This window comes from Lithobates pipiens, unplaced genomic scaffold (genome assembly GCF_037356315.1).
Source record: "Lithobates pipiens isolate NorthernLeopardFrog02 unplaced genomic scaffold, aLitPip1_a1.2 Scaffold_19, whole genome shotgun sequence".
Classification (NCBI taxonomy): domain Eukaryota; kingdom Metazoa; phylum Chordata; class Amphibia; order Anura; family Ranidae; genus Lithobates; species Lithobates pipiens.
In genome coordinates this window covers 8,109,662-8,376,422 of record NW_027507764.1, presented here as the reverse complement: position 1 = coordinate 8,376,422, position 266,761 = coordinate 8,109,662, and the positions used below count along the sequence as shown (strand labels likewise).

The 266,761-nt window shown below is 48.6% G+C and overlaps 2 protein-coding genes across 2 annotated transcripts in view; one reads left to right on the top strand and one right to left on the bottom strand.

The window, feature by feature from the left end:
- Positions 1 to 28,859, bottom strand: part of LOC143997899 (zona pellucida sperm-binding protein 2-like) — a 51,607-nt gene extending 22,748 nt beyond the window's left edge. The window contains exons 1-15 of the mRNA XM_077493721.1: positions 28,724 to 28,859; positions 28,572 to 28,633; positions 25,219 to 25,305; positions 20,282 to 20,367; positions 19,869 to 20,021; positions 18,540 to 18,578; positions 16,924 to 17,094; positions 16,058 to 16,154; positions 10,376 to 10,563; positions 10,148 to 10,262; positions 9,854 to 10,032; positions 9,656 to 9,747; positions 2,679 to 2,809; positions 1,921 to 2,110; positions 1,358 to 1,490 (exon numbers count right to left, since the gene is read on the bottom strand). Coding sequence (XP_077349847.1) covers positions 1,358 to 1,490; positions 1,921 to 2,110; positions 2,679 to 2,809; positions 9,656 to 9,747; positions 9,854 to 10,032; positions 10,148 to 10,262; positions 10,376 to 10,563; positions 16,058 to 16,154; positions 16,924 to 17,094; positions 18,540 to 18,578; positions 19,869 to 20,021; positions 20,282 to 20,367; positions 25,219 to 25,305; positions 28,572 to 28,633; positions 28,724 to 28,806 — 1,806 coding nt within the window. The 5' untranslated portion in view covers positions 28,807 to 28,859. The remainder of the gene's footprint in view (positions 1 to 1,357; positions 1,491 to 1,920; positions 2,111 to 2,678; positions 2,810 to 9,655; positions 9,748 to 9,853; positions 10,033 to 10,147; positions 10,263 to 10,375; positions 10,564 to 16,057; positions 16,155 to 16,923; positions 17,095 to 18,539; positions 18,579 to 19,868; positions 20,022 to 20,281; positions 20,368 to 25,218; positions 25,306 to 28,571; positions 28,634 to 28,723) is intronic.
- A 69,646-nt stretch (positions 28,860 to 98,505) lies between these two features.
- On the top strand, positions 98,506 to 245,314 carry CALCRL (calcitonin receptor like receptor). The gene is made up of 13 exons (XM_077490499.1): positions 98,506 to 98,654; positions 130,234 to 130,318; positions 141,504 to 141,660; positions 174,481 to 174,591; positions 189,498 to 189,610; positions 192,302 to 192,393; positions 195,178 to 195,304; positions 208,329 to 208,482; positions 222,601 to 222,661; positions 222,747 to 222,813; positions 233,309 to 233,527; positions 236,425 to 236,466; positions 240,871 to 245,314. The coding sequence occupies exons 2-13, from the start codon at positions 130,256 to 130,258 to the stop codon at positions 241,090 to 241,092; spliced, it is 1,428 nt and encodes a 475-aa protein (XP_077346625.1). The 5' UTR covers positions 98,506 to 98,654; positions 130,234 to 130,255; the 3' UTR covers positions 241,093 to 245,314.
- Positions 245,315 to 266,761: the final 21,447 nt, after the last annotated feature.

The window sequence follows — 266,761 nt, the reverse complement described above, 5'->3', positions numbered from 1 at the left end:
AGCTTAATTTGCATGTTTGTTGTCAAAAAGTCCGACCGTGTGTACGGGCCTTTACAGGCATCATCCCGGTATCTCTCAGGCCGAAGTGAATGGAGTGGCTAGTTATCAACTCAATCATTTCTGCAGGAGGAGGAAGGGGTCCCACCTCACCGCCAGCTCTGTTGGATTGCATTGGCCAGGAGTGATGCAACCGTCAGCAACTGCTGCCTTGTACAGGAGGAACCAAAGAGTTTCCTCCATCTATTACCCTGGAAGCCAGGAGCGATGAGTAGTCTGTCACTTCTGGTTCCTCACCTTTGTTTTACCTGGCCACCGGGAAAGCAGTCAGTCTGATCAGCTGCAATTGGGGGGGGGGGGGGGGGGGTTGGAAGGGAGAGATTTGTGCTCTAATAGAGCCCACATTTTTTTTTTGGGAGAAAAACCACTGCAACAGCCCATGCATTTGAAAAACCACTGCACAAATACTGTGACATAATTGCAACACCCACCACCATTTTATGCTATAGGGCAGTGATGGCGAAGCTTGGCACTCCAGATGTTTTGAAACTACATTTCCCCATGATGCTCCACTATGCTTCAGCATGCAAGAGCATCATGGGGAATGTAGTTCCAAAACATCTGGGGTGCCAAGGTTCACCATCAGTGCTATAGGGTCTCCGTTTTCAATAAAAATATTGAATTTATAACTTGGGGTTCCAAGTAAATTATTTTCCCCACCCTAGAAAAATTAGATTTTTACATGGAGTGACGTTTCAGAAATGGCCCAGGTGGTTTAATGGCAGCTCATGTCAAGGCAATTTTCATTGGTTGAGAACTGCCATTATGTTCACATCCCAGGATACTAGATTAGTGCAGTGTTTCTCAAATCCAGTCCTCAGGCCCCCCCCCCCCCCCCCCCCAACAGGTCATGTTTTCAGGACTTCCCTCAGATGAAACGGCTGTGGTAATTGCTAAGGCAGGCAAACTGATCAAATCACCTGTGAAAAATAATGGAAAGCCTGAAAACATGACCTGTTGGGGGGGGCCTGAGGACTGGATTTGAGAAACACTGGATTAGTGACACTTTAGTGTTAAATTTACTTGCCTGCCAAGTACAAAACCCCATTAATCCTGTTAGAATCTTATGCCTGTGCACTGAACCAAGATCCCCAAACCCTCCATTGAAGTGGAGAGAGTTTGAGGTCTAGAACAGGAGGAGATCAGCCCATAGCTACAGTACAATGTCCCCCATGAACACGACCTTGCAGGATCAGCCAGGCAATAAACCTGTAACCAATCCAGACATCACAAAGACAAAGCTGGGGGGGGGGGGGGGGAATAAATAAAGGTTTAGATGTACTTTAAGACCAATACTTACAAGGTTTGTTGATACATCACCACCCACAGTAAATGCAAAAGCCTTCACTTCAAACCGCTTCCGGTGTTCTGGCAGTGCCACATTGGAGACTGGATGAAAAACTGTAAGGTAGGTGTCTTGGTCTTCGGCACAACTAAATATAAAGTGTAAAAAGGGTTACCCAATATAGCTAGAAACCCCCCCCCCCCCCCCCCCAAAAAAAGCTCAGATAAAAAACTAGACCAAACCACGAGCGCTCACCCTCATGTTCTGGCCTCAAGTATAATTTTTGGCAATCCCTAATTTTTATAAAATTGATTTATAGTGTGGGAGACAAGCCATGGTATTGTGTATACAAGTCTTTGCAAATGGAAGACAAAAAAAAAAAAAAAAAAGAAAAAAAAAAAATTTATAGACGTGAAGTCGGTTGAGCCTACAATATAAAAATATGGGAGGTACAATAGTTTGGATTTGGCTAACAATATGCTGCTAGATTAAGGTTTTTTGCTTCTTCAGGTTGTATAAAAAAAAGGAGTCTGCCATCTAATCTTGAACTGCAAATGTGTATTTGACAAGCGGATTACCCATCTACAACAATCTTCCATTGAGGGGAAGCTTCGGGGTCGGGAGACATGGTTGCCCAGCAGTCATTCAGTATCAGCTCGATGTTCGGGTCGCTGCGGTTCAGAACCTGCATCTCAAGGTAGATGGGATCACGAAGAGTCTTCACAACTGGATACTGGTTATCCTGATACAGTACTGCATAGGAGTCATCTTATAGGGAAAGCAAACATGGATTACATGAGGTTGAAGAGGCAAATTCAAAAAATAAATAAATAGGCGTACCCCCTTGTCATCTGATAACCTTAAAGTAAACACCAAGTTTACTATATGGACCATTTCTGTATTTCTACATGGTGATCATAGCCTGGGGGCATCTCCAGAGACCAAATACAGTTCCTCTAATCTTTCCTCAGTTGAGACATGGGAGGAAAAGGAGAGGGCAACCACCATAGTGGAGCTCCTCCAAGGCAATTAACCCCTGCTCCTCCCCTACAGAGGAGCCAAATAGTTTGGCCTAGACACTAGCAACCCAGGAGGGCACTACCTTCATTTTTAAGATATGCTTTTGTGAGCTGGTTCTCAAAACTTGAACATTCCAGATGAGACCTTACAAACACTTTATACAGGGTAGATTAAGTATCTGGCATCTATACCTCATAGAACAATCTGGAAAAAGCCAGCAATGCCAAGCTGCAGAGTCTATGAGCTACCAGAACACCCAGGTCCCCCGCCCCCCCCCCCCCCCCACCCAGAATTAAGGCAACAAGCATCGACATACCATGATAGAGATTCAGTACAAAGGAAATTGGACCATCGTATCTTTCAGAGACTGGAAGAGGAGATGGCGTCAGCACATTCATAGTAAACGAAACCAAATCCGAGACATTGTACCGACAACGAACAGTCTCCCTGCAAAAGAAACTTCTATTGTAGACTTTAAAAATCCCCAACTAGCAACTGGAGTCCTTTACAAAGGTCTTATATGGTCTAGGAATGGTTCCCCCCCCCCTTTTAAAAACACAAGATTAATAGAGAGATCTCCCCAACTTGTTCAAATTCTACACTGGACCACTGGGACAGGCAGTTCAAGAGGGTCTCTGTAGACACTTTAAGGACAGACTATCTTACACCAACACCATTACATTTGACTTAGTTTAGGTGGCAAGATGTTATGCCATTCTATTATACCCTGGAATGAGGTGTCTGCACCATTAGTGCAGGGGGGGGGGTCTCCAAAGTTAAACAAAAAGGGCCTTTAGCCCTTCAGACTTTGGGGTGAGGGGGGGGGGGGGGGGGTTGGCTGCACTGTGGCCAGGAGGGAGCACAAGTAAACATCACATTTGGTATAAGGTGGAAAATGGTGCCCCATTGGCACAATAGTGTCCTGCAACAGTGGAAGGAATAGGGATCTAATGGCCACACAGAGGCAAGCAGAGAGCCACATCTTGCCCAGAGTTTGGCAACCACCATTTGTGCAACAATGCTATACTCTAAGGTAGGGGGTAGGAGGCAACCTGGGACCCTCCAGCTGTTGTGGAACTACATTTCCCTGTGAGGCATTGCAAGGCTGGTAGTTAGTTACTCCCAGGTGCATGATGGGAGTTGCAGTTCTGTAACAGCTGGAGGGCCCAGGTTTCCTACCCCTGCACTGAGTATTGGTTGCAAAACACCCTCAAAAGTACAAGTCTTAGTTCAAGTCATTTTATATACATAGTCGGGCAATAAAACTCAAGTCATAGGATTTAAAAGAGGATCCATTTAGCAAGTCCTGATCAGACCTTTGTTTTTTTTTCAGTACATTCTCCATGCATATAGTTTAGAGAAGCCTTTTATGATTGCCTTCTAACCACCAAAGACCCTTCCTTGCCATTAGCGATGGAGTCACAGTAGCCATGTGATTGAGGGGGGGGGGGGTACTGGAGGGAGAAGAAAAACAATGGCATACTAGTCAGTACCAGTGTGCAAGAGTATTGGCTTTGGAGAAATAAATCCCCTCAAACATTGGGTGACCTACATGTGTGGATGTTGATGCATTTTGTAAAAAATTATAGTTTATGTAGCACCATGACGTTTAGGCAGGGCTGCCATCAAATTTACCAAGTGATAGTTGCCTTGGCTAATTGATAGGTCAATTTCACCTCCAATTCTAGATTTTCTGCACTTCTCTCTTCTGCCACTAGATGGCATTAGATAAGACAAAGGCATTGAAGGGACAGATTAGGAATGAATTGAGTGTCTCAGTCAATGGGCAGGATTCTTTGGTCCCTCAGCCTGCAGGGAGAGCCTATTTGGGTTGAGTCAGGCGATTGGGGTTCTGTGCCACCTGGACAGCTGTCTGGGTGGACGCGTGTTGCAATGCCCCAGGCTGCTAGGCCATAAGCCTTGGGCCCATCCTGGGAACATCTGGCTGCTAGGCCATCCGAGAGGCCTATCCAGAAGCACAGCGCAGGGTTGGGATTGCATTCCATCTAGACTTAAATGGTTCCACTGGCTGGGGAACCAGTTGTGGTTGGAGGTAGAAGGAAAGTTGTTGCCACTAAGGCACCATCCACCTTGCCAGAGACAGAGTAAGCTGAGGCCAGTACCAGAGCAGATGTCACCGGCTGGGGATGGCGAAGTGGGAAAATGTCAGCAGATGCCAAGTCAGGGACCCAGCAAAGGCGACGCTTGTGGAGTGCCAAGCCAGGGACCCAACGTGTCAGCAGGGTTGAAGCATGAGGTGCATCAAGCCAGGGACCCAGCAGTGAAATGGGCATGATGCTTTAGGAAGATACTGAGTGCTAGAGTGAAAGCTCAGGGGATCCAGTGGATCGTCAAGTCTAGTGAAAGACCAAGGGCTCGGAGGAAATGAAGTTCTACAATAGGAGAGATTGTAGAAGTGAAAGCTCATTTGCATCCTTTGTTAGAAACTGTTACAAGACTGTTGCTATAGGAAACAGCATTACTACTCCTGAAGAGGTGCTGTCTGGCTAGATACCTTGGCTGGCCATACCATACCTCCGGCATGGCTGTCTGCCTATAGAAGTTGAAATCTGCCAATTAAAATTGTATCTACTTAAGGGTGTCCTTGCCACAACCCTCTCCCACAGTTCTGTTTGAGACAATAAATCTTAGTGTAGCATCTGGCGACCATCATTCTACCTTGCATTACACCCCACCATGCCTTGTAATCCACTCTACACAGAAGGAGGTCAGCTGTCCCCAACCTTGGAGGTCATCATTAGGCCTCAGGACTTTGCTACATTTAAATATTAGAAATGGGGCGCCTTGAGACTGTCCATAGTTTTAAAGGGTACCTTGACTGGGGAAGGAAAAAAAAAAAAAAAAAAAAAAAAGGTTGAGAAACACAGGCCTTAGAAAAACAGTGACCTTGGAGCTTTACTTTCAGGAAAAAAAAAAAATATAAAAAAAAAGTTTTAGTTTCAACTTCTTGAGTAAAAACCAAAAGCTTAGCGATTACCACAATGTTGCAATAAAAGTTTTTATTTTCTAGTGGTACAATTAGAACTACCAGATATTAAGGGAAGCCTCCAGGAGGACAGAAAGGGCAAATCTGGTCAAGATTTTGTAGCCTACGATTTAGAATTAATTTTTTATTATTTTTTTTAAACTTGGGTACAAATAGAGCAACTCCATAGGATTGATTTACTAAAACTGCAGTGAGCAAAGTCTGGCACAGCTGAGCATGGAAACCAATCAGCTTCCAGGTTTTATCGTCAAATCCCAATTGAAAAAAAGAAAAAAAAAAAAAAAAAAAAAAAAACCTGAAGTTGGGAGCAGATTGGCTACTAGGGATGAGCCGAACACCCCCCGGTTCGGTTCGCACCAGAACTTGCGAACGACCCCCGCGTTCGGTACGAACATTAGAACCCCATTGAAGTCTATGGGACTCGAACGTTCGAATTGGAAAGTGCCAATTTTAATGGCTAATATGCAAGATACTGTCCTAAAAAGGGTTTGGGGACCTGCCTCCTGCCTCAGGGGACATGGGTCACTGCAAAAAAAAAAAAGTTTTAAAAACTGCCGTTTTGGCGGGAGCACTGATTTTAATGACGATTAAAGTGAAAAAAAAAAAAAAAGTGAAATATTCCTTTAAATATGGTGCCTGCGGGGTGTCTGTAGTATGCCTGTGAAGTGCCACGTGTTTCCCGTGTTTAGAACAGTCCCTGCACAAAATGACATTAAACGGAAATAACGTCATTTAAAACTGCTTGCGGTTTTAATGTTATATCTGGTTCCTGCAATATGGTTGAAAATCATTGAGAAACATGGCATGGGTAGCCCTCCCTGCCCATTACCAGCCTATTTGGGTCTTTTACGCATATTAAGGGGAACCCCGTACCCATATTAAAAAAAGGAAATGCGTGTGGCCCCCAGGCCCTATATACTCAGAACAGCAGTATACAGGCGGTGCAAACAAGACAGGGACTGTGTAGGTTTGTTGTGTTAAGTTGAATCTGTTTGTCATTTTCAACCGGTACATTTTTTAAAGTGTAGCTCCAGTCAAAAAACTATTTAAGCTTTTTGGAAAACATAGGGAAGGGTTATCACCCCTGTATAATTTGTTTTGTCGTCCATCTTTTTTCATCTCACTTGCTGCTGTCTCCTTGCGTTTGCAAGTAGGAGATGTTTGTAAGTTGGATGTTTGAAAGTAGGGGCCTTCCCTATATTATAGCGGTATGTACTGGGTACAGAGCACGCAGACGCACGCACTATCTCCTAACACTACTGACTGCAAGCTCTATTATTAACCACTTGTTAGCATAAAGTGAAAGATGAAGTTATGCTGAGTAAATAGATATCAAACATGTCCCTCTTCAAAATTGCACATGCCCGTGGAATGGCGCCAAACGTCGCTACTTAAAAAATCCCCATAGGCGACGCTTTAATTTTTTTTTAGTGGTTACATGTTTTGAGTTGCAGAGGAGGTCTAGGACTAGAATTATTGCTCTCGCTCTAACATTCTCGGCGATACCTCACATGTGTGGCACATGGGGACATGGCGCTTTAATTTTTATTTTATTTTTTTATTGTTTATTTTACAATGTTAGTTTGACATTTTTTTCCCCAAAAATATATTTGATCACTTTTATTCCTATTACAAGAAATGTAACCATCCCCTGTAATAGGAATATGGGGTGACAGGTCCTCTTTACAGTGAAATCTGGGGGGTCAATATGACCCTACATCTCACCTCTAGGCTGGGAAGCCTGAAATAAAAAATAAAAAAAAGATTCTGGCTTTGATCGTACTGGCGAGTTGGTAGAAGCACCGGAGGGCGGTGAGGGGTGGGGGGGCGTCTATGGCTGGGTATTTCGGGGTACTGCAGAGTAATGGCAGGGTACTGCAGAGTATGCACTGGTATTGCAGAGTATTGGCAGGGAATTGAGGGGTTAAATTCGGTGAGCAGCGATGTGGGCACTGCAGATGCAGCCCACATCGCTGCTGACACCGATCTCTTTCCCCTCCGCTGTACCGATCGGTACAGAGAGGGGAGGGAGGAACCGGCGTCATAACATGACGCCGGTTTGTTTCCAAGTGATCACTCCGTCATTTGACGGAGCAATCACGTGGTAAACGGCCGCTATGAGCGGCCGTTTACCGTGATCCGCCGGGTCCTGTGGACCCGGTGGTCACGGATGCTCTTGAGTGCGCACACCTCGGGGCACGCGAGAGCAGAATTCTGGGAGGCCGTTAATTAACGGCCTCTCAGAGTTAAACAACCGCCCTGAAGCCGTTAATCGGCAATGGGCAGTTGTTAAGTGGTTAAAGCTAGATCACTAGCTATATAGGTGAGGTGAATATAGTGGTGTATACTGCAGTCAGGGCACAGACAACAACCACTACACAGCAGCAAGATAGGAAATCAGCCAAAAACGATTGGTGTGCAACTGTTGAAGGTACACAGAACACCCACTGCTTCAGATGCTAAGTAACACTACACGAGGCCGCCTCAAAAGGCGGCCTTATATAGTGTGGGGCGTGCACTACACAGCCTGAGCTATGATTGGCCACAGGCAGGATGCCTGTGGCCAATCATGGCTCTCCTCGCTGCCGGCGCTGCGATTGGCCAAGCATGCGGGGTCACAGTGCATGCTTGGCCAATCACCGGGCAGCAATGCACTGCGCCAACGCAGTGCATTATGGTCCGCGCGCCACTTGAATTTTGCCGCGAACGGCCAAAACGTTCGGAATTCGCCGAACGCACGAACAGTCAATGTTCGAGTCGAACGTATGTTTGACTCGAACATGAAGCTCATCCCTATTGGCTACCATGCACCAGATTCTGAGTGCTCCGGTTGTAGTAAAGCTCCCATTGTAATCTTGCATTTGTCAGCCGGTAGAAACTCAATGTCTACCAGAAAACCTTCCTGGTTTGTAATAGAGAGTTTCATTTTTATGAATTTTTTTAAAGCTGGAAATATGATTAAGATTCAGTTGTATATCAATCTCCAGATGGACATAGTAACAAATATCAAATTAATCTGAAAATATATAAATAATCTGTTTAATCAGATGATGCAGTTGTATTCTCTTGGTGCATTGGCCTAGAGAAGAGAAAAAAAAAAAAACCCCACAAACCCCACCAACCAGCCAACCCACCCAACAGCCAAACCATGCCCACCCCCACCCAACCATGCCCACCCCCACCCAACCAACCATGCCCACCCCCAACTTATAAGTCACCCAGACCTATGAAACAAATGCTGAAGATAGGCAACAAAAAAACAAATAGTTTCAACAAAATAAAATTTTTGTAAAGTTGCCATCATGCACATCTATTCCATGGCAAAGTTCCCCTTTAAAATTCCACAAAGTGTTCTAGCTATGAGACATGTAGGCACTTTGGGTGAGAAGCTGAAGCAGCCCCCACACTGTAAAAACCACTGTAGAACAGACTGTACTCCAAAGAAGCCACAAAAATCCAGCAAATTGATTGGGTGGACAAATTGATTGGGTGGACTCACACAGTGTAGGCTTTCAAGTCCATCAAATAAAAGAGGTTTCACCCATCTATGACAGTCAAGACTGTCAAACGTTTGCTAGGGGGAAATGCACAACCCCACATGTGCATATATAGAAGGAGTGCTAGACCAAAGAGGTAAAAATTCCAAGTGCTGGGATTGCAATACGAGTCAAAAACCCATTTGAAAAAAAAAATCCACTGGCTTAGGTTGGCTGTAGATCTGTACAGTTTTGAATTGAAGCGCCCAAATGTTTCGTTATTCAATTTACAATAGTAACAAATCTGAAAGGATGATGCAAAAACCGACAAAATTTGAGTCAAGTTTTTCAATAGAAGGAACAGAATACAAAAATATAAAATATATCCCTTCTGGAATTTAGATAGATAAAAATCTAACCATTTCTCAAACTTTGAAAAATAAAAAACCTCAGACTAGAAAGGAATCTGAAATTAGAAATAGAATGCATAAGTTTCAAATTGAAAATTTCAAGTGGATTAGAAAGAAACTAATTCCAGAAACAAAAGACAACCAACCACACTTATGCAAATAAGGAATCCATTTTTCATTCTGCACGTTGAGTTGGCTGCCAACAGGCAAGACTAGATTTTTGCATCTTCATTGGAAGGCAGCCAGTTCTATGGTAGTTTAAGTTCTGGGTCAGAACCTCTTTGGGAGGCAATCCGCCACTTTCAGGTGAAGTGGTTTCCCCCCAAATCCAATGGGCAAGTTCAGGTATCATTTTAAGCATTAGCACCCCCCCCCCCCCCAAACTGTATTACTTCTATACCTGAATTCACTGTCTCGTGAGATTATTCTTCTAGGCTTGTCTTTCCAGAGGGCATGGACCTCATTCTCATAGAGGAGAACCCCACCTACAAACTACAAAGAGGTTTTTGTTAGACAGGTCCTTCAAAAGTGGTTGTAGGCAAGTTGAGCCGTGTCAAAGAAAAATAAATAAAAAAATAAATGAAAACCCTCCACTTACGCTAATTTTTGTGCCACAATCTGTCAGAGAGAACCTGAACAAAACCAATTGGTCCATCTTAGTTATTGGCTGGCACTGACCGTTCCCCAGAATCACCGTGTCCAAGTTCAGACTCGGTCTTGTTTGCTGGGACAAAACCTGAATGGTCATAAAGCCGTCTGATGAGCAGTATGTAGACGCTGAAAAAGAAATTTGTGATTTTTTTTTTAGATCTAGAATAAAAAAAATTTATATATATATAAAAGTCAAATTTGAAACCAAGTTCCCATGTATGCGATTGTTCACCCAACTCACTAGGATTCTGTTTAATGCATCGGTCAGAGCACACTCCCGCAAGCCTCATCGGCACGCTAATGTCATCCACCGCGAAGACCAGGGTGAAAGGTGGCAAGCAGAGAGTTTGAGAAGCCTAAGAAATAAAAAGGGGATTTAGGTGACCACTTTAGTGTTGGGGGGGTGGGGACAAGACACCAAAAAACCACCCACTTAGCGTTGCACTCCGGCTGAAAATGTAAAGTTTACCTTTAGCTTCTCCTTCACGATTGTTATTTGGGTTCCACTGCTGGTGTCAACAGTCAAGCCTTGCTTGTGGAGCTCAGCCTCACCGCTTGGTATTGGAATTTGTACATCATTAATGTGAATATACTGTAGATAACCATAAAATGGAGGAACAGAGATCTCCATATGGGTGTCATTGCATTGGAAAGGCCCTGCAAGTACAAGTTACACATACATTAGACAAAGACTGGAAATTAAAATGTCAACATGGTACCACCAACTTCATAGGGCAGTTTAAATTTTTTTTTACCCATAACCTGAACAATGTTCTTTAGGAGGAACATACATCCCACATCGGGTGAAATGGCAGCCTCCAGCAAGAAACTGAAACTGTGCTGTAAATTGCCTACAGCTTATGTAAGCAATGTTTGTAGCCTAGAGCCCCTGAACAGCAGTAAATCATAAAGGGGAACTAAATCCATCAATTTAATGGTTTCAAAGAAGTTGCATTCCTGGAATGCTGGGATTGCTAACACTTGCTTGAGGACACAAGCAAATGTGACTGTCAAATCAAATGGCTGTGTCATAATTGATCACATGTGCAGCACCATGCCAGTTGCAGAACAGAAGCAGCTTCCTCAGCTGTAAAGGTTAATGGGGGGGGGGGGGTTTAATTATGCTTTAAAGTGGAGGTAAATCCAAACTTTAAGGCTCGTACAGTAAAGGATTTCATGTCACATGTACCCAGTCTTGCCACAAAGTTATCCACCTCTGAGCAATCTTTAGGGAGATAAAAAACAGACAGAAATAGGAGTCAGTTTCTCCCCCCCTTGCTGCGAGTGCAAGCGATTTACACATCTCATACACAAGTGAGACATTCTGTGCACTTCAGATCCCCCTCCAGCTCTCCCAGGATCGGCTGCTCCACAGCTCAGCATGATTGGGCATGCTGAAGTCATGTGGTGACTTTTCTGGGATTTGGCTGGATGTAAGTGATCATAGCAGAAGTTCAGTGTAAGAAATAGAGAGGAGAAAATGTATGTTGACAAGGGGAGTGTAGAGGTGGGCGGGGAGTCTGACATCACAACTCCACCCGCCTTGCTCAGACCTGCCCACACAAGAGCACAGTGCCTAAAATAGAGAGCAACTGAGCATGTGCAGAGCGAGACGGCATTACTTGATTGTAAACAGTATAGGTCCTTATTTTATGCAAGATTGGCAACAGGGCCCAGCATGAATTCATCTAGCAGGAATTACTGTAAATTTTCTGACTAAAGTTCCACTTTTAACATCAAAATTTTACAGTTTTAGATTGAAAGTTCAAGCTTTACTGGAAAGCAGTAGAATTGTTAAACCCTAAAAACCATTAGAATTTTGAACATTTCCAAAATGTTTAATACAGTAGATGGTAGTGATTTTATACCAAGCCTAGATGGGAAAAAAATAAAAAAATACAAACGCAGTGTCCTGTATGTAGCATTTTTTTCTAGTGTAGGCTGCCAGGGAAGTTTAGCTCCTCCAATCAGTGGAGCAGGGGTCGATTGAGCAGGCCTGCTCAGTTTCCCCCTGTATTCTAGAATTATAGTGGGATGAAGAACAGTGTGCAGCCTGAACATAGGAATGCTGGGTGTGCATGGGCGATTATGGTGTGCCCAGGCACATTAGCATCACTGCATGGCAGCAGGAAGATGGGAAAGATCTCCATGCCAACTATGCCATAAGTAGTTTATGCCCTTTCACTGATGGTAGAGAGATCAATGTGTCAGGGTCATATACATGTAGACACAAGCGTGTTTGAGCTTGTGTGTGCTCACACACACACACACACACACACACACACACACCTTTGAGTCTGAATATTTAATGGGAATCTAGCCAATCCCTAGGGAGGTGTGCGGAGGAGGAAGAGTCAGGAGGAGGAAGAGTCAGGAGGAGGAAGAGTCAGGAGGAGGAAGAGTCAGGAGGAGGAAGAGTCAGGAGGAGGAAGAGTCAGGAGGAGGAAGAGTCAGGAGGAGGAAGAGTCAGGAGGAGGAAGAGTCAGGAGGAGGAAGAGTCAGGAGGAGGAAGAGTCAGGAGGAGGAAGAGTCAGGAGGAGGAAGAGTCAGGAGGAGGAAGAGTCAGGAGGAGGAAGAGTCAGGAGGAGGAAGAGTCAGGACTCCAGTGGATAGCAGAGACAAAAAGGGATCTTGTGGTTTTGTGCGAGTAGAAGACCCAATCGCTGGAGAGTTAGTGATGGTGCAGCTTTTGGTCCTTTGAAAGGAGTCACTCAGCATTAGATTCTGTGGGACATAATGTGCAGCTCAGCTGTTAAAGAGTTGAGTCCTCAAAGTTCAGTTCATAAGTTTTGGGGTATCCCATGATCCCTTCACCCCCATCCAAGTTCACTGCTACAATAAACCCTATAAATACACCCCTAGAGCGATCATTCAAACTTTTGAGTGAAGAGAATGCAGGCGCGCTACAACTTGGGGAAAGGAATCAAGCCCACCAGCAGTTCTTTAGGGGCCTACAGAAGAAAAGTTTAGTCCCTGCAGTCCTGTGCTTTGACCAGAATAAACTAAAGTCACCAACCAGCCTCCCAATTCCAACCAAATCAGTCCTTGTCACTTAACCACTTTCAGACCGGACCATTTTGCTGGTAAATGACCAGAGGTCTTTCTACACTTTGGCACTGCGCTGCTTTAACTGGTAATTGCGCGGTCATGCAATGTTGTACCCAAACAAAATTTGCGTCCTTTTCTTCCCACAAATAGAGCTTTCTTTTGATGGTATTTGATTGCCTCTGCGATTTTTATTTTTTGCGATATAAACGTAAAAAGACCGCAAATTTTGAAAAAAAAAATGATATTTTCTACTTTTTGTTATTAGAAAAATCCAATAAACTCAATTTTAGTCATACATTTAGGCCAAAATGTATTCAGCCACATGTCTTTGGTAAAAAAAAAAGTCAATAATTGTATATTTATTGGTTTGCGCAAAAGTTGTCACATCTACAAACTAAGGTACGTTTTCTGGAATTTACGCAGCTTTTAGTTTACGACTGCCTATCTCATTTCTTGAGGTGCTAAAATGGCAGTACAAAACCCCCCCAAATGACCCCATTTTGGAAAGTAGACCCCCTAAGGAAATTGATAAGAGGCATGTTGAGCCCATTGAATATTTTATTTTTTTGCCTCAAGCGATTGAATGACAAATTTTTTTTTTTTTTTTTTTTTTTTTTTTTTTTTTTTACACAAAGTTGTCACTAAATGATATATTGCTCACACATGCTATGGGCATATGTGAAATGACACCTCAAAATAAATTCTGCTGCTTCTCCTGAGTATGGGGATACCACATATGTGGGACTTTTTGGGAGCCTAGCCGCGTACGGGGCCCCGAAATCCAAGCACCGCCTTCAGGGTTTCTAAGGGCGTAAATTTTTGAGTTCACTTCTCACTACCTATTACAGTTTTGAAGGCCATAAAATGCCAAGATGGCACAAAACCCCCACAAATGACCCAATTTTAGAAAGTAGACACCCCAAGCTATTTGCTGAGAGGCATGTTGAGTTCATGGAATATTTTATATTTTGCCACAAGTTGCGGGAAAATTACAAACTTTTTTTTTTTTCACAAAGTTGTCACTAAATGATATATTGCTCATGCATGCCATGGGCATATGTGAAATGACACCCCAAAATAAATTCTGCTGCTTCTCCTGAGTACGGGGATACCACATATGTGGGACTTTTTGGGAGCCTAGCCGCGTACAGGGCCCCGAAAACCAAGCACCGCCTTCAGGCTTTCTAAGGGCGTTACAGTTTTGAAGGCCATAAAATGCCAAGATGGCACAAACCCCCCCCAAATGACCCCATTTTGGAAAGTAGACACCCCTAAATTTAGGGGTACACTAGTGAGACTAGGTAATAAATGGCGGGTGCCCTGAAACTATAAAAAAATAACGAACCAACCAGCGTCACCTGTAACCGTTATATGGTGATCACTGGTGAAAGGGTTAACTAGGGGGCTTTATGCGGTAGTATATGGGGGTCCCTGGCGCTATAAAAAGCTGCGGCCAACCTAAATACCTACCTGCCTAACTAGCATCACCTGTGACACTAATACAGCGATCAGAAAAACGATCACTCATTAGGCTGGGTTCACACTGGAGCGATGCGGGAACGCCACAAATCCGCGGCGGGTTCCCGCATCACATGCCTCCCGGCGGCAGTTCACACCGCCCTATGCGAACTGCTGGGAGTGTCAGTGAAATGTTAATGACACCCCCAGATCAGTTCGCATATCGCAGTGCGATCTGCAAACTTGGATTGCATGGTGTGAACACCCATGCGATCCGATTCTGCTGCGGACCAAAAAAAGGGTCCCGTGCGAGTTTGCGGCGGGTGCGACACGAATTCAGCCATACCATCTGTATACTATCTGTATACTATCTGTATACTATCTGTATACTATCTGTATACTATCTGTATACTATCTGTATACTATCTGTATACTATCTGTATACTATCTGTATACTATCTGTATGGCTGAACTCGAATCGCACAGAGATCGGATGTGATTTGCACTGCAGTGCGAATCACATTCGTTCTCATAAACCGCTGCAATGTGAACCCAGCCTTAGTCACACTGGCGACGGGGGGGTGATCATGGGGTTAAACCTTTATTGGGGGGTTAGGGGGGTACATTAGAACTAAAGGGGGCTAACCCTAACTGCCCTAACAGTTATTACAGTCACAAATGACACCAATGCAAAAAAAAAAAAAAAAAAAATTACATTGGCGTCACTGTGACTGGGGGGGTGATCAGGGGGTAATTGGGGGGGTGTGAGTGTGCCTGGCATGTTCTACTGTGTAGTGACGTGTTGGTGCAACTCACCGATCCTCTCTCCTCGGTGTCAGAATGAAAAATACCGACACGGAGGAGAGAATACATCACTTCCTCTCCTGTGTTTACATTACAGGAGGGGAAGTGATGTCACGAACGATTCCTATTCATCGGGAGCGATCGCGAGGGGGTGGCCATGAACGAATGGCCGCCCCCTCGTCCGGGATTGCTCCTGCACGAACACCGACCGCCGCAGGCACCGGCCCGATCGGGCCCCCGACCCGCGGGAAGGCAGGGACGTACAGGTACGCCCATATGCCTGCCCGTGCCATGCTGTCGACGTACATCGTCGTGCGGCGGTCGGGAAGTGGTTAAAGTCAAAATGAAGGGGCCATGGCCAAACATGCTGAAACCTCAGAATAGGATTAATCTCCCATGAAAATGGCCATGCTTGTTTTTAAAATGCATAGAAAACACCATTGTTTTCTTCTCTTGCCATCACAGGCTCCGACTTGAAAGCAGTGCTCAGCCCCACTTACCATAATGTCCCTCCATTCTACAGAGGGTAGGTGAAGCCCAACACTGTCCTCTACTCCAAATCTTGGGCCGCATGTGACCGGCAGGCGATAAGCCTTAGGACTCCATGTGGCTCAGGTCACCCCGAACACAACAGTAGGCTCTTAAACCAAAAATATAAACACCCCTTTCTGCTCTCAGACGATAGGAAACCCAATCTAAAATTCTGAACTCGAGGGTTGAGGGTGAGAGGGGGGTTTCACCATTTTTTTTGCAGGTGTGGTGGGGAAGTGGACAATAAGTTTCTCAGATCCTAAAGAGTTTAGAAAGCCACACAGAAGAAAAAAATAAAAAAAAAATTTACCTGGAACACACACAATTTTCACTGCAATGGTGATTTTTGGGTAAAGCTTTTCCAGAACGATTTCAATGTCTCCAATATAAAGGCTTTGATTTCTGGCCTAGAAAGACAGAGTTGGAGTCAATGATAAAGGTAAAAAAAAAAAAAAAAAAAAAAAAAAGTCCAAATAGACCAGTGTTTCTCAACAGGGGTACTGAGGCGAGTATGCAGGGTGCCGCCTCAGCTTGAGCCCCTGTGCTATAGGGCAGAGACCACCATTAATTCCTGTATACATAGAGGCAGAGAGTGGTGCCCACACCTCCCCCACTCACTCAGTCTTGCCAGCAAAAAGTTGTGCCAGTGTTCTGCCATCATATAGTGACCGCCCCGTACTGCGCATGCGCAGTACGGAGCAGACGAAGCTTCGGAAAATCTCCGAAGATGAACCGCACCTGCGCCGTGAATGGAGGTGGTAGCCCCACCATCCAAGCGGACATAGGGTTGGGACATCAATGCTCGACGGCCCCTCACTCCATGCATCTAGCAACTGCACCTGCTAAAAATGCATGGCACCATAGTGTGTTTTTGCAAGTATAAAAATCCTGCTGGCACCCCTTTTGGGCGTTTTGCACGCAGAGAGGAGCTCAAGAAAAAGCACAACGCGTGAGAACATGCAAAAGAGTGCACCTACTGGTGGGAACGAGCCTTCATACTGGTGTGCTGCTGGACTTGTGAGAGATTCTAAAAGCTGCCATGATTTAAAAAAAAAAAATATATATATATATATATATATATATATATATATATATATATATATATATATATATATATATATATATATATATATATATATATATATATATATGTGTTGAACGCTGATCTAGACTTACAGATATTTTGTAAATCCCAAAGGCGTCATAGCGGACCTGGAGCATAAAGTTCTCATCGTCACTTGTTAATTTGTATCCATATGTTCTGGCTGTTGAAACATTCACTTTTGTTTTCTGGGTTCCATTGTAGATTACTACCATCCATGTGGCTATCGGTGGCACAGAAACAACCTGAAAGATTAGTAAAGTTGGCAATTGTTTGATAGGAGGAAAGCATGAAGTACACACATTGGAAGTTGAACCCCCTCTAGTTGTGAGCAACGGAAGAGTGTTGAGTCGCAGATTCATTCGTTAAGTGAATGTTTTCTAAATTTGTTTATTACAGATGACACACAGAAATTCAAATAGAATACAATTGAACAGAGAAAATAAAAAATAAAGTTTCTATTCAAATGTATTCTATTTGAATTTCAGAAGATGTTATGCGTTTTAATAACCATTTCCCAAAATTCTAATTGAAGCAACTTTAGAATCAATAATGGGAAGATGGTTACATTGTCTTTCTATAGAAATTCAGATTTATATTTTATTGGTTTTGAATTATATTCTTTTCTATGCAGATTGATATGTGCAAGAAGAAAAAGAAAAGGAAAAAGAAAAAGAGAAAAATGTATGTGCACGAAACAATTTGTTCTGCACATGTCTATAGGGCAGCAATGTCTGTTTATTTTTTTGCCATTTTATTACAATTTTTTGGAGCCCCATTAGGGGGCTTTGGACAAACATTGGGGTTTAAAAGGAGAGTCTGTGCCACATGGGGCAATTAGGATGTTGCCCATGCACACACACCTATGGAAAGGACACAGCTCTGTCTGGCCTTCCTCCTCAATGTCCAGCAGGTGTTGGTGGTCACAGCACAAGCCCACCAGCGGATGACCAACTCACAGCCGGCATGTGTGCCCCCTACCTGGATTGTGTACTAGGTATGTGACCCGGCACAGAAAAGCTGCACTTATGGAGGTAGGCAGACAAGTGGTAATGGTTAAACAGGAAAGCTCATATGGAGGAGGACCGTTTTGAAACCACACCCCCCCCCTCCCCCAATACAGCCTACCCGAAATAATAGTTTAGTTATGAACACAAAAATGATCAGTACTGATTAATTCAGGAAACAAAGGGGCTGGTAAATATGACATTTACCAGGCCCTCCCCCCCCCCCCCCATGCTCCCATCCTGAAGGATCCTATTGAGTGCTTGCAGCTGCCAGTGGGAAGCCAACAGAGCTGCAGGGGTAGGAGAGGCATACAACAAGGGCAGATGTATGATACACATGGAGGGTGATCAGTGTGACCTGTGGGGGGGGTACAAATTCCAGCAATTGCCCTCCTGCCATGCCAATCATCCTCCCTGCCCACATCAGATTCACCCAGATGCCTGGTGGTACCTCACCTACAGCCCTGCAGATGGAGAATGACTATGTCAAGTGTGGTCAGGCACCAACATCTGAAGGAAAATTACTTTGTAGCCTTAGTGTCAGTGTCATTTTTATTGCAAGAAATTCTATAAAAAGCTCACAATCTGTTAATGCATCATTTGTACTTCTGTTTTGGGGGGGGGTTAGAAGAACTGCAAAAAAAAAATTATTAAAAAAAGCCAGCAGAAGCTATAGACTGTACCTCATCACTGAAGTCAGGGATAGTCCGAGATATGTTTGCCTGTGGAACAAAGGAGGAGAATAGAAAGTCACATCAGTACACCAGATTTCTATACTAGGATTTAATTTGTAAAAACTGCTTTCAAGAAAAGATCCTCAGATAAGTTCACCCATGCCTAAGTTTCACTGTTTAGCAAAATGAGGGCCAAATGCTTCAGAAACTGGCAACACCAACCCCCCCCCCCCCCCCCCTCACCACCATCTTAGTGCTTCCTCTCCCTTGGTTAGGGAAGAATCATCTCAGGGTGCCAGTTAAGGAAGTGGTACTTGTGAACTAGCATTTGACAGTTCTCCATAAGCTTTTATACTGTACAAACTAAGGTCCTTTGGCATGGACATAGGGTGAGCACATGGCTTGAAAACTGGCTACAAGGGCGAGTTCAGAGGGTTCTGTGCTGGGACCAATCCTATTTAATTTGTAGAGGACCTGGAGGATGGGGATGGGGGAAACAGTTCAATCTCTGAATTTGCAGACGATACTAAGCCAAGCAGGGCAATAACTTCTCCGCAGGATGTGGAAACTTTGCAATCAGATCCGAACAAATTAATGGGGTGGGCAACTACATGGCAATGAGGTTTAATGCAGAAAACTTGAAAGCATTTGGGTGGCAAAAATGTGTGCAATCAGGGATGAGCTGGAAATGGCGTCCAGAGAAGGGCAACAAAGCCAATACAGGGTCCGGAGGATATCAATTATGAGGAAAGGTTGCAAGAACTGATACGCAGCCCTTCAAAAATTAAGAGGTTTAACCTTAAACTGCTTAGAGGGTTCTTTACTGTAAGAATGTGGAATTCCCTTCCACAGGCGGTGGTTTCAGCAGGGAGTACAGATCATTTCAAAAACCATTAGATAAGCACCTGAACCACGACACACAGGTATATACACAATGCAACAAAAAGGAAAAAAAAAAAAAAAAAGCCACAGGTTGGACTTGTCTTTTCTCAACCGCAAGTAACTGAACATCCAGAAGCTCAACATAAACCAAGTGAAATGAGGCAGCTATTTCCAACCTTCTAGAATTGCTAGTTGACTAGTAACCCAACTGTTACCCATCAAGACATTTGAGTTGCTGAAATATGCAGATAAGGCCCCAAGTATGAAAACCTTATGTGCACTCGTTTTGGGTTTTCCCCGGAGAGATCAGTGGTTTCTGACCAAAAAGGACAGACTGCTGTATTGCTTAACACCACATCACAAAGGATTCCTGGTCTGCTTTGGACGGCCCCATCTGCAAACCCAACCTGAACAAGTCCCATTTTACTAAAACCACCAGCATGTCTGTCAACTTACCCTCATGAAGTCCGTTCCACACTCAATGACTGGCACATCACTAAATGGGTCCTCAGAAGCGTAGTCTGCTTGGTTATCATGGCAAGTAATCTTGTAAACTAGATTCTTCATCAATGGTTTGGTAAAGGAAATGTAAGCGATCTTTCTTCCAGCCTACAAGAGAAAGAATTTCCATTAAGGCAGCCTTTGGATACAGTTAAGCAAGCTCACAAAAATGTGACTATGCCCGTGTCCCCATTACCCAGTTAAAATTGAATGCATTTATGGATGTTCTGAAATTTATGCAAATGCAACACCAGCCATATGTGCGAAAATAGGTTAGAGCGGAGGTCCCATTGTATAGGACTTCATATTGTAGTCACCACTCATTGAATATTCAACAGAGTTTGGTCTCTTCAGACCTTCAATCTTACCTCATAGCGTATGCATGCATCTGGGATAGTTACAGTTCTTTCATCTGGATGAACATCACAAGCTTCTACTCTACCGCCACTAGGATCTGCAGAGGAAAAAAAAAAAATAAAGTTACTTACCGGTGATGGCATTTCTACAAGCCTCTTAGAGAGTGTAGCCCCACCAGGAAACACTGCGTGACAACATCCCTTTAAATATTCAGCCACTTCCACCATGCCAGTTAATGAGAATTCCTGCGACATGCTGGAAGATAGACAATTACCAAGCCCAGCACTTATAAAGTATACACAACCTAGGGAGGGAAGTAGGCTGATGTCCTGAAAGACTCATAGAAACCCCATCATCGTCAAGTCCAACTAAGGTTTTTCTCCCTTTGCCTTTCAGGACAGCACCTTGGAGAGAACTTACTTCAAGGTGGGACCCCTGCTGGTAAAACCTTCCTGCCAAAAGACTGGACCGAGGCCACCAGTAGAGCCAACTTATAGTGCCATTTAAAAAGTTTTTTTTGGGGGGGGGGGGGGCGCACAAAAACAAAAAAAAAGTGGCAAGCCTTACATATCTGCTCTGGTGATGCCCCGGCCCTTTGCCCATGAAGTTGCCACTGCTTGTGGAGAGACATTCCCTCAGGAGTTTCTAAACCCAAGGACAGGTATGCTTCTTTAATGGCTTGTTTTAGCCACCTTGCTAGGGTACTTTTGGAAGCTTTATCCTCTTTGTGACTTCCATTAGGATAAAGAGAAGAGGATTTTCTAAGATTTGTTACTTCCAAGTACTTTAGGAGGCACCTTCTAACATCTGGAGTATGTAAGGCTTCTCCTGGCCCCAAAGGCATGGGGCAGAAAGTAGGGAGTATGATCTCCTCTGTGTGGGGGGGGGGAACCCCACACACCGTAGGAAGGCTGGCTCTGTCCTCAGCACTATCTGGTCCGGCAGACAACTCAAAGGGTTCCTTGATAAGGCATGCAACTCAGATACTACGTGCAGATGTCATTGCCTCCAGGAGCATTGTCTTTAGGGTCATGAACCTTAAAAGGTCTCTAGTAGCTCAAACTGACTTTGCAAGTCCCTGAAGAACCAAAGATAAATCCCAATTGGGAAAATAAGCCTGATTTGCCATAAATTAAAATAAACCCTGACCATCAAAAGGGTTCTCCCTTCACAGGGTCCTTTCTCTCTCCTCCCCCCAAAATGCAGCTACCCATGCCTTGGGTGTACTTGCTGCTAAACCCCTCCATTCCTTCCTGGAGAAATTCTAAAACTGAAAAAGTGCTAACGAATTTTAAGTTCTTGCTGGAACACCAGGAATTGTAGTACTTCCAGACTTTGAAGTAAATAGCCCTGGTGACCTTGCTACTTGCTAGAAGGGAGTTAATAAGTCTGTTGTGCCGCCCCCCCCCCCCCCCCCCCCCCGTCTTAGGATTTCTTCCTCAGAAACCAGGCGGTTGGATTGAGGCAAGCTGGATCTAGATGAAGAATCTGACCTTGACCCAGAAGATCCTCCCTGATTGGTAACCTCCAGGGAGGTTTTGGTGAGATATTCATTAGGGTTGAGAACCAGGGTCTCTTTGGCCAATAGGGAGCAATTAGGATCAGAACAATTGACTACTCTGAACTTGACCAACACTCTTGGTATTAAACTAAATTGGGGTGGTAAGCACCATTTGTGGGCTAATGCATCCATTCTGAGTGCTTGATCCTGTCTCTGGAGAGAGAAGGCCAATGTTTTTGCATTTGGTTTGCAAAGGTCCACCGCCGTCAGGTTGTCTGATAGCACATGATGTGCTGTTCCCTTAGAACCTGCTGGAAGAATAGGCAGCTTAGATGGATAGCCTTTAACTCCTGCCAATTTGAGGACCCCCCCCCCCCCCCCCACACACACACACACGCTTGCATCTGTTAATCTCTGAGTCACAGGAAAAGTTCTTCAAACTTACTTTTCCAGAGACTCATGGCGTGTCCAATTCAATAGAATGCCATGTCTGTAGTCATCCACATGAAGCCTGACCCACTGCACTGAAGGGATGCTGCTGTCAACAGGCCTAGAACTGACATCTGTTGGCTTGAAGTGTTCAGAGCCATCTGCATCCCCCCCCCCCCAAATCTCTTGAGGAAGATTCTTTGTTCTATTGAAGCCATTTTGTATCCTAGAAACCTTATCACATTGGGAGATGGTACCAGATTTGATTTCTGAAGGTTCGGAAGCCAACCCAAGCTGTTTAGATGTCTCTGGGTTACTTGCAGACAGGGCCATCTTTAAGGTAGGGCAAAAGGGGCAGTTGCCCTGGGCCCTGTTGTAGTGCCCAAAGCAGCTGCCTCATACTTGCCAACTATCCCAGTGTAAATTCCCTTGTCACTTGAAGTTTTAGTGCTATGTCCCACTATCTGGGAGAAGTGATGGCACTAATGCTTCCCAGCTCTGCCCCATTGTTGTGTACAGATAACTCACCCGCAGACCCTGTGCTTACATGTAAAGCACTGGCATTCATATGTGTATCCCCTGCAGCGAGGAGATGTGCTGTAACCTCCAACCAGTCAGTGAGCAGTATTACTTTTCTGCTTGTTAAAAGGTTACTGTAATCATTTGCTGTAACCTCTAGCAACTAATCAGTGAGCCATAGTGTGTGCTGTAACCTCTAGCAACCAGTCATTAAGTAGTAATGATATGCTGTAATCACTGCCTGATAAAATCAGTTTACTGTATCAGAAGTCTAGCTGCTATTTTTTGTATGTCTCAAAGCAGGTGGAGAGCAAAATTGCATAACCCCCCCCCCCCCCCCCCCCCGAAAAAAAAAAAAAATTTGCCTAGGGTCCAATCATTAAAGACAGCCCTGCTTGCAGACTGACCCACTACCTGGTCTTTTGGGTCTGAAAAAAATAGTAGGTTGTCCAGGTAAGGTACTATAGAGAGCTCCTTCAGTCTCAGGAGACTCCAAAGCCTCTGCCACCACTTTAGTGACTACTCTGGGAGAGGAGGAAAGGCCAAAAGGGCAGCGCCATGGAACTGAAGGTGCCAAATCTCCCCCTTCCCCAAATTGACTGCTGGTCGCAGGAATGTGTGATGAAGCTGCAATTGGTATGTGGAGACGAGCATCCTTCAAGTCAATCGATGCCATGCAACAGCCTGGCGTGAGTGCATTTCAGAGAAATGGTGTCCATCTGGAACTTTGTACTAGATGATCCTCAACCTGAAGATTCTGAACCAGATGAAAAGGTCACAATTTTTTTTTTTTTTTTTTTTTTTTAACCAAAACAGAGTGGGATTAACCACTTGCCGACCGCCGCATGACGATGTACGTCCTATTTTTGAAGAGGGATATCTCGGTAACGGCAGCAGCTGCTGCCACAACCGAGATATCCATCTCTTCAGGCGGCGGTCGGCTGTATGATAATGGTGGTCCCTGCGGCGGATTCGCTGCGAGATCACCGCTATCGGCGGCGGGAGAGGTGCCACCCCCCCTCCCGCCGCTTACCGGAGCCGTCGGTAGCGGCGGAGGCGATCAGGTCCTCTTCCTAGCTGGGCATAGAGACAAGTGAGGCTAAGATGACCCCCACTCGTCTCTATACCATAGGAGGGCGGAAGCGACGTCAAAACCTCACTTCCGCCCATACCTCTTAAAGGTATATTTTTTTTAAATGTCAGATTCTTTTTTTTTGCTGCATTTTAGCCCAAATATGAGATCTGAGGACTTTGACCCCCAGATCTCATATTTAAGAGGACCTGTCATGCTTTTTTCTATTACAAGGGATGTTTACATTCCTTGTAATAGGAATAAAAGTGATCCATTTTTTTTTAAACAGTGTAAAAATAAATAAAATCAATTAAAATAAGAAAAATTTTTTTTTTTTTTTAAAACACCCCGTCACGACGAGCTTGTGCACAGAAGCGGGCGCATACGAAAATGGTGGTCAAACCACACATGTGAGGTATCGCCACGATCGGTAGAGCGAGAGCAATAATTCTAGCCCTAGACCTCCTCTGTAACGCAAAAAATGCAACCTGTAGAATTTTTTAAATGTTGCTTATGGAGATTTGAGGCTAAAAGTTTGACGCCATTCCACGAGCGGGCGCAATTTTGAAGTGTGACATGTTGGGTATCAATTTACTCTGCGTACCATTATCTTTCACAATTTAAAAAAAATTTGGGCTAATTTTACTGGTGTCTTATTTTTTATTCAAAAAAGTGAATTTTTTCCAAAAAAAGTGCGCTTGTAAGACCGCTGCGCAAATACGGTGTGAAAAAAAAAGTATTTCAATGACGGCCATTTTATTCTCTAGGGTGTTAGAAAAAAAAAAAAACAATATAAAATGTTTGGGGGTTCCAAGTAATTTTCTAGCAAAAAAAAAAAAAAAAAAAAAAACTGTTTTAAACATGAACACCAAGTCTGAAAAAGAGGCCTGGTCCTTAAGTGGTTAAAAACCCTCCCGTCCTGATCCTTCAGGACGTGGAAATAACACCCTGTTGCATCAGTTCTCTCAGGAGAGAGATCTCCAGGGCTTTCTACTGATCCTGCAGAAGGTTTGTCATGTAGAAACGGCTTGGGAGGTGTCTGAACATTGGGAGCTGGGCAAAAAAAAAAAAAAAAAAAAACCCCCGCCAAAGTGAGTTCTCAGGTGTCCCAATGGCCATGGGACAACCGTCTGGAGTCCATCAGCACTACTGTGTTTAAGCAGTGTTTTTGACCCGATACATCAGAACCATGAACGCTGTCTGAATTTGGATATGCAATCAAATGAATGGCACATATTTAATACCAATGCACAATTGGCCACATTAAGCCCGACACAGGATACAAGACAAAAAAAAAAAAAAAAAAAGAAGGCCACCACCCACATCCATACTGAGCCTTTGGTGGCATATTTATAAGGTGGGGGGGGTTGGAGAACACCACTAGACCTGGTTAGTAAGTTGCGCCATGAGCAGCATTAGATTCCTACCTACAATATGAAGACTCTTCCAGGATCTCAGGGCAATGCCATCTGGCTTTGATAACTGGATCCCATCATCCAAACAAGTAAAACGACCTGCAAAAAAAAATTAAATTTAAATTGTCACACAGTGGAGTATACAACACCTCAATGTTATATTAATTTATAGCAGAACATTCAGAAGGTACAAGGGGTTTACTTTGGGTCAGAGTGCAAAGAAGCCTCAAGGACAATGGCCAACACCAGACCTTCCTCCGGTTCTAGACTGGCATGTAGCCATTAGGTTTGTTACATTCCATTCCTACCCCGGGGACTTGATCCACTGTTGGGGTGCCGATGATGCCGCCATCTTGGACTCTCAGAAGGTCATCCCAAGGCCAGTTTGGGAGTCAATTGGCCTCCCAGCCTGCGTTTGGGTTTCTCCTCCCCAAGTATCCTGGTTTCTTCCCACACTCGCACAGGGAAGATGTGAACTCCATGCAGGTGGTGTCCTAGTTGGGACTTGAAGAACTCCAGCACTGCAAGGCAGAAATTCTAATCACCAAGCCACTGAGCTGCCATTTTTAATTGCCAAGCGTAAAACCATTAGACAGTCATCCAAAGTGCAGCGGTTATGGCCACACATTACAATACACTCACTGGACACCATTAGGTCCCCCTTGCTAGTCCCAGGTTGGAACCCCCTTTGGCCTTCATTCTTGGCGGCATAGATACAGAGTGTTGGAAATGTTCCTCAGATTTTGCTCCATAGTGACATATCACACAGTTGCTGCAGATTTGTCGGCTGCACACCCAAGACTCCAGTCTCCTGTTCCACCACATCCCAAAAGGTGCTCTATTGGATGGAGATGTGGAGGCCATTGGAGGACAGGGACCTCATTGTCCAGTGGTGAGATGATTGGAGATTTGTGATATGGGGGGATTATCCTGCTGGAAGGAGCCATCAGAAGATGACACTAGTCATAAAGGGATGGACATGGTCACCAACAATCCTCAGGTAGGACGTGGTGTGTAAACCATGATCAATGGGTACTAAGGGGGCCCAAAGTGTGCCAAGAAAATCCCCCCCCCCCCCCCCCCCCACCAGCCTGAACTGGTGATACAAGGCAGGATAGATCTGTGCTCCAAATTGACCCCCACCATCTGAATGTCGCAGCTGAAATCCAGACTAAGACCAGGCAATGTTTTTCCACTCCAATGTCCAATTTTGGTGATCCTGTGCCAAGTGTAGCCTCAGTTTCCTGTTCTTGGCTGACAGGAGGGGCACCCAGAGTGGTTTTCTGCTGCAAGGTTGGATGTGTTGTGTGTTCAGAGATTGTATTCTGCATGCAACAAGAATATATTTGAATAAAGCCCCATACACACCATCAGTTTTTCCTTCAGGTTTACCAAAACCATGTAGTAGAAGGGCCTGCCTCATTGCATACAAATTGAAACTCCTAAGATTTGACCTCATATTATATGGTTTTGGTAAATCTGAAAAAAAAAAAAAAAAAAAAAAAAAAAAAACTCTGCAGAAAACCCGATCGTGTGTATGGGGGGGCTTTACTGTTGCCGGTCTATCATCTGGACCCAGGCTACCCATTCTCTGACACCAACAAGGCATTTTCCTCCACACAACTTCCGCTCACTGGATATTTTCTCACCTCCCCCCCCCCCCGACCAGCCCGTCTGCAACCAACAACCATGCCACGCTCAGTCACCGAAATCCCCTTCTCCATTCTGATGCTTCGTTTGGAGTTCAGAAAGTTGTCTTCACCACATCTAGATGCCTAAATGCAGCGAGTTGCTGCATTGTGATTGGTCTAATAGCAAGTTCTGTTACCAAACAATTGAATAGGTGTACCCAATAAAGTGGCCGTTGTGTGTAAATCATCAAGTGTATGTACTACAAGGGCCCATGTGTTCTCAAAAAAAGAAAAAAAAAAAAAGAAAATTTGAGTGATCAGATTGCAAGGTGTATGACCAGTTGACCACTAAACACTGAGGCCAAGCAGCTGCTGGATTACTTTTACAGGTGGCAGAAGGAGCCCCCCCCCAAACAGTTAATCACCACCAATGTTGGGGCAATAAGTCTAGTACTCAACCCCCTAACTCTAAATTGGTAGCCAGTCTATGCCAAATTTAAAGCACCGTAGTTTGGCGCCATTCCAGCTGCCCTATAGAGAGCAGCACCCTGACGTTCAGGCAGGGCTGCCCTCAAAAATTTACCTGCCAGGTATGGCTGCTTGGCCAATTGATTTCACCCCAATTCTGGCATTGCTGCACTTTCTTCTGTCACCAGGTGGCTGGGTATCTGGTGGCATTAGATACAAGGACAGATTAGGAATAGATGGGGTATTTTAGCTAATGGGCAGGGATTTTCTTGGGTCCCTTGGCCTGCTGGGAGAGACTATATATTAAAGGTGATCCACGGTCGGTGCCACCTGGATGGGTGTTGTGCTGCCCCAGGCTGCTAGGCCAGAGCCTGAGGCCTATCCCGGGGACATCTGGCTGCCAGGCTGTCTGAGGGCCTATCCAGAAGCAGGAGAGCAGCGCAGGGTTGGGATTGTGGCTTGCAGTCCAACCAGAAGTGATGGTTCTGGCGGCCAGAGAACCTGTCGTGGTCGGAGGTAGAGGAGAAGCTGTCGTGGTCGGAGGTAGAGGAGAAGCTGTCGCCACTAAGGGACCCTCCACCTTATTACCGGGGGACCGCCGTGAGTAAATGAAGTACCGGAGCCGCGTTCTCATCAACCGGGGACGGTGAAGAACCAGGAAACTTCAGTGGGTATTAAATCATGGAACCAACAAGTGGAGGCAGCAACTGCTGAGCTGCCTTGTGTGCCAACTAGGGGCCCAGCAGAGGCGTGGGGGTGACGATTGGAGGAGCTCAAGGGGGGGGGTTCAGTAAATCTAGTCTAGGGAGAGACACCAGGAGCTCAGTGGGTTGAAGACCTACAAGAAGTGGTGGACTGTTAGGTTTTGTGTTAGGAACCGGTAAAGACTGTTGCCATAGGAGACGGCATTCCTACACCTGCAAATGTGGCATCTTGCTGGAGGCCTTTCCCTGCATGGCTGTCCTATAGAAAGAAGTGTCCGAGTCCACCAATTAATATTGTAAATACCTAAAGGGTGTCCTGGCCCTAACCCTCTCACCCAATGTTCTGTTAAGAAAAAAAAATAAAATCTCTCTTTATGCACTCAAGAAGTGTCTGGCACCCAACAGATCTACACCCAGCACATACAGAAGGATCTCAGCCACCTCTGGGAGGATCTCATAAGACTGAAGGAGGCCGGGGGACCTCACTACACACAAGTAAAGAACCAAATCGCTGTGTAAATCCCAGCATAGCTCCCAGTCACCCACATTAAACAAAACTCACCCGGGAAGTCCGGCAGCAGCGCAGCATCAGAAATCGCAAACAATTGGCAGATCAATAAAATTCTGTAAACAAGCAAAAAAAAAAAATTATTAAATATAAAATAGATGAAGACTTCCAATGGAAAGGCTCCCAGAGAGACCAGAAATAATTACCTAAAAACAGAGGCAATGAGGCTTCTCCTCCAAGGTGTCGGCCCCCCCAGGCCTCTGAGGGGGTAAATCTCCTTATTAATCATTATGATCAATCAGAACCTCAGCCCACCAACACACAACTTCCCCAACTAAAGATTAGAGGGGGAGGGGATAGGAGAAGCCAATGGTGAGGAGCCTCTATATAGGAACCATTAATGAGGAGACCACCTGAGCTGAGGGCGGCTTCCTTCACTGGGACCTTCCCACCCCCATTACCTGAATCACACCTGAGCAGGTGAGGACTATTGGGGGGGGGGAGGGGCATTGATCGGTTAGGCCTGATTCTCCTCTATGGCATTTTTAGTGCTTTTTGCGTTTTGCAGATTTGAGCTGCAGAACGTCGTCTTCCATAGGAAACCATAATAAATGGACGGCAGTACAAATCTGCAAAACGCAAAAAAGCACAAAAAAACGCCGTAAGACCTCTTTCACACTGGTTTTTCAGGCGCTTTAGCGTTACAAAAAAAGCGCCTGTAAAGTGCTTGAAAGAAGCCGCAACTGCAATGCCAATGTAAAAGCCCCGAGTGCTTTCACACTGAGGCGCTGCGCTGGCAGAGCATCAAAAAAAAGTCCTGCAAGCAGCTTCTTTGCAGCGCTTTTGGAGCGGTGAATACACGGCACCTAAAGCGCCCCTAACCATTGAAATCAATGGGAAGGGCCTGAAAAATGCCTGAAAAGCGTTTTTGGCAGCAGCGCTTTGTGGGCGCTTTTAACCCTTTATTTGGCCACTAGGCGGGGGTTAAAAGCTCCCCAATAACGCTCAAAAAACGCTGGTAAAGCGCTGCTAGTTTAAGCGGCACTTTACGAGCATTTTTCGGGCGCTGACATTGTGAAAGAGCTCTTAAAGCACTCGGGGCTTTCACATTGGGACTGCAGATGAGGCTTCTTTCAAGCGCTTTACAGGAGCTTTTTTTTTAACGCTAAAGCGCCTGAAAAACGCCCCAGTGTGAGAGGGGTCTTAGTGTGAATGCGGCCTCACAGAGCAAAGCGGCGCCGAGCCGAGTGAGACGGATCTACTAGAAGAGCCACTTCTCATCGCATGCGGTCCAGTGCGGGGGTTTTTTTTTTTTTCCTGCATCAAAAACGCATGGAAAGTAGGTTGTATGGTTCAAAAAAAAGAAAAAAAAAGAAGAACGTGTTGAATTTTTTTTTCCTGCGCTGGACTGTGCTGCAGTGATGTAAAACGCACCAAAAAATGCACAATGTCCTTAAGGGCCGGTTCACCCCACAGAAATGCAGTCCGGGGGGCATTCCAGATGCTTTCCTGCATGCACATTTTTTATGCGTTTTTGGTACAGTCCAGTGCATTTTTTCCCCTTCTTTTTTTTTTTTAACCTTCAGGGTCAGTTCACACCAAATGCAGTTCTGTGCGCTTTTTTTTTTTTTGCTCTAAAAATGCATGTCCAACGTTTTCCATGTATTCCAATGGCTCCAGTTTACGCCAGTGCATCCAGTGTGAAGTAGCACTAAGGGCCAAGTTCACACCTATAGCATTTTTGTTGCAGAAAAAAAAACAGCACTGGACTGCATGTGATGGACCAGTTCACGCCATAAAAACGCAGTCCTGGTGTGTTCCAAATACTTTTCTGCATGCGTGTTTTTGATGCGTTTTTGGTGCGTTTTTGATGCAGTCCAGTGCATTCCCCCCCCTCTTTATTCTTAGCCTTAATTAACCACTTCAGCCCCAGAAGATTTTACCCCCCTTCCAGACCAGAGCACACTTTTTTGCGATTCGGCACTGCGTCGCTTTAACTGACAATTGCGCGGTCGTACGACGTGGCTCCCAAACAAAATTGACGTCCTTTTTTTCCCACAAATAGAGCTTTCTTTTGGTGGTATTTGATCACCCCTGCGGTTTTTATTTTCTGTGCTAGAAACAAAAAACAAGCGATAATTTTGAAAAAAACGCATTATTTTTTACTTTTTGCTATAATAAATATCCCCCAAAAATATATAAAAAAACATTTTTTTTTCCTCAGATACGTATTCTTCTACATATTTTTGGTAAAAAAAAAATCGCAATAAGCGATTATTGATTGGTTTGCACAAAAGTTATAGCGTTTACAAAGTAGGGATAGTTTTATGTCATTTTTATTAATAATTTTTTTTTTTATTAGTAATGGCGGCGATCAGCGATTTTTATCGTGACTGCGACATTATGGTCGAACACGTCGGACATTTTTGACACATTTTTGGGACCATTCACATTTATACAGCAATCAGTGCTATACAAATGCATTGATCCCTGTGTAAATGACACTGGCAGCGAAGGGGTTAACCACTAGGGGGCGGGGTAAAGGTTAAGTGTGTCCTAGGGAGTGATTCTAACTGTAGGCAGGAGGGGCTGTGTGTGACACGTCACTGATCACCTCTCCCGATTACACAGAGCAGAGATCAGTGTCAGTGTCGCTAGGCAGAACGGAGAGATGCTTGTTTACATCAGCATCTCCCCATTCTTCCTCCCGTGAGATGATCGGGGGTATCCCCACAGCGATCGAGTCCGTGGGACCCACTGAGCTTGCCATGGGCACGCGCCCGCAGGCCGCTTCTTAAAGGGCAAGGTACGGGTACATTCGTTTGCCTGTACAAGCCCTTCTACCAACGTATATCAGCGTGAGGCAGGCATGTACTGGCCATCGGGACTACCGGGAGTTTCCCGGTGGGCCGATGGCTCAGTGGGCCACTCTGATGTAAGGGGGCTGCTGATGGGACACTCTGATGTAAGAGGGGTGCTGATGGGACACTCTGATGTTAGGGGGCTGGTGATGGGACACTCTGATGTAAGGGGGTGCTGATGGGACACTCTGATGTAAGGGGTGCTGATGGGACACTCTGATGTAAGGGGCTGGTGATGGGACACTCTGATATAAGGGGGCTGGTGATGGGACACTCTGATGTAAGGGGGCTGGTGATGGGACACTCTGATATAAGGGGGCTGGTCATGGGACACTCTGATGTAAGGGGGCTGGTGATGGGACACTCTGGTGTAAGGGGGCTGGTGATGGGACACTCTGATGTAAGGGGGCTGGTGATGGGACACTCTGATGTAAGGGGGCTGGTGATGGGACACTCTGATGTAAGGGGCTGGTGATGGGACACTCTGATATAAGGGGGCTGGTCATGGGACACTCTGATGTAAGGGGTGCTGATGGGACACTCTGATGTAAGGGGGCTGGTGATGGGACACTCTGATGTAAGGGGGCTGGTGATGGGACACTCTGATGTAAGGGGGCTGGTGATGGGACACTCTGATGTAAGGGGGTGCTGATGGGACACTCTGATGTAAGGGGGTGCTGATGGGACACTCTGATATAAGGGGCTGGTGATGGGACACTCTGATGTAAGGGGGCTGGTGATGGGACACTCTGATGTAAGGGGCTGCTGATGGGACACTCTGATATAAGGGGCTGGTGATGGGACACTCTGATATAAGGGGCTGGTGATGGGACACTCTGATGTAAGGGGGCTGCTGATGGGACACTCTGATGTAAGGGGGCTGGTGATGGGACACTCTGATGTAAGGGGGCTGGTGATGGGACACTCTGATGTAAGGGGGTGCTGATGGGACACTCTGATGCAAGGGGGCTGGTGATGGGGCACTCTGATGTAAGGGGGTGCTGATGGGACACTCTGATGTAAGGGGGCTGGTGATGGGACACTCTGATGTAAGGGGGCTGGTGATGGGACACTCTGATGTAAGGGGGCTGCTGATGGGACACTCTGATGTAAGGGGCTGCTGATGGGACACTCTGATGTAAGGGGGCTGCTGATGGGACACTCTAATGTGAGGGAGCTGATGGGACACTCTGATGTAAGGGGGTGCTGATGGGACACTCTGATGTAAGGGGGTGCTGATGGGACACTCTGATGTAAGGGGGTGCTGATGGGACACCCTGATGTAAGGGGGCTGGTGATGGGACACTCTGATGTAAGGGGGCTGGTGATGGGACACTCTGATGTAAGGGGCTGCTGATGGGACACTCTGATGTAAGGGGGCTGGTGATGGGACACTCTGATGTAAGGGGGCTGCTGATGGGACACTCTGATGTAAGGGGGCTGCTGATGGGACACTCTGATGTAAGGGGGCTGGTGATGGGACACTCTGATGTAAGGGGGCTGGTGATGGGACACTCTGATGTAAGGGGGTGCTGATGGGACACTCTGATGCAAGGGGGCTGGTGATGGGGCACTCTGATGTAAGGGGGTGCTGATGGGACACTCTGATGTAAGGGGGCTGGTGATGGGACACTCTGATGTAAGGGGGCTGGTGATGGGACACTCTGATGTAAGGGGGCTGCTGATGGGACACTCTGATGTAAGGGGCTGCTGATGGGACACTCTGATGTAAGGGGGCTGCTGATGGGACACTCTAATGTGAGGGAGCTGATGGGACACTCTGATGTAAGGGGGTGCTGATGGGACACTCTGATGTAAGGGGGTGCTGATGGGACACTCTGATGTAAGGGGGTGCTGATGGGACACCCTGATGTAAGGGGGCTGGTGATGGGACACTCTGATGTAAGGGGGCTGGTGATGGGACACTCTGATGTAAGGGGCTGCTGATGGGACACTCTGATGTAAGGGGGCTGGTGATGGGACACTCTGATGTAAGGGGGCTGCTGATGGGACACTCTGATGTAAGGGAGCTGCTGATGGGACACTCTGATGTAAGGGGGCTGGTGATGGGACACTCTGATGTAAGGGGGTGCTGATGGGACACTCTGATGTAAGGGGCTGGTGATGGGACACTCTGATGTAAGGGGGCTGGTGATGGGACACTCTGATGTAAGGGGTGCTGATGGGACACTCTGATGTAAGGGGGCTGGTGATGGGACACTCTGATGTAAGGGGGCTGGTGATGGTACACTCTGATGTAAGGGGGTGCTGATGGGACACTCTGATGTAAGGGGGTGCTGATGGGACACTCTGATATAAGGGGGTGCTGATGGGACACTCTGATGTAAGGGGGTGCTGATGGGACACTCTGATATAAGGGGCTGGTGATGGGACACTCTGATGTAAGGGGGCTGGTGATGGGACACTCTGATGTAAGGGGCTGCTGATGGGACACTCTGATGTAAGGGGGCTGCTGATGGGACACTCTGATGTAAGGGGGCCGGTGATGGGACACTCTGATGTAAGGGGGCCGGTGATGGGACACTCTAATGTGAGGGAGCTGATGGGACACTCTGATGTAAGGGGGTGCTGATGGGACACTCTGATATAAGGGAGCTGGTGATGGGACACTCTGATGTAAGGGGCTGCTGATGGGACACTCTGATGTAAGGGGGCTGCTGATGGGACACTCTGATGTAAGGGGGCTGCTGATGGGACACTCTAATGTGAGGGAGCTGATGGGACACTCTGATGTAAGGGGGTGCTGATGGGACACTCTGATGTAAGGGGGTGCTGATGGGACACTCTGATGTAAGGGGGCTGGTGATGGGACACTCTGATGTAAGGGGGCTGGGGATGGGACACTCTGATGTAAGGGGGCTGGTGATGGGACACTCTGATATAAGGGGCTGCTGATGGGACACTCTGATGTAAGGGGGCTGCTGATGGGACACTCTGATGTAAGGGGGCTGGTGATGGGACACTCTGATGTAAGGGGGCTGCTGATTGGACACTCCGATGTAAGGGGGCTGCTGATGGGACACTCTGATGTAAGGGGGTGCTGATGGGACACTCTGATGTAAGGGGGCTGCTGATGGGACACTCTGATGTGAGGGGGCTGGTGATGGGACACTCTGATATAAGGGGGTGCTGATGGGACACTCTGATGTAAGGGGGTGCTGATGGGACACTCTGGTGTAAGGGGGCTGGTGATGGGACACTCTGATGTAAGGGGGCTGGTGATGGGACACTCTGATGTAAGGGGGTGCTGATGGGACACTCTGATGTAAGGGGGCTGCTGATGGGACACTCTGATGTAAGGGGACTGGTGATGGGACACTCTGATGTAAGGGGGCTGGTGATGGGACGCTCTGATGTAAGGGGGCTGGTGATGGGACACTCTGATGTAAGGGGACTGGTGATGGGACACTCTGATGTAAGGGGCTGGTGATTGGACACTCTGATGTAAGGGGGCTGGTGATGGGACACTCTGATGTAAGGGGCTGGTGATGGGACACTCTGATGTAAGGGGGCTGGTGATGGGACACTCTGATGTAAGGGGGCTGGTGATGGGACACTCTGATATAAGGGGGCTGGTCATGGGACACTCTGATGTAAGGGGGCTGGTGATGGGACACTCTGATGTAAGGGGGCTGGTGATGGGACACTCTGATGTAAGGGGGTGCTGATGGGACACTCTGATGCAAGGGGGCTGGTGATGGGGCACTCTGATGTAAGGGGGTGCTGATGGGACACTCTGATGTAAGGGGGCTGGTGATGGGACACTCTGATGTAAGGGGGCTGGTGATGGGACACTCTGATGTAAGGGGCTGCTGATGGGACACTCTGATGTAAGGGGGCTGGTGATGGGACACTCTGATGTAAGGGGGCTGCTGATGGGACACTCTGATGTAAGGGAGCTGCTGATGGGACACTCTGATGTAAGGGGGCTGGTGATGGGACACTCTGATGTAAGGGGGTGCTGATGGGACACTCTGATGTAAGGGGCTGGTGATGGGACACTCTGATGTAAGGGGGCTGGTGATGGGACACTCTGATGTAAGGGGTGCTGATGGGACACTCTGATGTAAGGGGGCTGGTGATGGGACACTCTGATGTAAGGGGGCTGGTGATGGTACACTCTGATGTAAGGGGGTGCTGATGGGACACTCTGATGTAAGGGGGTGCTGATGGGACACTCTGATATAAGGGGGTGCTGATGGGACACTCTGATGTAAGGGGGTGCTGATGGGACACTCTGATGTAAGGGGCTGCTGATGGGACACTCTGATGTAAGGGGGCTGCTGATGGGACACTCTGATGTAAGGGGTGCTGATGGGACACTCTGATGTAAGGGGGCTGGTGATGGGACACTCTGATGTAAGGGGGCTGGTGATGGTACACTCTGATGTAAGGGGGTGCTGATGGGACACTCTGATGTAAGGGGGTGCTGATGGGACACTCTGATATAAGGGGCTGGTGATGGGACACTCTGATGTAAGGGGGCTGGTGATGGGACACTCTGATGTAAGGGGCTGCTGATGGGACACTCTGATGTAAGGGGGCTGCTGATGGGACACTCTGATGTAAGGGGGCCGGTGATGGGACACTCTGATGTAAGGGGGCCGGTGATGGGACACTCTAATGTGAGGGAGCTGATGGGACACTCTGATGTAAGGGGGTGCTGATGGGACACTCTGATATAAGGGAGCTGGTGATGGGACACTCTGATGTAAGGGGCTGCTGATGGGACACTCTGATGTAAGGGGGCTGCTGATGGGACACTCTGATGTAAGGGGGCTGCTGATGGGACACTCTAATGTGAGGGAGCTGATGGGACACTCTGATGTAAGGGGGTGCTGATGGGACACTCTGATGTAAGGGGGTGCTGATGGGACACTCTGATGTAAGGGGGCTGGTGATGGGACACTCTGATGTAAGGGGGCTGGGGATGGGACACTCTGATGTAAGGGGGCTGGTGATGGGACACTCTGATATAAGGGGCTGCTGATGGGACACTCTGATGTAAGGGGGCTGCTGATGGGACACTCTGATGTAAGGGGGCTGGTGATGGGACACTCTAATGTGAGGGAGCTGATGGGACACTCTGATGTAAGGGGGTGCTGATGGGACACTCTGATGTAAGGGGGTGCTGATGGGACACCCTGAGTTAAGGGGGCTGGTGATGGGACACTCTGATGTAAGGGGGCTGGTGATGGGACACTCTGATGTAAGGGGCTGCTGATGGGACACTCTGATGTAAGGGGGCTGGTGATGGGACACTCTGATGTAAGGGGGCTGCTGATGGGACACTCTGATGTAAGGGGGCTGGTGATGGGACACTCTGATATAAGGGGGTGCTGATGGGACACTCTGATGTAAGGGGGTGCTGATGGGACACTCTGATGTAAGGGGGTGCTGATGGGACACTCTGATGTAAGGGGCTGGTGATGGGACACTCTGATGTAAGGGGGCTGGTGATGGGACACTCTGATGTAAGGGGGCTGGTGATGGGACACTCTGATGTAAGGGGTGCTGATGGGACACTCTGATGTAAGGGGGCTGGTGATGGGACACTCTGATGTAAGGGGGCTGGTGATGGTACACTCTGATGTAAGGGGGTGCTGATGGGACACTCTGATGTAAGGGGGTGCTGATGGGACACTCTGATATAAGGGGGTGCTGATGGGACACTCTGATGTAAGGGGGTGCTGATGGGACACTCTGATATAAGGGGCTGGTGATGGGACACTCTGATGTAAGGGGGCTGGTGATGGGACACTCTGATGTAAGGGGCTGCTGATGGGACACTCTGATGTAAGGGGGCTGCTGATGGGACACTCTGATGTAAGGGGGCCGGTGATGGGACACTATAATGTGAGGGAGCTGATGGGACACTCTGATGTAAGGGGGTGCTGATGGGACACTCTGATGTAAGGGAGCTGGTGATGGGACACTCTGATGTAAGGGGCTGCTGATGGGACACTCTGATGTAAGGGGGCTGCTGATGGGACACTCTGATGTAAGGGGGCTGCTGATGGGACACTCTAATGTGAGGGAGCTGATGGGACACTCTGATGTAAGGGGGTGCTGATGGGACACTCTGATGTAAGGGGGTGCTGATGGGACACTCTGATGTAAGGGGGTGCTGATGGGACACTGTGATGTAAGGGGGCTCGTGATGGGACACTCTGATGTAAGGGGGCTGGTGATGGGACACTCTGATGTAAGGGGGCTGGTGATGGGACACTCTGATATAAGGGGCTGCTGATGGGACACTCTGATGTAAGGGGGCTGCTGATGGGACACTCTGATGTAAGGGGGCTGGTGATGGGACACTCTGATGTAAGGGGGCTGCTGATGGGACACTCCGATGTAAGGGGGCTGCTGATGGGACACTCTGATGTAAGGGGGTGCTGATGGGACACTCTGATGTAAGGGGGCTGCTGATGGGACACTCTGATGTGAGGGGGCTGGTGATGGGACACTCTGATATAAGGGGGTGCTGATGGGACACTCTGATGTAAGGGGGTGCTGATGGGACACTCTGGTGTAAGGGGGCTGGTGATGGGACACTCTGATGTAAGGGGGCTGGTGATGGTACACTCTGATGTAAGGGGGTGCTGATGGGACACTCTGATGTAAGGGGGTGCTGATGGGACACTCTGATATAAGGGGGTGCTGATGGGACACTCTGATGTAAGGGGGTGCTGATGGGACACTCTGATATAAGGGGCTGGTGATGGGACACTCTGATGTAAGGGGGCTGGTGATGGGACACTCTGATGTAAGGGGCTGCTGATGGGACACTCTGATGTAAGGGGGCTGCTGATGGGACACTCTGATGTAAGGGGGCCGGTGATGGGACACTATAATGTGAGGGAGCTGATGGGACACTCTGATGTAAGGGGGTGCTGATGGGACACTCTGATGTAAGGGAGCTGGTGATGGGACACTCTGATGTAAGGGGCTGCTGATGGGACACTCTGATGTAAGGGGGCTGCTGATGGGACACTCTGATGTAAGGGGGCTGCTGATGGGACACTCTAATGTGAGGGAGCTGATGGGACACTCTGATGTAAGGGGGTGCTGATGGGACACTCTGATGTAAGGGGGTGCTGATGGGACACTCTGATGTAAGGGGGTGCTGATGGGACACTGTGATGTAAGGGGGCTCGTGATGGGACACTCTGATGTAAGGGGGCTGGTGATGGGACACTCTGATGTAAGGGGGCTGGTGATGGGACACTCTGATATAAGGGGCTGCTGATGGGACACTCTGATGTAAGGGGGCTGCTGATGGGACACTCTGATGTAAGGGGGCTGGTGATGGGACACTCTGATGTAAGGGGGCTGCTGATGGGACACTCCGATGTAAGGGGGCTGCTGATGGGACACTCTGATGTAAGGGGGTGCTGATGGGACACTCTGATGTAAGGGGGCTGCTGATGGGACACTCTGATGTGAGGGGGCTGGTGATGGGACACTCTGATATAAGGGGGTGCTGATGGGACACTCTGATGTAAGGGGGTGCTGATGGGACACTCTGGTGTAAGGGGGCTGGTGATGGGACACTCTGATGTAAGGGGGCTGGTGATGGGACACTCTGATGTAAGGGGGTGCTGATGGGACACTCTGATGTAAGGGGGCTGCTGATGGGACACTCTGATGTAAGGGGACTGGTGATGGGACACTCTGATGTAAGGGGGCTGGTGATGGGACGCTCTGATGTAAGGGGGCTGGTGATGGGACACTCTGATGTAAGGGGACTGGTGATGGGACACTCTGATGTAAGGGGCTGGTGATTGGACACTCTGATGTAAGGGGGATGGTGATGGGACACTCTGATGTAAGGGGCTGGTGATGGGACACTCTGATGTAAGGGGGCTTGTGATGGGACACTCTGATGTAAGGGGGCTGGTGATGGGACACTCTGATGTAAGGGGGCTGGTGATGGGACACTCTGATGTAAGGGGGTGGTGATGGGACACTCTGATGTAAGGGGGTGGTGATGAGACACTCTGATGTAAGGGGGCTGCTGATGGGACACTCTGATGTAAGGGGGCTGCTGATGGGACACTCTGATGTAAGGGGGCTGGTGATGGGACACTCTGATGTAAGGGGCTGGTGATGGGACACTCTGATGTAAGGGGGCTGGTGATGGGACACTCTGATGTAAGGGGGTGCTGATGGGACACTCTGATGTAAGGGAGCTGGTGATGGGACACTCTGATGTAAGGGGGTGGTGATGGGACACTCTGATGTAAGGGGCTGGTGATGGGACACTCTGATGTAAGGGGGCTGGTGATGGGACACTCTGATGTAAGGGGGTGGTGATGGGACACTCTGATGTAAGGGGCTGGTGATGGGACACTCTGATGTAAGGGGGCTTGTGATGGGACACTCTGATGTAAGGGGGCTGGTGATGGGACACTCTGATGTAAGGGGGCTGGTGATGGGACACTCTGATGTAAGGGGCTGGTGATGGGACACTCTGATGTAAGGGGGTGGTGATGAGACACTCTGATGTAAGGGGGCTGCTGATGGGACACTCTGATGTAAGGGGGCTGGTGATGGGACACTCTGATGTAAGGGGCTGGTGATGGGACACTCTGATGTAAGGGGGCTGGTGATGGGACACTCTGATGTAAGGGGGCTGGTGATGGGACACTCTGATGTAAGGGGACTGGTGATGGGACACTCTGATGTAAGGGGGTGCTGATGGGACACTCTGATATAAGGGAGCTGGTGATGGGACACTCTGATGTAAGGGGCTGCTGATGGGACACTCTGATGTAAGGGGGCTGCTGATGGGACACTCTGATGTAAGGGGGCTGCTGATGGGACACTCTAATGTGAGGGAGCTGATGGGACACTCTGATGTAAGGGGGTGCTGATGGGACACTCTGATGTAAGGGGGTGCTGATGGGACACTCTGATGTAAGGGGGTGCTGATGGGACACTCTGATGTAAGGGGGCTGGGGATGGGACACTCTGATGTAAGGGGGCTGGTGATGGGACACTCTGATATAAGGGGCTGCTGATGGGACACTCTGATGTAAGGGGGCTGCTGATGGGACACTCTGATGTAAGGGGGCTGGTGATGGGACACTCTAATGTGAGGGAGCTGATGGGACACTCTGATGTAAGGGGGTGCTGATGGGACACTCTGATGTAAGGGGGTGCTGATGGGACACCCTGAGTTAAGGGGGCTGGTGATGGGACACTCTGATGTAAGGGGGCTGGTGATGGGACACTCTGATGTAAGGGGCTGCTGATGGGACACTCTGATGTAAGGGGGCTGGTGATGGGACACTCTGATGTAAGGGGGCTGCTGATGGGACACTCTGATGTAAGGGGGCTGGTGATGGGACACTCTGATATAAGGGGGTGCTGATGGGACACTCTGATGTAAGGGGGCTGGTGATGGGACACTCTGATGTAAGGGGGCTGGTGATGGGACACTCTGATGTAAGGGGTGCTGATGGGACACTCTGATGTAAGGGGGCTGGTGATGGGACACTCTGATGTAAGGGGGCTGGTGATGGTACACTCTGATGTAAGGGGGTGCTGATGGGACACTCTGATGTAAGGGGGTGCTGATGGGACACTCTGATATAAGGGGGTGCTGATGGGACACTCTGATGTAAGGGGGTGCTGATGGGACACTCTGATATAAGGGGCTGGTGATGGGACACTCTGATGTAAGGGGGCTGGTGATGGGACACTCTGATGTAAGGGGCTGCTGATGGGACACTCTGATGTAAGGGGGCTGCTGATGGGACACTCTGATGTAAGGGGGCCGGTGATGGGACACTATAATGTGAGGGAGCTGATGGGACACTCTGATGTAAGGGGGTGCTGATGGGACACTCTGATGTAAGGGAGCTGGTGATGGGACACTCTGATGTAAGGGGCTGCTGATGGGACACTCTGATGTAAGGGGGCTGCTGATGGGACACTCTGATGTAAGGGGGCTGCTGATGGGACACTCTAATGTGAGGGAGCTGATGGGACACTCTGATGTAAGGGGGTGCTGATGGGACACTCTGATGTAAGGGGGTGCTGATGGGACACTCTGATGTAAGGGGGTGCTGATGGGACACTGTGATGTAAGGGGGCTCGTGATGGGACACTCTGATGTAAGGGGGCTGGTGATGGGACACTCTGATGTAAGGGGGCTGGTGATGGGACACTCTGATATAAGGGGCTGCTGATGGGACACTCTGATGTAAGGGGGCTGCTGATGGGACACTCTGATGTAAGGGGGCTGGTGATGGGACACTCTGATGTAAGGGGGCTGCTGATGGGACACTCCGATGTAAGGGGGCTGCTGATGGGACACTCTGATGTAAGGGGGTGCTGATGGGACACTCTGATGTAAGGGGGCTGCTGATGGGACACTCTGATGTGAGGGGGCTGGTGATGGGACACTCTGATATAAGGGGGTGCTGATGGGACACTCTGATGTAAGGGGGTGCTGATGGGACACTCTGGTGTAAGGGGGCTGGTGATGGGACACTCTGATGTAAGGGGGCTGGTGATGGTACACTCTGATGTAAGGGGGTGCTGATGGGACACTCTGATGTAAGGGGGTGCTGATGGGACACTCTGATATAAGGGGGTGCTGATGGGACACTCTGATGTAAGGGGGTGCTGATGGGACACTCTGATATAAGGGGCTGGTGATGGGACACTCTGATGTAAGGGGGCTGGTGATGGGACACTCTGATGTAAGGGGCTGCTGATGGGACACTCTGATGTAAGGGGGCTGCTGATGGGACACTCTGATGTAAGGGGGCCGGTGATGGGACACTATAATGTGAGGGAGCTGATGGGACACTCTGATGTAAGGGGGTGCTGATGGGACACTCTGATGTAAGGGAGCTGGTGATGGGACACTCTGATGTAAGGGGCTGCTGATGGGACACTCTGATGTAAGGGGGCTGCTGATGGGACACTCTGATGTAAGGGGGCTGCTGATGGGACACTCTAATGTGAGGGAGCTGATGGGACACTCTGATGTAAGGGGGTGCTGATGGGACACTCTGATGTAAGGGGGTGCTGATGGGACACTCTGATGTAAGGGGGTGCTGATGGGACACTGTGATGTAAGGGGGCTCGTGATGGGACACTCTGATGTAAGGGGGCTGGTGATGGGACACTCTGATGTAAGGGGGCTGGTGATGGGACACTCTGATATAAGGGGCTGCTGATGGGACACTCTGATGTAAGGGGGCTGCTGATGGGACACTCTGATGTAAGGGGGCTGGTGATGGGACACTCTGATGTAAGGGGGCTGCTGATGGGACACTCCGATGTAAGGGGGCTGCTGATGGGACACTCTGATGTAAGGGGGTGCTGATGGGACACTCTGATGTAAGGGGGCTGCTGATGGGACACTCTGATGTGAGGGGGCTGGTGATGGGACACTCTGATATAAGGGGGTGCTGATGGGACACTCTGATGTAAGGGGGTGCTGATGGGACACTCTGGTGTAAGGGGGCTGGTGATGGGACACTCTGATGTAAGGGGGCTGGTGATGGGACACTCTGATGTAAGGGGGTGCTGATGGGACACTCTGATGTAAGGGGGCTGCTGATGGGACACTCTGATGTAAGGGGACTGGTGATGGGACACTCTGATGTAAGGGGGCTGGTGATGGGACGCTCTGATGTAAGGGGGCTGGTGATGGGACACTCTGATGTAAGGGGACTGGTGATGGGACACTCTGATGTAAGGGGCTGGTGATTGGACACTCTGATGTAAGGGGGATGGTGATGGGACACTCTGATGTAAGGGGCTGGTGATGGGACACTCTGATGTAAGGGGGCTTGTGATGGGACACTCTGATGTAAGGGGGCTGGTGATGGGACACTCTGATGTAAGGGGGCTGGTGATGGGACACTCTGATGTAAGGGGGTGGTGATGGGACACTCTGATGTAAGGGGGTGGTGATGAGACACTCTGATGTAAGGGGGCTGCTGATGGGACACTCTGATGTAAGGGGGCTGGTGATGGGACACTCTGATGTAAGGGGGCTGGTGATGGGACACTCTGATGTAAGGGGCTGGTGATGGGACACTCTGATGTAAGGGGGCTGGTGATGGGACACTCTGATGTAAGGGGGCTGGTGATGGGACACTCTGATGTAAGGGGGCTGGTGATGGGACACTCTGATGTAAGGGGGTGGTGATGGGACACTCTGATGTAAGGGGCTGGTGATGGGACACTCTGATGTAAGGGGGCTGGTGATGGGACACTCTGATGTAAGGGGGTGGTGATGGGACACTCTGATGTAAGGGGCTGGTGATGGGACACTCTGATGTAAGGGGGCTTGTGATGGGACACTCTGATGTAAGGGGGCTGGTGATGGGACACTCTGATGTAAGGGGGCTGGTGATGGGACACTCTGATGTAAGGGGCTGGTGATGGGACACTCTGATGTAAGGGGGTGGTGATGAGACACTCTGATGTAAGGGGGCTGCTGATGGGACACTCTGATGTAAGGGGGCTGGTGATGGGACACTCTGATGTAAGGGGCTGGTGATGGGACACTCTGATGTAAGGGGGCTGGTGATGGGACACTCTGATGTAAGGGGGCTGGTGATGGGACACTCTGATGTAAGGGGACTGGTGATGGGACACTCTGATGTAAGGGGGTGCTGATGGGACACTCTGATATAAGGGAGCTGGTGATGGGACACTCTGATGTAAGGGGCTGCTGATGGGACACTCTGATGTAAGGGGGCTGCTGATGGGACACTCTGATGTAAGGGGGCTGCTGATGGGACACTCTAATGTGAGGGAGCTGATGGGACACTCTGATGTAAGGGGGTGCTGATGGGACACTCTGATGTAAGGGGGTGCTGATGGGACACTCTGATGTAAGGGGGTGCTGATGGGACACTCTGATGTAAGGGGGCTGGGGATGGGACACTCTGATGTAAGGGGGCTGGTGATGGGACACTCTGATATAAGGGGCTGCTGATGGGACACTCTGATGTAAGGGGGCTGCTGATGGGACACTCTGATGTAAGGGGGCTGGTGATGGGACACTCTAATGTGAGGGAGCTGATGGGACACTCTGATGTAAGGGGGTGCTGATGGGACACTCTGATGTAAGGGGGTGCTGATGGGACACCCTGAGTTAAGGGGGCTGGTGATGGGACACTCTGATGTAAGGGGGCTGGTGATGGGACACTCTGATGTAAGGGGCTGCTGATGGGACACTCTGATGTAAGGGGGCTGGTGATGGGACACTCTGATGTAAGGGGGCTGCTGATGGGACACTCTGATGTAAGGGGGCTGGTGATGGGACACTCTGATATAAGGGGGTGCTGATGGGACACTCTGATGTAAGGGGGTGCTGATGGGACACTCTGATGTAAGGGGGTGCTGATGGGACACTCTGATGTAAGGGGCTGGTGATGGGACACTCTGATGTAAGGGGGCTGGTGATGGGACACTCTGATGTAAGGGGGCTGGTGATGGGACACTCTGATGTAAGGGGTGCTGATGGGACACTCTGATGTAAGGGGGCTGGTGATGGGACACTCTGATGTAAGGGGACTGGTGATGGTACACTCTGATGTAAGGGGGTGCTGATGGGACACTCTGATGTAAGGGGGTGCTGATGGGACACTCTGATATAAGGGGGTGCTGATGGGACACTCTGATGTAAGGGGGTGCTGATGGGACACTCTGATATAAGGGGCTGGTGATGGGACACTCTGATGTAAGGGGGCTGGTGATGGGACACTCTGATGTAAGGGGCTGCTGATGGGACACTCTGATGTAAGGGGGCTGCTGATGGGACACTCTGATGTAAGGGGGCCGGTGATGGGACACTATAATGTGAGGGAGCTGATGGGACACTCTGATGTAAGGGGGTGCTGATGGGACACTCTGATGTAAGGGAGCTGGTGATGGGACACTCTGATGTAAGGGGCTGCTGATGGGACACTCTGATGTAAGGGGGCTGCTGATGGGACACTCTGATGTAAGGGGGCTGCTGATGGGACACTCTAATGTGAGGGAGCTGATGGGACACTCTGATGTAAGGGGGTGCTGATGGGACACTCTGATGTAAGGGGGTGCTGATGGGACACTCTGATGTAAGGGGGTGCTGATGGGACACTGTGATGTAAGGGGGCTCGTGATGGGACACTCTGATGTAAGGGGGCTGGTGATGGGACACTCTGATGTAAGGGGGCTGGTGATGGGACACTCTGATATAAGGGGCTGCTGATGGGACACTCTGATGTAAGGGGGCTGCTGATGGGACACTCTGATGTAAGGGGGCTGGTGATGGGACACTCTGATGTAAGGGGGCTGCTGATGGGACACTCCGATGTAAGGGGGCTGCTGATGGGACACTCTGATGTAAGGGGGTGCTGATGGGACACTCTGATGTAAGGGGGCTGCTGATGGGACACTCTGATGTGAGGGGGCTGGTGATGGGACACTCTGATATAAGGGGGTGCTGATGGGACACTCTGATGTAAGGGGGTGCTGATGGGACACTCTGGTGTAAGGGGGCTGGTGATGGGACACTCTGATGTAAGGGGGCTGGTGATGGTACACTCTGATGTAAGGGGGTGCTGATGGGACACTCTGATGTAAGGGGGTGCTGATGGGACACTCTGATATAAGGGGGTGCTGATGGGACACTCTGATGTAAGGGGGTGCTGATGGGACACTCTGATATAAGGGGCTGGTGATGGGACACTCTGATGTAAGGGGGCTGGTGATGGGACACTCTGATGTAAGGGGCTGCTGATGGGACACTCTGATGTAAGGGGGCTGCTGATGGGACACTCTGATGTAAGGGGGCCGGTGATGGGACACTATAATGTGAGGGAGCTGATGGGACACTCTGATGTAAGGGGGTGCTGATGGGACACTCTGATGTAAGGGAGCTGGTGATGGGACACTCTGATGTAAGGGGCTGCTGATGGGACACTCTGATGTAAGGGGGCTGCTGATGGGACACTCTGATGTAAGGGGGCTGCTGATGGGACACTCTAATGTGAGGGAGCTGATGGGACACTCTGATGTAAGGGGGTGCTGATGGGACACTCTGATGTAAGGGGGTGCTGATGGGACACTCTGATGTAAGGGGGTGCTGATGGGACACTGTGATGTAAGGGGGCTCGTGATGGGACACTCTGATGTAAGGGGGCTGGTGATGGGACACTCTGATGTAAGGGGGCTGGTGATGGGACACTCTGATATAAGGGGCTGCTGATGGGACACTCTGATGTAAGGGGGCTGCTGATGGGACACTCTGATGTAAGGGGGCTGGTGATGGGACACTCTGATGTAAGGGGGCTGCTGATGGGACACTCCGATGTAAGGGGGCTGCTGATGGGACACTCTGATGTAAGGGGGTGCTGATGGGACACTCTGATGTAAGGGGGCTGCTGATGGGACACTCTGATGTGAGGGGGCTGGTGATGGGACACTCTGATATAAGGGGGTGCTGATGGGACACTCTGATGTAAGGGGGTGCTGATGGGACACTCTGGTGTAAGGGGGCTGGTGATGGGACACTCTGATGTAAGGGGGCTGGTGATGGGACACTCTGATGTAAGGGGGTGCTGATGGGACACTCTGATGTAAGGGGGCTGCTGATGGGACACTCTGATGTAAGGGGACTGGTGATGGGACACTCTGATGTAAGGGGGCTGGTGATGGGACGCTCTGATGTAAGGGGGCTGGTGATGGGACACTCTGATGTAAGGGGACTGGTGATGGGACACTCTGATGTAAGGGGCTGGTGATTGGACACTCTGATGTAAGGGGGATGGTGATGGGACACTCTGATGTAAGGGGCTGGTGATGGGACACTCTGATGTAAGGGGGCTTGTGATGGGACACTCTGATGTAAGGGGGCTGGTGATGGGACACTCTGATGTAAGGGGGCTGGTGATGGGACACTCTGATGTAAGGGGGTGGTGATGGGACACTCTGATGTAAGGGGGTGGTGATGAGACACTCTGATGTAAGGGGGCTGCTGATGGGACACTCTGATGTAAGGGGGCTGGTGATGGGACACTCTGATGTAAGGGGGCTGGTGATGGGACACTCTGATGTAAGGGGCTGGTGATGGGACACTCTGATGTAAGGGGGCTGGTGATGGGACACTCTGATGTAAGGGGGCTGGTGATGGGACACTCTGATGTAAGGGGGCTGGTGATGGGACACTCTGATGTAAGGGGGTGGTGATGGGACACTCTGATGTAAGGGGCTGGTGATGGGACACTCTGATGTAAGGGGGCTGGTGATGGGACACTCTGATGTAAGGGGGTGGTGATGGGACACTCTGATGTAAGGGGCTGGTGATGGGACACTCTGATGTAAGGGGGCTTGTGATGGGACACTCTGATGTAAGGGGGCTGGTGATGGGACACTCTGATGTAAGGGGGCTGGTGATGGGACACTCTGATGTAAGGGGCTGGTGATGGGACACTCTGATGTAAGGGGGTGGTGATGAGACACTCTGATGTAAGGGGGCTGCTGATGGGACACTCTGATGTAAGGGGGCTGGTGATGGGACACTCTGATGTAAGGGGCTGGTGATGGGACACTCTGATGTAAGGGGGCTGGTGATGGGACACTCTGATGTAAGGGGGCTGGTGATGGGACACTCTGATGTAAGGGGACTGGTGATGGGACACTCTGATGTAAGGGGGTGCTGATGGGACACTCTGATATAAGGGAGCTGGTGATGGGACACTCTGATGTAAGGGGCTGCTGATGGGACACTCTGATGTAAGGGGGCTGCTGATGGGACACTCTGATGTAAGGGGGCTGCTGATGGGACACTCTAATGTGAGGGAGCTGATGGGACACTCTGATGTAAGGGGGTGCTGATGGGACACTCTGATGTAAGGGGGTGCTGATGGGACACTCTGATGTAAGGGGGTGCTGATGGGACACTCTGATGTAAGGGGGCTGGGGATGGGACACTCTGATGTAAGGGGGCTGGTGATGGGACACTCTGATATAAGGGGCTGCTGATGGGACACTCTGATGTAAGGGGGCTGCTGATGGGACACTCTGATGTAAGGGGGCTGGTGATGGGACACTCTAATGTGAGGGAGCTGATGGGACACTCTGATGTAAGGGGGTGCTGATGGGACACTCTGATGTAAGGGGGTGCTGATGGGACACCCTGAGTTAAGGGGGCTGGTGATGGGACACTCTGATGTAAGGGGGCTGGTGATGGGACACTCTGATGTAAGGGGCTGCTGATGGGACACTCTGATGTAAGGGGGCTGGTGATGGGACACTCTGATGTAAGGGGGCTGCTGATGGGACACTCTGATGTAAGGGGGCTGGTGATGGGACACTCTGATATAAGGGGGTGCTGATGGGACACTCTGATGTAAGGGGGTGCTGATGGGACACTCTGATGTAAGGGGGTGCTGATGGGACACTCTGATGTAAGGGGCTGGTGATGGGACACTCTGATGTAAGGGGGCTGGTGATGGGACACTCTGATGTAAGGGGGCTGGTGATGGGACACTCTGATGTAAGGGGTGCTGATGGGACACTCTGATGTAAGGGGGCTGGTGATGGGACACTCTGATGTAAGGGGGCTGGTGATGGTACACTCTGATGTAAGGGGGTGCTGATGGGACACTCTGATGTAAGGGGGTGCTGATGGGACACTCTGATATAAGGGGGTGCTGATGGGACACTCTGATGTAAGGGGGTGCTGATGGGACACTCTGATATAAGGGGCTGGTGATGGGACACTCTGATGTAAGGGGGCTGGTGATGGGACACTCTGATGTAAGGGGCTGCTGATGGGACACTCTGATGTAAGGGGGCTGCTGATGGGACACTCTGATGTAAGGGGGCCGGTGATGGGACACTATAATGTGAGGGAGCTGATGGGACACTCTGATGTAAGGGGGTGCTGATGGGACACTCTGATGTAAGGGAGCTGGTGATGGGACACTCTGATGTAAGGGGCTGCTGATGGGACACTCTGATGTAAGGGGGCTGCTGATGGGACACTCTGATGTAAGGGGGCTGCTGATGGGACACTCTAATGTGAGGGAGCTGATGGGACACTCTGATGTAAGGGGGTGCTGATGGGACACTCTGATGTAAGGGGGTGCTGATGGGACACTCTGATGTAAGGGGGTGCTGATGGGACACTGTGATGTAAGGGGGCTCGTGATGGGACACTCTGATGTAAGGGGGCTGGTGATGGGACACTCTGATGTAAGGGGGCTGGTGATGGGACACTCTGATATAAGGGGCTGCTGATGGGACACTCTGATGTAAGGGGGCTGCTGATGGGACACTCTGATGTAAGGGGGCTGGTGATGGGACACTCTGATGTAAGGGGGCTGCTGATGGGACACTCCGATGTAAGGGGGCTGCTGATGGGACACTCTGATGTAAGGGGGTGCTGATGGGACACTCTGATGTAAGGGGGCTGCTGATGGGACACTCTGATGTGAGGGGGCTGGTGATGGGACACTCTGATATAAGGGGGTGCTGATGGGACACTCTGATGTAAGGGGGTGCTGATGGGACACTCTGGTGTAAGGGGGCTGGTGATGGGACACTCTGATGTAAGGGGGCTGGTGATGGTACACTCTGATGTAAGGGGGTGCTGATGGGACACTCTGATGTAAGGGGGTGCTGATGGGACACTCTGATATAAGGGGGTGCTGATGGGACACTCTGATGTAAGGGGGTGCTGATGGGACACTCTGATATAAGGGGCTGGTGATGGGACACTCTGATGTAAGGGGGCTGGTGATGGGACACTCTGATGTAAGGGGCTGCTGATGGGACACTCTGATGTAAGGGGGCTGCTGATGGGACACTCTGATGTAAGGGGGCCGGTGATGGGACACTATAATGTGAGGGAGCTGATGGGACACTCTGATGTAAGGGGGTGCTGATGGGACACTCTGATGTAAGGGAGCTGGTGATGGGACACTCTGATGTAAGGGGCTGCTGATGGGACACTCTGATGTAAGGGGGCTGCTGATGGGACACTCTGATGTAAGGGGGCTGCTGATGGGACACTCTAATGTGAGGGAGCTGATGGGACACTCTGATGTAAGGGGGTGCTGATGGGACACTCTGATGTAAGGGGGTGCTGATGGGACACTCTGATGTAAGGGGGTGCTGATGGGACACTGTGATGTAAGGGGGCTCGTGATGGGACACTCTGATGTAAGGGGGCTGGTGATGGGACACTCTGATGTAAGGGGGCTGGTGATGGGACACTCTGATATAAGGGGCTGCTGATGGGACACTCTGATGTAAGGGGGCTGCTGATGGGACACTCTGATGTAAGGGGGCTGGTGATGGGACACTCTGATGTAAGGGGGCTGCTGATGGGACACTCCGATGTAAGGGGGCTGCTGATGGGACACTCTGATGTAAGGGGGTGCTGATGGGACACTCTGATGTAAGGGGGCTGCTGATGGGACACTCTGATGTGAGGGGGCTGGTGATGGGACACTCTGATATAAGGGGGTGCTGATGGGACACTCTGATGTAAGGGGGTGCTGATGGGACACTCTGGTGTAAGGGGGCTGGTGATGGGACACTCTGATGTAAGGGGGCTGGTGATGGGACACTCTGATGTAAGGGGGTGCTGATGGGACACTCTGATGTAAGGGGGCTGCTGATGGGACACTCTGATGTAAGGGGACTGGTGATGGGACACTCTGATGTAAGGGGGCTGGTGATGGGACGCTCTGATGTAAGGGGGCTGGTGATGGGACACTCTGATGTAAGGGGACTGGTGATGGGACACTCTGATGTAAGGGGCTGGTGATTGGACACTCTGATGTAAGGGGGATGGTGATGGGACACTCTGATGTAAGGGGCTGGTGATGGGACACTCTGATGTAAGGGGGCTTGTGATGGGACACTCTGATGTAAGGGGGCTGGTGATGGGACACTCTGATGTAAGGGGGCTGGTGATGGGACACTCTGATGTAAGGGGGTGGTGATGGGACACTCTGATGTAAGGGGGTGGTGATGAGACACTCTGATGTAAGGGGGCTGCTGATGGGACACTCTGATGTAAGGGGGCTGGTGATGGGACACTCTGATGTAAGGGGGCTGGTGATGGGACACTCTGATGTAAGGGGCTGGTGATGGGACACTCTGATGTAAGGGGGCTGGTGATGGGACACTCTGATGTAAGGGGGCTGGTGATGGGACACTCTGATGTAAGGGGGCTGGTGATGGGACACTCTGATGTAAGGGGGTGGTGATGGGACACTCTGATGTAAGGGGCTGGTGATGGGACACTCTGATGTAAGGGGGCTGGTGATGGGACACTCTGATGTAAGGGGGTGGTGATGGGACACTCTGATGTAAGGGGCTGGTGATGGGACACTCTGATGTAAGGGGGCTTGTGATGGGACACTCTGATGTAAGGGGGCTGGTGATGGGACACTCTGATGTAAGGGGGCTGGTGATGGGACACTCTGATGTAAGGGGCTGGTGATGGGACACTCTGATGTAAGGGGGTGGTGATGAGACACTCTGATGTAAGGGGGCTGCTGATGGGACACTCTGATGTAAGGGGGCTGGTGATGGGACACTCTGATGTAAGGGGCTGGTGATGGGACACTCTGATGTAAGGGGGCTGGTGATGGGACACTCTGATGTAAGGGGGCTGGTGATGGGACACTCTGATGTAAGGGGCTGGTGATGGGACACTCTGATGTAAGGGGGCTGGTGATGGGACACTCTGATGTAAGGGGCTGGTGATGGGACACTCTGATGTAAGGGGGCTGGTGATGGGACACTCTGATGTAAGGGGGCTGGTGATGGGACACTCTGATGTAAGGGGGCTGGTGATGGGACACTCTGATGTAAGGGGGCTGGTGATGGGACACTCTGATGTAAGGGGGCTGGTGATGGGACACTCTGATGTAAGGGGGTGGTGATGGGACACTCTGATGTAAGGGGCTGGTGATGGGACACTCTGATGTAAGGGGGCTGGTGATGGGACACTCTGATGTAAGGGGGTGGTGATGGGACACTCTGATGTAAGGGGGTGGTGATGAGACACTCTGATGTAAGGGGGCTAGTGATGGGACACTCTGATGTAAGGGGGCTGCTGATGGGACACTCTGATGTAAGGGGCTGGTGATGGGACACTTTGATGTAAGGGGTCTGGTGATGGGACACTCTGATGTAAGGGGGCTGGTGATGGGACACTCTGATGTAAGGGGGCTGGTGATGGGACACTCTGATGTAAGGGGGCTGGTGATGGGACACTCTGATGTAAGGGGGCTGGTGATGGGACACTCTGATGTAAGGGGGCTGGTGATGGGACACTCTGATGTAAGGGGGCTGGTGATGGGACACTCTGATGTAAGGGGGCTGGTGATGGGACACTCTGATGTAAGGGGGCTGGTGATGGGACACTCTGATGTAAGGGGCTGGTGATGGGACACTCTGATGTAAGGGGGCTGGTGATGGGACACTCTGATGTAAGGGGGCTGGTGATGGGACACTCTGGTGTAAGGGGGTGCTGATGGGACACTCTGATGTAAGGGGGCTGATGATGGGACACTCTGATGTAAGGGGGCTGCTGATGGGACACTCTGATGTAAGGGGGTGCTGATGGGACACTCTGATATAAGGGGGTGCTGATGGGACACTCTGATGTAAGGGGGTGCTGATGGGACACTCTGATGTAAGGGGGTGCTGATGGGACACTCTGATGTAAGGGGGCTGATGATGGGACACTCTGATGTAAGGGGGCTGCTGATGGGACACTCTGATGTAAGGGGGTGCTGATGGGACACTCTGATGTAAGGGGGGTGGTGATGGGACACTCTGATGTAAGGGGGCTGCTGATGGGACACTCTGATGTAAGGGGGTGCTGATGGGACACTCTGATGTAAGGGGCTGGTGATGGGACACTCAAAATGTAAGTGGGCCGGTCTGGATGAAGTCCAGGGCCAAATTTCTGTCCCAGTCCAGCCCTGGCATGAGGCGGTTGGCAATCGGTTAAGAACATGTGTGTTCCAGTGTGTTTTTTGGTGCTTTTAAGTGCGGTCCAGTGCATTTTTGGTGCGTTTCGGTGAGTTCCAGTACAGTCCAGTGCAGGGAAAAAAATGCAGCATCTGCTACAGTTTTTTTTTCTGGAACTGCGAGCACTGGTGTGAACTCTGCCATTGATAACCATAGAACCTACTTTCCGTGCGTCTTTGATGCAGAAAAAAAAACGCACTGGACTGCATGTGGTGTGAACTGGCCCTGAGGGGAACGCTGTAAGGGCCAGTGCACACCAAAAAAACGCAGTCCGGGTGTGTTCCAGATGCTTTTCTGCATGCGTGTTTTGGTGCGTTCTTGTTGCGTTTTAGATGCAGTCCAGTGCATTTTTCCCCCCTCTTTTTTCTTAAACTTAATGAAGGAAGTGTGTGTTCCAGTGCGTTTTTGGTGCGTTTAAGTTTGTTCAAGTACGTTTTCAGTGCATTTAAGTGTGTTACAGATCATTCCAGTGCATTTTTGGTGCATTTAAGTGTGTTCCAGTGTGTTTACGTTTGTTCCAGTGCGTTTTGGTGCATTTAAGTGCATTTCAGTGCATTTTCGGTGCATTTTCGGTGCATTTAGGTGTGTTCCAATGCATTCCAGTGCGTTTTTGGTGCGTTTAAGTGTGTTCCAGTGTGTTTACGTTTGTTCCAGTGCGTTTTTGGTGCATCTAAGTGCATTTCAGTGCATTTTCGGGGCATTTAAGTGTATTCCAGTGCGTTTTTGGTGGGTTTAAGTGTGTTCCAGTGCATTTTTGGTGCATTTAAGTGTGTTCCGGTGCATTCCAGTGCGTTTAGGTGTGTTCCAGTGCGTTCCACTGCGTTTTTTGTGTGTTTGGGTGCGTTTCAGTACAGTCCAGTGCAGGGAAAAAAATGCAGCATGTTCTACTTTTTTTTTTCTGGAACTGGAACGCACTGATGTGAACTCTGCCATTGGAAACCATAGAACCTACTTTCCATGCATTTTTGATGCAGAAAAAAAAACGCACTGGACTGCATGTGGTGTGAACTGACCCTTAAGGTTAGGAAAAATACACTAGACTGCACCAAAAACGCACTGGAACGCATCAAAAATGCACATGCAGAAAAGCATCTGGAACGCATCGGGGGTGCGTTTTTATGGTGTGAACCGGCCCCAAGGCCAGATTCACACCGATGCGTTTTGAGCCCGGGTTCACACTGACAAAATGCGACGTGCCTTTTAACCGTTGCCACAGTCGCAAAGGAAAGCATCCACAGCCACAGCATTGGGTGCATCCCTGCCTAGCTTTGCTTAGGTGAGGCCATCAGGGGGCAGTAAAGCCACATCTCAGCCGCCTGCTTTTACTAGCCGCCAACCTGAACGAGTGCTGAGACATATTTGAGGGATGCATTGCAGTAAATGAAATGACATGCTGAGCACTCCTTTACACCGGCGGCAGTCCTTGTCATCCCTCTGAGAAGCAATCTGTGGTGAGTCACTTTTCAGAGTGCGTTTGACGGGCAGCTTGCAAGTTCTATGTCACCGTGATTCAACCTCCTTTTTTTTTCTTTTTTTTTTTTACTGCCCCCCGTCTGTGAGTGTAAACCAGGCCCAAGAGCCCGAATTGTGACTTACAACCATCACAGCAGATGAAATGGAAATGAAAACGTAAAAAAAAGTTTTTATTTACTGTTCATGTATTTTCTCATGTCTTGTATTGTGATGTCATCATATTTTGTAGTATGATGACATCTAGTGGCAGTCTTGGGCCACTGCAGCTTGTTTACTAATGTGGTTTTGGTATTTTCCTCTGTACTCCCCTCCTGTTTTGCCCTAGTTAGTTTAGTCTTAGCTAGACCATCCCCCATTCTTTTTTCCCATGTTCCCTCAGTCCCTGTTAATTATTCACAGGGTGTTGGAAAATGATTGTCTTCTTACACCTCAAACGACTGGAAAAATATCCTCTGCACTGCAATTGGCTGAAGTAAAACTGCATCGCCTTCTGTTTCTTGTTGAGGAGTTAAGCTGCCTGTGGGTGGTGCCGAGTCAGCAGTGCATCATCAGGGGCCAGCTTCAAGAACATGGAAAAGAGATTTAGATCCCAATGGCAAGATAAACAAAAAAGGTGGTGCTGGATGGGACAGAACGCCAAGGAAAGATGGTGGTGCTGGATGGAACAAAACACAGAGGCAATATGGTGGTGCTGGATTGGACAGAACGCCAAGGAAAGATGGTGGTGCTGGATGGGACAGAACACCAAGGAAAGATGGTGGTGCTGGATGAGACACAACATCAAGGAAAGATGGTGGTGCTGGATGGGACACAACACCAATTCAAGATGGTGTTGCTCAATGGAACAGAATGCCAAGGAAAGATGGTGGTGCTGGATGGGACACAACATCAAGGAAAGATGGTGGTGCTGGATGGGACACAACATCAAGGAAAGATGGTGGTGCTGGATGGGACACAACACCAAGGAAAGATGGTGGTGCTGGATGGGACACAACACCAAGGAAAGATGGTGGTGCTGGATGGGACACAACATCAAGGAAAGATGGTGGTGCTGGATGGGACACAACACCAATTCAAGATGGTGTTGCTCAATGGAACAGAATGCCAAGGAAAGATGGTGGTGCTGGATGGAAAAGAACACTAAGGAAAGATGGTGGTGCTGGATGGGACAGAACTCCAAGGAAAGATGGTGGTGCTGGATGAGACACAACATCAAGGAAAGATGGTGGTGCTGGATGGGACACAACATCAAGGAAAGATGGTGGTGCTGGATGAGACACAACATCAAGGAAAGATGGTGGTGCTGGATGGGACACAACACCAAGGAAAGATGGTGGTGCTGGATGGGACACAACACCAAGGAAAGATGGTGGTGCTGGATGGGACAGAACACCAAGGAAAGATGGTGGTGCTGGATGGGACACAACACCAAGGAAAGATGGTGGTGCTGGATGGGACAGAATGCCCAGGAAAGTTGGTGGTGTGGGAAGGGAAAGAACATCAAGGAAAGATGGTGGTGCTGGATGAGACACAACATCAAGGAAAGATGGTGGTGCTGGATGGGACACAACACCAAGGAAAGATGGTGGTGCTGGATGGGACACAACACCAAGGAAAGATGGTGGTGCTGGATGGGACACAACACCAAGGAAAGATGGTGGTGCTGGATGGGACAGAATGCCCAGGAAAGTTGGTGGTGTGGGAAGGGAAAGAACACCAAGGCAAGATGGTGGTTCTTGATAGGACAGAACACCAAGGAAAGATGGTGGTGCTGGATGGGAAAGAACACTAAGGAAAGATGGTGGTGCTGGATGGGACAGAATGCCAAGGAAAGATGGTGGTGCTGGATGGGACAGAATGCCAAGGAAAGATGGTGGTGCTGGATGGGAAAGAACACTAAGGAAAGATGGTGGTGCTGGATGGGACAGAACGCCAAGGAAAGATGGTGGTGCTGGATGGGACAGAATGTCAAGGAAAGATGGTGGTGCTGGATGGGACAGAACGCCAAGGAAAGATGGTGGTGCTGGATGGGACAGAATGTCAAGGAAAGATAGTGGTTCTAGATGTAACACAAAACTAAGGAAAGATGGTGGTACAGATTACAGGTAGACATCACTTTGTGTTCAAAATCCTCTATCTGTACCAGATGCCAAGAAGTCTGAACCAAATATTTATAGATCCTCAACAGCCAGAGGACCCTTCTGATTTCCTTCTAAACAAAGGTAGGTGGCACTGATTGGCAGCACTATTTGGCACTGATGGGACCTGATAGACCGAACTGATGGGCACTGATAGGCAGAATTGGAGGGCATTGATAGGCAGCACTGATGGGCACTGATGAGGATGCACTGATAGGTGTCACTTTGTGTCCAAAATCTTCTATCAGTGCATCCTCACCAGTGCCGCCTATCAGTGCCCATCAGAGTTGCCTATCAGTGCCCATCAGTTCTGCCTATTAGTGCCCATCAGTGCCGCCTATCGGGGGCCCATCAGTGCCATTTATCCCTGACAAACAGTGCTGCTAATCAATGCCAATCAGTGCCACCTACCTTTGTTTAGAAGAAAATGAGAAGGGTCCTCTGGCTGTTGAGGATCTATAAATGTTTGGTTCAGACTTCTTGGCATCTGGTACAGATAGAAGATTTTGGACGCAAAGTGACACCTATCAGTGCATCCTCATCAGTGCCCTATTGTACACTATAATCCAACATTGGGCAATAGTAGCTGTTTCCTCACAGTCGTATCTTCCACAGTAGGACAACTCCCAACTGAGAGCCCTAATGTCCACACAATTCAAATAAATATTTCAAAACATTCTTCTACCCCGACAAAAGGCCAAACGTTCTCCATCCTTCCTTCGCTAAGGAGCAGGGCCGGGACAAGGGGTGGGCAGGAGGGACGCCTGCCCTGGGCACTGTGGTATCATGGGCGGTGGGGGGGGGGCACCACAAGGAAATAGGGGGGAGGGGATTTGTGTTGAAAAGGGGGATTTGGGGGGCAGCAGGGAGTAAGTATTGTTCTAGGAGGGGAAATTTGGGGGTTATGCTAAAATTTTAGGGTCGAGAAGGAATGGGGAGAAGAAGATTTGTGCTAGGAAGGATGATTGGGGCGCTTTGTGCTGGAAGGAGGGATTTGCAGTGGGGTTATTTGGAGAGGTAATCTTAGGGGTAGATAATTTGTGCTAGGAGGAGTGATTTTTTTTTTTTGGGGGGGGAGCACTTGAATTGGGGGGAGGGGGATTTGGGGGGTGGGGGATAAGATTTGTGCTGGGAGGGGGGATTTCAGCAGGGGAACAGATTTGCACTGGGAGGAGGGGGGATTTATGCTTATGGGGGTGAAAAAGATTAGTGCTCAGTTTTTTTTTGGGGGGGGGGGGATTTTTGATGACGCATAATGCCCATACACCTTGGGGGTGGGGGGGTGCAGTTTGGCATGTTTGCCCTGGGCTCTGGATGACCTTGCCCCGGCACTGCCAAGGAGGCCCCAAGCATTCCCCTGAAGGGCAGATTACAGCCCTATTCCGAAACACTCACATAATGGACATCTAAGTGCACCCCGTGCAAGAGTTCCTCCTCAAATTCCTCCCCTTGCAAGCGGGTTGAATTAGCCAGATAGGTTTTGTCTCGGCCGAGAGGGTAGAAGTTAATGCCTTTCCCGGGTTATTTGGTCTTTTGCCGGGTTCTTATCTGGTTCCCGGCCCACTAATCCTGCGATGTACTGTATAAATATGGGAAAGTGGTCCAGGGTGAGGGTTCTGACTGGAGGACAAAGAGCTCAGAGATTCTCCCCTTTGGAGGGTTCACCCCAAGGACACCAGCACTAGAGCATGTCCCTGAAAGACTTACATGGGAGCCCTTTGGAAAGACTGTAAGTACTTGCACTTCACCTTTGCAGGTATGCCAGGGCAGCACAAGTCTGTAGTTAGGAGTAGGGATGTTGAAATAACCTTACATTTGTATGTTAGACTTTGGAATGTTAATTTTGCACTTTTGTTTTGCACAAGTATTGAAACATTGCCCTGGCCTGGTCTGAAATGACTAAAGAGGTGTATTGCAAGTAACCCGGCACACACATAGTTCACCGAGTGGGTCTTAACACATTGGGGGTATGAAGGCATCAGTGTAGAGTGGAGTAATGTGGAGACACATGTGGTTACCTAGAGTGACAAATTTTTAACAAGCAGCCTGTCGATTAGCGTGTACCTGCTATAGGTGGAACGGCCCTATAGTAGCGAAGGAGATGTTGTCGGCACTCCTTCCACCAGCGGTCTGCCTCCCAGAGCAACGGGAGCCGATTCGCGCTGCAGAGATTCCCATCCTGTACAGAGGTTTGGAGGCTCAATAGTTAAAGAGGAAGTAAACCCTGATGAGTTTACTTCCTCTTTCATTCCCTGCAAAGGTAAAGCATAATGGATTACTATGCATCGCATCGCATCGCATCGCATAGTAGTCCATTATGTGTCACTTACCTGACACAGGAGCCAGCGAAGTCGCCGCTGTCCCCTGTAGTCCGCCGCATCCATCTTCTTGGTGGGGTCTTGCAGCTCCGCCGCTGTCATTCGGCGAAGCCGCGATGACGTCACTCCCGCGCATGCACACGGGAGCCGACATGTGCGGCAGCTCCGTCGTTGAGAATGCCGCGCTCAGTGCGCCTGCGCACCTCTGTCTACGGCGCATGCGCCGTAGACAGCAGTGCCTGTCTTCGGGCAAATGTCTCCTAAACCATATAGGTTTAGGAGATATTTCTTGGACCTACAGGTAAGCCTTAATCTATGCTTTAAGTTTAGTGTATGTGTGGAGCCTGCGCAGAGTGCACGGCGGGGGCCCACTCCAATAGTGGTAGTGGCGGCCCGTCCACAGTGGGTGCATGGGCACCACCCCAATCCATGCATCCGCCGCCGTCTGTGTCCAATGGGGGTGGGTCAGGTTTGTTTGCGGCTCCCCCACCCAAAAAAAATATATATATTGAGCACCAGCCACCACTGAGAATTGGAGAGCGCTGGACAGGTGGATGTAGACATTGCTCAGCGTTTCCCTCCGAAATGCAGATAACAGAGAAGGTGCGCATTGTCATGGGGAGCCGAGAGTTAGCTGAAGGACAGTTAAAGTACAAGGTCCACGTTCATCTGTAACAGTAGAGGCCCGTCCTGAGGTTGAGTATTCCCCCACGGCAATCTCAGCCTTGTCCTAGAGCAGTGATGGCGAACCTTGGCACCCCAGATGTTTTGAAACTACATTTCCCATGATGCTCATGCACTCTGCAGTGTAGTGGAGCATCATGGGAAATGTAGTTCCAAAACATCTGAGGCAGGCATGTACTGGCCATTGGGACTACCGGGAGTTTCCCGGTGGGCCGATGGCTCAGTGGGCCATTCTGATGTAAGGGGGCTGGTGATGGGCCACTCTGATGTAAGGGGGTGCTGATGGGACACTCTGATGTAAGGGGGTGCTGATGGGACACTCTGATGTAAGGGGGTGCTGATGGGACACTGATGTAAGGGGGCTGGTAATGGGACACTCTGATGTAAGGGGTGCTGATGGGACACTCTGTTGTAAGGGGGCTGGTAATGGGACACTCTGATGTAAGGGGTGCTGATGGGACACTCTGTTGTAAGGGGGCTGGTGATGGGACATTCTGATGTAAGGGAGTGCTGATGGGACACTCAAAATGTAATTGGGATGGTCTGGATGAAGTCCAGGGCCAAATTTCTGTCCCAGTCCAGCCCTGATCTGAGGTGCCAAGGTTCGCCATCACTGTCCTAGAGCATTGATGAAGATGGCACAACAGGTACCCCGTGTGTAGTAAAGTGACCCTCTTTAGGCTGGGTTCACACCCCCGACGGAATGCGGCTAGCGGCAGGGGTCCGGTGCTTCCCTGTTCTCCATTTCAGGGAGGAGTTATGTTTGGCTGAATTTGGCCCTGAAACTGAGACAAAGACGCACAAGCCACTCCGCAGCGGCAACGGAGATAAGTGAAACGGCTCCATAGAGAGCCGGTCACAATCTCCTGTCATGAGAATTGGATGCGGGGAAACTCGCATTCCAATTCGCATAGGTGTGACCCCAGCCTCAAGGTGCCTAGCATAGTCCAGAAGAACCCCCTCAGGGGTAGGCCTCTCATGCTTGCTTGGCACCCAACGAGGAGGGAAACACGGAGGACCCCCCCAACCCTTAGCCCTTGTACACACGGTCAGACATTCCGACGGAAAATGTCCGATCGGACCGCGTTGTCTCAGATAATCCGACTGTGTGTGGGCTCCATCGGATCTTTTTCTTTTTTAATATCCGATGGACAAAGTTTTAGAGCTGGGGTATAAAACTTTCCGACAACATGATCCGATCGGACTTTGTCCGATTGTGTGTAGAGAATTCCGATCGGACAAAGTGCCACGCATGCTCAGATCAAATTCCTAGACCAAAGCTATTGGCTACTAGCCTGAACGTAGTCCCGTCATAACGAAATAACGTCATCAAGTTACGTACGATCAGATTTTCCGACAACTTTGTCCGACTGTGTGTATGCAACACCAGTTTCGGACAAGGGCTTACACCCAAATGAAAGAACCCAACTCCACCGGCTGGTCCTTAAATACCCTCAAGTAAACAAGCATCTTGGTGGGACCCCTAGTTAAAGGGCCCTACGCTCCTCTACACCTGGGTCCAGTCTTTGGCGATTAACCGCTTTCCAACCAGCGCACGGCGATATACGTTGGCACAATGGCACGGCTGTGCAAATGGGCGTACTTGTACGTCCCCTTTAAGACGCAGCATTGTGGGCATGCATGGGCCTGCCCGCTGCGGTACTCCGTGACCGTGGGTCCGAGGACTCGATGTCCGCTGGTGTCCCGCAATCGTGTCATGGACCGCCAGAACGGGGAGATGCCTACGTAAACAAGGCATTTCCCCCGTTCTGCCTAGCGACATGACAGAGATCTACTGCTCCCTGCCATCGGGAACAGTGATCGATGTCATGTCAGTGGTAGCCCATCCCCCCGCACAGTTAGAACACCTCCCTAGGTCACACACTTAACCCCTTGATCGCGCCCTAGTGTTTAACCCCTTCCCTGCCAGTGTCATTTACATAGTAATCAGTGCATTTTTATAGTAATCAGTGCATTTTTATAGCACTGATCGCTGTATAAATGACAACGGTCCCAAAATAGTGTCAAAAGTATCCGATGCGTCCTCCATAATGTCACAGTCATGATAAAAATCGTTGATCGCGGCCATTACTAGTAAAAAACGAAATTATCAATAAAAATGCCATGAAACTATCCCCTATTTTGTAGAAGCTATAACTTTTGCGCAAACCAATCAATATACGCTTATTGTGATTTTTTTTTTTACCAAAAATATGTAGAAGAATACGTATCGGCCTAAACTGAGGAAAAAAAAATAATTTTTTTATATATTTTTTGGGGATATTTATTATACCAACAAAGGAAAAAATATTGCTTTTTTTTTTCAAAATAGTTTTTTTGTTTATAGCGCAAAAAATAAAAACCGCAGAGGTGATCAAATACCACCAAAAGAAAGCTCTATTTGTGGGGGGAAAAAAAAAGGACGTACATTTTGTTTGGTTGCAACGTCGCACGACCGCGCAATTGTCAGTTAAAGCGACGCAGTGCCGAATCTCAAAAAGTGCTCTGGTCAGGAAGGGGGTAAAATCTTCCGGGTCTGATGTGGTTAAGTGGAATCAAGTGAAATATGTGCATCACCATCATGCAGGGTGAGGGGGGTGAGAGAGAGGTAAAAAAAAAAAAAAAAAAAAGGTGTCTCCCTGAATTTAGGGAGAGTTGGCATGACTACAGGCATGGGGCTATTACCTATTGGACTCATGAATTGTGATTTGCTGCAGCCATTGTAAATCATTTCAAGTTAATATGTTTTCATTATATCTGTCACCTGTCCCTGATTTCCATAGACAATCCTTGGTTTTGAAAACTCTATCAGTTTCACACATGGAAATTTTTGCAACCATTTGTATCTCAATATTTCATTTTCTGCATACTTAATCCTCTGTTGATTATTACTTCTCTTTGGATTCCAGTTAATAAATGAAATTCTTAAACTCACCACTCAGATGGTACAGGAATAATAATACCATCTGAGTGGTGGGTTTAAGACTTTCAGTTAATCAATATTTATATTACAAGTTACGGTCCTACAAACGAAGTCAAATGTAGCTGAAGTATATTCTGCATTGTATCCAAGCCCAATAGATACCTTTTGCTACATTGTCCATGCCCTGATGGAGGGGGGATGTTTGACCTTTGAAATGACAAGACCACCAACAGCTTGGAATTCAACAAGAATCAGTCAAAAATTCGAGCTTTGCTCAGCCAGCTTAATCCAATGCCAGTGTCACTGTCAGGGGTCAGGCTCAGTGACCAGTAACCAGAGCTGGGACAAGGGGTGGGCAGAAGGGAATGCTGCCTTGGGCGCAGCATGTATTGTAGGGATGGGGCACAGAAACTTCCTTCTACTATAAGGCTGACAGGAGTAGTGACAGCAGCATCACTACTTCTATCAGGAAGCGGCAAGAAGAGGATGAGAGAGCCAGGAGGAAATGCAGGCTGTGCTCTCTTTCCCTCTCCTCATAGGTTCGCACAATGAAGGCAACTTACCATCTTTGCCCTGGGTACTGGATGATCTTGCCCCAGCACTGCCAGTAGCTATAGCAGCGAGGCTCCCACCGACCAGCAAGATAGATATACAAGCAGGTCACCCTGGCGGATGACACAGTTTCACCTGAGGTGCGGGGTCTAAGCACTAACCGGTGTTCACCAGAGCTGCTGATGGTGGGGATGGGTTTTGCTTTGTGTTAGTACCAGGTCATGGTCCTTAGGATTGCCCCACCAGGAGGTGAGAAACCCGGGGTCCAGTAGCAGATATAGAAGGTAGGGATCAAGCAGAAGTGTAGTCAATAAACAAGCCAAAGGTTGGTAACCAATAGTTGCAGGTTGGGCTCAAGCAGAAGTGTAGTCGAGGAACAAGCCAAAGGTTGGTAACAAGTGGTAGTGGAGATAAGGACAGCTGCAGGTACACAAAGGAGCAAGATATCGGCTGAAAAGAGAACAATAATCTGGAAAACAGGAAGTGCAGAAATTCAAGGAAGGAAGGTTGACCCCTGGAAGTCGCGCAACTATGATGTCCTGCTGCAAGCAATGGAGTGGCAACCTCAGCCTGGACTCCGACCAGGCCACGTCCCCAACATGTTTCACTCCGCCCCCCTGGAGCTTAGTCATGGAAGTCGCACATCTATGGTGTCCTGCTGCTTAGTCATGGAAGTCGTGCATCTATGGTGTCCTGCAGCTTAGTCATGGAAGTCGCCAGGGCTGGACTGGGACAGAAATTTGGCCCTGGACTTCATCCAGATCGGCCCACTTACATTTTGAGTGTTCCATCAGCACCCCCTTACATCAGAGTGTCCCATCACCAGGCCCCTTACATCAGAGTGTCCCATCACCAGCCCCCTTACATCAGAGTGTCCCATCACCAGCCCCCTTACATCAGAGTGTCCCATCACCAGCCCCCTTACATCAGAGTGTCCCATCACCACCCCCTTACATCAGAGTGTCCCATCACCAGCCCCCTTACATCAGAGTGTCCCATCACCAGCCCCCTTACATCAGAGTGTCCCATCACCACCCCCTTACATCAGAGTGTCCCATCAGCACCTCCTTACATCAGAGTGTCCCATCACCACCCCCTTACATCAGAGTGTCCCATCACCACCCCCTTACATCAGAGTGTCCCACCACCACCCCCTTACATCAGAGTGTTCTATCACCAGCCCCTTACATCAGAGTGTCCCATCAGCAGCCCCTTACATCAGAGTGTCCCATCAGCAGCCCCCTTACATCGGCCCACTGGGAAACTCCCGGTAGTCCCGATGGCCAGTACATGCCTGGAAGTCGCACATCTATGGTGTCCTGCTGCTTAGTCATGGAAGTCGCACATCTATGGTGTCCTGCTGCTTAGTCATGGAAGTCGCGCATCTATGATGTCCTGCTGCTTAGTCATGGAAGTCGCGCATCTATGGTGTCCTGCTGCAAGGAATGGAGTGGCAACCTCAGCCTGTACTCCGACCAGGCCACGTCCCCAACATGTTTCACTCCGCCGCTTGGAGCTTAGTCATGGGGTTCCCCATGACTAAGCTCCAGGGAGGTGAAGGGAAACACGTTTGGGGCGTGGCCTGGTCGGACTCCAGGCTGAAGTTGCCACTCCATTCCTTGCAGCAGGACATCATAGGTGTGCGGCTTCCAGGGGTCACCCTTCCTTCCTTGAACCTTTGCAGGAGCCAGGGCGGGCTCCATCCCCTGTCAGCACTCCAGCAGCAGCTGCGGATGCACTGTCCACTTACCCCCTTCCCTATCGAGCCTGAGCAGCCCACACACTTTTCCCAGGTCACAGGAAGTGCAGAGACGTGGCTTAAATATGAAGTTGATGGAAGGGAGCAAATGATTCAAGGTTCAAGAAAAAGACGACACAAGGAAAGGTTGTCTAAGGAATGAGGCAGGGAGCTGTCCAGCGTCCCTTGTGGCACAGTGCAAAGAGCTACTGCCGGACGCAGCAGAGGTCGTGGGTTTAGATCCCGGTCCTGACAGCCAGAGATGTCTGCAGAATGCTCCTCTTCCCTTCTCCACTGGAACAAGCATGCACATGTACGTCTGTTGAACAACCTTTAGTTTGAGGGATCAATCGCTGGTCTTACCTAGACAGCAAAAAGTCAGTAAAGGTAAAGTAAACCCTTGGTAATGAGGTAGTGCCACATTAATATCGTGATGCAATATTATCTAAGAGGTGCTGCATGCCAAGAAACATGTCAAGACACCGTGCTAGCACCATATTGCAAGAAGGCAACTGCCAGGATTTATAAGTACCTTCTAAGGACAATGGCTTAGAGCTGGGGTCTTCAAACTTTCTAAACTCAAAGGGGTAGTTTACTGTCTTTCAGAGTTTGGGGGGGGGGGAGGGGCAGACTAGGGCCAGTGGGAATAGAGCATGTCCTGGCATCCAGTGGAAGTAAACAATGCCCTATCTTTGGTGTTAGTGGGAGGACTAGTGCCCCATCGTTGGTGTCATTGGCAGAAATAGTGCACCATTGTTGGTATCGGTTGGGGGCATGGTGCCCCATCATTGGTGTCAATGGAAGGAATTATTCTCTATCGTCTGTGTTAGTGGAAGTAATTGTACCCCCTCCGTTCATGTCAGTGGGAGGAATAGTTCCAAATCATTGGTACCAATGGAAGGAATTCTGCCCCATCATTGATGTCAGTGGGAGGAATAGTGCCCTATTGTTGGTGTCAGCGGGAGGCATAGTGACCCATTGTTGGTATCAATGGAAGGAATTATGCCCCATCGTTGGTGTCTGTGGAAGGAATAGTTCCAAATCATTGGTGTCAATGGAAGGAATTCTGCCCCATCATTGGTGTCAGTAGGAGGAACTCTGCCCTTTCATTGGTGTCAGTAGGAGGAACTCTGCCCTTTCATTGGTGTCAGTGGGAGGAATAGTGCCCTATTGTTGGTGTCAGTGGGAGGCATAGTGACCCATTGTTGGTATCAATGGAAGGAATTATGCCCCATCATTGGTGTCTGTAGAAAGGAATAGTGCCCCATCATTGGTGTCAGTGGGAGCAATAGTTCCAAATCATTGGTGTCAGTGCGAGGCATAGTGACCCATTGTTGGTGTCAATGGAAGGAATTATGCCCCATCATTGGTGTCAGTGGGAGGAATAGTGCCCCATCATTGGTGTCTGTGGAAGGAATAGTGCCCCATCATTGGTGTCAGTGGGAGCAATAGTCCCAAATCATTGGTGTCAATGGAAGGAATTATTCTCTATCGTCGGTGTTAGTGGAAGGAATTGTACCCCCTCCGTTCATGTCAGTGGGAGGAATAGTTCCAAATCATTGGTGCCAGTGGAAGGAATTCTGCCCCATCATTGATGTCCGTGGGAGGAACTCTGCCCTTTCATTGGTGTCAGTGGGAGGAATAGGGACCCATTGTTGGTATCAATGGAAGGAATTATGCCCCATCGTTGGTGTCTGTAGAAAGGAATAGTGCCCCATCATTGGTGTCAGTGGGAGGAATAGTTCCAAATCATTGGTGCCAATGGAAGGAATCCTGCCCCATCATTGATGTCAGTGGGAGGAACTCTGCCCTTTCATTGGTGTCAGTGGGAGGAATAGTGCCCTGTTGTTGGTGTCAGTGGGAGGAATAGTGACCCATTGTTGGTATCAATGGAAGGAATTATGCCCCATCGTTGGTGTCTGTAGAAAGGAATAGTGCCCCATCATTGGTGTCAGTGGGAGGAATAGTTCCAAATCATTGGTGTCAATGGAAGGAATTCTGCCCTTTTATTGGTGTCAGTAGGAGGAATAGTGCCCAATTGTTGGTGTCAGTGGGAGGCATAGTGACCCATTGTTGGTATCAATGGAAGGAATTATGCCCCATCGTTGGTGTCTGTAGAAAGGAATAGTGCCCCATCATTGGTGTCAGTGGGAGGAATAGTTCCAAATCATTGGTGTCAATGGAAGGAATTATGCCCCATCATTGATGTCAATGGAAGGAATTCTGCCCCATCATTGATGTCAGTGGGAGGAACTCTGCCCTTTCATTGGTGTCAGTGGGAGGCATCGTGACCCATTGTTGGTATCAATGGAAGGAATTATGCCCCATCGTTGGTGTCCATGGAAGGAATAGTGCCCCATCATTGGTGTCAGCGGGAGCAGTCGCGCCCTATTGAAAGGTGTCAGTTGGAAGAACAACGCCGCGTTGTTGGTGTTGGAGACCGCACAGCTTCCTTACAGCACTAGATTCCCTGATTAAAATCCCAACCGAGAGACTATCTGCATGGAGTTTGCATGTTCTTCTTGTGCTTATCTGGGTATCCCCCAGGTAATCTGGTTTCCTCTCACAAACCAAAGACACAGGAGCGGGGACTGAAGCGAACGTCCCCAGTATGTAAAGAGCTGCATACATAAAAACTGGACAGAACTCTCTGAAAACCCGAGAATTTGCCAACCGCGTCAAAGTAATCCCTCTCTGGCCGGTCTCTGCTCTGCAAACGCTCCAGTGGGTAGAGGGCCAATATGGGGCTGATGGACACACAAGCTGTAGGGGAATTACAGGTTCAGGTCTGGCCACTGATGTAGAAGCTATTGGGATTCGAAGTATGTCTTACCTGTTTGGCATTGCAGGTCAGTGGCCAGACCTAAGCGGGGTATAATGCCAAGATGGGGCAGATAGGAGATCTGCCCCACCATTTATATCCACACAGGCAGGGCTGACACCTTCATCCAATCACTATAGAAGGTGTCAAGGCGGATGGCGCACTACGCCAGGTGTGAAAAACCGCGGAACCACACCCTGCTCTCGTTACATAAGACCCACCCCTGGTGTTAAAGGGTCTGCGTAGGTGTTGATCCTTCTATTTACATGGCTGAAGGTGTGGATTGGCACATAGTCGGGGTAGAGATGTTTAAACGGTACCAGATGTGGAAGACAGATGGCGCTGAAGGAACCCACCGCTAGGACAATGAGGGTTGCTGTAGTTCGATGTAGATGGCCTCTTCCAGGCCTCATGTGAACCAGTTGTTCAATGTGTACGGGGGGGGGGGGGGGGTCTTGCAAATGGCTGGTAATGGTGCCAAGAGCCAGTGCCAGGGCAAGGTCATCCAGAGCCCAGGGCAAACATGCCAAACTGCACCCCCAAGGTGTATGAGCATTATGCGTCATCAAAAATCCCCCCCCCCAAAAAAAAAAAAAAACTGAGCACTAATCTTTTTCACCCCCCCTAAGCATAAATCCCCCCTCCTCCCAGTGCAAATCTGTTCCCCTGCTGAAATCCCCCCTCCCAGCACAAATCTTACCCCCCCACCCCCCAAATCCCCCTCACCCAATTCAAGTGCCCCCCCTCCAAAAAAAAACTACTAAATTATCTACCCCTAAGATTACCCCTCCCAATAACCCCACTGCAAATCCCCCCCTTCCAGCACAAAGCGCCCCAATCATCCTTCCTAGCACAAATCTTCTTCCCCCCATTACTTCTCCCCCTAAATTTTAGCATACCCCCCAAATTTCCCCTCCTAGAACAATACATACTCCCTGCTGCCCCCCAAATCCCCCTTTCCAACACAAATCCCTCCCCCCCTATGTCCTTGTGGTGCCCCCCCCCTCCCCACCGCCCATGATACCACAGTGCCCAGGGCAGCCGTCCCTCCTGCCCACCCCTTGTCCCGACCCTGCGAAGAGCACAAGTCCCACCCCCGCTTCTTCTTGCTACCAGAACAACAGACTTCTTGCTTGAGGGTTTAGCCCTCTGCCACCTTGTGCCCATCTCCTTGCCAGGGGCCTTCTCACAACATTCCTGGCTATTGACTCTTATATGTCAAGGAAGGAAAGTCCACACAAAAAGTTAGGATTGCCGCACTTTATTGATGTTACTCCAAGACGAGATTTACAGCCACGTCATAAAGACATATTATCTGTGGTCATGTGACTGCATTTTGTCAATCAACTATAGTGGGCGATCCGCAGCAGGCACATGTGAAAGCAGCATACAGTACATTTTAGTAAGCCGCCTTTCCCACTTGGTCTCTCTCCTCCTGGGGTCATTAGTACTCACTCAGAGGGTCCTGGTTTGCCTCAGGCTGGCTTTATCCAGCTCACTACTCCTTCCAAGTAGCTTTCCTGAGACTGGGGTTGCCACCTTTTTTTTTTACGTCAAACCCGAACACTTTAGCGGTGCGCTGCAATTTTTTTTTTTTTTATAGTATAAACTATACATATATTTTGCTATTAACCACTTTCAGACCGGACCATTTTGCTGGTCAAAGACCAGACCACTTTTTGCGATTCGGCACTGCGTCGCTTTAAATGACAATTGCGCGGTCGTGCGACGTGGCTCCCAAACAAAATTGACGTCCTTTTTTTCCCACAAATAGAGATTTCTTTTGGTGGTATTTGATCACCCCTGCGGTTTTTATTTTTTGCGCTATAAACAAAAATAGAGCAACAATTCTGAAAAAAACGCATTATTTTTTACTTTTTGTTATAATAAATATCCCCCAAAAATATATAAAAAAACATTTTTTCCCTCAGTTTAGGCCGATACGTATTCTTCTATATATTTATGGTAAAAAAATCGCAATAAGCGATTATTGATTGGTTTGCGCAAAAGTTATAGCGTTTACAAAATAGGGATAGTTTTATAGCATTTTTATTAATAATATTTTATTATTTTTTTTTTACTAGTAATGGCGGCGATCAGCGACTTTTATTGTGACTGCGACATTATGGCGGACACATCGGACATTTTTGACACATTTTTGGGACCATTGTCATTTATACAGCAATCAGTGCTATATAAATGCAGTGATTCCTGTGTAAATGACACTGGCAGTGAAGGGGTTAACCAGTGGGTGGCAGTGTAGGGGTTAAGTGTTCCTAGGGGCGTGTTACTAACTGTTGGGGGGGTTGGGCTTTCATTTAGTGAACACTGATCTCTGCTCCAATCACATGGAGCAGAGATCAGCGTCACTAGTTGCTAGGCAGAATGGAGAAATGCTGTTTACACAGCATTTCCTCCATTCAGACATCCGGTGAGACGATCGCGGGGATGCCCGCGGCGATCGAGTCCGCGGGTCCCGCAACCGGACTCACGGGTGTCCCGACCAGCACGGAGCGTGCCGCCGGCGGCGCGCTCCCGATGGCAGGGCGGCATTGAAGATTGGACGTACATGTACGCCAATATGCCTGCCCGTGCCATTCTGCCGACGTACATTGTCGTGCGCTGGTCGGGAAGTGGTTAAATAACATTTCTAATCATATGAATTAAGAACAAGAGTTCCCCTTTACATCAGAGTCCACAGAGTTCCCCTTTTACATCTGAACTCACAGAGTTCCCTTTCACTGTAAGGGAGAACTCTGGGGACTCTGATGTAAAGGGAGAACTCTGGGGACTCTGATGTAAAGGGAGAACTCTGGGGACTCTGATGTAAAGGGAGAACTCTGGGGACTCTGATGTAAGGGAGAACTCTGGGGACTCTGATGTAAAGGGAGAACTCTGGGGACTCTGATGTAAGGGAGAACTCTGGGGACTCTGATGTAAGGGAGAACTCTAAGGACTCTGACATAAGGGATGCTCTGGGAGCCCTGATTTAAGTGGGAACACTGAGAACTCTGATGTACGGAGAGGACTCGGATGTAAGGGGAAAAACTGTCGCCTCTGAACTGTGATGTAAGGGGTGCTCTGAGAACCCTAATTTACCTTAGTGTACTGGCAGTAGTGAGAAGGGGGGAGACTTCAGTTACAGACAGGGATGGATGGTGAGCTCACTCACCCCTTGGCAGTCAGCACCTCTCATCCAGATGTATCTGAGGCTACTGGACTTCAAATTCCCGGCCCCCACTTACTTTCCTGTTCTGAGGCACAGCGCCGGGGATTGGAGTGTGGGGCAGACACAGAGGGGTATTGGTGGGGGGAAGAGGTGCAGATCGAGTCCCCTCTCCTCTCCGTCTGTGTGTTTGGAGAGGGGTTGTTAGTGCTCTGCTTTTGGCAGTGTGAAAGAGTGTAACAGACACTCTTAGCTTAGACAACTGCAGCCGGCAACCCTGCTGGGAAGCCATAGTCCAGTCTAAATAATGTGTCCGGGGTTTCACGCAGTCTGAAACCCGGACACATGATTCCAAACCTGAACTGTCCGGGTGAATCCTGGATAGGTGGCAACCCTACCTGAGACTGGATCACTGCCGTTTCACCCCTGGCTTTTTTCACACTTCTCCCAGGTGCTCCTAGGGCACAGGTGCTCAATCTGTGGCCCTACAGCTGTTGAGGAACTACAAGTCCCATCATGCCTCAGCTTTGAAAGTCGTGCTTGGAACTGTCAGGCCATGCAATGCCTCATGGGACTTGTAGTTCTGTAACTGCCAGAGGGCCAGAGGTTGAACACCCATGTCCTAGGGGTTAGCCTCCCTCTAGGGAACACTTGGCCTTTTTCGACCCGCTCTAGCCTCCTCCACCATAACAATCAGGATGTCTACAACCAGCTCTTCTGGGTGCAGGTCTACTTCTCCATGTCTTTCAGCCCTGCCCACTAGCTGACTACATCTGCTGAATAATGGAGTCTCTGGCACCCCTGCCCCAACATGCGCCAGGGCTCCTTCCAGCCTGGTTTATATGTGGGTACTGACTTCACCCATTACATCACTACAGGAGGGCTCTAACTCAAAGGGACCTAGCACCTGATTACACCATTCTCGGTAACCAGACACTATTCTGGAACAGAGCCACCTAGTGGCAGACTAACTAACTGCACCTGCTTACATCTGGGTCAAGGCTCCACAATTTTCCTGCACCGTTAATGCCCCTTTCACGCGTGATTTTCCTGTGATTTTGCAGCCGCAATTTTGAGGCGGTTTCAGGGAATGCATGTGTAAACTTGAGGTCTATGGACCCTATGAGAGATAATGTTGGTGTGACAGGTCCTCTTTTCATTGAGACTTCAGGTGTCTATCAGACCCCTGATGTCTCACCTGCCCACCATTGAAGCGAATGGTGGGCAGATCAAACTCCATTATCTCCTTTCCCGGCCAAAAGTCCCCCTATATGACATAATGTTTGTGTGACAGGTTCTCTTTTATTGAGATATCAGGGGTCTAGTAGACCCAGGATGTCTCACCTGCCCCTCATTGAAACGAAACAGAGGGCAGATCGCACTACATTAGCTTCTTCCCCAGCCAAAAGTCCCCCTATGTGACTTGTTTGTGTGATAGGTTCTCTTTTATTGAGACATCGGGGTCTAGTAGACCCTTGATGTCTCACCTGCCCACTATTGAAGCAAATGGAGGGCAGATCACACTCCATTAGATTCTTTCCTTCCCCAGCCAAAAATACCCCTATGTGATATAATTTTGGTTTGACAGGCTCTCTTTTATTGAGACATCAGGGGTCTAGCAGACCCCTGATGTCTCATCTGCCCACCATTGATACAAACGGAGATCGCACTCCATTAGCTTCTTCCCGGACCAAAAGTCCCCCTATGTGACATAATGTTTGTGTGATAGGTTCTCTTTTATTGAGACATCAGGGGTCTAGCAGACCCATGATGTCTCATCTGCCCACCATTGAAACAAATGGAGGGCAGATCGCACTCCATTAGCTTCTTCCCTGGCCAAAAGCCCCCCTATGTGACATAATGATTGTGTGACAGGTTCTCTTTTATTGAGATATCAGGGGTCTAGCAGACCCCTGATGTCTCACCTGCCTGCCATTGAAGCGAATGGTGGGCAGATCGCACTCCATTAGCTTCTTCCCTGGCCAAAAGTCCCTCTATGTGACTTGTTTGTGTGATATAGGGTCTCTTTTATTGAGACATCAGGGGTCTAGTAGACTAGTAGTCACCTGCCCACCATTGAAGCGAATGGAGGTCAGATCGCAGTCCATTAGCTTCTTCCCAGCCAAAAGTCCCCTTATGTGACATAATGTTTGTGTGACAGGTTCTCTTTTACTGAGTAACATCAGGGGTCTAGCAGACCCCTGATGTCTCACTTTCCCACCATTGAAACGAAAAAGGTGCCACAATTTTCCTGCACCGTTAAGGCCCCTTTCACGCGTGATTTTACCACGATTTTGCGGCCGCAATTTTTTACGAGATTTCAGGGAATGCATGTGTAAACTTGAGGTCTATGGACCCTATGAGAGATAATGTTGGTGTGACAGGTCCTCTTTTATTGAGACATCGGGGGTCTAGTAGACCCCCGATGTCTCACCTGCCCACCATTGAAACGAATGGTGGGCAGATCGCAGTCCACTAGCTTCTTCCCTGGCCAAAAATCCCCCTATGTGACATAATGTTTGTGTGACAGGTTCTCTTTTATTGAGATATCAGGGGTCTAGAAGACCCCTGATGTCTCACCTGCCCACCATTGAAGTAAATGGAGGGCAGATCGCACTCCATTAGCTTCTTTCCTTGCCACAGTGGCCAGGGAAAGTGACTGCCCAACCTGGAAGTGATAAATGTGCCCAGGTCTCCTTCCCCTCTACTCAGCGCCACCCACCATGACAGATTTGATGGTGAATCTGTCATGGGAGGGGGGAGTTGAATAATAAAGAATTCACATTCACCCAGTGAAAGTGCAGTGCTGTGCTGGCCAAATGGCTTCCATTTATTTTAGATGGAAAATACCCCATTTGGTCACTAGATGGCATCATATGAATCAGTATCATATGAATTTCCCACACTAGTTAGGCTCCATCTAGTGGCCAAATGCAGAATTTCCTGTTTCAAATAAATGATTTACGTTCGAAACCGCACAGGATGTAGCCTATTTACATTCATTTTTGCACCCTATTTGCACAGAACAAATGTACACGGCTATGCTATGGGGTTGATTTATAAAGGATTTACAAAAAAAAGTGCATTTATATTCATTCTGTGCTAATGGGATAAAAAAAAATAAAAAATGTAAATAGGCTATAACCTATGCTGGTTAAATGTTTTCATTATATTTAAATAGAAAACGCTACATATGGTGTCTACATGGTGTTAAGTATCATAAGAAATTCCTATACCATTTAGAGCCATCTAGTGGCCAAATGCAGAATTTTCATTAAAAAAATAAATAAATAAAAAAAGATTTACATTCGAACAGCACAGGATATAGCCTATTTACATTCGTTTTTTTTTTTGTTTGTTTTTTAACACCCTATTCACACAGAAAGAATGTGCATGCACTGTCATCAGGCGAATGGATATGCACATTCTTTGCTTTTAAATGGAAAATGCCACGTCTGGCCACTAGATCGAGTGAAGTGTCAAAGGAATTTCTTATACAACTTAGCCCCATCTAGTGGTCAAGTGTGATATTTCCCATTTAAATGGATTGATTTACATTCGAACAGCAAAGGATATAGCCTATTTACATTTTTTATTTATTTTTTTACATTTATTTTCTTTACACCCTATTTGCACAGAAAGAATGTGCATGCACTTTCGTCAGATGAATGGATATGCAAATTCTTTGCTGTTAATGCCTTTAAATGGAAAATACCAAGTCTGGCCACTAGATGGAGTGAAGTATCATAGGAATTTCTGATACAACTTAGTGGTCTTCTTATTATTTCTGATTCCATCTAGTGGTCAAGTGTGATATTTTCCATTTAACCGAATTGATTTACATTCGAACAGCAAAGGACATAGCCTATTTACATTTGTTTTTTTTGGGGGGATTTTTTTTTTACCCCCTATTCTCACAGAAAGAATGCGCATGCAGGCGAATGGATATGTAAATTCTTTGCTTTTAAATGGAAAATACCAAATCTGGTCACTAGATGGAGCAAAGTGTTGTAGGAATTTCTGATACAACGTAGCTCCATCTAGTGGTCAAGTGTGATTGACCACTAGATTTAAATGTATTTAATTTATTTGCTTTTAAATGGAAAATACCAAGTCTGGCCACTAGATGGAGCGAAGTATCATAAGAATTTCTGATACAACTTAGTGGTCTTCTTATTATTTCTGATTCCATCTAGTGGTCAAGTGTGATATTTTCCATTTAACCGAATTGATTTAAATTCGAACAGCAAAGGACATAGCCTATTTACATTTGTTGTTTTGGGGGATTTTTTTTTTTTACCCCCTATTCTTACAGAAAGAATGCGCATGCAGGCAAATGGATATGTAAATTCTTTGCTTTTAAATGGAAAATACCAAGTCTGGTCACTAGATGGAGCGAAGTGTTGTAGTAATTTCTGATACAACTTAGTGGTCTTCTTATTATTTCTGATTCTATCTAGTGGTCAAGTGTGATATTTTCCATTTAACCGAATTGATTTCGTAGCTCCATCTAGTGGTCAAGTGTGATTGACCGCTGGATTTAAATTAATTTCATTTATTTGCTTTTAAATGGAAAATACCAAGTCTGGCCACTAGATGGAGCGAAGTATCATAGGAATTTCTTATACAACGTAGCTCCATCTAGTGGTCAAGTGTGATTGACCACTAGATTTAAATTAATTTCATGTATTTGCTTTTAAATGGAATATACCAAGTCTGGCCACTAGATGGAGCGAAGTATCATAGGAATTTCATGTACAACGTAGCTCCATCTAGTGGTCAAATGTGATATTTTCCATTTCGAATAAATTATTTACATTGGAACAGCACAGGATAAAGCCTTGTTACATTTGTTTGTTTGTTTTAGCACAGAACAAATGTACTTGCCCTTTCATAGGGCGAATAGCTATGAAAAGTCTTTACAAATGAACCCCACTGAGTTATCCCCACCACACTGTAGGATTCACCATCCGGCCTGGCATGGTGGGAGTCACCGGGTGTCGCCTCTCCTGCCCTTCATTGAACTTAATGGAGTGCAGATTGTGACAGCCGAAGTTATATGCATCGCTTCTTCTGGGGTAGGTAGGGGAGATCAGCGATTGGATGCTCCTTTGTCTCCCTCCACTCTACCCAACGACAACCACCATCCCAGATTTGATGATCATTCCTTCGTTGGAGTGCAGTTGATGAATAAAGAATTCACATTGCTATTTGTGCAGTGATTGTGCATATATAGTCAATCTGTGTGAGTGGGATGAAAAAACAGATGTCATTGGGCTATTTCCCATGCTGGTCAAAAAAAAAAATTTTTTATTACTTTTAAATGGAAAATCCCACATTTGGCCACTAGATGGTGCCAAGTATCATAGGGATTTCTTATACAACTTAGCTCCATCTAGTGGTTAATTGTGATATTTTCCATAATAAATTAATTGATTTACATTGGAGCAGCAGCGGATAAAGCCTCGTTACATTTCTTTTTTCACCTCATTAGCACCGAACGAATGTACTTGCCCTTTCAGTGGGCGAATGGTTATGCAATATTTTTTATAGATCAACCCTACTGAGTTATCCTCACCTGACTGAAAGATCTTATATTTTTCTGAGTTGCCATGATATAAGTGAAAATTGAATTATGGGATGTAATGGAGAGAGGGGAGAATGAGGTTATATATAGGAAGCCTTGTATCTGCAAAGCGCAGAGGGGGGGGGGGGGTTAGACCGTAGCGATAATTGGTTGGGAGCGGAATATAATGGTTGGAAAAGTAATAGAACAAAAGAATGAGATGTTGAGGGAGGGGGTGAGAGGAGAGAAGGTGTAGAGAGAAGACAGAGGATGGGGGGGGGGAAGGAAAGAGAAATGGACAGTGAGAGCTTACTGCAAACAGCGTCAAGGAGGCAGAGATGATGGAGAGAGATTGGAGGTTTAATATAGTAAATGAGGATCAGATGGGGGGTGATGAGAAGAGATCAGATGAGGTGGGGGTGGGAAGAGATCTGATGAGGATCAGATGAGGTGGGGGGGTGATGAAAAGAGATCTGATGAGGATAAGATGAGGTGGGGTGGGAGTGATCTGATGAGTATCAGATGAAGTGGGGGGGGGGGGTGGTAAGAAGAGATCCGATGAGGGTCAGCTGAGGTGGGGTGGGGGAGATCTGATGAGGATCAGATGAAGTGGGGTGGGGGGAGATCTGATGAGGGTCAGATGAGGTGGGGTGGGGGAGATCTGATGAGGATCAGATGAGGTGGGGGGGGAGTGATGAGAAGAGATCTGATGAGCATCATATGAGTTGGGGAGGGTGATAAGAAGAGATCTGATGAGGATCAGATGAGGTGGGGGATAGAAGATATCTGATGAGGATCAGATGAGGTGGGGGGGTGATGAGAAGAGACCCGATGAGGATCAGATGAGGTGGGGGGGTGATGAGAAGAGACCTGATGAGGATCAGATGAGGGGTGATGCGAGGAGTTCTGATGAGGATCAGATGAGGTGGGGGGGGGGGGTGATGAGAAGAGACCTGATGAGGATCAGATGAGGGGTGATGCGAGGAGTTCTGATGAGGATCAGATGAGGTGGGGGTGGGGGGAGATCTGATGAGGATGAGATGAGGTGGGGGGTGATGAGAAGAGACCTGTTGAGGATCAGATGAGGTGGAGGGGTGATGATTAGAGATCTGATGAGGATCAGATGAAGTGGGGGGGGGGGGGGTAATGAGAAGAGACCTAATGAGGATCAGATGAGGTGGGTGGGGGGTGATGAGAAGAGACCCGATGAGGATCAGATGAGGGGTGATGTGACGAGTTCTGATGAGGATCAGATGAGGTGGGGGGAGGGGGAGATCTGATGAGGATCAGATGAGGTGGGGGTGGGGGGAGATCTGATGAGGAGGAGATGAGGTGGGGGGGGGTGATGAGAAGAGACCTGTTGAGGATCAGATGAGGTGGAGGGGGGATGATTAGAGATCTGATGAGGATCAGATGAAGTGGGGGGGGGGGGGTAATGAGAAGAGACCTAATGAGGATCAGATGAGGTGGGTGGGGGGTGATGAGAAGAGACCCGATGAGGATCAGATGAGGGGTGATGTGACGAGTTCTGATGAGGATCAGATGAGGTGGGGGGAGGGGGAGATCTGATGAGGATCAGATGAGGTGGGGGGGGGGGGGGTGATGAGAAGAGACCTGATGAGGATCAGATGAGGTGGGGTGGAGGAGATCTGATGAGGGTCAGATGAGGTGGGGTAGGGGAGATCTGATGAGGATCAGATGAGGTGGGTTGGGGGAGATCTGATGAGGATCAGATGAGGTGGGGTGGGGAGGAGATCTGATGAGGATCAGATGAGGTGGGTTGGGGGAGATCTGATGAGGATCAGATGAGGTGGGGTGGGGGGTAGATCTGATGAGGATCAGATGAGGTGGGGTGGGGAGGAGATCTGATGAGGATCAGATGAGGTGGGTTGGGGGAGATCTGATGAGGATCAGATGAGGTGGGGTGGGGGGAGATCTGATGAGGATCAGATGAGGTGGGGTGGGGAGGAGATCTGATGAGGATCAGATGAGGTGGGATGGTAGATCTGATGAGGGTCAGACGAGGTGGGGTGGGGGAGATCTTATGAGGGTCAGATGAGGTGGGATGGGGGGAGATCTGATGAGGGTCAGCTGAGGTGGGGTGGGGGGAGATCTGATGAGGATCAGATGAAGTGGGGTGGGGGGAGATCTGATGAGGGTCAGATGAGGTGGGGTGGGGGAGATCTGATGAGGATCAGATGAGGTGGGGGGGGAGTGATGAGAAGAGATCTGATGAGCATCATATGAGTTGGGGAGGGTGATAAGAAGAGATCTGATGAGGATCAGATGAGGTGGGGGATAGAAGATATCTGATGAGGATCAGATGAGGTGGGGGGGTGATGAGAAGAGACCCGATGAGGATCAGATGAGGTGGGGGGGGGGTGATGAGAAGAGACCTGATGAGGATCAGATGAGGGGTGATGCGAGGAGTTCTGATGAGGATCAGATGAGGTGGGGGGGGGTGATGAGAAGAGACCTGATGAGGATCAGATGAGGGATGATGCGAGGAGTTCTGATGAGGATCAGATGAGGTGGGGGTGGGGGGAGATCTGATGAGGATGAGATGAGGTGGGGGGTGATGAGAAGAGACCTGTTGAGGATCAGATGAGGTGGAGGGGTGATGATTAGAGATCTGATGAGGATCAGATGAAGTGGGGGGGGGGGGTAATGAGAAGAGACCTAATGAGGATCAGATGAGGTGGGTGGGGGGTGATGAGAAGAGACCCGATGAGGATCAGATGAGGGGTGATGTGACGAGTTCTGATGAGGATCAGATGAGGTGGGGGGAGGGGGAGATCTGATGAGGATCAGATGAGGTGGGGGTGGGGGGAGATCTGATGAGGATGAGATGAGGTGGGGGGGGGGGGTGATGAGAAGAGACCTGTTGAGGATCAGATGAGGTGGAGGGGGGATGATTAGAGATCTGATGAGGATCAGATGAAGTGGGGGGGGGGGGTAATGAGAAGAGACCTAATGAGGATCAGATGAGGTGGGTGGGGGGTGATGAGAAGAGACCCGATGAGGATCAGATGAGGGGTGATGTGACGAGTTCTGATGAGGATCAGATGAGGTGGGGGGAGGGGGAGATCTGATGAGGATCAGATGAGGTGGGGGGGGGGGTGATGAGAAGAGACCTGATGAGGATCAGATGAGGTGGGGTGGAGGAGATCTGATGAGGGTCAGATGAGGTGGGGTAGGGGAGATCTGATGAGGATCAGATGAGGTGGGTTGGGGGAGATCTGATGAGGATCAGATGAGGTGGGGTGGGGAGGAGATCTGATGAGGATCAGATGAGGTGGGTTGGGGGAGATCTGATGAGGATCAGATGAGGTGGGGTGGGGGGGAGATCTGATGAGGATCAGATGAGGTGGGGTGGGGAGGAGATCTGATAAGGATCAGATGAGGTGGGTTGGGGGAGATCTGATGAGGATCAGATGAGGTGGGGTGGGGGGAGATCTGATGAGGATCAGATGAGGTGGGGTGGGGAGGAGATCTGATGAGGATCAGATGAGGTGGGATGGGAGATCTGATGAGGGTCAGACGAGGTGGGGTGGGGGAGATCTTATGAGGGTCAGATGAGGTGGGATGGGGGGAGATCTGATGAGGGTCAGCTGAGGTGGGGTGGGGGGAGATCTGATGAGGATCAGATGAAGTGGGGTGGGGGGAGATCTGATGAGGGTCAGATGAGGTGGGGTGGGGGAGATCTGATGAGGATCAGATGAGGTGGGGGGGGAGTGATGAGAAGAGATCTGATGAGCATCATATGAGTTGGGGAGGGTGATAAGAAGAGATCTGATGAGGATCAGATGAGGTGGGGGATAGAAGATATCTGATGAGGATCAGATGAGGTGGGGGGGTGATGAGAAGAGACCCGATGAGGATCAGATGAGGTGGGGGGGGGTGATGAGAAGAGACCTGATGAGGATCAGATGAGGGGTGATGCGAGCAGTTCTGATGAGTAGTGATGGCCGAACGGTTCGCCCGGCGGTCGTTTCGCGGCGAATTTCCGACATTCGCGGTCCGCACGTTCGAACGCCTTTTTCCGTCGTTCGCCGCGGCGGACTTACGTGTTTAATGTATACAAGAACTTTAACCTTTGGTGACACGTTTATCATGTGATACAGGACAGCCAATTGAGACATGACAGCACATGGACACTTGGACATTCCCCCTAACCTATAAATACACCCGATCCGGTGGCCATTTTACATTCTTTCTTCTGTTAAGATAGGGACAGGTTCCTGTGTGGAGTAGGGAGAGATAAACCACTAGCTATTTGGTACACAAAAGTTCTTTTCAGGACTGGTATAGGTGTTAGGTGTTGATAGGTTTGCTGTGCTGCTGATTCTTGCAGCAGCCTGAGTGTCTTTTGTTAGTTTAGAGAAAGGGAAAGGACGGTGTATGCTACAGGGACAGCCAGATTAGTCTTTCATCATCATCATCATCATCATCATCATTAGCTGTTACTATCAAGGTCCACAAAAGAGCTGTTCCAGTAACCACTAATCGTTCTCTTTTTTTGCCAATTTGTATAGGGACAGGAAGGAAGCAGTGTTGTCAGGCAGTGAGGGTAATTTTAAAGACTTGCTGTTATTATTAGTTCCACAAAGGTTCTTTTCAGGACTGGTATCAGTGGTACAGTAATAGGCTTGTACATGTATAATATTCTTTCTTCCAAATATAGAAAGGATATTATACTTGACTGCTGCCCTTCTGCTGCAGTCTGCTAAACATTCACAACTCACTTGTTCCACAAAAGTTCTTATAAGGACTGGTAACTTGGTATAGGGTGCTACGGTACATAGGCTTGAGTGCGGTACAGTCTGCTGTTCTGTAAGGACCGCTATCGGTCCACAATAGATAGGGTTGACGTGCACCACTGCTGACCGCTGCCCTATACTGCAGCAGTCCTTCAGCGGTATAGGGACTGACGTACAGTCTGCTAATCACTAACACACAACCTGCTTGTTCCACAAAAGTTCTTATAAGGACTGGTAACTTGGTATAGGGTGCTACGGTACATAGGCTTGAGTGCGGTACAGTCTGCTGTTCTGTAAGGACCGCTATCGGTCCACAATAGATAGGGTTGACGTGCACCACTGCTGACCGCTGCCCTATACTGCAGCAGTCCTTCAGCGGTATAGGGACTGACGTACAGTCTGCTAAACACTAATACACAACCTGCTTGGTCCACAAAAGTTCTTATAAGGACTGGTAACTTGGTATAGGGTGCTACGGTACATAGGCTTGAGTGCGGTACAGTCTGCTGTTCTGTAAGGACCGCTATCGGTCCACAATAGATAGGGTTGACGTGCACCACTGCTGACCGCTCACCTATACTGCAGCAGTCCTTCAGCGGTATAGGGACTGACGTACAGTCTGCTAAACACTAATACACAACCTGCTTGGTCCACAAAAGTTCTTATAAGGACTGGTAACTTGGTATAGGGTGCTACGGTACATAGGCTTGAGTGCGGTACAGTCTGCTGTTCTGTAAGGACCGCTATAGGTCCACAATAGATAGGGTTGACGTGCACCACTGCTGACCGCTCACCTATACTGCAGCAGTCCTTCAGCGGTATAGGGACTGACGTACAGTCTGCTAATCACTAACACACAACCTGCTTGTTCCACAAAAGTTCTTATAAGGACTGGTAACTTGGTATAGGGTGCTACGGTACATAGGCTTGAGTGCGGTACAGTCTGCTGTTCTGTAAGGACCGCTATCGGTCCACAATAGATAGGGTTGACGTGCACCACTGCTGACCGCTGCCCTATACTGCAGCAGTCCTTCAGCGGTATAGGGACTGACGTACAGTCTGCTAAACACTAATACACAACCTGCTTGGTCCACAAAAGTTCTTATAAGGACTGGTAACTTGGTATAGGGTGCTACGGTACATAGGCTTGAGTGCGGTACAGTCTGCTGTTCTGTAAGGACCGCTATCGGTCCACAATAGATAGGGTTGACGTGCACCACTGCTGACCGCTCACCTATACTGCAGCAGTCCTTCAGCGGTATAGGGACTGACGTACAGTCTGCTAAACACTAATACACAACCTGCTTGGTCCACAAAAGTTCTTATAAGGACTGGTAACTTGGTATAGGGTGCTACGGTACATAGGCTTGAGTGCGGTACAGTCTGCTGTTCTGTAAGGACCGCTATAGGTCCACAATAGATAGGGTTGACGTGCACCACTGCTGACCGCTCACCTATACTGCAGCAGTCCTTCAGCGGTATAGGGACTGACGTACAGTCTGCTAATCACTAACACACAACCTGCTTGTTCCACAAAAGTTCTTATAAGGACTGGTAACTTGGTATAGGGTGCTACGGTACATAGGCTTGAGTGCGGTACAGTCTGCTGTTCTGTAAGGACCGCTATAGGTCCACAATAGATAGGGTTGACGTGCACCACTGCTGACCGCTCACCTATACTGCAGCAGTCCTTCAGCGGTATAGGGACTGACGTACAGTCTGCTAATCACTAACACACAACCTGCTTGTTCCACAAAAGTTCTTATAAGGACTGGTAACTTGGTATAGGGTGCTACGGTACATAGGCTTGAGTGCGGTACAGTCTGCTGTTCTGTAAGGACCGCTATCGGTCCACAATAGATAGGGTTGACGTGCACCACTGCTGACCGCTGCCCTATACTGCAGCAGTCCTTCAGCGGTATAGGGACTGACGTACAGTCTGCTAAACACTAATACACAACCTGCTTGGTCCACAAAAGTTCTTATAAGGACTGGTAACTTGGTATAGGGTGCTACGGTACATAGGCTTGAGTGCGATACAGTCTGCTGTTCTGTAAGGACCGCTATCGGTCCACAATAGATAGGGTTGACGTGCACCACTGCTGACCGCTCACCTATACTGCAGCAGTCCTTCAGCGGTATAGGGACTGACGTACAGTCTGCTAATCACTAACACACAACCTGCTTGTTCCACAAAAGTTCTTATAAGGACTGGTAACTTGGTATAGGGTGCTACGGTACATAGGCTTGAGTGCGGTACAGTCTGCTGTTCTGTAAGGACCGCTATCGGTCCACAATAGATAGGGTTGACGTGCACCACTGCTGACCGCTGCCCTATACTGCAGCAGTCCTTCAGCGGTATAGGGACTGACGTACAGTCTGCTAAACACTAATACACAACCTGCTTGGTCCACAAAAGTTCTTATAAGGACTGGTAACTTGGTATAGGGTGCTACGGTACATAGGCTTGAGTGCGATACAGTCTGCTGTTCTGTAAGGACCGCTATCGGTCCACAATAGATAGGGTTGACGTGCACCACTGCTGACCGCTCACCTATACTGCAGCAGTCCTTCAGCGGTATAGGGACTGACGTACAGTCTGCTAATCACTAACACACAACCTGCTTGTTCCACAAAAGTTCTTATAAGGACTGGTAACTTGGTATAGGGTGCTACGGTACATAGGCTTGAGTGCGGTACAGTCTGCTGTTCTGTAAGGACCGCTATCGGTCCACAATAGATAGGGTTGACGTGCACCACTGCTGACCGCTGCCCTATACTGCAGCAGTCCTTCAGCGGTATAGGGACTGACGTACAGTCTGCTAAACACTAATACACAACCTGCTTGGTCCACAAAAGTTCTTATAAGGACTGGTAACTTGGTATAGGGTGCTACGGTACATAGGCTTGAGTGCGATACAGTCTGCTGTTCTGTAAGGACCGCTATCGGTCCACAATAGATAGGGTTGACGTGCACCACTGCTGACCGCTCACCTATACTGCAGCAGTCCTTCAGCGGTATAGGGACTGACGTACAGTCTGCTAAACACTAATACACAACCTGCTTGGTCCACAAAAGTTCTTATAAGGACTGGTAACTTGGTATAGGGTGCTACGGTACATAGGCTTGAGTGCGGTACAGTCTGCTGTTCTGTAAGGACCGCTATCGGTCCACAATAGATAGGGTTGACGTGCACCACTGCTGACCGCTCACCTATACTGCAGCAGTCCTTCAGCGGTATAGGGACTGACGTACAGTCTGCTAATCACTAACACACAACCTGCTTGTTCCACAAAAGTTCTTATAAGGACTGGTAACTTGGTATAGGGTGCTACGGTACATAGGCTTGAGTGCGGTACAGTCTGCTGTTCTGTAAGGACCGCTATCGGTCCACAATAGATAGGGTTGACGTGCACCACTGCTGACCGCTGCCCTATACTGCAGCAGTCCTTCAGCGGTATAGGGACTGACGTACAGTCTGCTAAACACTAATACACAACCTGCTTGGTCCACAAAAGTTCTTATAAGGACTGGTAACTTGGTATAGGGTGCTACGGTACATAGGCTTGAGTGCGATACAGTCTGCTGTTCTGTAAGGACCGCTATCGGTCCACAATAGATAGGGTTGACGTGCACCACTGCTGACCGCTCACCTATACTGCAGCAGTCCTTCAGCGGTATAGGGACTGACGTACAGTCTGCTAAACACTAATACACAACCTGCTTGGTCCACAAAAGTTCTTATAAGGACTGGTAACTTGGTATAGGGTGCTACGGTACATAGGCTTGAGTGCGGTACAGTCTGCTGTTCTGTAAGGACCGCTATAGGTCCACAATAGATAGGGTTGACGTGCACCACTGCTGACCGCTCACCTATACTGCAGCAGTCCTTCAGCGGTATAGGGACTAAGAGTTTTGTCACAGGGTCATTTAAAAAATGACATGCAGAGGAAGAGGCAGGCCCTTCCGCAGGGGTGGTAGGGGTAGGGCAGGAGCAACAGGCTTGAGCCAAAGTGGGAAGTTGCAGAAGGTGCGTTCAATTACTTTAAAGGATGCACCAGACTTGGTTGAGTGGCTCGCTCAGCCTTACTCTTCTGCACCCTCCTCATCCTCTCGATCTGCACCCTCTTCTTCACTCTCTGCTATGTGCACCCCCAAAGACACTACCACCAACAACACGACCACCACCACCACCACCACATACCTTCCGCTTGAGTCACTGGAATTATTTTCCGATCCATATCAAGAGGACATTTCTGATGCGCAGCCACTCTTGGTATTGGATCAGGAAGAGGAGGTAGCAACAAGCGCTACTCAGCAGTCTGACGCCAGTACCCAGATCAGCCCAAGGAGGAGGTTGGTCCCCGGTGTTGCTGCCTACTCCGAGATCTCTACTTATAGCGGTGGGGAAGGTGACGTTGATGATGACGTGTCTAGTGATGTCACGTGGGTGCCCACAAGAGAGGAAGAGGAGGGGAGTTCAGAGGGAGATATGGACCAGCAGATAGGGAGGAGAAGCAGCAATGACTTACATTGCACAGCAGGGACAAAGCAGACTGCAAATGTATCAGGAGCGAGTCATCGACCATGTACGGTCACATCTGGCGCTCCCAGGACACCGGCACATGGCTCCGCAGTGTGGGCTTTTTTTAACGTGTCCGCTGCTGACAATAGCGTTGCCATCTGCAATCTTTGCAGTCAACGCATTAGTCGCGGTAAGCCCAATACTCACCTAGGGACGACCGCCTTAAGAAGGCACATGAGCAGCCATCACCGAGCCCAGTGGGAGCAACGGAACACACAAAGCCACACTGCAGGCTCTCACCGTCCAGCCTCGTCTTCTACTTCTCCTTCTCCTCTCTCCTCACAATTGTCCTCCACTCCACCTTCCATCACGCCAAGCTCACATTTTTCTGCAAAAAGGCAGGCTTCCGTGGGCCTAATGTTTGAGCGTAAAAAAATGATGATGCCGGATAACCCTCTTGCCCAACGGTTGGCGGCTGGCTTGTCAGAACTCATAGCCCGCCAACTACTGCCATATAAACTGGTGGACTCGGAGGCCTTTCGCAAATTTGTGGCCATTGGAACACCACAATGGAAGGTCCCAGGAAGGAAGTATTTCTCAGAGAAGGGCATCCCAGAGCTATATGGCCATGTTCAGCGGCAAGTGAATGTATCTCTGGCACACAGTGTCGGTGCCAAGATACATCTGACCACAGACACGTGGTCTAGCAAACACGGGCAGGGAAGGTATATCAGTTTTACTGCCCACTGGGTGAACCTTCTGACGGCCGTCAAGCATGTAACCCGTGGCACCCGTGTAGATTTGGTTTTACCGCCACGGATTGCATGCAGGCCTGACTCTTCTTCTCCTCCTCCTACTCCATCCTCCTCCCTCTCCTCCTCAGCTGCCTCCTCCTTTTCCGCTGCTAGCGTCTCTTCCACTGCACCGCCCAAGCTCCCCAGAACCTATTCCACATGCCAGGTGAGACGTTGCCATGCCGTGCTGCGTCTGTTGTGCCTGGAAGCAAAGAGCCACACTGGCCCGGCACTCCTTTCAGCTTTGCGTTCACAGGCAGATGAGTGGCTAACACCGCTCAATTTGACAGTTGGTAAAGTGGTGTGTGACAACGGTGCCAATCTGCTTAGCGCATTGAAACAGGGCAAAATCACGCACGTGCCGTGCATGGCACACGTCTTAAACTTGGTCGTGCAGCGATTCCTTGTCAAATACCCTGGGGTCCAGGACATCTTGCGGCAGGCAAGGAAAATCTCGGCCCATTTCAGAAGATCTTACACGGCCATGGCTCGCCTTGCTGACATTCAGCGGCGACACCATCTGCCGGTCAGACGTCTTATTTGCGATTGCCCGACGCGATGGAACTCAACCTTCTATATGCTTGATAGGCTGCTCCAGCAGAAACGTGCAGTTAACGTCTACCTGTATGAACTCTGCGAAAGAAACGGTTCTGGGGAGCTGGGTTTTTTTTCACCGCGCCAGTGGCTGCTCATGCGCGACACATGCAGACTTCTGCGGCCATTTGAGGAGATCACCAAACTGGTCAGTCGCAGCCATGGCGCCATCAGTGACATGGTACCTTATGCCTTCTTTCTGGAGCGTGCATTGCGTCGTGTCATTGATCAGGCTGTGGAGGAGCAGGAGCGGGAAGATGAGGAAGTCGCAATGCTGGATGAATTCCCAGGGGGGGCTACTCTATCTGAGACAAGTCAACAACAGGAGTCTGATGAGGAGTCAGAGGAGGATGGTGCCGGGGCGGATGAGCAGGAGCAAGAAGAGCATGCTTTAAACCTTTCTGGGATCCCTGTTGTGCGAGGATGGGGAGAGGAGAATGAAGAGGACGACATTATCCTGGATGATGAGCAGGAGCCAGGCCACCACACCGCTTCCACTTTAGTGCAAATGGGGGCCTTCATGCTCCAGTGTTTTAATAGGGACCCCCGTATAAAAAGCATGAGGGTCAAGGACCAGTACTGGGTGGCAACGTACTTAGACCCCCGGTACAAACACAAAATGGCGGAAATGTTACCGCCGTCGCAGAGGGCTGTCAGAATGCAGCACTTCCAGGCCTTGCTTCGAGAAATGCTGCATTCTGCTTTTGCGTGCGCTGGCAGAGGAGCAATTCCCACTCCCAGAGAAGGATTTGCGGGTACCAATCCAACAGCGCCTGCAAGAAGAGGCCGGTTTGAAGATGTGTTGGTGACTTCGGATATGAGGTCATTCTTTCAGCCGACCCATCGACAGGTGTCATCCGGATCCAGCATCAGGGAACGCCTAGACCGTCAGGTGTCCGACTACATTGGGTTAACGGCCGATGTGGACGCTCTGAGGAGTGATGAACCCCTAGACTACTGGGTGGGCAGGCTTGACCTCTGGCCAGAGCTTGCCCAATTTGCAATCGAACTGTTGGCTTGCCCCTCATCCAGTGTCCTGTCCGAAAGGACGTTCAGCGCAGCAGGGGGGATTGTGACCGATAAGCGTACTCGCCTAGCTCACCACAGTGTTAACTACCTCACATTTCTAAAAATGAATGAGGCATGGATCTCGGAGGAATTCAACACATGTGACCAGTAGACCATGTATATGTCTATAAACTATTTTTTTAATCAAGCACACAGACCTTCTTAATTCATTTGGCTCACTTCCTTGACCCAAAAAAGCACACCGTACTATATGCCCCTACCCTCCTCTTTGAAGAGGTTGAGCGGTGTCATATTTCTACTGGGGCTGCTTATGATATCCCTGTGCTGTGCTGACTTCCTCCTGGGGGTTCTTATTATGAAGGGATCACACTATCCCTGTGCTGTGCTGACTTCCTCCTGGGGGTTCTTATTATGAGGGGATCACACCATCCCTGTGCTGTGCTGACTTCCTCCTGGGGCTGCTTACGGTGCTGCTGTCAGTGCTGTATGTCACGGTGCTGCTGTCAGCGCTGTATGTCACGGTGCTGCTGTCAGCGCTGTATGTCACGGTGCTGCTGTCAGCGCTGTATGTCACGGTGCTGCTGTCAGCGCTGTATGTCACGGTGCTGCTGTCAGCGCTGTATGTCACGGTGCTGCTGTCAGCGCTGTATGTCACGGTGCTGCTGTCAGCGCTGTATGTCACGGTGCTGCTGTCAGCGCTGTATGTCACGGTGCTGCTGTCAGCGCTGTATGTCACGGTGCTGCTGTCAGCGCTGTATGTCACGGTGCTGCTGTCAGTGCTCTGTATTACGGTGCTGCTGTCAGATGCCTCTATCACGGTGCATGTGTCATTCCGGTATGTCACGCTGCTGGTGATCATCTCCTGCACCCTCTTCTTTGCCTACCCTGGTCCCTGACCTTCCCTCTCCTCCATTGCCTTCATTAACTCCATAGTCCTGAATTGTTAGAACAATTTCCCAAATAAAATAAAAATGCTTGTAGTTATCGATCCCAAATTCACCTCATACATGTATTATGTCATTGTCCAGATGGTGGGACTACGTTTTACCCCCTAATAATTACCACGTGGCCGCAAATTCGACATGAAGGTTTGCAAAGTTCGCCTCCCATTGAAGTCAATGGGGCCCGCGGCGAACGGTCGGTTTCGCGAACGTTTGGGTCCGTTCGCATTTCGCGTTCGCGAAACGTCCCGTCGGAAGTTCGTCCATCACTACTGATGAGGATCAGATGAGGTGGGGGGGGGGGGGTGATGAGAAGAGACCTGATGAGGATCAGATGAGGGGTGATGCGAGGAGTTCTGATGAGGATCAGATGAGGTGGGGGTGGGGGGAGATCTGATGAGGATGAGATGAGGTGGGGGGTGATGAGAAGAGACCTGTTGAGGATCAGATGAGGTGGAGAGGTGATGATTAGAGATTTGATGAGGATCAGATGAAGTGGGGGGGGGGGGGGTAATGAGAAGAGACCTAATGAGGATCAGATGAGGTGGGTGGGGGGTGATGAGAAGAGACCCGATGAGGATCAGATGAGGGGTGATGTGACGAGTTCTGATGAGGATCAGATGAGGTGGAGGGAGGGGGAGATCTGATGAGGATCAGATGAGGTGGGGGTGGGGGGAGATCTGATGAGGATGAGATGAGGTGGGGGGTGATGAGAAGAGACCTGTTGAGGATCAGATGAGGTGGAGGGGTGATGATTAGAGATCTGATGAGGATCAGATGAAGTGGGGGGGGGGGGGTAATGAGAAGAGACCTAATGAGGATCAGATGAGGTGGGTGGGGGGTGATGAGAAGAGACCCGATGAGGATCAGATGAGGGGTGATGTGACGAGTTCTGATGAGGATCAGATGAGGTGGGGGGAGGGGGAGATCTGATGAGGATCAGATGAGGTGGGGGGGGGGGGTGATGAGAAGAGACCTGATGAGGATCAGATGAGGTGGGGTGGAGGAGATCTGATGAGGGTCAGATGAGGTGGGGTAGGGGAGATCTGATGAGGATCAGATGAGGTGGGTTGGGGGAGATCTGATGAGGATCAGATGAGGTGGGGTGGGGAGGAGATCTGATGAGGATCAGATGAGGTGGGTTGGGGGAGATCTGATGAGGATCAGATGAGGTGGGGTGGGGGGGAGATCTGATGAGGATCAGATGAGGTGGGGTGGGGAGGAGATCTGATGAGGATCAGATGAGGTGGGTTGGGGGAGATCTGATGAGGATCAGATGAGGTGGGGTGGGGGGAGATCTGATGAGGATCAGATGAGGTGGGGTGGGGAGGAGATCTGATGAGGATCAGATGAGGTGGGGTGGGGGGGAGATCTGATGAGGATCAGATGAGGTGGGGTGGGGGGGAGATCTGATGAGGATCAGATGAGGTGGGTTGGGGGAGATCTGATGAGGGTGAGATGAGGTTGGATGGGGGGAGATCTGATGAGGGTCAGACGAGGTGGGGTGGGGGGGAGATCTGATGAGGGTCAGATGAAGTGGGGTGGGGGGAGATCTGATGAGGGTCAGATGAGGTGGGGTGGGGGGAGATCTGATGAGGATCAGATGAGGTGGGGTGGGAGGAGATCTGATGAGGATCAGATGAGGTGGGGTGGGAGGAGATCTGATGAGGGTCAGACGAGGTGGGGTGGGGGAGATCTTATGAGGGTCAGATGAGGTGGGATGGGGGGGAGATCTGATGAGGGTCAGATGAGGTGGGGTGGGGGGAGATCTGATGAGGGTCAGATGAGGTGGGGTGGGGGGAGATCTGATGAGGGTCAGATGAGGTGGGGTGGGGGGAGATCTGATGAGGGTCAGATGAGGTGGGGTGGGGGAGATCTGATGAGGATCAGATGAGGTGGGATGGGAGATCTGATGAGGGTCAGACGAGGTGGGGTGGGGGAGATCTTATGAGGGTCAGATGAGGTGGGATGGGGGGAGATCTGATGAGGGTGAGATGAGGTGGGGTGGGGGAGATTTGATGAGGATCAGATGAGGTGGGGGGGTGATGAGAAGAGATCTGATGAGGATCAGATGAGGTGGGGGGGGGCGATGATAAGAGATCTGATGAGGATCAGATGAGGGGTGATGCGACGAGTTCTGATGAGGATCAGATGAAGTGGGTTGGGGGAGATCTGATGAGGATCAGATGAGGTGGGGTGGGGGGGAGATCTGATGAGGATCAGATGAGGTGGGGTGGGGAGGAGATCTGATGAGGATCAGATGAGGTGGGTTGGGGGAGATCTGATGAGGATCAGATGAGGTGGGGTGGGGGGAGATCTGATGAGGATCAGATGAGGTGGGGTGGGGAGGAGATCTGATGAGGATCAGATGAGGTGGGGTGGGGGAGATCTGATGAGGATCAGATGAGGTGGGGTGGGGGGGAGATCTGATGAGGATCAGATGAGGTGGGTTGGGGGAGATCTGATGAGGGTGAGATGAGGTGGGGTGGGGGGGAGATCTGATGAGGGTCAGATGAAGTGGGGTGGGGGGAGATCTGATGAGGGTGAGATGAGGTGGGGTGGGGGGAGATCTGATGAGGGTCAGATGAGGTGGGGTGGGGGGAGATCTGATGAGGATCAGATGAGGTGGGGTGGGAGGAGATCTGATGAGGATCAGATGAGGTGGGATGGGAGGAGATCTGATGAGGGTCAGACGAGGTGGGGTGGGGGAGATCTTATGAGGGTCAGATGAGGTGGGATGGGGGGGAGATCTGATGAGGGTCAGATGAGGTGGGATGGGGGGAGATCTGATGAGGATCAGATGAGGTGGGGGGGTGATGAGAAGAGATCTGATGAGGATCAGATGAGGTGGGGGGGGGCGATGATAAGAGATCTGATGAGGGTCAGATGAGGTGGGGTGGGGGGAGATCTGATGAGGGTCAGATGAGGTGGGGTGGGGGGAGATCTGATGAGGGTCAGATGAGGTGGGATGGGAGATCTGATGAGGGTCAGACGAGGTGGGGTGGGGGAGATCTTATGAGGGTCAGATGAGGTGGGATGGGGGGAGATCTGATGAGGGTGAGATGAGGTGGGGTGGGGGAGATTTGATGAGGATCAGATGAGGTGGGGGGGTGATGAGAAGAGATCTGATGAGGATCAGATGAGGTGGGGGGGGGGGCGATGATAAGAGATCTGATGAGGATCAGATGAGGGGTGATGCGACGAGTTCTGATGAGGATCAGATGAAGTGGGTTGGGGGAGATCTGATGAGGATCAGATGAGGTGGGGTGGGGGGGAGATCTGATGAGGATCAGATGAGGTGGGGTGGGGAGGAGATCTGATGAGGATCAGATGAGGTGGGTTGGGGGAGATCTGATGAGGATCAGATGAGGTGGGGTGGGGAGGAGATCTGATGAGGATCAGATGAGGTGGGGTGGGGGAGATCTGATGAGGGTGAGATGAGGTGGGGTGGGGGGGAGATCTGATGAGGGTCAGATTAAGTGGGGTGGGGGGAGATCTGATGAGGGTGAGATGAGGTGGGGTGGGGGGAGATCTGATGAGGGTCAGATGAGGTGGGGTGGGGGGAGATCTGATGAGGATCAGATGAGGTGGGGTGGGGGAGATCTGATGAGGATCAGATGAGGTGGGGTGGGGGGAGATCTGATGAGGGTCAGATGAGGTGGGGTGGGGGGGAGATCTGATGAGGATCAGATGAGGTGGGGTGGGGAGGAGATCTGATGAGGATCAGATGAGGTGGGGTGGGGGGGAGATCTGATGAGGATCAGATGAGGTGGGGGGGAGATCTGATGAGGATCAGATGAGGTGGGTTGGGGGAGATCTGATGAGGGTGAGATGAGGTTGGATGGGGGGAGATCTGATGAGGGTCAGACGAGGTGGGGTGGGGGGGAGATCTGATGAGGGTCAGATGAAGTGGGGTGGGGGGAGATCTGATGAGGGTCAGATGAGGTGGGGTTGGGGGAGATCTGATGAGGATCAGATGAGGTGGGGTGGGAGGAGATCTGATGAGGATCAGATGAGGTGGGGTGGGAGGAGATCTGATGAGGGTCAGACGAGGTGGGGTGGGGGAGATCTTATGAGGGTCAGATGAGGTGGGATGGGGGGGAGATCTGATGAGGGTCAGATGAGGTGGGGTGGGGGGAGATCTGATGAGGGTCAGATGAGGTGGGGTGGGGGGAGATCTGATGAGGGTCAGATGAGGTGGGGTGGGGGGAGATCTGATGAGGGTCAGATGAGGTGGGGTGGGGGAGATCTGATGAGGATCAGATGAGGTGGGATGGGAGATCTGATGAGGGTCAGACGAGGTGGGGTGGGGGAGATCTTATGAGGGTCAGATGAGGTGGGATGGGGGGAGATCTGATGAGGGTGAGATGAGGTGGGGTGGGGGAGATTTGATGAGGATCAGATGAGGTGGGGGGGTGATGAGAAGAGATCTGATGAGGATCAGATGAGGTGGGGGGGGGGCGATGATAAGAGATCTGATGAGGATCAGATGAGGGGTGATGCGACGAGTTCTGATGAGGATCAGATGAAGTGGGTTGGGGGAGATCTGATGAGGATCAGATGAGGTGGGGTGGGGGGGAGATCTGATGAGGATCAGATGAGGTGGGGTGGGGAGGAGATCTGATGAGGATCAGATGAGGTGGGTTGGGGGAGATCTGATGAGGATCAGATGAGGTGGGGTGGGGGGAGATCTGATGAGGATCAGATGAGGTGGGGTGGGGAGGAGATCTGATGAGGATCAGATGAGGTGGGGTGGGGGAGATCTGATGAGGATCAGATGAGGTGGGGTGGGGGGGAGATCTGATGAGGATCAGATGAGGTGGGTTGGGGGAGATCTGATGAGGGTGAGATGAGGTGGGGTGGGGGGGAGATCTGATGAGGGTCAGATGAAGTGGGGTGGGGGGAGATCTGATGAGGGTGAGATGAGGTGGGGTGGGGGGAGATCTGATGAGGGTCAGATGAGGTGGGGTGGGGGGAGATCTGATGAGGATCAGATGAGGTGGGGTGGGAGGAGATCTGATGAGGATCAGATGAGGTGGGATGGGAGGAGATCTGATGAGGGTCAGACGAGGTGGGGTGGGGGAGATCTTATGAGGGTCAGATGAGGTGGGATGGGGGGGAGATCTGATGAGGGTCAGATGAGGTGGGATGGGGGGAGATCTGATGAGGATCAGATGAGGTGGGGGGGTGATGAGAAGAGATCTGATGAGGATCAGATGAGGTGGGGGGGGCGATGATAAGAGATCTGATGAGGGTCAGATGAGGTGGGGTGGGGGGAGATCTGATGAGGGTCAGATGAGGTGGGGTGGGGGGAGATCTGATGAGGGTCAGATGAGGTGGGATGGGAGATCTGATGAGGGTCAGACGAGGTGGGGTGGGGGAGATCTTATGAGGGTCAGATGAGGTGGGATGGGGGGAGATCTGATGAGGGTGAGATGAGGTGGGGTGGGGGAGATTTGATGAGGATCAGATGAGGTGGGGGGGTGATGAGAAGAGATCTGATGAGGATCAGATGAGGTGGGGGGGGGGCGATGATAAGAGATCTGATGAGGATCAGATGAGGGGTGATGCGACGAGTTCTGATGAGGATCAGATGAAGTGGGTTGGGGGAGATCTGATGAGGATCAGATGAGGTGGGGTGGGGGGAGATCTGATGAGGATCAGATGAGGTGGGGTGGGAGGAGATCTGATGAGGATCAGATGAGGTGGGTTGGGGGAGATCTGATGAGGATCAGATGAGGTGGGGTGGGGAGGAGATCTGATGAGGATCAGATGAGGTGGGGTGGGGGAGATCTGATGAGGGTGAGATGAGGTGGGGTGGGGGGGAGATCTGATGAGGGTCAGATGAAGTGGGGTGGGGGGAGATCTGATGAGGGTGAGATGAGGTGGGGTGGGGGGGAGATCTGATGAGGGTCAGATGAGGTGGGGTGGGGGGAGATCTGATGAGGATCAGATGAGGTGGGGTGGGGGGAGATCTGATGAGGATCAGATGAGGTGGGGTGGGGGGAGATCTGATGAGGGTCAGATGAGGTGGGGTGGGGGGGAGATCTGATGAGGATCAGATGAGGTGGGGTGGGGGGAGATCTGATGAGGGTCAGATGAGGTGGGGTGGGGGGAGATCTGATGAGGGTCAGATGAGGTGGGGTGGGGGGAGATCTGATGAGGGTCAGATGAGGTGGGGGGGTGATGATAAGAGATCTGATGAGGATCAGATGAGGTGGGGGGGGGGGGTGATGATAAGAGATCTGATGAGGATCAGATGAGGGGTGATGTGACGAGTTTTTTTTTCTCAGAGAGTATTATATATTTTTTTATTTTAGAAGGCGTTCTATATTTATTTTATTCCAAAGGTTATGTTTTCTTTTTAAATTTCAGATAGTATTTCTTTTTTCAGAGTATCATATGAGGGTATTAATTTAATAACAATATTACACAATGTATTGCTAATAGGTAATTACCTTATTTTGTATTGTGTCTTATTTATTTACTTTTCTTATTTGTTGTAGTTTTATAGTTTTATCTCTTGTTTTTTGTTTTTGTTTTTTTTCCTTCTTGTTTTTCTGTAGCAGATGGGGTGTGAGTGTGTGTGTGTTTGGGTGTCACAACTTTATTGTTATTCTAAAAGTATGTACTTTAGGGTGATCATCAATATAAAATAAAAATAAATGCAGAAAGTATCAATTCATTATAAATTCTAAACAATATCAGTCCAGCATCAATATGGATTGTAGAGGAAAATACTAACTCTGAAAAAAGATTGAAATCGGTGGGGGGGGGGGGGGGGGGGCAAGTTGGTAGACTGTTGGTGCAATATGAATTTTGTATAACAATAATAATATAAGTCCTGAATAATAATAATAATAATAATAATAATAATAATAATAAATAATGTATAAACTCTGTATAATAATAATAATAATAATAATAATAATAATAATAATGTATAAACATTGTATAATTACAACAATAATAATAAAAATAAAATAAATAAAATAAAATAATACTAAAAATTATTAATAAATTAATAAAAATAAAATAATAAATTCCATATAATAATAACAAATGTATAAATAATTTATAATAATAATGTATAAACCCTGTATAATAATAACAATAATAATAATAATAATAATAATAATAATAATAATAATAATAAATTATGTGTAAATTCTGTAAAATAATAATAATATATTAACCCTGTATACTAATAATCATAATAAATGTATAAATCCAGTATAATAATAATCATAATAAATGTATAAATAATAATAATATAAATCCTACATAATAAAAATAAATATATAAATCTTGTATAATAATAACAATAACAAATGTATAAATCCTGTATAATAATAATAATAAATCCTGAATAATAATAATAATAATATAAACCCTGTATAATTGTAATAATAACAAATCCTGAATAGTAATGATATAAATCATGTATTATAATTATAAAAATAATATTAATCCTGTATAATAAAAATACATATATAAATCCTGTATAATAAAAATAAATTATACATCTTGTATAATAACAATAACAAATGTATAAATTCTGTATAATAATAATCATAATAATATAAACCCTGTATAATGATAACAAATCCTGAATAGTAATAATATAAATCATGTATTATAATAATAAAAATAATAATATAAATCCTGTATAATAAACATATAAATCTTGTATAATAATAACAATAACAAATGTATAAATCCTGTATAATAATAATAATAATAATAATAATAGTAATAATAATAATGATATAAATCCTATGTAATAATAATAATAATAATAAAAAATAATAAATCCTGAGTAATAATAATAACATAAATCCTGTATAATAATAATAATAATAATAATGATAATAATAATAATAATAATAATATAAACCCTGTATAATGATAACAAATCCTGAATAGTAATAATATAAATCATGTATTATAATAATAAAAATAATAATATAAATCCTGTATAATAAACATATAAATCTTGTATAATAATAACAATAACAAATGTATAAATCCTGTATGATAATAATAATAATAATAATAATGATATAAATCCTATGTAATAATAATAATAATAATAAAAAATAATAAATCCTGAATAATAATAATAACATAAATCCTGTATAATAATAATAATAATAATAATAATATAAACCCTGTATAATGATAACAAATCCTGAATAGTAATAATATAAATCATGTATTATAATAATAAAAATAATAATATAAATCCTGTATAATAAACATATAAATCTTGTATAATAATAACAATAACAAATGTATATATCCTGTTAAATAATAATAATAATAATAATAATGATATAAATCCTATGTAATAATAATAATAATAATAATAATAATAATAATAAAAAATAATAAATCCTGAATAATAATAATAACATAAATCATGTATAATAATAATAATAATAATAATAATAATAATAATAATATAAACCCTGTATAATGATAACAAATCCTGAATAGTAATAATATAAATCATGTATTATAATAATAAAAATAATAATATAAATCCTGTATAATAAACATATAAATCTTGTATAATAATAACAATAACAAATGTATAAATCCTGTATAATAATAATAATAATATAAATCCTATGTAGTAATAATAATAATAATAATACAAAATAATAAATCCTGAATAATAATAATAACATAAATCCTGTATTATAATAATAATAATAATAACAAAAAAGGAAACATGTAAGAAGGGTGAGTGTGGGTGTTTTTCTGCCATCGCTCTTCTATGTTTCCATGCAGTGTGACATCAGAAGAGAGGGGCACACAATCATCAGGGTGAAGAATGACTTCTTCCCGATCTCAGCGGGAGACGGACTTCCTGAAGAGGAACGCCGCATCCTGTCGCGGTGGTTTTGGGAAGACGGGTGGGCTCTCGGGGGTCCGCCCTGGACGCGGCACCAGTCCAAGTCCGAGGAGAAGAGGGAGAAGTTTTTCCAGCGAGGAAGCCGAGTGTGGGCGGAGCCGGTGATGTCACAGGAAGCTCGCATGTTTCCTGTTGATGTTCACATACATTCACTCACTTCAAGCAACAGCCTCAGTTTTTTTTTTTTTTTTTTTCTTCCTTCTTACCCTCGACAGCTAATCCTCGGCTCGCTCCGGGACCAGGAGACCGGCGCCAAGTCTTCGGGAACATCGGCAGGACTTTGTGCGCGCCGGTGAGTTCTTCTTCTTCTTCTTCTTCTTCTTCTTATGATTATTATTATTATTATTATTATTATTTGCTCTCCTGGGAATAAAGTGGATACAATGTGTAGAAATGTTTCCTAAACTTCATTCTGCACAAGTTCGTCTCGTACATTTCCCGATCGTAGATTCCCATCAGACGATCGTACATTTCCCATCACACGATCGTAGATTCCCATCGCACGATCGTACATTTCCCATCAGACGATCGTACATTTCCCATCACACGATCGTAGATTTCCATCACACGATCGTAGATTCTCATCAGACGATCGTACATTTCCCATCACCCAATCGTAGATTCCCATCAGACGATCGTACATTTCCCATCACACGATCGTAGATTCCCATCGCACGATCGTACATTTCCCATCACACGATCGTAGATTTCCATCACACGATCGTAGATTCTCATCAGACGATCGTACATTTCCCATCACCCAATCGTAGATTCCCATCAGACGATCGTACATTTCCCATCACACGATCGTAGATTCCCATCGCACGATCGTACATTTCCCATCACACGATCGTAGATTCCCATCAGACGATCGTAGATTCTCATCAGACGATCGTACATTTCCCATCACACGATCGTAGATTCCCATCACACGATCGTACATTTCCCATCACACGATCGTAGATTCCCATCAGACGATCGTAGATTCTCATCAGACGATCGTACATTTCCCATCACACGATCGTAGATTCCCATCACACGATCGTACATTTCCCATCACACGATCGTAGATTCCCATCAGACGATCGTAGATTCTCATCAGACGATCGTACATTTCCCATCACACGATCGTACATTTCCCATCACACGATCGTACATTTCCCATCACACGATCGTAGATTCCCATCAGACGATCGTCCGGCTTTCTGTGTTTTGTTTTTTGATTTATTTTTTGTTACTTTATGTTGTGATTTGCATCAGCGACTCTTATCGGGGACAGGATGGGAGCAGAGCATCGCCTCCAGCTCTGCAGACCATTCCTCCTCCTATAGATGGCATGTCAGGGAGAGGAGCTGACATTGTAGATAGAAAAGTGGACTTTGTTTATTTTATTACATATTTGAGTTGTTACCCTTTGAGGGGGGGGGGGGGGGGTAATTAGAGGATCTCCTATCTGGGAATGACACCTAATCCAAAGCGGAGGGATGGAGTGCGAGTGACAAAAGACAAGTGCTGCTAATTTGCATATATTAGAGTAAGTGCAAATCTATGGGGGGGAGGGGGGGGGGTCGTATGTACAGTCTGAGGGAAAGGATGGACAGGACTTGGTAAAGAAATTAAATGTATAAAAAACAAAAATAAAATGGTGCTTAAATTAAAAATATAAAATAGAATAAATAATAAAAAAATAAATAAAAAATAGATAAATATATATTTATTTTATTTAAAATGTTTCATTTGCGCACCATTTTATTTTTATTTTTAATACATTTAATTTGTTTACCAAAAGAGTAGTCAACAACCAATCAACAGTAAGTGAGTAAATATACTGTGAATGCTTCCATGCTTGGGGAAAACAATAAGTACTTCTATGTTTTATATATATATAAAAGAAACAATAAAATTGTCTTGAAGTGCACAAAAAACTCTATATATATATATATATATATATTTATTTTTTTACAGTTATTTTCGGAGCCACGTTGGGGGGGGGGGGGGGAGGGGAATGGGGGTTGGTAAAATATCAGGGGTCAGACCTCAGATGTCCCCCTTATGACTTGGGCAGCCTGGGGAATCTGCACAGGATGTGTAGGATGTGCCCAGGTACACCCCGCGTGCGCACACCTATGCTACTATATAAAACTTAAACAAGAATTTTTTATTTTTTGCGTAGGCACTTTATTTTATATTTAATATTTTTTCTTTTTATATCAATTGCATTATAATTATGAAAGAATGATAATAATACTATTAATACATTATTGTACTGTAATTGTTGTTGTAGATATAATAATAGTTGTGCCTTAAAAAGTATCTTTATTTCAGATAGAGAAGGGTAAACTGCCAGTCAGGTTTTCTTTTTTTCCTGTCTGGGTCCCACTGCCACTGACACCAATGATGGGACACTATTCCTCCTACTGACACCAATGATGGGACACTATTCCCCCCACTGACACCAATGATGGGGCACTATACCTCCCACTGACACCAATGATGGGGCACTATACCTCCCACTGACACCAATGATGGGGCACTATTCCTCCTACTGACACCAATGATGGGGCACTATACCTCCCACTGACATCAATGATGGGGCACTATTCCTCCTACTGACACCAATGATGGGGCACTATACCTCCCACTGACACCAATGATGGGGCACTATTCCTCCTACTGACACCAATGATGGGGCACTATTCCTCCTACTGACACCAATGATGGGGCACTATTCCTCCTACTGACACCAATGATGGGGCACTATTCCTCCTACTGACACCAATGATGGGGCACTATACCTCCCACTGACACCAATGATGGGGCACTATTCCTCCTACTGACACCAATGATGGGGCACTATTCCTCCCACTGACACCAATGATGGGGCACCATTCCTCCCACTGACACCAATGATGGGGCACTATTCCTCCCACAGACACCAATGATGGGGCACTATTCCTCCCATTGACGCCAATGATGGGGCACTATTCCTCCCACGGACACCAATGATGGGGCACTATTCCTCCCACTGACACCAATGATGGGGCACTATTCCTCCCACTGATACCAATGATGGGGCACTATTCCTCCCAATGACACCAATGATGGCGCACGATTCCTCTCACTGACACCAATGATGGGGCACTATTCCTCTCACTGATACCAATGATGGGGCACTATTCCTCCCACTGACACCAATGATGGGGCACTATTCCTCTCACTGATACCAATGATGGGGCACTATTCCTCCCACTGACACCAATGATGGGGCACTATTCCTCTCACTGATACCAATGATGGGGCACTATTCCTCCCACTGACACCAATGATGGGGCACTATTCCTCCCACTGACACCAATGATGGGGCACTATTCCTCCCACTGACACCAATGATGGGGCACTATTCCTCCCACTGACACCAATGATGGGGCACTATTCCTCCCACTGACACCAATGATGGGGCACTATTCCTCCCACTGATACCAATGATGGGGCACTATTCCTCCCACTGACACCAATGATGGGGCACTATTGAAAGTGAAAGGAGGAGCAGTACACTGATGAGCTCACCTCTCGTCATTCTGCTATCTCCTCCTATCAGCATGCTGTTTCTAAGCACATGAGTTCTGCAGCAAAACTGTTTGGCTCATTGTGCTGCTTCTCCCTCCCCGGATTGCAGGAATGCAATGCCCTAAAAATGTAGTTACTTATATGGCTTTTCCATTAAGGACCGGTTCACACCACATGCAGTCCAGTGCATTTATTTTTTTCTGCATCAAAACACATGTATAGAAGGTTAAGCATTGAACATGTTGCATTTTTCCTGCATCGGAGTGTGTTGGAATGCGGTATTAGTGGAACGCATAAGAAATGCACCAGACCCCAGTACAGTGAAAAAACAAGAAAAAGGAAGAAAAAAAAGCATCTGGAATGCATTAAAAAATGCAACAAAAACGCAAGAAAAGCGCAACAAAAACGCCCTGGACCACATCAAACACCCATGAAAGACGCTCATGCAGAAACATGTCTAGAAGGTATCTGAAGTGCGTTTAGCGATGTAGTAATGATTGCAAAGCTGCACTAATTGGTGTATTATATATGTGCCTGAGATTCATCTCTAGGGCTCCAGCACACTGCAGATCGCTGCGTTCACCTCTGGAATACGTGCATTTTTTTTTTTAACGAATCAGGACTCAGATCAGCCCTAAAATCCTGACCAATGACAGGTAACCTGAATCACATTCATGGCTCCTGGAAGTTGGTGGGATATATTGGGCAGCGAGTGAACATGTTTCCCTGAAGTTGATGTGTTGAAAGCCGAAAAAAAGGACATGTGTAAGGACTGGAGGGACAAGGACCAAGTTGTAATGGTGAGACGAATGGGCCAGAGCAACTCCACACTGCAGTTCTTGTGGGATGTTCCCGGTCTGCAGGGGTCAGGACCAACCAAAAGCGGTCCAAGGAAAGAAAACCAACCAACCATTGACAGGGTGATGGGCAGTCAAGGCTCATTGATAGAGGTGAGGGAAGGGGAAGCTCATTGATGGAGGTGGGGAGGGAAGGCTCATTGATGGAGGTGGGGAGGGAAGGCTCATTGATGGAGGTGGGGAGGGAAGGCTCATTGATGGAGGTGGGGGAGGGAAGGCTCATTGATGGAGGTGGGGGAGGGAAGGCTCATTGATGGAGGTGGGGAGGGAAGGCTCACTGATGGAGGTGGGGAGGGAAGGCTCGCTGATGGAGGTGTGGAGGGAAGGCTCATTGATGGAGGTGGGGAGGGAAGGCTCATTGATGGAGGTGGGGAGGGAAGGCTCATTGATGGAGGTGGGGAGGGAAGGCTCATTGATGGAGGTGGAGAGGGAAGGCTCATTGATGGAGGTGGGGAGGGAAGGCTCATTGATGGAGGTGGGGAGGGGAGGCTCATTGATGGAGGTGGGGAGGGTAGGCTCATTCATGGAGGTGGGGGAGGGGAAGGCTCATTCATGGAGGTGGGGAAGGAAGGTTAATTGATGGAGGTGGGGAGGGAAGGCTCGTTGATGGAGGTGGGGAGGGGAGGCTCATTGATGGAGGTGGGGAGGGTAGGCTCATTCATGGAGGTGGGGGAGGGGAAGGCTCATTCATGGAGGTGGGGAAGGAAGGTTAATTGATGGAGGTGGGGAGGGAAGGCTCATTGATGGAGGTGGGGGAGGGAAGGCTCATTGATGGAGGTGGGGGAGGGAAGGCTCATTGATGGAGGTGGGGAGGGAAGGCTCACTGATGGAGGTGGGGAGGGAAGGCTCGCTGATGGAGGTGTGGAGGGAAGGCTCATTGATGGAGGTGGGGAGGGAAGGCTCATTGATGGAGGTGGGGAGGGAAGGCTCATTGATGGAGGTGGGGAGGGAAGGCTCATTGATGGAGGTGGAGAGGGAAGGCTCATTGATGGAGGTGGGGAGGGAAGGCTCATTGATGGAGGTGGGGAGGGGAGGCTCATTGATGGAGGTGGGGAGGGTAGGCTCATTCATGGAGGTGGGGGAGGGGAAGGCTCATTCATGGAGGTGGGGAAGGAAGGTTAATTGATGGAGGTGGGGAGGGAAGGCTCGTTGATGGAGGTGGGGAGGGGAGGCTCATTGATGGAGGTGGGGAGGGTAGGCTCATTCATGGAGGTGGGGGAGGGGAAGGCTCATTCATGGAGGTGGGGAAGGAAGGTTAATTGATGGAGGTGGGGAGGGAAGGCTCATTGAGGGAGGTGGGGGAGGGAAGGCTCATTCATGGAGGTGGGGGAGGGGAAGGCTCATTCATGGAGGTGGGGAAGGAAGGTTAATTGATGGAGGTGGGGAAAGAAGGCTCATTGATGGAGGTGGGGAGGGAAGGCTCATTGTTGGAAGTGGGGGAGGGAAGGCGCACTGATGGATGTGGGGGAGGGGAAGGCTCATTGACGGGAGGTGGGGAGGGAAGGCTCATTGATGGAGGTGGGGAAGGAAAGCTCATTGATGGAGGTGGGGAGGGAAGGCTCATTGATGGAGATGGGGGAGGGAAGGCTCACTGATGGATGTGGGGGAGGGGAAGGCTCATTGACGGGAGGTGGGGAGGGAAGGCTCATTGATGGAGGTGGGGAGGGAAGGCTCATTGATGGAGGTGGGGAGGGGAAGGCTCATTGATGGAGGTGGGGAGGGGAAGGCTCATTGATAAACGCGGGGGGAGGGTCATTGATGGAGGTGGGGAGGGACGGCTCATTGGTGGAGGTGGGGAGGGAAGGTTAATTGATGGAGGTGGGGGAGGGAAGGTTAATTGATGGTGATGGGCGGTCAAGGCTTATTGATGGAGGTGGGGAGGGAAGGTTCATTGATAGAGGTTGGGAGGGGAGGCTCATTGATGGAGGTGGGGAGAGAAGGCTCATTGATGGAGGTGGGGAGGGAAGGCTCATTGATGGAGGTGGGGGAGGGAAGGCTCACTGTTGGAGGTGGGGGAGGGAAGGCTCATTGATGGTGATGGGCGGTCAAGGCTCATTGATGGAGGTGGGGAGGGAAGGCTCATTGATGGAGGTGGGGAGGGAAGGCTCATTGATGGAGGTGGGGAGGGAAGGCTCATTGATGGAGGTGGGGGAGGGAAGGCTCACTGATGGAGGTGGGGGAGGGGAGGGGTCATTGATGGAGGTTGGGAGGGAGGAAGGCTCATTTATGGAGATGGGGAGGGAAGGCTTATTGATGGAAGTGGGGAGGGAAGGCTCATTGATGGAGGTGGGGGAGGGAAGGCTCACTGATGGAGGTGGGGGAGGGGAGGGGTCATTGATGGAGGTGGGGAGGAGGGAAGGCTCATTGATGGAGATGGGGAGGGAAGGCGTATTGATGGAAGTGGGGAGGGAAGGCTCATTGGTGGAGAGGGAAGGCTCATTGATGGAGGTGGGGAGGGAAGGCTCATTGATGGAGGTGGGGAGGGAAGACTCGTTGATGGAGGTGGGGGAGGGAAGGCTCATTCATGGAGGTGGGGGAGGGGAAGGCTCATTCATGGAGGTGGGGAAGGAAGGTTAATTGATGGAGGTGGGGAAAGAAGGCTCATTGATGGAGGTGGGGAGGAAAGGCTCATTGTTGGAAGTGGGGGAGGGAAGGCTCACTGATGGATGTGGGGGAGGGGAAGGCTCATTGAAGGGAGGTGGGGAGGGAAGGCTCATTGATGGAGGTGGGGGGAGGGGAAGCTCATTGATGGAGGTGGGGAGGGAAGGCTCATTGATGGAGGTGGGGAGGGAAGGCTCATTGATGGAGGTGGGGAGGGAAGGCTCATTGATGGAGGTGGGGAGGGAAGGCTCATTGATGGAGGTGGGGGAGGGAAGGCTCATTGATGGAGGTGGGGAGGGAAGGCTCACTGATGGAGGTGGGGAGGGAAGGCTCGCTGATGGAGGTGTGGAGGGAAGGCTCATTGATGGAGGTGGGGAGGGAAGGCTCATTGATGGAGGTGGGGGAGGGAAGGCTCATTGATGGAGGTGGGGGAGGGAAGGCTCATTGATGGAGGTGGGGAGGGAAGGCTCACTGATGGAGGTGGGGAGGGAAGGCTCGCTGATGGAGGTGTGGAGGGAAGGCTCATTGATGGAGGTGGGGAGGGAAGGCTCATTGATGGAGGTGGGGAGGGAAGGCTCATTGATGGAGGTGGAGAGGGAAGGCTCATTGATGGAGGTGGGGAGGGAAGGCTCATTGATGGAGGTGGGGAGGGGAGGCTCATTGATGGAGGTGGGGAGGGTAGGCTCATTCATGGAGGTGGGGGAGGGGAAGGCTCATTCATGGAGGTGGGGAAGGAAGGTTAATTGATGGAGGTGGGGAGGGAAGGCTCGTTGATGGAGGTGGGGAGGTGAGGCTCATTGATGGAGGTGGGGAGGGTAGGCTCATTCATGGAGGTGGGGGAGGGGAAGGCTCATTCATGGAGGTGGGGAAGGAAGGTTAATTGATGGAGGTGGGGAGGGAAGGCTCGTTGATGGAGGTGGGGGAGGGAAGGCTCATTCATGGAGGTGGGGGAGGGGAAGGCTCATTCATGGAGGTGGGGAAGGAAGGTTAATTGATGGAGGTGGGGAAAGAAGGCTCATTGATGGAGGTGGGGAGGGAAGGCTCATTGTTGGAAGTGGGGGAGGGAAGGCGCACTGATGGATGTGGGGGAGGGGAAGGCTCATTGACGGGAGGTGGGGAGGGAAGGCTCATTGATGGAGGTGGGGAGGGAAGGCTCATTGATGGAGGTGGGGAAGGAAAGCTCATTGATGGAGGTGGGGAGGGAAGGCTCATTGATGGAGATGGGGGAGGGAATGCTCACTGATGGATGTGGGGGAGGGGAAGGCTCATTGACGGGAGGTGGGGAGGGAAGGCTCATTGATGGAGGTGGGGAGGGAAGGCTCATTGATGGAGGTGGGGAGGGGAAGGCTCATTGATGGAGGTGGGGAGGGGAAGGCTCATTGATAAACGCGGGGGGAGGGTCATTGATGGAGGTGGGGAGGGACGGCTCATTGGTGGAGGTGGGGAGGGAAGGTTAATTGATGGAGGTGGGGGAGGGAAGGTTAATTGATGGTGATGGGCGGTCAAGGCTTATTGATGGAGGTGGGGAGGGAAGGTTCATTGATGGAGGTTGGGAGGGGAGGCTCATTGATGGAGGTGGGGAGAGAAGGCTCATTGATGGAGGTGGGGAGGGAAGGCTCATTGATGGAGGTGGGGGAGGGAAGGCTCACTGTTGGAGGTGGGGGAGGGAAGGCTCATTGATGGTGATGGGCGGTCAAGGCTCATTGATGGAGGTGGGGAGGGAAGGCTCATTGATGGAGGTGGGGAGGGAAGGCTCATTGATGGAGGTGGGGAGGGAAGGCTCATTGATGGAGGTGGGGGAGGGAAGGCTCACTGATGGAGGTGGGGGAGGGGAGGGGTCATTGATGGAGGTGGGGAGGGAGGAAGGCTCATTTATGGAGGTGGGGAGGGAAGGCTCATTGATGGAGATGGGGAGGGAAGGCTTATTGATGGAAGTGGGGAGGGAAGGCTCATTTATGGAGGTGGGGAGGGAAGGCTCATTGATGGAGGTGGGGAGGGAAGGCTCATTGATGGAGGTGGGGAGGGAAGACTCGTTGATGGAGGTGGGGGAGGGAAGGCTCATTCATGGAGGTGGGGGAGGGGAAGGCTCATTCATGGAGGTGGGGAAGGAAGGTTAATTGATGGAGGTGGGGAAAGAAGGCTCATTGATGGAGATGGGGAGGGAAGGCTTATTGATGGAAGTGGGGAGGGAAGGCTCATTGGTGGAGAGGGAAGGCTCATTGATGGAGGTGGGGAGGGAAGGCTCATTGATGGAGGTGGGGAGGGAAGACTCGTTGATGGAGGTGGGGGAGGGAAGGCTCATTCATGGAGGTGGGGGAGGGGAAGGCTCATTCATGGAGGTGGGGAAGGAAGGTTAATTGATGGAGGTGGGGAAAGAAGGCTCATTGATGGAGGTGGGGAGGGAAGGCTCATTGTTGGAAGTGGGGGAGGGAAGGCTCACTGATGGATGTGGGGGAGGGGAAGGCTCATTGAAGGGAGGTGGGGAGGGAAGGCTCATTGATGGAGGTGGGGAAGGAAAGCTCATTGATGGAGGTGGGGAGGGAAGGCTCATTGATGGAGATGGGGGAGGGAAGGCTCACTGATGGATGTGGGGGAGGGGAAGGCTCATTGACGGGAGGTGGGGAGGGAAGGCTTATTGATGGAGGTGTGGAGAGAAGGCTCATTGATGGGGGTGGGGAGGGGAGGCTCATTGATGGAGGTGGGGAGGGAAGGCTCGTTGATGGAGGTGGGGGAGGGAAGGCTCATTGATGGAGGTGAGGAGAGAAGGCTCATTGATGGGGGTGGGGAGGGGAGGCTCATTGATGGAGGTGGGGAGGGAAGGCTCGTTGATGGAGGTGGGGGAGGGAAGGCTCATTGATGGAGGTGAGGAGAGAAGGCTCATTGATGGGGGTGGGGAGGGAAGGCTCATTGATGGAGGTGGGGAGGGAAGGCTCGTTGATGGAGGTGGGGGAGGGAAGGCTCATTCATGGAGGTGGGGGAGGGGAAGGCTCATTCATGGAGGTGGGGAAGGAAGGTTAATTGATGGAGGTGGGGAAAGAAGGCTCATTGATGGAGGTGGGGAGGGAAGGCTCATTGTTGGAAGTGGGGGAGGGAAGGCTCACTGATGTATGTGGGGGAGGGGAAGGCTCATTGAAGGGAGGTGGGGAGGGAAGGCTCATTGATGGAGGTGGGGAAGGAAAGCTCATTGATGGAGGTGGGGAGGGAGGGCTCATTGATGGAGATGGGGGAGGGAAGGCTCACTGATGGATGTGGGGGAGGGGAAGGCTCATTGACGGGAGGTGGGGAGGGAAGGCTTATTGATGGAGGTGGGGAGGGGAGGCTCATTGATGGAGGTGGGGAGGGAAGGCTCATTGATGGAGGTGGGGAGGGGAAGGCTCATTGATAAATGCGGGGGGAGGGTCATTGATGGAGGTGGGGAGGGACGGCTCATTGGTGGAGGTGGGGAGGGAAGGTTAATTGATGGAGGTGGGGGAGGGAAGGTTAATTGATGGTGATGGGCGGTCAAGGCTTATTGATGGAGGTGGGGAGGGGAGGCTCATTGATGGAGGTGGGGAGAGAAGGCTCATTGATGGAGGTGGGGAGGGAAGGCTCATTGATGGAGGTGGGGGAGGGAAGGCTCACTGTTGGAGGTGGGGAAGGGAAGGCTCATTGATGGTGATGGGCGGTCAAGGCTCATTGATGGAGGTGGGGAGGGAAGGCTCATTGATGGAGGTGGGGAGGGAAGGCTCATTGATGGAGGTGGGGAGGGAGGAAGGCTCATTGATGGAGGTGGGGAGGGAAGGCTCATTGATGGAGATGGGGAGGGAAGGCTCATTGATGGAGGTGGGGAGGGAAAGCTCATTGATGGAGGTGGGTGAGGGAAGGCTCTCTGATGGAGGTGGGGGAGGGGAAGGCTCATTGATGGAGGTTGGGAGGGAAAGCTCATTGATGAAGGTGGGGAGGGAAGGTTCATTGATGTAGGTGGGGAGGGAGGGCTCATAGATGGAGGTGGGGGAGGGAAGGCTCATTGATGGATGTAGGGAGCAAAATGATGGTGATATATTGGCGATATGTCAGTGATATGGTGGTAATATGTCAGTGATATAATGGTGATATGTCAGTCATATGTCAGTGATATGTCGGCCATATGTCAGTGATATGGTGGTGATATGTTGGTGATATGTTGGTCATATGGTGGTGATATGTCAGTGATATGTCATTGATATGGTGGTGATATGTTGGTGATATGTCAGTGATATGGTGGTGATATTTCAGTGATATGTCAGTGATATATTGGGTATATGTCAGTGATATGTCAGCGATATGTCAGTGATATGTCGGGGATATGTTAGTGATATGTTGGGGATATTTCAGTGATATAGTGGTGATATGTAATTATTATTATTATACAGAATTTATATAGCGACAGTTATATAGTGCAACAGTTTGTGCAGCGCTTTACAATATGTTGGGTTTATGCCAATGATATGGTGGTGATATGTCAGTGATATGGTGGTGATATGGTGGTCATATATCAGTGATATGGTGGTGATATGTCAGTAATATGTTGGTGATATGGTGGAGGTATGTTGGTGATATATCAGTGATATGTTGGTGATATGGTGGTGATATGTCAGTGATATGTCAGTGATATGTTGGGGATATGTCAGTGATATTGTGGTGATATGTTGGTGATATGGTGGTGATATGTCAGTGATATGTTGGTGATATGTTTTTGATTTATCAGTGATATGTTGGTGATATGTTGGTGATATGTCGGTGATATGTCAGTGATATGGTGGTGATATATTGGGGATATGTCAGTGATATGTTGGGAATATGTCAGTGATAGCGTGGTGATATGTTGGTTATATGGTGGTGATATGTCGGTGATATGGTGGTGATATGTTGGTGATATGTTGGGGATATGTTGGTGATATGGTAGTGATATGGGTGATACGTCAGTGATATATTGGTGATATGTTGGTGATATGGTAGTGATATGGTGGTGATACGTCAGTGATATGTTGGTGATATGGTGGTGATACGTCAGTGATATGTTGGTGATATGGTAGTGATATGTTGGTGATACGTTGGTGATATGGTGGTGTTACGTCAGTGATATGTTGGTGATACGGTGGTGATACGTCAGTGATATGTTGGTGATATGGTAATGATATGGTGGTGATATGGTGGTGATACGTCAGTGATATGTTGGTGATATGGTAGTGATATGTTGGTGATATGGTGGTGATATGGTGGTGTTACGCCAGTGATATGTTGGTGATACGGTGGTGATATGTCGGTGATATGGTGGTGATATGTTGGTGATATGGTGGTGATACGTCAGTGATATGTTGGTGATATGGTGGTGATATGTTGTTGATATGTTGGTGATATGTTGGTGATACGTCAGTGATATGTTGGTGATATGTTGGTGATACGTTGATGATACGTTGGTGATATGTCTGTGATATGTCGGTGATATGGTGGTGATATGTTGGTGATATGTTGGTGATATGTTGGTGATATGGTGGTGATATGTTGGTGATATGTTAGTCATATGGGTGATATGTCAGTGATATGTTGGTGATATGTTGGTGATATGGTAGTGATATGTTGGTGATATGGTGTTGATACGTCAGTGATATGTTGGTGATATGGTGGTGATATGTTGTTGATATGTTGGTGATATGGTGGTGTTACGTCAGTGATATGTTGGTGATATGCTGGTGATACGATACGATACGTGAGGCTCATTGATGGAGGTGGGGAGGGAAGGCTCATTGATGGAGGTGGGGGAGGGAAGGCTCACTGTTGGAGGTGGGGAAGGGAAGGCTCATTGATGGTGATGGGCGGTCAAGGCTCATTGATGGAGGTGGGGAGGGAAGGCTCATTGATGGAGGTGGGGAGGGAAGGCTCATTGATGGAGGTGGGGAGGGAGGAAGGCTCATTGATGGAGGTGGGGAGGGAAGGCTCATTGATGGAGATGGGGAGGGAAGGCTCATTGATGGAGGTGGGGAGGGAAAGCTCATTGATGGAGGTGGGGGAGGGAAGGCTCTCTGATGGAGGTGGGGGAGGGGAAGGCTCATTGATGGAGGTTGGGAGGGAAAGCTCATTGATGAAGGTGGGGAGGGAAGGTTCATTGATGTAGGTGGGGAGGGAGGGCTCATAGATGGAGGTGGGGGAGGGAAGGCTCATTGATGGATGTAGGGAGCAATATGATGGTGATATATTGGCGATATGTCAGTGATATGGTGGTAATATGTCAGTGATATAATGGTGATATGTCAGTCATATGTCAGTGATATGTCGGCCATATGTCAGTGATATGGTGGTGATATGTTGGTGATATGTTGGTCATATGGTGGTGATATGTCAGTGATATGTCATTGATATGGTGGTGATATGTTGGTGATATGTCAGTGATATGGTGGTGATATTTCAGTGATATGTCAGTGATATATTGGGTATATGTCAGTGATATGTCAGCGATATGTCAGTGATATGTCGGGGATATGTTAGTGATATGTTGGGGATATTTCAGTGATATAGTGGTGATATGTAATTATTATTATTATACAGAATTTATATAGCGACAGTTATATAGTGCAACAGTTTGTGCAGCGCTTTACAATATGTTGGGTTTATGCCAATGATATGGTGGTGATATGTCAGTGATATGGTGGTGATATGGTGGTCATATATCAGTGATATGGTGGTGATATGTCAGTAATATGTTGGTGATATGGTGGAGGTATGTTGGTGATATATCAGTGATATGTTGGTGATATGGTGGTGATATGTCAGTGATATGTCAGTGATATGTTGGGGATATGTCAGTGATATTGTGGTGATATGTTGGTGATATGGTGGTGATATGTCAGTGATATGTTGGTGATATGTTTTTGATTTATCAGTGATATGTTGGTGATATGTTGGTGATATGTCGGTGATATGTCAGTGATATGGTGGTGATATATTGGGGATATGTCAGTGATATGTTGGGAATATGTCAGTGATAGCGTGGTGATATGTTGGTTATATGGTGGTGATATGTCGGTGATATGGTGGTGATATGTTGGTGATATGTTGGGGATATGTTGGTGATATGGTAGTGATATGGGTGATACGTCAGTGATATATTGGTGATATGTTGGTGATATGGTAGTGATATGGTGGTGATACGTCAGTGATATGTTGGTGATATGGTGGTGATACGTCAGTGATATGTTGGTGATATGGTAGTGATATGTTGGTGATACGTTGGTGATATGGTGGTGTTACGTCAGTGATATGTTGGTGATACGGTGGTGATACGTCAGTGATATGTTGGTGATATGGTAATGATATGGTGGTGATATGGTGGTGATACGTCAGTGATATGTTGGTGATATGGTAGTGATATGTTGGTGATATGGTGGTGATATGGTGGTGTTACGCCAGTGATATGTTGGTGATACGGTGGTGATATGTCGGTGATATGGTGGTGATATGTTGGTGATATGGTGGTGATACGTCAGTGATATGTTGGTGATATGGTGGTGATATGTTGTTGATATGTTGGTGATATGTTGGTGATACGTCAGTGATATGTTGGTGATATGTTGGTGATACGTTGATGATACGTTGGTGATATGTCTGTGATATGTCGGTGATATGGTGGTGATATGTTGGTGATATGTTGGTGATATGTTGGTGATATGGTGGTGATATGTTGGTGATATGTTAGTCATATGGGTGATATGTCAGTGATATGTTGGTGATATGTTGGTGATATGGTAGTGATATGTTGGTGATATGGTGTTGATACGTCAGTGATATGTTGGTGATATGGTGGTGATATGTTGTTGATATGTTGGTGATATGGTGGTGTTACGTCAGTGATATGTTGGTGATATGCTGGTGATACGGTGGTGAAATGTCGGTGATATGTCAGTGATATGTTGGTGATATGGTGGTGATATGGTAGTGATTTGGTGGTGATATGTCAGTGATATGTCGGTGATATGTCGGTGATATGTTGGTGATACGTCAGTGATATGTTGGTGATATGTTGGTGATACGTTGGTGATATGGTGGTGATATGGTGGTGATATGTCAGTGATATGTCGGTGATATGTCAGTGATATGTCGGTGATACGGTTGTGATATGTTGGTGATACGGTGGTGAAATGTCGGTGATATGTCAGTGATATGTTGGTGATATGGTTGTGATTTGGTGGTGATATGTCGGTGATATGTCGGTGATATGTTGGTGATACGTTGGTGATACGGTGGTGATATGGTGGTGATATGGTGGTGATATGTCAGTGATATGTCGGTGATATGTCAGTGATATGATGGTGATACGGTGGTGATATGTTGGTGATACGGTGATGATATGTCAGTGATATGTCAGTGATACGGTGCACACATGTAGTGGATGAGCTGGTAGTGAACCCTTTAAGACAAGCAGTAAGGAAGTTGTGGTGGTAAAACCCTTGTAGAGGGTCACTTCCTCAGGGCTGATTTTAGGAGGGAAGTACAGAAATCTTCTTTCTCACAGAAAGTTTACTGAACAGAAACAAAATATTCTATTTTATATCTCATGTTTCCTCGTAGGGACGTCCTGTGTGGTTGGGGCCCTTGGTGATGCAGCCAACTTCAGTAGAATATCATATGAGGACCAACTTTAGACAAGAGACAATTAACCTCCCAGCATGCCTTTGGGGTGTGGGAGGAAGCCGGAGCCCCCACACAAGCACAACATGCAAACTCCATGCAGATGGTGTCTGGACTGTCCTCAAACCAAGGACCCCAGCGCTGCAAGGCAGAGGTGCTAACCCCCAAGCCATGGCTCATTATCACTTACAGCGGTTGTAAGGCTCCAGTCACACTTGTAGGACTCTGATGTCCTGTGGCTTTGGAGTGCAACTTTGATGCAACTTTAAGCACAACTCTGGATGGGTGCAACTTGGATGCCACTTTGGCTAATGATAATGGCCAACTGTTGCAGTCTATGGCACTCAAGCCGCATGAAAGTCGGAACAAAGTGATGCAGGGGCTTTTTAGGCTCTGTTGATACTGGTGCAATGCAGGAACCACTGCGATTCCTGTGCGGCTTCCCGCATCGCATCTGTTCTCGCAGGCAATTCACCCTGCTCTCTGCGAACCGCTGCGGGTGGCGATATGAAGTTCATCTGTTCGCAGAACGCAGTGCGAACCGTGGAATCTGATGGCATGGGTCTGAACACCCATGCGGTCTGATTCCAGTGATGACAAAAAAGAAGGGTCCTGCACCATTCGTGGTGCGAATGCGATGCGATTTCAGCCATAAATTTGCAGCGCATGCGATACGCACAGGCATGCGGCGCGAATCACATGCGATGTCTGACACCGTACCAGTGTGAACCCAGCCTTAAAGTCGCTGCAACGTTAAGTTGCACACCTTTGAACGGTTGTAATTGAAAAACATGGGGTGCGACTATAGTGTCCAAAGTCGCATGACAAGTCGCACATATGTGAATGGAGCCTAAATCTTTGAAATGAAAAATGAGCAAATTATATCACACTCTAGTATGTACTTGCCTCAATCCAAAGCACTTAATTGCCCCACCCCCTACCTGCCCCCTCCTTCCATGAGTCACAGTGCATGCCAAGACTACAGAATCCTGGGGGTGGTCCTTCCCCTTCCCCCCCCCCCCAGCACACAGAAGGTGATTAACAGTCTTAGCTGTGCATGTTTCCATATGAGATTTTTTTTGGGGGGGGTGTCAATTCCCTCCGCTCGGGTCTCTGATTACACTCAGCTCTCTGAGTGTAATCTGTGAGACCCGATCATCTCCACTCAGGTCTGAGATTACACTCAGCTCTATGCTGTGCAGCGTGGGACATCAGATCCCCGCCCGCTGCCTTCTGGAGCTGAGAAACGCTGTGCAAATTCTGGACTTTGAATGGCTGTAGAGGAGAAAAAGACGGCAGAAAAACAGGTACAACATATGTAGGAGGATTCTTTTTTCATCTCGGTGTTATCACCGGTCACTGCACTGGGTGTATGGAAGGCTGAATGGTGACCTTCATTGCCTGGACTCCTTTGTAAATAGCTTCCTTGTTCTGCCGATCTTTATCTGTTGGATCGACATCATTTTGTTTGATTAAAGCTGAGCTCCGGACACAAACAATATTTGGGCGTGGGCACAGTATAAATGGGCAAAGCCAACAGTGCCTGCAGGCTGCAGCTTTTCCGGAATATCCCGCCTTCCATTCACCCCGTACAGTACAATGAGCACTAAACGTCTGGCACTGAGACTCGCGGTTCCCACGTGATCGCAGCGAATCACTCGCTCTGCCCCGTCGCCGATCGAGAAAAGTTTTTCAGTTCTTTTCACTGAACACAAGAAGTTGTGTGAATGGAGGAGGTGCGGATGAACATCACAGTCTCCCCTCCTCCGAGCGTAAGACACCCCCTACCAGGGACACCTGTTTCAGGGACAATAGTCTAAAGCAGGGGTCTCCAAACTGTGGCCCGAGGGGCCAGATGTGGCCCTTTGCTAGCCGTCATCCGGCCCCTGGGGTACTGTTACTCTCACCTATACAAATGATGGGCTACTATTCCTCGTACTATTGGGTGCACTACAAGGGGCGGACTGACAACTCATGGGACCCCTGGGCAATAGGAGATTATGGGGCCCCCAGGCAATCAGAGATTGCGGGGACACACAGTATACACACACATAGTATACACAGACATGTTTCTATTGGCTGAGAAGGTACTGGAGAGGTGGGGCAGCTATAATCTCAGGATTTTTAGACCAAAACGATGTCGGTAAAGGACATTTCAGAGACAGAAGTAAATAAGACATAGATTTTTACATACTGTCCTTGGTTTTACTGAGGCTGGCAACCCTAAAGGGGCCTGGGGCCCTCGGGCAGTGCCCAAGTGGCCAAATGGTCAGTCCGCCCCTGTGCACTACTCCTCCTATTGGCCACCAACCCTGAGGCCATATTTATTCTCACTGATGCTGGGCCCAGGACATTTTCTGCCCCTGCTGGCCACAATCCGGCCCCCCTAAAGTCTGATGGACAATAAACTGGCCCTTTGTTTAAAAATTTTGGAGACCCCCCTGGTCTAATGCTTGGTACACACGATTGGATTTTCCAACGGGAAATGTTCGATGACAGGCTGTTGGTGGTAAATCTGATGGTGTGCGCGCTCCATCGGACAAATGTTGGATGGCGGGTTTTAGAATTTTCCACGGACAAATGTGTGTTGTCGGATTTTCCGATCGTGCGTACACAAGTCCATCGGACAAAAGTCTAAAGTAAAAACACGCATGCGCGGAAAGCAAGGACGCGCCGGAAGCGGTCGGTCTTGTAAACTAGAATTCGTAATGGAGAATTAACATTCGTGACGCGGCAAATTATAAAATCTGGAAACGCAGCGCACAATTCTCTTCTTCTATAATAATGAAGCTGCTTTGCTGGTGAGACGGATGGAGTTATTGCAAACACATTTTCAAAGGCTTTTTGTTTCTAGTGATATCAAAAATATTATTATTATTTTTATTTATTATTATTTTATTTTTTTTGGTGCAAGTTACCACAACACCATTATCCCGCAGTTTATAAGATCAAAGATGCAACTATGTTGGTGTCCCTTGTTAATTAATAATTGTATTTATTACATTGTATTACAATTACTTTGTATTTTTTTTTTATGTAACTGCCGACTCCCAAACTGTTATTTGAAGTAAAACACATAGCCAAGTATTATGCTCCATATTTTTTTTTTATTGTGCATTATGAAAAGAAAACAAATACAATTCGACATGCTATCTGCCAATAGAACTTAACCAAAAAGTGCATTCTATGCATCCAAAAATATAGAAAAATATACCACAATCAAATCATTATTATTCAACCAAAAACTAAAATAAAAGCCTCATGCATGTGTCCTGCATCTTAATATAGGGGGGTCACCAATGCCAAGAGTTGGTGAAAGCAGGGGGTCCGTCATCCGGAGATAATTCAGAAAATCATCCGGATTATTCTCCTGGAGCTCCCACAGCAAAGGCATCAGAGACATAATTGGTTACGAATAATAAAGCAACCAATTTTTGGTCCAAGAGCTCCTCCTCCTGTTCCTGCACTGGACTTGGCTCAAAGCAATAACTCCAAGGCCAATAATAAATAACACGTTATCTCCTCCGATTCCGCAACATGGCTGGTTGACGAACGGCCGTTCAGAAACTAACTGAAAAGCGCAAAATTAAAAGCGCGCATCAACACTCACCAAACTTCTACTAACACAAAATAAGCAGAAGGACCCCAAAGGGTGGCACTAAAGAGCTGAAAAACCTCATAGTACGTCACTACGTTCGTGTTTGTTGGCCAACAATTCCTTGCCATATGTATGCAAGACAAGTTCCTGGCTAATGCCCTTTGGACAAAGGTCAGAGGTTTTGTCTGAGGAAAATCCGATCGTGTGTACGAGGCTTAAGAAGGAATAATGGAGGATTTCCTGCAGTGGCGGTGGTATTTATTTTGGGGGGGGTAGCGACAAACAGTGCATACCCAGCCAACACCCCCCCCAGTCTGTCGGAAATCACCTGGGTCTCAACCCTAACCTGGACTTCCCTCCATGTGACCGGCTTCCCCTGCATCTCCTCTCCTAGCGTCTCCTTCCTCCCCCTCCTGGTGGCCAGCGTAGCTTCTCCTCTGGCTTACCTTAGGGCGACGGTCGGGTGGCTGGCTAGCTTCCCGTGCGTCTCCTCTCCTCAATTCTCCCTGCTCCTCCTCCCCGCGGCCAGCGTAGCTTCTCCTTTTGGCCAATCAGGAAACGGGCCTCAAACCCGCTTCCTGATTGGCCAGGAGGAGAATTAGTGTGACACTAGCAAAATATTCATTCGCTAGTGTCACACAACTGGGTGGGCTCAGAGCGCAGTGCTCTGCATCCCAAGCCCACCCTATTTTGAAGCTTATTAGAGCCAGAGGCTCGGTTACTTGGGGAGTCACATCCCGGACTGAATGATGTGTCCGGGTTTCAGGCGGACTGTCCGGGGGAATCCTGGACAGGTGGCAAACCTAGCTCCAAGACCACCCGGTTGTGTGACACTAGCAAATGAATATTCACGCGCTTAAAAAACAAAAAATCACGTTCTTAAACCCCCCCATTGGAATCCATGCATCCGGCACCCTGCATGTAGATCAGGGGACCAGATGCATGGATAGGGCCGCCACTGATTTCCTGTTACTTCCTGTTATATCTCTGAAACAGGAAGAGGAGGGAAAGCAACTGTCCCTGATTTCGAGGGACTGTCCCTGATTTGGAGCAATGTCCCTCTGTCCCTCATTTGTCCCTCATGTTGCCCTGATCCCTATAGTTGTATATCTTTCAAAAAGTGTTTCCCAGCGCTAAACCTTTCATCTGATTTTTTAATTGCTGTATAATTCTCCTTTAAGAGGGCGTGGCAGGAGGTGTGTCCTATGCCTACATACTTTTTACTAATAGGTGTCCCTCGTTCCATTCCCAAAAAATGTGGGCGGTATTGGGAAGGCCCCCCAAGGGTACACAGGCACTGGCAGGGGTTGTAACACTTCCCTGCACTCAGGACAAGGGGTGGGTAGGTGGGACGGCTGCCCTGAGCACTTTGGTATTATGTGAGGTGAGAGGGCCACAAGGAGATTGTGGTGGGGGGGGGGATTTTCGTTGGAAGAGGGAATATGGGGGGGGGGGGTGGTAGGCTGGGTAAGTATTGTTCTAGGAGGGGAAATTTGGGAGGGTGAGTGTTAAGAGTGACGATTTAGGGGGATTTGTGTTGGGAGGGGGGATGTGCTAGGAGAGGGGATTTGAGGGGAATTTGTACTAGGGGGATGATGGGATTGAAGTCGGGGGAGAAGAGGGGGGAAATTGTAAGGGTAGAGGATTTTTGCTTGGAGTATTGAACTTTTCTTTTTTTGGGGGTGGGGGGCATTTAGGAGATGGGGATTGGGGGGTGTAAAGATTTGTACTGAGAGGGGGGATTTCAGTGGGGGGGAGCAGATTTGTACTTGAAGGAGGGAGGATTTATGCTTAGGGGTAAGCATGCAGATTAGTGCTCAGTGTTTTTTATTTTTGGAGGGGGGGGGGGATATTTGCTGACACATAATGCTCATACATGTTGGGGCAGTTCGGCATGTTTGCCCCGGGCTCTAGATGACTTTCTCCCGGCACTGCCTGCACTATCTATTACTAAAAGGAATACATTTTGGCAACAAATCGTGTAACTTGTGTTCTCCGGTGTAATTCTGATTCTATACAGGAAGTACGTGATATGTATCAGTCATTTGCAGGATACGATGTGGAAGGTGAATGGAGCCGTATGAGCGCCGCACACAGCTGACTATAGTCTGTGATCACTTTTACATCAAAAGTTACATTTTAAAGGTCAAAGCTTTGAGGGGTGACTTCTTCTTCTTCTACTTCTTCTTCTTCTTCTTCTTCCCAGGCCGACGGAACTGATACACAAAGGACATTTGCTAAACTTTCCCCCCTCTCAGTGTCCCCCTGTGCCCTCTCCCCTTCCCAGGGTCTTCCTGTGTGCTCTCCCCCCCCCACAGTGTCCCCCTGTGTGCTCCCCCCCCACAGTGTCCCCCTGTGTGCTCCCCCCACAGTGTCCCCCTGTGTGCTCCCCCCACAGTGTCCCCCTGTGTGCTCCCCCCACAGTGTCCCCCTGTGTGCTCCCCCCCACAGTGTCCCCCTGTGTGCTCCGTTCCACAGTGTCCCCCTGTGTGCTCCCCCCCCCACAGTGTCCCTGTGTACTTCCCCCCCTCCCCAGTGTCCCCCTGTGCCCTCTCCCCTTCCCAGGGTCTCCCTGTGTGCTCTCTCCCCCCCCACAGTGTCCCCCTGTGTGCTCTCTCCCCCCCCACAGTGTCCCCCTGTGTGCTCCCCCCCATAGTGTCCCTGTGTACTTCCCCCCTCCCCAGTGTCCCCCTGTGCCCTCTCCCCTTCCCAGAGTCTCCCTGTGTGCTCTCCTTCCCCCACAGTGTGCTCTCTCCCCACCCCCACAGTGTCCCCCTGTGTGCTCCCCACCCCCACAGTGTCTTCCTGTGTGCTCCCCACCCCCCACAGTGCCCCCCTGTGTGCTCCCCACCCCCCCTCAGTGTCCCCCTGTGTGCTCTCTCCCCTCCACAGTGTCCCAATGTGTGCTTCCCCCCCGACAGTGTCCCCCTGTGTGCTCTCCTCCCCCCACAGTGTCCCCCAGTGTGCTCCCCCCACAGTGCCCCCCTGTGTGCTCTCTCCCGTCCACAGTGTCCCCCTGTGTGCTCCCCCCCCACAGTGTCTTCCTGTGTGCTCCCCACCCCCCACAGTGTCTTCCTGTGTGCTCCCCACCCCCCACAGTGTCTTCCTGTGTGCTCCCACCCCCCCCCCCCCCCAAATAACGCTGGATGCAGGACAAGCCAGTAGCTCAATTGCATACTGTGCAAGCTCTGGCCAGTCATCCATCCTTAAGACCCAGTAAGCCAGAGGATTTTCGGTGGGAAAGGTGTCCAAGTCTGACCTTGCCCCTAGGTATTCCTGCACGTAAATCAGAGGCTGGCGATGGTTGCTGGAACCGATCATACCTTGGGGCTGCAGACTAAAAAATTGTCTGAAAGCATCAGTCAGACGGCCACCTTCTCCACCGCTCCTTCTGACCGATGCCTCAGCAACACGTTGTCCAGGACCAGGAGTTTGTAACCTCCCAGTCTCTGGGAACGCGTTGCACAGACCTTTCTGCAAGGCCTCCCGGAGATGTCTCATCCTCTGCTCCCTCTGCGATGGCAAGATAAGGTCGGCAAACTTACCCTTGTACCGTGGATCAAGGAGAGTGGCCAGCCAGTAATGGTCCCTCTCCTTGATCCGAAGAATACGAGGATCCTTCCACAGGCTTTGCAGGATCAGGGAGGCCATGCAGCGTAGGTTAGCTGAGGCATTCGATCCGGAGTCCTCTGGGTTACTAAGGACAACATAATCCGCAGACACCTCCTCCCAGCCACGTACAAGTCCACGGGTTTCTTGGGACTGTAAATCATCCCTAAAAGACTGCTGATGCTGAGTGCCAGCCTACACCTCCATGCTGACACAATCATCCTCCTCCTCCTCTTCCTGTGTGATGGGTGGGACAGCAGGAACACTGTCTGGATAAAGGGGGCCTTGAGAGGCAAGGAAGTCCTCCTCTTCCTGCCTCTGTTCTGCCTCAAGTGCCCTGTCCATTATTCCACGCAGCGTATGCTCCAAGAGTTGGACAAGAGGTACAGTGTCACTGATGCATGCACTGTCACTGCTCACCATCCTTGTGGCCTCCTCAAACGGTGACAGGACAGTGCATGCACCCCCGATCATGCCCCACTGGTGTGGGGGAAAAAACCGAGCTCCCCTGACCCTGTCCTGGTGCCGTAGTCGCACAGGTACTCATTGATGGCCCTCTGCTGCGTGTGCAGCCGCTGCAGCATGGCCAATGTTGAGTTCCACCTGGTGGGCATGTCACATATAAGGCGGTTCTTGGGCAGGTTCAACTCCTTTTGGAGCTCAGCCAGCCGAGCACTGACATTAAATGATTGATGGAAATGTACACAGACTTTCCTGGCCTGCCTCAGGACATCCTGTAAGCCGGGGTACCTGCCCAAGGACTGCTGCACCACCAGGTTAAGGACGTGAGCCACACAGGGCACATGGGTCGATTGTCCCTGTCGGAGGGCGGAGAGGAGGTTGGTGCCATTGTCGCAAACCACCATTCCTGGCTTAAGCTGGCTGCAGGGAGATGGGAAAACCAGCAAATGGGTAGCTTTAGGTGCACACTGAGCAGATGACACAGTACACCGACTGTAGCTGCCTGCCTGTGTTACAGAAACAGAACAACACCAGCAATAAGGTGTAGCTTCAAGTGTATACTGTGCAGGAGGCGCACAACACCCACTTTAACTTCTGCAGATGCCTGCATTACAGAAAAAGAACACCAGCAATAAGGGGTAGCTTCAGGTGTATACTGTGCAGGAGGCACACAACACCCACTGAACAAGCACTAGGTTCCCAAGCAGTAAAGACACTGTCCCTGCCTATCATGCTCTTTCCCTGACCGCCACAACATACTACACAAGGCCGCCACGCTGGTGGCCTTATATAGCGTGGGGTGTGTACTAAACCCCCCTGAGCTATAATTGCTCTCCTCACTGCCGGCGATGTGATTGGCCAAGCATGCGGGGTCACAGTGCATGCTTGGCCAATCATGAGCCAGCAATGCGATGGCGTAGTGCATTGTGAGCCGTTCGTGCCACACTAATTTGGTACGAACGGTCCACAAAGTTCTTAATTCGCCAAATGGCTGGTCAATGGGAGGAAGAAAGTTTCAGCACCAGTCATCAGTGGTAGGAGAGATGCCCCTGTGCCATTGTCAGTGGTAATAAAACATAGACCAAATCTTTGTTGTCAATGGGAAGAAAACTTCTCAGACCGGTGTCCAGTTGGGGAGTGAATGGAGACTACCCCTTCTTCCCACCCCACTGGTCACATGATAAGACACATGATATGGGGGGGGGCAGTAAAAAGGGCAGTTTGCCTTCCCTCCCCCTTGGTTGCCTCTTCTGATAGAAGGTCTGTCTACAGCCACAGCCGCAGCATCAAACAGCAACCACCCACCTACTGCCACGCTGCACAGTGTCCTGGATTCTGCAGAACGGCCCACAAAATTTTTGTAACGTCCCATATAGGCAAACCTTGTTTTATATGGTATCTTGGCATATCTTACTTAGAATGTCACAAATATGTACCAGGCAGATATAGCAATGAAAATGGGGGATCGGGTTTATTTCTCTCCCACTCACAAACTGACAGTGTGATGGAATCCGCGTTCTGCACAATAAACACGCTATTTATAAATGACAAACTTCAACTTCGCTAAGCCTCAGAGATTTAAGTGGAAAGTTTTTTTAGGGACCACATTATTATTATTATTATTATTATTATTATACGCGATTTATATAACACCAACAGTTTACGCAGCGCTTTACAATGTAGAGGGGGGGGCAGCACAATTATAGTACAGTTCAATACAGAAGGGACAGGAGAGCTTACATTCTAAAGGCAGGGGGTGGTGGTACAAAAGGTGAGTTGTAAGCAAGATATACCTGAAATCAGAATTGTATTCTCTCAGTTAAAAAAATAAAATAAAGCATGAAGTTCACACTGCAATACTTACCTTGTCTCCAGGGCTGCCCCCTACAGAATCTCTGCTCCACTGACAGTCCTCTTGATGGTTATCATAATTTAAACCACTCCTGTGAGCCTAGGTTGTCATGAATCTACCGCCCACTAAAAAAATTGGACACAGCAGATGTACAGACCCGGGAACTCAGACCAGGGGTGGTGGGAACCCTTCATAATGGGCACAGCGGGTGTACAGACCCGGGAACTCAGCACAGGGATAATGGGAACCCCTCATAATGGGCACAGCAGGTGTACAGACCTGGGAACTCAGCCCAGGGGTGGTGGGAACCCCTCATAATGGGCACAGCGGGTGTACAGACCCGGGAACTCAGCACAGGGATGATGGGAACCCCTCATAATGGGCACAGCAGGTGTACAGACCTGGGAACTCAGCCCAGGGGTGGTGGGAACCCCTCATAATGGACACAGCGGGTGTACAGACCCGGGAACTCAGCACAGGGATGGTGGGAACCCCTTATAATGGGCACAGCAGGTGTACAGACCCGTGAACTCAGTACAGGGGTGGTGGGAACCCCTTATAATGGGCACAGCAGATGTACAGACCCGGGAACTCAGCACAGCGATGGTGGGAACCCCTTATAATGGGCACAGCAGGTGTACAGACCCGGGAACTCAGTACAGGGATGGTGGGAACCCCTCATAATGGACACAGCAGGTGTACAGACACGGGAACCCAGCACAGGGGTGGTGGGAACCCCTTATAATGGGCACAGCAGGTGTACAGACCCGGAAACTCAGTACAGGGGTGGTGGGAACCCCTCATAATGGGCACAGCAGGTGTACAGACACGGGAACCCAGCACAGGCATAGTTATGGTTAAAGGAAGGGTCACAGTGTGGTTATGGTTGAGTGTAGGGTCACAGGACATTTATGGCACATAATGGATACGGCTGAAGGAAGGGGCACAGGATGGGTATGGTCTGTATGCACGAAGCGCGTTACTGCCCCCTTTTTCGTGACGTACTTCCGGCGTGTGTATTCCACACACACAGCTTGTGGTCAATCGTGGTCCCGGAAAAGAGCGACGGTCACCTTGACTGGGATAGCCTATCCCCACAGCTGCCGGCCGCCACGGGGAGATGGACAGACAGTGACAGGAGCCCCGCCAGGAATGCCATAACACGATGACCCTTGTTTATGCCGATTTCCTGTAAGTGTTCTTAACTGTGTTTTCTAATAAATGACTGGAATACTGCACTTAGAGGCGCCTTCTCTCCTCTTCTATGACGGGATACATGTTAACCCTTTCCTTTGTAGTCATGGCTTTGAGATTTATGGGTCCCTTCTATGGAGTATTAAGTGGAGGGTGCAAGTTAGAAAAAATATGGCCCTTGGGCCTAGTTGAGTGGACATCAGCCTGACAATGTATAACACAGGAGACTCTCACTTGTTTGGTACAGTTAGAATTTTTTTTGTTGTTGGAGGAGTGACAGATGGCATCGGTGCCGCTATAGCCCGATATGTATTAATAGTAGCAAAGCGTTTGCCAAAATAGCTCATCACCGCTCTGAAAACATTTGTGCAACCTGCAAACTTGCTGGCTCCTTCTGCTGGCGCTCATACAGGCGATGAGATGTTCCATCTACCCGAGAGAAGAGATTCATCGAGAGAACCTTCACTCAGACGTTCATCGCTGGGTGACATTGTAATTACTTGTATCTACAATTCAAAGGAACGTCATGTAGCAACATTCATTGTGGGTCTGATCTGCATGAAAAGCTACAATGTATAATGAGAAGAGAAAATCATTCCTCCCGTTGTCAATTGTTATTTTTTTAGTTCTGTTGTGAACTCAACCAAAACAGAGGCAAAAGGGTTGTTTTTCACCAAAGGGTTTAGACCAGCTTTGCTCAGGCAAGAATCCATGGAACCCCCTATTTTTTACAGAGGTTGCTTGGGGTCCTTTGAGCAATTTATTGCCCTTCAGATAAGGGCAATAAACCTTACTTTGCAGCTGAGGTCCGCCAGACTTTCCGAACCTATCGGACCTGCCCACACACGACCGGACTTTTGAGGCGGGCTAGGTCCGGCGGACTATGGCGGGAGTCCGCCGGACTTTTTAAATGAACGGACTCGCCCACGCACGGAGAAAAGTCAGTTCATTTTGAACGTGGCTCCAGGTAGACGGGACTAGCGAAGGAAGTGAATGTTGGCGCCTCCATCTGCGAGATTGACACCTCGCTAGCCCCGTCACCTGGTATGGATTTAAAGGGGAAGCCCGTACGCCAAAGTCCATAGAAGACCCTTATCCGAGCACGCTACCCGGCTGGTCAGGAAAGGGGGTGGGGATGAGCGAGCGCACCCCCCCCCCCCCTCCTGAGCCATACCAGGCCACGTCCTCTCAACATGGGGGACGCTTTGGGGAAGGGGGGGCCCTGCGGCCCCTCCCCCACCCCAAAGCACCTTGTGCCCATGTTGATGAGGACAAGGGCCTCTTCCCGACAACCCTGGCAGTTGGTTGTCGGGGTCTGCGGGCGGGGGGGCTTATCGGAATCCAGGAGCCCCCTTTAATAAGGGGGCCCCCAGATACCGGCCCCCCAACCTATGTGAATGAGTATGGGGTACGATGTACCCCTACCAATTCACCTGGGGAAAAAAGTGTAAACACAAGTTTTTTAAATAATTTATTGCACAGCTCCGGTGGTCTTCTCTTCTTCCGTCTTGGGGGGTCTTCTCGCCGGACTCCTCCGCTATCTTCTGCTCTTTTACTAGCGGAGGAGCCCGGCTTTCTTCTTCGTCGTCGCCGCCGTCCGGGGGTCTTCTTCTGACTTCGGGGTCTTGTCCCCCTCTTCGGTTCCTCTGCCAGGCCTCCGCTATCTTCTTATAGCTCTTCAGGGCCCCCCCTTCCCCAAAGAGCCCCCCATGTTGAGGGCACGCGGCCTGGTATGGCTCAGGAGGGGGGGCACTCACTCGCCCCCACCCCCTTTCCTGACCGGCCGGGCTGCGTGCTCGGATAAGGGTCTGCTATGGACATTGGGGGGGGGAACCCCCATGCCGTTATTTCGGTGTAGGGCTTCCCCTTTAAATCCATACCAGGTGACGGGGGCCAGCGAGGTGTCAATCTCGCCGATGGTGACATTGACCTCCTGCGCTAGTCCCGGCTACCTGGAGCCACGTTCAAAATTACTTTTCTCTGTGTGTGGGCAAGTCCGGTCATTTCAAAAGTCCGGCGGACCAGCACACAGGCGGCCGGATTGTCCACCGGACTGCTATGGTGAGCAAAACCATAGAGACTGGAGCTCTGGCCAGAGCCGTGTACTTTGTCTATATATATATATACATATATATATATATATATATATATATATATATAATCAGACTGTTGGCTAAAGAAACTGAACTTTTCCTAGATCTGCACCTGTCATACAGGACAAGCCTGTCGTTTCTTCTGTTTGTTTTGCTGAATAAAGACATTTTTATTTTACTGAACTGTCTGAGCCGGCTTGTCGCCCCTCTGGTCCCCTACAGTCCCCTACAGTACATAAGGGGTCCATATAGTGAACTTGGTGTTGAGTTATTCACTGTAAGGTCATCACAGAGCACAAGGGGGCGCTCTTTACATCTAGAGGAAAAGAGATTTCATCTCCAAATACGGAAAGGTTTCTTCACAGTAAGAGCAGTGAAAATGTGGAATAGACTCCCTGCAGAGGTGGTTCTGGCCAGCTCAGTAGATTGCTTTAAGAAAGGTCTGGATACTTTCCTAAGTGTACAGAATATAACTGGGTACTGACATTTATAGGTAAAGTTGATCCGGGGAAAATCCGATGGAAGGAATTTTTTCTCCTGCTGTAGCAAATTGGATCATGCTCTGCTGGTTTTTTTTGCCTTCCTCTGGATCAACTGTGTGTATAGGATTGTGTATATGGATTTGTATGATATTATTATTTATTTATTTTTTTTGGATGGACTTGTGTCCTTTTTCAACCTGACTATGTAACTATTTTCTAGCAATCAATGCAGATTTTAACATGTGTGTAAAAAATGTAATAATTTGAGACAGACAGTAGGCTGGTAATGAGAAATAAAAATAATTCCTCCGGCTCTCAATCAACATGAACTATTTTGATTCCTTATGCTGTTAGCGTTAGTAAATAGGAAGGCAGATAAAAATTTACTTGTGTTTAAACTTTGTTTTGTTTTTTTGTTTGTTTTTTGTTTTTTTACATTTCTTCAGTTACTTCCTGGTTTCTAGCCTAGGCCATAATAATGTCATCCATCCCAGGAGTCTTCATGAGAGGAGGGGATTTCTCAGTTAAAGTGGAATGGCCACCCTGAAAAAAAAAAAAACATTAGAAATTAGAAAAAAATCTTAAAAAAAAAAAAATGAAAAAACCTAATCTGCCTCTTCCTCCTCTGCGGAGATCTTCTTTCTTCTCTCCTCCGTGCGGTGTCTTCTGGGTAATGGGTCGCGCTGTGTTCTGGGAACTGTGTGTCCCAGAACACAGCACGTCCCATTCACAAAGCGCTGCGTGACTCGCGCATGCGCAGTAGGAAACGGGCAGTGAAGCCATAAGGCTCCACTGCCTGTTTCCCTTAGATCGAATGGCAGCGCCGGGACCCGAGAGCCGAGGGACGGGTCGGCCTCGGGCGGCCGACATCGCGGGCGCCCTGGACAGGTAAGTCGGCTTATTAAGTCAGCAGCTGCAGTGTTTGCAGCTGCTGACTTTTAATTTTTTTTTTTTTTAAATGGCCCTCCTCTTTAAGCACACCTTCCTGCATGCATGCCTGAGCTAAGAGCTGATGGATTCCAGGAAGTAAATGCTACATAAGTTATCTGCCCTTACTTAAGATGGCCACGACTAGTAATGCCAGGGGTGGGGGTTTTTCTAAAGTTATGCTCAGAACTGAACTAATTATATATATATTTTTTTTTACTGAAAGGTTAGACCAGCCTTTCCCAACCATGGTTCCAGGGAATTCTAGGGTTCTTCCATAGGTAGCAGCGCAATGTTTACCCTTCACCTTTAGTCTTCTACAGTCTCCTCTTCTGGACTGAAATAGCTTCCTCTGATTTCACTGCACACTATGAGCTTCTCACTATGATCCCTGTGCTGAGTTCCCGAGTCTGTACACCCACTGTGCCCATTATGAGGGGTTCCCACCATCCCTGTGCTGAGTTCCCGGGTCTGTACACCCGCTGTGCCCATTAGGAGGGGTTCCCACCATCCCTGTGCTGAGTTCCTGGGTCTGTACACCTGCTGTACCCATTATGAGGGGTTCCCACCATCCCTGTGCTGGGTTCTCGGGTCTGTACACCCACTGTGCCCATTATGAGGGGTTCCAACCATCCCTGTGCTGAGTTCCCGGGTCTGTACACCCGCTGTGCCCATTATGAGGGGTTCCCACCATCCCTGTGCTGAGTTCCCGGGTCTGTACACCCGCTGTGCCCATTATGAGGGGTTCCCACCATCCCTGTGCTGAGTTCCTGGGTCTGTACACCTGCTGTACCCATTATGAGGGGTTCCCACCATCCCTGTGCTGGGTTCTCGGGTCTGTACACCCACTGTGCCCATTATGAGGGGTTCCCACCATCCCTGTGCTGGGTTCTCGGGTCTGTACACCCGCTGTGCCCATTATGAGGGGTTCCCACCATCCCTGTGCTGAGTTCTTGGGTCTGTACACCCGCTGTGCCCATTATGAGGGGTTCCCACCATCCCTTTTGCTGAGTTCCCGGGTCTGTACACCCACTGTGCCATTATGAGGCGTTACCACCATCCCTGTGCTGGGTTCTCGGGTCTGTACACCCGCTGTGCCCATTATGAGGGGTTCCCACCATCCCTGTGCTGAGTTCTTGGGTCTGTACATCCGCTGTGCCCATTATGAGGGGTTCCCACCATCCCTGTGCTGAGTTCTTGGGTCTGTACACCCGCTGTGCCCATTATGAGGGGTTCCCACCATCCCTTTTGCTGAGTTCCCGGGTCTGTACACCCACTGTGCCATTATGAGGCGTTACCACCATCCCTGTGCTGGGTTCTCGGGTCTGTACACCCGCTGTGCCCATTATGAGGGGTTCCCACCATCCCTGTGCTGAGTTCCTGGGTCTGTACACCTGCTGTACCCATTATGAGGGGTTCCCACCATCCCTGTGCTGGATTCTCGGGTCTGTACACCCACTGTGCCCATTATGAGGGGTTCCCACCATCCCTGTGCTGGGTTCTCAGGTCTGTACACCCACTGTGCCATTATGAGGCGTTACCACCATCCCTGTGCTGGGTTCTCGGGTCTGTACACCCGCTGTGCCCATTATGAGGGGTTCCCACCATCCCTGTGCTGAGTTCTCGGGTCTGTACATCCGCTGTGTCCATTATGAGGGGTTCCCACCATCCCTTTTGCTGAGTTCCCGGGTCTGTACATCCGCTGTGCCCATTATGAGGGGTGCCCAAGCTCCCCGCTAACCTGCTGTCCCCCTAAAGTCAGCTATTTTTTGGCAGGGAGGTCTCGCTGTTGGAGTATCCTTGACATACAAAAAAGTAACTGAGTGATCGACCCTTTCAGGCTCCACCAATTAATAAAATATCACATTCCCGTAGACTGGCCTTTTTATTTTTATTTATTTTTTATTTATTTATTTTTTTATTATTGTGTGTAATTTATTCTAAACAGAACATACAAGTACATTTTTTCTTTCTCTTCTATTGCAGATTAATAGCGATCTCCAGCAAGATGTTTTCTTCAAAGATGGAAAAAAATCTTCTCTTATTTTCTATGTTCATCTTCATCACAGCAGTAAGTTGTTGTTATTATTATTATTATTATTTATATTTCAGTATCAATATTATATTATGTTATTATTTTAAAAGTATTATTATTATTTAGTATCATGCTAATATTATTATTATTATTATTATTATTGTTATTGTTATTCATATTTTTTTATATTAATATAATGTTATGTTATTATTTTAATAGCACTATTATTATTTAGTATCATGCTAATATTGTTATTATTATTATTATTGTTATTCATATTTTGTTTTTATACTAATATTATATTATGGTATTATTTTAATAGCACTATTATTATTTAGTATCGTGCTAATATTGCTATTATTATTATTGTTATTAATATTTTGTTTTTATATTAATATTATATTATGTTATTATTTTAATAGCACTATTATTAGTTAGTATCGTGCTAATATTGTTATTATTATTATTATTATTATTATTGTTATTAATATTTTGTTTTTATATTAATATTATATTAGGTTATTATTTTAATAGCACTATGCTTATATTTATTTTATTACTATTATTGTTTTTATTATTAATAATAATAATAATAATAATAATAATAATCATAATAATAATTTATATATACTGTAAGAGAAATAATAGAAGTTCATTGTTTTTATTTTTTAACATTTTAATAACTTCCCCAGAAGAGTAGATTACAATGCCTATCTCTCTGTTTTTAAATGAACATACAGTACATACATAAATAAATATACAGTGAAGTGAAGAACTATTTCTGAGATCTGGTAACTTTATTTCAGGATCTGGAAAGTGGTGATGGTATCACCGTGACTTCACTTGCGTAAAATATTGCTTACATTTGACAGACGTCAATCCCTTTAAATATATACAGTATCTGAATCGTGTCGTCGGTGACATTTCATAGCTGTCACTTCTGTTATAAATTGAATGGGTTCCGTTGATGAAATTCGCAGTTCTGTTTTAGCAGAAAACAAACGTAACGTTAAACTTCAGAAGAAACGCGCCACAGAAATAAGCTGGTGCCACTGCCAAGTTTAGGTCTTTCAGTCCCTACTTAACCCCATCCCAGAAACAGGGTTTTGTCCTCGGATCCCAAAGCCGGCCTTCCCATTACACATACAGTATATGAGTTTGTTGGACATCTCATTCTAAAACCATGACCATTAATATGGAGTCACCCCACCTCCCTTCTCACCATTATTATGACCTTGTCTCTTCCGTGACCATTAATATGGAGTCACCCCACCTCCCTTCTCACCATTATTATGACCTTGTCTCTTCCATGACCATTATTATGCAGTCGCCCCCTGCCTTTAACATCCTCTACTCTTCTTGGGAAAATTTCCACAAGATTTCTTAAGGCGTCTGCAGGAATTTGTGCTCGTTTGTGAGGTCAGGTACTGATGTTGGTCAACAAGGCCTTGCTTCCAATTTATTCCAAAGGTCTTCAGTAGGGTTGAGGTCGGGGCTCTCTGCAGGACACTCATGTTCTTCCACACCAAACTCATCAAGCCATGTCTTTATGGAGGTGTTGGTTGAGAAGACCTGGCTCATTCAATTCACCTGAAGGGTCTTCAGTAGGGTTGAGGTCAGGATGCAGTGCAGGACACTCGACCCACCGCACTAAACTGATCAAGCCGTGTCTTTATAGAGCTGGACTTCTCCAAAAATCATGGCCATTATTATGAAGTTTCCACATGGCAATTAATATGCAGTTACCCTCCTTTGTAGCTATAACATCCGCCACTCTTCTGGGAAGGTCTTCCATTCAATTTTGGGGGGTGTCTACAGGAATTCTGTGCCCATTTTTGACGTCCAATATTGATGTTGGATGAGAAGACCTGGTTTACCATTAATTCAATTCATCCCAAAGGTGTTCAGTTGGGTTGAGGGCAGGACACTTGGGTTCCTCCACACCAAACTGGTCAAACCACGTCATTATGGAGCTGGTCCAATCTTGTAAAACCGGGTCTTTATGGAGCTGGTCCAATCTGGTCACACCATGTCTTTATGGAGCTAGTCCAAAATGGTCAATCCATGTGTTTATGGAGCTGGTTCACGCTGCTCAACTCATGTCTTTATGGAGGTGTTGGTTGAGAAGACCTGGCTCATTCCAATTCATCTGAAAGGTCTTCAGTAGGGTTGAGGTCAGGACGCAGTGCAGGACACTCGACCTGCCGCACCAAACTGATCAAGCCATGTCTTTATAGAGCTAGACTTCTCCAAAAATCATGGCCATTATTATGAAGTTTCCACATGGCAATTAATATGCAGTTACCCTCCTTTGTGGCTATAACATCCGCCACTCTTCTGGGAAGGTCTTCCTATCAATTTTTTTGGGGGGGTGTCTACAGGAATTCTGTGCCCATTTTTGAGGTCCAATATTGATTTTGGATGAGAAGATCTGGTTTACCATTTATTAAATTCGTCCCAAAGGTGTTCAGTAGGGTTGAGGGCAGGGCTCTGTGCAGGACACTTGAGTTCCTCCACACCAAACTGGTCAAACCAAGTCTTTATGGAGCTGGTTCAATCTAGTCAAACCGTGTCTTTATGGAGCTAGTCCAAAATGGTCAACCTATATCTTTATGGAGCTGGTCCACACTGGTCAACCCATTTCTTTATGGAGCTAGTCCAAAATGGTAACCCCATGTCTTTATGGAGCATGTTCACACTGATCAACTCATGTCATTATGGAGCTGGTCCAAAATGGTCAACCCATGTCTTTATGGAGCTGGTCCACACTGGTCAACCCATGTCTTTATGGAGCTGGTTCACGCTGCTCAACTCATGTCTTTATGGAGGTGTTCGTTGTGAAGACCTGGCTCATTTCAATTCATCTGAAGGGTCTTCAATAGGGTTGAGGTCAGGACGCAGTGCAGGACACTCGACCCGCCGCACCAAACTGATCAAGCCATGTCTTTATAGAGCTGGACTTCTCCAAAAATCATGGCCATTATTATGAAGTTTCCACATGGCAATTAATATGCAGTTACCCTCCTTTGTGGCTATAACATCCGCCACTCTTCTGGGAAGGTCTTCCATTAAATTTTGGGGGGTGTCTACAGGAATTCTGTGCCCATTTTTGACGTCCAATATTGATGTTGGATGAGAAGACCTGGTTTACCATTAATTCAATTCATCCCAAAGGTGTTCAGTTGGGTTGAGGGCAGGACACTTGGGTTCCTCCACACCAAACTGGTCAAACCACGTCATTATGGAGCTGGTCCAATCTGGTAAAACCGGGTCTTTATGGTGCTGGTCCAATCTGGTCACACCATGTCTTTATGGAGCTAGACCAAAATGGTCAACCTATATCTTTATGGAGCTGGTCCACACTGGTCAACCCATTTCTTTATGGAGCTAGACCAAAATGGTCAACCCATGTCTTTATGGAGCTGGTTCACACTGCTCAACTCATGTCTTTATGGAGGTGTTGGTTGAGAAGACCTGGCTCATTCCAATTCATCTGAAGGGTCTTCATTAGGGTTGAGGTCAGGACGCAGTGCAGGGCACTCAACCCGCCGCACCAAACTGATCAAGCCATGTCTTTATAGAGCTAGACTTCTCCAAAAATCATGGTCATTATTATGAAGTTTCCACATGGCAATTAATATGCAGTTACCCTCCTTTGTGGCTATAACAACCGCCACTCTTCTGGGAAGGTTTTCCATTCAATTTTGGGGGGTGACCATTAAAATTGAGTCACCCCACCTCCCTTCTCACCATTATTATGACCTTGTCGCTTCCATGACCATTAATATGGAGTCGCCCCCTTCCTTTAACATCCTCTACTCTTCTTGGGAAAATTTCCACAAGGTTTTTTAGGGCGTCTGCAGGAATTTGTGCTCGTTTGTGAGGTCAGGTACTGATATTGGTCAACAAGGCCTTGCTTACAATTTATTCCAAAGGTCTTCAGTAGGGTTGAGGTCGGGGCTCTCTGCAGGACAGTCATGTTCTTCCACACCAAACTCATTAAGCCATGTCTTTATGGAGGTGTTGGTTGAGACGACCTGGCTCATTCCAATTTATCTCAAGAGTCTTCAGTAGGGTTGAGGTCAGGACGCAGTGCAGGACACTCGACCCGCCGCACTAAACTGATCAAGCCGTGTCTTTATAGAGCTAGACTTCTCCAAAAATCATGGCCATTATTATGAAGTTTCCACATGGCAATTAATATGCAGTTACCCTCCTTTGTGGCTATAACATCCGCCACTCTTCTGGGAAGGTCTTCCACTCAATTTTGGGGGGGTGTCTACAGTAATTCTGTGCCCATTTTTGAGGTCCAATATTGATTTTGGATGAGAAGATCTGGTTTACCATTAATTCAATTCATCCCAAAGGTGTTCAGTTGGGTTGAGGGCAGGGCTCTGTGCAGGACACTTGGGTTCCTCCACACCAAACTGGTCAAACCACGTCATTATGGAGCTGGTCCAATCTTGTAAAACCGGGTCTTTATGGTGCTGGTCCAATCTGGTCACACCATGTCTTTATGGAGCTGGTCCAAAATGGTCAACCCATGTCTTTATGGAGCTGGTCCACACTGGTCAACCCATGTCTTTATGGAGCTGGTCCACACTGGTCAACCCATGTCTTTATGGAGCTAGTCCAAAATGGTCAATCCATGTGTTTATGGAGCTGGTTCACGCTGCTCAACTCATGTCTTTATGGAGGTGTTGGTTGAGAAGACCTGGCTCATTCCAATTCATCTGAAGGGTCTTCAGTAGGGTTGAGGTCAGGACGCAGTGCAGGACACTCGACCTGCCGCACTAAACTGATCAAGCCGTGTCTTTATAGAGCTAGACTTCTCCAAAAATCATGGCCATTATTATGAAGTTTCCACATGGCAATTAATATGCAGTTACCCTCCTTTGTGGCTATAACATCCGCCACTCTTCTGGGAAGGTCTTCCACTCAATTTGGGGGGGGGGGGTGTCTACAGGAATTCTGTGCCCATTTTTGAGGTCCAATATTGATTTTGGATGAGAAGATCTGGTTTACCATTTATTAAATTCGTCCCAAAGGTGTTCAGTAGGGTTGAGGGCAGGGCTCTGTGCAGGACACTGGAGTTCCTCCACACCAAACTGGTCAAACCAAGTCTTTATGGAGCTGGTTCAATCTAGTCAAACCGTGTCTTTATGGAGTTAGTGCAAAATGGTCAACCTATATCTTTATGGAGCTGGTCCACACTGGTCAACCCATTTCTTTATGGAGCTAGTCCAAAATGGTAACCCCATGTCTTTATGGAGCATGTTCACACTGATCAACTTATGTCATTATGGAGCTAGTCCAAAATGGTCAACCCATGTCTTTATGGAGCTGGTCCACACTGGTCAACCCATGTCTTTATGGAGCTATTCCAAAATGGTCAATCCGTGTCTTTATGGAGCTGGGTCATGCTGCTCAACTCATGTCTTTATGGAGGTGTTGGTTGAGAAGACCTGGCTCATTCCAATTCATCTGAAAGGTCTTCAGTAGGGTTGAGGTCAGGACGCAGTGCAGGACACTCGACCTGCCGCACCAAACTGATCAAGCCATGTCTTTATAGAGCTAGACTTCTTCAAAAATCATGGCCATTATTTCGAAGTTTCCACATGGCAATTAATATGCAGTTACCCTCCTTTGTGGCTATAACATCCGCCACTCTTCTGGGAAGGTCTTCCTATCAATTTTTTGGGGGGGGGGGGGTGTCTACAGGAATTCTGTGCCCATTTTTTGAGGTCCAATATTGATTTTGGATGAGAAGATCTGGTTTACCATTAATTCAATTCGTCCCAAAGGTGTTTAGTAAGGTTGAGGGCAGGGCTCTGTGCAGGACACTTGGGTTCCACCACACCAAACTGGTCAAACCAAGTCTTTAAGGAGCTGGTTCAATCTAGTCAAACCGTGTCTTTATGGAGCTAGTCCAAAATGGTCAACCTATATCTTTATGGAGCTAGTGCAAAATGGTCAACCCATGTCTTTATGGAGCTGGTCCACACGGGTCAACCCATGTCTTTATGTAGCTGGTCCACACGGGTCAACCCATGTCTTTATGTAGCTGGTCCACACGGGTCAACCCATGTCTTTATGTAGCTGGTCCACACGGGTCAACCCATGTCTTTATGTAGCTGGTCCACACGGGTCAACCCATGTCTTTATGTAGCTGGTCCACACGGGTCAACCCATGTCTTTATGGAGCTAGTCCAAAATGGTCAACCCATGTCTTTATGGAGCTAGTCCAAAATGGTCAACCCATAACTTTTATGGAGCTGGTCCAAAATAGTCAACCCATGTCATTATGAAGCTGGCTTTGTACACAGGGGGCACAGTCACCAAATTTTACCATGAGGTTGGAAGAGCACAATTACAATTTACTAAGTCTTTGTATAACTTCAATGGTGAAGGGACCACAAGTAAAGTCATGGCATCTGGATTTAAGAGTTTTTGGATTCATTATTAAATAATAAAGAAATAATGAAGAAATTTACTAATTATACCAAATGTAATTAGATGTATTCGCTGGGAGAAATGTGTCATTAATAATAAATAGGTATACCTTTACATTTACAGAAGGCAGGAAGAACTCTGAGCTCCTTTTTAGCGTGTATACCTGGCTGATCCTAACTGCTTTGCTAAAAGAAAAAAAAAAGTAATTTTACTAAGCTGATTAGCTCAAGCTCCAAATACACACATAGATGACTGAGATACAGCACTGACTCCTCCCACTTAGAAGGAAAGAATCGCTGCACACCAACCAAGCCCAAGTTTTACATTAGCGAAAAATTCAGCCAGGCTCCATACAGGCCATGCCACAGACGCGTTTCACCCAACCCTTATGGGGTTGGGTTCCTCTCTGCTATGGTTTCTGTATCAATTTTCAATTAGAGGTGGAAAATCAGAAAGCAAATAGTGTTAGTTGTCCTTTTCTCTTTGGAAAACGGTATTGTTCAGGACATCCGTACTATAAGCACACCCCGTATGAAATATAAAATGTGCGTTTTTTAAGAGATTTTACAGAACTAGTAAAAAAAAAAAAAAAAAAAAAATAACATGCTGATTAGACAATTGTGCAATTCGTTTTGGTTCAAATTAATTTTTGGTGATTCGGATGGCGGCTGATGAATCATTGGCTTGCCGGGCCCGTTCCTGAGCAATCAGCTATTCTTCAAATCGATTTCGGATCGGTCGATCAATTTTTAGTTTTTTTGAATTTTAATCGATCCCAAAATTCAAAGTTCATTCGAAAATGAAACGAATTCTGGAAATAAATAACAATATTAGTAACATAATGAATATACCTAAAACTAAACAAAACACATTTTTACGTTTTGCACATGCTTAATACTGAGCATTATGTTTTTTTGTGTTTTTATTTTTTATTTATTTTTTAATAAATGAGTTGATAGTATATATAAAAGAAATAATAAAATTGTCTTAGTGCACAAAAAAATAAAAGTTTTCCCAAAGCATGGAAGCATTCACAGTATATTTACTCACTTATTGTTGATTGGTTGTTGACTACTCTTTTGGTAAAAAAAAATGAAATGTTTAAAAAAAAAAAATGGTGCTTAAATTAAAAATATATATTAAAAAATTAAAAAAATAAAAAATAAATAAATAAATATATATATATATATATATATATATATATATATATATATATATATATATATATATATATATATATATATATATATATACACACACATAAAAGAAACAATAAAATTGTCTTAAAGTGCACAAAAAAAACTCTGTCTCTCTCTCTCTCTCTCTCTCTCTCTATATATATATATATATATATATATATAGAGAGAGAGAGAGAGAGAGAGAGAGAGTTTTTTGTGCACTGAAAGACCATTTTATTGTTTCTATTATTTATATATATAATTTTATTTTATTTTATTTTTTTATTTAAGTGCCATTTTTTTAATACATTTAATTTTTTTTACCAAAAGAGTAGTCGACAACTTCTATGTTTATATATATATATATATATATATATATATATATATATATATATATAAACAATAAAGTTGTCTTAAAGTGCACAAAAAAACTCTCTCTCTCTCTCTGTTTCTATTATATATATTTTATATATATATATATATATATATATATATATATATATATATATATATATATATATATATATATATATATATATATAATTTTATTTTATTTTTTTATTTTTATTTAAGCGCCATTTTTTTAATACATTTAATTTTTTTTACCAAAAGAGTAGTCGACAACTTCTATGTTTTTTATATATATATATATATATATATATATATATATATATATATATATATATCTATATACATACATATATATATATATATATATATATATATATATATATATATATATATACATATATATATATATATCTATATATATATATAAAATAGAAACAATAAAATGGTCTTGCAGAGGGAGAGAGAGAGGGAGAGAGAGAGGCCGCGTACACACGGGCGGACTGTTCGCCCAACCTTGTCCGCTAAACAGTGTTTGGGCGGACAGTCCGCTCGTGTGTGGGCTTTCAGCGGACAGTTTCAGCGGACAGTTGGACGGACAAAGTCTTTCGGAAATTCCGAAAAACTGTCCGCTGAAACTGTGTTTGAGCGAACAGTCCGCCCGTGTGTGGGCCTGTCCGCTGTACTTTCGAAATGAGCGGACTGTTCCCGCTCGGAAAGTCCGCCCATTTCGAGCGCGTGTACAGGTAGGCGGGGCCCGCGAAGGATACGTCGCGGGCTCCGCCGCCTGGAATGGGCTTAAAGGGGAACCCCAACGCCGAAAAAAATCGGCGTGGGGGTTCCCCCCAAGTCCACACCAGACCCTTGTCCGAGCACGCTACCCGGCCGGCCAGGAAAGGGGGGCGAGCGAGCGCGCCCCCCCTCCTGAGCCGTACCAGGCCGCGTGCCCTCAACATGGGGGGTGCCTTGGGGAAGGGGGGCCGCGCGGCCCCCCCACCCCAAAGCACCTTGTCCCCATGTTGATGAGGACAAGGGCCTCTTCCCGACAACCCTGGCCGTTGGTTGTCGGGGTCTGCGGGCGGGGGGCTTATCGGAATCCGGGAGCCCCCTTTAAGAAGGGGGCCACCGGATACCGGCCCCCCACCCTATGTGAATGAGTATGGGGTACAATGTACCCCTACCCATTCACCTGTGAAATAAAGTACAAATAAAAACACAACACAGGGGGAAAAAATATTTTATTGCACAGCCGGGGGTCTTCCGTCTTCGGGGGTCTTCTCGCCGGACTCCTCCGCTATGTGTGTGTAGCTCTTTTGCTAGCGGAGGAGTCCGGCTTTCTTCCTCCCCGCCGCCGGCCTCTTCTCCCGACTTCGGGGGTCTTGTCCCCCTCTTCGGTTCTTCTGCCGGGCCACCGCGCCTGGTCCGGTGGCCCGGTCTTCTGTCGCCGTCTTCCGTTCTTCTGTCGCCGCCTTCGGTTCTTCTGCCGGGCCACCGCGCCTTCTTGTAGCTCTTTTACAGGCGGTGGCCCGGTCTTCTGTCGCCGATGTCGTCGCCGCCGCCGCCGCCGCCTTCCGTTCTTGTTCTTCTTCTTGTTCTTCTTCTTCTTCTCCTGGAGATGTTGACTCGACGAGCTCTCCGGCCGGAATGCCAGGGACGCGCTCTGCTGCCACTTATATAGTGACAATGGGGCGGGGTCACATGGTATATGTCACATGGGTTGGTCACATGGGTTGATGTCACATGGGGACTATGACATCGTAAGGGGGCGGGGTCACCATGTGACCAACCCATGTGACATATACCATGTGACCCCGCCCCATTGTCACTATATAAGTGACCGCACAGCGCGTCCCCGGCATTCCGGCCGGAGAGCTCGTCGAGTCAACATCTCCAGGAGAAGAAGAAGAAGAACAAGAACGGAAGGCGGCGGCGGCGGCGGCGACGACGACATCGGCGACAGAAGACCGGGCCACCGCCTGTAAAAGAGCTACAAGAAGGCGCGGTGGCCCGGCAGAAGAACCGAAGGCGGCGACAGAAGAACGGAAGACGGCGACAGAAGACCGGGCCACCGGACCAGGCGCGGTGGCCCGGCAGAAGAACCGAAGAGGGGGACAAGACCCCCGAAGTCGGGAGAAGAGGCCGGCGGCGGGGAGGAAGAAAGCCGGACTCCTCCGCTAGCAAAAGAGCTACACACACATAGCGGAGGAGTCCGGCGAGAAGACCCCCGAAGACGGAAGACCCCCGGAGCTGTGCAATAAAATACTTTTTCTATGTGTTGTGTTTTTTTTTGTACTTTATTTCACAGGTGAATGGGTAGGGGTACATTGTACCCCATACTCATTCACATAGGGTGGGGGGCCGGTATCCGGGGGCCCCCTTCTTAAAGGGGGCTCCCGGAATCCGATAAGCCCCCCGCCCGCAGACCCCGACAACCAACGGCCAGGGTTGTCGGGAAGAGGCCCTTGTCCTCATCAACATGGGGACAAGGTGCTTTGGGGTGGGGGGGCCGCGCGGCCCCCCCTTCCCCAAGGCACCCCCCCATGTTGAGGGCACGCGGCCTGGTACGGCTCAGGAGGGGGGGGCGCGCTCGCTCGCCCCCCTTTCCTGGCCGGCCGGGTAGCGTGCTCGAACAAGGGTCTGGTGTGGACTTGGGGGGAACCCCCACGCCGATTTTTTTCGGCGTTGGGGTTCCCCTTTAAGCCCATTCCAGGCGGCGGAGCCCGCGACGTATCCTTCGCGGGCCCCGCCTACCTGTACACGCGCTCGAAATGGGCGGATTTGCCTCCTCCTTACGTGGGCGAGTCCGTTCATTTCAAAAGTTGAGCGAACTGTTTGCCCAACCTTGTTCGTCAAACAGTCCGCTCGTGTGTGGGCAAGTCCGCTCATGCAAATTTTGAGCGGACTGTTTGACAAACTGTTTGCCGAACAAGGTTGGGCGAACAGTCCGTGCGTGTGTACGCGGCCAGAGAGAGTTTTTTTGTGCACTTAAAGACCATTTTATTGTTTCTATTTTTTATATATATATAAACAATAGAAGTTGTCGACTACTCTTTTGGTAAAAAATTTAATGTATTAAAAATATATATATAAAAAAAAAATATATATATATATATATATATATATATATATATATATATACATATATATATAGAGCATAAATGTCACTGATTACCTGCTTATGTAACTGTTGCTTGATATTATTATTATTATTATTATTATTAATAATATTTTATTTTTTTTAGACTGCAGCATCAAATCTCCAGGAGGTGGAGGAGGTGGAGGAGGACGAACACGTCTACGAAGAATCCATGTTTGTCGGAGTGACAAGGAACAAGATTATGACTGCGCAGTATGAATGTTATCAGAAAATCCTGCACGACACACCCCCAGGAGTAGAAGGTGGGGATCGCGCTGTCGCATTGTGGTGTTGGAATGGGTCGGGCGCAGGCTCGGTGTTTCATTGCCATGGTCTTTGTTTAAAAAAAGTCATATGCAGAATGCGTTGCCCCCCCCCCCCCCACCCCAGAACGCAAATCTGAGGTTTGATCACATGACCAATACTGGGGAACTAGAAGGACGAGGTGATTATTATCAGTGGGCGGAGGAACGGATGGTGGACTCCTCCCATCACACATCCCAAAAATAGGAGGAGGATTCCTCATTTCAGTCCGGTGGGCGGAGCCATTTCTGTATGGATATAATGTATCATTGTCGGTAAAAATCAGCAGCTACAATGTAGGATGTTAACCCCTTCCCACCCAGCCCCGGCATCCCTTTAACCCTTTCGCTGCCATTGACTCTCATGTTCTACATCGGCACACGTATACACGTACTGACACGTGTGAGTCCTCCCTCTCTGTCGCTGCACATATGTATTATGAGTGTGGCGGCGAGAGGGTAATATTTATTGATTTATCTATTTCAGGTACTTATAGAGCGACCGTCCATTTACACAGCGCTTTACATATACATTGTACATTCACATCAGTCCCCGCCCCCGAGGAGCTTCCAATCTAATGCCCCCAACTCACATTCATACATACTGGGGACAGTTTAGATCCCATAAACCTCCCAGCATGTCTATGCGGTGTGGGAGGAAACCGGAGCCCCCGGAGGAAACCCGCACTGGCACACAGGGCGAACATGCAAACTCCAGGCAGGAGTCGTGGTTGGGATTCGAACCATCGGCCGGCTAATACGGCTTTGGGGATCCATAAATCCTTTCTAGCGCAAATGACATCGTACTTCTGTATGTTTGTTTGTATTTTTTTGTTTGTTTTTGTTCTCCCTGGATCCAGCTGAGTTCTTAGGATTCAAGGAATTTTGATTTTATTTATTTAGTCTTTTTTGGTTGAAGTGACGTACACGGGTCATACACAGGACATTCCCTTGTTCTACTGCGCTGCTGCTCCTCCTCCCCCACCCCCACCCCCATGCCTGCACACTTGTCAGCAATTCCTGACTTTCAAAATGAGAGTTGGGACTTGCTTCGTGAATAATATTTGTATTGCAAGATAGAGAGATACAAAGTAACATTGTTTATAAACATTGTTCGGACAGGAGATTGAGAGATACAAAGTAACATTGTTTATAAACATTGATCAGGCGAGAGATAGAGAGATACAAAGTAGCATTGTTTATAAACATTGATCAAAGAGGAGATAGAGAAATACAAAGTAACTTTATTTATAAACATTGGTTGGGACATGAGATAGAGAGATACAAAGTAACATTGTTTATAAATATTGATCAGAGAGGAGATAGAGAGATACAAAGTAATATTGTTTATAAATATTGTTCGGACAGGAGATTGAGAGATACAAAGTAACATTGTTTAGAAACATTGATCAGACAGGAGATCAAGAGATTTAAAGAGGAAGTAAACCCTGATGGGTTTACTTCCTCTTTTTTTCCCTGCAAAGGTAAAGCATAATGGACTACTATGCATCGCATCGCATAGTAGCTCATTATGTGTCACTTACCTGACACAGGAGCCAGCGAAGTCGCCGCTGATCCCTGTAGTCCGCCGCGTCCATCTTGCTGGTGGCGTCTCGCAGCTCCGACCAATGACAGCGGCGAAGCCGCGATGACGTCACTCCCGCGCATGCGCACGGGAGTCGCGCCTCGCAGCTCCGCCGCTGTCATACGGCGAGGCCGCGATGACGTCACTCCCGCGCATGCGCACGGGAGTCGACAAATTTGGCAAATCCATTCTTGGACTTGCCGCATTTAGTGCGCATGCGCGCCGCTGTCTACGGCGCATGCGCCGTAGACAGCGGTGCCCATTTTCGGGCAAATATCTCCTAAACCATATAGGTTTAGGAGATATTACTTGGACCTACAGGTAAGCCTTAATCTAGGCTTACCTGTAGGTCAAAGTTGTTTGGAAGGGTTTACTTCCATTTTAAAGTAACATTGCTTATAAACATTGATCAGACAGGAGACAGAGAGATACAATAGTAATATTGTTTATAAACATTGATCAGGATCAGATTGGAGATAGAGAGATACAAAGTAACATTGTTTATAAACATTGTTCGGACAGGAGATCAAGAGATTTAAAGTAACATTGTTTATAAACATTGATCAGACAGGAGATAGAGAGATACAAAGTAATATTGTCTATAAACATTGTTCAGACACATTGAAATGCACACAGGGTGTGCCAGGTGTGCCTGGGCACACCCTAATCACCCTGTGCAGTGCTTCTTGGTGCCCCCCCCCCCCCCCGCATTGCTGCCAGCTTCTCTCCTCCCCACTTCCGCCCACTGATGCAGGGGATGTTTCAGGATGGATGAATGAATAAACACAGAGTGATCTGTGACTATCGCTCATGTGTTCATTCTTAAAGGGGTTGTAAACCCTCGTGCATCCTATGCATTAAGGTGAAAAAACACCTGGCAGTGACCCGTTTTACTTATCTGAGTCTTGGAACTTGACCCACCGGGGATGCGCTGTCTCTCTGCCTGGGGGTTCTCTGCTCTTGATTGGATAGACTGATAGCAGTGCAGCCATTAGCTCCCGCTGCTGTAAACCAAATCCAATGACGCGGGGGGGGGGGGGGCCGAGTCATACATTTGGCGGCTATGGACGCGAATGCTGGACTCAGGAGCGCGCCAGCAAGGTAACCCCCATCAGGTAAGCGCTTCTCCTAGGGGGTTATAAGATGTGGAGAGAAGCTGCAAGAGCCATCAGAGGACCCCAGAAGAGGAAGATCGGGTCTCTAATGTGATGAGAGACCTCTGATGTGATGGGGGGACCTCTGATGTGATGGGGGGTCCTCTGATGTGATGGGAGAACCTCTGATATGATGGGAGGATCTCTGATGTGATGAGGGGTCCTCTGATGTGATGAGGGGTCCTCTGATGTGATGGGAGGACCTCTGATGTGATGGGGGTCCTCTGATGTGATGGGAGGACCTCTGATATGATGGGAGGATCTCTGATGTGATGGGGGGTCCTCTGATGTGATGGGAGGACCTCTGATATGATGGGAGGATCTCTGATGTGATGGGGGGTCTCTGATGTGATGGGAGGACCTCTGATGTGATGGGAGGACCTCTGATATGATGGGAGGATCTCTGATGTGATGGGGGGTCCTCTGATGTGATGGGAGGACCTCTGATGTGATGGAAGGACCTCTGATGTGATGGGGGGTCCTCTGATGTGATGGGGGGTCCTCTGATGTGATGGGAGGACCTCTGATGTGATGGGAGGACCTCTGATGTGATGGGGGGTCTCTAATGTGATGGGATGACCTCTGATGTGATGGGAGGACCTCTGATGTGATAGGGGGTCTCTGATGTGATGGGGGTCTCTGATGTGATGGGGGACCTCTGATGCGATGGGGGGGACCTCTGATGTGATGGGAGGACCTCTCATGTGATGGGAGGACCTCTGATGTGATAGGGGGTCTCTGATGTGATGGAGGACCTCTGATGCGATGGGGGGACCTCTGATGTGATGGGAGGACCTCTGATGTGATGGGAGGAGGACCTCTGATGGGATTGGGGGGAGGAGGACCTCTGATGTGATGGGAAGGTCTCTGATGTGATGGGGGGACCTCTGATGTGATGGGAGGGTCTCTGATGTGATGGGGGGATCTCTGATGTGATGAGAGTATCTCTGATGTGATGGGAGGACCTCTGATGTGATGGGAGAATCTCTGATGTGATGGGAGGACCTCTGATGTGATGGGTGGGATCTCTGATGTGATGGGGGGACCTTTGATGTGATGGAGGATCTCTGATGTGATGAGAGGGTCTCTAAAGTGATGGGGGGACCTCTGATGTGATGGGGGACCTCTAATGTGATGGGGGGGGGACCTCTGATGTGATGGAGGATCTCTAATGTGATGAGAGGATCTCTGATGTGATGGGAGGATCTTTGATGTGATGGGAGGACCTCTGATGTGATGGGAGGACCTCTGATATGATGGGAGGATCTCTGATGTGATGGGGGTCTCTGATGTGATGGGAGGACCTCTGATGTGATGGGGGGTCCTCTGATGTGATGGGAGGATCTCTGATGTGATGGGGTGTCCTCTGATGTGATGGGAAGACCTCTGATGTGATGGGAGGATCTTTGATGTGATGGGAGGACCTCTGATGTGATGGGAGGACCTCTGATGTGATGGGAGGACCTCTGATGTGATGGGGGGTCCTCTGATGTGATGGGAGGACCTCTGATGTGATGGGGGTCTCTGATGCGATGGGAGGACCTCTGATGTGATGGGAGGACCTCTGATGTGATGGGGGGTCTCTGATGTGATGGGATGACCTCTGATGTGATGGGAGGACCTCTGATGTGATGGGAGGACCTCTGATGTGATGGGGGTCTCTGATATGATGGGAGGATCTCTGATGTGATGGGGGGTCCTCTGATGTGATGGGAAGACCTCTGATGTGATGGGAGGACCTCTGATGTAATGGGGGGGTCCTCTGATGTGATGGGAGGACCTCTGATGTGATGGGGGTTTCTGATGTGATGGGAGGACCTCTGATGGGATGGGAGGACCTCTGATGCGATGGGGGGACCTCTGATGTGATGGGAGGACCTCTCATGTGATGGGAGGACCTCTGATGTGATAGGGGGTCTCTGATGTGTTGGAGGACCTCTGATGCGATGGGGGAACCTCTGATGTGATGGAGGACCTCTGATGCAATGGGGGAACCTCTGATGTGATGGGAGGATCTCCGATGTGATGGGAGGAGGACCTCTGATGTGATTGGGGGGAGGAGGACCTCTGATGTGATGGGAGGACCTCTGATGTGATGGGGGACCTCTAATGTGATGGGGGGACCTCTAATGTGATGGGGGGACCTCTAATGTGATGGGGGGACCTCTAATGTGATAGGGGGACCTCTGATGTGATGGAGGATCTCTGATGTGATGAGAGGATCTCTGATGTGATGGGAGGACCTCTGATGTGATGGGAGGATCTCTGATGTGATGGGAGGACCTCTGATGTGATGGGGGGGATCTCTGATGTGATGGGGAGACCATTGATGTGATGGAGGATCTCTGATGTGATGAGAAGGTCTCTGATGTGATGGGAGGACCTCTGATGTGATGGGAGGACCTCTGATGTGATGGGAGGACCTCTCATGTGATGGGGGGATCTCTGATGTGATGGGGGATCTCTGATGTGACGAGGGATCTCTGATGTGATGGGGGGACCTCTGATGTGATGGAGGATCTCTGATGTGATGAGAGGGTCTCTGATGTGATGGGAGGACCTCTGATGTGATGGGAGGACCTCTCATGTGATGGGGGGACCTCTGATGTAATAGAGGATCTCTGATGTGAGGGGAGGATTTCTGATGTGATGGGAGGACCTCTGATCTTATGGGGGGACCTCTGATGTGATGGGGTCTCTGATGTGATGAGAGGGTCTCTGATGTGATGGGGGACCTCTGATGTGACGGGGCGGACCTTTGATGTGATGGGAGGATCTCTGATGTGATGAAAGGACCTCTGATTTGATGGGAGGACCTCTGATGTGATGGGAGGACCTCTGATGTGATGGGAGGACCTCTGATGTGATGGGGGGACCTCTGATGTGATGGGGGGAACTCTGATGTGAGGAGAGGACCTCTGATGTGATGGGAGGACCTCTGATGTGATGGGGTGATCTCTGATGTTATGGGAGGACCTCTGATGTGATGGGGGGATCTCTGATGTCATGAGGGGACCTTTGATGTGATGGGGGGATTCTGATGTGATGAGGGAGCTCTGATGTGATGGGGGGAGGAGGACCTCTGATGTGATGGGGGAGGAGGACCCCTGATGTGACGGGAGGAAATCTGATATGATGGGGGGGATTCTCATGTGATGGGGGGGATTCTCATGTGATGGGAGGACCTCTGATGTGATGGGGGGAACTCTGATGTGATGGGGGGATTCTGATGTGATGAGGGGAATTCTGATGTGATGAGGGGAATTCTGATGTGATGGGAGGACCTCTGATGTGATGGGGGGGATTCTGATGTGATGAGGGGAATTCTGATGTGATGGGAGGACCTCTGATGTGATGGGAGGACCTCTGATGTGAGGGGAGGGTCTCTGATGTGATGGGAGGGCCTCTGATGTTATGGGGGGACCTTTGATGTGATGGGAGGATCTCTGATGTGATGGGGGGACCTTTGATGTCATGAGAGGATCTCTGATGTGATGGGGGGACCTCTGATGTGAGGGGAGGGTCTCTGATGTGATGGGAGGACCTCTGATGTGAGGGGGTCTCTAATGTGATGGGAGGACCTCTGATGTGATGGGGGGATCTCTTATGTGATGGGGGGATCTCTGATGTGATGGGAGGACCTCTGATGTGATGGGGGGGGGGATTCTGATGTGATGAGGGAGCTCTGATGTGATGGGGGGAGGAGGACCTCTGATGTGATGGGGGGGATTCTGATGTAATGGGAGGACCTCTGATGTGAGGGGGGAGACTCTGATGTGATGGGGGGACCTCTGATGTGATGGGGGGGATTCTGATGTGATGGAGGGAGGAGGACATCTGATGTGATGAGAGGACCTCAGATGTGATGGGGGGAGGAGGACCTCTGATGTGATGGGAGGACCTCTGATGTGATGGGGGGATTCTGATGTGATAGGGGAGGAGAACCTCTGATGTTATGAGAGGACCTCTGATGTGATGGGGGGAGGAGGACCTCTGATGTGATGGGGGGAGGAGGACCTCTGATGTGATGGGGGGTCTCTGATGTGATGGGGGGAGGAGGACCTCTGATGTGATGGGGTCTCTGATGTGATGGGAGGACCTCTGATGTGATGGGAGGACCTCTTATGTGATGGGGGGGGGATTCTGATGTGATGAGGGAGCTCTGATGTGATGGGGGGAGGAGGACCTCTGATGTGATGGGGGGATTCTGATGTGATGGGGGGACCTCTGATGTGATGGGGGATTCTGATGTGATGGGGTAGGAGAACCTCTGATGTGATGGGGGGAGGAGGACCTCTGATGTGATGGGGGGAGGAGGACCTCTGATGTGATGGGGGGAGGAGGACCTCTGATGTGATGGGGGGTCTCTGATGTGATGGGGGGAGGAGGACCTCTAATGTGATGGGGAGAGGAGGACCTCTGATGTGATGGGGGGTCTCTGATGTGATGGGGGGAGGAGGACCTCTGATGTGATGGGGTCTCTGATGTGATGGGAGGACCTCTTATGTGATGGGGGGGGGGGGATTCTGATGTGATGAGGGAGCTCTGATGTGATGGGGGAAGGAGGACCTCTGATGTGATGGGGGGGGATTCTGATGTGATGGGGGGTATTCTGATATGATGGGGGGGACCTCTGATGTGATGGGGGACCTCTGATGTGATGGGGGATTCTGATGTGATCGGGGGAGGAGGACCTCTGATGTGATGGGGGGAGGAGGACCTCTGAAGTGATGGGGGGTCTCTGATGTGGTGGGGGGAGGAGGACCTCTGATGTGATGGGGGGAGGAGGACCTCTGATGTGATGGGGAGGAGGACCTCTGATGTGATGGGGGGAGGAGGACCTCTGATGTGATGGGGGGAGGAGGACCTCTGATGTGATGGGGGGTCTCTGATGTGATGGGGGGAGGAGGACCTCTGATGTGATGGGGTCTCTGATGTGATGGGAGGACCTCTGATGTGATGGGAGGACCTCTTATGTGATGGGGGGGGGGGGATGATTCTGATGTGATGAGGGAGCTCTGATGTGATGGGGGGAGGAGGACCTCTGATGTGATGGGGGGGATTCTGATGTGATGGGGGGACCTCTGATGTGATGGGGGATTCTGATGTGATGGGGTAGGAGAACCTCTGATGTGATGGGGGGAGGAGGACCTCTGATGTGATGGGGGGAGGAGGACCTCCGATGTGATGGGGGGAGGAGGACCTCTGATGTGATGGGGGGAGGAGGACCTCTGATGTGATGGGGGGTCTCTGATGTGATGGGGGGAGGAGGACCTCTGATGTGATGGGGTCTCTGATGTGATGGGAGGACCTCTTATGTGATGGGGGGGGGGATTCTGATGTGATGAGGGAGCTCTGATGTGATGGGGGAAGGAGGACCTCTGATGTGATGGGGGGGGATTCTGATGTGATGGGGGGTATTCTGATATGATGGGGGGGACCTCTGATGTGATGGGGGACCTCTGATGTGATGGGGGATTCTGATGTGATGGGGGGAGGAGGACCTCTGATGTGATGGGGGGAGGAGGACCTCTGATGTGATGGGGGGTCTCTGATGTGATGGGGGGAGGAGGACCTCTGATGTGATGGGGGGAGGAGGACCTCTGATGTGATGGGGGAGGAGGACCTCTGATGTGATGGGGGGAGGAGGACCTCTGATGTGATGGGGGGAGGAGGACCTCTGATATGATGGGGGGTCTCTGATGTGATGGGGGGAGGAGGACCTCTGATGTGATGGGGTCTCTGATGTGATGGGAGGACCTCTGATGTGATGGGAGGACCTCTTATGTGATGGGGGGGGGGGGATTCTGATGTGATGAGGGAGCTCTGATGTGATGGGGGGAGGAGGACCTCTGATGTGATGGGGGGGGGGGGATTCTGATGTGATGAGGGAGCTCTGATGTGATGGGGGGGATTCTGATGTGATGGGGGGACCTCTGATGTGATGGGGGATTCTGATGTGATGGGGTAGGAGAACCTCTGATGTGATGGGGGGAGGAGGACCTCTGATGTGATGGGAGGACCTCTTATGTGATGGGGGGGGGATTCTGATGTGATGAGGGAGCTCTGATGTGATGGGGGAAGGAGGACCTCTGATGTGATGGGGGGGGATTCTGATGTGATGGGGGGGACCTCTGATGTGATGGGGGACCTCTGATGTGATGGGGGAGGAGGACCTCTGATGTGATGAGGGAGGAGGACCTCTGATGTGATGGGGGAGGAGAACCTCTGATGTGATGGGGGGAGGAGGACCTCTGATGTGATGGGGGGAGGAGGACCTCCGATGTGATGGGGGGAGGAGGACCTCTGATGTGATGGGGGGAGGAGGACCTCTGATGTGATGGGGGGTCTCTGATGTGATGGGGGGAGGAGGACCTCTGATGTGATGGGGTCTCTGATGTGATGGGAGGACCTCTTATGTGATGGGGGGGGGGGGGATTCTGATGTGATGAGGGAGCTCTGATGTGATGGGGGAAGGAGGACCTCTGATGTGATGGGGGGGGGGGGGGATTCTGATGTGATGGGGGTATTCTGATATGATGGGGGGGACCTCTGATGTGATGGGGGACCTCTGATGTGATGGGGGATTCTGATGTGATGGGGGGAGGAGGACCTCTGATGTGATGGGGGGAGGAGGACCTCTGATGTGATGGGGGGTCTCTGATGTGATGGGGGGAGGAGGACCTCTGATGTGATGGGGGGAGGAGGACCTCTGATGTGATGGGGGAGGAGGACCTCTGATGTGATGGGGGGAGGAGGACCTCTGATGTGATGGGGGGAGGAGGACCTCTGATGTGATGGGGGGTCTCTGATGTGATGGGGGGAGGAGGACCTCTGATGTGATGGGGGGTCTCTGATGTGATGGGGGGAGGAGGACCTCTGATGTGATGGGGGGTCTCTGATGTGATGGGGGGAGGAGGACCTCTGATGTGATGGGGTCTCTGATGTGATGGGAGGACCTCTGATGTGATGGGAGGACCTCTTATGTGATGGGGGGGGGGGGGATTCTGATGTGATGAGGGAGCTCTGATGTGATGGGGGGAGGAGGACCTCTGATGTGATGGGGGGGGGGATTCTGATGTGATGAGGGAGCTCTGATGTGATGGGGGGATTCTGATGTGATGGGGGGATTCTGATGTGATGGGGTAGGAGAACCTCTGATGTGATGGGGGGAGGAGGACCTCTGATGTGATGGGAGGACCTCTTATGTGATGGGGGGGGGGATTCTGATGTGATGAGGGAGCTCTGATGTGATGGGGGAAGGAGGACCTCTGATGTGATGGGGGGGGGATTCTGATGTGATGGGGGGGACCTCTGATGTGATGGGGGACCTCTGATGTGATGGGGGATTCTGATGTGATGGGGGGAGGAGGACCTCTGATGTGATGGGGGAGGAGGACCTCTGATGTGATGGGGGGTCTCTGATGTGATGGGGGGAGGAGGACCTCTGATGTGATGGGGGGAGGAGGACCTCTGATGTGATGGGGGAGGAGGACCTCTGATGTGATGGGGGGAGGAGGACCTCTGATGTGATGGGGGAGGAGGACCTCTGATGTGATGGGGGGTCTCTGATGTGATGGGGGGAGGAGGACCTCTGATGTGATGGGGGACCTCTGATGTGATGGGGAGGAGGACCTCTGATGTGATGGGGGACCTCTGATGTGATGGGGGAGGAGGACCTCTGATGTGAAGGGGGAGGAGGACCTCTGATGTGATGGGGGGAGGAGGACCTCTGATGTGATGGGGGGAGGAGGACCTCTGATGTGATGGGGGGTTTCTGATGTGATGGGGGGAGGAGGACCTCTGATGTGATGGGGGACCTCTGATGTGATGGGGGAGGAGGACCTCTGATGTGATGGGGGGAGGAAGACCTCTGATGTGATGGGGGGAGGAGGACCTCTGATGTGATGGGGTCTCTGATGTGATGGGAGGACCTCTGATGTGATGGGGGGGGGATTCTGATGTGATGAGGGAGCTCTGATATGATGGGGGGAGGAGGACCTCTGATGTGATGGGGGGGATTCTGATGTGATGGGGGGACCTCTGATGTGATGGGGGATTCTGATGTGATGGGGTAGGAGAACCTCTGATGTGATGGGGGGAGGAGGACCTCTGATGTGATGGGGGGAGGAGGACCTCTGATGTGATGGGGGTCTCTGATGTGATGGGGGGAGGAGGACCTCTGATGTGATGGGGGGTCTCTGATGTGATGGGGGAGGAGGACCTCTGATGTGATGGGGGGAGGAGGACCTCTGATGTGATGGGGGGTCTCTGATGTGATGGGGGGAGGAGGACCTCTGATGTGATGGGGTCTCTGATGTGATGGGAGGACCTCTTATGTGATGGGGGGGGATTCTGATGTGATGAGGGAGCTCTGATGTGATGGGGGAAGGAGGACCTCTGATGTGATGGGGGTGGATTTTGATGTGATGGGGGGTATTCTGATATGATGGGGGGGACCTCTGATGTGGTGGGAGGAGGAGGACCTCTGATGTGATGGGGGAGGAGGACCTCTGATGTGATGGGGGAGGAGGACCTCTGATGTGATGGGGGAAGGAGGACCTCTGATGTGATGGGGGGGGATTTTGATGTGATGGGGGGTATTCTGATATGATGGGGGGGACCTCTGATGTGGTGGGGGGAGGAGGACCTCTGATGTGATGGGGGAGGAGGACCTCTGATGTGATGGGGGAGGAGGACCTCTGATGTGATGGGGGAGGAGGACCTCTGATGTGATGGGGGGTCTCTGATGTGATGGGGGGAGGAGGACCTCTGATGTGATGGAGGGAGGAGGACCTCTAATGTGATGGGGGGAGGAGGACCTCTGATGTGATGGGGGAGGAGGACCTCTGATGTGATGGGGGGAGGAGGACCTCTGATGTGATGGGGGGGAGGACCTCTGATGTGATGGGGGGAGGAGGACCTCTGATGTGATGGGGGGTCTCTGATGTGATGGGGGGAGGAGGACCTCTGATGTGATGGGGGAGGAGGACCTCTGATGTGATGGGGGGAGGAGGACCTCTGATGTGATGGGGGGGGGATTCTGATGCAGTGGGGGTCTGTGAGGTGAAGGGGGGGGGCAGAGGGTAGAGAAATGCCCCTGTAGGGGACACATTACATGAGACTGTAGGGAATCTCCGCTATGAGAGGCTCCTTCACAAATCAATGTTCTCACTCAGCGCTGGGGCTCAGGGGCCACACTGCGAACACCAAAGTGGCCCCTGACCTGCAGACGGGGCCCCGGGGCTCTAATGCCTCTGACACCAGTATGTTGTACGTTCTCCTGTACTGGGAGGGGAGGCCGGCATGGTCAGTTTATATTGCAGGAAGCGGCGCTCTCCTCCACCCGCACAGCTGTTTCCTGTGTTTCATGCACAGAGGGGACGGCGGAGGGGGGGGAGGGGGGACGGCGGAGGGGGGGAGGGGGGGGGGCGATGCGGGGCCCATGCCGGGGGTTCTGTATATACAGGGGGGCGCTGACACACAGCTGCTGACCCCTCCCCCACTCTTCTCTTCTTATATCTACAATGTAAGAATACGGGAGAGACACTGACATCGGGGCCATTGTGTGCCCCCCCCCCCCCCCCCGCTCAAAGTCTAGGTTCAGTTTCTGTTTGACACAGATCAGCCCCTGGTGCGGCCTCTCACCTTTTTGACTTGCTACAAAGTTACAATGTACAGTCTGATCACCGGGGGAGGGGAGACTGAGGAAATGCTTCCTCTTGCCTGCAGCTGACTGATCACATTATCTCAGCCTGGGCAGAGTCACTGGTTTTTATTTATACATTATTATTCGGGTGTCGGGGTTACATAAGAACCCCGAGATCAGCAAATATCTTCCACATCCATGGGTCATGTGACTTCTTCCGGATCCTCGGTGGTCTTTGTGTATTTCCTCCAGTGTGAGACTTCCTGTAATAAAGACCGCCCACTGCTGATCTCTCTCCATGTGTGGGGGGATTGGTCTGGTCTCCGCCCCCTCTGGTAGTTTACTGCAGGCAGCCTGTAGTAGGTGGGGTCTGCTGGGCCCCTCCCACAGCTCTGCTCTCTCTCCATGTGCAGGGTGACTGGTCTCCGCCCCCTCCTGTTGTTTTATATAGTGGGCGGGGTCTGGTGGGCCCAGTGATGATGTCACCGCTAATGTTACAATGTAATATCTGGGTTTGTATTTGGGGCACACAGTGGATTTCCAGGCTTTGTGGCCTTACAGTATAAATATATTGAACTGCTTCTCACCCGCCGTGTTGTAGGATGGTCGGGTGGGACCGCTCTCCTTCTACGTCATGTGACCGCCTCCCATTCTTCCTGCGCAGCTCGGTGATTGGTGGTGAGATATGTCCCTCGGACGCAGATGAGGATGGCTCTTCACCATGTGATCAGCTGTGGCCAATCACAGCTCGTCACATGTAAACAAATTCTGGTTATCAACATTATATAATAAATATATTGATATACAATAATCGGCTTTCCTGTGGTGACAGGAGAATATACACTGATCATCAGTGCACCCTCGTTAGTGCCTCTTCAATGGTGCCACCCATCAGTGCTCATCGATGCCACCTTATAACTGCACCCCTCATTAGTGCCTCTTTATCAGTGCCCACCAGTGCAGCCTCATTGGTGCCCATCAGTAGAGCCTCATCAGTGCCCACCAGTGCAGCCTCATCGGTGCCCACCAGTGCAGCCTCATTGGTGCCCATCAGTAGCACCTCATAGGTGCCCACCAGTGCAGCCTCATTGGTGCCCATCAGTAGAGCCTCATCAGTGCCCACCAGTGCAGCCTCATTGGTGCCCACCAGTGCAGCCTCATCGGTGCCCACCAGTGCAGCCACATCGTGCCCACCAGTGGAGCCTCATCTGTGCCCATCAGTAGCACCTCCTCGGTGCCCACCAGTGCAGCCTCATTGGTGCCCATCAGTAGAGCCTCATCAGTGCCCACCAGTGGAGCCTCATCGGTGACCATTAGTGGAGCCTCATCGGTGCCCACCAGTGCAGCCTCATCGGTGCCCATCACTAGCGCCTCATCGGGGCCCACCACTGCAGCCTCATTGGTGCCCATCAGTAGAGCCTCATCGGTGCCCACCAGTGGAGCCTCATCGGTGCCCATCAGTAGCGCCTCATAGGTGCCCACCAGTGCAGCCTCATTGGTGCCCATCAGTAGAGCCTCATCAGTGCCCACCAGTGCAGCCTCATTGGTGCCCACCAGTGCAGCCTCATCGGTGCCCACCAGTGCAGCCACATCGTGCCCACCAGTGGAGCCTCATCTGTGCCCATCAGTAGCACCTCCTCGGTGCCCACCAGTGCAGCCTCATTGGTGCCCATCAGTAGAGCCTCATCAGTGCCCACCAGTGGAGCCTCATCGGTGACCATTAGTGGAGCCTCATCGGTGCCCACCAGTGCAGCCTCATCGGTGCCCATCACTAGCGCCTCATCGGGGCCCACCACTGCAGCCTCATTGGTGCCCATCAGTAGAGCCTCATCGGTGCCCACCAGTGGAGCCTCATCGGTGCCCATCAGTAGCGCCTCATAGGTGCCCACCAGTGCAGCCTCATCAGTGCCCACCAATGCAGCCACATCGTGCCCACCAGTGGAGCCTCATCGGTGCCCACCAGTGCAGCCTCATCGGTGCCCACCAGTGCAGCCTCATTGGTGCCCACCAGTACAGCCTTATTGGTGCCCACCAGTGGAGCCCCATCGGTGCCCACCAGTGGAGCCTCATCGGTGCCCTCCAGTGGAGCCTCATCGGTGCCACCAGTGGAGCCTCATCTGTGCATGCCAGTGGAGCCTCATCGGTGCCCGCCAGTGGAGCCTCATCGGTGCCCACCAGTGGAGCCTCATCGGTGCCCACCAGAGCAGCCTCATCGGTGCCCATCACTAGCGCCTCATCGGGGCCCACCAGTGCAGCCTCATCGGTGCCCGCCAGTGGAGCCTCATCGGTGCGCATCAGTGGAGCCTCATCGGTGCGCGTCAGTGGAGCCTCATCAGTGCCCATTAGTGGAGCCTCATCGGTGCTTATTAGTGGAGCCTCATCGGTGCCCATTAGTGGAGCCCCATCGGTGCCCATTGGTGGAGCCTCATTGGTGTGGAGTCTTATCGAGGGCCCATTAGTGGAGCCTTATCGGTGCCCACCATTGGAGCCTCATCGGTGCCCACCAGTGGAGCCTCATTGGTGCCCACCAGTGGAGCCTCATCGGTGCCCATTAGTGGAGAAGCATCGGTGCCCGCCAGTGGAGCCTCATCGGTGCCCGACAGTGGAGCCTCATCGGTGCCTGCCAGTGGAGCCTCATCGGTGCCTCATCAGTGCCCAGCAGTGGAGCCTCATCGGTGCCTACCAGTGGAGCCTCATCGGTGCTCATTAGTGGAGCCTCATCGGTGCTCATTAGTGGAGCCTCATCGGTGCTCATTAGTGGAGCCTCATCGGTGCCCACCAGTGCAGCCTCATCGGTGCCCACCAGTGCAGCCTCATCGGTGCCCATCAGTAGAGCTTCATTGGTGCCCACCAGTGCAGCCTCATCGGTGCCCATCAGTGCAGCCTCATTGGTGCCCATCAGTAGCACCTCATAGGTGCCCACCAGTGCAGCCTCATAGGTGCCCATCAGTAGAGCCTCATCAGTGCCCACCAGTGCAGCCTCATTGGTGCCCACCAGTGCAGCCTCATTGGTGCCCACCAGTGCAGCCTCATCGGTGCCCACCAGTGCAGCCACATCGTGCCCACCAGTGGAGCCTCATCTGTGCCCATCAGTAGCACCTCCTCGGTGCCCACCAGTGCAGCCTCATTGGTGCCCATCAGTAGAGCCTCATCAGTGCCCACCAGTGGAGCCTCATCGGTGACCATTAGTGGAGCCTCATCGGTGCCCACCAGTGCAGCCTCATTGGTGCTCATCACTAGCGCCTCATCGGGGCCCACCACTGCAGCCTCATTGGTGCCCATCAGTAGAGCCTCATCGGTGCCCACCAGTGGAGCCTCATCGGTGCCCATCAGTAGCGCCTCATAGGTGCCCACCAGTGCAGCCTCATCAGTGCCCACCAATGCAGCCACATCGTGCCCACCAGTGGAGCCTCATCGGTGCCCACCAGTTGAGCCTCATCGGTGCCCACCAGTGCAGCCTCATCGGTGCCCACCAGTGCAGCCTCATCGGTGCCCACCAGTGCAGCCTCATTGGTGCCCACCAGTGGAGCCTCATCTGTGCCCTCCAGTGGAGCCTCATCGGTGCCACCAGTGGAGCCTCATCGGTGCCCATTAGTGGAGCCTCATTGGTGCCCATTAGTGGAGCCTCATCGGTGCTTATTAGTGGAGCCTCATCGGTGCCCATTAGTGGAGCCCCATCGGTGCCCATTAGTGGAGCCTCATTGGTGTGGAGTCTTATCGAGGGCCCATTAGTGGAGCCTTATCGGTGCCCACCAGTGGAGCCTCATCGGTGCCCATTAGTGGAGAAGCATCGGTGCCCGCCAGTGGAGCCTCATCGGTGCCCGACAGTGGAGCCTCATCGGTGCCTGCCAGTGGAGCCTCATCAGTGCCTCATCGGTGCCCAGCAGTGGAGCCTCATCGGTGCTCATTAGTGGAGCCTCATCGGTGCTCATTAGTGTAGCCTGATCGGTGCCCACCAGTGTAGCCTGATCGGTGCCCACCAGTGGAGCCTCATCGATGCCCACCAGTGGAGCCTCATCGATGCCCACCAGTGGAGCCTCATCGATGCCTGCCAGTGGAGTCTCATTTGTGCCCATTAGTGGAGCCTCATCGGTGCCCATTAGTGGAGCCTCATCGGTGCCCACCAGTGAAGCCTCATCGAGGGCCCATTAGTGGAGCCTCTCCGGTGCCCATTAGTGGAGCCTCTCCGGTGCCCATTAGTGGAGCTTCATCGGTGCAATGGGAAGGTACGCAGTGATGCCACCACGCTCTACGAGGGGAGGACGGGCTTTTGAATGCCGGCCGGCTTTTTGTGATTTACTTTCGATGCTGTTTTAATGGATACTTTACGTAAGTGCAATTGTTTATAATATAATAAAATATCTGAATGGTTTTGCGCTATGGAGGCATCTTTCTTTTTCTGGGGCTAATGCTGGTGACATACCCGATTGCTGACCGTGGAAGTTGTTGTTTTGTGATGCCGCCATACACTGGCGATAGCAGATCAGTTAGCGCTTGACGCAAGGATAATGACACGGATGACTTATTATTAAGACTACAACCTGTTATGGATGATTTACTATTAAGGCCACTATCTAACCTGCATCTGGTAAGCGCATCTTAACCTCGGTGACGGGCACTGGGTGGTTTGCAGTATCGTGTGGATTCACCGCGGTGTCCTGATAAGAACGTACATAGTGGACTCTATTTTTCAGCTTTGGCTCTCTGCAAGCTGTTTCTTCTGTTATATATTATTTTATTTTTTTAATGTCCCTTTTGCTCAATTAATTTGTGAAATATTAATGTTATTTATACAATAGGCAACAAATATTCATTCTATGTGTGTGCTATTAATTCCTTAGGTATTTTTTATTATTGAATAGGATTAGTGGCGCAGCTTTCCAAATCTTCCTACAATTTACTCTAGTGTGTGTATCCCACTCAGAGCTGCCGCCTTTATTTTATTTTAGTTTCATTTAATAATTTATCATTATAATCTTTTTCACTAATTTAGTTTTTTCCTGAGCGCAGTTTATTTTTTATTTGTATCACCGGCTCAGGCTGGTGGTGGGGGTGTAATGGTGTGGGGGATGGGGTATCACCGGTTCAGGCTGGTGGTGGGGGTGTAATGGTGTGCGGGATGGGGTATCGCCGGTTCAGGCTGGTGGTGGGGGTGTAATGGTGTGGGGGATGGGATATCACCGGTTCAGGCTGGTGGTGGGGGTGTAATGGTGTGGGGGATGGGATATCACCGGTTCAGGCTGGTCGTGGGGGTGTAATGGTGTGGGGGTGTAATGGTGTGGGGGATGGGATATCACTGGTTCAGGCTGGTGGTGGGGGTGTAATGGTGTGGAGGATGGGGTATCACCGGTTCAGGCTGGTGGTGGGGGTGTAATGGTGTGGGGGATGGGATATCACCAGTTCAGGCTGGTGGTGGGGGTGTAATGGTGTGGGGGATGGGGTATCACCGGTTCAGGCTGGTGGTGGGGGTGTAATGGTGTGGAGGATGGGATATCTCCGGTTCAGGCTGGTGGTGGGGGTGTAATGGTGTGGGGGATGGGATATCTCCAGTTCAGGCTGGTGGTGGGGGTGTAATGGTGTGGAGGATGGGGTATCACCGGTTCAGGCTGGTGGTGGGGGTGTAATGGTGTGGGGGATGGGGTATCACCGGTTCAGGCTGGTGGTGGGGGTGTAATGGTGTGGAGGATGGGGTATCACCGGTTCAGGCTGGTGGTGGGGGTGTAATGGTGTGGGGGATGGGATATCACCGGTTCAGGCTGGTGGTGGGGGTGTAATGGTGTGGGGGATGGGATATCACCGGTTCAGGCTGGTGGTGGGGGTGTAATGGTGTGGGGGATGGGGTATCACCGGTTCAGGCTGGTGGTGGGGGTGTAATGGTGTGGGGGATGGGGTATAACTGGTTCAGGCTGGTGGTGGGGGTGTAATGGTGTGGAGGATGGGATATCTCCGGTTCAGGCTGGTGGTGGGGGTGTAATGGTGTGGGGGATGGGATATCTCCAGTTCAGGCTGGTGGTGGGGGTGTAATGGTGTGGAGGATGGGGTATCACCGGTTCAGGCTGGTGGTGGGGGTGTAATGGTGCAGGGGATGGGGTATCACCGGTTCAGGCTGGTGGTGGGGGTGTAATGGTGTGGGGGATGGGGTATCACCGGTTCAGGCTGGTGGTGGGGGTGTAATGGTGTGGGGGATGGGGGATCACCGGTTCAGGCTGGTGGTGGGGGTGTAATGGTGTGGGGGATGGGGTATCACCGGTTCAGGCTGGTGGTGGGGGTGTAAAGGTGTGGGGGATGGGGTATCACTGGTTCAGGCTGGTGGTGAGGGTGTAATGGTGTGGAGGATGGGGTATCACCGGTTCAGGCTGGTGGTGGGGGTGTAATGGTGTGGGGGATGGGATATCACCGGTTCAGGCTGGTGGTGGGGGTGTAATGGTGTGGGGGATGGGGTATCACTGGTTCAGGCTGGTGGTGGGGGTGTAATGGTGTGGGGAATGGGATATCTCCGGTTCAGGCTGGTGGTGGGGGTGTAATGGTGTGGGGGATGGGATATCGCCAGTTCAGGCTGGTGGTGGGGGTGTAATGGTGTGGGGGATGGGATATCACCAGTTCAGGCTGGTGGTGGGGGTGTAATGGTGTGGGGGATGGGATATTACCGGTTCAGGCTGGTGGTGGGGGTGTAATGGTGTGGGGAATGGGATATCACCAGTTCAGGCTGGTGGTGGGGGTGTAATGGTGTGGGGGATGGGGTATCACCGGTTCAGGCTGGTGGTGGGGGTGTAATGGTGTGGGGGATGGGATATCTCCAGTTCAGGCTGGTGGTGGGGGTGTAATGGTGTGGAGGATGGGGTATCACCAGTTCAGGCTGGTGGTGGGGGTGTAATGGTGTGGGGGATGGGGTATCACCGGTTCAGACTGGTGGTGGGGGTGTAATGGTGTGGGGGATGGGGTATCACCGGTTCAGGCTGGTGGTGGGGGTGTAATGGTGTGGAGGATGGGGTATCACCGGTTCAGGCTGGTGGTGGGGGTGTAATGGTGTGGGGGATGGGGTATCACCGGTTCAGGCTGGTGGTGGGGGTGTAATGGTGTGGGGGATGGGATATTACCGGTTCAGGCTGGTGGTGGGGGTGTAATGGTGCGGGGATGGGATATCTCCGGTTCAGGCTGGTGGTGGAGGTGTAATAGTGTGGGGGATGGGATATCACCAGTTCAGGCTGGTGGTGGGGGTGTAATAGTGTGGGGGATGGGATATCATCAGTTCAGGCTGGTGGTGGGGGTGTAATAGTGTGGGGGATGGGATATCACCAGTTCAGGCTGGTGGTGGGGGTGTAATGGTGTGGGGGATGGGGTATCACCGGTTCAGGCTGGTGGTGGGGGTGTAATGGTGTGGGGAATGGGATATCTCCGGTTCAGGCTGGTGGTGGGGGTGTAATGGTGTGGGGGATGGGATATCGCCAGTTCAGGCTGGTGGTGGGGGTGTAATAGTGTGGGGGATGGGATATCACCAGTTCAGGTTGGTGGTGGGGGTGTAATGGTGAGGGGGATGGGGTATCACCGGTTCAGGCTGGTGGTGGGGGTGTAATGGTGTGGGGGATGGGATATCACCGGTTCAGGCTGGTGGTGGGGGTGTAATAGTGTGGGGGATGGGATATCACCAGTTCAGGCTGGTGGTGGGGGTGTAATAGTGTGGGGGATGGGATATCACCAGTTCAGGCTGGTGGTGGGGGTGTAATGGTGAGGGGGATGGGGTATCACCGGTTCAGGCTGGTGGTGGAGGTGTAATAGTGCGGGGGATGGGATATCACCAGTTCAGGCTGGTGGTGGGGGTGTAATGGTGAGGGGGATGGGATATCACCGGTTCAGGCTGGTGGTGGAGGTGTAATAGTGTGGGGGATGGGATATCACCAGTTCAGGCTGGTGGTGGGGGTGTAATGGTGTGGAGGATGGGGTATCACTGGTTCAGGCTGGTGGTGGGGGTGTAATGGTGTGGGGGATGGGGTATCACCGGTTCAGGCTGGTGGTGGAGGTGTAATAGTGTGGGGGATGGGATATCACTGGTTCAGGCTGGTGGGGGTGTAATGGTGAGGGGGATGGGATATCACCGGTTCAGGCTGGTGGTGGGGGTGTAATGGTGTGGGGGATGGGGTATCACCGGTTCAGGCTGGTGGTGGGGGTGTAATGGTGCGGGGGATGGGATATCACCGGTTCAGGCTGGTGGTGGGGGTGTAATGGTGTGGGGGATGGGGTATCACCGGTTCAGGCTGGTGGTGGGGGTGTAATGGTGTGGGGGATGGGATATCACCGGTTCAGGCTGGTGGTGGGGGTGTAATGGTGTGGGGGATGGGGTATCACTGGTTCAGGCTGGTGGTGGGGGTGTAATGGTGTGGAGGATGGGATATTACCGGTTCAGGCTGGTGGTGGGGGTGTAATGGTGTGGGGGATGGGGTATTACCGGTTCGGGCTGGTGGTGGGGGTGTAATGGTGTGGGGGATGGGATATCACCGGTTCAGGCTGGTGGTGGGGGTGTAATGGTGTGGGGGATGGGATATCACTGGTTCAGGCTGGTGGTGGGGGTGTAATGGTGTGGGGGATGGGGTATTACCGGTTGGGGCTGGTGGTGGGGGTGTAATAGTGTGGGGGATGGGATATCACCGGTTCAGGCTGGTGGTGGGGGTGTAATGGTGCGGGGGATGGGGTATCACTGGTTCAGGCTGGTGGTGGGGGTGTAATGGTGTGGGGGATGGGATATCACCGGTTCAGGCTGGTGGTGGGGGTGTAATGGTGTGGAGGATGGGGTATCACTGGTTCAGGCTGGTGGTGGGGGTGTAATGGTGTGTGGGATGGGATATCACCGGTTCAGGCTGGTGGTGGGGGTGTAATGGTGTGGGGGATGGGGTATCACCGGTTCAGGCTGGTGGTGGGGGTGTAATGGTGCGGGGGATGGGATATCACTGGTTCAGGCTGGTGGTGGGGGTGTAATGGTGTGTGGGATGGGATATCACCGGTTCAGGCTGGTGGTGGGGGTGTAATAGTGTGGGGGATGGGATATCACCGGTTCAGGCTGGTGGTGGGGGTGTAATGGTGCGGGGGATGGGGTATCACTGGTTCAGGCTGGTGGTGGGGGTGTAATGGTGTGGGGGATGGGATATCACCGGTTCAGGCTGGTGGTGGGGGTGTAATAGTGTGGGGGATGGGATATCACCGGTTCAGGCTGGTGGTGGGGGTGTAATGGTGCGGGGGATGGGGTATCACTGGTTCAGGCTGGTGGTGGGGGTGTAATGGTGTGGGGGATGGGATATCACCGGTTCAGGCTGGTGGTGGGGGTGTAATGGTGTGGAGGATGGGGTATCACTGGTTCAGGCTGGTGGTGGGGGTGTAATGGTGTGTGGGATGGGATATCACCGGTTCAGGCTGGTGGTGGGGGTGTAATGGTGTGGGGGATGGGGTATCACTGGTTCAGGCTGGTGGTGGGGGTGTAATGGTGTGGGGGATGGGATATCACCGGTTCAGGCTGGTGGTGGGGGTGTAATAGTGTGGGGAATGGGATATCTCCGGTTCAGGCTGGTGGTGGGGGTGTAATAGTGTGGGGGATGGGATATCACCGGTTCAGGCTGGTGGTGGTGGTGTAATGGTGTGGGGGATGGGGTATCACCGGTTCAGGCTGGTGGTGGGGGTGTAATGGTGTGGGGAATGGGATATCTCCGGTTCAGGCTGGTGGTGGGGGTGTAATGGTGTGGGGGATGGGGTATCGCCAGTTCAGGCTGGTGGTGGGGGTGTAATAGTGTGGGGGATGGGATATCACCAGTTCAGGCTGGTGGTGGGGGTGTAATGGTGAGGGGGATGGGGTATCACCGGTTCAGGCTGGTGGTGGGGGTGTAATGGTGTGGGGGATGGGATATCACCGGTTCAGGCTGGTGGTGGGGGTGTAATAGTGTGGGGGATGGGATATCACCAGTTCAGGCTGGTGGTGGGGGTGTAATAGTGTGGGGGATGGGATATCACCAGTTCAGGCTGGTGGTGGGGGTGTAATGGTGAGGGGGATGGGGTATCACCGGTTCAGGCTGGTGGTGGAGGTGTAATAGTGCGGGGGATGGGATATCACCAGTTCAGGCTGGTGGTGGGGGTGTAATGGTGAGGGGGATGGGATATTACCGGTTCAGGCTGGTGGTGGAGGTGTAATAGTGTGGGGGATGGGATATCACCAGTTCAGGCTGGTGGTGGGGGTGTAATGGTGTGGAGGATGGGGTATCACCGGTTCAGGCTGGTGGTGGAGGTGTAATAGTGTGGGGGATGGGATATCACTGGTTCAGGCTGGTGGGGGTGTAATGGTGAGGGGGATGGGATATCACCGGTTCAGGCTGGTGGTGGGGGTGTAATGGTGTGGGGGATGGGGTATCACCGGTTCAGGCTGGTGGTGGGGGTGTAATGGTGCGGGGGATGGGGTATCACCGGTTCAGGCTGGTGGTGGGGGTGTAATGGTGTGGGGGATGGGGTATCACCGGTTCAGGCTGGTGGTCGGGGTGTAATGGTGTGGGGGATGGGGTATCACCGGTTCAGGCTGGTGGTGGGGGTGTAATGGTGCGGGGGATGGGGTATCACTGGTTCAGGCTGGTGGTGGGGGTGTAATGGTGTGGGGGATGGGGTATCACCGGTTCAGGCTGGTGGTGGAGGTGTAATAGTGTGGGGGATGGGATATCACTGGTTCAGGCTGGTGGGGGTGTAATGGTGAGGGGGATGGGATATCACCGGTTCAGGCTGGTGGTGGGGGTGTAATGGTGTGGGGGATGGGGTATCACCGGTTCAGGCTGGTGGTGGGGGTGTAATGGTGCGGGGGATGGGGTATCACCGGTTCAGGCTGGTGGTGGGGGTGTAATGGTGTGGGGGATGGGGTATCACCGGTTCAGGCTGGTGGTGGGGGTGTAATGGTGTGGGGGATGGGGTATCACCGGTTCAGGCTGGTGGTGGGGGTGTAATGGTGCGGGGGATGGGGTATCACTGGTTCAGGCTGGTGGTGGGGGTGTAATGGTGTGGGGGATGGGGTATCACCGGTTCAGGCTGGTGGTGGAGGTGTAATAGTGTGGGGGATGGGATATCACTGGTTCAGGCTGGTGGGGGTGTAATGGTGAGGGGGATGGGATATCACCGGTTCAGGCTGGTGGTGGGGGTGTAATGGTGTGGGGGATGGGGTATCACCGGTTCAGGCTGGTGGTGGGGGTGTAATGGTGCGGGGGATGGGGTATCACCGGTTCAGGCTGGTGGTGGGGGTGTAATGGTGCGGGGGATGGGATATCACCGGTTCAGGCTGGTGGTGGGGGTGTAATGGTGTGGGGGATGGGGTATCACCGGTTCAGGCTGGTGGTGGGGGTGTAATGGTGTGGGGGATGGGATATCACCGGTTCAGGCTGGTGGTGGGGGTGTAATGGTGTGGGGGATGGGGTATCACTGGTTCAGGCTGGTGGTGGGGGTGTAATGGTGTGGGGGATGGGGTATTACCGGTTCGGGCTGGTGGTGGGGGTGTAATGGTGTGGGGGATGGGATATCACCGGTTCAGGCTGGTGGTGGGGGTGTAATGGTGTGGGGGATGGGATATCACCGGTTCAGGCTGGTGGTGGGGGTGTAATGGTGTGGGGGATGGGGTATTACCGGTTCGGGGTGTAATAGTGTGGGGGGTGTAATGGTGTGGGGGATGGGGTATCACTGGTTTAGACTGGTGGTGGGGGGTGTAATGGTGTGGGGGATGGGATATCACCGGTTCAGGCTGGTGGTGGGGGTGTAATGGTGCGGGGGATGGGGTATCACTGGTTCAGGCTGGTGGTGGGGGTGTAATGGTGTGTGGGATGGGATATCACCGGTTCAGGCTGGTGGTGGGGGTGTAATGGTGTGGGGGATGGGATATCACCGGTTCAGGCTGGTGGTGGGGGTGTAATGGTGTGGGGGATGGGGTATCACCGGTTCAGGCTGGTGGTGGGGGTGTAATGGTGTGGGGAATGGGGTATCACCGGTTCAGGCTGGTGGTGGGGGTGTAATGGTGCGGGGGATGGGATATCACCGGTTCAGGCTGGTGGTGGGGGTGTAATGGTGTGGGGGATGGGGTATCACCGGTTCAGGCTGGTGGTGGGGGTGTAATGGTGTGGGGGATGGGATATCACCGGTTCAGGCTGGTGGTGGGGGTGTAATGGTGTGGGGGATGGGGTATCACTGGTTCAGGCTGGTGGTGGGGGTGTAATGGTGTGGGGGATGGGGTATTACCGGTTCGGGCTGGTGGTGGGGGTGTAATGGTGTGGGGGATGGGATATCACCGGTTCAGGCTGGTGGTGGGGGTGTAATGGTGTGGGGGATGGGATATCACCGGTTCAGGCTGGTGGTGGGGGTGTAATGGTGGGGGGGATGGGAAATCACCGGTTCAGGCTGGTGGTGGGGGTGTAATGGTGGGGGGGATGGGATATCACCGGTTCAGGCTGGTGGTGGGGGTGTAATGGTGCGGGGGATGGGATATCACCGGTTCAGGCTGGTGGTGGGGGTGTAATAGTGTGGGGGATGGGATATCACCGGTTCAGGCTGGTGGTGGGGGTGTAATGGTGCGGGGGATGGGGTATCACTGGTTCAGGCTGGTGGTGGGGGTGTAATGGTGTGGGGGATGGGGTATTACCGGTTCGGGCTGGTGGTGGGGGTGTAATGGTGTGGGGGATGGGATATCACCAGTTCAGGCTGGTGGTGGGGGTGTAATGGTGTGGAGGATGGGGTATCACTGGTTCAGGCTGGTGGTGGGGGTGTAATGGTGTGGGGGATGGGGTATCACCGGTTCAAGCTGGTGGTGGAGGTGTAATAGTGTGGGGGATGGGATATCACCAGTTCAGGCTGGTGGTGGGGGTGTAATGGTGTGGGGGATGGGGTATCACCGGTTCAGGCTGGTGGTGGGGGTGTAATGGTGTGGGGAATGGGGTATCACCGGTTCAGGCTGGTGGTGGGGGTGTAATGGTGCGGGGGATGGGATATCACCGGTTCAGGCTGGTGGTGGGGGTGTAATGGTGTGGGGGATGGGGTATCACCGGTTCAGGCTGGTGGTGGGGGTGTAATGGTGTGGGGGATGGGATATCACCGGTTCAGGCTGGTGGTGGGGGTGTAATGGTGTGGGGGATGGGGTATCACTGGTTCAGGCTGGTGGTGGGGGTGTAATGGTGTGGGGGATGGGGTATTACCGGTTCGGGCTGGTGGTGGGGGTGTAATGGTGTGGGGAATGGGATATCACCGGTTCAGGCTGGTGGTGGGGGTGTAATGGTGTGGGGGATGGGATATCACCGGTTCAGGCTGGTGGTGGGGGTGTAATAGTGTGGGGGATGGGATATCACCGGTTCAGGCTGGTGGTGGGGGTGTAATAGTGTGGGGGATGGGATATCACCGGTTCAGGCTGGTGGTGGGGGTGTAATGGTGCGGGGGATGGGGTATCACTGGTTCAGGCTGGTGGTGGGGGTGTAATGGTGTGGGGGATGGGGTATTACCGGTTCGGGCTGGTGGTGGGGGTGTAATGGTGTGGGGGATGGGATATCACCAGTTCAGGCTGGTGGTGGGGGTGTAATGGTGTGGAGGATGGGGTATCACTGGTTCAGGCTGGTGGTGGGGGTGTAATGGTGTGGGGGATGGGGTATCACCGGTTCAGGCTGGTGGTGGAGGTGTAATAGTGTGGGGGATGGGATATCACCAGTTCAGGCTGGTGGTGGGGGTGTAATAGTGTGGGGGATGGGATATCACCGGTTCAGGCTGGTGGTGGGGGTGTAATAGTGTGGGGGATGGGATATCACCGGTTCAGGCTGGTGGTGGGGGTGTAATGGTGCGGGGGATGGGGTATCACTGGTTCAGGCTGGTGGTGGGGGTGTAATGGTGTGGGGGATGGGGTATTACCGGTTCGGGCTGGTGGTGGGGGTGTAATGGTGTGGGGGATGGGATATCACCAGTTCAGGCTGGTGGTGGGGGTGTAATGGTGCGGGGGATGGGGTATCACTGGTTCAGGCTGGTGGTGGGGGTGTAATGGTGTGGGGGATGGGGTATTACCGGTTCGGGCTGGTGGTGGGGGTGTAATGGTGTGGGGGATGGGGTATCACCGGTTCAGGCTGGTGGTGGGGGTGTAATGGTGTGGAGGATGGGGTATCACTGGTTCAGGCTGGTGGTGGGGGTGTAATGGTGTGGGGGATGGGGTATCACCGGTTCAGGCTGGTGGTGGAGGTGTAATAGTGTGGGGGATGGGATATCACCAGTTCAGGCTGGTGGTGTGGGTGTAATGGTGTGGGGGATGGGATATCCCCGGTTCAGGCTGGTGGTGGGGGTGTAATGGTGTGGGGGATGGGATATCACCGGTTCAGGCTGGTGGTGGGGGTGTAATGGTGTGGGGGATGGGATATCACCGGTTCAGGCTGGTGGTGGGGGTGTAATGGTGTGGGGGATGGGGTATCACCGGTTCAGGCTGGTGGTGGGGGTGTAATGGTGCGGGGGATGGGATATCACCGGTTCAGGCTGGTGGTGGGGGTGTAATGGTGTGGGGGATGGGGTATCACCGGTTCAGGCTGGTGGTGGGGGTGTAATGGTGTGGGGGATGGGATATCACCGGTTCAGGCTGGTGGTGGGGGTGTAATGGTGTGGGGGATGGGATATCACCGGTTCAGGCTGGTGGTGGGGGTGTAATGGTGTGGGGGATGGGATATCACCGGTTCAGGCTGGTGGTGGGGGTGTAATGGTGCGGGGGATGGGATATCACCGGTTCAGGCTGGTGGTGGGGGTGTAATGGTGTGGGGGATGGGCAGGGCAGGACTTAGGGTGGTGGGGGCCCCTGGGCTTGAGTCACTTTCGGGCCCTACCTTCTATACATTACCATATTTATCGGCGTATAACAGGTGCTGGCATATAATACGCACACCAAGTTTAGGAGGGAATTTTAAGAATAAAACTTTTAGGAGGAAAGATTAAGGAAAAAAATTACATTTAAATGCCCATCAATGCAGCCTTGTCATTACAGTCTTGAAGTTTAAAAATGGCGCCGCCGAGATACAGAGTCCTGTGTATCTCAGCAGCTCTCGGGCCCTCTCGCAGTCCCGAGCGGAGCCGATTGTAATCGAGTGTACTCGGCTTGGTTCACAGTCATGCCCAGTCCCCGTGTTATGTCCATCACAGGGCGGGACTGGGCATAACTGTGAGTGGAGCCGAGCTGGGCACACTCAAGTATGTATCTTGGCGGGGCCCCCTATTGGGTGGGGCCCATGGGCTTGAGCCCAGTCAAGCCCAATGGTAAGTCCTGCCCTGGGGATGGGATATCACCGGTTCAGGCTGGTGGTGGGGGTGTAATGGTGCGGGGGATGGGATATCACCGGTTCAGGCTGGTGATGGGGGTGTAATGGTGCGGGGGATGGGATATCACTGGTTCAGGCTGGTGGTGGGGGTGTAATGGTGCGGGGGATGGGATATCACTGGTTCAGGCTGGTGGTGGGGGTGTAATGGTGCGGGGGATGGGATATCACCGGTTCAGGCTGGTGGTGGGGGGTGTAATGGTGTGGGGGATGGGGTATCACTGGTTCAGGCTGGTGGTGGGGGTGTAATAGTGTGGGGGATGGGATATCACTGGTTCAGGCTGGTGGTGGGGGTGTAATAGTGTGGGGGATGGGATATCACTGGTTCAGGCTGGTGGTGGGGGTGTAATAGTGTGGGGGATGGGGTACCTGAGTATTGTTGCTGACCATGTCCATCCCTTTATGACTACAGTCTCCCCATCTTCTGATGGCTCCTCCCAGCAGGATAATGCACCATGTCACAAAGCTCCAATCATCTCACCACTGGACAATGAGGTCCCTGTCCTCCAATGTCCTCCACACTCACCACATCCCATCCTATAGAGCACCTTTGGGATGTGGTGGAACGGGAGATTCGGCATCATGGATGTGCAGCCGACAAATCTGCAGGAAGTGTGTGAAGTCATCAGGTCACTATGGAGCAAAATCTCTGAGGAACGTTCCCAACACCTTGTTGCGTCTATGCCACCAAGAATGGAGGCCAAAGGGGGTCCAAGCCGGGACTAGTGAGGGGGACCTATTAAAAATGGGCAGCAGTGGCGGTGCGTCCATAAGGGGGCAGGGAGGGAACGTCGTCTATATATTGTTTGTATTCCCTCTGGTGGCACATTGAAGGTCCCGTTGGGTTCCTCCTTCTACCACCTTGGAGGAGATGAAGGGGAAGTTCTTAGGATATAAACCAATCGTATTGGTCCGGCTTGTGTCCTGTGAGTTGTGGGTTGAATTATTGGAGGTTCTTTGGGACCTGAAAGGTTCTTCCATGTAGAGGAGGGTGAGAAGGTTCCGGTAGTGAGTACGGGCCGGTGTCGGGGCTCGGCGTGTTGCGGAGGGAGCGTTGCTCCGAGAGGGTTAAGCTCTGGATGCTCGGCAGTGGAAGACGTATAATTGGTATTTTTCATGCAAGGCTGACAAGGCTCTGATTATATTACCCGGCACCGTCTTCCGCCGTTTGCCGAGGCGGCTGGGGAAACGCCGGCTAATAAGCATGTTTCATGTGACAGCTCTACCGCTCTGACTGGAGGGGCGCTTTGTGGAGATGAGACTCGGGAAAACACGGTGACAAGTATGTCATCCCCAATGAGGAGGTAGAGATGACAGAGAACCAACGTCACCTGTGATGTGAGGTGCCCGACACATATGAACAGATATAGTCGTGCCCAACTAAAGGGCGACTATGGTGACAGCACCATAATGCTGAAGGATACCCAGAATGTGCCACCTTAACCTCCTACAATTTCTATATGTCCCGTCTTATCCAGAGACACAACCAGACTACTCCTTCACTCCCTACTTATCTCTTCCCTGGACTAGTGCTACTTCACCCTTGTTGGCCAACCTCTACGCAGGACCTCACCCCTTCCATCCATCATGAAGGCTGGCATTAGGCTCATTCACCTCATTCAACCGCTCAGTGACCTCCACCCCTCTCTACCAATCCCTCCATTGGCCTCCACTCAGTGTCCTTCACCCCTCTCTGCCAATCCCTCCATTGGTCTCCATTCAGTGTCCTCCACCCCTCTCTGCCAATCCCTCCATTGGTCTCCACTCAGTGCCCTTCACCCCTCTCTGCCAATCCCTCCATTGGCCTCCATTCAGTGTCCTCCACCCCTCTCTACCAATCCCTCCATTGGTCTCCACTCAGTGCCCTTCACCCCTCTCTGCCAATCCCTCCATTGGCCTCCATTCAGTGTCCTCCACCCCTCTCTACCAATCCCTCCATTGGTCTCCACTCAGTGCCCTTCACCCCTCTCTGCCAATCCCTCCATTGGCCTCCATTCAGTGTCCTCCACCCCTCTCTGCCAATGCCTCCATTGGCCTCCACTCAGTGTCCTTTACCCCTCTCTGCCAATGCCTCCATTGGCCTCCACTCAGTGTCCTTCACCCCTCTCTGCCAATCCCTCCATCGGTCTCCACTCAGTGTCCTCCACCCCTCTCTGCCAATCCCTCCACTGGTCCCCACTCAGTGCCCTTCTCCCTCTCTGCCAATCCCTCCACTGACCACTATTCAGTGTCTCCACCCCTCTCTCCTAATCCCTCCACTGACCTCCACTCAGTGCCCTCCACCCCTCTTTGGCAATCCCTCCACTAGGTGTCCTACACCCCTCTCTGCCAATCCCTCCACTTGTCTCCACTCAGTGCCCTCCACCCCTCTCTGCCAATCCCCCCACTCAATGTCCTCCATCCCTCTCTGCCAATCCCCACACTCAGTGCCCTCCACCCCTCTCTACCAATCTCCCCACTCAGTGTCCTCCACCCCTCTCTGCCAATACCCCAACTCAGTGTCCTCCATCCCTCTCAGCCAATCCCCCCACTTAGTGCCCTCCACGCCTCTCTGCCAATCCCCCCACTCAGTGCCCTCCACCCCTCTCTTCCAATCCCCCCACTCAGTGCCCTCCACCCCTCTCTACCAATCCCCCCACTCAGTGCCCTCCACCCCTCTCTACCAATCCCCCCACTCAGTGCCCTCCCCCCCTCTCTACCAATCCCCCCACTCAGTGCCCTCCACCCCTCTCTGCCAATACCCCCACTCAATGTCCTCCATCCCTCTCTGCCAATCCCCCCACTTAGTGCCCTCCACCCCTCTCTGCCAATCCCCCCACTCAGTGCCCTCCACCCCTCTCTACCAATCCCCCCACTCAATGCCCTCCACCCCTCTCTGCCAATCCCTCCATTGGTCTCCACTCAGTGCCCTCAACCCCTCTCTGCCAATCCTTCCAATGGCCTCCACTCAGTCCCCTTCACCCCTCTCTGCCAATCCCTCCATTGGCCTCCATTCAGTGTCCTCCACCCCTCTCTGCCAATGCCTCCATTGGCCTCCACTCAGTGCCCTTCACCCCTCTCTGCCAATCCCTCCATTGGTCTCCACTCAGTGGCCTCCACCCCTCTCTGCCAATCCATCCACTGGTCCCCACTCAGTGCCCTTCACCCTCTCTGCCAATCCCTCCACTGACCACTACTCAGTGTCTCCACCCCTCTCTCCTAATCTCTCCCCTGACCTCCACTCAGTGTCCTACACCCCTCTCTGCCAATCCCTACACTTGTCTATACTCAGTGCCCTCCACCCCTCTCTGCCAATCCCCCCACTCAGTGTCCTCCATCCCTCTCTGCCAATCCTTCCACTGGCCTCCACTCAGTGTCCTTCACCCCTCTCTGCCAATCCCTCCACTGGTCCCCACTCAGTGCCCTCCACCCCTCTCTGCCGATCCCTCCACTCAGTGCCCTCAACCCCTCTCTGCCAATCCCTCCACTCAGTGCCCTCTGCCAATCCCTCCACTCAGTGCCCTCTACCACTCTGAAAATCCCTCCACTGGTCCCCACTCAGTGCCCTCAACACTCTCTGCCAATCCCTCCACTGACCTCCACTCAGTGCCCTCCACCCCTCTTTGTCAATCCCTCCACTCAGTGTCCTCCACCCCTCTCTGCCAGTCCCTCCACTCAGTGCCCTCCACCCCTCTGCCAATCCCTCCACTGGTTTCCACTCTGTGCCCCCCCCCCCCCCCGCCAATCCCTCCACTGGCCTCCAGTCCTCTCTGCCAATCCCTCCACTTGTCTGCATTCAGTGTCCTCCACCCCTCTCTGCCAATCCCTCCACTTAGTGTCCTCCACCCCTCTCTGCCAATCCCTCCACTCAGTACCCTCCACCCCTCTGCCAATCCCTCCACTGGTTTTCATGCTGTGCCCCCCCCCCTGCCAATCCCTCCACTCCTCTCTGCCAATCCCTCCACTGGCCTTCACTCAGTGTCCACCCTCTCTCTGCGTATCTCTTGCCTGGTCTACTGCAACTTCATCCTTGTTGAACGACCTCTATGCAGACTACCCCCCTTCCATCTTTCATGAAGGCTGTCATTAGACTCATTCACCCTACCAACTGCTCAATGCCCTCCACCTCTCTCTACCAATCCATCCACTCACCTTTGCTTAGTTTCCTCCAATTCCTTCACTGGCCTCCATTCAGTGTCCTCCACCCCTTTCTGCCAATTCCTCCACTGGTCTCCATTCAGTGTCCTCCACCCCTCTCTGCCAATCCCTCCACTGGCCTCCGTTCAGTGTCCTCCACCCATCTCTACCAATCCCTCCACTGGCCTCCGTTCAGTGTCCTCCACCCCTTTCTGCCAATTCCTCCACTGGCCTCTGCTCAGTGTCCTCCACCCCTCTATACCAATCCTGTCTCCCTCTTCACCTCTTCCCATTCTCACCCCCAGGACTTTTCCAGAGCCTCTCCCACCCTCTTAAATGCCCTGCACCAATTTTAGTTCCAAGACCTATTGCTCCCTCATCACCTTCTCCCATGCTCATCTCCAGGACTATTCCAGAGCCCCTCCCTGCCCCTGGAACTCCTTACCCCAATTTCTGTCCCAAGACCTCCTGCTCTATAGCTCCCTGACCTCCTTCTCCCATGCTTACCCCCAGGTCTTCTCCTAGAGCCTTTCCCTTCTTCTTACCCCAGTTTCTGTCCCAAGACCTCCTACTTCCTCATTGTTTCCTCCCATACTTGCATGCAGGACTTCCCCAGAGCCTGTCCTTTCCTCTGTAACTCCCTACCTCCATCTGTCCAACTATCTTTTACTCTGCCAGGTGATCCCTGAAAACTCATCTCTTTAGGGAAGCCTATCCCACCTCCACCTAACAACTGTACTTTTTCTTACTCTATCGGTTCATCGCCCCCCAACAGTCATTACCTTTTGTATCACTTGCCCCTCCCTTTTTAGATTGTAAGCTCTCATGAGCACTTCCCTCCTACCCCTCTTGTCTTGAACGGTAATGTAACTGTACTGACGATCTTTTTATTGTAAAGCTCTGTGAAAACTGTGTATAATAATAATAATAATTGTTATATATCTGCCATAGGTCGGTATTGTAACAGGACGTGGGATGGCTGGTTATGTTGGGGCGATACGGCTATAGGAGAAATTTCCGAGCAGCGATGTCCCGATTACTTCCAGGACTTTGACCCCACTGGTAAGTACTAACATTAAAATCAGCAATAATTAATTATATTCTCTAATAGAAGTTATAACCAGTGGTGTATTTTGGCTTTGTGCTGCTCTAGGCAAGACTAAAATCGGACGCCCCCCTCCCCCCTCTGCATTTGTCCCACCCCAACCACGCTATACCGTTCTTGACTCGGGGTCTGATGAGGAAGCTGCAGCCATTCACAGTGAACAGCTGTGACTTCCTCATCAGACCCTGAGACATAATTCGTCCAAGTGCCACATGTGTGGGCAATGGGGCAGGGGATGGGATCAGCCGGGCAGAGGACAGGGTCAGTAGGGCAGAGCATGTGAGTCAATGAGGTAGAGGATGGGGTCAGCAGGGTGTAGGACAGGGGTCAGTAGGGCAAAGAATGGGGGGCGGGGCTCTCAGCAGAGCTGTTCCTTTCCACACCGGGCAGAGCATGGAGTCAGTGGGGCAGGGGATGGGGTCAGCGGGGCATAGGACGGGGTCAGTAGGGCAGAGAATGGAGTCAGTGGGGCAGGGGATGTGGTCAGCGGGGCACAGAATGGGGTCAGAGGGATGGGGTCAATAGGGCAGAGCATGGAGTCAGCAGGGCAGAGCATGGAGTCAGCAGGGGACATAGGATGGAGTCAGCAGGGGACATAGGATGGAGTCAGCAGGGGACATAGGATGGAGTCAGCAGGGGACATAGGATGGGGTCAGTAGGGCAGAGGACAGGGTCAGTAGGGCAGAGGACAGGGTCAGTAGGGCAGAGTATGGAATAAGCAGAGCAGGGGATGGGGTCAGCAGGGCACAGAATAGGGTCTGCAGCACATTACAGCATGGGCGGCACTGTCTGCAGCACATTACAACATTGGCGTCACTGTCTACAGCACATTACAGCTTGGGCGGCACTGTCTGCAGCACATTACAGCATGGGCGGCACTGTCTGCAGCACATTACAGCATGGGCGGCACTGTCTGCAGCACATTACAGCATGGGCGGCACTGTCTGCAGCACATTACAGCATGGGCGGCACTGTCTGCAGCACATTACAGCATGGGCGGCACTGTCTGCAGCACATTACGGCATTGGCAGCAAGGGTGACACTATGGACCATAACACATGTGCTACCTGCATACAGTGCCACCCATGACGCCAATGCCATATTGTGCTGCAGACAGTGCCACCCATGATGATGCTAATGCCATAACGCATGTGCTACCTGCATACAGTGCCACCCATGCATAATGCATTGATACCGAACATGTCACGCTTCAAAATTTTGCCCGCTCGTGGAATGGCGACAAACTTTACCCTTAAAAATCTCCATAGGCAACGTTTAAAAAATTGTACAGATTGCATGTTTTAAGTTAAGTTGTTTAAAGAGAAAAAAAAAATCGTGCCACTTTTATTCCTATTACAAGAAATCTAAACATCCCTTGTAATAGAAAAAAAGCATGACAGGACCCCTTAAATATGAGATCTGGGGGGTCAAAAAGATCTCAGATCTCATATTTACACTAAAATGCAAAAAATAAAAAAATAAAAAATAAATAAAAATTGTCATTTTGAATTATTATTTTTTTCTAAAAATGGCCATTTAAGAGCTATGGGCGGAAGCTTCCGCCCTGCAATGGTATGGAGACGGTATGGAGACGGGTGGGGGGGCATCTTCCCCCTCCCTCGTCTCCACACCCAGCCAGCAGAAGGATCCGATCGCCTCTGCCGCTGCCGACGGCTCCGGTAAATGGCGCGGCGGGTGGGCCCCTCTCCCACCGCCGATAAACGCGATCTCCGGATGAATCCGCCGCAGAGATCGCTCTTATCGGAAACTGGACCACCCTCTGAAGAAGAGGATACCGGGGGGTTATGGTAGCTAGCTGCTGCCATAACAAAGATATCCCTCTTCAAAGTTGGGAAGTATATCGGCGTGCGGCGGTCCGGAAGCGGTTAAATGTAACCGTAATCGCTACACTTAGAGGCTGAGGCTGTGACATGACGCTACTTGTATATCAAGACATCGCTTGTATATCAAGTCAAAATGTATTTAAAAGTGTTTGTCTTGCAAAATGGTCTCAAACCAAGGTTTTACCGTGTGTGTGTGTGTGTGTGTGTGTGTGTGTGTGTGTGTGTGTGTGTGTGTGTGTGTATAGATATAGATATAGATAGATATATCATTTTTATTTTATTTTATTTTTTGATTGCATAAAATATAAAATACATTTTTACAAAAAGAAAAGAAAGCTGCTATAAAATGATCCATGAATTCAACAAAACCAACTGCCCGCGGTTTCCTCCCTCACTCCACGGGTGGGTCACCACTTGACATGCTCTACTTCATCCTCCCTACTTATATGGGGAGCCAAAAGTGACCACAAATCCCTCAGCAATCAACCACCGGGACGTGGTGAGAGGAAAGCAATGCTGCGTACAACGTGAGAACATGAACAACCAGCAGCATGATAAACCCAACAACAAGAATACACAGTAATTATAGGCCATAGCACATAAGTACAAAGTTCTTTTAAAGCTCAACTCCAGGTCCCAGGGCCTACTGGATGTATATTATACTTTTAATTTTTATTTTATTTTTTTATTTTTTAAGATGCTTTCAGCTTAATCACATTATAGGGGCCAATTTTACAAAACATTTCTGCAAGCTGAACAAAATTTCACAGTATGTGTCCTAATAGATTCATTCTGCAGCATCCTCTCCATCTAGTGGACAAAGTGCGGTATAGTTTTCGGAAATATAACTCCGGGAGAAACATATACCATCACTTTGTCCACTACATGGCCACGTTTGGTATAAGTCATGTAGAGAAATATACATTTTGATGGTATTACGGATTGCAACTCGCTTCCTCAGGAGCCACACCTTTTGTCCCTCATGAAAACAGCTTCCTCAGGGAGAAAAGCCTGAGCAAATAGACACCTTCTTCAACCACAGAGTTCTTTCCTCAACTCGAAGGGGGTTATAGCATGTGGCACCGCCCATAGCCTACTACATCCAGATATGCTAACGCCCCCCATGCATTGTCAGAGTATTAAAATAAGAAAAAGTGCCACTTGCCCAATCCCAGCAAGAAGTCCATGTGTCGCAGTCAAGGGTCAGACTCAGGGACCAGTAGCTATAGCAGTAGAGAGGCTCCCACTGACCAGCTAGATGAGTAAACAAGCAGGTCAGCCTGGCGGATGACGCAGATTCACCTGAAGTGTGGGGTCCAAGCGCTAATCGGTGTTCACAGAACTCCTGATGGTGTGGATGGGTTTTGCCGTGTCTTAGTACCAGGTCACGGTCTTCAGGATCGCCCCACCAGGAGATGAGCAAGCCGGGGTCCAGTAGTAGCAGGTAGGGATCAAGCAGAAGCGTAGTCAGTAAACAAGCCAAAGGTTGGTAGCAAGTGTTTTCAGGTTGGAAGTAGAAGCGTAGTTGAGGAACAAGCCAAAAGTCGGTAGCAAGTGTTTTCAGGTTGGAATTAAGTAGAAGCGTAGTTGAGGAACAAGCCAAAGGTTGGTAATGCGTGGTTGCAGGTAGGGATCAAGCGGAAGAGTAGTCAAGGATGACGTGGGCTCACCCAACGTGCGGGGTCTAAGAGTAGCACAGCCCCATAGGGACTGCAGATGAACATGGATCCCCCACTCCTGCACAGCCAGCCACGCCAAATTATCACAAGCACCCAGAGTCGGAGAACAGTCGGTGACTTTGTTTTTGTTATTCATTGAGGGTTATTAATAACTTGGATAGGGTTGGGAGGTTATAGGATGCCCACTTGATTTTAGCAAAACGTTCAACAACTTTAGGGACTAGTGATGGACGAACTTCCGACGGGACGTTTCGCGAACGCGAAACGCGAACGGACACAAACGTTCGCGAAAACGACCGTTCGCCGCGGGCTCCATTGACTTCAATGGGAGGCGAATTTCGCAAACCTTTAGGTCGAATTTGCGGCCACGGGGTAATTATTAGGGGGTAGCACGTAGTCCCACCACCTGGACAATAGCATAATACATGTATGAGGTGAATTTGGGATCGATAACTACAAGCATTTTTTTTTTATTTGGGAAATTGTTCTGACAATTCAGGACTATGGAGCTAATGAAGGCAATGGAGGAGAGGGAAGGTCAGGGACCAGGGTAGGCAAACAAGAGGGTGCAGGAGATACAGAGCACTGACAGCAGCACCGTAATACAGAGCACTGACATCAGCACCGTGACATACAGCGCTGACAGCAGCTCCGTGACATACAGCGCTGACAGCAGCTCCGTGACATACAGCGCTGACAGCAGCTCCGTGACATACAGCGCTGACAGCAGCTCCGTGACATACAGCGCTGACAGCAGCACCGTGACATACAGCGCTGACAGCAGCTCCGTGACATACAGCGCTGACAGCAGCTCCGTGACATACAGCGCTGACAGCAGCTCCGTGACATACAGCACTGACAGCAGCTCCGTGACATACAGCGCTGACAGCAGCTCCGTGACATACAGCGCTGACAGCAGCACCGTGACATACAGCGCTGACAGCAGCTCCGTGACATACAGCGCTGACAGCAGCTCCGTGACATACAGCGCTGACAGCAGCTCCGTGACATACAGCGCTGACAGCAGCTCCGTGACATACAGCGCTGACAGCAGCTCCGTGACATACAGCGCTGACAGCAGCTCCGTGACATACAGCGCTGACAGCAGCTCCGTGACATACAGCGCTGACAGCAGCTCCGTGACATACAGCGCTGACAGCAGCTCCGTGACATACAGCGCTGACAGCAGCTCCGTGACATACAGCGCTGACAGCAGCTCCGTGACATACAGCGCTGACAGCAGCTCCGTGACATACAGCGCTGACAGCAGCACCGTGACATACAGCGCTGACAGCAGCTCCGTGACATACAGCGCTGACAGCAGCTCCGTGACATACAGCGCTGACAGCAGCTCCGTGACATACAGCACTGACAGCAGCTCCGTGACATACAGCGCTGACAGCAGCTCCGTGACATACAGCGCTGACAGCAGCACCGTGACATACAGCGCTGACAGCAGCTCCGTGACATACAGCGCTGACAGCAGCTCCGTGACATACAGCGCTGACAGCAGCTCCGTGACATACAGCGCTGACAGCAGCTCCGTGACATACAGCGCTGACAGCAGCTCCGTGACATACAGCGCTGACAGCAGCTCCGTGACATACAGCGCTGACAGCAGCTCCGTGACATACAGCGCTGACAGCAGCTCCGTGACATACAGCGCTGACAGCAGCTCCGTGACATACAGCGCTGACAGCAGCTCCGTGACATACAGCGCTGACAGCAGCACCGTAAGCAGCCCCAGGAGGAAGTCAGCACAGCACAGGGATGGTGTGATCCCCTCATAATAAGAACCCCCAGGAGGAAGTCAGCACAGCACAGGGATGGTGGGAGCCCCTCATAATAAGAACACCCAGGAGGAAGTCAGCACAGCACAGGGATGGTGGGAACCCCTCATAATAAGCAGCCCCAGTAGAAATATGACACCGCTCAACCTCTTCAAAGAGGAGGGTAGGGGCATATAGTACGGTGTGCTTTTTTGGGTCAGGGAAGTGAGCCAAATGAATTAAGAAGGTCTGTGTGCTTGATTCCAAAAATTGTTTATAGACATATACATGGTCTACTGATCACATGTGTTGAATTCCTCCGAGATCCATGCCTCATTCATTTTTAGAAATGTGAGGTAGTTAACACTGTGGTGAGCTAGGCGAGTACGCTTATCGGTCACAATCCCCCCTGCTGCGCTGAACGTCCTTTCGGACAGGACACTGGATGAGGGGCAAGCCAACAGTTCGATTGCAAATTGGGCAAGCTCTGGCCAGAGGTCAAGCCTGCCCACCCAGTAGTCTAGGGGTTCATCACTCCTCAGAGCGTCCACATCGGCCGTTAACCCAATGTAGTCGGACACCTGACGGTCTAGGCGTTCCCTGATGCTGGATCCGGATGACACCTGTCGATGGGTCGGCTGAAAGAATGACCTCATATCCGAAGTCACCAACACATCTTCAAACCGGCCTCTTCTTGCAGGCGCTGTTGGATTGGTACCCGCAAATCCTTCTCTGGGAGTGGGAATTGCTCCTCTGCCAGCGCACGCAAAAGCAGAATGCAGCATTTCTCGAAGCAAGGCCTGGAAGTGCTGCATTCTGACAGCCCTCTGCGACGGCGGTAACATTTCCGCCATTTTGTGTTTGTACCGGGGGTCTAAGTACGTTGCCACCCAGTACTGGTCCTTGACCCTCATGCTTTTTATACGGGGGTCCCTATTAAAACACTGGAGCATGAAGGCCCCCATTTGCACTAAAGTGGAAGCGGTGTGGTGGCCTGGCTCCTGCTCATCATCCAGGATAATGTCGTCCTCTTCATTCTCCTCTCCCCATCCTCGCACAACAGGGATCCCAGAAAGGTTTAAAGCATGCTCTTCTTGCTCCTGCTCATCCGCCCCGGCACCATCCTCCTCTGACTCCTCATCAGACTCCTGTTGTTGACTTGTCTCAGATAGAGTAGCCCCCCCTGGGAATTCATCCAGCATTGCGACTTCCTCATCTTCCCGCTCCTGCTCCTCCACAGCCTGATCAATGACACGACGCAATGCACGCTCCAGAAAGAAGGCATAAGGTACCATGTCACTGATGGCGCCATGGCTGCGACTGACCAGTTTGGTGATCTCCTCAAATGGCCGCAGAAGTCTGCATGTGTCGCGCATGAGCAGCCACTGGCGCGGTGAAAAAAAACCCAGCTCCCCAGAACCGTTTCTTTCGCAGAGTTCATACAGGTAGACGTTAACTGCACGTTTCTGCTGGAGCAGCCTATCAAGCATATAGAAGGTTGAGTTCCATCGCGTCGGGCAATCGCAAATAAGACGTCTGACCGGCAGATGGTGTCGCCGCTGAATGTCAGCAAGGCGAGCCATGGCCGTGTAAGATCTTCTGAAATGGGCCGAGATTTTCCTTGCCTGCCGCAAGATGTCCTGGACCCCAGGGTATTTGACAAGGAATCGCTGCACGACCAAGTTTAAGACGTGTGCCATGCACGGCACGTGCGTGATTTTGCCCTGTTTCAATGCGCTAAGCAGATTGGCACCGTTGTCACACACCACTTTACCAACTGTCAAATTGAGCGGTGTTAGCCACTCATCTGCCTGTGAACGCAAAGCTGAAAGGAGTGCCGGGCCAGTGTGGCTCTTTGCTTCCAGGCACAACAGACGCAGCACGGCATGGCAACGTCTCACCTGGCATGTGGAATAGGTTCTGGGGAGCTTGGGCGGTGCAGTGGAAGAGACGCTAGCAGCGGAAAAGGAGGAGGCAGCTGAGGAGGAGAGGGAGGAGGATGGAGTAGGAGGAGGAGAAGAAGAGTCAGGCCTGCATGCAATCCGTGGCGGTAAAACCAAATCTACACGGGTGCCACGGGTTACATGCTTGACGGCCGTCAGAAGGTTCACCCAGTGGGCAGTAAAACTGATATACCTTCCCTGCCCGTGTTTGCTAGACCACGTGTCTGTGGTCAGATGTATCTTGGCACCGACACTGTGTGCCAGAGATACATTCACTTGCCGCTGAACATGGCCATATAGCTCTGGGATGCCCTTCTCTGAGAAATACTTCCTTCCTGGGACCTTCCATTGTGGTGTTCCAATGGCCACAAATTTGCGAAAGGCCTCCGAGTCCACCAGTTTATATGGCAGTAGTTGGCGGGCTATGAGTTCTGACAAGCCAGCCGCCAACCGTTGGGCAAGAGGGTTATCCGGCGTCATCATTTTTTTACGCTCAAACATTAGGCCCACGGAAGCCTGCCTTTTTGCAGAAAAATGTGAGCTTGGCGTGATGGAAGGTGGAGTGGAGGACAATTGTGAGGAGAGAGGAGAAGGAGAAGTAGAAGACGAGGCTGGACGGTGAGAGCCTGCAGTGTGGCTTTGTGTGTTCCGTTGCTCCCACTGGGCTCGGTGATGGCTGCTCATGTGCCTTCTTAAGGCGGTCGTCCCTAGGTGAGTATTGGGCTTACCGCGACTAACGCGTTGACTGCAAAGATTGCAGATGGCAACGCTATTGTCAGCAGCGGACACGTTAAAAAAAGCCCACACTGCGGAGCCATGTGCCGGTGTCCTGGGAGCGCCAGATGTGACCGTACATGGTCGATGACTCGCTCCTGATACATTTGCAGTCTGCTTTGTCCCTGCTGTGCAATGTAAGTCATTGCTGCTTCTCCTCCCTATCTGCTGGTCCATATCTCCCTCTGAACTCCCCTCCTCTTCCTCTCTTGTGGGCACCCACGTGACATCACTAGACACGTCATCATCAACGTCACCTTCCCCACCGCTATAAGTAGAGTAGGCAGCAACACCGGGGACCAACCTCCTCCTTGGGCTGATCTGGGTACTGGCGTCAGACTGCTGAGTAGCGCTTGTTGCTACCTCCTCTTCCTGATCCAATACCAAGAGTGGCTGCGCATCAGAAATGTCCTCTTGATATGGATCGGAAAATAATTCCAGTGACTCAAGCGGAAGGTATGTGGTGGTGGTGGTGGTGGTCGTGTTGTTGGTGGTAGTGTCTTTGGGGGTGCACATAGCAGAGAGTGAAGAAGAGGGTGCAGATCGAGAGGATGAGGAGGGTGCAGAAGAGTAAGGCTGAGCGAGCCACTCAACCAAGTCTGGTGCATCCTTTAAAGTAATTGAACGCACCTTCTGCAACTTCCCACTTTGGCTCAAGCCTGTTGCTCCTGCCCTACCCCTACCACCCCTGCGGAAGGGCCTGCCTCTTCCTCTGCATGTCATTTTTTAAATGACCCTGTGACAAAACTCTTAGTCCCTATACCGCTGAAGGACTGCTGCAGTATAGGTGAGCGGTCAGCAGTGGTGCACGTCAACCCTATCTATTGTGGACCTATAGCGGTCCTTACAGAACAGCAGACTGTACCGCACTCAAGCCTATGTACCGTAGCACCCTATACCAAGTTACCAGTCCTTATAAGAACTTTTGTGGACCAAGCAGGTTGTGTATTAGTGTTTAGCAGACTGTACGTCAGTCCCTATACCGCTGAAGGACTGCTGCAGTATAGGGCAGCGGTCAGCAGTGGTGCACGTCAACCCTATCTATTGTGGACCGATAGCGGTCCTTACAGAACAGCAGACTGTACCGCACTCAAGCCTATGTACCGTAGCACCCTATACCAAGTTACCAGTCCTTATAAGAACTTTTGTGGACCAAGCAGGTTGTGTGTTAGTGTTTAGCAGACTGTGCGTCAGTCCCTATACCGCTGAAGGACTGCTGCAGTATAGGGCAGCGGTCAGCAGTAGTGCACGGCAACCCTATGTATTGTGGACCGATAGCGGTCCTTACAGAACAGCAGACTGTAACGCACTCAGGCCTATGTACCGTAGCACCCTATACCAAGTTACCAGTCCTTATAAGAACTTTTGTGGACCAAGCAGGTTGTGTGTTAGTGATTAGCAGACTGTACGTCAGTCCCTATACCAATGAAGGACTGCTGCAGTATAGGGCAGCGGTCAGCAGTAGTGCACGGCAACCCTATGTATTGTGGACCGATAGCGGTCCTTACAGAACAGCAGACTGTAACGCACTCAGGCCTATGTACCGTAGCACCCTATACCAAGTTACCAGTCCTTATAAAAACTTTTGTGGACCAAGCAGGTTGTGTGTTAGTGTTTAGCAGACTGTGCGTCAGTCCCTATACCGCTGAAGGACTGCTGCAGTATAGGGCAGCGGTCAGCAGTGGTGCACGTCAACCCTATCTATTGTGGACCGATAGCGGTCCTTACAGAACAGCAGACTGTACCGCACTCAAGCCTATGTACCGTAGCACCCTATACCAAGTTACCAGTCCTTATAAGAACTTTTGTGGACCAAGCAGGTTGTGTATTAGTGTTTAGCAGACTGTACGTCAGTCCCTATACCGCTGAAGGACTGCTGCAGTATAGGGCAGCGGTCAGCAGTGGTGCACGTCAACCCTATCTATTGTGGACCGATAGCGGTCCTTACAGAACAGCAGACTGTACCGCACTCAAGCCTATGTACCGTAGCACCCTATACCAAGTTACCAGTCCTTATAAGAACTTTTGTGGAACAAGCAGGTTGTGTGTTAGTGATTAGCAGACTGTACGTCAGTCCCTATACCAATGAAGGACTGCTGCAGTATAGGGCAGCGGTCAGCAGTAGTGCACGGCAACCCTATGTATTGTGGACCGATAGCGGTCCTTACAGAACAGCAGACTGTACTGCACTCAGGCCTATGTACCGTAGCACCCTATACCAAGTTACCAGTCCTTATAAGAACTTTTGTGGACCAAGCAGGTTGTGTGTTAGTGTTTAGCAGACTGTGCGTCAGTCCCTATACCGCTGAAGGACTGCTGCAGTATAGGGCAGCGGTCAGCAGTAGTGCACGGCAACCCTATGTATTGTGGACCGATAGCGGTCCTTACAGAACAGCAGACTGTAACGCACTCAGGCCTATGTACCGTAGCACCCTATACCAAGTTACCAGTCCTTATAAGAACTTTTGTGGACCAAGCAGGTTGTGTGTTAGTGATTAGCAGACTGTACGTCAGTCCCTATACCAATGAAGGACTGCTGCAGTATAGGGCAGCGGTCAGCAGTAGTGCACGGCAACCCTATGTATTGTGGACCGATAGCGGTCCTTACAGAACAGCAGACTGTAACGCACTCAGGCCTATGTACCGTAGCACCCTATACCAAGTTACCAGTCCTTATAAAAACTTTTGTGGACCAAGCAGGTTGTGTGTTAGTGTTTAGCAGACTGTGCGTCAGTCCCTATACCGCTGAAGGACTGCTGCAGTATAGGGCAGCGGTCAGCAGTGGTGCACGTCAACCCTATCTATTGTGGACCGATAGCGGTCCTTACAGAACAGCAGACTGTACCGCACTCAAGCCTATGTACCGTAGCACCCTATACCAAGTTACCAGTCCTTATAAGAACTTTTGTGGACCAAGCAGGTTGTGTATTAGTGTTTAGCAGACTGTACGTCAGTCCCTATACCGCTGAAGGACTGCTGCAGTATAGGGCAGCGGTCAGCAGTGGTGCACGTCAACCCTATCTATTGTGGACCGATAGCGGTCCTTACAGAACAGCAGACTGTACCGCACTCAAGCCTATGTACCGTAGCACCCTATACCAAGTTACCAGTCCTTATAAGAACTTTTGTGGAACAAGCAGGTTGTGTGTTAGTGATTAGCAGACTGTACGTCAGTCCCTATACCAATGAAGGACTGCTGCAGTATAGGGCAGCGGTCAGCAGTAGTGCACGGCAACCCTATGTATTGTGGACCGATAGCGGTCCTTACAGAACAGCAGACTGTAACGCACTCAGGCCTATGTACCGTAGCACCCTATACCAAGTTACCAGTCCTTATAAGAACTTTTGTGGACCAAGCAGGTTGTGTGTTAGTGATTAACAGACTGTACGTCAGTCCCTATACCAATGAAGGACTGCTGCAGTATAGGGCAGCGGTCAGCAGTAGTGCACGGCAACCCTATGTATTGTGGACCGATAGCGGTCCTTACAGAACAGCAGACTGTACTGCACTCAGGCCTATGTACCGTAGCACCCTATACCAAGTTACCAGTCCTTATAAAAACTTTTGTGGACCAAGCAGGTTGTGTGTTAGTGTTTAGCAGACTGTGCGTCAGTCCCTATACCGCTGAAGGACTGCTGCAGTATAGGGCAGCGGTCAGCAGTAGTGCACGGCAACCCTATGTATTGTGGACCGATAGCGGTCCTTACAGAACAGCAGACTGTAACGCACTCAGGCCTATGTACCGTAGCACCCTATACCAAGTTACCAGTCCTTATAAGAACTTTTGTGGACCAAGCAGGTTGTGTGTTAGTGATTAGCAGACTGTACGTCAGTCCCTATACCAATGAAGGACTGCTGCAGTATAGGGCAGCGGTCAGCAGTAGTGCACGGCAACCCTATGTATTGTGGACCGATAGCGGTCCTTACAGAACAGCAGACTGTACCGCACCCAAGCCTATGTACCGTAGCACCCTAGACAGACCAAGTTACCAGTCCTGATAAAGAGCTTTGTGGAACAAGTGAGTTGTGAATGATTAGCAGACTGCAGCAGAAGGGCAGCAGTCAAGTATAATATTCTTTCTATATTTGGAAGAAAGAATATTATACGTGTACAAGCCTATTACCGTACCACTGATACCAGTCCTGAAAAGAACCTTTGTGGAACTAATAGTAACAGCAAGTCTTTAAAATTATCCTCACTGCCTGACACACTGCTTCCTGCCTGTCCCTATACAAATTGGCAAAAAAGAGTAGGCTGGAACGATTAGCTGGAACAGCTCTTTTGTGGACCTGATAGTAACAGCTAATGATGATGATGATGATGATGATGAAGAAAGACTAATCTGGCTGAGCTGTCCCTAAAATAGCAGCATACAGCGCTCTGTCCCTTTATCTAAACTGACAAAAGAAACTCAGGCTGCTGACCTAACACCTATACCAGTCCTGAAAAGAACTTTTGTGTACCAAATAGCTAGCGTTTTCTCTGTCCCTACTCCACACAGGATCCTTTCCCTACAGTGACAGAAGAAAGAATGTAAAATGGCCACCGGATCGGGTGTATTTATAGGTTAGGGGGAATGTCCAAGTGTCCATGAGCTGTCATGTCTCAATTGGTTGTCCTGTAACACATGATAAACGTGTCACGAAAGGTTAAAGTTCTTGTATACATTAAACACGTAAGTCCGCCGGGGCGAACGACGGAAAAAGGCGTTCGAACCCGCGGACGGCGAAAGTCGGAAATTCGCCGCGAAACGACCGCCGGGCGAACCGTTCGGCCATCACTATTAGGGACATCTTCCTATATACAGTCTCCATCACTTGCCTCCTACACTTGCTGCAGATGAATCGCCATAGAATAATCTGACAGGCTCCCAGTCAGATTGTAGCAATAGCCCTTTACAGGCAGGAACCCGTAGCCCCTTGTTGTGTACTAGGGGGTACCCCAGAGGGCCACCGGAAGAATCCTCAGCACTGTATCTCCATCTTCCACCCGACTGCCCTGCTGGCATGGCCCATGTCTATTTATGAGGTAAGCTTTTCCCCTTGCCAGCCCACCACTGGAGATTGGCTGAGGTCTTATAAATATCCAGGACAGCTCCCCCTAACCTCCACCCACCAATTCTAGAAGATTCTCCAACCTTGTAGACCAAGGGGAGGCACCAGAGAGCTGCCAGGGTGAGTCACCCAGCCCTGAATTTCACTGAACCCTGACCCAGATTCCATGGCTCAGACTTATCCCTGAGCCAAACTAGAATTTACCTACTCTAAACTCAAACACAACCTGCACTAACTTCTAGCACACACTAGAGGGTGCTACATAAGTACTAACCGGTGTTCACCAGAGCTCCTGATGGTGGGGATGGGTTTTGCCATACCTCCCAAATTTTTGAGATGGGAATGAGGGACACCTACTACCAAATGTATGTAGGCATAGGACACGCCCCCTTAAAGGAGAATTAACTAAAAAAAATAAAAAATGAGTTAAATCCACAAGGGCTTTTTTTTTATCACTAGTATTCCTTTATATTGGCTTTTAAAATGTACAAATGCAGAAATGTAGAAAATGTTTAGCACTGGAAAACACTTTTTGAAAGACCAAAATGAAGGACAAATGAGGAGGAAAGAGGTACAGAGGGACTTTTTCCAAATCAGGGACAATCCCTCGAAATCAGGGACAGTTGGGAGCTATGATTTTCCTGCATGTTAATACCAGGTCACAGTCCTCAGGATCGCCCCACCAAGGTGAGGAAGCTGGGGGTCCAGTAGCATATATAGCAGGTAGTGATCAAGCAGAACGGATTTAAGGCACAAGCCAAAGGTAATCAGTAGCGAAGATACGGACACAGCAGAGTGACAAGAGCAGGATAATAGCTTGAAAGAGCACAATAATCTGGTAAACAGGAAGTGCAAAGTAATGGCTCCAATTGGAAGTTCTTGGGAGGACCAAAGAGTTCAAGGTTGACAAGAAACTAGGTTTAAGGCAAGATTGGCCAAGAAGTTGTCCAGGGTGCTGTCCAGCATCTCAGGCAGCTCACCAAGAAGAGGTACTGCCAGACACAGCAGAGGACGTAGATGTAGATTTGGGTCCTGACACCATTACTCTGTCTAGATTGCAATACATTGCATACAAACTGATGGCCCCCAGGGCTGGACTGGGAAAAAAATTTGGCCCTGGACTTCATCCAGACCGGCCCACTTTAATTTTGCAAACACACGCAAAAAACAGTATATAAACTGTGCATAATTGCCCCTAGAGAGCCCCCCCCCCCTTACATCTGGGTCCCCAGAGAGCCTCCCCTTACATCAGGGTCCCCATATAGCCTTCTCCTTACATCAGGGTCCCCAGAGAGCCCCTCTTATATCAGAGTCCCCAGAGATGCTCCGCCGTACATCAGGGTCTCCAAAAAACCCCTCCTTAGATCAGGGTCCCTAGAGAGCCTCCCCCTTACATCCGGGTCCCCACGGAGAGCCCCCTCTTTCATCAGGGTCACTAGAAAGAGGGCAGGTAGTGGGCCAGGACCCTGTGGTTGTGGACTCCTGGACTGACTCAAGGCTATGGGCCCAAGATTAGGGGCTATAGCCCCAAAAGTCCCCCCCCCCAGCGATGCCACTGGCTGTCACTGAAACCGGCCCACTGAGCCATCGGCCCACCGGGAAACTCCTGATAGTCCAGATGGACAGTACTTGCCTGATGGCTCCCATACACACTCTGTTGGGGAGTGCAGGGTGGGCACTTTCTTCTTTCTTCTCCTCCTCAGTCCTATGAAGACAGACATTTTGTGAAATGCTCCTATTAATGAATATCAATGTGATCTGTGTCTTGTGACATTGATGTAACATTTATTTCTCTAAGAGAAAGTCACCAAGGAATGCGATGACAAAGGCTACTGGTTCCGGCACCCGGAGAGTAACAGGACATGGAGCAACTACACCCGATGTAACAAACACACCCATGTCAAAGTGAAGGTAAGGAGACGAGGATCGAATGGGGCCATTCTACCTGGGAGAGGGGTGAGCAGCTGGACTGTGGAGTCTTCCCGGCGTCTTCTAATTTTAGGAAAAGCACCAAGACCTGGCTATCCGTAACCGGGCCTTATAGATGTGCTGCTTTAACCACTTAAGGACCGCCTCACGCCGATGTACTTCGGCAGAATGGCACGGCTGGGCACAATCACATACCTGTACGTGGCTCCTTAAGTGTCCAGCCGCGCTCCCGATCCGGTCCTGAGCTCCGTGGCCGCGAGACCAGCCGACCCGATCGCCGCTGGTGTCCCGCGATCGGGCCACAGAGCTAAAGAACGAGGAGAGGTCTGTGTAAACAAACCTCTCCTCGTGCTTCCTAGTGTGGCTGTCACCGATCGTCTGTTCCGTGTTATAGGGAAGGACGATCAGTGACGTCACATGCCAGGCCACGCCCCTCTACAATAAAAATATCACATAGCGTCACACATAACCCCTCCTCGCCCCCTAGTGCTTAACTCCTTCACTGCCAGTGTCATTTGCACAGGAATCAGTGCATTTAAATAGCACTGATTGCTGTATAAATGACATTGGTCCCAAAAATGTGTCAAAAATGTCCGATGTGTCCGCCATAATGTAGCGGTCACAATAAAAATCGCTGATCGCCGCCATTACTAGTAAAAAAAATATATATTAATAAAAAATGCCATAAAACTATCCCCTATTTGGTAAACGCTATAACTTTTGTGCAAACCAATCAATAATCGCTAATTGCGTTTTTTTTTTTAACCAAAAATATGTAGAAGAATACGTATCGGCCTAAACTGAGGGGAAAACAAATTTTTTTTTTATAGATTTTTTGGGGGATATTTATTATACCAAAAAGTAAAAAACAATGCATTCTTTTCAAAATTGTCGCTCTATTTTTGTTTATAGCGCAAAAAATAAAAACCGCAGAGGTGATCAAACACCACCAAAAGAAAGATCTATTTGTGGAAAAAAAAAGGACGCCAATTTTGTTTGGGAGCCACGTCGCATGACCGCGCAATTGTCAATTAAAGCGACGCAGTGCCGAATCGCAAAAAGGGGCCTGGTCCTTTGGCTGCAAATTGGTCCGGGGCTTAAGGGGTTAAATAAACAGTGAAAGCAAATTGTGTAAATAGAAGTGGGATTCCACGTGACATCAATGTTGAGGTGAGGACACAGACAATGGAGCCACCACCGGTTAGTGAAGGAGGCTTACCGGTGGTGGGAGGGCTCAAATGGGCACATGCTCAGTGAGTCAACGAGTCAACCAAAATATGGGACCTCCAAGTCTGAGTTCCAGATCAAGTTGTAAGGCAATCCAATTGGTCAAGAGATGCCACCAAGAAGCGGTCTTCAGGAGCAGTCAACTTGTCAGACCAAATCCTCTCAAGTGTTCAAAATAGCATGTCCAAAAAAGAAAATACTTCCGATAGTGTGAATCCGTATAAACGTACAATTTATTAAAAGAAAATTGTAAACGCTCACATTTTAGAAAGTGGGTCAAGCGCTTAAAATTGAAGTTTGTGGGTAACGCAATGACCTCAACAGGGTATGTTCTAGGTCAATTGGGTTACATTCACCCATTCACTTTCTCCTCCTAAAATTGGGTTTACCATGACTTATGCCGTGTACACACTACTGGACTTTTTTAACTGACTTTTTCCGGCGGACTGGAATCTGTCTGACAATTCGATCGCGTGTGGGCTCCAGCGGACATTTTCTTCCCAAAAGTCCGGCGGACCTAGAAATAAAACTTGCCGACGGACGAACTCAAGTCCAGTCAAAAAATCCGGTCATCTTTGCGCTAGTCCGACGGACTAAAACCGACGCTAGGGCAGCTATTGGCTACCGGCTATGAGCTTCCTTATTCTACGTCATCACGTTCGAATCCGTCGGACTTTTGGAGTGATCGTGTGTGGCCAAGTCCGTTCGTTTGAAAGTCCGGCGGATCTCCTCTGCAAAGTCCGTCGGATTGTCCGCCGGACCAAGTCCGTCGACAGGTCCGGTGGTGTGTACGCGGCATAAGTCTTGTATGAAAATCCCAGTATGCTTTGTCTGATGTTCTCCATGGGATTACCATATACCAGTGATGGTGAACCTTGGCACCCCAGATGTTTTCGAACTACATTTCCCCTGATGCTCAACCAGAGTGCATGAGCATCATGGGAAATGTAGTTCCATTACATCTGGGCTGCTAAGGTTCGCCGTCACTGCCATGTAATGCATATGTCGTTTTGTACCAGTGAGTAATGACACAAGGGATATTTTTTTAAGTTGTAATGTATTAAAAAAAATCTTGAAGGATTATTAAGCTGTAGATACATGTGACAATTCGATTGTGCGATCCACCTTTTATTTCCATTTTTTTCCTGAAATTGTTGGGAAAATATCGTTTTCAATGAATTTGCTGTAGTTGTTTTCCTGTTTTCAGTTCCATTTCAATTCAATATTTTCAATAAAGTATATTAAAACTTTCAATTTGATTGTCCAGTTTTGACTCCACCGTTGACCAAATTCCCGCAGTCGTAATAGATTGCTTTTGTTTCTGGAAATGATTTGCAAGAATATTGGAGATTCTCAATGGATTGGCTGGAAATTGTCACATGTATCCGCTTTTGGTCTTTAGGCTCCTGAATGATTTTTATGGATTTTCTTTCTCTTACTTTATAGACGGCTCTTAATTTGTATTATTTGACTATCATTGGACAAGGACTGTCGATTGCCTCGCTATTAATATCACTGGGAATCTTTTTTTATTTCAAGTAAGTCTTTTTTTTTTCCAGTTTTCATTTATTAAGATCATAATATAGATATAGTACAAAAATAAAACGTGTTTTAAAGTGAACGTGTGGCTTTATATAGCAGCCCCCCCCCCCCAGCATTTCATCTTTGGAGCATTCTGGGATCAACAAACTTCCAACAATAGAACATAGAATTGTTGACGTCTCACAACTTCAAGGTCAATAACGCTTCCCCGGCCTCCTCCCAACCTTCTTGAGAGCCTTCCGAAGCCTCCTGGTTGGCTGCCGCATGTGGTGGGTGAGCCCACTGGCCAATGAGAAGGAGAGGGAGGAGCCAGGAAGATAGGCGGTCAATAATTGCCTCCTAGGGCAGGCTATGGGAGCATTGGTGGGAACAAATAAAGATTGGGGCATGTTTAAAAGACCCCACCTTACATTGATGTTTAGTGAAAGGTTTTCTTGCATTGGTGGTCAATGAGACGGCTCCCAAGAAGGGCCCTCTTAGATTGGAGGTCAGTGGGTGAAGAACCCTACCCCCTTACATTGGTGGTCATTGGGAGAGGCCCCCCCTTACATTGTGGTCAATGAACAGTTCAGTTGCTTTAGGGGTCAGTGGAGAAGGACCATTTAGATTGGTGGTCATGGGGGAAGAAGTCACTTACATTGGGATCACTGGGAGAGGGATCCTCTTACAATGGTCAATGAAGAGCTACCTTGTTTTAGGGGTCAGTGAAAAAGGGGCTCATTTAGATTGATGGACAGCTAGAGAAGAACTCCTTACATTGGTGGTCAATGATGAGCTACCTTACTTTAGGGGTCAGTGGAGAAAGACCTCCTTAGATTGGTGGTCAGTGGGAGACTCCTTACACCTGGTGACATTTGGAGAAGGATCCCTTACATTGATGGTCAGTAAAAAGCTCCCTTACTTTGGGGGTCATGGACAGGACCTTTTAGATTGGTAGTAAGTGGGGGAAGGGCCCCTTACATTGGTGATGATTGGGAGAGGGATCCCTTTACATTGGTGGTTAATAAAGAGCTACTTTACTTTAGGAGTCAGTGAAAAAGGGCCCCCCTAGACCCGCTAGATTGGTGGTCAGTAGGGAAAGAACTTACATTGGTGAACATTGGGAGCGGGTCCACTTACATTGGTGGTCAATGAAGAGCACTCTTGCTGTAGGAGCTCAATGGAGAAGGGCCCCCTGCAGTGGCGGCCCATTCGTTAGAGGCGCATGGGAGTCGCCCCGCATCCATGCTTTCAGCCCCCTAATCTACATTCTGGGTGCCAGACGCATAGATTCCAATGGGGGGGGGGGGGGTTTGGAAGCACTTGATTAGAGCCAGAGCCTCTAATATGTTTGAAAAAAAAAAAAGGGGTGGGCTCAGGGCACAGAACATTGCACTCCACGCCCACCCAGTTGTGTGAGAATAGCGAAATGAATATTCGCTATTCTCACACTGATTCTCCTCCCAGCCAATCAGGAAGCGGGTCGCGAGATCTGTTTCCTGACTGGCCGAAAGGAGAAGTGATCTTATTGGTCAAGGGGGAGGAGGGAGGAGATGCACGGTCAGAAGAGACGCACGGCCTGGGGAGAAACAGGGGAAGACCGACCGACCCACCAGCTGCCACAGCCAGACTCCAGCACTTCCTGCTCGGGGAGGGGAGATCTGAGTCATCCCAGACATCTGCTTCCTAAGGTAAGGGGGCCATCTTTCTCCCATGGCGCGGGGGGTGGGTGTTCCCCGCATTCCCTGCATCCATGTCCATTTCCCGGGGGGGCGGCCTTTTCTAATGCTGAGGGGGGTGGCACTGGTTTTCTGCTCCCCCCACAAATTTTCAAGCACCAGCCGCCACTGGCCCCCTTACATTGGTGATCATTGGAAGAGTTGACCCTTACATTGGTGATCATTGGAAGAGTTGACCCTTACATTGGTGATCATTGGAAGAGTGGACCCTTACATTGGTGATCATTGGAAGAGTTGACCCTTACATTGGTGATCATTGGAAGAGTTGACCCTTACATTGGTGATCATTGGAAGAGTGGACCCTTACATTGGAGGTCATTGGAAGAGTTGACCCTTACATTGGTGATCATTGGAAGAGTTGACCCTTACATTGGTGATCATTGGAAGAGTTGACCCTTACATTGGTGATCATTGGAAGAGTTGACCCTTACATTGGTGATCATTGGAAGAGTGGACCCTTACATTGGAGGTCATTGGAAGAGTTGACCCTTACATTGGTGATCATTGGAAGAGTTGACCCTTACATTGGTGATCATTGGAAGAGTTGACCCTTACATTGGTGATCATTGGAAGAGTTGACCCTTACATTGGTGATCATTGGAAGAGTGGACCCTTACATTGGAGGTCATTGGAAGGGTTGACCCTTACATTGGTGATCATTGGAAGAGTTGACCATTACATTGGTGATCCTTGGAAGAGTGGACCCTTACATTGGTGGTGAGTGGGAAGAATGCTCTTCTTGCAGGCAACTAAAAACATAATTGTCAGTGATTTTTTTTATATGAAGGGCAAACATTGTACATTTCTCAACCTCTTGAGGAACCCTGGTTGAGTAAGGCTTTCCTAGTGCCTCTGGGATCTCTGGGCAGTCCGAATATAAACTGATCCAGAGAGCTGTACCCCTGACATGCCTCACTTATAGACCTGGAGCTTCCTTAAGGGGCAAGCTGTGCCTATGATGGAAGAATTCATATTGAGACGTCACCGTAGGCGCGCGATATTCTTTGCTATCCAATGTCACCTTTACAATAATTACACTACAATCTACTATTCTTTCTCCAGAAATTTAAGCTGCCAGAGAATCACCCTTCACAAAAATCTCTTTATGTCCTTCGTGTGCAATTCCATTGTTACCATCATTTCCCTGACAGCTGTGGCCAACAACCAGGCTTTGGTTGCAACCAACCCGGTAGGTCAAATTATTTTTTATCTATATGACAATTAAAAATTTCATTTTACTTTTTGTCTTCCATGATGAGTGTATTATAGGAGAAAAAAAGAGGGGTTTTGGGTTTTCGAAACACGGCATTGGTTTTAAGCTTTCACAATTCATCAATTCTTCCTCTTTTTATTGGGCTACTAGTCCCAGCAAGACGTGGCAGCCAGAAACAAGGCGCTTTCACCATAAGTAAATTTTCCTGTCATACTAATAAATCCTTATGCCGCGTACACACGAGCGGATTGTATGGCGTACTTAGTCCGTCGAAACACATTTCAGCGGACAATCCGCTCGTGTGTGGGCTTCAGTGGACTTTTTCAGCGTGCAGTCCGGAGTACTAAGTATTTCGGTTTTTTCGAAATTCTGTCCGTCGTACTTTGGTTTCAGCGGACAATCCGCTCGTCAGTGTGCTAGTTCGACGGACTAAGAATGGCGCATGCTCAGAAAGGATTTACACGGCGGAAGGGTGCTTTGCTGTGTCTTGGACTTCCTATTTCTAGTCCCGTCGTACGTGCTGTACACGTCATCGCGCAAGCTTTCGATGCACTGTTTGGGTATCAGTGTGTGCTCAAGTCCGTTCAGTGGAAAGTATGACGGACTGTCCGTCGGATTGTATGACGGACTAAGTACGCCATACAATCCGCTCGTGTGTACGCGGCATTACAGTCAGAGAGCGATAAGGTGCCATCCCCGCCTATGTGACAGTATCGTGCAGGTGAAAGGTACTCTTTAACCACTTTAGGACTGAGCCTCTTTTTGACACTCGCAGTGTACAAGTTAAAATAATTTTTTGTTTTGGTTGAAAATTACTTTAAAAAAAAATTATATATATATATATATATTTTTTTTTTTTATTATTATAATATATATATATATATATATATATATATATATATATATATATATATATATATATATATATATATTTAAAGTAATTTTTAACCAAAAAAAAAAAATATATATATATATATATATATATAATTTTCAGACATCCTAGAAAATTAAATGGCGGTCGTTGCAATACTTTATGTCCCACCATATTTGTGCAGCGGGCTTACAAGCGCAATTTCTTTTTTGGAAAAAAAAATAAAACATTTTTGAACTTAAAAAATAAAACAGTAAAGTTAGCCCAATTCTTTTTTATATCGTGAAAGATAATGTTACGCTGAGTAAATTGATAAACAACACGCTACAAAATTGCGTCCGCTCGTGGAATGGCGACAAACTTTGATCCTTAAAAATCTCCATAGGCGACGTTTAAAACATTTCTACGGGCTATTTTTTTTTTCTTATTTATTTTACTTTTCATTTTTTTATTTTTACACTGTCCTTTAAAAAAAAAAAAAATGGTGTCACTTTTATTCCTATTACAAATAATTTAAAAAGCATGACCTCTTAAATGTGAGATCTGGGGTCAAAAAGACCTCAGATCTAAAATTTAGACTTAAAAAGCAATTAAACATATATATATATATTTTTTTTTTTTAAATGTCATTATTTTTTTATTTTTTGCAAAAAAAATTCCCGTTTAAGACCCTTTTCCGGGGAAAATCCGATTGCCTCTCGGGGGATCAGGAAGGATTTTTTTTCCCCTGCTTTAGCAAATTGGATCATGGCTCTGCTGGGGCTTTTTGCCTTCCTCTGGATCAACTGTGTGTATAGAATTGGGTATATGGGATTGTATGATATTCTTTATTTATTTTTGTGGTTGAACTGGATGGAGTTTTTTCAACATGACTATGTAACTATGTAAGACCATTGAGAGGAAGTGACGTTTGACGTCGCTTCCGCCATCTAATGTTATGGAGCCGAGCGGGGGGGGGTCCCCTCTTTCCCTCACTCGGCATCCAGACTCAGAGGGGAAAGGACGCGAGCGTCTCCGTAGCTACCGGTGGGTCTGATAAGCGGCAGTATTTTCAGAAAACTGCGAGCGGTTCTCTTTAAGGTAAAAGTGGTCTCTGCGGTGGATTCGCCGTAAAAGATCACTTTTATCGATAACCGTATAACTGGAGCGCGGTGGGAGGAGGAGGGGGTGGGGCCTCTCCCGCCCCCGATAAAAGTGATCTTGCGGCGAACCCACCCCAGAGAAAATTTTTATCCCAAAGAGAAACGCTCGCCGTTTCTGAAAATACTGGGGTTATGGCAGCTAGCTGCTGCCATAACAACGTTATTTAGTGTCTAAGTACTGGCGTACAGCTACGGCGATTTGCACGACGTGGTTAAGGAGATATCGGGGCTCACCTCTGCCCTCTGCTCCAACAGATCAGGGGCAGGTTTGTGCTCGATCAGCTGTCCATCTGACGTTTCAGCTGGGAGTTAGACAGCTCTGAACCTGGAAGTGCTCGGAGCTGAGTGCTTCCAGGTTCACATAGGAGTCCTGACTTGTGGTCCCGGGCTCTCAGGGTTAGCAGAACACCCCAGGAACCACAGGAGGGGCACCACATAACGAGCCTGCCCAGATCACTTTTACATTAAAGCCAGGAGGCGGCTGCACAAAACGGAGACAAAAACTCACCACCGTTACTGAAGCCTTCAGCACGTTACCTCTTCTCCAGACTCTGGGCATACCAGATACGTCCCAAGAGCTGAAGGGGTTAAAATATATATTTTTTTTTTAAATGGCTTAAAACCAGGGTGTTGATGTCCTGGGATGGCCAAGTCTGTCATCCAGATCTCAGCCGAGATTGATCCCCTGGGAGAGAACACATGCCCACAGGAAACATGCCCACAGGAAACATGCCCACAGGAAACATGCCCACAGGAAACATGCCCAGATGTGCAGAGCTGATAGAGACCAAGGCTGAGTACATCTACTAAATACAGACTTTGTGGTTTTATTTCCGTGTTTTTTTTTTTTTATTTATTTTCTTTTTTTTTTTGCATTGAATTTAAAGCCTATTCCTACCAAAGAAAGAAAAGTAGAAAATCGATTGCCCAGCATGAAATTAAATAAATAATAAATTTTGCTGGAATATAACCTCCTCTAAGGCGCCTTACCCTGCAAAAACTCCACTCCGTGCCTCTGACGTCCATTATTCAGCCCTCTCCCTATGAGCCCAGGTTGTCACGGGTCCAGTGCCGGGACAAGGTCATCCAGATCCCAGGGCGAACATGCCAAACTACACCCCCAAGGTGTGTGCGCATTATGCGTCATCAAAAATCTCCCCCCCCCCAAAAAAAAACTGAGCACTAATCTTTTTCACCCCCCTAAGCATAAATTCCCCCTCCTCCCAGTGCAAATCTGTTCCCCTGCTGAAATCCCCCCTCCCAGCACAAATCTTACCCCCCCACCCCCCAAATCCCCCCCCAATTCAAGTGCCCCCCCCCCCAAAAAAATCACTCCTCCTAGCACAAATTATCTACTCCTAAGATTATCCCTCCCAATTACCCCACTGCAAATCCCCCACCCCCTTCCAGCACAAAGCGCCCCAATCATCCTTCCTAGCACAAATCTTCTTCCCCCATTACTTCTCCCCCTAAAATTTTAGCATACCCCCCAAATTTCCCCTCCTAGAACAATACATACTCCCTGCTGCCCCCCCCACCCCAAATCCCCCTTTCCAACACAAATCCCCTCCCCTCTATTTCCTTGTGGTGCCGCCCCCCCCCCCCACCACCCATGATACCACAGTGCCCAGGGCAGCAGCCCCTCCTGCCCACCCCTTGTCCCGGCCCTGCATGGGTCCAACCCCTGAGGTTGCCTCATATACTGTTCATGTTGTACTCTTTTCTATGATTTTAATTTTTTTTTTAATTTTTTTTTTTTTTTTTTAATCAAATCTCTGTAAATATATGTGGCACATCCCCCAAAGAGCTGCCGGTGAATGTGGTCCTATTTTCTCCACTTAGAACACACACAGCCAAGCACATAGCATTTTCTTCATTCTCCAAAAACACAGTCTAGGGTTTCTTTTTGTGGCGGGTTTTTGGAAGAATGAACTTGGATATGATAAGGGAGCATGGGATACCCCAATAAACCGTAGAAGGTGATAACTAGAGGACTTCTCAACTTTCTGGCCGCATTGGTACAAAAACTGGGATGTCCCTCAGACTCTCTTCATCCTAGAAGTTAAAAAAGCTAAACTCAGTCACTACTCTTCATCACTGGGGTCATTTACTCCCATAGCCACGGGATCATCGGTTGCCTCCTTCTGATATCCACCAGGCTCTTCTCAAGCCGCGTACACACGACCGGGTTTTCCGCCAGACTAGGTCCGGCAGTCTTCCCGATGGACTTTCTGCGGAGGTCTGACGAACTTTCTCAACGAACGGACTTGGTCACACACGAACGGACTAAGTCCGGTCGAAAGTCCGTTAGTTTTGAACGTGATGACGTCAACGGGACTAAACAAGGAAGTTCAAAAGCCAGTAGCCAATTGCTTTCCCTTGCGTCGTATTTGGTCCTTCGGACCAGCACACAGGCAAACGGTTTTCACGTTTTTTTTTATTTTTTTTATTTTTTTTTTAGTCCTTCAGAAATATTTAAAATGTGTTCTATTTCTAGGTCCTTCGGATTTTTTTCAATAAAAAAAATGGTCGGATTAGCCCACACACGATCGGATCTAGTCTGCCGGAAAGTCCGGTCGTGTGTACGCGGCTTCAGTGAGGGAGATGTAGACTCGCACCGCCATAGGACAGCTGGACTCTTTCCCACCAACTTCCTCTTGGCTCTCTCCAGTGCACTTCCTCGGACCTCAACTCAATCCCTGGACTCAAGCTTGCGAATAGACCTCGGTGTCTTCCTGACAGCTTCGTCTAAAATTCTTCCTTCCGGAGCAGAGCCCCATCACAGTGGTCTACTCCAGAAGGACTAGACCCAGAAACATTGTGCTCTGCTGCTCAGGCCTTAGGCTATTTATGGGCTCTCTCGCCACCTACTGGGCACACCTTCCCAGGGATTGGCTGAAGTTCCCTAAATATTCAGGTTGCCTACTCTGCCCTTCATCCCACTATAATTTTAGAATCCTCTAGAAGACAGGGGGGGGGGGGGTGGGAAGTAACAGAGCAACAGTCTATGAGACACTGAGCAGCCCTAAATAATCAACCCCTGCTCCACTGATTACCAAATTTACTTATCAGCCTTCTCTACATTAGGAGGGTGCTACATACATACATTAAAAATGTGATAACATGTTTTAAGTATACTTTTCACAATGTTAAACATTATGCGTTGCAGTATACACTTCTCTTAACTACTTACCGACCACCCCCCGTAGATGCACACACCAGTATGACGATTCGTGCACTAGCTCTCGTGTGCGTGCGCACGCTCTGATTGGCCAGTGGTGGAGCTAATCAATGGGTCCGGCGGACTCGCTGTCCGCCACCCGCCCACGATTGTTCCCTGCAGAGACTGCTTTTTTTTCTTTTTTTTTTTTACCAAAAATATGTAGAAGAATACATATCGGCTTAAACTGATAAACACATTTGTTTTTATATATGTGTGTGTGTGTATATATATATATATATATATATATATATATATATATATATACAATATATATTATATTATTATTATTATTATTATTATTATTTTTAATTATATATATTATTTTTTTGGAGATATTCATTATTATTATTATTTATTTATTTTTTAATTATATATATTATAATTTTTTGGGGAGATATTCATTATTATTATTATTATTATTATTATATATATATTTTTAATTATATATATTATTATTTTTTTGGAGATATTCATTATTATTATTATTATTATTTTTTTTTTATTATATATTATTATTTTTTTGGAGATATTCATTATTATTATTATTATTTTATTTTTTTTTAATTATATATATTATTATTTTTTTGGAGATATTCATTATTATTATTATTATTATTATTTATTTTTTTTTAATTATATATATTATTATTTTTTTGGAGATATTCATTATTATTATTATTATTATTATTAATTAATTATTATGTATTATTATTATTAGAAAGTAAAACAAATAGTTTTTTTTTTCGCTCTTTTTTTATTTTGTTTATAGCGTGAAAAAATAAAAACTGTAGAGGTGATCAAGTACCACCGAAAATAAATCTCTATTTGTGGGAAAAAAGGACGTACATTTTATTTGGGTACAACGTCACATGACCACGCAATTGTCAGTTAGAGTAACTCAGTCGCGTATCGCAAAAAAAAAAATGGTCTGGTCATCCTTGCTGGGCTGAAGTGGTTAAGCAAATAGTTTTTTTTGCAAAGTTTATCTCCCTGAAAATCCTGCGCTTCCTATTGCAAGCCAAAAACTTGTGGAGGATACTAAGCTAAGCAGGGCAATCATTTCTCTGCAGGATGTGGAAACCTTGCATGAAGATCTGAACAAATGATGGGGGGGGAGGGGCAACTACATGGGAAATGAGGTTCAATGTGGAAAAATGTAAAATAATGCATTTGGGTGGCAAAAATGTGAATGCAATCTATAGACTGGGGGGAGGGGAACCTCTGGGGGGATGTAGGATGGAGAAGGACCTGGGGGTCCCAGTAGATGATGGGCTCAGCAATGCCAAGCTGCTGCTAACAAAGCAAACAGAATATTGGCATTAAAAAGGGGATCAACTCCAGAGATAAAACGATAATTCTCCCCTCTACAAGACTCTGGTCCGTCCGCACCTGGAGTATACTATCCAGTTCTGGGCACCAGTCCTCAGGAAGGATGTACTGGAAATGGAGCGACTACAAAGAAGGGCAACAAAGCTAATAAAGGGTCTGGAGGATATTAGTTATGAGGAAAGGTTGTGAGCTCTGAACTTATTCTCTCTGGAGAAGAGACGCCTGAGAGGGGATATGAGTTCATTATATAAATACCGGACTGGTGACCCCACAATATATAAATACCGGACTGGTGACCCCACAATATATAAATACTGGACTGGTGACCCCACAATATATAAATACCGGACTGGTGACCCCACAATATATAAATACCGGACTGGTGATCCCACAATATACAAATACCGGACTGGTGACCCCACAATATATAAATACCGGACTGGTGACCCCACAATATATAAATACCGGACTGGTGACCCCACAATATATAAATACCGGACTGGTGACCCCCACAATATACAAATACCGGACTGGTGACCCCAAAATATATAAATACCAGACTGGTGACCCCACAATATATAAATACCAGACTGGTGACCCTACAATAGGAAGAAAACTTTTTCACAGAAGGGAGTTTAACAAGACTCATGGCCACTCGTTAAAAAGAAAAGAGGTTTAACCTTAAACTACGTAGAGGGACCCTTGCGGCAGTGTATGCCCCTAATGACAGTCAGGCAGCGTTCCTGGAGACAACACTGAACAAACTACGAGAATTTCAGCTGGGACACCTTCTCCTGGGCGGGGACTTTAATGTGCCCCTGATCCCATCAATAGACACCTCTACGGGTAAATCGTCGATCCCCCCTAGCCATATTAGTCGCATTGCCAAATGTCTCCACAGGAACCAACTGGTTGACATCTGGAGACTGCACCACTCCGGAGAAAAGGACTATACGTTCTATTCGCCCCCGCACGGTATATATTCTAGAATTGACTATTTTATGATTCCTCATAGCCAACTACACTCCGTGGGGGACACCGCGATCGGTAACATCACATGGTCGGACCATGCCCCTATCCTAATGACATACTCATTGACTGACTGCACGTCACAGAGACACCGTTTCTGGCGGCTAAATGAGAGTCTCCTGCAGACCCCGGAGGTTCTAGCAGAGGTTACTAGGGAACTGGACTTCTACTTCCGCACGAATGACGGCCCTGACTGCGACCCTGGTGTACTTTGGGAAGCCCACAAACCCGTTATCAGGGGCATTCTGATTAAGCACGGGGCCCGCATCAAGCGGGAACGATCACGACAACTTTCCCAACTTCTGCAGGAGCTGGCTTTTATGGAGTCCAGACATAAACATAACCCCTCCCTGGTTTCGGAGGCGGACCTGGCGACTGTTAGAGGGCAGATTGCTGACCTAATGCTCTATAAGGCTAAAGTGGCCTTACAATTCTGCCGTAAGGTGAGCTATGAGGCAGGTGGTAAATGTGGGAAGTTGCTGGCGAGACAGGTGCGTGAGCACAAACTCTCCTCATATATCCCCAGAGTGACCGGTCACGACGGTCGCAATGTGTCCCTCCCAAAAGATATAGCTCGGGAATTTGGAGAGTTCTATTCCCGACTCTATGATCTGCAGTCGCCCGGGGCGTCTCCTATGGTCCTGGAGGATTATATTCGTACGTCTCAGATGCCGACTCTTCCTGCGGAAGTTTGTGAGGCATTGGAATCTCCTATTACTCTTGCGGAGTTGCAGAAAGCGGTGGGCGCAATGAAGCCGGGTAAAGCTCCGGGCCCAGATGGGTACACTTTGCAATATTATCAGACGTTGCTTCCTATTCTGGGTCCGAGACTGATTCAACTGTTTAGTGCTATAGACTCGGGCTCGACGTTCGCCGGGGAAACACTTAAGGCCCATATTTCGGTAATCCATAAGGATGGAAAGGACCCCACATTATGTGGCAGCTACAGGCCCATTTCACTCCTCAACACGGACCTTAAATTGTACACCAAGATTCTAGCGACCCAACTGGCCCGACATATCCAGACCGTAGTCCACATGGACCAGGTGGGCTTCATACCCTCAAGGGAGGCAAGGGATAGCACGTCTAAAGTGCTTAACCTTATACACGTTGCACGTAGCACCAAGACCCCATGCATTTTCCTGAACACAGACGCGGAAAAGGCGTTCGACCGTGTGAATTGGTCGTTCATGTTTTCCGTTCTCAGGCATGTGGGTCTGGGGGGAGTCATGCTGCATCGAGTGGCGAGCATCTACTCCAGCCCTGCGGCACAGGCCAAGGCCAACGGACTTTTGTCTGATCCCTTCCAAATTAGAAATGGGACAAGACAGGGATGCCCTCTGTCCCCCCTGCTGTTTGCCCTTTCCTTGGAGCCCTTCCTGTCTACGATAAGGGGGGACTCCAACATACGGGGCGTGCAAGTGGGTGGGACACAGTACAAAATTTCGGCATACGCTGACGATCTCATGTTTTCCATATCGAACCCGCTTATTTCCCTCCCAAACCTGCTTAAACAATTCGAGAACTACGGTAGAGTATCGAATCTCAAAATTAATTTTACAAAATCAGAGGCGATGGAGCTGAATATGACGTCGGCCAGCCTTGAAACGCTGAAAACGGAATTTAAGTTTAAATGGGCACAGACTGCACTGACGTATTTAGGGACGAAAATTCCACGTGATTTATCTCAAATATATGCACTCAATTTTCCACCCTTGCTTTCCACGACCAAAGCGATACTCGCTAAATGGCAACTGCAATTGCACTCCTGGTTTGGGAGATGCAATCTTTTGAAGATGTGTGTACTCCCAAAATTTCTATATCTATTCCAGGCCCTCCCGGTCCACATACCGCAATCATTTTTTCTACGAGCGCAATCATTGTTTACTGGATTTGTATGGGCACACAAGCGACCTCGCATTCCACGTACACAATTGACTATGCCTAAACACTGCGGCGGCATTGCACTTCCGGATGTTCGGGGGTATTATTTGGCAGTACATCTCGGCAGGGTTATTGACTGGCAACGACACGGGGAGCTGAAGTTATGGGTACAGATGGAGCAGGAGCAGTCGCCCATTCCACTGGCTAGAGCTTTGTGGTGCTGGGAGGACGCACCGCCCACCCTTAAGTCACACCCCCTGATTGGTAATACCCTGACGCAATGCATGAAAGCCACGCTTCGTATACAGCAAACGACCAGATCGTCTCCTCTGACCCCTGTTCTGGGGAACCCTGGTTTTCGCCCGGGCCTGCCGCCAGCGTCTTTCCAGACTCTGCGGGACTCTGGGAGCGTCATTGCTGCTAAGTTTGTGGTGGGAGATAGATGGCCTACCATAGCTGAACTTACTGACCCCCTAGGGCGTTTCCATCTGCAATTCTGGCCGGCCTTGCAGCTACATCATTTCCTGCAAACACTTAAGACACCAATGGCATACACGAGACATCTCACTACTTTTGAGGAATATTGCTCGGGAATGGAACCCCTCCTGCAAGTACTGTCCAAGACGTATGACCTGCTTAACACACCCCCGAACCAACCGGAGCTACCCAGTATAAAAAAGTGGGAAACGGACCTGCAGCGCACATTCTCCGCCGTACAAATACGAAATATGATTCATTTATCCCTCAAATCCTCAATTTGTACCAAGACTCAGGAACTTAATTACCGTATTTTTCGGACTATAAGGCGCACCGGATTATAAGGCGCACTAGCAACGACCGGCTGATAAAATGGATATTTCCATATATAAGGCGCATCGGACTATAAGGCGCACCGGATTATAAGGCGCACTAGCAACGACCGGCTGATAAAATGGATATTTCCATATATATAAAGCGCATCGGACTATAAGGCGCACGGTCGATTTTGGGAGAAAATTTAGGCTTTTACGTGCGCCTTATAGTCCGAAGGTTTACGTCAAGATGACAGATACTGTTAAAAAAGAACTCCAGCGATGTCAACAGGTCATATATAAGGCGCACCGGACTATAAGGCGCACGGTCGTTTTTGGGAGAAAATTTAGGCTTTTATGTGCGCCTTATAGTCCGAAAAATACGGTACAAGGTTTTGACGAGGTGGTACCTGACACCCAGCAGACTTCGCTCTATTTTTCCTGAGGCGTCGGATAGATGCTGGAGGTGCGGGTCGGGCATAGGGACGATCTTACACATTTTCTGGGAGTTCCCTAAGCTGACTCCCTTTTGGACAGCAGTCCGCGAGATATCGCAAAAATTTACGGAGCTCTCACTCCCAGACGACCCAGCTTTTTTCCTGCTGCATGTCTCTGCCATGCCCGTCAAAACCTACAAAAAAGCCGTTCTTCGCCATTTGGTGAACGCAGCTAAATCCTGTATCCCTTTGCTTTGGAAACAACGACATCCACCAACTATAGCAACCTGGTTGCGAAAAGTTGAAGAGATTAATAGGATGGAAGATCTGATCATGACTGCGAATAACAGAAGGGAGGTATATCAAAAAACCTGGACCCATTGGAATTTATTTAAATACTCCCTGGAAGGCAGGTCCCTTATGGGAACCAGCCTCCGCGTTTAGGGACAATGAACGACGAGCCGACTCGCAAGATAGCTGAGTCCTGCCTGCCATGTCTGTGGCCGTTTCCCATCCCTTCTTTGCCCTTAGTTTCTCTGCCCTGCTACCCACCCCCTCTCCTCCATTTCCCCCCCTTGCCTCTTGCTCTTTCTCTTTTCTCATGCTTTTTGTTTCTCTCCTTGTGGTCGGACCCGCAGGTTACCGAATCTTGATAGCAGACAATGCTCGGAGAGGAAAGTGGTATACTATGCTGGGCTACATACTATGGTTTTTTAGGCGGTATATGTGTAGTGCTTATGAGCCAATATCTCCTGGTCGGCTGACCTGGTACCGCTCGATCCTCTGGGAAAGGTATATGTCTATTTCTGTGTTCTGCTGTACCAAACCATATGAAAATCCCACGTGTGGGCCCGACTGTTGGGAACTGTCTATGTATATCTGTTATGAAAACTCAATAAAATTATATTTGGAAAAAAAAAAACTACGTAGAGGGTTCTTTACTGTAAGAGCGGCAAGGATGTTGAATTCCCTTCCACAGGCGGTGGTCTCAGCGGGGGGCATCAATAGTTTCAAATAACTATTAGCTAGTCTCCTGAACGACCGCAACATACAGGGATATACAATATAATACTGACATATAATCACACACATGGGTTGGACTTGATGGACTTGTGTCTTTTTCAGCCTCACCTACTATGTAACTATGTGTAACTATATACTATGTAACTATGAAAAAAAATGTCTTTAATGTTTTTTTTTTTTTTTTTAAATATGCCTATAAAATCCATTCTTTCCATTACTCCAATGCTCTTGACAATCTAATAGGACGTGGTGTAGCCTACCTTATTGTGATGCACAAAGGGGAGAGAAGCTAGGGGGACATGGGGGACAATGGGACTTTATATGAAATGTTGTATTTCATATAAAGTCCCATTGTCCCCCATGTCCCCCTAGCTTCTCTCCCCTTTGTGCATGTATAGATTAGGGATGGAGACCTTTGTGCAGGATGCCTAAGGTCTCATATAAAGTCCCAATTTTGTTCTCCTTTTATTTTACCTTATTGTGATGTCCACAGTGCCACCCTGTATATAATCACACACATGGGTTGGACTTGATGGACTTGTGTCTTTTTTCAACTTCAACTACTATGTAACTTTAAAGAGGAAGTAAACCCTGATGAGTTTACTTCCTCTTGCATTCCCTGCAAAGGTAAAGCATAATGGACTACTATGCATCGCATCGCATCGCATCGCATCGCATAATAGTCCATTTTGTGTCACTTACCTGACACAGGAGCCAGCGATGTCACCGCTGTCCCCTGTAGTCCGCCGCATCCATCTTCTCGGTGGTGTCTCGCAGCTCCGCCGCTGTCATTCAACGAAGCCGCGGTGACGTCACTCCTGCGCATGCGCATGGGAGCCGCCACTCGCGGCATATCGCCGTTGACCGCGGTGCGCTCAGTGCGCCTGTCTTTCGGCAAATATCTCCTAAACCGTGTAGGTTTAGGAGATATTTCTTGGACCTACAGGTAAGCCTTACCTGCAGATCAAAGTGTGTTGTAAGGGTTTACAACCACTTTAAGCCACTTCCCAGCAATTATCGCTGCCGTTGTCGGATGTGTTTGGGCTCCTTCAAGAGGAACTTTATACCCACTTTTGTTTTTCCTTTTTTATTATTATTATTATTATTATTATTATTATTATTATTATTGTTATTATCATCCATTTCCTGTTCAGGGTGCTCCGGGCATAGAGAGCATATTCTGCTTGTGGTCATGCTATAGATTTGCCCCTCCCCCCCCCCCCCCCCCCCACTAATACCCCCTTTACCTTTTTTATTTATTATGCTGGCAGGTGAGCTGCAAAATCTCCCAGTTCATCCACTTTTATCTGATGGGATGTAATTACTTCTGGATGCTGTGTGAGGGGATCTACCTCCATACACTCATAGTGGTGGCCGTGTTCGCTGAGAAGCAGCATCTGATCTGGTATTACTTACTAGGATGGGGTAAGATATTCCTCTTTATCATATTTTATGAGCGGCGATGATGATTAATGTTCGGCTTTCAATACACCATCTTATTTCTACTCTTACTGAGGAGCCATGACATTAACCCGTTCATGCCTAAGCCTATCTCTGATATCTGTTGCTTACAAGTTAAAATCCGTATTTTTTTTGGTAGAAAATTTACTTAGAACCCCCAAACATATATATATATGAGAGAGAGAGAGAGAGAGAGAGAGAGAGAGAGAGAGAGAGAGAGAGAGAGAGAGAGAGAGAGAGAGAGAGAGAGAGAGAGAGAGAGAGAGAGAGAGAGAGAGAGAGAGAGAGAGAGAGAGAGAGAGAGAGAGAGAGAAAAATATATATATATTTCTCTCTCTCTCTCGGGTGTACTTACTTTTGTTAGATCTCGATCTCTCTCTCTCTCTCTCTCTCTATATATATATATATTTCTCTCTCTCATATATATAGAGAGAGAGAGATGTATATATATATTTCTCTCTCTCTCTGAGAGAGAGAGAGAGAGAGAGAGAGAGAGAGAGAGAGAGAGAGAGAGAGAGAGAGAGAGGGGGAGAGAGAGGGAGAGAAAAAAATATATATATTTCTCTCTCTCTCTCTCGGGTGTACTTACTTTTGTTAGATCTCGATCTCTCTCTCTCTCTCTCTCTCTCTCTATATATATATATATATATATATATATATATATATATATATATATATATGAGAGAGAGAGAAATATATATATATATTTCTCTCTCTCTCTCTATATATATATATATATATATATATATTTCTCTCTCTCATATATATAGAGAGAGAGAGATGTATATATATATCTCTCTCTCTCTGAGAGAGAGAGAGAGAGAGAGAGAGAGAGAGAGAGAGAGAGAGAGAGAGAGAGAGAGAGAGAGAGAGAGAGAGAGAGAGAGAGAGAGAGATCTAACAAAAGTAAGTACACCCCTCAGTCACATGTGTGTAAATCTTTTCTTCTATCTTTTCATGTGACAACACTGGAGAAATGACACTTGTCTACAATGTAAAGTAGTGAGTGTACAGCTTGTATAACGGTGTAAATTTCCTGTCCCCTCAAAATAACTCAACACACAGCCATTAATGTCTAAACCACTGGCAACAAAAGTCAGTACACCCCTAAGTGAAAATGTCCAAATTGGGCCCAAAGTGTTAATATTTTGTGTGGCCGCTGTTATTTTCCAGCACTGCCTTAACCCTCTTGGGCATGGAGGTCACCAGAGCTTCACAGGTTGTCACTGGAGTCCTCTTCCCATCCCCCATGATGACATCACGGAGCTGGTGGATGTTGGAGACCTTGCGCTCCTCCACCTTCCATTTGAGGATTTCATGAATTATATAAAAAAAATAAAAAAAATAAAATAAAAGTAAAGTTAGCCCAATTTTTTTGCATAATGTGAAAGGGGGCATTACACTAAGTAAAAAGATACCTAACACGTCACGCTTTGAAATTGCACACACTTGTGGAATGGAAAAACGGGGCGGTCTTGATACTATCTCTTAATATGATACAACTCCATCCCTATAATACAAAACGAGTTAGCCCATGGAACTTTAAATGAGTTGTTCATAGAGGTCATAACAAATAAATGTAATATATTAATAAAGATTTTATTTGCGTTTCACAAACATAGTCGTAAATAAATATAAAAAACCATCATGAACCATAGCTTAACCATAAACATATTTGTTACAATACTAAAAGTACATAGTATACATATACAGCTTGTATACTCGACACGTTTCGTAAGAGCTGCTCACTTCCTCAGGAGTAGATGTATATGTGGGGTATCTAAAAAGGACAGTAAGTATCGGTAAGATATGGCAAACAGTGATGATTATATTAGAGAAGAAGCATGTGGCCTCCAAGAGGCACTCCATACTCACATTACGGTCAGTTGGTCCAATGGATTGATCTCCAAGGGTAAAAGCAGTAAATGCCTCCACCGGGAAAGCTGAAGAGGCATGGTTCGCAACAAGCACATAGGGAGCAGGCGGAGGGCGGACGTGGCAACACGAAAAGGAGTGGATGTGATGTATCCTAGAATGCCCCAAGGCCATATATGTCGTAACAATTGAAATAAGAATGTATGTATATCTGAATCAATTAACAAAGTACTTGATAAAGACCTGAGAGTATAAATAATGTGATATCACTATTGTAAAGTGAAATCTATGCCATTTTTTTCCTACTGTACCTTTTTGATTTCCACATCTTGATTTGTATTTCCTGTATGTGGAGTGCGCGGATATGGGAGGGGATAGTGCGGCTATTTCGTAACTTCCTTTTTGCCGCACTGGTTCCTGGGAGCTTGTGTCAGTGTTCACAGGAGTCAGTGTGGCGTCCCCGCACGAGTTATCGCGGGATTTCTTTATTTTTATTTTTTTGGGCATCACACGGGGGGCGGGAACTACTCCCCGTTGTAATGGCAACTATGACGATCCACAAATTTAAATATTGAGCATGCGTGGGAACGTGGCATGCCCGTAGATAAACATCAAGGGAACAAATAAGTAAATGCTTGTGGGCTTCACATGCCCACAAGCAAGATGAAAACGGCAGTCACAATTTTTTTTTTTATAAGTTGTAATTTTCAATGATAGCGGACATCGGACAGGCTAAATCTACAAACATGTGCGTTTGCAATTGTTTATATGTGATTGTGTTAATGGATACAAAAAAAAAAAAAAAAATAGCGTGTGGAGCTCCGCTTTAAGCTATGGTTCATGATGGTTTTTATATTTATTTACGACTATGTTTGTGAAACGCAAATAAAGTCTTTATTAGTATTTCTTGATCATACATCACGGGACACAGGAGCTTCATTACATAGTGGGTTATATAGGCACCTCTGGTGATTGGACACTGGTTGACCCTAATTAAAGAGAATTCCTCCCCTATATAACCCCTCCCATTTGGGAGGCACCTCAGTTTTTTCGCCAGTGTCTGGTCGATGGTCACGTAAAACTTAGCTCTATGCGGGTCCCGGCGAGGGCCGAAGGGCTACAACAAACCGGATCCATACCTCGGGCCGATATTTGACTCCCAAGATGGTATGGTACCCGGGCCTCGTTTGCCGAAGACACGAGGTTTTGCCTGTAAGTCCTCTCCATTGGAAGACTGGACTCTGGGACAACCAGACTTGGGGTACTGTTTACTCAGGGTGCCCGTAAGTTTCTGGCAGAGCTTTCTGCATGGCCCAGGTGGGAGGATCTTTTCGTAAGAGCCCCAGATATACCTGAAGGTTGGCTAACAATACCCGCCGTGATGGGTGAAGGCTGGAATTGGTCTGTTCTCAGCAATTCCTGCGGCGGGGAACAGGTAAGGGAAGTCAACCTATATATTTTAAATATATGAATGGATTTCTTCATTGTGAGTAGTTGTATGTCTTACCTGGTTTCCACCACTTGAGGGAGTAAGAGCAGCCTGATGCATACTTACATGCCTTTCAATACAACACGCTCAGTGAATGCCTGGTTCTCCAGCTACTCACGTCTCCCTTACAGTTCCTGCCACAGTTAAAGGTAAAGAGGGGTCCCATGCAGTCCCATGTTGCTTCCTTTGGGTTCTCCTTCCCCCCCCCCCGGATTCCGCGGTCCTCGTGTACGCGCGCCGGGCGCGCTCCCGGCCTAATGGAGGAGGGGGGGGGTGTGGTTGCGAGCCGTGCACGTTAGTGTGCACGGCGCTGTATTGCAGGTGCCAAGCGGCAGTTTTAAAAGCCCAGAGCGTCAGGGGACTGTAACTGGAGACACAGGAGCTGTTGGCTGTAAGCATCCATGGGGATTGGATCCAGGCAAACCTTAAGACACCTACTCAGCATCAGGTTGTGCAGTTTAAGCATATATTGATTTATTGTGAGACTTTAAGCGCAACAAGTGATTGCATTTGTACTAGTACCTCTGCTTTGTAGCTCAGGACTATGTCTCCTCGTAAGAGGGTTTCAGGGGCAGGTAATAAAAGCACTGGCAAGTCACCGCCTAGGTCCAGGGGTTCCAAAAGTGCCTGTAAATTACCATCCCCCTCTGCAAGACTGGAGCCAGCCTCTCATAACGAGTCAGTGCACCTGTCAGGTTTTGCAGCCTCTCCTAATGTCGCAGCCCCGGTTTATATCACTGAGGACTCCCTTAAGGCTTCATTGGAGGGTTTTGAAGGGAGGATCATTTTATTTCTGCTTCCCTAAAAGATAGCAGGAAAAGGGGTAGATCCCCTCCCTCTGCTGAAATCCCTCTCTCAGATAGTTGTTCTGAAAATGAGGAGGGATCCCTATCTTTGGATAAGGGATCATGAGCAGTCGGATAAGTCAGAGGTAGAGGAGATAGTCCCCTCCTCCCAGGCACTCAGAAAACAGGTGCAGTATTATACTGAATTGGTGCGTACCACATTCAGAATGCCGGCTGCTGAAGTCGCTACATCCTCTGTCTCTTCCCTGGGAGTCAGGAAAGCCCCACAGACTGCTTGTTCCTTCCCAATTCATCCTTTAATGGATAAATTGATGTATGAGGATTGGGGACATCCCGATAAACTGTTTACTCCTCCCAAAAGGTTTTCTGTGTATTATCCTGTGGAGGAAAGTTTCACCAAGAAATGGGGGGTCCCATCTGTCGATGCGGCGGTTTCTTGTGTGAATAAAAACCTAACTTGTCCTTTGGATAATGCGCAGGTATTTAAGGATCCAGCTGACAAAAGGCTGGAAACCTTATTAAAAGCCTCCTTTTCCATGGCTGGCGCTGTGGTGCAACCTACAGTCGCAGCCGTGGGGTTGTGTCAGTTCCTCAAGGAACAGGTTAAACAGATGTTTGAACTCCTTCCCAGTGAGGAAGTAGAGAATTATGCAGAATTGCCTCACATCTTGTGTTTCATAATTGATGCGATTTTGGATTCTGTCCAACAAGCATCACGTTTGTCCCTCATGTTGGTAGACATGCGAAGGGCCCTATGGCTAAAGAATTGGGCTGCTGAGATGTCATGCAAAAAGCATTTGACTGGGTTCCCGTTTAAAGGGGAGCGTTTGTTTGAGGAAGAACCAGATAGATTCGCCCAAAATATTTCAGGAGGTAAGTCTACTCTCCTTCCAGTCAAAAAGAGCAAACGTCCTTCATTTAGGCGTACTCTTTCTCCCGAAGCGTCAAGCTCTAAACAGTGGCGACGGCCTTCCCAGCCCTCCTCTGCTAGAAAGCCTCAGGGCCGAGCCCAGGGACAGAAAAAGACTTGGGGGCGAAAGCCTGCCAAGCAGAGCCCAAAAACTTCCTTGTGAAGGGGCGCCCCCGCTCGGCAGAGTGGGGGGAAGGCTCCTGCAGTTTGCAGGCGCCTGGCGGGAAGAGATTCAGGACAAGTGGGTGATCTCTTCGGTATCTCTGGGCTACAGGCTAGAGTTTCAGGAGATTCCACCTTATCGTTTCCTAAGGTCAAGGATCCCCAAGGATCCAGTTAAGCAGAAACCGCTATTCCTGGCCTTAGATCAGTTACTATCCCAGGGTGTGATAGTAGAAGTGAGCCCGAAAGAGCAGGGTTCAGGTTTTTATTCCAATCTCTTCACCGTTCCAAAGCCAAACGGAAGTGTCAGACCTATCCTGGATCGGAGAGACCTAAACCGGTTTTTACAGATCCAGACCTTCCGGATGCAGTCAATGCGCACTGTGGTCTCCTCCCTGCAAGGGGGAGAATTCATGGCATCAATAGATATCAAAGACGCATATCTCCATGTGCCAATATTTCCCGCACACCAGAAGTTTCTAAGGTTCGCGGTAGAGCGGCGCCATTTTCAATTTGTGGCCTTGCCGTTCGGGCTGGCTACGGCCCCTCGAGTCTTCACGAAGATTCTGGACCCTCTCTTAGCAATCTTAAGAGTTCAGGGCATAGCCGTCAGGGCTTACCTAGACGACTTGCTTCTCGTAGAGAGAACTACAGCGTGCCTAAGTCGCAGCGTCACCAAGACGCTAGAACATCTAGAGCGCCTAGGTTGGATTATAAACCTAGAAAAGTCATCCTTGCAACCAACCACCAGGTTGGATTACCTGGGTCTGATTATCGACACCGCTCAGGGCAGGGTGTTTCTTCCAAGGCCAAAGGCCTTGGCCATTGGAGATCTGGTACGCCTGATCCTGGGCAGAAGATCTTCCTCCATTCGGTTATGTATGAGACTATTGGGAAAAATGGTCGCCTCATTCGAGGCCGTCCCATTCGCCCAGTTCCACTCAAGGCCTCTGCAAAGATGCATCCTTGCGGTTTGGAACAGGAAGCCCCAATCCCTGGATCTTCCTATGCGTTTATCCCCCGGGACACGCAAAAATCTTGTCTGGTGGTACAAACCAGGAATTTGCTGAAAGGCAAAACTTTTCTTCCTCTCTCATGGAAGATTGTCACAACAGATGCCAGCCTGACAGGCTGGGGAGCCGTATTAGAGGGAACGTACTCGCAGGGGAAATGGTCTGCGACCGAAAGTCTGCTGCCCATAAATATCTTGGAGATTCGGGCAGTTTACATGGCACTCATAGAGTGGTCCTACAGACTGCGAGGTTTCCCAGTTCGGATTCAGTCCGACAATGCCACCGCAGTGGCTTACATTAATCACCAGGGCGGTACCAGAGGTCTGGTGGCCCAAAAGGAGGTGAATCGCATACTTGTCTGGGCAGAAGAGCATGTTCCGTGTTTTTCTGCAGTCTTCATCCCAGGAGTGGAGAATTGGCAGGCGGATTTTCTCAGCCGCCAGCAGTTATGCCCAGGAGAATGGGCTCTGCACCCCGACGTGTTTCAGAACATATGTCACAAATGGGGCACTCCAGACGTGGATCTGTTTGCGTCCAGATTCAACAGGAAACTGGACAGGTTTGTGTCAAGGACAAGAAATGCGCTTGCCCAGGGGTCAGATGCTCTGACGGTTCCCTGGGATCAGTACAATCTGATCTATGCCTTCCCCCCGAGCCCGCGGCTATCGCGGTTCCTGGGAAGGGTCAAGAGGGAGTCGAAGTCGGTCCTTTTAGTGGCCTCAGCTTGGCCCAGGCGACCATGGTTTGCAGAAATCATGAAGTTGGCAGTGGGCAGGCCATGGACCCTCCCTCTCCCGCCAGATCTGCTCTCACAGGGTCCAATCTACCATCCTGCTTTACGCAGTCTGAATTTGACGGTCTGGCTGCTGAGACCCACATTCGGAGAGACCGTGGCCTTTCGGGGCCAGTCCTTTCCACTCTGGTCAATGCCAGAAAGCCGGCCTCCAGACGTATCTATTACAAGATCTGGAGGACATATGTTTCCTGGTGTGAACCCAGGAGATGGCATCCTAGAAAGTATGTCATTAACAGAATCTTGGCCTTTCTCCAGTCAGGCCTAGAAATGAATTTGGCCATAAGCACCATCAAGGTGCAGATTTCGGCCCTGTCGGTATTTTTTCAAAGACCTCTTGCATCACATTCCCTAGTACGGGCTTTTATCCAAGGAGCTATGCGGATAAAACCGCCAGTTAAACCTCCGGTATGCCCATGGGATCTGAATTTGGTTCTCTCGGTCTTAGAGGCCCAATCATTTGAACCTCTGCATCTGGCTTCTTTAGCTCTCTTGACTAAAAAGCTGGTCTTCTTAGTAGCCATATCCACGGCTAGAAGAGTATCAGAATTGGCAGCTCTTTCCTGTAAAGAGCCCTATTTAATTATCCATAAGGACCGGGTGGTTATGCGTCCCAACGGGTCCTTTCTACCTAAGGTGGTTTCGGGTTTCCATCTGAATCAGGATATAATCCTACCATCCTTTTTTCCAAATCCTCAGTCCATAGAGGAAGAGTCTTTACACACTTCAGATGTGGTTAGAGCAATCAGTGTTTATCTTCAGGCAACTGCTCAGATAAGAAAGACTGACTGTTTATTTATTCTGCCAGAAGGCCCTAGAAGGGGTCAGGCAGCGTCAAAGTCCACTCTCTCAAGGTGGATCAGACAGGTTATTTCTCAGGCCTATAGCTTAAATGGGAAGATTGCTCCTTTTCAGGTGAAAGCGCACTCTACTAGGGCTGTCAGTGCTTCTTGGGCAGTGCATCACCAGGCCTCCCTGGCTCAGATCTGTAAGGCTGCGACTTGGTCATCAGTCCACACATTCACCGGATTCTATCAGGTGGATGTCAGAGGGCAAGAGGATATCGCCTTCGGGCGCAGTGTACTGCAAGCTGCAGTTTAGGTCCTCAGGTCCCTGGCGGTCTATGTTTACGATCTGTGTCTCCCTCCCCTCAACCGGAGCATTGCTATGGGACATCCCACTATGTAATGAAGCTCCTGTGTCCCGTGATGTATGATCAAGAAAATGGGATTTTTATGTACAGCTTACCTGTAAAATCCTTTTCTTGAGAGTACATCACGGGACACAGGGCTCCCGCCCCTCTTGAGTTTTACGTGGTTTCTTATTGCTTTGCTACAAAACTGAGGTGCCTCCCAAATGGGAGGGGTTATATAGGGGAGGAATTCTCTTTAATTAGGGTCAACCAGTGTCCAATCACCAGAGGTGCCTATATAACCCACTATGTAATGAAGCTCCTGTGTCCCGTGATGTACTCTCAAGAAAAGGATTTTACAGGTAAGCTGTATATAAAAATCCCATTATTACATTTAAGTGTTATGACCTCCATGAACGACTCATTTAAAGTCCCACGGGCTAACTCGTTTTGTATTACGCTTGTGGAATGGCGACAAACTACGGTACTTAAAAAATCTCCATAGGCGACGATTTAAAAAAATGTAACGGTTACCAGATTAGAGTTACAGAGGAGGTCTTGTGCTAGAATTATTGCTCTCGCTCTGCTGATCGTGGCGATACCTCACATGTGCGATTTGAACACCGTTTACATTTGCGGGCGCGACTTTCGTATGTGTTTTCTTTGCTGCGCGAGCTCGCGGGGGCTTTAAAAAAATAAATAAAAAAAGTTCTTATTTTTTTTAATATTGTCCCTTTTGGAAAAAAAATAAAAAATTCCCAAAATTGGTGTTTCTGAATACTGTCATTTATTAAAATCGGCGCCATTGGCAGCCGAATAAACCGGAAGTGAAGTCGTGACGTTGCTTCCCGGAATTTAACATCGGAGACCCGATCAGAGCCGAATCCAGCTTTGTTCGGGTCTCAGCCTAGGCGGCGGAAGTGGCAAATGGTGGGATGAGAGGATTCGGGAAGAGTGGCGAAAGGCGGCAGGAGGGGGGAGGATGTCCTCTCCCGCTTCTTATAAGGATAACAACTGAGCGATTTTTAGCCGCATCGGTTGTTCTCACTAAAAAGTTAACCGCTGGCTCTAAAAAATGGTACCGGGGTGCTGCCCGCAGCTGCATATCGCGTTACGGACCAGTGCGGTCGGTCCCCCTCCTCTCCTCTATCAATGCAGCGCTACTTGTAGGAGCCCAGCAAAAGGAGCAGCCAGTGTAGGGATCAGCCTCAGTACAGGGAGCAACCCACAGCTTACCGAACAGGACACCAGGAGAGCGGTATATACAGTCCACCACAGTCCCCCTGTCCGTCCCCCTGTCCATCCCACGGTCCCCCTGTATGTCCCCCTGTCCATCCCACGGTCCCCCTGTCCAGCCCACGGTCCCCCTGTCCATCCCACTGTCCCCCTGTCCATCCCACTGTCCCCCTGTCCATCCCACTATCCCACGGTCCCCCTGTCCAGCCCACGGTCCCCCTGTCCAGCCCATGGTCCCCCTGTCTGTCCCCCTGTCCATCCCACTGTCCCCCTCTCCATCCCACGGTCCCCCTGTCCAGCCCACGGTCCCCCTGTCCAGCCCACGGTCCCCCTGTCCAGCCCACGGTCCCCCTGTCCATCCCACTGTCCCCCTGTCCATCCCACTGTCCCCCTCTCCAGCCCATGGTCCCCCTCTCCAGCCCATGGTCCACCTGTCCAGCCCATGGTCCCCCTGTCTGTCCCCCTGTCCATCCCAGAGTCCCCCGGTCTATCCCCCTGTCCATCCCACGGTCCCCCTGTCCATCCCAGAATCTCCCTGTCTGTCCCCCTGTCCATCCCTCGGTCCCCCTGTCCACCCCCCTGTCTGTACCCCTGTCCATCCCACCGTCACCCTGTCCATCCTACCATCCCCCTGTCCATCCTACTGTCCCCCTATTCATCCCTTGGTCCCCCTGTCCATCCCCCTGTCTGTACCCCTGTCCATCCCCTGGTCCCCCTGTCCATTCCATGGTCCCCCGTCCATCCCACTGTCCCCCTGTCCATACCCCTGTCTGTCCCCCTGTCCGTCCCACGGTCCCCCTGTCCGTCCCACGGTCCCGCTGTCCGTCCCACGGTCCCGCTGTCCGTCCCACCGTCCCGCTGTCCGTCCCACCGTCCCGCTGTCCGTCCCACCGTCCCCCTGTCCGTCCCACTGCTCCCCTGTTCGTCCCACTGCCCCCCTGTCCATCCCACGGTCCATTGCGTGGCCCTCCTGCCCATCCCACGGTCCCACTGCCCCTCTGACCCCTCTACAGCCCCCCCCTCGTCCACCCTGCTGCCTCTCCCTGTGCATCCTGCTGGCGTGGGGATCTCTGTGGTTAGGGTGGTCCACTTTGGGTGCCTTAGATATGATGGACTGATTCGGAGTGTTGAGATGGAATGGGCCACTTTGGTGTGGTGTTGATAGTGTGGGTTGCTATAGGTAGGGTGGGCTACTTTGAACTGTCAGTGGAAGGTTGGGGTGCAGTGGATAGTAAGGGTGGGTTAGTTTAGGCCCCTTCCACGGGTGGCATTCAGCAGTGATAATGCCTGCCGGATGCAGCATGCTGGGCAGCAAAGGAAGACATTCCCCACATAAGTATCACATGACTGCTGACCAGATGCCTTCCATGTAAAGACGCCCCCTGCCATGCAGAACAGGCATTGCAACTGACGCCTACAGTCATGTGACCGCTGGATTTTAATGATTAGAAAGGTTCTTTACAATTTTTTTTTTTGAGTATTTTATGTACATATCGGTGCTTTACATCTAATGGCTTGAGCCGACTTCACATTGACAGCCTGGTAGTGACACATGACGAGCAGCAGCGCTGACGCATTTCTGTCTGGAAGGGCCTCAGACAAAGTTGTGACTAAGGCCCCTTTGGGTTGAATCGCATCGGCGGCGATTGTTTTTTATGTGTCAGTCAGAAGATAATAATGAAGGATATCTCGGAGGACTGACGCGAGTGCCGGCGCGCTTTGATTCTTACAGAAGATAGCCTTCTATTTTGGAAACGTTCCAGGAGTTGACAAATCCAATTAGCGGTCACGCTCCCTCTGCCTGGCGCTGCTGATAAATCGGAAGATAAGTCTGTGAAAAACGAATGTTTTGTTCCTCCATAGAAAGAGTCGGGTGTTGGACTTTTCCAGCACACTCGGTGATGAGGAATACTTCATCGTTGCTTGTGTTTAGCCAATTCCCACCCAGGCCAAGTCTGACATTTCCCTCCTACATGTAAAAATCCGTTTTTTTGTTTTTTAATGTTGAGCAATGACCATCCTCTAATCCAGGGGTCTCCAAACTACGGCCCTGGGGCCAGATCTAGCTTGACCTGACCTGATCTAGACCGGATATTATCCGACCCACGCCCAGGGCCACATCCACACAATGGGAATTCAGGTCAGCAGAAGCTGCCTATATAGGGACTCTGAGGTTGGGAGGAGCTATGATGGGGACCTTGGTGTAAGGGGGGGGGGGATTCTGGTGTAAAGGGGAAACTGATAGGGACCCTGATGTAAGGGGGGACTCTGATTGGAATCCCAATCTAAGGGAGAATCAGATGGAGACTCTAGTGTAAAGAGGATCTGATGTAAGGAGAAAACCAATAGGGACCCTGATGTAAGAGGGACTCTAATGTGTGTGGGGGGTTAGGGGAAGGGGGCTGTAATAGAGTCCCTAATGTAAGGGGGGGGGGCAGGGCTGCTGTTTGAAATCATGGGGCCCCATACAGCCTTCAAGGCAGCCCCCCTCCCCATATATCAAAAAATACACTAAAATTATTATTAGCGGACACAAACATAACAGAGAACCTGCGTAAATGAGCCCTTTTATAATAGAAGAGGGAGGGGGAAGCAATTACAGGAACAATGCCCTGTGTCTCTCCCTGCAGCAGCTGAAAGCTGGTGGGAGAGAGAGAAACCGGCTTTTATCTGCTGCAGAGAGCCGCACAGGCCATCTTTCTGTAATTGCCCCTCTGATCGACAACACCAATTCCTTTTGCTGTTCGGGGCCCTCTGTGTGCCGGGGCCCCCTACAGGAGGACTGGTGGTCCCCCCCCATCAGCGGCCCTGGGGGGGGGGGACGACTCTGATGTAAAGTAGACATGTGCGATTAGTTTTGTACAAATCTCAAATTAGTACGAATTTCCCTAAATGCGTACGTTCGGGAGGATCCGAAATGCGAATTGCCGTGCGTCCGAATTTTGTACGAAATACGAACTTTTGTTTTACGAATCCCCAGGAGGAAGTCAGCACAGCACAGGGATGGTGGGAGCCCCTCATCTAACGAAAATTTGTATTTCGGATAGGAAATTCTTCAACGGAATTTCGTATTTCGGATAAAAACCAAAACTTCCATCACCATCGACTGTCATATTGAGGTATATTTTTGCCTTTAAATTCATCGTAAATAATGTTCGTACGAGTTAACGAACCTAACGACAATTCGTATTTCGTACGAATTGAAATTGAATTTCGGACACAAAATACGAAGTACGAATTAATTTTAATACGAACCGTAACGGAACAGAACGAAACGAATTTATTGACGGCGCCCATGTCTGTTGTAAAAAGAACACTGATGGGAAATTCTAAAGTAAGGGAGTTATGTGGGCTGAAGGACCTAAGTTATGTGGGTTGGATGATCTCAGGGATGTATAGTTACCAACAGGGGCGGGCTGACTATTCAGCCACTCGGGCACTGCCCGAGGGCCCCGGGTCACTAGGGGGCCCCATCAGGGTTGCCAGCCTCAGTAAAACCAGGGACAGTATGTAAAAATCTGCGTTTTTTTTACATCTGTCCCTGAAATGTCCCTTACCGATATCCTTTTGGTCTAAAAATCCTGAGATTATAGCTGCCCCGCCTCTCCAGTACCTTCTCAGCCAATAGAAACATGTCTGTGTATACTGTGTGTACATATGTGTATACTGTGTGATTGTATACTGTGTGTGTTTTTGTATACTGTGTGTCCCCATAAACTCTGATTGCTTGGGGGCCCCATAATCTCCCATTGCCCGGGGGCCCCATGAGTTGTCAGTCCGCCCCTAGTTGCCAACATTGTAAAAAAAAAAAAAAAAGAAATGTAGGGACACCTTTTTGGCTGTAGGCGGAGTCTTGTTATAATTAGGGGGGGGGGGGGGCATGCATTTTGTAGGCATGGTATGTAAAAATGAAATGAAGAATGTGTGTGGTTTATGTGAAATGGTGGGCGTGGCTTATATGGGCGTGGTTCAAATGGGGGTGTAGTTAGAGCCTGAGATGAATGAGAGATGGAGAAAGAAAAGGGGAAATGAGGGAGGGAGGGAGAGAGAGAGAAAGAAGGAAAGGAGGGAAGGAGAGAGAAAGAAGGAAAGGAGGGAAGGAGAGAGAAAGAAGGAAAGGAGGGAAGGAGAGAGAAAGAAGGAAAGGAGGGAAGGAGAGAGAAAGAAGGAGAGAGAAAGAAGGAAAGGAGGAAAGGAGAGAGAAAGAAGGAAAGGAGGGAAGGAGAGAGAAAGAAGGAAAGGAGGGAAGGAGAGAGAAAGAAGGAAAGGAGGAAAAAAGAGAGAAAGAAGGAAAGGAGGGAAGGAGAGAGAAAGAAGGAAAGGAGGAAAGAAGGAAAGGAGGGAAGGAGAGAGAAAGAAGGAAAGGAGGGAAGGAGAGAGAAAGAAGGAAAGGAGGAAAGAAGAGAGAAGGAAAGGAGGGAAGAGAGAGAAAGAAGGAAAGGAGGAAAGGAGAGAGAAAGAAGGAAAGGAGGAAAGGAGAGAGAAAGAAGGAAAGGAGGAAAGAAGAGAGAAGGAAAGGAGGGAAGAGAGAGAAAGAAGGTAAGGAGGGATGGAGGGACAGCAGGCCACTAAATGTTGGTTATTCAGGAGCTGAGAGGCTCTAGGCTTGGCACACTTACCTGAAGTGAGGTTCATATTTCAACCCTTTCTATTCCTTTTCTCCCAGGGTTCCCTCTGATTCCAGCATGCATACACGCCGTGTCAAGAAGTATTTATTATAACGACAAGTAAGTGAAAAATACATTTGTAGTGAGTAATTGAATGGCAGCGTACGTGTGTAATGTGCCATCTAACCTTCCCTTTTCTGTTTAGCTGCTGGATAAGTTCCGACACTCACTTGCTTTATATTATTCATGGACCCATTTGTGCGGCTTTATTGGTATGTATTATATTTATTCATTTTATTCCACTTCTGGACACTTTATATAGAGTATAAAAGAGCATCATTGTGTGCAATGAGTCAGTGATGTATTAATGTGTATAAAGTGAACCTGTGAGATGCTTTTACTTCCCAAAACAAGGCAATGATCTCTTTAGCACAAGTATGTTCAGGTATCCATAAATCAGCCTTTCTACCTAGGATTCTGTGGAACCAGATCCTCCAGAGGTCTTAGATGAGTAACCAAAGACACCAATTATCTTTTTAGCTAACTATAAGGAACATTCTTCTCACTGATCACCAATGTAAGGATCATTCTTCTCACTGATCACCAATGTAAGGATCATTCTTCCCACTGATCACCAATGTAAGGAACATTCTTCTCACTGATCACCAATGTAAGGAACATTCTTCTCACTGATCACCAATGTAAGGAACATTCTTCTCACTGATCACCAATGTAAGGAACATTCTTCTCACTGATCACCAATGTAAGGAACATTCTTCTCACTGATCACCAATGTAAGGAACATTCTTCTCACTGATCACCAATGTAAGGAACATTCTTCCCACTGATCACCAATGTAAGGAACATTCTTCTCACTGATCACCAATGTAAGGAACATTCTTCTTACTGATCACCAATGTAAGGAACATTCTTCCCACTGATCACCAATGTAAGGAACATTCTTCTCACTGATCACCAATGTAAGGAACATTCTTCTCACTGATCACCAATGTAAGGAACATTCTTCTCACTGATCACCAATGTAAGGAACATTCTTCTCACTGATCACCAATGTAAGGAACATTCTTCTCACTGATCACCAATGTAAGGAACATTCTTCTCACTGATCACCAATGTAAGGAACATTCTTCTCACTGATCACCAATGTAAGGAACATTCTTCCCACTGATCACCAATGTAAGGAACATTCTTCTCACTGATCACCAATGTAAGGAACATTCTTCTTACTGATCACCAATGTAAGGAACATTCTTCCCACTGATCACCAATGTAAGGAACATTCTTCTCACTGATCACCAATGTAAGGAACATTCTTCTCACTGATCACCAATGTAAGGAACATTCTTCTCACTGATCACCAATGTAAGGAACATTCTTCTCACTGATCACCAATGTAAGGAACATTCTTCTCACTGATCACCAATGTAAGGAACATTCTTCTCACTGATCACCAATGTAAGGAACATTCTTCTCACTGATCACCAATGTAAGGATCATTCTTCTCACTGATCACCAATGTAAGGATCATTCTTCTCACTGATCACCAATGTAAGGAACATTCTTCTCACTGATCACCAATGTAAGGAACATTCTTCTCACTGATCACCAATGTAAGGAACATTCTTCTCACTGATCACCAATGTAAGGAACATTCTTCCCACTGATCACCAATGTAAGGAACATTCTTCCCACTGATCACCAATGTAAGGAACATTCTTCTCACTGATCACCAATGTAAGGAACATTCTTCTCACTGATCACCAATGTAAGGATCATTCTTCTCACTGATCACCAATGTAAGGATCATTCTTCTCACTGATCACCAATGTAAGGAACATTCTTCTCACTGATCACCAATGTAAGGAACATTCTTCTCACTGATCACCAATGTAAGGAACATTCTTCTCACTGATCACCAATGTAAGGGACATTCTTCCCACTGATCACCAATGTAAGGAACATTCTTCCCACTGATCACCAATGTAAGGAACATTCTTCTCACTGATCACCAATGTAAGGAACATTCTTCCCACTGATCACCAATGTAAGGAACATTCTTCTCACTGATCACCAATGTAAGGAACATTCTTCCCACTGATCACCAATGTAAGGAACATTCTTCCCACTGATCACCAATGTAAGGAACATTCTTCTCACTGATCACCAATGTAAGGAGCATTCTTCTCACTGATCACCAATGTAAGGAACATTCTTCCCACTAATCACCAATGTAAGGAACATTTTTCCCACTGATCACCAATGTTAGGAACATTCTTCTCACTGATCACCAATGTAAGGAACATTCTTCTCACTGATCATCAATGTAAGGAACATTCTTCTCACTGATCACCAATGTAAGGAACATTCTTCTCACTGATCACCAATGTAAGGAACATTCTTCTCACTGATCACCAATGTAAGGGACATTCTTCTCACTGATCACCAATGTAAGGGACATTCTTCCCACTGATCACCAATGTAAGGAACATTCTTCCCACTAATCACCAATGTAAGGAACATTCTTCCCAATTTTTCTTTATTAAAAGTCTTGCAATCATTAAGCATAAAATCACAATATATAAATATACATAAATATATACATATTTACATAAATTAAAATAAATATAGCAAAACTGCTCTCAAACCAAAAAAAAAAAAAATACTTTCCAGCAATAACATAAATCCTATTACGACTCACGCCATTACACCAGATATCAAACTTGTGAGGTTAAGAAACAATCCCGCACCCATTATGCATGCAGCCCTTCTTCAAAAAGAAGATACTAACCAACAAAAGCTAAGGGAGTGAAAGAACCAGAAAAAGAAAAGAGCTCCTCACCCAGAGATGGGCAGTTCCCCAAAGGCAGGTCTGATATTCCTCCACGCCCTTATCCAGACTGCCCGAGGCTCCCTGCCCTTCTCAAGACCCCGAATTTTCCCAACCTCACCCAGAATATCGTGCACCACCACCTCAACAGAGAGGACTTTCTTCCGCAGGGTAATCTGGCACCGTGCATTCCATGTGAAGTAACGGACAACTATACTAACTAAAAACAGTGTATCCAAATCAAAATCCCAGTGAGTCGGGAATGCCCCATACACCCACTCCGCATAACTCATGCGATAGAAAAAGGGGATGCCTAGAGCCCTCCCCACCCTTTTATACACCTCTATGTTAAAGGGACACTGGAGCAAAAAGTGGTCCATAGACTCCACTTTACCAACACACTCCGCTCTAGGACAATCCCGATCATCCACAGGGCGATGCTTCAAGTTCCCTCTCACATAGAGCCTTCCATGGAAGGCGAGCCAGGCTTGATCCCTAAACTTCAAGGGGATTCTTTCTAAATTGATTAAACGCAACCCCTCCCTCATTACAGAGCCTGGGCAATCCCTTAAGGCCAGTGACACACTGAAAGCGGAGGCCAAAATCCTCTTCTCCAGAAGCTTCCTGGGGAGGGACTTGATATCCTCCACTGTCACCTGCCACTGCCGAAGTATTTTCAGACACGGGGCAACATAAGCCGGGAGCTTGCCATGTCGGACTCTCAGACTTTTCACTGGCCCGCCATCTTCCCAGCATCGCAGAAAAGGCCTAAAACAAGATTGAAAAATACCCACCCATCCCGGCGGGTTCTCTGCTAGCATGTTACCAAGATTGTACTTTAAAAACAGCAGAGAAAAGAAAACTATTGGGTTGACCATTCCTAGGCCACCCTCCCGCCTAGACAGGTAAGTTACATTGCGTTTGATCAGGTTCAGCCTACTTCCCCATAACAGTTGGAAAAAGCAGCTGTACACCCTTGCATAGAGAGATACTGGCAAGATACAGACGAAGCTGACATATAAAAAAATTGGGACCAGGTACGTTTTGATCAAGTCAACCCTCTCCCTCAATGAAAGCTTCCATTTCTTCCAGCTTGCTACTTTGGCATTGGCACACACCAACCTGCTTTCCCAATTTCGATGACCATAGTCACCAGGACCAAATTTGATGCCCAACACTTTAATTTCCTGCTGGGGCTCTGGGAAGGCATCCGGAAGTTCGAAGCTTTCACCTTCCTCACCCATCCAGAAAACTTCACTCTTTTCATGGTTGACTTTAGAACCAGAAGCCTCCGTGTACTGCTCTATCATAGAGACCACCTCCTGCGCCTCCTCCGTTCCAGAGACAATAACAGACACATCATCGGCATAGGCCACGACCTTCAAAGGTGGCACACCAGCAATGCCCAAAGGCACCCCGCACAAAGATCCACTCTCTAGCCTTCTTATGAAGGGGTCGATTGCGAATACATATAACAGGGGGCTCAGAGGACATCCCTGGCGCACACCAGAGCCAACCTCAAAAGGCCGTCCAACCCAACCATTAACCAGTGGGAAGCTCTCAGCCCCTTTATATAATGTCTTCAGCCAATCTATAAACCTCCCCTGCAGGCCGTATCTACCAAGTAGCAAATACAGGTACTCGTGATTGACTCTATCAAAAGCCTTCGCCTGATCCAATGCCAGCAAGTACTTTCTCCATCCAGCAGCCCTGCATCGCTCCAAAGCCTCCCGGACAGCTAAAACCGCTGAAAAGGTACTTCTACCTTGGACCGAGCAGTGCTGATGACTGGACAACAAATCGCCTGCCACTGACGACAAGCGCCAAAAAAGAATCTTCGCCAAGATCTTTCTATCAACATTGAGAAGACTGATGGGGCGCCAGTTCTCAATCATTGAGGGGTCTTTACCTTTTGACAGAAGAATCACAGCTGATTGCCTCATGGAGGGAGGGAGCGAACCCTCTTCTAGACAGCTGTTATAAACCTCCGCTAAAAAGGGAGCCAGAATGGACTTAAAACACTTGTAGAACTCAGCTGTCAACCCATCTGGCCCAGGCGATTTTTTGGTAGCCAGCTTCTCTATAGCATGAACTACCTCATACACTGAAATTGGTTCTGTCAAATCCATCAAAGGCAATGTACCATTTCCCAATCCTGGAGTAGAATCCAGAAAGCTTTCCATCTTGTCCCGACAAAGGTCCTTTCTTCCTAGAAGGTCTGCATAATATAATCTGAAGATCTCCAGGATCCCTGATCTGGACTTCACCAGGGAACCCGTACTATCCCTCAGGCCTATGACCGTCTTAACTGCTATGCCTTGCTTACAGTTCTGGTAAGGATCAGGCGAGTGATATTTTCCATAATCCCTCTCCAGAACCAAGGAGGCATGCCGGTCGTATTGACACTTTCTAAGAAGAAACTTCACCTCAGAGATCTCCCCTAGATCTCCTCTATACGAGACAAGACGATCAAGCTTCCTCCGCAAATGCTGGTAGGCAATGTACATACCAAGCTGCTTCTTCTTACTTATGGCCTTGAAAAGTCCAATCGCCCTTTGTTTCACAAGCTCCCACCACTCTGACTTAGTGCTGCAAAAGTCCAGAATAGAAACCTGTGCCTGGAAAAAATCCTCAAAGGATTGTCTTACCTCTACGTCTTCCAGGAGAGCCGAATTCAGTTTCCAGGTACCCCTTCCCCTGGGTGGAGTGTCCGAGGCATTCAGAGTCACAGACAGCATACAGTGGTCAGAGAACTCCACCGCCCTCAACTCAGGAGCCGAGAAAGCAGAGTTCTCCTTTAAAAAAAACCTATCTATCCTACTCTGACTATTCCCTCTCTGAAATGTGAATCCCGTGCTGCCAGGGCAGTGCTTAATATGCACATCTACCAGGCCTGCTTGTCTCACCATATCTCTAAGAAAAACGCTATCGTACGCCAGCCTGTCTATGGAGCCTCTCCTGTCTTCAGGCCTAATTATGGTGTTAAAATCACCTCCAAAGACAACCTGCTGGGACGTAAAAAGGAAGGGCTTGATCTCTGTGAGGAGGCATTTCCTGCCCCATCTTGACTGCGGTCCATAGATATTAATCAGGCGCAAGTCCTGCCCCCTAACAGAGACGTCCAAGACCATGCATCTCCCAATCTCTACCTCAATTACCCGCCGGCACGTTACCATATCGGTTTTAAAAAGGACCGCAACTCCGCTGCAGGGCTCTGCCGCAAGAGACCAAAAGGAGGGACCGCATCTCCACTCCCTTTTTGCTAGATGGACATCGGCCAAAGTATTGAGCCAGGTCTCTTGCAAAAATAAAATCTCGGCATCAAACTCGCTGAGCAAAAATAAGGCAATATCACGAGCTCTTGCAGATTTCATGCTGGCGACATTAATGGTCGCCACCTTTATCGGAGTGGGAACTGCCATCAGGATGATTGGGGTAGTCGTTTCTTAACCTTTACCACACTCTCATCACCAGAAACAGCTCTCTTCAAACTATGTGACTCCCCCTCATCCATGGATGATAAAGAAAAAGATAAATCAGACATCCCATCACCTGACAAAACTGAAAAAGGGTTACCAGGAGGAACCCCTCCTGGGTCCGACTCTGAGGAAGAAATTACCACCTTATTTGTCTTCCTCTTCTTCTTTTTCTTCCTCCTAAACGTCTCCCACCCCTCATCATCCGAATCCCCCTCAACAGAGGGCGAGACATGGGATATGGACACCCTTCCATCAGCCCCACCCCCATCCAGCACCCCCACACCCCCCTGACCACGTTTGCGCTGCCGAGGGACAGGGACTGGAGGCTGAGAAGGAAGATCCGCTAAACCTGCCCCCCCAGCAGCCTCCGCTAGTCTGGAGGACCTACGTACAGCAGGAATAGGGACAACCACATGGGGGACAGACTTAGGGACCACATCACTAGAGGGGACAGAATCTGAAGCAACAGATGGAACTGACACAGGAGGGACAGACTCAGGGACCACATTACCAGGGGAAACAGAACCTGAAACAGATGGAACAGACACAGGAGGGACAGACTCAGGGACAACATTACCAGGGGAAACAGAACCTGAAACAGATGGAACAGACACAGGAGGGACAACAACAGTTACAGCGGCCTGATCCTCCTTATCCAGCCTCTGCAGCTCAGCCTCCAATCCTGGCAGGTTATGTAAAGCCTCTGGACACTTACTGTAAGGATGGCCAAGCTGTTGGCACAGATTGCACCGAATTTGGGTACAATCCCTTGCCAAATGGTCCAGACCCTGGCATAGCGAACACTTTTTACGCGTGCAGGTAGAGGCAAAATGGCCCTTTTCACCACATTTATTGCAGACTTTGGGCTGTCCCTGGTAAAATATAGTCAGCCGATCTCTTCCCAGGAAAGCTGAGCAGGGCAGATGTTGGACTACATTGCCCAGCACCCCCAGTTTTAGTGACACCGTCCAGGCCCCTGTCCATATCCCATGTTCATCCAGGACCTTCCGCAGTGGAGTGAGGACCTCACCATATCGGCGTAGCCATACTATCAAATCAGCCTCTGGTATTGATTCGTTACGCACCAGGATGGTCACCGATTTTATCAGAGGCTGCCTGGAAATCACCTTTGGCACCAAACCACTCCACTGCGGAAGGCCCTGGCACCTCCTATGTCGCTCCCAAAATAAGTCCAACCCCTCAGGTTTTACAAAAGATAAATCAAATTCATAACTTCCCACTGGGCAAATTAAAGCAAAAATATCCACAGCTTTAAACCCCATTTCCAAAATCAACTCTGCCACCCTCCCCCTCACTGGTGGGGTCCCCTCCCCCTCCCACTTGAACTGAACCACATTCCTCCTCCTATACCCACCACCAATCCCACCACCAAACCCCCCTATATTGTGACCACCAATATTTACAGCATTCCCCCCACCCTCCTTGGTGCGACTCCCCACAACAGACGCATAACTCCCCATATTCCTCCCAGCAGAAGAGACGTTTGTGTGTTTTGAGCCTTCTGGCACATTTCCAGCAGATATAGATTGTACAGATTTGGTCTGTACAATCGACGAGTCTTTCTTCTGCTGAGCAGAAAGAGAAATGTCATTTTTATCTTGGTCAGCAATATTAACCCCTCCACCTCCACCCACCACATTCACTGCCTTATCAATATTATTACTGTCATTATTTCCTGGCACATTCATAGTTCCTGCCGTGTCCTCAGTCACTGCTGTCCCCGTACACACGTCACCTCCAGGCCGACTCTTCTCCTCCATCAGGACAGGACCATCAGCTGAGCCGGGTGAATGTTGTCCTAATACAGCAACAGGTGAATCACTGCAGGAGACTTCCATGGCTGTCTCCACTTCACATGCTGCACTGTGCTGAACCCCTCCCCCACCTGCATCAATCAGCCCAGGTGAAGGAGAAACAGTCTCTCTGGAGCTGGCAGCCATCTTGCTTGTGGAACTACAAGTCTCAGCAGTATCAGCAAAATCCAGGCGTGGGGTGCATGATGGAGATCCATCCACATTGCTCTGCTGGGCTGATGACACCTCTGCTAGGGGCTCTCCCTCCATGTCTGCAGAGGGTTTCTCTGTAGCAGGCAGCTGTTTGCAGATTGCCTTCCCTCTCTGTTCCTCAGCTGGGACATCATCCACTACAGCAGGTGGGGCAGACATGTTGGATGGAGGCAATACAGCGCACTGGGATCCCTCCACCAGTGCTGGCTCTGCCGGTCTGCAATCCCTCTGCTCATCCTCAGGGACCTCCGATGGCTCACCAACAGACCTGTCTGCCCTCAGGGGTGACTCCATCTGCTGGATGAACTGTAGGGTGCCATGTTGAATCTCAACCCCCTGGCTGGTTGCCGCTGGCGATTCCCCAGCCTGACATGGGGGGAGAGGTGCAGAGACAGATGAAGCCGGGTTGTCTGTTACCTGCTGATCCACAGAACTCACCGCTGCCTGGCTGGAAAATCTCCTCTCATTTTTAAACTTTTCAGCAAAAGCTCCGCTTCTGTCCTTCAGTTTATTCAAAAATAAAGATTGTTTCTTTACTTTCTCCTCCATTTGCTGTAACTCTGGCTTCATGGCCAAACGGTTTTTACTCCAGGCCTGGAAATACTTGGTCTTGAAGTTCTTATGTTCAGCTTTTAAAGATTTAAGTTTTTCCTCAGCCCTTCCGATTGCCCGAAAACGGTCAACAATCTTCTGTCTGTAGGCATCCACGTTCTCAGCAGGGCCTGGACCCACAGACAGATCCTCCACCTCCTCCTCCTCACTAGGCCCCGTATCATCAGGGGAATCCATCCCAGGGCCTCCCCCAGGATCAGGCATTATTCCTGGGCTGAGCTAGCAGGCAAAGCCCAGGCTTGAAAAAAAGGTGTGGTTCTCAGAGAGCTCCTTGGGTGTGTCCTCCTCCTCCTTCCCACTGATCACCAATGTAAGGGACATTCTTCCCACTGATCACCAATGTAAGGAACATTCTTCCCACTAATCACCAATGTAAGGGACATTCTTCCCACTGATCACCAATGTAAGGAACATTCTTCCCACTGATCACCAATGTAAGGAACATTCTTCTCACTGATCACCAATGTAAGGAACATTCTTCTCACTGATCACCAATGTAAGGAACATTCTTCTCACTGATCACCAATGTAAGGAACATTCTTCTCACTGATCACCAATGTAAGGAACATTCTTCTCACTGATCACCAATGTAAGGAACATTCTTCTCACTGATCACCAATGTAAGGAACATTCTTCCCAATGATCACCAATGTAAGGAACATTCTTCTCACTGATCACCAATGTAAGGAACATTCTTCTCACTGATCACCAATGTAAGGAACATTCTTCTCACTGATCACCAATGTAAGGAACATTCTTCTCACTGATCACCAATGTAAGGAACATTCTTCTCACTGATCACCAATGTAAGGAACATTCTTCTCAACTTTCGTCCTCAACTTTCGAAAAAAAGTCCTGCGTGTGACCAACTAATACTAGATATACCATGACCTGGTTGAAGAACAACTTAGGAACAGCAAAATGTCTTCAACATTAGAGAACAAGTCCTGAGTTTGACCAACTACTACTAGATATAGCATGACCTGGTTGAGCGAGAACCTTCACAGGCAAACCTGCCAAACCTAGCAACAGAGGATGCCCATTGGATGGATAGTGAAGTGTCTTCAACATTAGAGAACAAGTCCAGAGTGTCACCAACTACTGCTGTATATAGGTTGAATGAGAACCTTCACAGAAAAACTGGCCAAACCTAGGAACTGAGGAAGCCCAAAGGATGAGCAGCGAAGTGCCTTGAACATATGACAACAAGTCCTGAGTGTGACCTACTACTACTACTAGATATTCCATGACCTGGTTGAATAAAAAAACTTCACAGACAAGCTGGCCAAACCTAGGAATTGAGGAAGCCCCTTGGAGGAGCAACGAAACGTCTTCAACATTAGAGAACAAGTCCTGAGTGTGACCAAATACTACTGGATATGCCGTGATGTGGGCGAATGAGAACCTTTACAGGCAAGCTGGCCAAACCTGGTTCAGCCTGTTTGCACAATCTGATTTAGATCTTTCAACAACTGTGTAGCGTGAGGGGCCACCTATATATTTGTACCCCATCATGTAGGGCCTTGCACTGCTTGAAGGTTGTCAAATATAAAGAACACGTGGTCGGTATAGCGCTTTGCATGATCGTGGGCAGCCTGCTCATCACTGACCAGATTGCTAGGAGAGATGTGGAGGGAGGGGGGTTCCCTCTTCTGTGGGTCACTCTTGCAGTCCATGTAATGTGATCTCTCTGCTATATAGGTCAGCTGTTACATTGTAATTCACATGGAGTTGTAGCCAGTTGAGAGCATATCCGTACATTGTTTGTAATCGTGTTTGTGTTTTTTCTGTTTGCTCTAAGGTGAACCTGTTCTTTCTCCTGAACATTGTGCGTGTCCTAATCACAAAACTGAAAGTGACGCATCAGGCGGAATCCAACCTGTACATGAAAGCAGTGCGAGCCACTCTCATCCTCGTGCCACTTCTTGGAATCCAGTTTGTATTGTTGCCATGGAGACCGGAAGGACACATAGCGGAGGAAATCTATGACTATGTCATGCATATTCTCATGAATTACCAGGTACAGCTGCAGAAAATGCTCTTGCTTTAGGCTAAACGCCTTATTTTGGGCCAGTCGTAGCCTGAAAATGTCGCTCTGGTTTTGCCTGAGTTTAAATGCAATGCAAACCGTTTTGTAATATAATATAATGCTGATAAAATGAATAATTTAAAATGTAGCGTCTTCAGTTATACAAATGTCATCAGGCATCTAGTATAAGTACATAAACTTGTCTTGCAATGAAACAATTTTAATCTCCTGCACAGGATTACTTTCTAAGATGGGGAGAAGCAGCACCAGCAGCCAATCAGATTCTGCTACAGTGCACATGTTCTCACAGAACATCTGGACAGGGTGCGTGAGCAGTGGTATGACCTCTTCAGTCTGATGCTGTCCCTTTATTGTCGATAGAGAGGCTGAGAGGGTGTTCCTGACCAGGCTGCCAATGTGAGTTCAGGTGGCCCCTGTAAGATCTATCTATGACCAAGAGGCCAAGGTCTATGCCACTGGCCTATCTATGACCACGAGACCAAGGTCTATGCCACTGGCCTATCTATGACCACGAGGCCAAGGTCTATGCCACTGGCCTATCTATGACCACGAGACCAAGGTCTATGCCACTGGCCTATCTATGACCAAGAGGCCAAGGACTATGCCACTGGCCTATCTGTGACCAAGAGACCAAGGTCTATGCCCCTGGCCTATCTACGACCAAGAGACCAAGGTCTATGCCACTGGCCTATCTGTGACCAAGAGACCAAGGTCTATGCCATTGTCCTATCTATGACCACAAGACCAAGGTCTATGCCACTGGCCTATCTGTGACCAAGAGACCAAGGTCTATGCCATTGGCCTATCTATGACCAAGAGGCCAAGGTCTATGCCACTGGCCTATCTATGACCAAGAGACGAAGGTCTATGCCACTGGCCTATCTGTGACCAATAGACCAAGGTCTATGCCATTGGCCTATCTGTGACCAAGAGGCCAAGGTCTATGCCACTGGCCTATCTATGACCAAGAGGCCAAGGTCTATGCCACTGGCCTATCTGTGAACAAGAGACCAAGGTCTATGCCACTGGCCTATCTATGACCACAAGACCAAGGTCTATGCCATTGGCCTATCTTTGACCAATAGGCCAAGGTCTATGCCACTGGCCTATCTATGACCAAGAGGCCAAGGTCTATGCCACAGAATATCTGGACAGGGTGAGTGAGCAGTGGCATGACCTCATTAGTCAGCTGCTGTTCCTTGATTGCCAATAAAGAGTCTGAGAGGGTATTCCTGACCAGGCTGCCAATGTGAGGTCAGGTGGCCCCTGTAAGAACAGACCTATGACCAAGAGGCCAAGGTCTATGCCACTGGCCTATCTGTGACCAAGAGACCAAGGTCTATGCCACTGGCCTATCTGTGACCAAGAGACCAAGGTCTATGCCACTGGCCTATCTATGACCAAGAGGTCAAGATCTATGCCACTGGCCTATCTATGACCAAGAGGTCAAGGTCTATGCCACTGGCCTATCTATGACCAAGAGGCCAAGTTTTATGCCACTGTCCTGTAGAATACAATCTTAGTCCTGCCTGCCTTGGGGCCCTTGGCTTACTTTTGGGAGCTCACTCCCAGCTGGGTGTATTTGTAATTCCAAGGTAAGTAGGCACAGTCTAATTTTGCAGAACAACTTTGTAAGCAGGAACACACCTACAAAGGCCCTGACTTATCCTTTGGAGGAGTAGTACATCTGATGGGCTCAGCTCCAGGTTGAAGTCAGGCGAAAGGTAGCCCACCAGGCTTTGGGTCTCCTCTCCGGCCTTCACCTCCAGCATACAGTAGCAACACAACTGTAGTCACAGTCCTGCAACTCAGGAATGAGTAGCGCACCACATAGCACAGCAGACAGTAACACACCATAGCAGCAACCACGGCAGAAACCCCTAGCAAAATATGTACAGCTGCTTCCAGCCCTGATGCTCTCAGCAGCACAGTCCTTGGAAGCAATGTCTGAGTCCTTCACTTTTGGGCTCCAGGCACGCTCAGTCTAAGTCGTCTACGGGCTGCGGGTCTAAGATGTCTAAGATGTTCCCAAGGAACTCCAAAAACCATGAGCAAAGTCAACTCTCCTAGCTAATCAGGTTCCTCCTTTTTAATCAGCAGTAAACAGATCCTCAGCAGCAGTCATATTGCAGGCCCACAGCAGTGAACCCTGGCTCTTGACCCCTAGCAAAATGTGCACAGCTGTCTCCAGCCCTGAAGCTCTCAGCAGCAGTTTTTGATAGCAACGGCAGCAACCCCAAGTCACATGCATTGCCAGCTCGAGCCCTGAAGCTCTCAGCAGCACAGTCCTTGGCAGCAATGTCGGGGCCCCTCAATGCTGGACCCCATGCACATTCAGCCCACCTGCACAGGCTATGGGTCTAAGTCACTCCCAAGGAACTCCAAAAACCGTGGGCAGGGTCAACTCACATGACCAATCAGGTTCCTCCTTTCTGAGGTGATCTCATCAGCAGTAAACTGATCCCTGACAGATCCTAAGTAACCCCAAGATGCTCTCAGCAGCACAGTCCTTGGCAGCAATGTCTGACCCCCTTCACTCCTGAGCTTCAGGGAAGCTTAGTCCACCTTCACAGGTTGTAGGCCTCAGCCGCTCCCCCAGAGCTACAAAAGGCAATGTCTAGGGTCAACCCTCCAATCAGGTTCCACCATTCTAACTCCCTTCTCCCTGCAGCTGTCTATTACAGGACGGGGAGGGTAGGAACAATCTGCAGTGGGAAGCAATAATTTTGCTGGGCAGCTTAAAGAGGCCCGGCTTGCACTGCATCAATGAAAACTGCTGGGAGATTGTCCATATTTATTGATTTTATTGGTTCTAATCATTAATGTCTGGAAATGTATGCATTGATAGAAATCATTCTTTTCTCTAGGGATTGCTGGTGGCTACAATATTTTGTTTCTTCAATGGAGAGGTAAGTGTTTTTTTTTTTTTTTTGTTTTTTTTCTGCAAACCTGAAATTTATTGAATTTTTATAAAAATAAAAAAAAATACGGATATGGTGCTTTTATCACTTAGAGAAGCTTGGTCAGCCCATGTTATAACAAACAAGTAGAACTAGGAGCACACACCTGTGCACACTCCTTGCTGTGAGACCCCCCCCCTACCCCACTGTCAATGACAGCTCTGGGTCTACACTAATGGTCAAGAACCAATAAGCATGGCGCCCAGTCATGTGATCACCACACATTTGTTAGTTAAAATCAATTTAAAGCTACATGACCATTTAAGACTCCTCGGCCCCCAGGTCTAAATGCTGGGTTTGAGTTTAGTACTGTGAAGGTTGCTCTGTGTTGGCAGCACATTTAAGAGCCGGACCGCCTCATTCACACAGCGCACATCAGTCCGGAATCTCCAGCCATCCTCCTGCCCAGTGATCCAATCAACAAGTCTGCTCTGGGAGCCTCATTGATTGGAGAGCTGTATGCCCAGCTGAGCAGGAGGCATGCTGGACCTCTGCAGAGAGACCGCTGTTTATCCACAGAGATCAAAGGCTCCTCCTCTGCAGCATGCTGGCAGGGGACAGGCTTTGGTTGCTTTATGAAGATAAAGGACCGGAAGTCTTTGCACCGCTTTTCCTTTGATGTACCTGGAATGCATTTCGCTTCTTTGAATTGCATGTTCAGTTTGGCTCTAGCATGAACGTATGTGCCAGGGCTTGGCTCAGCCCTTCCTTCTCTGAGCTAGCCGCTCAGCTGTCGGCTAATTGCCAGCTCATATCTCTCCACAGTTACTCAGCTGTTGATGATCCTGCTCGTCAGTCCTGCCTACTTAAGCCGTCCAGCCCAGATGATCTCTGCCTTCCCCTTGGTCAACATCACAGAGACTATCTACTGTGTTCCTGTTAAAGACTTGCTTGGCTGACATTCCTTCTGGCTCCAGATCCTGCTGAACGAGACAGAAGTACAGCTAAATCACACTTGTTTAAAAATAAATAAACAAACATAGTCCAAACATAGCCAGAGTTCAGGAACCGGAACGGATAGTCAGACAAGCCAAAACATCAGGGAGCCAGAGATGAGCGTAGTAGAACAACCAGCAGGACCTGAAGCCGGAAGGGATGTCAGTCAAGCATGTCTTTTAACAGGAATGCAGGAGATAGTCTCTGTGATGTTGACCAAGGGGAAGGCAGAGATCCTCTGGACTGGACTGTTTAAGTAGGCAGGACTGACGAGCAGGATATCATCAACAGGTGAGTAACTGTGGATAGATAGGAGCTGGCAATTAGCCCAGCCCAAAGCCCAAATCAATCCGAAATGAAGCTCAGAGAAGGAAGGGCTGAACCCAGCCCTAACAGCTGATCCCTGGCTTCCTGACTTTCTGCCTTGTCTGACTGTCCGTTCCGGTTAACGAACTTTGGCTATGTTTTTGACTACGTTTTGTTCTATTTAGTTTTATTATTAAACAAGTATGATTTAAACTGGCGGCACAGTGGTGTAGTGGTTAGCACTCTCACCTAGCAGTAAAAAGGGTTGCTGGTTTGAATCCCAACCACGACACTACCTGCCTGCAGTTTGCATGTTCTCCCTGTGCCTGCGTGGGTTTCCTCCGGGTACTCCGGTTTCCTCCCACACTCCAAAGACCTGCAGGTAGGGTAATTGGCTTCTGTCCCAAATTGGCCCTAGTATATGAATGGGGACCTTGGATTGTGGGCTCCTTGAGGGTAGGAACCAATGTGAGTGTGCAATGTACAGGGATAGGGACAATTGTAGACACTCACTCAGGTTGAACTGGATGGACTGGTGTCTTTATTCAACCTTACTAACTATGTAACTGTACTTCTGTCTCGGTCTGATTTCATGGTTTCTGATAGTATGTAAACCTTTGTCCCTTGTATTCCACCTAAGGATTACTTCTCTTTGCAGACTGTATTCAAGACACACTGACTACCTGGTGATCCCACCAATCCCTTTGTCTTCCTCCCTTCTGACCATGCTAACCAGGAAGGCTAATTTGGTCAGTTTACATCCTTTAAATTGTAATTGGACCTACAGGATATTGTGCTGACGCACGGTGTGCCTGTAGTTCCATAGTGCACCCCCTGTACAGCCTTGCTCACTTTGATAGTCATAGGGTCTCAGCAGGAGTGGTCACAAGAATGGCCTCACTTGGTCCTGCCTCCTATCTAACCAGACCACACCCGCCTAATGGAAGAGGCATCAGAGCAGAGCCATGCGGTCACATGACCACCGGAATATGTGAATCCTAAGTAGACATGTGTAGAGCGAAAATATTTTGTTTTACTTCATTTCGGATCGATTTGTTAAGTTACTAATTTTGTTTAGTTACATTCATTCAACGGAATTCATTTTGTTTAGTTTACTCGTTCTTGACCAGGTTCAAATTTTTCCACTGGTTTTGGTTGTATTTGAATCAAAAAAATCCAAAAAGAATCCAAAAAATGTAATCGATTTAAATTCATTATGAAGAATAGAATAGCTGGTTCTATTCGGAATTCAAATTTTCATTCTATTCTATTCAAATTTTGAAATTTCAGTTTCAGAATATGTCTATATTCTTTTTTTTTTTTTTTTTTTTTCTATTCTATTCAGTTTTTCTATTCTAGTCTGTTCTTTTCTATTTTATTTGTTTTTTCTATTCTAGTCTGTTCTTTTCTATTTTATTCGGTTTTTATATTCTAGTCTGTTCTTTTCTATTTTATTTTGTTTTTTTCTATTCTAGTCTGTTTTTTCTATTTTATTCTATTTCATTCTATTATTTTCTATTCATTTTTTATATTCTATTTTATTCTTTTTGAAATTCGAATTTCGGAGGATGGTTATATTATTTCAATTTTATTCTAATCTATTCTATTTTTTTTTTCTTTTTCTATTTTTTTTCTATTCTTTTCTGTTGTGTTTTATTTTTGTTCTTTCCATCCTATTCTATTCTTTTCTCAATTCAAATTTCGGAATTTTTTCTCTATTCCTTTATATTCTATTCTGTTCTGTTTTAGTCTATTCTATTCTTTTCGAAAATTTGAATTTCTGATGACAGCTGTATTCTAATACACAGTCTTTTGAAGGAGGTGAGCAATAGTCAGCAATGTTTTTTTTTTTACATTTAGGATTTGTTTTCAAATTCAATTTCGTTTTCAAATTAATTTCAAATTAGTTTTCAAATTCAATTTAAAATTTAAATTTAAAAATTGTTTTCAAATTCAATTTCGTTTTCAAATTAATTTAAAATTAGTTCTGTTTTAGTCTATTCTATTCTTTTCGAAAATTTGAATTTCTGATGACAGCTGTATTCTAATGCACAGTCTTTTGAAGGAGGTGAGCAATAGTCAGCAATATGTTTTTTTTTTTTACATTTAGGATTTGTTTTCAAATTCAATTTTGTTTTCAAATTCAATTTTGTTTTCAAATTAATTTCAAATTAGTTTTCCAATTAAATTTAAAATTAAATTTTAAATTTAAATTTTAAATTTAAATTTTAAATTTAAATTTTAAATTTAAATTTTAAATTTAAATTTTAAATTTAAATTTTAAAAATTGTTTTCAAATTCAATTTAAAATTCAATTTAAAATTTAAATTTTAAATTTAATTTTAAATTTAATTTTAAATTTAATTTAAAAACGAATTTGAAATTAATTTGAAAACGAAATTGAATTTGAAAACAAATTTTAAATTTAAAATTTGTTTTCAAATTCAATTTCGTTTTCAAATTAATTTCAAATTCGTAATTTAAAATTTGTTTTCAAATTCAATTTAAAATTTAAATTTAAAATTTGTTTTCAATTTCGTTTTCAAATTAATTTCAAATTTCGTTTTCAAATTAAATTTAAAATTAAATTTTAAATTTGTTTTCAAATTCAATTTCGTTTTCAAATTAATTTCGAATTAGTTTAGATTTTGATTTGAATTCGGATCATTCGTTTTTTCAGATGAAAATTCATTTTATTTAATTTCGGATTCGATGGAATTCAGTACTATTGTAATTCAGAAAATCAGATACATTAGAATCTCTGAATAATGAAAATAATTTCAATTGGGAAGCGAAATGAACCGCACGCGTCTAATCACAATCTACTTTCAGCATGGGCAATATTCCAGTCCATAACTGTCTATTATCTACAAACCAAAATGTTCTCCTAGGCCAGTGATGGCGAACCTTGGCACTCCAGATGTTTTGGAACTACATTTCCCATGATGCTCAACTACACTGCAGAGTGCAAGAGCATCATGGGAAATGTAGTTCCAAAACATCTGGGGTGCCAAGGTTCGCCATCACTGTCCTAGGCTGTGATGAGCCATGTACCAATCCATGGAAGCATTGGGTCTTCTTACACACACTATGTTTTTGTTGGGTTTTTAGGTTCAAGGCGTTCTAAAAAGACATTGGAACCAGTACAGGATCCAGTTTGGAAATGGCTTTCCACATTCTGAGGGTCTCCGATCGGCGTCCTACACCATATCCTCCATCAGCGAGGCTCAGGGCACCACGTTTACCCACGACTATAACAGCGAGCACTCAAACGGGAAAAACTGCCATGACATGGAGAACATGTCCTTCAAACAGGATAAATCGTACCTGTGAATCCCAGAACCGGCTCCGAGAATTGCGCGTCCGCGTGTCGAGGAGTAACCACTGCAAGGCCTACTACTCATCTTATGTTTGTTTTCAGTATTTCATATTTATAGTAAGTTTGTAAATTGTATTAAGTTTTATGTTTTTGCACTTGTATAGAAAGATGAATCCTACCCAGCAAGGAGAATCCAATAAGTATATGTGTTCTGTGCTCGCAAACCCCCGATATTCCGGGGGTATTGTCCTGGCTGACCGGGTGGTAGAGGCCAACCAAGGGCACATCCTATACCCCAACCTCCAGTAAAAAGGAGAAAAAGCCAGCGGAACGCGGTAAAAATTTAACACAGGTGTAACTTTATTGTTCTGGGCAAGAAGTCCCCACCTAGGACCCCCTCCTCTGATGCATTTCGCCCAAACTCACATGTAGGTGGGGTGCAGCGTGGTGTGGTGGAATACCAAGTGCCAGAAGATAACCAGAGGCACATCTATACCCCAACCGCCTGTAAATGTAAAGGAGGAAAAGCCAGCGGAACTCAGTTAAAATTCATCCAAGGTTTAACTTTACTGTTCTGGACAAGCAGACACAAAGTCCACACCTGGTACCCCCCACCTCTGATGCATTTCACCCAAACTTATATGTAGGTGGGGCGCAACATGGTGTGGCGGAAAACCTGGTACCAGAAGCTAACCCAGGGCACATTCTATACCCCAACCACCAGTAAATGTAAAGGAGAAAAAGCCAGCGGAACGTGGTTAAAATTCAACCCAGGTGTAACTTTATTGTTTTGGGCTAACAAACACAAAATCCCCACCTGGTACCACCACCTCTGATTCATTTCACCCAAACCTACATGCGACGGGAATAACACATTCAGTCTTCCATATGGGATCCCAGTGCACTGAAAGGACTGGGATCCCTTTATATAATGCAGATATATAAATAATGCAGAAACAGTTCACAAATAATCGGGAAGGCAGCCCAAACCGGGAACACTCACAAGTCCAACGGTGGGTAGAGAGCAGAGTGCAGCCAACCTGTCAGCGTCTGTAGAGAGAGAGAGGAAGAATGTGGCCTGGCCGTCTTGTGCCCAACAGGCAGGCTTCTAGAGGATTTGCGAGCCCTACGTTTTCCCTCCTCATCAGGAACCTTTTCCCCTGCTGCTAGTACTGTCCCTATCAGGCGGGGTACCTGTCCTTACTCTACCCACTTTCAAATGAATTCCAAACCCCGGAGCCAGGGCCTTTAAATAGGCGCTGTCTGACCCAAAATGGCTGCCAGGGTCACATGGGGTGGCAGCATCCAATGGGATATCTTCCCCGGTGGCCTAGGAAACTGTAGAGAAACTAGTGTTCTTCCTGACTTCCTCTCCAACTGCAGTGTTATTGCAGAAAAGCATCACCTGGAGAAAGGTAGACCGCACCTGACTACATACGAAAAAGGCCAATTTCAGGTGAAACAGACCAGAGGGAAAGGTCCCAAGTGAGGACTTGATTTCTGCTCATCATCATTAATAAAGTTACACCTGTGTTGCCTTCATCGGAATCCCGCCAGCTTTTTCTCTTTTGGATTTACTGGAAAACTGCTGGTGGATATTTAATGAGCAGAACGAAGTCTATTTTTTGTTCTTTTCTTGGTCATGGCTTCTGGTGTGGCTCTTCCTCCACCTGATCTTCAGATGTTGTTCAGCCAGAATTATGAATTTATGCAAAATACGGTTAATGCTCTTATGTGTTCCTCCATTTCTGGCCATGAGCATTGTCTTCACGGAGTCCGAACAGGAAGAATTTCCTCCTACAACCCTTAAACTGCTAGGTCAGAGTTGTTCTTCAATGTTCTGTCCGCCAGTAGACAAAGTTCATGTCCCATGCTGCTCCATGCTGTAGAAGGATGGTTACAAGGTTGGGCAGGGCACTGGTTCCACTAGAGGTGGTGGGGACAATGGAATGGAAGCCCCTTTGGGGAAAAAGACCAGTGTGAAGAGAGTTTTCTGTACATGGCGAAATCATAAGAGAAGCGTGTGAGTGTGACTACCCTGTCCTGTACCATGTCATGGGACTACTATGTCCTACATAAATGTCTGAACGGAAAGCTCATGAACTATTTTTATGACCTGGGGTGTTTTGTGCCCTTGTTGAGCAATGTGTGTTTTTTTTTTTAATCATTCATATTTTTAGTATTTCAGCATAATGGTCCTTCTCGCTCCCTGCCACTAACAGTAGGGGGGGCAGAGAGAGACATGCCTATGACAAAGCAGAAGAACTGTTGGTGGACCCAAGGCTAGATGAAATCAATGTTCAATCTCCAACTCTAGGACACAGCTCGGGGGTAACCTTAGGGGTCCCTGGAGTTGTCCAAACACCAAGTGTAAAGCATGAGAGCACCAAAAGTTTGTGGTGCTCTCATCCTTTACACTTGGCGTTTGGACAACTCCAGATACCCCTGGATATTTAATGAGCAGAACGAAGTCTATTTTTGTTCTTTTCTTGATCATGGCTTCTGGTGTGGCTCTCTCTCCACTTGATCTTCAGATGTTCTTCAGCCAGAATTCTGAATTTATGCAAAATAGGGTTAATGCTCTTATGTGTTCCTCCATTTCCGGCCATGAGCATTGTCTTCATGGAGTTTAAACAGGAAGAAGTTCCTCCTACAACCCTTAAACTGGTAGGTCAGAGTGGACGTCAATGTTCTTCAATGTCCTGTCCCCCCAGTAGACAAAGTTCATGTCCCATGCTGCTCCATGCTGTGGAAGGACGGTTATAAGGTTGGACAGGGCGCTGGAGAGCAAGGATGGTTTTTATTGATACTAGGTGGGGCGTTACTGAAAAATTATTCATGCAAATTGATAATGGGTTCCTTTTAATTTGCTTTCACTCCAACTGGTTCCACTAGAGGTGGTGGGGACAATGGAATGGACTATTTTTATGACCTGGGGTGTTTTGTGCCCTTGGTGAGCAATGCGATTTATTTATTTTTTTAATCATTCAGATTTTTCTATCTTTAATGATACAAAGTAATTCAGCATTATGGTCCTTCTCGCTCCCTTCCGATAACAGTAGGGGGCAGAGAGCGACATGCCTATGACAAAGCAGAAGAACCGTTGGTGGACCCAAGGCTAGATGAAATCAAAGTTCAATCTCCAACTCCAGCACACAGCTCGCTCTCCTCCGGGGTAACCTTAGGGGTCCCTGGAGTTGATCAAACACCAAGTGTAAAGCATGAGAGCACCACAAGTTTGTGGTGCTCTCATCCTTTACACTTGGCGTTTGGACAACTCCAGGGACCCCTGGATATTTAATGAGCAGAACGAAGTCTATTTTTGTTCTTTTCTTGGTCATGGCTTCTGGTGTGGCTCTCTCTCCACTTGATCTTCAGATGTTCTTCAGCCAGAATTCAGAATTTATGCAAAATAGGGTTAATGCTCTTATGTGTTCCTCCATTTCCGGCCATGAGCATTGTCTTCATGGAGTTTAAACAGGAAGAAGTTCCTCCTACAACCCTTAAACTGGTAGGTCAGAGTGGACGTCAATGTTCTTCAATGTCCTGTCCCCCCAGTAGACAAAGTTCATGTCCCATGCTGCTCCATGCTGTGGAAGGACGGTTATAAGGTTGGACAGGGCGCTGGAGAGCAAGGATGGTTTTTATTGATACTAGGTGGGGCGTTACTGAAAAATTATTCATGCAAATTGATAATGGGTTCCTTTTAATTTGCTTTCACTCCAACTGGTTCCACTAGAGGTGGTGGGGACAATGGAATGGACTATTTTTATGACCTGGGGTGTTTTGTGCCCTTGGTAAGCAATGCGATTTTTTTTTTTTTTTTTTTTTAATCATTCAGATTTTTCTATCTTTAATGATACAAAGTAATTCAGCATTATGGTCCTTCTCGCTCCCTGCCGCTAACAGTAGGGGGCAGAGAGAGACATGCCTATGACAAAGCAGAAGAACCGTTGGTGGACCCAAGGCTGGATGAAATCAAAGTTCAATCTCCAACTCTAGGACACAGCAGAAAAGTTTATCAATCTTTATTTTTAATAAAAAAATAAAAAAATCAGAAGATAAAACCAACGCGTCGTGGGGCTAGTTGAATCAAAATTTGATCTCCAACTCTAGGACACAGCTCGCTATCCTACAGGGAACCTTTAGGGGTCCCTGGAGTTTTCCAGTCTAAGTGTAAAGGATGAGAACACCACAAGTTTGTAAATGAGTTCAGAAAAGTTTAGTGATTTTGATTTTAAAAAAAAAAGAGAAATTAAAAGATAAAACCAACATGTTTCGACACTCAAAGCTTCATCAGGGCTTAAACAGTGGAAAAAAGAAAGACATTTCTAACCAAATGGACCTGGGTACTCTCCTATTTAAGTGTAAGGCCACATTCACAAGGCCAGTTACATGTAGCCACCAGATTTTTGGGGGAAAATCAGGGGTCTAAAAGACCCCCGATGGCTCACTTTTGAGACAGAGAAAGTGATTGAGGACTCATTCCTCAATCCCTGTCTGTGCAACCTCAGCTGCACTGCAGAATGCATTAACAGGAAGCGCTCGTACACAGGCTGCCAGTTCATTTACGAACTGAAGCACAGTTTACTATGCATCAGTTACGAATGAACACAGGAACAATCGGTACCAATCACTGTATATTGGTCCCCCACTCTCCATTTAAATTAGAAAATCTGAAATGATAACTAATAATAACAAACTATTAAATTATAGGTATTGGATTCATCTTTCAAATTTGGCTGTTAATGAACGTTAACGTTTACGAATGATCGTCTGAAATTAAACATTATTCGAAAATAACGAATGCCGTATGTAAACGAATGGAACGTAACGAATTAATAATAATAAATAACAATAATAATAGAAACGTTTTTTATTATTATTTTATTAGTGATTCGTTCCGTTCCATTCATTTAGATGCGGGATTTCGGATTTTCTTTCTTATTTTAGAATTTACGAATTGCGATCATAACGAATGACCCGAAAAACAAAGACGAATGAAACGAAAACGAACACATTTTTCTGCAGTGCACATATCTCATGTCTCATGTAGCATGTCCCCAGTCTCTGACTGTCTCCTTCAGCACCAGTCCCATCTCCAACCACTCCCGTAGAACAGTCTATGGCCATTCCAGTCTATGCCCTTGTACACACGGTCAGACATTCCGACAACAAAATTTTGTCTGACGGATTTTGTCCGAAACTGGTGTTGCATACACAAGGCCGGACAAAGTTGTCGGAAAATCCGATCGTACGTAACGTGGTGACTTTATTTCGTTACGATGGGACTACGTTCAGGCTAGTAGCCAATAGTTCTGGTCTAGGAATTCGATCTGAGCATGCGTGGCACTTTGTCCGATCGAAATTCTCTACACACGATCGGACAAAATCCGATTGGATCATGTCGTCGGAAAGTTTTATAGCCCAGCTCTCAAACTTGGTCCATCGGATACTCAGACGGAAACAGTCCGATGGAGCCCACACACAGTCGGATTATCCGACAACACGGTCCGATCGGACGTTTTCCGTCGGAATGTCCGACCGTGTGTACAAGGGCTTAGAGAGTCTTCTGCAGCATTACCAATAATAGATATTATATTCGGGCCCTCAGGGGCCACATTTATAGGCCTCCAATACCTTGTAAGTTGTCAACAGCTGATCTAGCCCGTCCGTAATCTTTCATTCAGAATGAAAGTAAAACGATCTTGGCTTTAGTTGCTGGAAACATCCAGTTCTCCGGCTTCAACGGTTGTAACCATTGCTGCCATTGGTCTCATCTCCCGAAAATGCTCGTGCCCCGGCTGTCACTGACCTGGACCAAGCATGCAGCAATTGTAGTAATACCTCCTCCTGATCTGTATAATCCTTGTAGGCCAGTATCTCAGAAAACACTGAAACCAGAGGGCCAGCTTGGCAGCCGGGTAAACGGCATTTTCAGGATGAGGCCAGCAATGGCAGATGGTTTGTGTTTCTCGGCACAGGTTCCTTTTTTTTTAAGGCTCTGATCCCAAGAAGCTGAACGTCCACCAGGTCTTCAATCTGTGCGAAAGGGGCAAAAATCAAATGTTTTCAGGCTGTATTCTCTGCAGACAAATCATTTGGTGGGGGGGGGATTATGGTGTGGGGGGAGAGGGGATTATAGGGTGTGGGGGGAGGGGGGATTATGGTGGGGGGTTGTTTTTCAGGGGTTGGCCCCTTAGTTCCAGTGAAGACATTTTGGACAATTTAATGTTCCCAACTTTGTGGGAACAGTTTGGGGGCGGCCCCTTCCTGTTCCAACATGACTGCCCACCAGCGCACAAAGTAGATATGCGCACTGGCAAATTTTTTTTTTCGTTTTCGTTTTTTTTTGGGGGGGGGGTTCGGGTCATTCATTATGATCGCAATTTTGAAATGCATAAATTTGAAAATTTGTAAATTTCAGAAATTCTTAAATTTGGTGGGGGAAGGGGGGATTATGCTGTGGGGGGAGGGGGAATTAAAGGGTGTGGGGGGAGGGGGGATTATGGTGGAGGGTTGTTTTTCAGGGGTTGGCCCCTTAGTTCCAGTGAAGACATTTTGGACAATTTAATGTTCCCAACTTTGTGGGAACAGTTTGGGGGCGGCCCCTTCCTGTTCCAACATGACTGCCCACCAGCGCACAAAGTAGATATGCGCACTGACAAATTTTTTTTTTCGTTTTCGTTTTTTTTTGGGGGGGGGGGGGGTTCGGGTCATTCATTATGATCGCAATTTTGAAATTCATAAATTTGAAAATTTGTAAATTTCAGAAATTCTTAAATTTGGTGGGGGAAGGGGGGATTATGCTGTGGGGGGAGGGGGAATTAAAGGGTGTGGGGGGGAGGGGGGATTATGGTGGAGGGTTGTTTTTCAGGGGTTGGCCCCTTAGTTCCAGTGAAGACATTTTGGACAATTTCATGTTCCCAACTTTGTGGGAACAGTTTGGGGGCGGCCCCTTCCTGTTCCAACATGACTGCCCACCAGCGCACAAAGTAGATATGCGCACTGACGAATTTTTTTTTTCGTTTTCGTTTTTTTTTGGGGGGGGGGTTCGGGTCATTCATTATGATCGCAATTTTGAAATTCATAAATTTGAAAATTTGTAAATTTCAGAAATTCTTAAATTTGGTGGGGGAAGGGGGGATTATGCTGTGGGGGGAGGGGGAATTAAAGGGTGTGGGGGGGAGGGGGGATTATGGTGGAGGGTTGTTTTTCAGGGGTTGGCCCCTTAGTTCCAGTGAAGACATTTTGGACAATTTCATGTTCCCAACTTTGTGGGAACAGTTTGGGGACGGCCAGTTCCTGTTCCAACACGACTGCACACCAGTGCACAAAGTAGACATGCGCACTGCCAAATTTTTTTTTCGTTTTCGGGTTTTTATTTGGGTGGGGGGGGTTTTGGGTCATTGATTATGATCGCAATTTTGAAATTCATAAATTCGAAAATTCGAAATTTCGCAAATTCTTCAATTTCAGAAATTCTTAAATTTCAGAAATTCTTAAATCCAAAAATAAGAAAATTTTAAAGAATAACTAACTAAATAATAATAACGTTTCACATATAACATATTCGTTATTTCAGATATCTCCGAATTAACACATTTGTCAAAATTCGTTAAAAAACATATTCGGAACTTAACGAACTGCACATGTCTAGTAGATGTGCACTGCCTAAAAATTTGTTCATTTTCGTTTCATTCGTTCTTTTTTTTTTTTTTGGGTCATTCGTTATGATCGAAATTCATAAATTTGAAAATTTGAAAATCTGAAAATTAAGAAAGAAAATCCACAAATTCTAAAAAAATAACTATTAAATTGTAGTTATTGGAATTTCCTTTCAAATTTGGCTGTTAGTGAACGTAAACGAATACGAAATTTATCCAAAGCTACGAATTATCCGAAATAACGAATGCCGCGTCTAAACAAATGGAACGCAACAAAGTATTAATAAATAATAATAAAAAGTTTTTATTATTATTGTTTCGTTCCATTCCAATTTGTTTAGATTACGGCATTCGTTATTTTGGATAATTCGTAACTTCGGATAAATTTGTATTCGTTTACGTTCACTAACAGCCAAATTTGAAAGGAAATAATTAAATAGTAATAGTAAGTTATTTAGTTTTTTTAGATTTTCGAATTTTCAGGTTTTCAAATTTTCAAATTCATAAACTCATACATTTATGAATTTCCGAGGGTTTTCGTTATTTTTCGGAAATCTACGAATTAACACATTTCTCAAAATTCATTAAAGCGGAGGTCCACCCTAAAATGGACCTCCGCTCATCTGATCCCTCCCCCCCTCCGGCGCCACAATCGGCACCTTTCAGGGGGGAGGGGGGTGCAGTTACCTGGATAATCCAGGTAACTGCACCCACTTCCGGGCTAGCTGCCTGCGGAACGAGCGTAGGTTACGCCCCCGTTCCGCAAGCGCCCGCCCCCTTCAGGAAGTGCCCCGCTGCCTGCTGGGAAACACACAGCTCCCAGAGGCAGCGGGGACCGTCCGGATTGCGCCGCGCGGCTCGCGCATGCGCAGTAGGGAACCGGGAAATGAAGCCGAAAGGCTCCATTTCCTGATTCCCATACCCAAGATGGCGGCGGGACCCGGCCGCCGAGCGAGCGATCGGCTTCGGGTGCCGACATCGCGGGCGCGCTGGACAGGTAAGTGTCACTATTTAAAAGTCAGCAGCTGCAGTATTTGTAGCTGCTGGCTTTTAAAAAAAAAAAAAAAAAACGCGGAGTCCCGGTGGACTCCCGCTTTAAAGAACTAATTCGGAAACTAAACGAATTGCACATGTCTAGTAGACATGTGCACTGCCGAAAAAATGTGTTCGTTTTCGTTTCATTCTTTCTTTTTTTTCTTTCTTTTTCGGGTCATTCGTTATGATCGAAATTCGTAAATTGGAAAATTCAAAAATCCGAAAATTAAGAAAGAAAATACAAAAATTCAAAAAAAAAATAACTAGCTATTAAATTATAAGTATTGGAATTTCCTTTCAAATTTGGCTGTTAGTGAACGTAACGAATACGAATTTATCTGAAGTTGCGAATTATATGATATAACGAATCCCGCATCTAAACAAATGGAACGGGCCAAATTAATAAGAATAATAATAAAAAGTTTTTATTATTGTTATTTATTATTATTATTAATTTGTTACGTTCCATTTGTTTAGATGAGACATTCATTATTTTGGATAATTCATAACTTCGGATAAATTCGTATTCAATATGTTCACTAACAGCCAAATTTTGAAAGGAAATTCCAATACCTAAAATTTTAATAGTTAGTTAAGTTATTTATTCGTTTTGGTTATTTCAGATTTTCGAAATTTTCGGGTTGTCAAATTTTCGGATTTTCGTTCTTTTGAATTTTCGGAAAAATGTGTTAAATGGGTTTGTCGAAATTCGTTAAACTAATTCGGAAACGCAACAAATTGCAGTTGTCTACTAACGAGTAGGTTAACATATCTATATTAATTATATCTAAAAACCAAAACTTTTTTTTTAATTATTTTGTAGAGCGTAGGGAAAGGTCAAAGTCCCAGACAGTTTTTCTTTCCATCGGAGAACTTTCATCACTTCCTGCCTTGTGAGAGAGAATCTATCCATACGAGGGAAACCATTGCGGGGGGGGGGGGGGGGGAAACCCGAGAGGCGTTTTTGGAGCTTTGGTCTACCAGACAAGGAGACTTCACTTGGACCTCCTCCACTGATATGTTTTACCCTCAAGACTGGGCCTGATCATAGAGATCTGGTGGGTGAAACGCGTCAGTCAGAGATCCCAGTTGGTGACTCCTTGTCTATTTTGTCTAAAACAATAAAGTTGCCAGCGTTGAATATCAGCACTGGGTTTTCCAGGGATTTCCCTTCACTGTCAGCAGATTTTTTCCAATGCATTTCACCCAAAAGATTGGGATTGATCATGGGTACCTATACAATCGAGCCAAAGCTTGAGGGTAAAATGCGTCAGTGGACGAGGCAATCCCAGGTGGGGGACTCCTTGTCCAGATCAATAAAGTTGCCAACGTTGAACTTGAAGGGAATGCTGCTGGGATTTCTATACTTAGACCGCTTTGGCTTGAGGGCCCCTGTTTAGTTTGTTACCCAGTTTTCTTTGGAGGGTGACCTGATTCCTGGCCAATGGGAAGATAGAGGGGGGGTACATACCCAGATCCTCTGTTATTAGCATCCAGAGATATAAAAGATCCAGGGGCCAGATGAGGTCCTTTGCTTACCTTTATCTGGCCCTTGGGGCACTATTCCTCCCAATGATACCAATGATGGGGCACCATTCCTCCCACTGATACCAATGATGGGGCACCATTCCTCCCACTGATACCAATGATGGGGCACTATTCCTCCCACTGATACCAATGATGGGACACTATTAATTCCACTGACACCAATGATGGGGCACTATTCCTCCCACTGGTACCAATGATGGGACACTATTCCTCCCACTATCACCAATGATGGGGCACTATTCCTCCCACTGATACCAATGATGGGGCACTATTCCTACCACTGGCACCAACGATGGGACACTATTCCTACCACTGACACCAATGATGGGGCACTATTCATCCCACTGACACCAATGATGGGGCACTATTCCTCCCACTGACATCAATGATGGGGCACTATTCCTCCCACTGACATCAATGATGGGGCACTATTTCTCCCACTGACATCAATGATGGGGCACTATTCCTCCCACTTACATCAATGATGGGGCACTATTCCTCCCACTGACATCAATGATGGGGCACTATTCCTCCCACTTACATCAATGATGGGGCACTATTCCTCCCACTTACATCAATGATGGGGCACTATTCCTCCCACTGACATCAATGATGGGGCACTATTCCTCCCACTGACATCAATGATGGGGCACTATTCCTCCCACTTATACTAATGAGGGGGCACTATTCCTCCCACTGATGCAAACAATGGGGCACATGGTTTCAACTCCCACTGACGCCAGAGCATTTTTTTACTCTTATTGGCCACAGTCTGGCCCCACTAAAGCCTGAAAAGATTAGGAAGTTCGGAGACTCCTGCAATGGACCATCTCATTGCTACAGTGAAGCCGCTCATACTGTATATACACCAGAACCCTTCCAAAGGGGGGGGGGGGGGGTAGGGCTGTCTTCAAAAAAGTCCAACTATGCAAGAAGCAGTAAGAACCCCACCCCATTGGTCAAAGAGTCTAAACTGGTGTTTTATTAAATAGTCAGTAGGAAGAAACCCAACGCGTTTTGACGGCTTGGACACTCGTCTTTCATGGAGGCTTGCGTATGGTATGATCTCAGATGTGGCCGGACTCAACTGAATTGTATTGAAAGTTATCGAAGTTCTTCCACTCCAGCAGTTGATGCGGTGTGAAGTATCCGAGGCCCTGAAATGTGTTGGGTTTCCTCCTTTTTCTTACGAATGATGAGGGGGGAGGGGCACAGGACTCACGGGGGGGGGGGGGGGGGGGGTTCTAATCTCTCATCGCTCATACTAAAAAAAAAAGGGACTTTAGGAGAACCTTTACATTTAGCATGGATCATGTTAATTGGACATCATCTCCATCCTGGACAATGTAAGAGTCTGACAGGTAGGGCCGTCCAAGTCTGGTTTCTGCCATGCCGGGGGTTTAGGAGGAAGTAACATGCTGTACATTTCTGGCATTTTTTGCTAATATTAAAAAATATGTTAAATAACTTTTTTTTTTTTTTTTTTTTTTGTGAATATTTAGATGAACTAAGGGATTTTTTGCTCTATGCCTGGAGTTACGCTTTTTTAATATTTTGGTTGCTTAGAAATGTTCTTTTTGAAATGGGGAGAGTAGGAACCGTTTCGACGATAACGGAATCCTTTTATCTTGGGTCATTGATGAAGTTGAGGGATCGGGATTGGCTTCCGTCCAGCAACCCCTTTCTGTTGCAAGCTGAGAGTAGAGATGAAGGAATTTCTGTAATCGGCAGAATTCTGGGAAATCCGATTTCCTGTGTCTTTTTTTTTTTTTTTGCTTTACTCGTGTGTCACAATGTATCATACATATGGTAACAGAATCAGCAAAATCTATCACTGCTTTGCTAATTGCAGACCCCCCCCATCAGGATATGCCTGGAGTATTATCCCACAATGAGAATGGTTGGGTGTTGTTAGTGATTGGGTGAAGAAAAATAAAAGAAAACCTGGGATTATATTAAAGTCATGAAACGTTCGGGTACACCGCATAGCAGGCGCCTCCTGCTGGTTACACTTCCCTGTAGTGTTCCTTGGGGAAAAACTGAAGGAGTTACTATCCATCAGAACTTCCATTAGAACTTCCACCACCACCTACATAATCAAGGCTCTCCCAGCAGAAGGAAAGTAACCCTTCAGAAGCCCTTTTGTATACTTGAAGTGGACACCTCACACGTTATATTCCAGCTGTACAACATACTTCTAACGTAGACATCTTCTTCATCACCACCAGAGACTAGGATCGGGAGTTAGGACACCTTCGTTTCCGAGGCTGACTAGGATAGGGCCACATCCTATGCATATTGCTAGTTCAACTCAGGAGCTAAATTTCAAGATCTTAACTAGATGGTGTGGCTGTCCTCTTCTCCTCCTATGTCCATTCCAACAATGATCTGGCAGGACCATACCTGATGGTCCTTTCAGATCCTTTGGGCTTTTTGGGCATCCATTTCTCAGAGGTTCATCTCTGTTAGGCCGGGTTCACACCGCTGCGATGCGGGAACGCCGCAAATCCGCGGCGTTTTCCCGCATCGCATTACTCCCGCCGGCAGTTCACACTGCCCTATGCGGACGGCTGGGAGTGTCAATGTTATGTTAATGACACCCCCAGATCCGTCCGCATATCGCAGTGCGATCTGCCGACTCGCACAGGAATCGGATCGCATGGTGTGAACCCCCATGCGATCCGATTCTGTTGCGGACCAAAAAAAGGGTCCCGTGCGAGTTTGCTGCGGGAGCGATGCGAATTCAGCCATACTATCTGTATGGCTGAACTCGCATCGCTACGGAGATCGGATGTGATTTGCGGTGCGAATCACATCCGGATCTCCCCCCGCAGCAGTGTGAACCCAGCCTAAATAAACCCTTACGTTTTTTTGCAATTTATATGTATATGTCACTTTGTTTCTCTTGGCGGATTCAAGTCTGAAGTTGGTCCAGTCAAGTACGGTGTTCCTCAGGGCTCAGTCTTGGGTCCCTTACTTTTTTGCAATTTACATGTATCTATTTGGCCAGCTGCTTAGATGACATGGGCTCAATTATCAATTATTACTTCCCTGTAGTGTTCCCTGGGAAAACTGAAGGAGTTACTACAGAACTTCCACCACCACTACCACCTACATAAACAAGGCTCTCCCAGCAGAAGGCCCTTTGTATACATAAAGTGGACCCCTTACACATTATATTCCAGCTGTACAACATACTTCTAACGTACATATTTTCTTCATCACCACCAGGGACTAGGATCGGGAGTTAGGACACCTTCCTTTCCGAGGCTGACTAGGATAGGGCCACATCCTATGCATATTGCTAGTTCAACTCAGGAGCTAAATTTCAAGATCTTAACTAGATGGTGTGGCTGTCCTCTTCTCCTCCTATGGCCATTCCAACGATGATCTGGCAGGACCATACCTGATGGTCCTTTCAGATCCTTTGGGCTTTTTGGGCATCCATTTCTCAGAGGTTCATCTCTGTTAATAAACCCTTACTTTTTTTTTGCAATTTACATGTATCTATTTGGCTAGCTGCTTAGATGACATGGGCTCAATTATCAATTATTACTTCCCTGTAGTGTTCCTTGGGAAAACAGAAGGAGTTACTACAGAACTTCCACCAACACCACCACCTACATAAACAAGGCTCTCCCAGCAGAAGGAAAGTAACCCTTTAGAAACCCTTTTGTATACTTGAAGTAGACACCTCGCACATTATATTCCAGCTGTACAACATACTTCTAACGTACATATTTTCTTCATCACCACCAGGGACTAGGATCGGGAGTTAGGACACCTTCCTTTTCCGAGGCTGACTAGGATAGGGCCACATCTATGCATATTGCTAGTTCAACTCAGGAGCTAAATTTCAAGATCTTAACTAGATGGTGTGGCTGTCCTCTTCTCCTCCTATGTCCATTCCAACAATGATCTGGCAGGACCATACCTGATGGTCCTTTCAGATCCTTTGGGCTTTTTTGGGCATCCATTTCTCAGAGGTTCATCTCTGTTAATAAACCCTTAGAGCCGGCTCACACAGGGGCGACTCAGATCCGACTTCAAGTCGCCCCAAGTCACCTCAGGTCGCACAACATGTAGAAATCAATGTAAGTGAATGAGAGCTGTCTTAATGCACACTACTGAAGTCGCTCCGGCTTCAGAAAAGGTTCCTGTACTACTTCAATCCGACTTGTAGGCGACCGGTACCCATTGATTTCAATGGAGGTCGCCTCCAAGTCGGATCTCCGTCTATACGGAGGCGACTCTCAGAGAATTATCAGCTCTCAAAAGGAGTTCCCCCCCCTGAGAGCTCATTCTCTGATTGGCCACGGCAAGTCGTCTGGCCTGGGGCGACTTAAAGTAGTGTTGTAAGTCGTGTCCAAGTCGTGTCCAAGTCACGTCCAAGTTGCCTCCAAAAGTTGTGTTGCCCCTGTGTGAACCGAGCCTTACTTATTTGCAATTTACATGTATCTATTTGGCCAGCTGCTTAGATGACATGGGCTCAATTATAAATTATTACTTCCCTGTAGTGTTCCTTGGGAAAACAGAAGGAGTTACTATAGAACTTCCACCAACACCACCACCTACATAAACAAGGCTCTCCCAGCAGAAGGAAAGTAACCCTTTTGAGGCCCTTTGTATACTTGAAGTAGACACCTCGCACATTATATTCCAGCTGTACAACATACTTCTAACGTACATATTTTCTTCATCACCACCAGGGACTAGGATCGGGAGTTAGGACACCTTCATTTCCGAGGCTGACTAGGATAGGGCCACATCTATGCATATTGCTAGGTCAACTCAGGAGCTAAATTTCAAGATCTTAACTAGATGGTGTGGCTGTCCTCTTCTCCTCTATGTCCTTTCAAACGATGATCTAGTAAGACCATACCTGATGGTCCTTGTAGATCCTTTGGGCTTTTTGGACATCCCTTTCTTAGAGGTTCATCTCTATTGAAAACACCCAAAGATTGCTTTCCTAGGAACCAATAGAACAGCACACAGGAGTATCTTAAGGTTACCTTTACCCTTCCTTGCCTAGATCCTTGAGCGGGCTGTGATATCTCAGTTACATAATCACCTGATTTTAAATACCTATTTAAACCCCTCCAATCTGGTTTTCCGCAACTGCACAGCATAGAAACCGCCTTGGTCAAAGTCACTAACGACCTTCTGTTAGCTTCGGATTCTGGCTCACTAACTATTCTTATTCTACTGGATCCTAGTTCTGCCTTTGATACTGTAGGCCGCAATCTTTTACTCTCTCGCCTTGAAACCATATTTTGGAGTTTCAGAATTGGCTCTGAATTGGATTAAGTCGTATCTTACTGATCGCTGTCACTTTGTTTCTCTTGGCGAATTCCAGTCTGAAGTTGGTCCAGTCATGTACGGTGTTCCTCAGGGCTCAGTCTTGGGTCCCTTACTTTTTTTACAATTTACATGTATCTTTCGGGCCAGCTGCTTAGATGACTTGGGCTCAATTGTCACTTCTATGTTGATGACACTCAGATATAGATCCACACTAATCCGGATTCAACTTTGGCTGCTTCTTTCTATCTAACTGTATTTTCAATATAAAAACTTGGATGGCCCACAATTTCCGTAACTTAAACCGTGACTAGACTGACTTCATGCTTATTGGTAACCCCCATCAATAATGTAATGCCAGTCCTAACGGCTTATCCATAGATGGCACTGTATTTGTGCTTCAGTCTAAATGTAAAAATCTAGGGGTGATATTTGATGGTTTAGTCTAACCTTTGATCCACATGTACAAAATGTTGTCAGAACATCTTTTTTTTCACTTGAGAAGCATTGCTTGGCTGTGTCCTATGCTATCAAACGCTGTAGCTGAAAAGCTGATCCATACATTTGTGTTCTCCCGACTTGACTCCTGCAATGCTCTACTGGCTGGTGTCCCTAAATCCACTATTATCCGACTTCAATATGTACAAGCCAGAATCCTGACTAGGTCTGGTACAAGTCACCACATTACCCCTATCCTGGAATCCTTGCACTGGCCTCCCCGTCAGGTTTCGCATAGACTTTAAGATCCTCTTGCTCACCTATAAGGCTCTTCGAGGCTCGGCACCCCTTCATCTGTCTGAACTTTTATCAACTCACTTCCCCCTCGTAACTTCTGCTCCTCAAATTCTGGTCTTGTGTGTGTCCCTTCCCCCTACTCGCCTACACTCCATGGGAAACAGAGCCTTCTGCTGCTATGCTCCAAAATTCTGGAATTAATTTCCAAAGAAAATCGGAGAGTCATCTTCTCTGAACTCATTCAAATTAAATCTAAAAACTTTTTTCTTTAGACGAGCTTTCATGTATTTGTCCCTTTTTTTTCCCCCTTTATGTTATCCTGTGTATTTGTTGTGTTTTCTTTGTAAAGCGCTTTACAGGCGCTATATAAAATATTACTATTATTATTATTAAAGCGGAGGTCCACCTTAAAGTGGAACGTCCGCTCATTGGAACCCTCCCCCCCTCCAGCGCCACAATTGGCACCTTTCAGGGGGGAGGGGGGTGCAGATAACTGTACAGTACGGGTATCTGCATCCACTTCCGGCATAGCTATCTGCGGAAAGGGGCGTAGATTACGCCCCTTTCCGAAGGTCCCCCCGCTGTCTGCTGGGAAACACACAGATCCCAGAGACAGCGGGGACCATCCTTATTGCGCAGCGCGACTCGCGCATGCGCAGTAGGGAACCGGGAAATGAAGCCGCAAGGCTCCACTTCCTGATTCCCATACCCAAGATGGCGGCGGCAGCACCCCGAGAGACGATCGAGAGATCGGCTTCGGGTGCCGACATCGCGGGCGCGCTGGGCGGGTAAGTGTCATTATTTTAAAAGTCTTTGTAGCTGCTGGCTTTTAAAAAAAAAAAACGGCGGACTCCCGCTTTAAGGTTCTTCTTACTAGCAGCTGGACGTCGTATCCCCAGATACTGGGTTACAGACCTTATCCAATTAATGGGAATGGAAGAGCTTAGCGTTCTCCTACAAGATACTTTCCATAAATCTATGGCTAACTGGAGCGCATGGATAACTTGTCTACATTTTAGGCACTTTTATGCATACTTCTTCTACCTAATACCAATATGGTGGCATCTTGATGGTGGGGGGGGGCCTTCTCCTCTTCCACTACTTGTCCCATCCCAAAGGTGTTTAGCAGAGGTTGAGGTCAGGGATCTGTCTTTCCACCAAACTGGTTGAGAAGACCCGTCTCACAATCGGCATTGCAACTCATCCCATTCAGTAGGGTTGGCATCAAGGCTCTTTTGGAGGTCAAGTCATGTTTTTATGGACTGCAGACAATCCCAACCACTGCGCTCCAAGCCTTCCACTTCCGAACCACTGTTACAACAAGGTTGGAAGAGCACAATTGTCCTACCATAGCCCCCCCAGAATAGGCTGGCAGTTTTTGTCCCAGGTTCCATTCCATTTAAGGTAATCTCTCCAGCAGAAGCCGGGGCTGCTCCTTCTGACAGGAGTGTCACTGCAGTTACTTCTGTCAAAGAGGAGCAGCAGGAGTGGCCAAATCGCCAGTCCACCCCCCCCCCCCCCCAAACACAGCGCATGTGCCCCCTTGTCCTGGCCCTGATCATGGGCCCCAACTAGGCACCTTGAGCCCCTGGGCAGTGCCCAAGTGTGCCCATTCATTAAGATGGCCCTGGGGGGAAATGCAACCAGTATGAGGCCATGTGGTTATGGAAAGTTCACTACATGGACACCTGACCATCAGGCTGCAATTATGCATAAACTGTGTGAAGATTTTGCTTTTTTTTCTGTGCGTTTCCGAAGCTGCACTTTATTACGTTTATACCGCAAAATTAAGGAAGAAACTGACAATATATTCACTTTAGCACTGTACAAAGTTTTTTTCTTTTGAATGTATATGAATAGAGATCACGGGGTCGCGGTGGCGCGTGGTCGGAAAATGAAGGCTGCAGATTACCACTGCCAAAACTACCACTACCAACACTGTGCTGTCTCCAGGAAATGTGAAGCAGGCTGACTTTTGTAAAGGGAATGCTCTGTTAAATAAAGTGTTATACGCATGCTACGGCTTTGTCTTGTATTTTATTCTTGTACGAGTCTCTGTTCTCTGTTATTTCCGGCATTCGTACTGCAAAACTGTGGTCAGGCAGCTAAATGCATAGCTAAAACACACTACGCACAGCCTTTCTCCACCAGGGTTTCTGTGGAACCATAGGGTTCCTTCAGAGTGTAGCGCACTCCCTTTAACCACTTGCTTACTGGACACTTAAACCCTCCTCCTGCCCAGACCAATTTTCAGCTTTCAGCGCTGACGCACTTTGAATGACAATTACGCGGTCATACAACACTGTACCCAAATGACATTTTTATCATTTTTTTCCCACAAATAGAACTTTCTTTTGGTGGTATTTAATCACAGCTCGGAGTTTTATTTTTTGTTTAACAAACAAAAAAAGATGCAAAAAAAAAAAAAATCATGTTTAATAGTTTGTTATCAAATTTTGCAAACAGGTCATTTTTCTCCTTCATTGAAATACACTGATGAGGCGGCACTGGTGGGCACTGATAGGCTGCACTCATGGGCACTGATAGGCACAGTTAAGGTGGCACCGATAGGCACAGATAAGGTGGCACCAATAGGCACAGATTAGGTAGTACTGATGGGCACAGATAAGGTGGCACTGATGGGCAAAGATGGGCACAGATAAGATGGCACTGATGGGTGGCACTAATGGGCACTGATAGGTACCACTGATAGTCGGCTCTGATAGGTGGCACTGTTGGGCACTGATGGGCACTGGATGATGACACTGATGGGCACGGATATGTGGCACTGAGGTGCAGCACTGTTGTTGAGGCAGATTGTGGGCACTGATGGGTGGCACTGTGGGTACTGATGAGTGGCACTGTGGGCACTGATGGGTGGCACTATGGGCACTAACGGGTGGCACTGATGGGTGGCACTTTTGCCTTTCCTTAGGTGGCACTGATGAGCTGGTGCCAGCTCGCCGTGATCGGGACTGAAGTCCTTCTCACGGCCTCCGGTGATCGGCTTTTTTTTTTTCTCCTTGCGCTGACAGATGTAATGACAACAGATTACCGGCTCTGTTGTCATCACATGATCAGCTGTCATTGGCTGACAGCTGATCATGTGGTAAGGGGTCGGGATCGACCCCTTACTCCGATCTGTGATCAGGCGAGTCTCATAGGGAGGGGGCGCGCAGGCCGCTCGTGCATGGGACAACGTCAATAGACGTCGTCCCGGCAAAGCAGGTCCGCGCTGTACCCGTCATTCGGCTATAGCGCAGATCTCTAGCTGTTAAGGGCCGTAAGTACCTGGGATACCCCACCCCGCACAGCCAGGCACACTGAATTTTCACAGTCACTCCAGGGACAGAGAACAGTCCAGTACTTTTGTTGTTTTTGTTTTATTGAGGGCTTAGATCTTGGATAGGGTGTGGAAAATGTATGGGATGCCCACTTGACTTCGGAACAACTTCAAGGACAACTCTTACATTACTCTTCTTACAGACAGTCTATATACACTCCTCTGCTTCCTCCAGCACTCACTTGCTTGTGGAACTTCACTGGCTCACTGATAGAAGATCTGACACAGAACTTAGAGTAAAAGCCTTAGCCCCCGTACACACGGTCGGACATTCCGACAACCAAATCCGTCAGATTTTGTCCGTCGGATTTTGTCCGAAACTGTTGCATACACACGGTCGGACAAAAAGTTGTCGGAAAATCCGATCGTTCAGAACGTGATGACGTTATTTTGTTACGATGGGACTACGTTCACGCTAGTAGCCAATAGCTTTGGTGTAGGAATTTGATCTGAGCATGTGTGGCACTTTGTCCGATCGGAATTCTCTACTACGGATCATGTTGTCGGAAAGTTTTATAGCCAAGCTGGAAAACTTGGTCCGTCGGATATTCCGACAGAAACAGTCCGATGGAGCCCACACACGGTCAGATTATCCAACAACGCGGTCCGATCTGACATTTTCCGTCGGAATGTCCGACCATGTGTACAAGGGCTTAGATGTGTAGAAAAATTCAGTGTCCAGCATACGTCCCTGTGGCTACTGATCCCAGCACCACTTTTTCAGGCGTTGCCAGCCTGCCTGGCTGCAGTTGCCCCTTTTACTAGCCCTCCTGGCTCACTTCTCCCCACAGTCCTCCCAGCCTGACACTCATCAGCCCACCCGGCTGACTCTCGGGAGATCTCCCAGACGTGATGGCCTGCTCCCGCTGTCCTCTCCTTGCTCCCCATACCTCCAGGAAGGGGTTCCTTCATATGTTGTGGGGGATCCTTCCAGCACCCGAGCCCCAGGCCCAAGATTACCCCCCCTTTCAGCCCAGGGGGTGCCCTGCGAGGGCCCCCCAACAGCCTCCTCAGCACTCCTTCCCCATCTTCCACCCAAGTCCCCAGCTGGCAGGGCTCATGACTATTTATGAGGTTAGCTCTGCCCCCTGCCACCCCAGAGCTGGGAATTGGCTGAGACCCTCATAAATATGCATGACAGCCCCACTTAGCTAACACCCACTACATCTAGAACCTTCTCCAAGGTTCCAGAAAACGGGGAGGCAGGGTCTTCTTTTAATATTGATTGATTGGACTCGGGGCAAAAATTTTCTTGGGGGGCTCCCCCACCATGCAATTTCACTCTCCACCTGCTCTTAAGACATACAATAAATAGCAGCTAGACTCAAAATCAGTTTACGATATCAGATCCGGCAGAGCTTGCGATTGGTTACCACAGGTTACAGCATATCATTACCACTTACTGACTGGTTGCTAGAGGTTACAGCACACATTATGGCTCACTGACTAGTTGCTAGAGGTTACAGCACATGATTTCTGCTTGTGGATTGGTTGCTAAAGATTACTGTACAGTAATACTGCTCACTGATTGGTTGCTAGAGGTTACAGCACATCATCTCCTCACTGCCTGCACACCATGGACTGGGGAGGTGAGCGAACCCATCAATACACAGAAAACTCCTAGGGATCCTAGAACTCTTGGGATCAGTGGCGGTGCTGGAGGGAGGGGAGGATGTGATCAATGGCAATGCACATTTTATTACCGACTTACCAATACAAAGAGGAGTTTCAACACTGGCCACCAATGTAATAGGGGTTTACACTGACCACTAATGTAATGGAAGCATTCACAGTAACCACCAATCTAAAGAGGGATTTACACTGACCACTTATGTAATGGAAGCATTCACATTAACCACCAATCTAAAGAGGGATTTACACTGACCACTAATGTAATGGAAGCATTCACAGTTACCACCAATCTAAAAAGGGATTTACACTGACCACTAATGTAATGGAAGCATTCACAGTAACCACCAATCTAAAGAGGGATTTACACTGACCACTTATGTTATGGAAGCATTCACAGTAACCACCAATCTATAGAGGGATTTACACTGACCACCAATGTAACGGGAGCATTTACACTGGCCATTGGTGTGAATGAAAGGAATCTACACTAGGCACCAATGTAATGAGAATATTTACACTGACCACCAATGTAACTGAGACATTTAGCCTGCGTTCACATTTGTGTGTGTCGGAAACGCATGCAAAATCGCTTTCCTGACACCACAGAAACGTGCCACCCCTTTAGCAGAGATACACAGCAGTGCCATTAATTGTTAATCACACCCTCACGCATCTGCTGGCATGTGCTGTGGCACCATGTGATTTTGGAAAAGGGTCAGTATAGGTGATGTGACCTCAGGGAGCATGATATACATATGAATGCCACCATTTACGTATGAATGTCAGTTATTTACATGTAAACACAGGGTCTGCAGGTCAGTCATCCATACACAACAATAGGGCAGAGCTGGGCAGCATTGGTAGCAGCACTTCACACTGAGATACTGGGACACAGCACAGGACTAAAACTTCAAGGGACAAGGGAATTTAAACCAGGTTAGTTGGCAAGTATGAGGCAGCTGCTTTGGGCCCCACAACAATGACGGGGCCCGGGGCAGCTGCCCTCTTTGCCCTGCATTAAAGACGACCCTAGGGGGAGGCACCAGAAGAGCTGTCGTATGAGTCACCCTGCCCCCCCTGAGTCATTCAACCCTGACCCAGATTCAGCCCAGGTCTGGCTCTTAGCCAAGCCAATTTACCTACCAATTTACCTACTCTAACCACCAACTATGTACATCTTGTACACTAGCTAGAGCAGCCATTCTCAACCAGGGGTACCTCCAGAGGTTGCTAGGGGTTCCTTGAACTGTGGGTGATGAACCACCTTTTTGATGGTGCCTACAGAGTTCAAGGTTTAGTATCACTTAGCAAAGCCCAGCAGAATGACACCAAATTTTTTTTAGCTATCTTTAAGGGGGGCAATCTGAGCGCCACTTTAAGGGGGACATTCTTCCTATTGGCCACCAGTATCTGGGGCATTGTTCCTATTGACCCCTGATAAATTGGTTTTAGTAAGGGTTCCTCGAGACCTGAAAAATAGTTTTTGGGGTTCCCCTAGGGTTAAAAGGTTGAGAAAGCCTGAGCTAGAGGGTGCTACAAGAGGTTGCTGGGGGTACCTTGAGTCATTGATCTGTCACCTGATGGGTGCCTGCCTACTGTGGTTCCAGATCTGGAGTCACTTGGCAAAGCCAGCACCATAAGACAAGTTTATTCAATGCTCTTGACCCCTAAACAGGTAACATCTGACACCAATGATCCTTTTAGCTATCTGTAAAACGATTTATTTGACACGAGTAAAAATGAAAAAGCTGCTTTCCATAAGCATAAAGGATAAAAGGGCTCCAGATTGCCCCAACAAAATACAAATGTATGGGCAAGTTCCTGGGTCTGGGCAGCGTGTGCTCCACAGATCAAAACCAGAGAACCGGAAAGGACGTTGACGTGTACCAAAAGCCCCCCCCCCCCCCGCTTTACGCGTTTCGTCATAGGATGTCGTCTGACAATCTGGAGCCCTTTTCTCCTTTATGCTTATGGAAAGCAGCTTTTTAATTTTTACTTGTATCAAATAAATGTTTTTTTTGGGATATACACTAGGGATGCCCGTTTTTGATCTTTATGTGGATACCACACCATATGCACCGTGGCTTTTGCATATGATCCATTACACTGTACAGGGACTCACCTTTACATATCTTTTTCATTGTTCCATAAAGATCTCCCACTGTAACGTACTTATTATGTGTCTCGATTAGGTGACACTTATGCAATTTTCTAGCGGCACCATTTCCCCTTTTGCGATTATCTGCTTTTATGTTTGGGGGGCTGCAGCTATAGATTTTTTTTTTACCTAAGTGTGGAATCCTTTATTTAACCACTTGCTTACTGGGAACTTAAACCCTCCTCCTGCCCAGACCAATTTTCAGCTTTCAGCGCTGATGCACTTTGAAAGACAATTGCGCCGTCATACAACACTGTACCCAAATGACATTTTTATCATTTTTTTTCCCACAAATAGAACCTTCTTTTGGTGGTATTTAATCACAGCTGGGTTTTTATTTTTTGCTAAAAAAAAAAAAAAAAAAAAAAATTGAAAATGTAGAAAAAAAAATCATGTTTAATAGTTCGTTATAAAATTTTGCAAACAGGTAATTTTTCTGCTTCATTGATATGTGCTGATGAGGCGGCACTGGTGGGCACTGAGAGGCTGCACTGGTGGGCACTAATAGGCACAGATAAGGTGGCACTGATGGGGACAGATAAGTCGGTACTGATGGGCACAGATAAGGCGGCACTGATGGGCCCTGATGGGTGGCACGGATGGGTGGCACAGATAGATGGCACTGATTGATGGCACTGATAGGTGGCACTGATGGGCACTGGTAGGTGAAACTGATGGGCATTGATAGATGGTACTGATGTGCAGCAGCACTGTCCAGGCACTGATTGTGGGCACTGATAGGGGTACTGTGGGCACTGACAGGTGGCACTGTGGGCACTGACAGGGGGCGCTGGTGGACACTGACAGGTAGTGCTGGTGGGCACTGGTTGGCGGGACTTGTATGGGGCACAGGTGGGCACTGAGGAGCTGGGGCACATCGCAGTGATCTGGACTAATGTCCCGCTCACTGCTGCTGGTGATCGGCTTTTTGTTCTTCTCCTCGCGCTATGAAAGTGCCCGGTATTGAAGGGGTTAGTCTGTTCCTATTTTCGGACCTGGAAAATACATTGAAAGGAAGAGTAGCCCCCGCGGTCTGTATACTTGCTGTAGGTCAGGCGACTAATTAGTAGAGTCTGTCCTCGGGCACTGCGCTCGGGTTCGTTCCTCGTTCCAGTTTGCAATGGTCCGTTCTCCATGGTGAAGTGCGTTTTGTGTAAACACAGAATAATCGCATTCCTATTTCTGACGTAGCGGGGTCGGTGTCATCGCATGGTATTTATAGCTCCATGTACTTCCTATTAAGAGCCGAATAATAATCAGCCAGCAGTCCTCTGCATTTTGTCTCCTGACACGCAGGAACGATATCATTTAATTTACAAATCTCAGCATTCCCCATGGCTCCTGCTATAAATATCGGAGATGAACGCAAACCAATCGCATACCTCATCGCTGCCACCTACTGTCTTCACCGCAGCGTCACTGCAAACCCCTCACGTTTTTGTGTTATATCAGCAGGGATGTTGCTAGGTGGCAAAAGGACCAGGGGCTTCAGCCCGAAGTTCAAGGCCGGAAACAGGGGGGGGGGGATGTTGTACGCGACGCAGGTTTTTTTGGCTGGGCCGTGACACTGACGGTAGTGACCTCCATACACTAACCTACCTACACTAACCTACCTGACCTACCTACACTGACGGTAGTGTGACCTACATACACTAACCTACCTACACTAACCTACCTGACCTACCTACACTGACAGTAGTGAGACCTACATACACTGACCTGCCTATACTAACCTACCTGACCTACCTACACTGACGGTAGTGTGACCTACATACACTGACCTACCTACACTAACCTACCTGACCTACCTACACTGACGGTAGTGTGACCTACATACACTGACCTACCTACACTAACCTACCTGACCTACCTAAACTGATGGTAGTGTGACCTACATACACTGACCTGCCTACACTAACCTACCTGACCTACCTACACTGATGGTAGTGACCTACCTACACTCACCTGCCTGACCTACATACACTGGACATTTACATACACTGACCTACATACACTAACGGTAGTGACCTACCTACACTGGCTTGCCTGACCTACCTACACTGACTGACCTACACATACACTGACATTAACATACACTGACCTATCTACACTGACATTAACATACACTGACCTATCTACACTGACATTAACATACACTGACCTACCTACACTGACCTACCTACACTGACATTTACCTACACTCAGGCATGTACTGGCCATCGGGACTACCGGGAGTTTCCCGGTGGGCCGATGGCTCAGTGGGCCAC

Bases quoted from the DNA above. Each gene is read 5' to 3' on its own strand.
- CALCRL (XM_077490499.1), top strand. From the start codon at position 130,256: ATGTTTTCTTCAAAGATGGAAAAAAATCTTCTCTTATTTTCTATGTTC. The intron at 141,661-174,480 runs GTGGGGATCGCG...TATCTGCCATAG, and splicing joins CACACCCCCAGGAGTAGAAG to GTCGGTATTGTAACAGGACG. The intron at 189,611-192,301 runs GTAAGGAGACGA...CTTACTTTATAG, and splicing joins ACACCCATGTCAAAGTGAAG to ACGGCTCTTAATTTGTATTA.